Here is a 273,415-nt window from a genome sequence, read left to right on the forward strand (position 1 = left end):
TTTAATTTAGTAAAACTAAGGAATCACTACAATTTCTGTAACTCAAGTGCAGTAAATTACCTTGATTTGCAGAGCCCTAGAACTTCATTAGCTGTATTATAGCAAGTTAGGCTAGAATCAAAGGTCTCCATGCAAACTGCGCCAGGCCACACCCTGAACTGTCTCTTAGGTCATCTATCCCCAACATCCAGTGAGATACGACCACACTCAAAATACAGTCACTTAAAATAGACGTTCTAATCCTGTATTTGTGTGGTTAAGATTTGTTAATGATGTATGTTCTCTAAGATCATGAAACATGACTGCTCCAGGACTTACTGGTTGGCGGAGGTTCATCCAAGGATTCACAGTGAATCTCCAGGTTTTTCTGCCACAACTAAAGGCACAGGGTTCCGTTTTTATTTTAAAATCTCAGAAGAGTTTCTGGAAATAAAAACAGCAGCTTGCTGGTCTTTCTTCTACAACAGCTTAATATATAGATGCTAATAGTTTCTGAACCTAAACGGGACAAAAACCCTGACAATTAGGCAGTAACACGGCAGCTTCAGCGACTGGGCCGTGGGCAGATGAACCCACTTCAAGTTCAAGCTGTAGTGTGTACCAGGCGCCTGCCTCAGATTCTGACTTAACCCATCTGGGGTGGTATTCACAAGTCATGGTTTTAATTTAAATTAAATTTTGTCACTGTTCTAAATAAGCGCTGAGGTGGGTACAATACTGGTCTTAGTAATCAACAATGATCAACGGGGTTCTTTTATGGGTGGCTTTTCTTCATGTTTTTCTCTACTTGCCAGTTTGTCTATGATGAATGCACCTGGCTTATTTATTGGGTTTCAGGTTTACAAGAAGATACTTCTCAGTTCACTATGACTTAACTAAGCAAAGACCCCTCTCTTGTTCTATTTAAATCGTCCCCTTCCTCCCTAATCCCACTCCTTGCACCTGACTCGAGGAGCAGAGCGGGCAGGTTACAGACTGTGTGACAGGGACACCAACTCCCAACACTGCCCGTGCTGCCTACGGGCCAGGTAGCCCTGCTCCAGGGGCCTGAGTTGCACCAGTGAAGCTTAGCCTCACAACTCTGTGGGTTCTGCTATTGCATCCATTTTACACGTGAAGAACTTAAGAAGGTTGAATCGCTTGCTCAAGGTCATGCAGAGTTGGATTGCTCTATATAAATACAAGTTCCCTAATATTGTCCAGAAGATGGCTGGCATGGTTCCACCAGCTTATACTCTTACCCACATGCCTGACCATTCTGATTTTTCCTGGCCTCACCATAACTGGCATTATCTGCCTATTTTTCACCAGTTTGACAGATACAATGTGACACCTCCCTGGTGATTTACTTTGCATTTCTCTATTAGCGAGGTTGAACATCTTTTCATAGGTTAGCCACATGGGCTTCCTTCTATAAACTATTCATATCCTTTAGCACATTTTTCTACCAAATACATTTTCTTACCGACTCGCAAAAATTCCTTGCATGTTCTTGATATGAATCCTTTGTTTTATAAGCTCCAAATATTTTCTCCCAATCTGTCACCTTATTTACAGCTAATATGACAACAGGATCATACTGGACAAACCATTAGAACAAGATAAGGGAGTTCAATAAGGTAATGGATGTAAGTCTTAAAAATGAATGCAGAGCTATTTCATAAGGGGAATAAATGTTTAAAAACTGTTAATTCTCAAATTAATTCTATAAATTCAAAGCAATTTCAGTAAGAATACCAACAGTGTTTTCACTGATCTTGACACATTGATCCTAGAATTCATAGAGAAGACGAGTTAGGACAGCTAAGGCAGATTTGGAGAACAATATGGCATTGGAGATACTGTGGGTTTGATTCCAGACCCCCGCAATAAACAGAGTCAAATGACTTTTTTGGTTTCCCAGTGCATATAGAAATTGTCTACAATATTGTAATATATTAAGTGTGCAACAGCATTATGTCTAAAAAACCAATGTACATATCTTAATTAAAAAATACTTCATGGCTAAAAAATGCTAACCATCATCTGAGCTTTCAGCGAGTTTTTTTTTTTTTTTTTTTTTTTTTTTTTGCTGGTGGAGTTTTGCCTCAATGTTGATGGCTGCTGACTGATTGACTGATCACGGTGGTGGTTTGCTGAAGGCTGGGGCGACTCTGGCAATTTTTAAGATAGGACAATGAAGTTTGCCACATCAATGGACTCTTTCAATTACTCGGTAGCACGCAATGCTGTTTGGTAGTGTTTTATCCATAGGACTTCTTTCAAAATTAGAGTCAATCCTCTCAAACCTTGCCATTGCTTTGTCAATTAAGTTTATGTCATATTCTAAATTCTTTGTAGTCATTTCAATAATCATCATGGCATCTTCACCAGAAGTAGATCCCATCTCAAGAAACCACTTTCTACACTTCTAGTTCTTTTGGTATTTCCACCAGCTCAGCAGTCACTTCCTCCCCTGAAGTCCTGAACCCTTCAAAGGCATCCATGAGGGTCAGAATCAACTTCTTCCAAACTCCTATTCATGCTGCTATTTGGACTTCTTCCCACGAACCCTGAGTATTCTCAATAACTTCTAGAACGGTGAATCTTTTCCAGAAGGTTTTCAATTTACTTTGCCCAGATCCATCTGAAGAACCACTATGTGTTCTGCTATATCCTTACGAAACGGATTTTTTTCATTTTTTTTAAAGATTTTATGTTTAAGTAATCTCTATGCCCAGTGTGGGGCTCCAACTCACAACCCCGAGATCAAGAGTCAGAGCCAGCCAGGTGCCCCACAAAATGTGTTTCTTAAAAAATAAAACTTAGAAGCCAAAATTACTCCTTGATCCACCGACTAGAGAATGAGTGTGGTGTCAGCAGGCATGAAAGCAACATGAATCTTGTTGTCCACCTCCATCAGAGCTCTTGGGTGAGCAGGTGCATTGTCAGTGAGCAGTTATCTATCTATCTATCTATCTATCTATCTATCTATCTATCTATCTATTTTTCTGAGCAGTAGGTCTCAACAGTGGGCTTAAAATACTCAGTAAACAGAGGTGCTGTCATCCAGGTTTTGTCCCATTTCTAGAGCATTAGGGTTTTCGGAATGGGAAATGAGCACTGGCTCCAACTTAGTCACCAGCTGCGTGAGCCCTTGGCCAGAGAGCCAGCCTTCCTCAGAAGTCAGGCATTGACTCCTCTAGCTATTGAAGTCCCAGATGACATCCTCTTCCAATATAAGGCTGTTTTACCTACATTGGAGACAGCTTCTTTCCTTAAACCTCATAAATGAACCTCTGCTAGCTTCCAACTTTTCTTCTGAGGCTTCCCCACCTCTCTGTCTTCATAGAATTGAAGAGAGTTAGGGCCTTGCTCCTCAACGGGCTTTGGTTTAAGGGAATGCTGTGATTGTTTTGTCTTCTTTTCTCCATCTCAGCCATAAGGCTGTTCTGCTTTTTTATCATTTGTGCGTTCACTGAAGTAGCATTTTTAATTTTGAGAACTTCCCTTTTGCATTCACAACTTGGCCAACTGTTTGGTGAAACAGGCCTACCTTTTAGCCTATCTTGGCTTTTTGACTAAGCTCATTTCTAGCTTTTAATTTAAAGTGAGAGACCTACAACTCTTCCCTTCACTTGAACAGAGAGAGGCCACTGTAGGCTTATTAACTGGCTTAATTTCAATATTTGTGTCTCAGGGACAGGGAGGCCCAAGGAGAGGGAGAGATGGAGGAATGGCCAGTTGGTGGAGCATTCAGAACACACACCCATTTGCTGAACTGTCATCTTATATATGGGCGCAGCTTGTGGCGCCCTCTAACATTACAGTAATAGCAAAGATCACTGATCACGTATCACTACAACAAACACAGTAATAATGAAAAAATCTGAAATACTGAATTACCAAAATGTGACACACACACAAAGTGAGCAAGTACTGTTGCAAAAATGGCGCCGACGGACGTGTGCGAAGCAGGGTTGCCACAAACCTTTGGTTTGTAAAAAATACGGTATCTTTGAAGTGCAAATATGCTTGTCCTGGCTCAAAGACAAACTACTGATGAAAGAGAAAAGGGAACCCAGAAACTGAGCATGCACCTATGGAAAGCTCCCGCCAGACAAAGGTGGCGTTGTGTGAAGTAAAGACAGGTTGACCCCATCGGAGAATTGTCACTCTCTTTTGGTTCCAATATAGGGACACTGAAAATTTTCAAAGGCCGTTAGAGAGGTGAGAAAACTGTTGAAAACCAGTTCTTAGAGGCAAGCTCATGTGGAATTCTTAGGGCATAACCAACACCTCAGCCAACGACTTAGAGGAGGAGACTCAACACAGCTATTTCTGTACTTCTTACAATTTAATGTCATGTCTTAGAATCTACGAAATACAGTACCTATTAGCAAAGAAGGCCTCTTTGGGGACTGCTCTTATCACACCATATACTTGGGAGTGGGGAGATGAAGTTGGAAATACTGGGCCCATGACCCCTATTCCTCCAGACCCCATCAGTCACCATGCCAGAGCACATCCTCGATACAGGACAGGGAAGAGGAACTGAAGTGTACCCAGAAAGAAGCTTCCTGTGCCAACAAAAACCTTGTCCACTAGTTTAGAATGAGAAAAAGATCAAGTTAGAGCACTTATTTAAAAGTTAATGTTAAAACGTAAATATGGCAACAAATCATCCCCACGCAATCTGTATTGTTAAGTAATTTATTTCAATAGAAATATTTCAGAAAACTGTACTTAAATTCATTTTAAGTTAGCTTATGCAAACACACTGAAGATCTCACACTCACATTTGCATATTACACAGAAATAATAAGTGAGAGAGGAACCAAGCTGCACATCACTCAGGGAGGTCATAGTGCAACTGAGTGCTTCATCATTAGAGTACCTCAAGTTAACTGGGATAAAGAAGAAGAAAAATGGCTTGTGTTTTCCTGCATATTATCATCATTGGATATTTACCCCCACAGATGTTTATCTCCTTTAGATTACCTTGTGAACGAGTTCCCATCCCCTCCCCACACATACACACTTCAGTGGGCTGTAAAACAGTAAATTTGTCAGTGATTAAGATATAGAAGCTCTTTGAGAGTCTGGTGACATAATAAATCAGCTACTGTGTCAGACCTGGTAAGTCAATAGTTATTGGACTATATTTGTGAATAGTCCTAATAGGTGATGTTATCTTTAGGGGAAACTGAATACTTGTTACCTGGTATCTAAAAAGCACAGGTAATACTTATGAAATTTTCAGCTGGTCTATTAAAAAAAAAAGTTCAATCCTTTCAAAGCACTCTATGCATTCCATTCCTTTAATTCCATCACCATTTTGCAGGCCAAATGACTAGAAGGAATATTTAAATTCTGCTAATAACCCTCAAGGATCAGTCAACCCTTCATTTGGCTTTAAAGACTAAGTCTACTTCCCTATTCTGGAACATACTGGCCCTTAAAAAATGTGAAAATAGCATCTTGACTCAGTTGAACAGTAGTTTCAGATCTTGCAAGGGTCTCAGAGAAGCAAAATGTTTCCAAGTTTTGTTTTGACTAAGAAAGCTAGTGTAGTCTCTTAGCTTCCCTCAAAATTTATATATTGGAGTTGTTTTCACTTTCCTTCCATAATATTTCCAAGGAAACAGTATCTGGTAGGTTAAGTGACTGCCTGTTTGTTCTGAGTCTTAAATATAAGAATGAACCAATCTAAAATCTCATTTTTGGTCAAGTCTCATTACAAGATTTCAGCAGCTTTAATAAGACCCCAACAAATCTTTCTGGCTGTAATGTATTCTTTTAGGGATTTTCTGAAAGGCCTTATAATTAAATCGATGCTCAAAACATCATCATCAACAACACAACATAAAAACAAACTCAGCTGGATGGACGCTCTTCAAAACTGTTTTTAAAAATGCTCATCTAAAGGTTGATTTGGGTGGGTTTATTTTTAATCTCCTACCCCGGCAGGAGAGGAGCAGGGAGGGAGCTTGTCTGAAAAGACTCATGACCTGGGAGGGCTGTAACAATGACCTGGAGGCTATCTGTAGACTCTGTGCTCTCTTACACTTGCTGGGACAAAGAGTAAGAAAGAGTAAGCTGGTGGAGAGAAGGATAGCACACACTCCTGACATAAGAGGAGTAAGAGGGCAAATGATTATCATCATACTCAATGCCCTAAAATTGGTCTTCAAATTGTTAAGGCACTGACCAAATTTTCCCCACACTACAACTTGAGATACTGGTGTAGTGAAATTCCTTTCAATAACTGTAAGAGTTTGCATGCACAGATCTTTCATCAGAATCCTCTAAATGGGAAAAAAAAAATAGTCACTTTAGTTACAAGCCATTTTTAGGGGAGCAGGACCAAAAAGGACTTACTTAGATCATTTTGAAAAGGTTGACTTCACGTGAAAATAATGCTCATCAATGTGATTAAGTAACAGTGTATCTCAAAGCTTAGAAAAAAACAGAATACCACTCTAGCTGTAAAATCATACATTTACTATGTTTGAAAAAAGTAGTACAAAAGGGGAGAGAAAATGAAAGCAAGCCCTAGAAGGTCACTGAAAAGACCAGGCAAACCTCACCACGTGCTCTGTACTGTCTGCTTGTGCAACAGCAGCACCATGGTTCCACTGGGGCCCCGGGCGAGCTCATCTTCGCTTTCAAAAAGGGATCCAAGGATTTCAAAAGCCTCTGAAGCAGAGGATTTCTTTTATTAAAGATTATCTCTTGGAAGCAACACTGCTCCTCCTTGTTGGCACAAGAAGGTAATATGGTGGTTTAAAGACTGGGTGGAAAGGAATGTGCCTCAGAAAACAAGAAAGAAATCAGCAGTGGATATATTCTTTTAAAAAGTTAATGGATGAAGTCTACTATTATTATGGATTTCCAATGAATGCCTTATAGTTTTGCTTTCAGTTGGAACGGTGTATAGCTAGCTTACGGGTTTAAGCTCAGAAGACTTCCGAGCGCACGTGGCCAGGTATATTCTAGTAATCCCAGGGCCCCCAGGTTCAGCTAATCCGTGGAGTACGTACACCACAGACTGCGACCCCTTGCCCCTCTGTAAGCACCGTGCTCCTTGGGCTCTTCTGGAAGGCATTTCTAGACGGGCAATAAAGCCACTTGCAAAAACCTGGGAGCGATGAATCCCCTAACTCTTGACATTGCCATTTTCTACAAAGGAAAACAAGTTGTCCTTGAAGCACATGCCCAGGGAGGAAAAAAAAAAAATCAAATCATTTGGATCCCTTTTTGTAATGTTTATACAAATAATATTTACATAGTGAAGAAAACGCTACAGAAAGGTGTGTTTGATCAGTTCTCTTTCAATTCTTATAGTCTGGAGATTACAGTAAAAACAGTATCTTTGAAAAAAATAAAGCAAAGGCCAAACACAGAGGGGGCATGAAACCAAAACTAGTGCTCTGAAGGTTATTATTATGCAGTTCTTTTTATAGGTGTATTTTTAAAACTGATGTTACTTCTGTATGAAAAATAAGCATCCAGGTTCAAATAAACTGAAATAAATGAGATGTGTCTCAAACCGTATTTTGGCTAGTATTACATACTACTACACCAGGCCGTATAAATGCCCATATTTATGCTTCTCACAAACTAGCTTAAATTTAAATTATAATGGCATTGCTAATGAGTTGTTCTTGGCTAGGAGAGAAACAAATGAGCTTAATATTGATAGAAATTTCAAGCTTTTGAGTCACTAATTTACTAATTTATTAAGCATAAGCTTAATAAGAGGAAAAAATTTCATCTTCCTACTAATAAACTACCTAAATATTTAATATATTTTGGTGACCTATTTTCTTTGCTTGAATTATTACATCATTTGGTGAATTATAGATCAAATAATTCACCTATGCAATTTCAATTCACTTCTCTCACTGGTTTCCATTTGTTTCAAATGCTAAAATCATCTTCAAAAGCAACGTCTAATCTTTTGAATAGACAGATTTGAAGAGAGAACAATGTCTACTTCTACTGTACAGTTGTGTTAAGAGTTTCACTCAGTCAGAGGCCACAGTTCTACATAGGGACTATTCACCAAATTTGAACACTATTCTTTCCCTGTACACGTATCCCGTAATGTTAGAGCTGAAGTATCAAACACATCTTCCAGTTCAGCTCTCTCTTTGGCAAAACTGTGACGTCAGGCTCTGACTTCCAGTTGCGAATCTCCTCAAATATGGTACAATGTATCTACTTTAGCTTATTTATGACAAACAGTAATAAAAAATCCACAGGGTTCTCATCCACAGAATTTTTTAAAAAGCATATACACTGTTAAAAACACTTATTTCTGAAGAGAAATACACAAATTAAGGAATTTTAGAAGATGTAAAACAAAAGAAAGATGTGCAAGGTCTATATAGTAATACTGCTGGCGACGCAGGTGGTGTCTATGTACCCAACGTGGGTTAAGCTTGGGAGATCATTAATTGAAAAATCACTCAGCACAGGCAGCATTTTGCCCTCTCCAGCCCATGTCACTTTCCACAAAACCAGAAATAATGGTATTTCTAACTGTGCTATATGAGAAAAATACCTGAACTCTTAACATCCTTTCCAAAAGCTCTTCTATTTTCCTTTGGATAGACTTTTAGCTAATGATTCTGTGAGCAATATTTTCTATTTAAGTTTCAAGGCTTCAAGATGATTAAAAAAAAAGTATGAAATTCTCTAAGAATGCAAATGTAAGAAATTTTATGTGAGGCCCGAAGTATTACAAGTTTATTGGAAGAGATCAGTCAAAAAGAGTTTCTTCCTCTGGGCCGCTGCTAAAATATAGGATGCCCCATGAGTTTCTAACATCTAACACACAGCCTTTGTTCAAGTGCCATTTTTTGTTAAAACTCTAAGGCAGCTCACCTTTAAACCTTTTTTTTTTTTCTTCTTCTTCTTGCAATTCAACATTTATTCTGGAAATTAAACGCACTGTTGCATGGAAGAGCTCTCCCAAAACAGCTTGGTCTACCACTGACAGAATATGGTTTCATGGCCAGGACCTACAGTATGTTTTCAGAAAAGTGTTTTGTAATAAAGGAAGGTTACATAAGAAGGGAAGTTTTGATACTTAAGATTCCCAGAATCTCAATCTTTCACCCTTTTCCCTTTTAAAATTATTTTCTGTGACTTATAATAAAATACATACACACATACATATGCGGAAGCTCTTTTAAACAAATGTAATCCTGACTCTCATACTTAACAAAAATAACGAAAATGAGTAATAAAAAAAATAACTGGCATTGTGTACATGAAACACTGTAAGAGAAAATATCCTGATGAAGTATCAGTATATCATCTTGACGACAAAAGTCACCAGAGACTGGTAGAAGGGATAATTCAATTCACTTGAAAAAAAATGTAATTACTGTAAAATCTCAGAAAAGTTTAGGTTGGGATTACGGTTCTTTCCTAAGCAGATCTGTGGGTCCAACAATGAATTCATATAGAAGGCTAAATTTTAAACCCAGTTAAAAACAACCATGCTTTCTGGAGCCCACTTGAAAAGAGTGTCTGGAATAGGAGCGCTCAGCCTTCATGCCTCCTGCAAGAAATGATGCTCCCCACCCAGAACTCAATTTCCGAAGTCTAGTGTTTAAGAAAAATCTCCCCTCATTCGAAACAACCCCCGCCCCCAATCCCAAACGAACCCCAACAACTCACATTATGAACATGTCTAATCCCGAAACTCTTTTGCCGTGGGAGAGCCGGGGAGGCTGCAGATGACCGGGAGCGGAGAAGCCCCCCGGGGCAGGCGGGGCATCTTCACACCTCCTTTCTACACCAGCCCCTCACATAACTCCTAAGAAAGATGTTTTCCTTTTTAAGTGGGTCTAAAGAAAGGAGCTTCCCCCTCCAAAATTAGTACAAAGGTAAAAGAAACGCAAATGGGCTACGATCTATTCCAAGCACAGCACCGCCAGACGATGCACAAACACTATTTGGTGCTTCATGTTGGTTTTCCTTTCGTTCGTTTAAGGCAGTGGTTTCCGCAGGTCAGTTCAGAGAAAAGCAGCGCGGTCCATGGCAGTTTGTGTAGTGACTCCAATGTGTTCTCTGGGAATATCTCACTTCATTCCCTGAAATTAGTGCTGTTTTTGGTTCAGAACTCCAAAGGCTTGAGACGCAGCCTCTGGGCTCCTCCTGGCCCAGAACTGGCTCACAGCTGGCGCTCGCGTCACCTCCTCACTCTCACTTAGGGGTGATAGTTCACCTCGTTTCTTTCTTGGGCTTCTACTCAAAAGTCATCAAGTTTGTAGGAACCTTAAAAATAAAAGCAGTACAAAACTGATAGTATTTAAAAGCTGCTTTTCAAAGTACTATTTCTTATCTTCCTTCATCATTTTAAGCCCAGATACTTTTTAAAGAAGTAATTTGACAGAAGGTACTGCAATCATTTATGAATAATGAATAAAATATGCTAGAACATTTTTGAGAAAATCACAGTTAATACTCTCTTTCCAGAAAACTGAAATTGGAATGGGAGAAAGGGCGGAGACGGTATCTTTCTTGTCCAACACAGGGTGCTCAGCAGATGTCCGCTGAGTGAGCAAATGAACAAGAAAAGAAGTGTGGCTCTAGTTAGGGTGACACTCTGACAAACATACTTATCGTCTATTTTCTCAGTCTCTGTTTTACCAGGAATTCCTACATGCACATTTTTAAATCCAGCATGGATAATTTTATAATGAACATTACTAAGAATTTCTTTGTGAAATCATCATGAAAGTAAGTATGAAACAATAAAACTCATCGTTAGATAAATTCTGATCTGACACTTGGTGACTGAAAAATCAACAGGTTATATAATAGTTTGAGGCTTATAGACTGGTTCGAGTTTAATTTGATTCCTTACAGAAATCAACAATAAGACATGAAGTCCACATTGTAGTGAGGAGAAATTCCACAAGAATTCTTTGAAATATAAGTATACTTTGTTTTTGAAAATCAGCTGATGAGTCCTCTAGACAAGGACTAAAGAGGGTTTCACCATGTTAAAAAAAAACTCTTAACCCTTACTGTTTTCTGAAGTTGTGCTGGGAGAGATATTCTCACTTCAGTGGTCATTTCTCTGTCCTTTAAAACAGCTTAACAGCTATCACTTTAGTAATCTTTTTCTGAAAACCTAGAATATTCAAGAAAAAGGGGAGGGGGAGTCTCTTACATGTGTCACCTTCTGAATGAAAAGATCTTTAATAATACAATCATAATTGAATCATAAATCAAATACAATACAAATGCTCAAGTGCTTAAAGTATAAATTCTCAGGTCTGGTTATAAGAAACCCATGTTTAAATAAAGTATAAGTTCATTTCCTCCTAAGTTCCTTGAATATGATTTAAGGTATTATACTTGAGTGAATCAGAGGCTTCTACCAAAAATTTTCACATTTCACAGCTTCTATTTATATATTTGCTACTACTCTGATTCTCCCAGTACAGAAAGAAACAAACAAATAAAACCCACTTATACACATTTGGTTGACTTGTTCACCTTTATGTTGGTATGTATACACTGTCTAGATTAATCTTGAAATCTGAGATTAAAATAAAAAAAGACAATACTTTAAGCACACTTAAAGAATGTAAGTTGAGTTGCACATAAGCTTAGTCTATTCACTCTGTCCCAGGCCCTAACTTGACAAAGGCAAGAAAGTAGTCTGTTCTATGGCGTTTCATGCCCTTAGTGGAGGGTGCTAAAAATGATACCAAATACTGCTATCAGTCTTTCATATATATATTTGAAATAAAAATTCTAAGAGAACAAAGCCTATTCTTTTTTTTTTTTTTTTAAAGATTTTATTTATTTATTCATTAGAGACAGAGAGAGAGAGAGGCAGAGGGAGAAGCAGGCTCCCAAGGAGCAGGGAGCCCGATGCGGGACTCGATCCCAGGACCCTGAGATCATGACCCGAGCCGAAGGCAGACGCTCAACCATCTGAGCCACCCAGGCGCCCAACAAAGCCTATTCTAACAATATTTAAAAAGAATGGACCTAAAGATAAAGACATTTGCTTGTTTGACCCTGTGTAGGTCATTTAGCATTTCTGAAACTAGTTTCTTCCTTTATCAAAAAGGGGTAAAACTCTGGTCCTGACAGCACAGGGTGAAAAATACTTTTAATAAGTGATATAAACTTATATGGTGTATTGTATTATTCACAATTAGCTACGGATAACACTTAACTGTACACTTCTGAATTTTAGTACCTGAAATCAATGGTCTTCAAATATATTCAACTAAAAACTGGCCTACAAAAAGTCTACACATATTTCCATAACTGCAGTTATGTTTATTTTACGTCTGTTCTACCAATCCGTGGCTCAACTTTAGATCTGCCACAGGGTTTGGGGAAAACAACACCATGGCTTCATTTCTCCTCTGCAGCTGAAAGCCTTTGAATTAGACCATCTTTGTTTCAGTGAAATAAAAACAAACAGATCCAAATGGCTCTGGGTTTTGCTGCAACCACAGGAACCTACTCAGGTTATTAACAGAATAACGATGAATCAGAATAATGTTTATTAAAGTGCCATCTAAGTTTTACGCCCCTGGAGCTCTATTTCTTTGCCTCTCACTATTTTCTACCGACATGGGCAACATTTGCCTCTTTTGAACACCTTAAGCTCCTTCCAGCTTCAGGACCTTTGAACTTGCTGTGCCCTCCAGCAGACCTTAATCTGCACATGGCTGTTCCTTCTTGTCACTCACGTCAATGTCTTTGGGGAGATCTCTGCTGCCCACTCTTATTTATTTAAAGTTGTGTCTACTCTCATCACTCTGTATCACATAATTCTATTTTGTTTTCCATATATATGTATGTATATATAGTTCTGTATATAGTTTTCAGCATTTGAAATTTTATTTGTTCATTATTTTATTGACTATCTCCTCACTAAAATGTGGACTTCATACTTGCCGACCGCTGTAAGAAAAAGAATAAAAACAGTATAATTTTCCTTCTTCATTCATAAAATTAGTCTGTTTACTTCCCTTGGAACTCTTTTAAATACAGTCCCAAGCGACGGACCATCCTGAGGACCGAGAGACACTGCTCACCTGCTGCTTGTTGCTTTGGCAAGCTGCGCTCAAATGCTTGAACCACAGCATCGCGTTCATTCTGTTGCCAGCTTGAAACTTGTATGAGTTTCCTAAAGTTATTAAAAACAAGGGGAAAATGATAAAATTTTAAGGACTCTGACATATAATAATTCAGTCATATATCAAAGAGCAAAATGAAACATGACTAGAATTCTGAGTTTCAGAATTCTCTGTCTCTAGCACCTGATTTTCTAATACAAATAAAAAGAAGAGTTCTCAATGCTATGCTCACATGGTATCATTTATTCAGAAAGTCACCGTTTTGCTGCTTATGAATTGGAAGAGAAGTATTCTTGTCTCCTTAAATATTCTTTAGAGGAAAGTATACCTAAATAAAAGAATCGTTTGGCTCCCCTAGATTTGTATGTGGGACTGAGTACAGAATATGTTAATATTAAGTTTTTACAGGCAAAATGCTTTAACACGTTTAACATTGAAACATTAGGTATGTAATATGATTAAGGATCAATATCAACCATGCTTTTAGGTGTTAGTTACGTTTGCTGAAATTATCACGGATTTCTGGGTCTACTGAGGGATTTCTGGGAAAATCTAAAGACTCACTGATTCCTCTTTTAGAAAATTAGAAACTCATCCGTGTTGTGTATATTTAGAACTTATGTTGACTAATTCAAGATTGACACATAATAGATAAATCTTATATGGTTGTATGTATTAAGGTGATAAACTGAAAAAACAAAGGATTCATGTACTGAAGGCTGCCCTAAGTTGAGCTTTATTCCCTTTTTTCATTGACCTAAGTTTTTATTTCCCAATTTGTATCGAATTCTACTCTCTCCTTTATAACTGCATTCAACGGCCCAAGAGTCTGACCTTTCTTTAGGCATGACAGAGCTTTCCTTTGAGACTGGAACACTCAGAGAACTTTTTTACTTTCAGAAGCAACAGTTTCGTCACCAATGTTTCATGTTAAATAATACTGTTTTACTTGCTGAACTCAGATGTGGACATTAGAGCAATCTGAATTGAAGGCGTATCTACAATTAAGCTGGCCATAGCTGCCATTTGTCTACTTTCTCCTCCCCCTCCAAAAGACCATTTGTACAAATGTTACAAAAACCTTGGTTACTTGGAAAGAGTCCCATCAAGCTACACTAGGGAAACTGAAAGAAAATAAAATGTTAACTAAGCCCAGTGAAAATGATCTCCTTAAAATGTAATTTTATGAATAATGCCTTTGGGATTTGGGGTTGGGACAGGGACTCCTAATTCAGAATGCTGAGCAGGGAGTTCTTACTCTGTAAGTCAATCTAGTTCATCTCAAAATGAGACATTTTCCTACTATTATTTTTTTTCCGTATCCAATATATTTGCTTAAGTTTTCACTTAAAATGCTGTAATATCCTAAAAGCGGAATATCTGTTGCTATAAAATACATTCTGAATAGAGGTGAAAATGTAACTGTACAGTCAATAAACAGAATTTCGGTGGTGAGTTGCTGCAGTGGCAGATTCTGGGCAGAGAGGAAAGAATTTCCCGTCTGGCTCCCTCTGAGGTGCTTATCAACATGCAGGAAGAGCAGCAATCACGTCAGGCTGCGTTCTGACGGCCACCTGCGGCCTCCGCTAGAGATGCACAGGGTCTGATTCTACACGCCCACCCTCCAACTTCTCTGATCCACTTAAAAAACTCCACTGGTCAAGAGTCAATCATTTCCTTCATAAGCCTCTCTCAATATTGTAAGCAAAGTATTCATTATGAATTATACTTATTTGGAAAGCGATAGGAGTTAAATAACATATTAACCTCATTAAAAATAATGGACTAAAAATCATTTAGAGGAAAACCTCTGCCACATTCAGAACTTAAGCATAACAATTTATTTGAGGGTATAGACGAAGGGGTACTACATATATAGCAGATGTCTGAGGCTTTAAAGTAACTGATTCTCCAGTGCCCTCCTTCCTTCCCTCTCTGCCTGGTTCTTAGCTCCTTAAGGATTACCTGGGCTTTTAATTTCAAGCTTATGCCCATGCAGCAAAGAAAATATGCTTATAACAGATATTGATACCAGAAATATTGATATCATTACTCTACATTATGAGAGAGAATTATTTCCCAAGAGACAAAACTACAAAAACATGTTCCTGGTCAAGTATTCTAGTTAAACTATGTTTGGACCAACTGAACGTTATGTCCTCGCAATAGCTTAAACCCTAGATATGCTAATGATTCACCTTTCTCAGAGTCAGTCAGCAAGAAGAGATCTGGGTGTTCTGGGTCATCAGCCATCATCACCATCCATCCTACCACAGATACGTTCTTATTTGATGTTGATTTGAACTGAGAGATAAAAAGATCATTAATGGAAACACAAAATTTATGGCTCATCCTAAGCAAAAATTAAGGATAAGCATATTTTCAGTTTCTCCCGTGAGAGATAATATTTGTGACTTCATGTTGGTTGAGTCTGCTCACAGCCTTTTACTTACTACTAAATTCTATTTAGGCATGCCCTCTTTAGACAGTCTCCTACTCTTCAGATCCTTCCTAGCTTCAACTCTTCATCAAAACCTGTCCAAAGTCTTGATTCCCAAAAAAGCATGATCTGTCGTTGGATCTGATAAATTCATCTCTGTGGGTTTTTTCTGTTCCTTACTACACTCCCCCGAACCCCTCCCTTATTAGGAAACACACCTACATTTTAATAGAGGTGTTATCTTTTTTTACCCAGCTTTACTGAGATATAATTAACATATAACACAGCGTAAGTGAAGTATACAATGTAATAGGGGTATTACCTGAAACCTGATGATTTACTAAACCAGCAGTGCTATTTTTTTTTTTTTTTTTAATTAGGCTCCATGCCCAGCATGGAGCCCAACACGGGGCTTGAACTCATGACCCTGAGATCATGAGTGAGCTGAGATCAAGAGCTGGATGCTCAACCGACTGAGTCACCCTGGTGACCCAGACAATTCTTAATAATATATTCTTACTTGTATTTCTCAAAAAAAGGTATTCTTAGTATGCTTGTTACTTTTCTATTCTTTTTTTTTAAGTTAAACTTGAAATAAATGTAATGAAAAAAAGGGCTGTTAGAAAAGAACAGAAAATTAGGTTAATTTCATTCGTGACCATAAATGGAAAAATGTTAAATAAAATACTGGTGTATAAAAAAGCTGATAGGGGTGTCTGGGTAGTGCAGTTGGTCGAGTGTCTGACTCTTGGTTTCTGCTCAGGTCGTGATCTCATGGTCGTGAGACAGAGCCCCACGTTGGGCTCCACGCTCAGCATGGAGTCTGCCCGAGATTCTCTCTCTCCCTCTGCCCCTCCTGCTCATGCTCTCTCTTGCTCTCTAAAATAAATAAATCTTAAAAAAAAAAAGTTGATATGAGATGACCAATCTGGATTTATCCGAGGAATGTGAGGTTGGTTTAATGTTAGAAATCAACCAATGCAACTAAGTTGGGTTTATTTCAAGAAAGCAAGATTAGTTCAATCAAGTTCAAAAATTATTTTTTTAACTTCAGAAAAATTATTAAACTAAATCACCATATTAACAGATTAAGAAAGAAAAAAATACATTCAACTCAGTTTACCCAACAAGCTTTTGCTGAAATATAATGTATATTTGTGACAGACTAGGAATAGAAGGGAACTTCCTAATTCAATAAAGAGTAACCACCAAGCAAACAAACAAAACCTACACAAAAACCAAACCAAAATAACGCAGGAAAGATGACAAAAAAAAAAAAGACAGCCCAAAATCAAAACCCTACCACACACACTCAAGGGTAAAATGCTAAAAACATTTCAAAATCAGTATCAAGACAAGGATGCCTATCATTGCTACTTCCATTCAACACAGAATTTGAAGAGACAGTCTTCAAGACAGCTTAATAGGGTAACAAAAAGGAAATAAAAGGTATAAGAGTAAGGAAGAGTAAGGAAGAAATAAAACTGCCATTACTCATGGACAAAGAAAATCCACTCACATCTACCAAATTAGTAAGAATGATGAGCAAAGACACTTGGAAAAGATCAGTATGAAAATCAACTGTAATTCTATACACAAGAACTATAAAAGTCATTTATAAGAGGGGTATCTAGCGATACATGCGACAAAAAATATACGGAAGTAGAACCCATAAAAGGCATCCAAGACATAAAACAATGAAGAAATGCCATGAGATGAAGAAGAAGGTTTGATTTGTAAAGATGTCAATTCTCTCTAAATTGATTTACATAGATTCAGTGTCATTTCAACAAAAATTTCAGTAGGATTTTACGGAACTTGAGAAGCTGATTCTAAAATTTATATACAAGAGCAAAGGAGCAGAAACAGGCAATACACTCCTGGGAAGAGTTAGTCAGGACCTGCCCTAATACACATCAAGACTCATAGAGCTACAGTAATTGAGACCATGGGCTACAGGACAGGAACAAACAGACAGGGTGATGACAGTCAAGAGAGCCATCTGGGTGTAGAGACGCAAATTCGTATGACAAGAGTGGACTCTGCAGACTGATGAAGGAAGAATGAACTGTTCAATAAATGATGCCAGGAAAATTGGTTATCCACGCAGAAAAATCAAGAAAACAAATGCCTGACCTTTCTCTATGCATTTACACCAAAGACTTTTTTGATGCTGTTGGTTTTCATATACAGCTGACCCTTGAACAACATGGGTTTTAACTATGCGGGTCTACTTAAAATGCCGATTTTTTTTGATAAATACATTACAGTGTCTTTTTTTTCTTATGCTTTTCTTAACATTTTTTCTAGCTTACTTTATTGTAATAATACATCATACAATACATATACAAAATGTGTCAACCAACTGTTTATGTTATTGGTAAAGCTTTTGATCAGTAGTAGGCTATTGGTAGTTAAGTTTTTGGGGAGTTGAAAGTTATACACAGATTTTCCACTGCACAGGTGTGGGAGGGAGGTGGCGTAGGTACCTCTAACCTAGTTGTTCAAGGGTTCACTGTACTAATGGGGGCGTATTTGTACTCTTACAGTTTTCACTTATCAGTACTTCCTTATTGGTAAGTATTTTGAGTCTTTATAGATTTCTATTATAAACACTACAGGAATATTCGTGCACTTGTTCAAGGACTTCCACAGGACAGATTCTCAGATAAGGAATCACTGGTTATTATTAGGTTAAATACGGACTAGGACTGCCCACCACAAAAACAATACCAATTTAAATTTCTGCAAATCATGGATAATAGTCTATGTTTCCCTACACCATGGACAATGCTCTACTAACAATCTTCAAAATTTTTGCCTAATAGCAAAAAGGGGCATCTTCTTTAGCCTGCATTTTTGATACCTAATAAGGTTGATCATCTTTTCATGTTTACTAGCCAATTATATTTCATCTTCTATTTATCTCCTCTTTCCCTTTTTCTAATGTCCTGTTTTATTCTGAGCTGTGGAAAGTTGTTAGTTTTGTTACAGATTTCTTTTCAAGCACAGTCTTGGTCTTTAAAAATTTAACTAATTGAATAGTATTTATTCACTCTTTACCATACAGCGATGGGTTCAAACATACCTCCAAAATTTTTTTTTACAATGAATAAACTTCCACTAAAAAACATTTTTACAGTGAATGTTTTCATTTTAAAACATCCAAAAAGGGGCTCCTGGGTGGCTCAGTAGGTTAAGTGTCTGCCTTTGGCTCAGGTCAGGATTGAGCCCCATGTCTGGCTCCCTGCTCAGCGGGGAGTCTGCTTCTCCCTCTCCCACTGCCCCTCCCCACCTTCACTCCGCTTGTGTTCTCCCTCTCAAATAAATAAATACAATCTTAAAAAAGTCTAAAAATATAGACATAATAGGAGTCCCCCTTCGCTCTCCCCAGTTATTCTACCCTGCCAAGCCTATTCTGTTCCTCACAGGCAAAAAAAATGTATGGAGAGTAATAAAACTTATAGGTTTGTAGGCTTCCAGATTTCTTCCTTCTGCATTTATAGACCTAAATGAACAGGTATATTTTCATTAGTAATTTTTTTTCCCTCCAGCTTTCAATTTTGAAAGGTTGAAACTACAAAGTTGAAAGAATGCCACAGTGGTTACCCACGAATCTACATTTTATGCATTTGCTTGATCTTTTTGAAATGCAGACATCATAAAACGGAGTCCTAAATATTTCAGCACGTATAGCCTAAGAATATATTTCTATATAACCACAATATAAGTATCTAAGAAATTTAACAGATACATCATTTTTTATAAAACCCATATTAAAATTTTTTCAATTGTCCCAATTATGACCTTTGTGGTTAAAAAAAAAAAAAAAAAAAAGAAATTACCTCCAGGATTCAACTGAAGTACACATATTGCATTTACCTCTCAGATTCTTCAGTCTCTTTTAATCTATAACAGTCCTCCTGTCTGCCCCCACCCCCCGCCCAGCCCCATCTACCAATTTTTGGTCTTAAGAATCCAAGCCAGTTGTCTTGTAGAACGTCCCACAATCTGGATTTGATTTTTTCTTCATGATTAGATTCAGGTTAAACTTTTGGCAAGAACACTACATAGGTGGTGCTCTGTTTATAGAATACATTTTAATCCTTTATCTGTTGCTTATATATAGCCATTATTTTCTTCTAATAATATAATTTTGTTTGAAAATGATTTAAAAAAGTTTTCCTTTCACTGCTTTTAGTTCTGTGCCACATCTCAAAACTGATTCTATAATATTAACACGAGCCTGCCTCTCTACCCTCTATGTTGTTCTTGTAATTCCTTCTTTAACCCGAACAGTTTTAATTTAAGAAGATTAGGAATATAGTTCATTTCCTTGGCACTCAATTTGATTTCCTTACAACCCAGTATGCTCTAGTTTCATCTGGCTTCTTTCTAACTAAAGTTTAGGAAAAAATAAAAAACATTTAATTTTGAATAGCTACTCCTTTATAATCATCAACTAAGTGAAACTGAGCCAAGCATCTCAAAGTGGCTATGTGAAAAGTTAACTGTATCTGAAGACAAAGGATTTAATTTAGCTATAGCAATCTTTTTTCCTCCCTTTGAGGATAGCAGTATTAATCAGAGGCAATTACTCTGCAAAATGTTTGGGTGGAACTAGTCTGTGTAACTCTGTTGGGTGTGTGAGTATTAGTCACTTTGACCAGAATACAAAAAACAGTCCTTTACCTCAATGTGAGGACTTTATCTAAACAATTGTAAAATAACCGTGGGCAAAAAAGCCAGAACTTCAGGGGTGCCTGAGGGCTCAGCTGGTTAAGTGTCTGACTCTTCATTTCAGCTCAGATCATGATTTCAGGGTTGTGGGATTGAGCCCCAGGTCAGGCCCTGATTCTCCCTCTTCCTCTGCCCCTCCCCCGCCCTTAAAAAAAAAAAGCCAGAATTTGAGAATTTATATGATTCCATTCAGGTACGGTTCAAAAATGAAGCAATGTGTTGTTTAAGGAAACATATATGGTAAACTCTAAATTAGAGTAGAGCAAGGCAATGATTAATGTGAAATTCAGGACAATGACAGGTGTAGGCAAGGAACGAAGGTTGATACTATTTTATGGCACTTACAACATTCATTTAAACCAATAACATACTCTTCTATAAGAATAAAGAAGAGCTTCTCTGAATTATGCAATGTCACTGGATAATTTATACATAGTAAAAGGACTCAATTTTTTTAGTGGATTACCTTTCCTTGGTATGGTAAACTACTTAATTTCACGGCAAAATACCATGACTTAGAAATAAAATTCTTCTCAAGGGGATTTTATTAATGCAACATGGAAAATTTCTTCCTTTCAAAGACTGTATCACTAGCATATAAAAACAAAACAGCATGCAAAAGAGATTTATAGAAGATTCTACATTTGGAGAAAAGTGCATTGAGAGGCTTCTTCTCAATATGCAACACAAAAAAGTGGACTAGAGTAAGCATAGTAACTATTATTCCTCTTCACTGTTGAGAAAAACCACTCCTGAGATTGAGGTGGCAAAGAACTTTAGATGATGGTCCCAATTTTTCACATTTTACAGATTATGAACTGAGACTCCAAAGCAGTAATTTTCAACTACTTTCTGAACAAGAAACCCAGACTTGGGAAGGTTTTGATGCCAAAATAGAGTGGGAATAAGCATTTTTGAGCTTTGATGGAAAAACAGCATTCAAAAAAAGAAACTCTAAATATGGAAGTTATTCCAAGACCTTCCCTGGAATGGTCTTACTAAATAAAAATAATTCTACCGCAACACTCACACAAGGAATAGATGTTAAGAACTTCTGGAATAGAATATGGAAATGATCCAAATTGCTGCATTCCATCAGGACTACTTTCTTTACAACCATGAAGAGGGACTGAAACTCTGCTAGCAGTTCAGAGGAGGAATACTTACATGCTTTCTCTCTGTAGCTTTTAGAGATTTGGCAGCATAGTAAAAAAGCTGTGTCCCACACAGAGCTGCCCAATACTTTGTCCACGATGCCACCTGGAAAGACAAACACAGGAACATACTACCACCGGCTTCTCAGTTTCTTTACTTTCTTAGTGCTGATGACCTTTAGCTCCACTCCAGCCACCTTAGTCTAATCTTAGAGTTGAATCACTGCTGAAATCTTTATCTCCCACATTCCTGTCACTTCCACTGAATATGCTCTACTACTACTTTCATTCAGATAACTATTGGTTTTATCAAAACCCATACCCCTTTTTAACATTATCTACCCTTGCCGCTGCCTCCCCATCCTGTATCCTTCCTCTCCCTTCTTCGTATTTAGCCAATACCACATGGTCCAGCACTATGGCCATTCCCTTCCAAATCCTTCAATCTCACTGTCCCTCTCTCCTATTTAAATCTAACCATCTGATTACTTGGCACATTATAATAACCGAATATTGCTGGAGAAATCACACAATTGTGCCAACTGATAAAATTAGAACCAACAATCTCTTTAGAAATCAATAGTACTTCATTTTTACCCCATGAAGTCATTATCCTCTTTCTCTCTGGAGATAACCATTTCATTCCTTTTCAAAAACCCTAGTACTCCATCCCTTATGATAGCACTGCACACCACCCAGAGAGAAATAGGTGAAATCTGGTGAGGACTTCCTCATCTTCCCTGACCAATTCCATCTATTTGTAGACCCGCCTACTTGGCCTTTCTTCCTGCTGCAACAGAAGAGTTAACGCTGCTTTTATCAAAGGAGAAACTACCCTCCTTTTGCTCTAGATTCCTACTATCTCTCACTCCCTCAAGAAATCTGCTTTTGTCATTTACTCCTCTCTCCACTGTCTTGATTTCTCTCCCTCTCCCATCATTACACAAATGAGGCTTCACAGCACTCTCATCTTTGAAAATCCCTCCACCGCCCCGTCCTCTGCCCCATCAGAGAGCATCCAATTTTTCTGCTCCTGTTCACAGCATAACTTCTTGCAAGGTGTCTCTAATCCCTGACTCTACTTCTCTCTTGCCCATTTTCTCAACTTACTTTCAGTTAGGCTGCTGATGTAAAGGTCACTGATCACTGACATATCCCAAAGCCTCTGTTCTTACCACAGTCAACCTCTTAGCAACATCCGACACAGCTGGCCACTCCTTCCTTCTTGAAATACTTTAACCACTGCGCTTCTCTGGTAACAGTTCCTTCATTTTCCTCTATGCTTCTCATAGCAGACCTTGATGTGCTACATAGTTCTATCCTCGGCCCTCTTTTCTTCCCCAGCTATACTTTCTTCACAGATAATGTCTCACCTGGTCCCATACTTCAAATACCATCTGTATACAAACGACACCCACATCTCCAACTCTGGCCACCACCTCTCTGCTGAACTTCTGACCTGTACTTTTTAGAGCTAAACTGACATCTCCACTTCTATGCCTAAAATGCACATTAAAGTGAAATTAGCTAAGACTTACCGGCCCTTTCTTGAAAAAACTTTCCCTGTTTCAGTAAACATTCCCAACACTCATCCAGCTCAGCCCCCAACCCAGGTACCACCTTCATGTCACGCGCTCTCATACACCGCACCTAATACATCACCAAGCAACCCTACCCGTTCTCTCTGACTTCACCTCCTCCACCTGCTGCACCTCAGCTCCAAAGGCCTTCTCGCTGCCTGAACTCAGATCCTCACATGGCTAGCTCACCTGCCTTGTTCAGACAGCAGCTCAGATGCCTCGCCGTGCTGACACCTCTCCTCATCCTCTCACCTGCCATGCCATTACCTTATTTCAAGGACTTACTTTCTATTTGTCTCGTTGGAATGTCATTTGCACAAGGCAGGCACTGTGCCTCACCTTGTTTGCTGCTCTGTTTCCAGCATCTGACACACAAGAGTGTCATAATGCCTCAACTGACACGCGACTCCTAGTTTTTACGAGCTGGCCTCGTGTGGCTTCTCAACTGTGGCTTACTGGAACGTAAGCAGCAAAATCAGACTGCTCAGCTGTAAACCATTTTTACATTGTAAGAAGCTCTCATATCTTCAAAAGTGTTAAGTTTGGATACACACTGAAGTTTTTATTCCAAACTAGATAAATTATACTATTATTTGAGAAAAGAAAAAAACAAAGTCTTCTTTCTTTAGCAGTCAAACTGCTTGCTGGGGAACAAGAAACTTCTATGTTACATACAAAAGGCTTTGTGCTACTAAACTTCTACCACTTAAAAAAATATAACAATGGTTTGGAGGACATTTAATATCTGGGTTTTGTTTCACGAAGGAAAACAAAACTTCATTACAGAGATTTAAATAAACAACTTAGGACTGACAAAACAAAATTGGCTGCATTCCACTTTTTAGGGTTATTACTCTCAATTCTTTATTTTTCCTAAACTTATTACTAGAATATTTCATAATGGCATATACTTTCAAGGTTCTCCGAGAAATGGTTTTGTGTAAGAACTACATTAGGGGACAGAGAGGAGTACAGGAGCACCTTGATGGACACACCCTCAATGTATGATCTAACTGAAGTCTAAATTAAGAAACACGGTGAGGCAAATGTGCATTTTCAATTATTTCAAGTGTACCATACATCTGGTTTTATTTCATTGTTTTCATATTTTTTAGGGTCCTATATGTTTGCTTATTTTTAGAGGTGTGTTAAAATATAATACGATAATATCTTACTGTAGGCTTTTTGCCTTCTTTTAACAAAGTTTTTCTCCTGAGAACACCTTGAATAGTAACAGCTCCTGGATATAAATGTACTGCCAAATCTTCTGATTCTGCAGAACTATAATAATGGAATGAAGAAAAGAACATGTAAGACCTCTCGTGTATAGCAGTTACAAAGCAGGTACTTAAATGAAATGTAATTACTCTTAGTTTTAAAACTTTGTTCATGTATTTAGCATTAGAAGACAGTGACAATTATAAAGGCTTACTCAGCTGAAATTTATAAGCTGTCATAGAAGTTTAATCAGGAAGTTATTAAAGTCAACAGATGGTTAAAAAACACACACTTTATTACATACTTGAACAAGTATAATTTAGAAAGAATAGAGTAATTCACTTTAGTGAAGATTAAATTAAGGATTTAAGACTTTTCCTTCTTTTTAACATGACACATTTGCATCACTGCTGTAAACTTTTTTCCCCTTAAGATACTTTAAGTCCTGGTAGGAAAGGTGAGGATTCTTTTTGTTAAAAAGTATTTAAGCATACAAACTCAAAATAGAAAGAGCAGAAGCTCAAAAAAAGGAAGAAAAGAAAAAGAAAACCCATGCTTAATTTAATTCTAAAATAGGTGAGGGAAGTAATATAGGCAATAACAACATATTTAAAAAACTAGTGTACTGCAATAAATTTTAATAACATTTAAAAATATGCTATCAATGCATAAGTGTTTGATTATAACCTAACAGCTCTCCAAGGAAGGAAGAACTCCCAAACTCAAGATTTCCTTTTCATGTATCTTAAGAAAACCACCACAAGATAACCAAACATTTAAATATCTTTCCCCAACTGACTTAAGGTCCTATATTTAAAACAACAATAACTTCTACGAGTCAATTAAAACATACACACTAATAAAATTATCTGCCATTCTTTGGGGATCTGACATGATCTGCAGAATTCCTACAACAGGGAAGAACACTGAAGTTTGCCAGCTTATCCCTTTATGATTATTTAGGTGTCTTCAAAGTGACTTAAAAACCTAGAGACCACTAAAATTTTCATGCTATTGCTATTTATATTCAGGGTATACACAAAGAGATTAGACACCAAATTGACAAAAAGTTTACTTCAGAAATTGGCTACTGTATGTGTTGTATTATGAAGTGGCTGATTACCCATTACCAGTAACCTCCAGCCCCACATCAATCTAACATTCTCATTTCCTTCCGCAGCTAATATGGTGCAGAAAGAGACCTGGTTTAACTAATAAACCACTGAACAAAAATGAGTTTAAAAGCACAAACATTATTTACTGAGACTTGTCTACATTCAGGTCCTGCAGTTTATATGAAAAATTCTTAACAAAGATAAATTGAATGGAGCCTTACTAGCAAAGTAAATGTTGTGACAGCAGCCTTTGAATAATGCTTATCCAAGAACCAGCAGCATTACAGAGGCCTGTGCAGTTCTAAGGCCACCAAGTTGGAATTATTCTGCAATTAGCTCAGTGGATCAGAAAGAGAAGTTCAAATTTATCTCTAGATTCAATCTTGGCAAGAAAGCTTTTGTGGGCATTTTTAAACGAATTAGTTGAGAAAGAACAGAGATACTGTGAGATCACACCCATTTAGCCAATCACCAACACCAGAGGGGAGTTCTGTGACCCCTGAATGCAGGGGGATTGTACCTGCTGGCCTTCACGTGGCTTCGATGGCCATTTCGTGCCACTCGTGTCACCGGGCCGAGAGAATGGTATAATCTGTTCCTGTTGGATTCCATTATAAATTGTATATATTACATATGCTTTTATTCACACAATCATCAATACCTAGAACAATGTAATAATTTCTTCCTGTAATACAGCTTTCTAAATTCTACAAAAGGACAGTATGTGGTTGCTCCTCTTTCTTTTAAGCATGCAGCCCAGATTTAAAAAAAGATGTTTTCTTCTACTACTGACTCTAGAAATACAGGTGTTAGGATATACCATACATTTTAGATACATTTGCTCTCACAAATCTGCTAAAATAATTAGAGTTATTTATAACCAGTACTATCAAAACCTGGATAATACTTCAAAAATCCTTTTGTTTCTATTCCAGTTCTTGGAATCCAGTTTAAAAATGATATCTGGATTTATATAAATAACTCATTTTTATTATATGTCCCTATGAAGACACCTAAAAGCAATGTGGGCTGTAAACTTAAAATTAATGTGGCCTAAACACCTATATCGTCCTCTCTATCCTTTTCGTTAAATCCAAGAAAACCAGTAAAAGAGAGAAGCTGAGTAATAAAAGCATTATTTTATTTCTACAACAACTGAAATAAATGATAAAGCCAATAAACGATAAAAATGGTCTGAGATACTATTTATCCAAAATGGCATGTAATACTTAACAGAGGAAATAAACACACACACAAAGAAACACCAACACTTCTTTGCCTGGGAAAAGCCAAAGGTAGCACTGTTGATAAATGTTATTTAAAGCAAAAAAGCATTATTTTAGCAACTTTAGCAGCAACATATTTGATGTCTCTGTAGAAAATAAGGACAGAGGGTGATATGTTTAACATTCAGAGAACTATTTTCAAATTCACTATCTACAAGCAGTATTTTAAAAATCCTAGTTCTTTATTTACTTTTTATTATTCCATGTCTGAATTTTGCTGGGAAGCATTAATTTGCTCTCAAAATGTTCCCAGAGCCACAGATTTAAACTTGGCACAACTACAGATTTTTTTTAGCTGCAAATGTCTGCGAAGCAAAACATTTGTCGTAAAAGAAATCTATCGTTTTGAGATGTGAAGGTAACACCATTAAATACTGTCTTCAAACGTAACCTGCTGGGATGAGGACAGATTACTGAACACAACACCATCCTGGTTATTCACTTTGTAACGCATGCAAACTGAGAAACGATTTTTTTCATCCATGTTTTTTATCTAAAGATTACAATACACTCTATAATCAACATATGATGCTCTTCCTGGAAGGAAAGAACTGAAATCACTTGTACGGACAGCATGCCAGAGGCAACTTGTGTTTTTCTCATTTCAGGCAAACCCTAATAAAGAGACTGAATATAAAAGTTGGAAGAGAAATAGTATGCAAAAACAAGTTGTTAAGGCCCCCCCAAAACAAAAAATAAGACTTGGGAACTCTGATAACTAGAGTAGAAAGGCTCAAGAGTACTTTGAAATGCTCGGTTTACAAATAAAATCTTAATCACATAACAGAGAGAAATCTTCATGAAGTTTCATTAAGAACAAGAATATTCCAATTAAACAGCATGAAATTAACCAATTCCAATATCATTTACAGATAGTTAATAAAATTGTTTTCTACTAAAAAAGTGATTGATACAGAGTTAGGTAACTATTTTCATTTCCATCGATTTTAATATGGCACTCAAAATTCAATCTAAACGACACTCTGCTGCTTAGAAATTTAGGCTGCTCAGTTTATATACAAAAGGGAGCAATTATTTTGGCAAGAGTCAAGCATCCTGTAAATATGAAAATGGAAGAACTGAAATGGTCAAAGACAATATAAAAGTCCTAATGGATATTTAAGTAAATAAATTATTTGCACTGTTTGGCTACATTTTTAAGAAGATCTTACATTCGAAGATCAATATAGCATGATACCTGCTGTAGGCAGATGACAACTTTAAAACTTAAAGTAATAAAGAAAGGAGAAGGGAGCATGACTTACAGTATTTCAGTTGACTATGACTGGTTATTATGATTTTAAATTTATAATTTTAAAGGTATTAAAATTCAAATACACAAGTCACCAAATAAACACGTATTTATTAGCTAAGACTTAAATATCAACTGCTAATTTCCGCCACCAGTTGGAAGCTTATAAATAGTGCCTTAGAGACATGTAACAAATATTACCTGTTAAAATGCATATGATCCTATCTTTTAAGGAAGACAAACTGAACTTGAAGCAGTTCAAATGAACGATTCTTACCTTTCAAAAGCAGGCCATGAGGTCTCTTCACTTAGTTCAGAACCATCACTGCTACCTAAATTCAAAAGTTATTCTATTTTTAAAACATCAGAATTACAGTTTAAATTTCATATTTTAAAAATAAATTCTTTAATTGTACTTATAAAATGACAGTCATGTTATCTGTGGGTGAACATCCACATATTAATTCTTCATTCTAGTATTAATGCTGCTAGGCTCATTCGCAGTATGTTGGAATCTGGTTGACAAGACTATCTAAAATAACAAAATAGCATAAAGACATTTTTGTAGAACTACTTATAGCTCAGATTCATTATGTTAATAAACAATTTTCTACCATCAGAGAATGTACCATAAGCACAAAATTTTTCAAAATTTCAAAATTTTGTCAAAATTTAAGACCAATATAATTGTGAAATTCTTAGAGGTTCATGCTATACTTTCCCTTTTGTATTCCTTTTAAAACCTTTTACTACCCTAAGGATAAAAAGCTTAATGAAATTTAATTTTTGCCTTCAGAGGCAATGTAGAACAGGATGGAATCCCTAAATTAAAAAAAAAAAATCGTGCTGTAACAATCTAAAAACTTTCTCTTTATAGCCAGAATAGCAGTTAAAATAAGTTTTACGTTAGCTAAAGAAAAAACTGAGGGGAATAAATTTGGAAAGTCCAAAACAGCTTACACTGATTTAAAAGTTTAAAGATGGGCGCCTGGGTGGCTCAGTTGGTTAAGCAACTGCCTTCGGCTCAGGTCATGATCCTGGAGTCCCAGGATCGAGTCCCACATCGGGCTCCCTGCTTGGCAGGGAGTCTGCTTCTCCCTCTGACCCTCCCCCCTCTCATGCGCTCGCTCTCTCCTCTCATCCTCTCTCTCAAATAAAAAAAATAAAAATAAAAAAAAAAATTTAAAAGTTTAAAGATAATTCTGGCTCTCAACAAAACTGATGATTAATCTGTCCCTTATATATCAAGTTGAACTGTCTATCAGACCTTTCATACCAGTGTTCCATAAGAGACACAAACTCCAATGCTAAAAGGTACGCATTGTATGTGATGGATTAAACCTTGTTTATGTATTTAGAGTGGTACTAGTTACATATATACTATCCTTGGAAAAACTGAGTAACAGTAACAGAAAAAATTTTCTTTGTTGTGTGGTTCAGATGAGAAACTGGAACTATTCTGTTGGTAGTGGTAGGGTCTTATAGATTCTCTTTTGATTTGTAGCATTATGTGGTAAAGACTGAAAATCAATCAATCAAAATAAAAGTTTTTCTACAAGCATGAAACTCAGACTGGGTATGCTTCTCTTAGCTAGGCAAGACTTTTATCTAAGAGTTTGTACCACATTAGAAAATGTTAAAGGCCACCATCCCAAGCACTGGTTAATTTCTCTGTAGTACCTTCTCAAAATCTCCATGGGATAGACTGATAGTGTATATTAAAGTTACAGCTAAGGAAAAAAACCTTTTGTGATTATAAACTGTGTGTGTGTGTGTGTGTAACATCTACCACTTATGGTTATAAATATACTTTCCTTCCAGAATATATAGCTTTAAAACAATAAACCATGCAAGGTAATGTCTATGTCTAATGTTCTAATTTATAAACAAGGATTTAACATTACCCACTTAACAGTCTTAAAATAAAAAATAAATACAAAGGCAAAAATTAGTCTCTTCCTTTTTTGAAAAAGATTTTTTATTCGTAAGTTATCTCTACACCCAATGTGGGGCTTGAACTCGCAACCCCAAGATCAAGAGTTGCACACTCTACCAACTAAGTCAGTCAGGTGTCCCTAAAATAGTTTTTCCTGTTCTAAAAGAAAGGCCTCCATATTGAGACACTAACTGTAACTGAACGAAATAACGAGATAAATAACTATCTTGTGATATCCAAAAGAACATCAGTGGAAAGTAAAAGCCACAAATAAAGAATTATTATAAAATTCATGATGGGGAAAAGTCAAATATTATATTATATATTTAATTGAGAGCTGTAATTTAAAAAATTATTATTTTTTGGTTTAAGTGGCATGCCAGATTCCATAGTGTAACAAATTTACTAATTTAATGGGAAGAAAGTTCTTTTTCTCTTTTGCAAAATTACTCTGCGTATTGTTTTCAAGTTGACTGTGATATTTGCATAATGACAGCTTATAGCATTAATGAAGAGGTATTTGAGGGGCCAACTTGTCTTCTATTTTGTGAATTTTGTCATCATATAATCATTTGCACTTTGGAATTAAAAAACTGCTGAATGGTGCTGGAAAGTTCTAAATCAATTTTGTTTACAGGGTTTGGAACTCTCAAGGGTTAAGGAAGTCAATTTGTTTAAGAAAATGAACTCCTTGAATTTCTTTCTATTGACTATGCATCAGTATTGAGATGATCCTATTAATAATAACAGGCTTAGCCCCTGAGCAACCTGGCACTTAACCAGAGAGGAAGATATTTTCTTCCTTTATTCCTTTTTAAAAATAAGAAGGTTTTTCTAATAATCAAAAGAAATAATGCTCATTTAAAATATTCAGAAAATAAAGAAGTTTAGGAAGTAATAACAAATTTTCCTCACAACCTCACATCCCTTTCCAGTATGGTTGCGATTTTCTGGTCCCCTTCATCTCTATTCCCTGGCCTCTCATTCTCCGATCTACTCCAATCAGGGCTCTGACTCCACTATTCTACGAAGCAACTCTTATCAAGGTCACAATGACTTCTATCTTGCCAAATGCAGTGGTCAATTCCCATTCTCTTCTTTTCTTTTTCTTGCATTTGATAGTGATACATTATTAAATACTTCCCTCTTCCTGGAGATACTTCCTCTACTGGGCTTTTGTGATACCACACCCTGATTTTTATGGCTGTTTCACTGATCCCTCCTTCATATTTCCTTTGATGGCTCATCTTCTTTAAAAAAAAAAAAGTACTAGGGGCACCTAGGTGGTGCAGTAGGTTAAGCATCCAACTCTTGGTTTCAGGTCAGGTTGTGATCTCATGGTCATGAGATCGAGCCCTGTTGTCAGGCTCTGCGCTCAGCACGGAGTGTGCTTGAGATCCTCTCTCCTCCCTCTGCCCCTCCTGCTCATGTGCTCTCTCTCTAAAATAAATCAATCTTAAAAAAATAAATAAATAAAAATAATTAAACAGACCTCTAAATGTTAGCATGTCTTATTTATTTACATTCTCTTCCTTGGTGACCTCAACCAATCCCATGGCTTGAAATACTATGCTACATAGGCGAACTCCTATGCTTTATATCTACAGACCTAACCTGACCCCACTGAGCTCAAGTGTCATATATTTAGTTACCTATCAGACAACTCCATGTGGACCAAACATGTCCAAAACAGGATTCCTAACTCCTCAAACCCAGTCATCCTTCACAAATACCTCACCACCTACAAATGTTTGCTCTTCTGGTCTTTTCTATCATGGCAATAGTACTAACATCCAGAAACGGGGAGTACACCCACTCTACCCCTTTTCTCATTCCTACAACCAAACTGCATGATGTAACCAATTCAAACAGTCCACCTTCTTTTCCCATCATTCCTCAAATGCCTCCCCTTTTGGAGTCAAAAACATTAAGCAGCTTTTAAAACACCATGATTTATTAACTTTAGTAGGTACTAGTAAGATGATCCTGTATCTGATTGCTACTTTGCTTTTATCAAATTTTCTCTATGTATATTAGGGTTAATGACTTTTTTCCAGCTGAGTTTTAAATCTCATTTTCATAAATTGAATCCTCTCAGAGTAGTATTTCTCACCTATTGATATTCCACTAGAAAGAGTAGAACTTTCAGCTTGGCCTCGAGATGGTGCATGGGGCTCCATGACGCTGTCATCTAATAGATGCCTTGGCCCTGCATTTGGGAACGTTGCACTCTTAAACTCGGCTGTGTTCATTTTATGAATGAAACTGGAAACAAAGAGAAATATTTTTCATATCTTTTACTATTGTTGTTAATTCAAGATATAAAAGATACTCTTAAAGATGCAAGATACAGAACATTTACCTGCTATCCTAAACTGACTTCTGAATTCTCATACTAATAAACACTCAGATTTTACCATAAAAGCCTCAATTAACAGTTTAGGGAAAGTATTTTAGGAAACCAGACCAGGCCAGAGATAATATTTTAATTTCATCTTGAGTCTCAGGTCCATTAAAAAACTGTTTCACATTTACTTTTGGAAAATAGCTATTTTAAAAATCATGGCAAAGGTGAACTATGGGCCCCATTTTGAGTAAACGATCTTGCAAAGGTAATGATGTTAAACAAAAAAATCAGCTTCCTTTTCATTATATTTAGGAATAAAAGGAGTAATTTTTTTTTTCCCCAAAAGATTTTATTTGACAGAGAGAGTGAGCACAAGTAGGCAGAGCGGCAGGCAGACGGAGAGGGAGAAGCAGACTCCCGGCTGAGCAGGGAGCCTGACAAGGGACGCGATCCCAGGACCCTGGGATCATGACCTGAGCTGAAGGCAGATGCTTAACGACTGAGCCACCCAGGCGCCCTAAAAGGAGTAATTTTTATAGACCTTTATTTATGGTAACTTATTTTGATTAAGACAAGCAATGACTGTTTTGCTGTAAAAGTTGTAGATTTAAAAGGAAAATGGGATATTGCTTTCCTGACTTTATGATGATACTCTGTAATATAGTTCATTTATCTCCCCCAAAGGTAAGTAAGCAGTGGGAGAAGCTTATTTCCAAATTAAGGTAAAGGAAAAACTAAATGCTTCTAGGCAAACAAAATATTTTACTGAATCAGGAAAAAAACTACTGTTACACAAATAAAACGTTTAACCAATAAAATACATAGAAAATAAATCCGGCTGGAAACAACTTAAAAATCTGAAAGATAAAATGAAAAATGCTGACTTATAGCCCAAGCTATGGCACTTCCTGTGTCCATGTGGAATCAAGTTCCGAGGGGACGGCGGTGTCTGTGGTAGCAGGGCTCCTTCAGCTGCCACACTTTTTCTTCCACTTTGCGGAGATGCTCCTACTTCAGGACCTAGCAGTTAAATGCAAAAAAGAGAGAGAGAAATCTTCATATTGTTTCAAAAGATTGTTTTCTTTTTAATCCCTTGATAAAAAATATAAAACGTGGTTTAAATTTTAAGATAATAATATTGTTAATTCTATTTAACTGACCGAACATTAAAATAGAAGAGATGGGCTCAGGATATCACTTCGCAGATAAAGCCTGGACTAACTGCTCAGAGGAGTCCCAGTTCAGTGCTCATTTAATTTTTAAAAAAATTTTTTAAACAAGATTTTATTTATTCATTTGAGAGAACGAGTGTGTGCACAAGCAGGGGGAGTGGCAGAGGGAGAGGGAGAAGCAGACTCCCCACTGAGCAGGGAGCCCAACATGGGGCTCAATCCCAGGACCCTGGGATCATGACCTGAGCTGAAGGTAGATGCTTAACCAACTGAGCCACCCAGGCATCCCAGTGCTCATTTAATTTTACGCATTGCTTCTCTCTCTTAGTTTCAGCTTCTTCTTGGAGAAAGAGCATGTAGGGCAGGTCAAGCATTCAAATTGAAATTTCAATCTATATTGACACTGTTCAGACTTATGGGAGTTAAAAAACCAGAACTTGAAAAGTACACAGATTTGCAAAATAGCACTTTAACAATGAAAACAAAAGCAAATTTAAGAGATTCAGACTGCCATGTTTTCCACTGCTTATAATACTCTTCCCCTAGATATCATCATGGCTTGTTCCCTTGCTTCCTCCACATCTTATTGGATGGGCCTCCAAATACTTACAGGGTATGTAATATTATGAAGCTTAGTGCCAAAGTCTGCTTTTGAAATTTAAAAAAAGGTACTTATTAATAATTTCTTAAATAATGAACAATTCTCTCCAATTTTATGTTTTTAATTATGTGTGGTATGCATATATTACCCCCATTATAATGTAACAGGTAAATTATGGGACTGTGACTATTTTTTATTGTACTTGGCCCAGTATTAGAGTGAAATTTCTAAAATGTTACTAAAACTGGTTTCTATATTCAAATCAGTAAAATTTTCCACTCAGACCACAGAAATTTTAATGTAATCAATCTTCATTCACCAGGACAGTGTATTCTTTTTTTTTTTTTTTTTTTTAAGATTTTATTTATTTGAGAGAGAGAGAGAGAGAGATCACAAGCAGGGGTGGGGGTGAGGGGGTAGAAGGAGAAGCAACTCGCCACTAAGCAGGGAGCCCAATGTGGGACTCTATCCCAAGACCCTGGGAACATGACCTGAGCCGAAGGCAGACGTTTAACCGACTGAGCCACCCAGGTGCCCCAAGACAGTGTATTCTTAATAAAAAAAAGAACAGATATTCATAAACACTTATCTATTTTTCGTTTGTTGTATCTGTTTTCCTTAATTAGTTTGTACATTACTGCATACTCCAAGTAACAACTTCTTAATTAAAAAACAAATGAAAAAATCCAAAGAAGTGATATATTTTAACACCAAAAATAAATTTTTACATGCATTATAAAATGTGCTAAGTATTTATTTACTTTGGAACATATTCTTTCTTTTTAGGTTATCTGATTTATTATTCAGTAGTCAGAAAAAACTATGCACTAACCTACTAAATCTTCTCTCGAAGCAGCAGAGCGTGGTGTGCTTGTCCCTGGTTCTATCTTTAACGAAAGCCTGAATTTTAAAAAGAAACAAAACATATAAAATGATTAATATTTGACAATATTAAAATTATGTATTTCCTCAGGAAAAAATTAAGCATTTTGATAAAATAATGTTATATATATTTTTTCAAGAGCAATCTTTAATAATAGTACATCTCATCTCCTTCATACAAAGCATATCTTACAGTTATTCTAGGAAATATCAGGGAGGGGAAAAAAACTTTAAAAAGTTATATTTAAAAACAGAAAAATCTCCCTAAACTACCCTAATGTTGTCAAATGGTTCAACACATTTAAAGATATTTGATGGAGGACTAAAAAGTGATTTAACTTGAGGTTATATTGATACCTGACAAATTCAGGAATTTTCATGTACATTACTAAATGTATTACACAAATTAGTTCTAGAATCTTTACTGGATGGATAAATGGCTTCTGAAGCACTGAAAATTTCCAAAACATCCCCCAAAACAACAAATTCAACTTCTTAAAAGATCTTGAATAATAAAAAAGTTGTTTGCAAAATTCCTGGTAAATCCCTGTCCTAAGCCTAAGTTTATTAACTTAAGTTCCATTTAGGATAATATATCCACTTTTGAGTTCCACAGCAAAGAGAGATTATGACTCCTATCAGTGGAAATTATTTCAGGAAATATGATAGTAAAGCAGTTGTAGAAAATACTTTGGTATAGTCCACAAAGCACATTATTACTAAGTATTTGTCTAAATATTAGTACTTTTTAAGAAAGCATTCTACCAACTGGGGTTTTTTAATGAAATTGCACAATACAAGTGATATTCATCATGATAAATCTATTATAGGTTCTCAACTTATTTCCTTGATAACCTCATAGGGGATTCCATACGATTATATTCCAATTATTTGGCAGTGTAAAATGCAGTACTGAACGGATATATGATGAACTAGAACTCTGCTCTTTTTCTTTCTACAGAGCAGTTTACTTTAGTACTTTGGGCTACAGACCATACTGAATTCATTCACTTGATAAAGAGTTACTGAACACCTGTTCTGTGTTGGGCACTGTACTCTCTGTACTGTGCTCTTTGCACTGGAATAGAACAGAGACTAAGGCAGACATGGTATCCCTGCCCTTCTGAGGCTTACAGTTTAGTATGTGGAGGACACAGAAGTAAACAAAATAACTACAATTTCTTAATCAGAACTGCAATAGAAAGGAACAGAAAGGAAGCTCTGGGTGCATCACACTGCCGTCAGTGGTATAAAAAGCAGAAGCATCTTAAAGCACAGCAGTGAAGTCAGAGGTCGGCTGCCTATGTCATCATCAAAACACCATTCAGTAACAGTGATGCTGGTTCACTGAGAAAAAGATGATGTTCAGGATTAAAGGGAAGGAACTGTGAAAGATTTTCATCCTGATTAAAAAACACGCATTCATTTGTAGTGTCTATACTGGTTGCCTATATAGATGAAGCTGCCAAAAAAACAGAGACCTTGGGATAAACAGTGTCATTTTTATTTAAATCTCTCTCATCATAAAAACCATTTTTTCTAATCCTTTTAATAGCTTTTATCTTAAAATGATGATTCTCAGCACACTGAATTAATAAGTCTGCAACACAACCGCGTCTTTAAAAACTGTCTTCTTCAGTCTCCCATCTGATGTCCCAACACCACCAAATGACTTATGTTCCCCCAATCAAAACCACTGCTTCCCACCCTAATCCTTGGATCATTCCACCCCCGGGAACACTTTTCCTCACCCTCTATGCGGAGATATCTCCTTGACTCACCTGTTAAGATTAATAAGCTCAGGTGACACTGTCTCCTGAAGCCATTCATGTTTCTTTTTTCCTCATTTTTCCCACTTAAAGCTGAGTTAGGTCTCCCCCCAGATCTACGTTCCTACAGCATCCTGGGCATATCTCATATATCACAGTAATGTTTGAACTGCTTTGTCATCATCTGTTTTGTGGCCGTGTTTTGTATGAGACTGAGCTTCTTAAGGGCAAGAACAAGATTTTGTTTTTGTAATCCTGGCACCTAGCACAATAACTCACCTATGGCAAAAGCTTAGTAAGTATTTGTTAAAATGAATATAATGGGAAGGCTATTCTGGTTCTAGCCACTCATGAAAACAAAAATCAGTACAACAGCATCAGGTTTTCCTTCAAAAATGAAGGTATCTTACATCGGTTTACAGACAGTTAAAACGACTTAATGGCTTAATTGGCTACTATATCCTTTTAGCAAAGTAAAAATTAGCTCAAATAAACACTTTTACTTTCACCACAGTCAATAAAAATTTACCATCCTCTATAACTGTGCAACAATTTCTTAGGCTTCACTTCTATTGAACAGTTTAACTTCTTTTAAATCCAACAAGTTTGAGCCAGATATAGAAATTTTTAACTACTCAATCATATTTTAAGTTTTAAGATAATCTTCTGTATCTCACTGGACAAAACATGAGAGTTTTGTGCTATGTCAGTGATTAGAGCTTAGATGGAAGAAACAGTGGTAAATATAAGATATAGACCATCAAACTCAGGAAGCTCATAACCTAGGGCAACAACAGATTTATGAAAAAACTGCAGCCTTAAAAAGCTCATACATTTTCAAATGAACTACTATGTAACAACCTTTTATATAATAAAAACTGATAGAGAAATATAAAGTGGCAATATTATGGTGTGGGGAAAAAGATGGCAATAAAGGTGTTTTTATTTTTATTTTTAAAAAGATTTTTATTTATCTATTAGAAAGAGAGAGAGAGAGTGCACACAAGCAGGGGGAGCAGAGGTAGAGGGAGAAGCAGACTCCCCCCTGAGCAGGGAGCCCGATGTGGGACCCAATCCCAGGACCCTGGGATCATGACCTAAGCCGAAGGCAGATGCCTAATGAGCCATCTAGGTGCCCCAATAAAGGTGTTTTTAAACATTAATAAAATTTTAGATACATTTAATATATATTATCTAGAGCTTCAATCTTTAAAGAAAAGTTATTTCTAGTTATTTTCCAGAATTTCTAGCCTTTTACTGGTACTAGCTTTATTCTTCAAAAACTGTTGAAACTTAAATGGAACAAGAAGGTTGATCATCACTAGCATACAAGAAAAATATTATATACTGTATTAATAATGAAAAATAACCTAGTCTCTCACTTTAAGTTTTTTTTAAAGCTTTTTTTATTTTTTTAAGATTTTATTTATTTATTTGACAGAGAGAGAGAGAGCACAAGCAGGGGGAGAGGCAGAGGGAGAGAAAGAAGCAGGCTTCCCATTTAGCAGAGAGCCCGATGTGGAACTCGATCCCAGAACCCTGGGATCAGGACCAGAGCCAAAGGCAGATGCTCAACCAAGTGAGCCACCCAGGCGCCCCTCACTTTGAAAAGTTCTTAACGTTAAGTATGTGTATGTTCCTTTTATTAGAAAAATATTCGTGAAAGACACAAAGTTAAATTTGAAAGCTTGGGAATAACTGGCATAATAAAGCTAAGCAAAAATATTTTTTATTGGCAATTAACAAATGAAGTCACAAGAAGCATCAGAAGCCTCAAGAGAAATAAGAGCTTTATCCTCCCATCTTTTGAAAAGAAAAACAAAACAACAAAAAAACCAGAAACAAAACAAAAACAAAAAACAAAAAAAACCCCTGCAGTTAAGATGTACAGTATACCATTGAAAATAAAAAGGGTAAAAACTTAAAAATCCTTCCCACCTTGGGCAGAATTGTGGATGTCAAGGAGAAGGAAATGGGCAGCTGTATTTTAAAAGCGATTTAAAATTTTTTTTTTTAATTTAAAGTGATTTTTAAAATCTTTAATAAAGGACTTGCTATAATAGAGAAAGGGGTAAGTGTGGTGCTGGACATGTCTCTACCCTAGAGGTAAGAAGGTTCAATATTCTCTCAATCCACAAAAACAATTAAAAACAAATTCAAAGATGTGTCAAAATTACCATTACAAAAGGAGTAATTTCCTATTTGTAGACAGTTTCATTAATTTTTCAATTATGAATTTCCATAAAGATTCAATGTTTGAATATAAAGAAAGGAAGACATTTATACTAGATCTAACATCAGCTCTCAACAACTTGAGAAAAGTGAAATATTTTTTTTTTTTTTTAAGATTTTATTTATTTATTTGAGACAGAGAGAGCACATGAGAGGGGGGAGGGTCAGAGGCAGAAGCAGGCTCCCTGCTGAGCAGGGAGCCCGATGCGGGACTCAATCCAGGGACTCCAGGATCATGACCTGAGCCGAAGGAAGTCGCTTAACCAACTGAGCCACCCAGGTGCCCCAAGAAAAGTGAAATATTTTTAAACAAAAGAACAGATGAGGTATTTGTATATTGTCTCAATCATATCAAGTGATTAAAAAGAAATACATAAAAAAATAAAAAGAAATACAAATACTTTAACCACTGTAAACATATACCTGGATTAGGCATTTGCATGATACGATGTAAAATTCAAATGTTTAAACACATGGGGACAAAAGGGTAGAAGACAGGACAGTTAAACAAACCACTTTTGAAGATCCAACCTACTTGTAATTATCATCTTCCACAAACTTCTGTAGTTCTTCTATATACTGAACAGAGTTCAGATATTTTTGGACATGAGGCAACATGGGGATATCTAGGCAAAATGTGACAAATAATTATCTGACACAGTATATCTTTAACCAGAATTTTAAATCATGGCACCAAAATTTAAATTAACTCTAGAAGGACACTACTGAGGTAGATTTTATTTAATGTAAAACTGATGGTAATTTAAAAAATTACAGTTGCATGTTGGTTGTATAGATTAAAAAAAAAAACAACCACCACCACCAAACATACTCTGGTTTCTTTTCAGATCATATATTAAAAAAAAAAAAAAAAAAAAAAAATCAAACAGCTCCATTTACAAAATCCCACATATCTGATAAACTTCCTCTCTGCAGCCCCCCCCCCCCCTTTTAGGAAGTTTTTAAGGCTTTCTTAAAAGTATACACGCACATAAAATAGCTTTAAGACAAATCTATTTTTAAAAAATATTTTATTTATTTATTTGACCCAGAGAGAGAGACAGCGAGAGAGGGAAAACAAGCAGGGGCAGAGGGAGAGGGAGAAGCAGGCTTCCCGCAGAGCAGGGAGCCCTATGTGGGGCTCGATCCCAGCACCCTGGGGTTGTAACCTGAGCTGAAGGCAGACGCTTAACGACTGAGCCACCCAGGCGCCCCAAGACAAATCTATTTTAAATAAATTGGATAATGTAAACTCACTGTTTAAAAGTATATACCAATAAGGGTATCTTTATTCCCTTTCAAACTGAAAGCATTCAAACATTATAAAACATTTAAAAAAAAATGCATCCCCTTTGCTCATCATCTGGGCTTGTGTAAGCACTTTCTACATATGTGTTTCCATAAAATACCCCTTGAACAAAAAATTGGTTATTTAGTCAATAATGAACCGAAGAAAGCTAGTCAGTTGTTACAAGGATCACAGGTCTTAGCTCCTTCCCTAACTGAATAATATAAGAACTATTCACATAACAGATCAGGGATATCAAGTGAGATGGAAGATAACAGAAAATAATTTTATAAATTATGTTAGCAAAGTGGCTACAAAAAGAGCAAAAGATAAAACTTAAAATTTTAAATATGACATACTTTAATTCCTTAAAAGCAAGATCTCAAACAGGAGGCTAAATATTAAACAATCATATTTTCCTTTATATTAGGATGATGTTCCCTGCTGTGTGAAAAATGGCTATCAATTCAGGTAAATGAATCAACAGAATCACAGCGTAATGGTGTAGTATTACTCCCCAGAAACGTACCATAGTCACAGGACTGCTGTAAATCAGAAATTATTCGAAGGATGTTATTCATCAAATTTGATCTTTGCTCATTTTCTAGAATGCTGCCAGTTGATGGGTATGCTGAATCAATGTATGTTAAATCTGACAAATAGATACCTGAAACAAAATGAGATAAATGAGTGTTTTTTACTTGTAGTTTGAAAGACTATGATAAAATGAAGAAGAAAAAAAGCTAATTTATAGCTGTATTTTAATATATGCTGTATTTAGGATTTATTGTTATTTAATACACCACAGCCTTATTAAAACATAATCACTGAGGCCTAGAATTCCATGGATCTGGGGTCAGACATGTAAATAATGTTTTTGTAAATGTTCTCTTATGATTCCATTTTTGTTTTTATTTATTTATATTTTAAAGTTTATTTATTTATGATCTCTACACCCAACGTGGGGGCTCGAACTCACAACCCTGAGAGTCATGTGCTCTACCGACTGATCCAGCCAGGCACCTCTGATTAGCTTTAGGACAGTTCACATGGCATTAGACATGAAGTGTTTGTATACTGTCTTGTTTTGAAGACTGACAGGTAAATTTCTGAAACCGTGTATGTGACAACAAATTGAAGTTAACTATTCCTCCTGCCTCGACCCCACTGCCCCATTTCTCTGTACCAACAAAAATAACATAACCTCCAAAATAACTTGGTACTACCAGTTCTAGATATGCAAGGCCACACATGTGAAGTGTATAAGACAACTACAGTTAAAGAGAAAAATATACTTTCCTACTTTTTACCTCATAACCCCACATTCATGAACTCTCAAAAAAAAAACAAAACAAAACACAACTGCTGTACCACATACACCGCCTTCCACAAAAGCCCTATGTTTTTTTTTTCTCATGCCATTTCTTTCATCTTGACTGTTTCTGAGACTCATCTGTCCATCCCAATTATATTTTATATCCAGGTCAGTGTCAACTGTTCTTTAGTTTTCTCATAGATTCCAAGAGAGGAATTTAGAAACTGTCTAGTCTAACTCCCTCTTTTTATAGGTGAAGAATCTGAGGTCCACAGATATTAAAGGATAATGCTATGAACTGTTAGTAATAGAGCTGGAGCTCAGAGTGTACACCTGTGCCCTCGTTTCTCTACTACATGCTGTTATAAATTCATACAGTATCTATAGTACCATTCACTTGGTAATTTTTATGACTTTATAATGTTTAAACTCTCGTACTTGTATCTTATCTGTTCATGACTATAAACTCATTTAAGGTAGTTGCTCTATTTTGCACTCCAAGAAAATGAAAATCTGTGCAGTGTTTTGACAATAGGTGCTTAAAACAACCTAAAAATCCTTTTCCTCATCTTACTCATTCCTTTTCCATTCAGGAAATCTTAATGGTATTCTCTAAACCATCTATCATAAATACTTCCTTTTCTTTAAAGACTCTCAACTTCTTTTTTATAGTGACTTCAAATGAACCTTTAGCTTAGCTGCTTTTCCTTCAATCTCAGAGCAGGAAGAATCCCTTTCTCCTCTCCAAATACACACTGTGACTTTGAATGTAATCCCAACAGCCTCCTTTACAGCCCCTGCTGTTAGCCCCCCTGTCCCTCACCCGCCAGGGGCTCCCCTCCTGGAGCCAATGCAAACCTTTACACCTCTCCTGAAGAAAACAAAATCAAGGTAACCCTCTGTTCAAATCTGAATCCCTCCTCCAGAGAGGACCCCTGCCCCTCTATCTGTAACAAACACCTTGATATTGTATGGTGACTAACATAATAAAATTAAATTAAATTAAAAAACCCAAACACCTTGAAAGAGAAACAAGACGAGTCCACTTAACTTATCTTATCCTTCATCTCTTTTTAATGAGATATGACACATATAAAAGTGTACATGTGTCAGGAAAAATTACGATAGACTCTGAAATAGGCAAAAAAAATTACCAGGTGTCCTGTCTTCTGGGCTTTTTGAGCTATTTGACAACTCAGTAAGTTTTTGAAAACTAGTAATAATACAAATTCCTGTCCATAAAAATGCCAATGCCTTATGTCCAGTAAAATCTAATAATGCTCTATGGAAGCTGACCAGTGTTGCAACTCTGTGTGAATTCATTTTAGCATTCTTTAGTGCCTATCTGGTATGTGTGGTACTTTGAATTCTCTCCTGAAATGGTTGCAGTATCTTCCTGATTCCCTTATAAATTTAATGATTTAAATAAAACCGTGACATGTATTCATTTTGTATTTGTGTAAGAATCATGATTTTACCATTTAAAAAAGTATACTCTAACCCATGTAATATTGGTTGTTATCAAACAATATAATAAATACTGGTGAATGACCAGGTAAGTTAAGAAGTACATCACTAGTACTGTTTGTCTCCTGTATCATCTCCCTGCCTCCCATCCAGAGGTAACTAACCATTATTCCAAAACTTAAGATTATTCCTTTTTTTTTCAAGACATATGTACAATGTATTTACTCTTGCTTATTTTTGAGCTTTAAAAAAAATCACATTTTATACATGTGTGATTAAATTCAATGATAACATCAGTAAACATAGGTACACAATAAGTAATTTATAGGTGTTTGTTAAATTTTTAAAAATATGGCCTTCTGTGATTGCTGTGTCTCACCATTTTGTTTCCAGGAGTTATTTGTATTGTTAAATCAGCTGTAATTCCTTATACTGAGAATAACTTAACATGTAACTGTATCACAATTTACTTACTCATTTGACAGATTTTTAAGTTACTTCTTCCCTCCCTCCATGTTGCTATTGACATTCTTACAAATTATCTCCTGGGATACATATAAAAGAATTTCCCTAGGAGATATATATATATATATATGGCATTTATATGGTATATTAATGTTCAACTTTACATTGTTTTTTAAAGCTTTATCAACTCACACTGCCACTGATAGCATGTAAGTTTCTCCTGATCCACACTTGTGCTACACTTGATATATCAGTCTTCTTGACTTTTGCCAATCTTGAGGTATAAAATAATATTGTGTTTTAAGTTTCATTGCCTTGACTGGTAATGAGGTTATGCATTTGTATTTCTATGAAATGTCTTTTATCCATTTTTTCTCTGAGTTGTCTCTTTCTTATTGATTTCTAAGTTCTTCTTAATATATTGCAGAAACCGATCCACTTGGCAGTTAAATTTTATACACTTTTCAACCCACTATATAGTTTGAAATTTGGGGTGCCTGAGTGGCTCAGTCGGTTGAGCGCCTGCCTTCAGCTCAGTTCATGACCCCAGGGTCCTGAGATCGAGTCCCACATCAGGCTTATCCCTCTGCCTCTGCCCCTCCCCCTGCTTGTGCACTCTCTCTCAAATAGATGAATAAAATCTTTAAAAAAAATATATAGTCTGAAATCTGCATCTTGCTGCTGAAACTTATTCTAGCAAAGGTATGAGGGACCTGTTCATTATTAAATCTTTACTTTTATTTTTTAAAGATTTTATTTATTTATTCAACAGAGAGAGAGAATGAGCAGGGAGAGTGGCAGAGAGGGAAAAGCAGACTCTCCACTAAGCAGGGAGCCCGATGCGGGGCTCTATCCCAGTACCCTGGGATCATGACCTGAGCTGAAGGCAGGTGCTTAACTGACTGAGCCACCCAGGCACCCCTGTCCTAATGTCTTAATGACTGAGCCACCCAGGCGTCCCATTATTAAATCTTTAAACATCTCTCTTGGTCTCCTCCTGCTGCTTATTAGTGTCTCAGCAGTATTTTTTATCATTCCCTTTGTTCCTTGGGGCTTTACCAGCTCTATTGGCTTGAACCTTCCTACCTTCCCACACCCCCTCCATTCTCCTTTTTCCTCATGTTCCCTAGAAGTTGGTGTTCTCCATGATTCTACCATTAATCTCACTCTGCATGTACTTTTTCTGGATTATCTTATTTCTGTAGCCTCAACCATCACCTAATTGCCGATGACTTTCCAAGTCTCTCTTTAGAACTGAAATATTAACTTTAATTTTCAATTTAACATGCCAAACTAATCATTATTAGTCTCAAAACACCTTACATCCCAACTTCTTACCTTGGTTAGTGATATTACTAATTGTTAAAATTAGAAAGTTCAAAACCACTCAAGTAAAAAAGCTTAGGAGAAAACTACTATCTTGTATTTTCCCCCCAGATTAAGCTATTAGTGAATACAAGAGTGAATACAAGAGGATCAAGTAATACTAAATGATCAAGTAATGTATTACATAACACATACCAGAAGCCAAAAGCTGGCATTCCATCTGTCCCAATGTTTTTTTTTAAGATTTTATTTATTCATTTGACAGAGAGAGCGAGAGAGAGACAGAGAAGAAGCATAAGCAGGGGTAAAAGCAGGCAAAGGGAGAAGCAGGCTTCCTGCCGAGCAGGGAGCCCTATGTGGGGCTCGATCCCAGGACCCTGGTAACATGACCTGAGCCGAAGGCAGCCGCTTAACCGACTGAGCCACCCAGGCGCCCCTGTCCCAATGTTTCTAAAACCAGGAAATATCATAGGAAATATCTAAGTGACTTTCTCTTCCTAAAAAATGGGGAGATCTGGCAACAATGAAGTACAGCTGAAAAGGGTGCAGATCCCACTGTATTAACCTTAAGGATGCCGGTTTGTCCTAACTCTCATTTTCCTTTGCTATCTTACTTCAGGTTTATTTCACTTACTTACAGTACCTCCCTTGTTCTTGTGAGCATTTGTCGTTGTAGCCCTTGAGTTTGCAACCCCTGGTATACTTACATATATCACAGAATTTAAAAAAATGATTCTGTGAAAGAGGTTGAAACTGGGCTTTAAATAAAGAGTGTCGATCAACAAAGGGACAATGGTAGAATCTATCAGAAAGAAAAAACAGCTAAGGCAACAAGGAGGGGAAAGCACAACGTGAATTAGAAGCTCCCCAAATTTTACCTAGAAGCAGCAATCAGTAATTACAGAACCCAAGGAGAGACAGTGGCATAATGCTTTGGAATTAGATTCAAACCCTAGTTCTACTACTTAGTAGTGAAGTATCCAATCAGTTAAGATGCCCCAATTTTTGTTTCATTAGCTATTGAGTTACTTAATCAACATTTCTGGGTTTAATGAAATATAATAGCACAGTTAGTACTGAACAGTTACTAATTCTCTCTCTAGACTTTTCTAAATCCACATAGCCAGTGGGGAGGCAGATCTCTCTTTTTTCAGGCCAGGGCTATGTTTGCTTTTAAATCTCAAAACATCAACTACTAAGAATAACCTTATTCAGAAAGAGGGGTCATGTTTTTAGAATAGGAGGAAGTGACATTATATAACATCAGAATTTTTTAAAGTATTACATTTCTGAATTTTATATATAGATTTCCATTTATTTTTAGTAATTATATATATGAACAGTTTTATCTTAAGAGACATTACAGAGTAAGATATATCACAACATTAAGTTACATCTGTTTAAAACCTTCTGAAATGGCAACTTAGTAAAACGTTTAAAAATTCTTCTACACTGGGACGCCTGGGGGGCTCAGCTGGTTAAGTGGCTGCCTTCAGCCCGGGTCATGGTCCCAGGGCCCTGGGATCGAGTCCCGCATCGGGCTCCTCGCTCAGCAGGGAGCCTGCTTCTGCCTCTCTCTCCCTCTGCTTGTGCTCTGTCAAATAAATAAAATCTTTAAAAAAAAAAATTCTTCTACACTATAAAGAGTATTACATTATTTAGGTGGCTGCCTCCTGACAAAGTCTAACTCTTGTTCTTTGTAACAAAAAAAACCTTATCAGCCTGTTACTATTTCTGAGAAGTTGAGTACTATTTTTTTCAGTATTCAAGTTAAAAGATCTCTGGCCAGCAGACTAAAATGTTTGTTTTATAATTGCCCGCTGAACTATGATAGTTTGTTTCCAGATGGTGCCCTTCCTTCAACCTGCACACAGTCTCTCCTTGTTCAGAGCTATTCAGCCTCCTGCTGATCCCACTACCCCCACCCCTATTTAAGGCTACGGAGAGGAAATCCTAAGGAGGAGATTTTCCCCCCTAGTCTCCAGCAATTTTTTGGTGACGTAATATGTGGGCTGAACTTGAGTTTACCGAGAAAGAGGGAATCACTATTCAAGGGTGCTGTATATACAATCTGGGTCAGCTGCAGCTGGTTACTGCACTTCTCCATGTGGCAGTCAGAGCAAAGCCACAATGCTTTCTCTGCCGGATTAAAGACAGCCCACAGACCAGAACTTCCACTATACTACTTAAAATTACATAGGTGGCTTGTCAAGTTCAATTGATTAGTGTTGTAAGAAGAAAAAGAAGGTCCTTATTACTGCTTGGATTTGACGGTCCAAAACAAAAATGCAATTGCCATTAAAGTCACAGATGAACAAACTTCTACACTGATTTTTAAAAGCAAGAATAAGAGCAGCAAGTTTCTGGGTCTGCTTTATCAACAGATGCATAAAGGTATTTTAATATTTCTTTTATTTTTCTTTAAAATTCTGTGTATGTTCAAAATTTTACATTTGTAGGAATTTCAAAATCTTTTATTAAAGAATTTAAAAATATACTACAATTTATTTTAGTTGAAAAAGGTTTTTTTTCTTTTGCACCTCTATGTGAAAAACTGATCATTATGTATTTTGTGATGATTAATGCATGATTTGAGGTTCAATTTAGTAATATTTGGTATATATGCTTATACATTGGTACATACATGTTAGGTTTCAGAAAATAAGTGCTTTAGTGACCCTAGAAATTTTAACAAGTAACAGATTAAATGTGTAAGGTTTATAACGCAGTGATTAAAAACAAAGGGTTACAAACAAAAGAAAAGAGCTGTAAACATGAGTTTCTCTCCACACAATTCCAGTGTGTGTGTGTTGGCAGGTCACGTATACTGTTCGAGATCTTAAAGTACAGCTACAAAACACAGCTAAAAAAGATATAAAATTAACTGAATGGCTTTGCAACAATTCCTCAATTATAGTATAACCAAATATTAAGCAGAAATTTTTGTAAAGATTTAAGCTATATCTGTGGTATTTCTTGCAAAAACTCAAGATTTTAAATAACTTTCCAGGTTTACATGTAAGTTATTTAACTTGGGTAACAGAAATTAAAAACTGCTATACCTAGAATTACTTAAGAAAGCAAAGTTATTGATACATTAAAAAAAAAAACCCTAAAACTTTACAGATTAGGACTAAGGAAAAAAATAAAATGTGACAGAAATATTATGTAAGCAGTCAGCAGTAAAGTAGAAAATAAGAACCCAGAAGATACAATTACTTAAATACATGATTAAAAGACCAAAAATATATAATATTTTTAGACAGACATAATTTTGGTAATCATACAAGAGGTTTCTTTCACTGCTCTACTTTAGCTGTATTATGAAAACTTTTAACAATAAAATTACTAGTTAAACACCAAAGACACTTAAGTGTTTTATGATTTGGGGATCCTCTGTTCTTTTAAAAACTAAAGACACTGAATGGTAAGAATCTTCAACAAGCAAATAATTGTAGAGCTCAGATTTCTTCAACTTTACATTCATGTCTTTTCCTTAAAGATTCAGACTCTAAATCCTGGGAGGATCTCTGTTAAACATATTTAAAGAAACTGATAAATTGTCCAAGCAATTCTACCATTTCTCTCTTTTCCGCTGCTGCTTGCTGTGAAAAGTGCAGGATCTCGTTAAACCTCGGTTCTTACTGAAGCCTTAGGCAAGCCCTGAATCTGAAACCCCAAACACACAGATAACTCCTATCCCTTCCTTCAGAGGGGGTGAGACTGTTCTCAAGTCTTTTCCCAGAGCATAATTACAATCTAGAAGTATCTAAGGCATCTTCAATGCTTCATAAATTTAGGGTCATTGCCTCATGCTGTTTTCAGTGCACGACATAGCCAGTTAAATGTCTCTATGCATTTACCATCGGAAAGGAAGTAACTCCTGATTTTTATTTCTTCTCTCTACTAGCTGGCAGTGTTAGCAACTATGAAGAGAAATAGTACCAATAAAATTAACCCAAAGCACGGATAACTTTTTTTCTTTTTTCCTTTTTTCTTCTAAAAACAACCAAGCAAAGACACAGATTTAAACTTACGTATACTGTAACTAATTTATAACATTCTCTTGGGACCTAGGAAAGTTTTAACATATACAGAAAGGTTTTATGAGGTAACACAGATTTATAGATCTTGCACTTTTAAAACAGAACGTGGTGGGAAAATATTAAATAAGAGAATGTTTTCAGAGAATGTAACAGTAAATGTATTTTTAAAACCAGTTCTTACTCATGACGTAGCTAGTCTACTACTTCAGAAATGTGGCTCCTTATTCTTCTTTAGGTGACAACGAAGTCATTACTTTTATAAGGTCAAAGGAATTATATTTATTTAAGAACAAACGTTTAGTTGCCTCCTTTGAATATCTAGGTCAGATTCTCTTATGGTACACAATGATTTATCTTACGATTTAATCGTAGAGGAGCCCACAAAGAGCCAAGGCAGAACACACCAAAGTGAAGCTATTGCTATTTTAATTTCACATCTCTGTTCTTTCATGACAAACACTGATGTAAAGTCACAATAACAGTCTTGGATTATATGTTCTTAGTTGTCCTATACAAATCTGTGTCTGGTGGGAATACAAGCTATTCCAATCAGAATATTGTTCATGAAATCCTACTTGAAGTTTCATGACAGCTGCTGAATTTCCCTTGTTTTGGTAACTTATCTCATAGATTTAAATAATTTTATGATCTAAGAATTTCCATTCTATTATTAAAGTGAAATGAGTGAATCTGAGGACTAGTAAGTTCACTAGGTAGGGGAAATACTGTACATTTTACCGTCCCAGTTTTAAAAATAAACCATACCTAAATCCCATGAATCTGCAAATATAACAAGAATCTTTTATTGGTAACTCTAGTACAATAAGTCTTTTCTTACAAAATAGATGACCTTAAGGTCTAAATTTTCTCTTGACATCAGAGACAAAACATAAAAACAAAAAACTAAAAGTACTCATCCAAGTGTGCTTTTGTTTATCAGTAAGGAACAGAAGGCCTCTGATATAAATATGGAATACTATTGTGCTCATTCCTCCTATCTTGATTATGTTAGTGAGAGAAAAATAATTTTCCATACCCCATTCACTCTTTGCTTTATTTTCATTATCACTCCACTTTGAAAACACCATTTATTTGACAACACCAAAGGAGACATGGTTTTAAAAAGTAGCAGTCATCTTTATGACTATGTTAAAGAGTCCATATTTCATGGATCTTAAGAACCTTTATTTTTTGGGAGGGTTCCTAATCACAAGTTAGATATGTAGCTATCAACTGATACAATACATACAGGGCGAAAGGAATGACAGCAGAAAAGTTTGGGACTGAAAAATGATGGAATCAGAGCCTAACAAAAACGATTCACAAATACCTTTTCAAAAATAAGTAATGGGTCCATGTAACGACCTACAAACCAGGAAAAGACTGAAAAACAAGCAGCACAAAGTTAGGGCTCCTCCACAGTTACAGCATGACTAGGATAAAAAAATCACAGGTCTGGAAAAGTTAGGAGTAGAAGAATTGAATCCAATCTGAGTGCTAATTTTGGCTTCTCTGGGACTTTATTTTTTTGTAGAAAGAGTATTTTCTTTCACAGTGTTGTTGTGAATGCAAATAGTTAACATGCATTAAGCACTACATTCATGTAAGGGATTGTTATGCTATTGGTGATAGAAAATAGGACAGAATATGTTGCCATATGCTGTAGTGGTTAATGAAAAAGAAAAACATCAACTCTGGAGTCTTTTGCCTAGGTTCAAATTCTGGCTCCACCTCTCAGAAGCTGTGTGACTCTCTGGGTAAGGTACTGAAATTTCTGGATGCCAGTCCTTCACTGAAAATGAGGACTGTAGTAATCTACCTCAAAGGGCTGTAGTTACAAGCAATTGACTTAATACATGCAAAGGGGCTTCAAACAAGGCCAAGCACCCAGTAAGTATGAACTACTGTTATTACTACACTGCTATTATTAGTTGTAGGCATCAACAACTTGGAACCCATCTTCTCAAACCAAAAAAACAAGAACTTGGGTGGAAAGTGGGACAGAAGAGTTCTTAGTGTATCCACTGCCATCCTTCAAAAACAGCAGAACAGGCATGCAGTTTATCAGAGGGGGAAGGTGGGCCACGTGCTCCAGCAGCCTGCTTGTGCAGCTGAGGGAGCGGCACGTCTTACCTGTTTTCTACTGCTACTACTCCTGAGGGAGGTAACTTGTGAGAAAGGAAGCAGCTTTGGTTCTTAGAGCGAGTACTGGTGTTTCTACAGAAATTGTACAGTGAGGAACAGGGGTCTCTCTGTCACAGGAAAAAAAACACTCCAAGCGCACATGCCAGCAAGACGTACCACTGCTGTCCACGCTGACTGAGGAGCCGGGAACCTGAATTCCTGACCTGGTTCTAATCCTGCCGACTTGCGTGGCCCTGGCTTTCAACAGGCACCTGGGTGCAAAGAGGTTCTCTAAGGCACTTTCCAACTCTAACAATCATATTCAATTACAGAGAGTTTCTTTCCTTGGTTATGGTTACAGAAAACTATTGAAATTGTACTACAATACAGTTCAGTAGAATCTCTGTTAGAAGAATGAAACTGCTAAAAAAAAAATGAGTGAACCTGCTAAATCATACATAAGCTTAGAGCATTTACATGATTATGGTTTAGAAAACACAATTACCCACAAAAATGACTGTAAACATTCTCTCATTCTTAAACTTGTCACTAATCCCAAAAGGACACACTACAAAAACAAAAAATATGATCCCAAAACTTTCTGGTTTGAGATCTAAGAATGTGTCTTTAATTAGATAGATAAAAAAGATATTTATTATAGAGGGCCAATTTAATTAAAAACAGATAATATAAATATAAAATAATAGCTAATAAAGTCACCTCCTAGTAACTTTAATACTAGTTAGGGAAGAGGGGCGCCTGGGTGGCTCAGCTGGTTAAGCATCTGCCTTCGGCTCAGGTCATGAGCTCAGGGTCCTGGGATCGAGTCCCACATCAGGCTCCTTGCTCAGCGGGGAGCCTGCTTCTCCCTCTGCCTGCCTCCCCCTGTTTGTGCTCTCTCTCTTTCTCACTCACTCTCTCAAATAAATAAATAAAATCTTAAAAAAATAAATAGAATATTTAATACTAGTTAGGGAAGAATGTTTTAATCAATGCTTTACAAACACTGTGTATCATTTTCAGAGTCTTAAGACAGTGAGTAAACTTTTCAAGGGTAAGTAAAGTGTCTTATTAGGGTCTCAAAGCACCCAAGAACACTAACCCTTTGCCTTTGCACACAGTGGGCACTGAGCTGAGGAACAAAAAGCATTACAGTGAGGTGGTAGTTGGAGAGCTATTCTCTGAAACCTGAATTTTAAACAAATGCAAAGGCATCATGGTGTTGAATTTAACAAATCAGTAACGTTAATTCCGGCCCAATTTAGTAACACCAATAGATACCCAGTTCTCCCCCTGCCTTTTTTTAATATATTAACAACTTTAAAAGTAGGTTAAAATGAATTCTTTCCTTTTTCCCTTCATCGGTTTATTTTTTTACTTAAGAAAAGACATGAACTTTAATGTAGTTTTCCAGTAATACATTTTAAAGTTCTAAAAGGAAACAGTATATTTAACAATTTTCGATAAATTAGAAAGTGCAGGCAATGTAATCCGCATGGCTGAAAATCCTGGAGCACACTGGTTTTATTCGTTTTTGCTTATTTTTTAATGGAGCACCTCAGATATAAACAATTATTCCTAACACCAATCCAACACAACTAGCTAATAACCATATCATCTTGACTGCAAGATGACACATCCTGGGTTTTGCTCATGTTTATTATTCTACTTTTTTTATTTATTTGCTTATTTATTTATGTTTTCGTTGGTTTGTTTTCCAAAAGACTTCATACAACCTCATTTCAAAATGAAGGCTTTTATCTGGATCCTAAGTGTGCTCTTCTTCCTACTAATGGGCACTGGACACTGCAGAGGCGGCCAGTTCAAAATAAAAAAAATAACCCAGAGGAGATACCCTCGTGCCACAGACGGTAAAGAGGAAGTAAAGAAATGTGCATACACATTCCTGGTACCTGAACAAAAAATTACAGGGCCGATTTGTGTCAATACCAAAGGGCAAGATGCAAGTACCATTAAAGACATGATCACCAGGATGGACCTTGAAAACCTGAAGGACGTGCTCTCCAGGCAGAAGCGGGAGATAGACGTCCTGCAGTTGGTGGTGGATGTAGATGGAAACATTGTCAATGAGGTAAAGCTGCTGAGAAAAGAAAGCCGTAACATGAACTCGCGTGTTACTCAACTCTATATGCAACTACTACATGAGATTATCCGTAAGAGGGACAATTCACTTGAACTTTCCCAGCTGGAAAATAAAATCCTCAATGTCACTACAGAAATGTTGAAGATGGCAACAAGGTACAGGGAACTAGAGGTAAAATATGCTTCCTTGACTGATCTCGTCAATAACCAGTCTGTGATGATCACTTCACTGGAAGAACAGTGCTTGAAGGTATTTTCCCGACAAGACCCCCATGTGGCTCCCCCTCTCGTCCAGGTAGTGCCACAGCACATTCCTAACAGTCATCAGTACACTCCCGGACTGCTGGGAGGGAACGAGATACAGAGGGACCCAGGTTATCCCAGAGACTTAATGCCACCACCTGATCTGGGAACTTCTCCCACCAAAAGTCCCTTCAAGATACCACCAGTAACTTTCATCAATGAAGGTAAGTTACCTCTTACTGTTAAAAATGGAAGTATGAGGTTAATACGTTTTATGGTTTATGAAACAATGCACATAATAAGCCCTGACTCTTCATCCTGGTGATGTAATTATACACGGACATTTTTGTTTTCTATTAATCAAGAATTGAACTGAAATACACCTCTCAGCTCTGAGTCTAAGAGTTCCTAAAAACAGTGTATTCTGTGAGGAAAGTACTGCCTTCCAACCAAATTCTTACAATCTAAGTTACTAGCATTAAGACAGGAATGAGTCCACAATCCACTTCTAACCTCTACAACCATCCTATCCTCCTCCAGCTAGGTCCTCTTGCTGCTCAACAATCCTTTTGTTTACCTCTTGCTGCTCTTCTCATTCTCCTCCTTTCAAAGGAACATTTAAAAATTTGCTTTCACTCTCCTTAAGCCTATAATTATACTTCCTCCTTACCTCCACTCTCAGAAATGCACCATCTACTGCTGTACTGAGATGTCTCCTCAGGTCCGAGGTTCCTTGTTCTTTCTTGTCTTGAAAACATCTGCACGACACCCATGGCTTCTTGCCCTCAGTCTTAAAGAGGAAAAGGTATCCCTTCTATTTTCCAAGGCTAAACAAACTACAACTTGTATCATATACCCAGTTTTCACTACGGTATCAAAAAACCCTAGAATTGATCCTAATATCCGTTGCTCTATTTCTTAATTCTTTCCTTCCTTCCTCCCTTCTTTCCTTCCTTATTGATCACTGATCTAAGTGCCCAGAATACAAAGATGAATAATCCACCATTGTTTGTTTGGTAAGCTCACTGCTAACTTTCTAAATATTTTATTTTACCCCTGCATCCATTTTCTCATAAAGCATTCTCCTGAATTCTTTACAGGTTGATTTGTTTCCTCAGAGTGGAAAGAAAAGCCCAAATGCCCAAAATTAAAAAATAAATCACAGTTCATTCACTTATTGAAAAGGCAGCAAATAAAACTGCACATAGACTATGGAATAATTTTAAACAAGAAACAGAACAAAGACTGGAAATGCATATAGCATAAAATATCTCTCTGCAGCAATGGACACCACTGACCATTCACATCTCTCTTCTTGGGCCTCCACATCATAATATTCCGACTCTTCCCACTTCTCCAGGTCCTTCATTTGCATCCTCTTCCTCTTCTACAGCTTAAAAAGTTTTCCTCAAGATTCTCTATTTTACAGGTCTCACACACCTTCAAGGCTCCAAGTATCACCACTGCTCAAATGCCTCCTGCCTGGAGCTCTCCCTCCTGGTTCTAACCAATGCTGAATGTTCGCATCTGGATGTTCTACCATCACTTCACACGGCGCTGCTTCTTCCCCTGAAATGCCTTCTTCCAGCTTATCTGTCAACCTGGCAGATTTCAAGGCTTAAGTAAAATATTATCTTAAATGTTACACATTCCTAGATTCAAACAAACAGATCTCGATGGCTCTTTCCCCAAACTGCTACCTATGCCTTGAACACATTTTCTATATCACATTACACTAGGGTTGTTTGCATGTCTGTCTCCTGCTAGACTGAACGCTTCTGGAAGAAAGTGAACTGTGTTTTCATTTTTCTACCTCAAACATTTAGCCAGAATCAAGCTTTGGCACATTGTGCTCAGTGTATTTTAAGCACTACAATAGATATTTGAGGAATGAGTGAATGAACAACTAAAGCCTAAAATAATCTCTTTCCCAATCTAGCATTTTCCTTTTAGAAATAATTATTATAGAGGTAATACATATTTATTGAAGAAAATCTAGAAAATACTAATAAGCTTTTTAAAAAACTTCACTGAGGGGCACCTGGGTGGCTCAGTTGGTTAAGTGGCTGCCTTCGGCTCAGGTCACGATCCCAGGGTCCTAGGATTGAGTCCCGCATTGGGCTCCCTACTCGGGCGGGGAACCTGCTTCTCCCTCTGCCTCTGCCTGCCTCTCTGCCTACTTGTGCTCTCTATCCTATCTCTCTTTTAAATAAAAATCTTAAAAAAAAAAGCTTCACTGAATATCCAAATAGAAATAAACAAAAGTTAACATTTCAGTAATAACCTTCAAGTCTTTCTTTTTTTCCTTTCTTGTTAACATGGTAATCACTTTTCTTGCAATTTTAAAAGATAACTTTGTTCTTTTTCTTTCTCTGTGATTATATCCTTAGGATAAACCTCCATTAGTAAGACTGATGGGTCATCTGATTTTGATTTCTCTATTGTGATTTATGCTGCTCCCTATTTCTGAATTTGCTTGGCTCATCTCTGTTACTTCCCTCCTGCCCCACACACGTAGTCAGCTAAGTTCTATCCATGTTGCTTTTCTGTCTTTCATGGGCTTGTCCCTCATTTCTTTCCTTTTTTTTTTTTTTTAATTTTATTTGAGAGAGAGAGAGGGAGAGGGAGAGACAGCACACACAGGGGGAAGGGCAGAGAGAGAGGGAGAAGCAGGCTCCCTACTGAGCAGGGAGCCTGATGCAGGACTCAATCCCAGGACCCTGGGATCATGACCTGAGCCGAAGGCAGACGCTTAACCGACTGAGCCACCCCGGTGCCCCTTGTCCCTCATTTCTATTCAGAGCCAGAACTCTAACTTAGATCCAAGTTATCTATGGCAGCAGCTGGAGAATAGAGACTTCTGGATTATCATAGCTCTGTAACCTTGGGGGGGGGGGGAACTGCTCTGTACCTCAGTTTCCTCATCTGTAAAAAAGAGGATAATAATTGTACTTACCTTACAGAATTTGACACTTGAGGAGTGCTTAGAACAGTGCCTGGCACTCAAAATGTTAACTCTTATTAGGAATGGTATAATAGCTTGTTGACTAGTCTAACTCCATTTTCTCTCTCCATCAAAATATATTCTATTTGGCAACAGATCTATCTTCTTAAACTACTACTCTGATCACATCACACTTCTGCTCAGCGGTTCCCCATTACACACAGAAAATGTGAATTTTGCTTAGCCTGGGTAAGAACAATATCCTCCTCAAATGAAACCTACTTCTTTAACTTTCCTTCTATTAATTTCCTTCACAAATACCATCTGCTTTAATAAAATGAATCAACTCATTGTCTTTGAAATATTTATCATGCTTTCTGCCTATCAATTATAAGGCTCAGATAAAATAAAATAAAATAAAATAAAATAAAGTAGCAATTCCTCCTTGGAGCCCTTGTTGACTTCCTCAGGCTTAAAGTAATTGCTCTTCTCCATTAATTTCTTTTCTCTGGGACATAAAATATATACAACATTCCTTATATTCCCTGTTGAATTATCAGTTATCTTTACATGTACTTACAGCACTCAAATACACATCTAAGTAAAATGCCTTCCAACTATAATGTAAGCTTCTTCCTGGTGGATGGATATTGTATCTCATTTGCAGATGCTAAATAACTGTTGGGTTAACTTATTACATTTTTATAGAGCTTCCTAAAGTTTTCATTCCACAGACCTTCATGAAAGTACTTTAATACATTCTACTGTACTGGATTAATTCAATTTACACTGTTCTAACTCTCAGTAACAACAGGCTAAAATACCATTATGTTAGGTAAATGATGATCACTATTAACATCCTCACACCCTTTGATTTTCAAAGGAAAGATGTATATACAATGATCCACTGGGTATAGAAAGAAAAAATATGTATTTTTAATGATCTTTTAAAAAGTATGTGTTTTGTGTAAGCTTTTAATGTATACAACTTCTCAGCAAAGTAGTTTATTCATATAACATAAATAAACAACTGAAGTGTGTGGAATTTTTTTTTTAACTGATGGAATGTACAATTATGTAGGTATGGAGATGACCACCATGGAGTATTTTCTGTGGGTGCTAATCTTAAGCAGATGGTATCATCAGTTCTCGAAGAAATTATTATTCACATACTCATACACTGATACATTAAAAAATGCTTATACAAAATGAGCTATATCAGTTCTAGATTTTATTATACATTGAGCTATAGTGCAGGAACAATCTTGTATTTCAGAATTAAATCCCATGCTAGGGATTTAGCATATAAAAGTCCCATTAAACAGACTTTTGTTTTAATAAAACAATGGTGTTTATATTCCCATTAACCAATCCTTAATGTAAAAATTAAGGGCAGACATAACTTCTGTTATTCACTATTTATTTGTTGTTATAAGTAAACATTAACTTTTCACTTATTTTATTCTATAAATATTGGTCTTTGATATTCAAGGACATAATTAGTTACACTATAAGAATGGTCATTAGAACACTAGCGAACATAAAAGGGAAAGTGAACAGAATTAAGAAAACCTGTTTCCTTTGTTATTAACCTTGGAGAAGCGACTTTGCCTGTCTGGATCTGTTCTCTCATGTGTATAAGGAGTGCTGGTTGGACTGGACAATTCTAACATCATGTCCTAGTTCTAATATTCTATGATTCCTATCAAATATAAATTACTATAAGTAGTAATTAAACTTGCCCTTTCTTTTCTTTATATATAATGTGCGAAAATCTGTGTTTATATTATTATCAGACTGGAAAATATGTCTGAGCTGTTTGGGTACTTGCACAAAAGGGGCAAAGATGGATGGTCCTCCTGTACTTACAGATGCTCTGGCACCAAGAAATTTGTATTACTGTACGTGTGGGGACGTGGTCTAGAAGACTAAAGTCTCTAAATGTATAATGTGTATGTATTATTTTAAAAGTGTTTTAGCCAGTCAGAAAAAGTCAAATACTGTATGATTCCACTAATATGAGGTTATCTAGAGAAGCCAAATTCATAGAGATAGAAAGCTGAATGGCCGCTGGTGACGGTTTCAGTTCTGCAAGATGAAAGGAGTTTTGGAGAATGGTTGTACAATAAAGAGAAGGTACTAATGCCACTGAACTGTACATTTAAAAATGATAAAGTTGGTAAACTTTGTTATATGTATCTTACCATCATTTTTCTAAAAGGGTGTTTTAATGACAATTTTATATTCTTTTAAAATGGTTATAAGAAAAATGCACCTCAAAAGAACTTATTATGAACTTAAAGCAAATAAAGCAATACTTTTGTTAGATTAAAAATAATTACCTCCAGAAACGTTACCCTCCCTTCTAGCTTAAAAACAAAATGGGAATGTAACTACACGCCTGGCAAATTGCCATCAATAAAATTCTTAACTGTTATTCAGTGGCTGCATTTTGGGTTAGTGTTTTATAGAAAAAAAACAAAAACATTACTCTTTTACAAATGGTATATTTATGAATATAAGTTTACTCCTTATAGGTGGATGGACTTGAGAAAGTTCCTTCACAGTGTGTTAGGGCATAGATCTGAGTATCAGGAAATTTGGATTTTGGCAAGACTTTTTTGTTGCCTCTTTTGTAAGAAAGACTGCTGTGGTGAATAAATGAGGTGACGCACATAAACATGCTTTGTGTATGGTATGACCACCAATTATTCCATTTCTCTGTGCCCTTCCCTGTATGTGCCTTGCTATGCCATGTATGGGGACATAAATTGTAACCTTAAAAAGTTAAACCCGAAAAGCAGTCATTAGAAACTTAATATGCTTTTCAGTGGATAAGCTAATTTTCAAGTATTTATAAGGCTTCTTATTGGTAAATTTTAAAGACACAACTGGTTTTGGCGGAATACTTATATTAACACTTAAAAAAGAAAAACTAAAGACTGCTTAGATAAAAACGGGCTGTTGGAATAGGACTCTTGTTACAGTTATGGGAAACAATTGATCAACTCTTGTAATTAAAAATTAAAGTTTGGGATGCAAACTGCATTTGAAACTTTTATTAGAAGAATTTATTATTGCTTCAGAAAGTATTTGCCTCAAACTTCCCATTCTGAAATGTTGTCAAATATATTTATCTTATACTTGGCTCACAACCCAATTAAAAAGTTTACCTCTCAGAAAGATTTTACTCGCTGACCAATTATTTGAAAGCTCTAAACTGATTATCTTTTTTGTCCTGTTTCTCCTATCACAAAGAGCACAGGATGGACAAAGTAAGAAAATAAATGACTTTAAAAAGGGAAGGTTTTACCTTTTAACATAAGCAATTAAACAGTTGCTTTACAGAAAAAAGACAGGTATGTTAAAGATGGTTCCCAGTAAAGGTATAGTCAAAGTATGAAAGAAATTTTGTTAACCCACTGTTCTGGTCAAAATATAGGTTCTTAATGAAAAATACATGTTGGGAAATAATGTGGCATGACTGGTCAATATTTTTCTTTCTATGAATCAGATCTATTAACTGGAGTTTGTTAGTCCTATACCTATACAGACTTAAATCATCAAATAAACTGAGCAAGAGAGACACTGGTCCTTCAAATTCAATGTACAGAATTCCAGTTTCCTGCATTGAGAAGAGTCTAATTGCGTGTCAACAAAGATGAAGACTATTTCAAGATTACTCAATGCAAGAAAAAGGTTAATAAAATTCCTATTTTAAAAGAAAGGTACTTCCAGTCTATACCCTATGTGCACCATTATGAACAAATTTCTGATACATGTCAATTAATTTATTCCTAATAATATGCAAACCTGCAAGTTAAATTTGACCTCTCAAAAACAAAGGTGTTACTTTTCTACTAGTCATTTAAGAATTCCTATTAGGCAATGATTTTTATAGTAGAGAAAAGTAGTAAAACATTTAATATAAGAATGTCTTATAATCTAACTCTGGAGCAGAAAGTAAATAACATATTCAAGTAATAATGAAAAAATATTTCTGCCAAGATCAACAATACACACTGGCTAAGACAGGTTAATGGTTTATTTATAAAAATAAATACAAATACTACATTCTAATATTTATTACCTTTACTGAGGAGAAAAAAGTAGCTAAAAGCACTACTAACTTTATACACATGTTCTGGAAAAGGATTTCAACTAAATATTCCTAAGCCTTTTGATCAACTAAGTCTAACAGGCATCCAAACTGCAAATATGAAGCCCACCACAAACAAGTGGGTTGAAAATTAAAGATCATTTTAAATTTGCCTAAAATGAAGTCTTATCAAACGAAAGCAGGATTTAGAAAGCGCAGCACTTTTCAATTTGCTTAAATATCCAAGGGCCTTCAAATAGCAGAAAACAAATGCTACTTTACAAATACTTTGTTAACATTCAAAACCTTGATGTTTCTAAACATTTTACAGCAATTCAAATAACCTAATGAAAGTCCAACTGCTGAACATATACTTAAATATAAAATGTCAATTGTCAAAACTATAGTCAAGTTGACTTGACTCTATGGTTGTTTCTTTACCCCTTGAACCTAAAATTTTCTAGCCTATAGTAGATGCAGAAAAGACACATCTGGAAAAAATAATGTACAACTGAGGAAATTCTGGAAACCACGGTGGCTACCAGGAATCATTTAGTTCAACAAATATTTGAGTGTCTAAGTGGGCCTCACCTGTGTGGATAGACAACCAAAAGATACAGTGTTTGCCATGAGGAGTTGTATGAGTAAACAAATGACTACATTACCATGCATCACACAAAGTAATCTAAGAATGGACCTGGAAATTAGACTTCACTTTTCCTTCTATTTCACTCCCACGCCATATTAAATTTATTAAATAAGCATATATTTACTAAAGGAGCTACTGCTGTGTGTCAGGGACAGCAACAAAGGAGAAAAGGAGGCAACTAAGTTACTGATGATGACTACTCTGCCAAGTACTGTGTTAAAGGTTCTGAATACTTTGTAATTTAGATTCAGTAACTGATAAGGTAGATAATAAAAAATAATTCACGTTGAATTTTAATGGAATGTGATCTAATTTATGGCCAGTCTGATAAGCTCAAAATGTTATTTTTATCATCATTTCTGTTATTTTTATATCAAAATGTTATTTTTATATTTATCACAGCTTATTTATAAGCTTTCACAGACTAACCAATATCCTCATGAATACAGAACTATAAATTCTCAACAAAATTTTAGCAAATCTAGCAATACTTAAGAATAATACACTATGACCAAGTCAAGGTTATCCCAGGAATACAAGGTTGGTTTAACATCAAAAAATAATCAACAGAATTTACCTATTAACAAACAAAAAAAGAAAACCCTATTAGTTCAGTAGATAAATAAAAAGCTTTTGACAAAATCCAAAGCCCATCATGATAAAAACTCTTAGAAAACTAGAAACAGAAGGGACAAGAATTTTTAAAGTAGTTATTATAACTTAAAGGATATGTTCATAACGAACCCAAGACTGGAAACTGCAGAAGAGAAATAAAAACTATTAAAAAAGAATCAAACTGAGGGGCGCCTGGGTGGCTCAGTCAGTTAAGCACCCGACTTGATCTCAGCTCAGGTCTCGATTTCAGGGTTGTGAATTCAAGCCCTGTGTTGGGCTCCATGCTGGGCATGGAGTCTACTTAAAGAAAAAAAAAAAAAAAATCAAATTGAAACTCTAGAACTAAAAAATTCAATACCTAAAATAAATGTGACCCAAGAAAGACAGCATTAAGTCTTTACAGTTTCTCAAATTTTTTACTATTGTGTAGTGTTTAGTCATTGTATTATAATTTTAAAAAGTCTGAAACAGAGAAATAACAACAAAACATTAAAATGTGGGCTAGAGAAATAGATCATCTCTTGATTTTGTGTGTGGTTTTCAACTTCCTTGTATTTAAAATATGAAGGCAAGTTAATTAATTCATTTACTTAAAAAATGATTGATAGAAAAAAATGAAATCTTGCCATTTGCAATGATGTAGATGGAACTAGAGGGTATTATGCTAAGCAAAATTAGTCAATCAAAGAAAGACAATTATCTTATGATTTCACTGATATGCAGAATTTAAGAAACAAGGCAAAGGAACACAGGGGAAAAGAGGAAAAAATGAAACAAGACAAAACCAGAGAGGGAGACAGACTGTGAGAGACTAGTAATCTTAGGAAGCAGACTGAGGGTTGCTGGAGGGGAGGGGGGTGAGGAGGATGGGATGGCTGGGTGATGGACACTGGGGTGTTGTGTAAGACTGATGAATCACAGACCTGTACCCCGGAAACAATACATTATATGTTAATTAATTAAATTTAAATTTAAAAAAATGACTGATAGCCCGCTAACAGTTAAAACACTGATAATGTGAAGTCAGAAGAAAAACAATAGTCTCCATCCTCAAGGACCAACCTAGAGGGAAGAGTTCAGTCTCTAAGACCCCCTTCTAATGACGCAATTGTGTAACTATTTATTTAGTGAGATGAATCCTTCCCCAATTACCCCAAAAGGGATCCTGTATATATTGGCACAGTATAGATAACACATTTCTCAAAATTTCAACAATCCTATTATCAATATAGTGAGGATTTTCTTGAATGAGCTTTACTTGACTAAACTCTATTTTCACATAATTTCTAAAAGTTGCACATGTCCTAATTTAAATATTTCTAGTAAAATATAAAATTTGACAACTGGAATTTCTACACTTTTTTTGTTGTTCTAAAAGATCTGCGGGATAATTCTTATTTCTGAATCACTTAATACTTTCACATGCTTATAAAAAACTAAAGGATCAAAACACTGAAGAATGGTGCAACTAAAGAATGTTCAGTAAAACTTACAAGCGATCTTTCTTTAGATCCAAAAAATGTGGAAATCACAAGTTCAAGAGTCAGATCCTCTACAAAAGATTTCATAAAATGTTTTATCATTTTAAAAGATATGAAGAACTTACTCGTGTATTAAAAAATAGGGAGGGACTCCATAAAACTATGAAACAACGTAAGAGCAAATGTAGCCAGCAGCTCAGAGCATGGACCCTGGGATTAGAAAGAAATGGATTTAAGTCTAGGGTTTATTACCTTCTAAGATAAAGGACCTCAGACTAGTTAACTGTTTCATCTATAGAACATCTGTAAACTATCACAGGGTCATTGTGTAGACTAAATAAGAAAATTACTGTTAGTCATATAAATTGATACAACTCTTTAGAAAGGCATTTTGCCAACATTCCTGAAGTGTATTCTTACGGACTGCTGAATGGGGGAAAAAGCTAACAGATTCTATAAGTTTGGGGAACTCTGGTTTATTTCAGGGCTTCTTAATCTTTCATACGTGCATGTACACTGTGGGTTTCCAAAAGGGTAATATAATACTTAGCAATAATAAAACTTATTTGACCATGGTAGGCCGTTTTCACTAAGTACCTCAAAGGACTAGTGTGTTCTACTGAAATCAAATTTTGGAAACTGTAAACTGGGCACTATGAAGAGCTATAAAAGTATTCACGCCCTCTTGAACCAGTAGATCAATCCCACAGCATTTTTATAAGTTAATTATTTGAAAACCTGAAGCCAATAAGACGACACTTTGCATACTTTTATAATAGTAAAAATCAGATGAAACCTCAATAATCCAATGACAAAGGAATAAACAGTGATGTATCAATGTTAAAAATTTAGATTACAGCTACTAAAAGCGCCAGAATGAAGACTGTAGTTCCACAGAAATTTCTGTTAAAAGACAGAATCCAATTTTCTATGCATGTCAGAATTAAGACAACATAAAAATCTATGTATATGGACAAAAACTCACAAGAACAGTGGAAAATAAAACAAGTTAATTTTCCATATAGTGGGACTGGGGTAATCCTTTTATTTAGTTTCTTTAACTTTTATGGTGTGGTGTATGTAATAGATAAAAAGTGGTATCTGTAAAGAAAGATACAAAGGTAAGACTTTTGATTAAAAACTATTTTAATATGGCTCTGTTCCTATTAAGTTTCCTGGTAATCAATGATCTTTTAATTATAGGACCATTCAAAGACTGTCAGCATGCAAAAGAAGCTGGACATTCAGTCAGTGGGATTTATATGATTAAACCTGAAAACAGCAATGGACCAATACAGTTATGGTGTGAGAACAGTTTGGATCCTGGGGGTTGGACTGTTATTCAGAAAAGAACAGATGGCTCTGTCAACTTCTTCAGAAATTGGGAAAATTATAAGGTAAATCAGTGATTGAGACCTCAGAGGTGGAACATACAGCTCTTTCAGAGCAGCCATTCCGTGCGATAAGTAACACAGTTTTAAAATAACTACCCATATATATTTCATTATCTACCTTTGTCAAAAGGTAATTCTCATCTCCAGTTTTAAGGTCAAAATTAAAAGGTAAAAGGGAAACCGAAGATATCCTTTAAACTGCCCCTTTTCAGTCTGGATGATTTTTACATATATTTAATTCTTAGCAAAGACTACTGCTGATTCCATCTTCTAAAAAGACAGCTGCTTTTTTCTTTATGCCCATGTTTGTACCCATCAGCAACTGCATTTAAGCAATCATATGAACTACAGAACTTCAAAAAAATGACCCTTTCTCTAGGACTGATTACCTCTGATAATCACCCCCCGTGTTTTAAACTGCTAACACCAGACACTGGTGCTTCTGGGAGGTAACGTACACCTGGACTGTCACACAGGACCAGAGCCATGCTGTAGTAATGCTGGAAAAGCAAGCAACTGGTTTTTGCTAATAATTTTGATGTTTACATGCTAATTTTATGAGTGGTATACACCCTCCAGTTTAAGGATGGCAGATGGGGGAGATTGTATTTTCTAGACGGTCAATTCTTCATTCAAAATTGTGTAAGTCACGCGATTGCTCACTTTTATGTGACATTTTACTGGCAGTTAAAAATGAGACATTAATACATCCATGTCAAAAGTTATATAAATTTCTAAACAAATAACTAGGGGGAAAATAGTCCTACAACACAACCTTCTTGAAAACACAGTGTTAAGATCAGGTTTACCAAGCCTTACATTGTGCTGCGTACCTGCCATGGTGAATGCTTACTGAAATAGGAGAGTTCATTGATTGTTTTAAAAACAGTCTGCAATTTTTCCAAGGTGGAACTCTGAAGATTACTGTTATATCTTCTCATATTTAATTATAACAGAGCCAAAGACCATTTGTTTTAACAACAGAATACTATCATTTTTTATTGAGTGAACATAATAATGTTAGCTACCCTTTTTGTCTGACTATTGGGGTGGGGGGACAGTTACATAAATACTTTCAGGAAAAAAAATTTGGCTCTTTGTGTATGAGAGAGATCAGGAATCCTTTTCAGGGATTTAGGTAGTTCCTAGTAAATGTTTTTAGTAGCTAGGAATAATTTTCATTCTCTTTTGCCTTTTTCTTATCCATAAAGTTTGAAGCTAGCTGTGCAAATAAACACAGACAAACTAAGAGAAAGCAAAAAGAAACAAAGTGACTATGTGGGGCTTATAAAGATGAGGTGACCTATTAAAAGGGAAGTTCACATTACCACTTAAATGGTGAACAGTTATGTTATCAAAGATTTAAAACTTATCCGTAAAAAAGTTTACTATCTCTACACTTATTTATGCCCTCATGCTGTTTGTTTATTAACAGAAAGGGTTTGGAAACATTGATGGAGAATATTGGCTTGGACTGGAAAATATCTATATGCTTAGCAACCAAGATAATTATAAGTTGTTGATTGAATTAGAAGACTGGAGTGACAAAAAAGTCTATGCAGAATACAGCAGCTTTCGCCTGGAACCTGAAAGTGAATTCTTTAGACTGCGTCTGGGAACTTACCAGGGAAATGCAGGGGACTCCATGATGTGGCATAATGGTAAACAGTTCACCACACTGGACAGAGATAAAGATATGTATGCAGGTGAGTAAGAAAAAACTGATGTGCATTCTTTGTAGAACCACTAACTGCTATGCATTACAGAGAACCTTGCTATTAAAGGATATGCTACTAAAAATCTTTCCATAAAGGTAATTTTGGACTCAGTCATAGGTTACATAAGCTGCTGAAAGGTCAGTATCTCTTCTATAAGGCAATCCCAAAGTGTGAATGAACTCTGTGAAAAGCAAAGTTCTATCATTCTAACCTGGGGGTGGGGAACAAAGCAAAAGCTCATTCACCTGGCAAGAAAACTCTCTAACGCCTAAAATTCATAATTACTACTAACTAAATACCTACCACGTGCTAGGCACTGTTGTAGGTGCTAAGTATACAGCAACAAAAAAAGTTCCTGCCCTTCTAGAGCTTACTCTCTAGGAGACAAAATGATTTGTCAGGTGGTGACAAGTACTCTAATAAAAATAAAACCAGTGAGGGAAAAATGAGTGATGAGCAGCTGGGGGTTAGATGGGTGCTATTTTATACAGAGTGCCTGAGAAATGTTACTTTGAGAAGGTAACATTTGAATAAAGACCTGAAGGGAGTGAAGGAGGCCAGCCATTTGGGGACATGGCTTTGAAAAAGGCATTTCTTAGTACCCACATGAGAAGGAACAGTAGGACTGCAACATATGGTAGGAAGAGCAAAAAATCTTTATTCAGAGGGGCAATTAATATCCTCTTTAAAATCAGTTAGGCAATCCAGATATAATAACTCTTAACATTGGGGTGCCTGGGTGGCTCAGTCGGTTAAGCATCTGCCTTCGGCTCAGGTCATGATCCCAGGGTCCTGGGATTGAGCCCCATGTAGGGAGCCTGCTTGCTTCCCCCTCTGCACCTCCTCCCCTCCTGCTCGTGTGCATGCAGTCTCTAATAAATAAAATCTAAAAAAAAACAAAAAACAAAAAAAACCCAACATTAATTTTCATATACTTCTACCTTTTTTAAAAAAAGATTTTATTTATTTGTCAGAGAGAGAGAGAGAGAGAGCACAAGCAGGGAAAGCAGCAGGCAGAGGGGGAGGAGAAGCAGGCTTCTCACTGAGCAAGGGGCCGGATGCAGGACTCCATCCCAGGACCCTGGGATCAAGATCTGAGCCAAAGGCAGATGCTTAACCAACTGAGCCACCTAGAAGCCCTACTTTTGACTTTTTAACTCAGGTTTGTGGCCCTGATAAAGAGATATCCCTCCTGAAAACAGATCTATTTTTCTGTTCAGCTGTATCTTGGCCAGGAGCACATAGGTCTCTATGTTAACCTATCTTATAATGGCAAAAGAGGAAAAAAGGAAGAGATATAACCGAAGTATTCACCATATTTACAGAAACACATTTGACCACCTGAGTGCTATTCTATTTTATATTATTTTGTGCTATTTTAAGAATTCAATTTTCCCAAATTTACTTTTAGCAACTCTGTATCTTTCTTTCCCAATCTCTCCAATCTCTCCCTCTTTCTCACAAATGCCGTTTGTGTTTTATTTACCCTGCTACCCAGAAAATTGAATCACTAAAAAAAAAGCATGTAGTAAATAAGCAAAGGGCAAGATAAAGGCAATTCAAGTGATATTTCAAGTAGTTGACACTTCAGAACAGTAACAGTATGAATGAAGAAACAAATCCACAAAGATAAAGGTAACCGAAACCAATAAGAAAAACTCAAACCGTTCCAAAGGTAGCATAAGTTTTTGATGGTTTGCAGAGTACCACACTTAGAAGAATCCTTTACTTTGATATCTCTATTTTTTTCCTCAAAGGAAACTGTGCCCACTTTCATAAAGGAGGATGGTGGTACAACGCCTGTGCACATTCTAACTTAAATGGAGTATGGTACAGAGGAGGCCATTACAGAAGCAAGTACCAAGATGGAATTTTTTGGGCTGAATATCGAGGCGGGTCATACTCCTTGAGAGCAGTTCAGATGATGATCAAGCCTATTGACTGAAAGAGAGACAGACTCCAACTTAAATGACATAGAACTCTGTATTTTTCAGTTCCTAAAAATGTAAATGTTACATATATATTGTTTTGCACAACTCATTGCTACAGATACAGTTTTTAAAACGAATGTTACCATAACTGTAAAAGGGGATTTATAAATGTAGTTTCATCTTCCTCAATATACTACAGAAGGTTATTTGTACCCACAACCCTAGTTATTTTAAAAACTATATTGATTAAATACAGGCAGTTTGTTTTATAAAATGTAAATATTTGCCACAATGTATAACAAATCTTAGCTTTATTTTAAATCAAAACTGAATACATGTTCAAGAACAACTTATTTAAAAACTTTGAGATTGCTCTAACTTCCAAAAGAAAAATAATTTTAAGATTTCAAGCCAAGTAACACATTTTATTTATAAAAATATAGACAGGAAATTAGAGAAAACTCTAGTTTTGCCAACAGAAAATATATTTTGCATTGAATAAAAGTTATTTCAAATTGAATTTGTGCCTTTCACATGAAATGATTAGATCTGAATTCTTGACAACATATTTTATGCCAATTTCCCAAAAGAATTAAGTGACCCATGGGACCCACGGTATTAAAATACGTATTTTTAAAACAAAAATAATGTATGCAATATTTAAATAGTCAATTTACAAAAATAGAAATATACAAATGATTTTTTCAATATCATCTTCATATGATTTGCTGAACATCAAAATTTCCTGAAATGCATGTTTAGTTGTATCAGCAAAATACTGTTATTACAAAAATTTAGTAAGCCAAAGATTTTCAGATCTGAATTATAACTAAGTTTATTTATTAATTCTCTGCTCACCCTACCCCCAAATCTGCTATTCAAAAGTCAGAAAGCTTGGAGAGCTTTACAAGCATTACCACATACTGACGGTTGGGACTAATACAATTTCGAGGAACTGAGATTCAATAGCTTCAGAGCAGAATCCACAGGGGCTTGGCCGGTCCAATTTGCTTATTCCATCTTATGGCGTGTGTGTCATTTACTCACCTTTGGATCTAACAACTTTATTACCAACCTTCTGCAATAATTTCCTTCCAGAAACATGTTCATTGGTTACAGATGGCCTTCCCTTCATTCGCGAACTAAAATTTTAGAGAGATCTCACGACTTTTGCTTCAAGCAAAAAGAAAAACCCAATCAGAACTGAAGATGACCATTGGAACAACTCATGCCTACCAACATAACCAATGTTTTTCCTGTCACGTGTTAAAATTAAAATTCTGGTGAAAGAAGTAAAGAGAACGTCAAAACCTTATAGTATTATTATTCTTTTTTTTACTTATGGTCATCTTCAAATGGTTTTGAAGTCCCTCCTACCATCCCCAGAACAACAACAACAAAAAATCTGGTGTAAGATTTCTGGGATGGGGCGCCCAGGTGAGTCAGTTGGTTAAGCATTTGCCTTTGGCTCAAATCATGATCCCAGGGTCCTGGCATTGAGTCCCCCATTGGGCGCCCTGCTCAGCCCGGAGCCTGCTTCTCCCTCTCTCTGCCCCTCTCCTCTGCTCATGCTCTCCCCCTCTCTCAAATAAACAAATCTTAAAAATCTTGTTTAAAAAAAAGATTTCTGGGACAAATTAGGCATCTAGTTGTTATATCAAATCTTACCGGAATAAAATTTTCCTAGGGCATTCCATTTATTGACAGAACTACAGCATTCACTTAAACATCCAAAACCCTAACAAAGGCAAGTCTTACAGAATTTTCACAGAAAAGGAACATTATATTAGTAAAACTAGAATGATGTGAAAGTCCACATACAAACTAGAAAACTGGGCTGAATGCTAAACTGTCCTGGCCACTGGGCCCACTCTGTTCTCCTTTACAGACATGATATAGCTCTGTTCTGGAGTTCCTAGAGAGCAGGGAATAAGCAGCAGAATTATATGACGGCTAAGGGTAAGTTCTAAAGTCAGTACTGCTTGGGTCTTTGGCCTAACTCTACCAATTTACTAGCTGTGTTACCTGGGGTGGTCTTTATACTCTGTTTTCTTACCTATAAAATGAGGATACAAACAGTACCTAGCTCATGTGGTTACTACGAAAATCAAATGAAAATTTATGTAAATAAATACATGTGGTAGAACATTTAGAATAAAAATCCTTGATGTAAGTAAGGACTCCGTAGACTTTGGCTATCAGATTATTACTATTCATCTATGTACTTTCTGCCACACTTGCCGTGGTGCCTTGCATAGAGTAGGTGATCAACAAATGTGTTAAAAAGAAATACTACCCAAGTTTTCAGACATAAAATTACTTTGATCTATGATCTTCATTTGCAAACCCAACAGCCCTAAGAAACCAGATCATAAGACAAAATAAAGAAAAATTAAGGTGAGGATATTCATGGTAGGAATTTCAGCCAAATGAGGATCTTTTGAGAGATTAAACAGGTCACTTGTGGACACAGGTTACCTAGGAATAAAGACATGGTTGCCCTACCTTCAGTAAGATTGAACTGTAACCTTGGAGCTGGGTTACAAAAGGATTCAGTTATTTTTAATAAATGAAATGAAACTTATCCTAAGAATGATTTAGACTCTATTCTGTACTCAGTGGGAGATACCATCAATGTCTAGGCAACTTGGCATCTCTGACATAGACTTTAAAAACTTAAGATTTTGAATAATGCCAGTATTAGACAATGCCTTGAAATTCAGTAGGTATCTACAAATAAACTTATCCTCAGGCTCCAAGCCTGGTAGAGTATAACAAGCAAATTTTCAGTCTAGTGCTCACTTGACTCTATGTATGAGTCATGATATGAGAATGCTAATTCTTCTAGTGTTGTATTTCTTAGGACTCCTACTGGTAATAATATAATAAGTGTATAAAAACTTCTGAAATTATGAAAATGTTCAAAATTACTTATAAACCTGTACTAATATGATTTTTATATACTTAATAGTAAGTTAAAGATTATACCCTAACAAAATTATAGTCTTTTTAGTGTCTATGAAAGATAACCAAGTTAGAAAAGAATGATTCCACTTACAATGCCCAAGTCCCCTCCCCCTCCTTCCCTAAAGCCATCTAAAAACAAGTTCACTTTTTAATTTTATCAGTGGGAGGGTGCCTGGGTGGCTCAGTTGGTTGGGCGACTGCCTTCGGCTCAGGTCATGATCTTGGACTCCCGGGATCGAGTCCCGCATTGGGCTCCCTGCTCGGCAGGGAGTCTGCTTCTCCCTCTGACCCTCCTTCCTCTCATGCTCTCTCTATCTCATTCTCTCTTTCAAATGAATAAATAAAATCTTTAAAAAATATAAAAAAAAATAATAATTTTATCAGTGGGAGTAATAGTTATTAAGTTGTAATTCTATAGATAATTATAGGAAAGACTTGACAAATGAACTCAAAATTTTAATTTCAATACAGATACCCAAAATATTAATATTATTCCCTAATGCTTTCTTTGAACTATAAATGAAATAGTTATAATGCTTATCTTTATAGCAAGTCAATTTAACCCCCCTTGTCTGTTTCTTCACTATTAAAATATGAATAATAATAGTATCACTTACCTTATAATACTGTTAAGAATTAGATAATTTATGTAAAACAGAGTTGGGCATACAGGATTAAGTGCTGAATAAATGTCAGTTACTAAGATTTTTATTATTCTTTTCCTGTTAAGGTTTGCTCAAAAAATTACAAAATGTTTTTACTGAAACATCAACAAGCAGAAATGCCACTGGCAAAGCTACTGGAACGGGGGGGGGGGGGGGCGGGGAGAGTCCGACTCTGTTTATGATTAAAATGCAGATCTGTCTAGCTGCTACACATTATTTTTAAGGTAAAAGCTCTTAAATAAGGACTATGAACAGGGTAAAGAAATTAATGCAACCCTAGCCCCAGACTTTTTATATCATAAGTCCTCAAGTGATCTACAGTAAACCAGAAAATTACCATTAAAGAATGTTCGAGGAATTTTAGATATATAAAAAAGAATGAGGGCAAAAAGGGTATGTGAGGTAATGGAAAATGCAGATGTAATTTTGGCTAAAGAAAAAGCTAGGGCTAGCTGCCATTTGGTCAGAGCTCATTCTCGGGATTCAAAAGAAAGTGACTGAACATGCTTTATTGCTGTTTTAGAATACAATATATAATCTAGTGAGAAGAAGAAGGTAAAGTACTCCATGGTGTATATTATCTACAAATCAAACCAAAGAAAGGAAAAGGGAATAAAAGTCTTGAAATATCAAAAGCCAGTGATATTTTTGGACCATTAGACATTTTTGAGACCCAGTGTCGGAACCTTTTATATGTTTAAGCAAGTAAAACTCTACCAAGGGAGAAGAGGAAAACTCATTAATTTCCACAGAGCTGCAGACAGCTTTGGGTTTTGTCAAAATTACCTGAATAAAAATGTGGATAAAAACCTAATATTTTTGAAAAATATTTGTACACGGGTTAGTAGAAATTTCTAAAACTAAAGTAAAATAGGGACGCCTGGATGGCTCAGTCGGTTAAGCGTCTGCCTTCGGCTCAGGTCATGATCCCAGGGTCCTGGGATTGAGTCCCGCATCGGGCTCCCTGCTCAGTGGGGAGCCTGCTTCTCCCTCTCCCTCTGGTGCTCCCCCTGCTTGTGCACATGTGTGCTTTCTCTCTGTCAAATAAATAAATAAATAAAATCTTTAGAAAATAAAAAAATAAAGTAAAATAGAGAACTGTATCCTACTAAGAGATCAAGATAGGTTAAAACTACTGAAAAATGAGAGAGGATCAGATGAAATCAGAAGATCATTGTTAGTTTAGGCATGCTTTCTTTAAACATTTTATTAGGTGTGATGAGGACACCACTAACAAGGCCTGGCAATGAAATGTACTACTTCCACGACACAGGAGAGAGAAGAGATTATTCACAAGGTAATGATGTCAATCTGAGCCTCTGGTATTAAAGAGATGTTAACTCCCATAAGGGCAGGGACAAAGTCCGTTTTGTGGCACCACCCATACTGCTGACCAGATACTTGTTGGCCAGCTCATATACCAAAAGAAAACTGGGGTGGGTAGGAAGCTGATGTATACTAAACTGCCTCATTAATAAATCTATTGTATTTAAAACAATAAAGTTACTGGAGCAATGAGAAGAGCCAGAAAGGGATCATTAATTAATTCAACCAATAAATAGTAAGTGCCTACTTTTGTTCTAGATGCTAAGGATAAAGCCTTGAACCAAGAGATAAGAGCTTATACTCTGCCAAGGGAGAGAAAGATGAATGAAACATCATAGTGAAAATAAAATGGTGCTTTTCAGAATCAAGAATGGAGGGGACACGATATTACAGAAGATTATAAGGACAGCTTTTCTTTTCTCAAAAAAAAAAAAAAGGCCAATTATGAATATCTAACAAATCAAAAATTAAAGTGTGTGTGTGGGGGAGGGAGTCTCTTACAAGAGTGAGAGGAGTCACACGTAGACACATCAAAACAATGTACGCATGTACTACAGAAAGGCAGGAGATTTTACAGAAACTTCTTTGCTTCTACTTGATCAAAAGCAATAAAAAGAACTATAACAATTATTTATTTCTGTTTTTTTAAAACATGCCTTCTTTCCCAGAAAACATCCTAAGCTTATTAAGCTACTGCTTTTCCCCCAAACTACATGAATAAAGTAGAAATGAGGCTAGGATATGCACACAAAAGAATATTTACATTTCATACAACTAAATTTTTATTTTTGCACAACATTCTATTTTTCTCTCTCCAGCAAAGCAAAACTTCCCACACCAAATTCTTCAATAAGCCCCTTAAGATTTTTCTCCAATGACAAGAACAAATGAGTGCTGTTAATAATTTTCAGATTTAAAGCAACAATTCTCATATAAAACAATTTTTTCCTTGAGATTTGCCAAACTATTCCTCTCCAGAAATACTGCATCCTTATTCTAAGAATTTTTCACTATACTGTCCAGGCTGACTAATTTTTACCTTGAATGCAAACCAACAGAAGAGACAATTTTTCAAGGGACGATGAGTTGAAAGCCAAGAAAACATTTTTACTTCTTATAGTTTAATCCACATTGAATTGTAGATAAATTTGGCAGTATCAAACTAAGAGTTTTGTCAGCATATAAACTGCCACCTCCTTTTTAAAGCTTCTCTAAGAATGGCTGGTTTTGGTCATAATGCTTAGAAGCAAAAACACCTTAAGTTTGGACTCCATCTCTCATGTTAACAAACAGATGATTTGCCTTCACCTTTTCTCTGTGCACTATAGATTCTTTCTGTTGATACACTCTTTCCATAAGAACCTTTGCACCATAAGGGATAAAAGGTGGCATTATGCAAATTCTGTATACTGAGGAGAGATAGTTAAATAGAAGCTACCAGTATGCATAACGAGTACCATCTTTCCGACATCTTCAGGGCAAGTTCTGTCCTATCCAACAGCATCTTGTAAATGTTGACATTTGGGCCAACTGCACTAGTTTCCTAAGAGTGGGAAAGGATTCCGAAAACAAGACAACTTAAATATAAAAACCACAGTCCTCATCAATTTTAAATTAGAATAAAATATGAAAAAAGCAAATATTAACAGGACATAAACTGTTGTTTAGTCTTCATTCTTTAAAACACTTCAGTATTAAAGATCAGGAATGAAAAAACAAACCAGCTGCGTAAGATATTAAATCAAGCAGTCAAAAAGTTGTATAAATTGAATATGCTTCACATTTTCTTAGAAAAAGCATGTATGTTTTGGAAGATGGAATGCATTTAATCTCAAGGTTCGCTGTACAACAGAACTGTCACTACATTAAAAGGATTATTTTCATGATGGAAACAAACTGAGTCATAATAACTTATCTAACAAACGTTAAGTTTTCCTTTCTCCAGTCTACCAAAAGTGTATATTGCCAAATGTTCCACAATTATCTCACAACCTCAGATGCTTATTCACAAACTAGCACCGGGATGAACTATTACATGAAGACTACCAACATATAAAATTATGTAGATGCTAAAAAGTATGTTGTATTTTAACTTCAGTTCTTTGCCATTTTTTCCCCTTTCAGTTTCTAATTCTTGGATAACTCTCAGAAACACGAATCTCATTTCATTAGGCAACATGAAAATTAGAGGATAATTCCAGTAAAAAACCTAGGTTTTCAGTGTGGTGGAGTGGCATAGATAATGCTACACCATGCTCACTGGAAGACCAAGTGAGGAGATTAAGATAGGTTTAGAGGAAGGAGGAAGGATGACGAAGTTACTTCTAAACATGCTGAATTAGAGTTACCTACAGACATCTCATCCAATTGGTATTTGATATCTAAAATGTTACTAGGCACTGGGAATTGCTAGACAGCTGGATGTACCAGAACTGGTAGGCTAGATCTGGGATTGAACTGGGTGAATTATGGAAGAAGTCTGAATGAGACCACTCCAGAGAGTACAGCATAAGTAAAAGCAGTGCACTGAGACTTTCAGAAGAATAGATGTAAAAAAAAAAATGCAGAGAAACAGGACTCAATAAAACAAAAGCCAGAAAGTAAAGGTAAACCAAGAGAATGGTGCTACTCCTGGAAAATTTCAAGAAACAAGTAACTACCATAAACCTCATAAAATTAATATGAGGCTTGAGAAATACCTACCAGACTTTTTTTTTTTTTTTTTAAGATTTTCTTTCTTTATTTGACAGAGAGAGACACAGCGAGAGAGGGAACACAAGAGAGGGAGTGGGAGAGGGAGAAGCAGGCTTCCCGCTGAACAGGGAGCCCGACGTGGGGCTCAATCCCAGGACCCTGGGATCATGACCTGAGCCGAAGGCAGACTCTTAATGACTGAGTCACCCAGGCACCCCCCATCAAACATTTCAACTAGGAAATCAATGGTGACCTTATTGGGAACATTTCTTTTTTTTTTTTTTTTAAAGATTTTATTTATTTATTCATGAGAGACAGAGAGACAGAGAGAGGCAGAGGGAGAAGCAGGCTCCCCGCGGAGCAGGGAGCCCGATGCGGGACTCGATCCCAGGACCTGACCCGAGCCGAAGGCAGACGCTTAACCGACTGAGCCACCCAGGCATCCCTATTGGGAACATTTCTATGACTGAAGAGGGAGACAACCGCATGCTGAGCAAAAGAAAACAGCAAGAAAAGGAGAAAGGAATAGGGTACTTTATTAGCTTAGGTAAATAGTGAGAAGGAAGAGTCTGGGGCATGAGAACATATAAAATGAAAATGAACTGAAGAGAGAAGTAGTCAACCACTGGAGACCAAACTGAAGATACAGGAAAGATAATGGTTCTAATATTTTTTCCAAATCAACTTCTGCACCTCAATATTCGCCTCATTTGCTTTAACTAACAGGAATATCACTGTGTTTGTTTCAGGTACCAAGGCTGGGAGAAAATAGGTATACTCTCTAATAGACAACAACCTTTCCAGATTCCACTAAACTCCAATCATGCTGGTGGTTTCCTCCCCTTCTCTCTGTTTCTTCTCTACATACATGACAGGGTAAATATGTATGCAGATGCACAGACAACTTCAAATCCTGTACTGAAGTCTCTGCTGTGGAAAAATGTAAAGCAGCCTCCTGAACTAGACATCATGGCACCAAGATTTATATTCATTTGCTCATTTTCAACAAAAAAGAACCTTTATTTCTTTTTCTAAAAGATACATAATTGTGGAATTTGAGAAAAACATTTCCGTGAGAAACAAATACGATCATAGAATCAGTCAATTTTGGAAAGAGAATTTAACAGAGACAACTGGAAAGACTTCAGAATGCAGATCGGTCAGTAACTTGGTCTTAGGACTATTAAGTCAAGCCTTCCACCTTCTGGACCTTAATTTTCTAAATTATAAAATAAGTGAATAGAAGAAATCACCATGGTTCCATCCAGCCTAAAGAAGAACATGATTCTGGTCCTTTGTGTATTTCCAAGTAAGGAGAACCAAGGCTCAAATAAGACAATTCAATGACTTGAAAAGTTAATACAGAAGAGCCATTCTGGAATTGAGGGTTGCTGATTCTCAGTCTAACGTTCTTTAAGTTATAAAAAGTTTATGTTCTTACAGAGTATGAAGATATTGATAATTTTTTAAAAATCCCCTATTCTTCCTCACCCCCAATGACATTTTCAAGAATGGGCACAGCCAAGGCCATGGTGAAAAGTTGAGCACATGCAGAAAGTTTCTCCTAACATCTAGCTTACAGCCTCTCTGATGGAGTCATGTGTACTATGGCCCTATACTTTTTTTTATCAAAGAAACGACACAGTATTCTGCTTTGTAGTGGCCATTATCCATGCTGTGCTTGGGATATTCTGCCTTCAACCAGAATGCACAACATTCCCTATTTTCACTGGAATCCTATGATGTTCTACTTCTCGTGAGTTCTTCTCTGAAAAACTAAGGCTGATGCTCTAATGCAGCTGAATGAAAGTATTCTCAATTGCCTCTGTCTCTACTTTGTCTTCTAGTCACTGGTATCATAAAGACCTCAAAGACAACACTGAGACATTTAAACAAATAACAGATTTCTCAATTACATACAAAAATAGTTACTGTGAAATCCAGTGTGAGTAATTACATGAAGACCATGGAGATAGAGGACAAAAAGGGTTATTAGAAACAACTCTATCATTTGATTACTCTCTGCACAGGATCAAACCAATTTATCTTAATATATGCTAGGCATATATCATATAGAGTACTTTCTGTATTTAAACTTACACGCACATTTTAAAATAGGCGGTATGAGACTTCATTCAAACACCTAACAAAGCATTATTCCTTTTTTGTTGAAAATAAACATATGTATTTGGTTAAACACTTCTTGGAATTTATAAGCACTGTAAAATATATAATAAGGAGATAAAGTCTTAGTGAAATGATATATAAAGTAAACATTTGGTTGTCTCAGCACTTAGCTAAATTTTCACAGCTAAATAACTTACACCATCCAGGAAAACAATACCAACATTCATTGAGACTACTTTTCATAACTCACCCTAAGAGATCCGCCAACTATATAAGATAATAGGAACTCATGATATTGAAAATAAATTCAGTAAATCTTTTGATCAATTTCTTTAGTTAATGTTAAATGTTTTTGCAGCATTAAACTTCATTGCACACTATTTCACTCTTTAAAAGCATTACGAAAAGAGCTAAAATGTATTATTTTTCCACTGTCCATCTTTAAGAAAAAATGATAGTCTATGAAAAACCTTAAGGGCAAAAGGCTAATTTAATATGAAAATACATTCCAGGTAACAAGGTAACCTATTTCTTTACTCAATTTTTTAAACTTAACAGTCTGGCAGTAATGTCGTTAAAGGATATACACACTTTTAAAATATCCTGGATTTCATATAAATTACTGATTAATCAAGACAGAACAACTGGGCATAATGAACACACAGTGACATTACTCACCTAAATAGGGAATGCAAGGCGTCATCTTTAAGCTACTTATATAGTCTCTTAGTCTTTTGTAATTATCTTCTTTACTCATTACATATTCTAATTTTTCAAAGGTAGTTTTGTCTTTTCGACTTAGTAACTAAAAAACAAACAGAAAAGTCTAAGTTATTCCAAAATTCCATTTTATTACAGCAAAGACTTGAAGCTATATTTACTACAAATTTAAATTTCAAAGTTATACCTTCTTCAATTATACTTCACTAGTGTATAAATGAAACAAAATCAGACATGTCTATTAAAATAATAACTCCAGGGGTGCCTGGGTGGCACAGTCAGTTAAGCGGCCAACTCTTGGTTTTAGCTTAGGTCATGATCTCAGCACCATGATCGAGCCCTGCATCGGGCTCTCTGCTCAGCACAGAGTCTGCTTGAGATTTTCTCTTTCTATCCCTCTGCCCCTCCCACTCGTGCTGTCTCTAAAAATAAATAAATCCACATTTTATAAAATATAATATCCTTTGTTGTACATAAAATCATTAACTAAGGAGTAAATAATAATACATTATTTCTCATCTTCACTATTTTATTTTTAAAATTTTTAAAAGATTTATTAATTTGTCAGAGAGAGAAAGAGAGAGCACAAGCAGGGGGAGCAGTAGAAAGAGGGAGAAGCAGGCTCCCTGCTGAGCAAGGAGCCCAATGTGGGACTTGATCCCAGCACCCTAGGATCATGACCTGAGCCGAAGGCAGACGCTTAACCAACTGAGCCACCCAGGCGTCCCTCATCTTCACTATTTTAAATGGTTCAAGAATTTTGTTGATCATTTTCCTAACTTAAAATAATCACATATTCATATCCAGCTCAAATGTCCAAATATTTTAATACACTGTCCCCTGCCTCCTCAAAGATAAAGATCATTCTTGCATAATCATTAAGAGATAAATACTGAATTTTGTGGTTTCAGTAACAATTTTTCTTGGCTAGTCCTAACAATAACCATAAAACTGTGATTCACATTTTTGGATTTTTAACAAGACACTTTTTCTTTGATCCTGTTCATCAGTGCTATATCACATACAGTTGAACAATCAACAGAAATTGTTTTAGGAAGCTTAAGGGATAGATTTGCAGTGAGTGTCCTTTGAGGAAAATGAAGACAATCAAGGGGAATAAAAGAAAAGTAAGGTCAATTACCCAAAATAGTATTAACTACGTGTTATTTCTTGCGTTATTGATTTCAGCCATTCTGACAGGTGTGATACCTCATTGTGGTTTTGATGTGCATTTCCCCAGGCATCAGTGATGTTGAGCAACTTTTCATGTTGGCTGTCTGCACGTCTTCTTTGGAAAAAGGTCTATTCAGGTCCTCTGCCCATTTTTAAATTGGATTTTTTTTGCTGTTGAGTTGTATAAGTTCTTTATATATTTTGGATATTAATCCCTTCTCAGATCTATCATTTATAAATATATTCTTCCATTCAATAGGCTTTTTATTTTGTTGATGGTTTCCTTTGCTGTACAGAAACCTTTTATTTTGGTATAGTCCAAAAAGCTTAATTTTGTGTTTGTTTCCTTTGCCAAGGAGACTTATCTAGAAAAATGTTCCTACAGCTGATGCAAAAGACATTACTGCCTATATTTTCTTCCAGGAATTTTATGGTTTCAGGTCTCACATTTAATCCATTTTGAGTTTATTTTTGTGTATGGTATAAGGAAGCGGTACAATTTCATTCTTTCACATGCAGCTGTCCGGTTTTCCCAACACCATTTGTTGAAGAGACTGTCTTTTTCCCATTGGATAGTCTTGCCTCCTCTGTCTCAGATTAACTGGCTATACGAGCATAGGTTTATTTCTGGACCTTATTCTGCTCCATTGATCTATGTGCCTATTTTTGTGCCAGTAACATATGTTTTGATTACTACAGCTTTGTAGAGTATCTTGAAATCTGGGATTGTGATGCCTCCAGCTCTGTTGTTCTTTTTTCAAGAATGCTTTGACTATTTGGGGTCTTTCATGGTTCCATACAAATTTTAGGATTATTTGTTCTAGTTCTGGTAAAAATGCTATTGGTATTTTGTATTGGCAAGGATGTGGAGAAGGAGGAGTCCTCATGCACTGTCGGTGGGAATGCAAATTGGTGCAGCCACTGTGACATGGTATGAAAGTTCCTCAAAAAATTAAAAATCGAATTACTATATGATCCAGTAATTCCACTACTGGGCATTTAACCAACGAATTTGAAAAGATACATGCACTCCTTAAACATGTTTATTGCAGCATTATTTACAGTAGCTGAGTATGGAAGCAACCCAAGTGTTCCTTGACAGATGAATGGGTAAAGAAGATGTGGTATATATAGATATACAATGGCATATTACTCAGTCATAAAAAAGAATGAGATCTTGACATCTGCAATAGCATGGATGGACCTAGAGTATATAATGCTAAGTGAAATAAGTCAAATAAAAGAAAGACAAGTATCATATGATTTCACTCATGTGTGGAATTTAAGAAACAAATGAACAAAGAAAAAAAGAGACCAAAACAAACAAACAAAAACCCTAAAAAAACAAAAGCAGACTCTTAAATATAGAGAACAGACTCGTGGTTGCTAGGGGAGATGGGGGGGAATGGATGAAATAGAGGGAATTAAGAGAACACTTATCTTGATGAGCACTGAGAAATGTAAAGAATTGTTGAATCACTATATTGTACATCTGAAACTAATATAACACTGTATGCTAATTATACTTGAATTAAAAAAGGATATTTAAAAAATATTAATTAAAAATTCAGAAAATACGTTTTTAAGTATTTCAAAGACTCTGGAAAAATGTATTTTTTTCTTTAAACATACAGTTACTATTTCATTATGATGTAACAAACTTCACTTTGTCATAAAATGTTATTTTTTTAGCACACAAAATACACCCACCTATAAAATGCTCATCTAATTCTATGAGGTTAACAGAAAATCTGAAGATTAATTTAGAGATGAGGAGACAGAGATTCAAAGTTGATCACAGGATTAGCAAGAAGCAGAACATACTAATACTCTCTCAGTCATCCACCCACAAAGGCACAGGTCCCTGTTTTTCAGCGTCTCAGTTTGGTTCTGGAGATAAGGAATATTCTGATGCCAAATCCACTACTCTTTATATATAGTATTACAAGGAGTACAACTGGGATTCATGTTGGAATTTATTTTTTCATGGGCTCCAAGATGCAGATTATTTTCAGATAATCTTTATCAGGAAAATGTCTGATCAGCATTCCTCCCTCTTTAAAACAAAAGATTTTAAGGAGTCTTTTGTTTTAATATTTTAGGTAGTCCATGGTCTAAAACAGCAGTTGCATAATCTTTTGCTTGGCACAGCTTCAACATACTTAATAGCATTTTCAAGATCAGGTACAAATCTCTGCTGCTACCTGTAAGTCCAACTATCCCTTTCTCTCCCACCTAACAGAGTATTTGGATATGGAAAATACAGTGATGTGACACAGCAGGGGTAACAATAAACCTGTTCTTTTTTTCTTAATCCTTCAAAAACTTTGGTACAATATCAGGAGAAACACAACTGATTTTACCACATCTGAAACACAGAACTGTAGTAAAGAACCACATGGTCTAATATGTATAAAAAGGGGCGCCTGGGTGGCTCAATTGGTTAAGCGTCTGCCTTTGGCTCAGGTCATGATCTCAGGGTCCTGGAATCGAGCCCTGCGCTGGGCTCCCAGCTTGGTGGGGAGTCTGCTTCTCCCTCTCCCTCAGCCCCTGCCCCCTGCTTGTGCCTCTCTCTTGTGCTCTCTTTCTCTTTCTCAAATAAATAAAATCTTAAAAAAATACTATGTATAAAAATAACTTACATTTTGGAATTTTCACAATAATCAATAACCAGATTAAAAGGATTCAGTCTGGTGTGGGATAGCAGAGACTTGTTTCAGGAAGACTATTTACAGGAAGAGTATGGACAAAATAATTAATTAGATGTTAAAATAAGGTGTTTCCAATGATAGCTCAGAAACTCATCCAAAGCCCATGTACCAAAGCTATTATCTAAGAAATCCTGATTTTCTTTTTCTCCTTTTCAAATCTTTCTCTGATGTTCTTAATGTTATCCCTACGATGTTACTTCACTATACTCTTCCCTCCAAAAAAGGGGAAAACAAAGTGGTTCACAAAGTTTCAACTCTCCATGTTTTAGGCACCACACTCTTCCTCTGGCTAAGAGCATGACAACCAGGGGCAAAGCTCTTCACATGTTCACTGGTGCATGAATGTGGGAACTCCAAATGTTCCTGGCCAGATCTCTACACCATGTTACCATAACAATCTACTTTGGGAAAATTTGGATGAATCCCTGTTCATGTCAGTCACCATACGAAATACAAGATTCCCAGATCACCCCTCATCACCTTGATTTGTATCCTCATACAATATGTACAAATGTGTTCATTTGCATAAATAAGTTATTTATTTTGAACCTTAGATGCAGATTAATTATAATCTTTTGTTCATGACACTCAATTAGTCCCTGATATGGCTTTCTTGTTAAATTGATTTATTCTTAAATTTTGTGACAAATACACATGCATTAATTTTCCTACCGAAGAACCATACACCAATAATACATCTACATATGCGCTCCTTTCATATCCAACTCCCTTGACTTTTTTTTAATTTTTTTTTTTTTTAAAGATTTTAATTTATTTATTTGACAGAGAGAGACACAGCGAGAGAGGGAACACGAGCAGGGGGAGTGGGAGAGGGAGAAGCAGGCTTCCTGTGGAGCAGGGAGCCCGATGCGGGGCTCGATCCCAGGACCCTGGGATCATGACCTGAGCCGAAGGCAGACGCTTAACTGGCTGAGCCACCCAGGCGCCTTTTTTTTTTTTAAAGATTTTATTTTTTGAGAGAGAGAGAGAGCACAAGCGGGGGTGGGGGGGGAAGCCGGATGTGGGGCTCAATCCCACTACCCAGAGATCACAACCTGAGCCAAAGGCAAATGCTTAACTAACTGAGCCACCAGGCACCCCACCCTCCTTGACTCTCTTTAAGTGTCCAGTAATCTCCCTCCCAAATTTTGTGTTTATCATTCTCTTAAATTTTCATTTTTGACTAAAGAATATCATACTATTTTTAATCTTTGGCTTTATTCATTCAATGTTCTGACACTGAAGTTTGTTTTTTTTTTTTAATTTTATTTATTTATTTGACAGAGAAAGAGACAGCGAGAGAGGGAACATAAGCAGGGGGAGTGGGAGAGGGAGAAGCAGGCTTCCCATGGAGCAGGGAGCCCGATGCAGGGCTCAATCCCAGGACCCTGTGATCATGACCTGAGCCGAAGGCAGACGCTTAACGACTGAGCCACCCAGGCGCCCCTGAAATTTCACCCATAATGTTGTGTGTGGCTGTAGTTCACTCATTTTCACTGCTTCCCTATACATGTCTTCTTCTCTGAAGTACTATCATAATGCCTACTTTTCTATTTTTCTTATTTTTTCTTTTTTCTTTGTAAGATACATATGTATATATGTGTATATATATGTATATTCTAGATGTAAATTCTTGATCAGTTACAACTGCTTCACATTATCTTCCCCCATCATTCTGGGGCTTTTCAATTTTCTTTAAAATATCTTTTGATGAACAGAAATTCTTACTTTAATGTGGTAAAATTTTTTCATCTTTTCTTTCATCGTTTGAGGTTTTTGTATCTTATCTGAAATACCCTTACAGATTCCAAGTTGGAATCTATTCATACCAAGCCAGAGAGATATTAAGCTATTTTTCTCTTCTAAAAGCTTCCCAATTTTTCATTTCACATAAGTCTTTAATTCATCTAACAATGACTTCTGAGGCTTCATTTTTTCCCCCAAACTGATAACTTATTTCCCAGCTCCAATTAATAAACAGCCCCTCATTTCTCCACTGATTTACAATGCCACACTGTCATATATCAGAGTTCTATAAAATCAATTATCTAGTTTTGGGTTCTTTATTCTGTTCCACTGTCTACATGGACATGTCTACACCTGCACTAACTGTACATTACCTAAATAATACAATACATCTTTTTTTTTTTTTTTAATACAATACATCTTGATATCTGTTAGGGCAAGTGTCCAAGTCTCCAACCCCATTTTCTTCTTCAGAAATAACTTGGGCTATCCTGACCCTTTACATTTCCATGTAAATTTTATAAGCAATCTTGTCCCAGACTGGGACTTTGATTCAAGGTGCATATAATCTCTACATACATTTGGGGAGAAGGGGCATCTTTAAACTTTCCTATCCATGACTAAGGGATATTGTTCCATCTATTTAGTTCTTCTTTAATGACTTCCTGTAAAGTTTTATAGTTCTCTGAATGTAAGTCTTGCATATACTTAAGGGTTGGTATTACAAATACACGGCAAAGAAAAAGAGAACCCAGCCCTCAGCCTTGGAAAAAAAAAAAAAACACCTGTAAGGAAGAAGCTAATCAGCTAAATCACCTGTCATAGTCCTACTCTAGACCACTCACTCTGGGGATGGGCAATGTTTCATGGACTATACTTGGTCAGGTTTAAACCAAAGGCAAATTAAAGTATTCTGAGACCACTACTTGGGGGGAAAAAAAAGGTCTTGCTTGTATTATTCCATTTATTATTTGCTATTATATTTCTTTTATTGATATTGTAAATGGTGTCCTTTCAAGTGATATTTTCAAATTGCTTCAAATACAATTGATTTTGTGTATTGTTTGTATATTCAGTCACCTTAATAGACTCTGTTTTTTTTAATTGTGGTAAAATATACATAACATTCACCATTTAACCATTTTCAAGTGTACGCTTTAGTTATTCAAACAACCATCACCACCAACCATGCATGGATAGAACTCTTCATTTTCCCAAACTGAAACCCCACACCCACTGTACAGTAACTCCTATTCCCCCCTCCTTTTGGCCCCTAGCAACTTTCTTCTATTTTCTGTCTCTATGAATTTGACTACTCTTGGTACCTCATATAAACAGAAACATACAGTATCTGTCCTTTTGTCTGGCTAATTTCACCTAGTATAACGTCTTCAAGATTCATCCATGGTGTAACATGTCAGAATTTCATTCCTTTTTAATGCTAAATAATATTCCACTCTATGTGTATACATTTTGTATATCCATTCATAGACCGTTTACACCTTTCCAACTGTACCTTCTGGGTCTCATGGCCCATCCTCTGCATAAGCCCCATCCTTAACCTTTTCTTTAAGCCTTCTCTTTCTTTTTTTGTAACATGAGCCTAGATTTGAGTTGGGTGCAATCCTGGCTCCTTGCTCTTCACAATTCTTTCCTCTCTACCATCCTCCAGCTTCTACTAAGTTCAAGCACTAGATCAACGCTGTCTGATCGAATTTTGTGTGATGAAAATGATCTATGTCTGTGCTGCCCAATACAATGTCCACTAGCCACACATGACTACTGAGTACTGGCAACATGGCTAGTATGAGTGAGGAACTAAATTTTAAGTTTAATTAGAATGATTTAAATTTAATATCCACATGTGGCTAGTGGTTACCATACTGGACAAGAGAGCACTAGATTATAACACTTATGTTTCTGTCATTAACAGAGCTACTAGTCTTTTTTCCCATTGTATCTTAAAGGTGTTGGTAGTTGGAGAAAGAGTCCAAAAACCAACATTATTTTCCTATCTTGGTGACTGTTATCTTCACATAGATGATACTCTTACTACCCTGGTCTCTCAGTTCCTTGACTTCTCTTCCATTCAATGATCTTACCTTTTACCACTCTCAGCCTCTACTACTCCCTTGGTTATCCTGAATCCAGTAAGTACTGACTGCACCAGAATTCCCAATCCAGTTACCAACACTACTTTTTCACTCTTCCTTCTCTCTCTCTTACTTGGGTTAAATTCCTTACCTATCACTAAAACAACTTGTACATTTACCCACTTTATCTCTTGTGCTATCCTTGACCCCTCTATGGTACAAACAAGCCTTAAAAAATTCCAGCACTGATTAAATACAATTCTCATCATTACTCCAGGCTTATGCTGAGCACCTGCACCTGGTTAGAGAATACATGACTTCAGTGACTGGTTTCACCTTAAATTCCTGACCAAAAATCTCAGTCATAAGGCCTACCATACCCAACCTACCGTGTTTCCCTAGTTAATTCATTCTCACAATCTTCTAAGATGACTTTCATCTTACCACCTCTCCCCCATCACTCTCAAATAATGACTCTGCTTTATAGAAGTCTTAAGAAACAAACATCAGAAGAATTCCTACAGAATCTCACCACCACATCTACCAACTTACCTGCATCTGTAACCAAATGCATCCCCTTCTCTACTGTTAACATGGATAAACTATTCCTGCTCCACTATAGTACTGGATCAGTTCCCTCTTGCCTGATCAAGGGTATTGCGAGAGTAACTTCTTGCTCTACCATTTTTCTTTCTATTAGGTCATTGCACCAGCATACAAACATACTGTCCTGGCTCTCATTTCCAAAAACAAAACAAAATGCCACAAATCTTTTGTCTTACATTCCCCTCTAGCTGCCAGATTTCTCTGCAGCACCTCAACCCCGCCCTTTATGACAAAATTCCTCAAATGCATTCTCTATACTTGCTGTCCTATTTTTTTCTCCACATTCTCTCAAATCCAATCAGTTTTCACTCCACCACTATACTGAAACCACTCTTGGCAAGGTTGCCAATCCTCTCCAACTGCCATATCCAATGGCCATCTCGAAGTTCTCACCTAATTCAACTTATTAGCAGCATCTGACACAGGTGATCACTCTTTCTTGAAACACTTTCATTACCTGACTGTGGAAAACTCCCACTGTGATATTTCCTCTGTTGATCCCTTATTTTTCCAATCTGTAAATCTTGGAGCCTTCCAGGGCTCTTCATTTGTACTTATGACTCAGGTGATCCTATCCAATCTCATGTTTTAAATACTATGTTTATGCTGATGATAAAAAAAAAAAATACATCTCTAGCTCCAACTCCTCCCTTACTCCAACTCCTCCCTTAAACTTGTACACCTAACTCTAACCTTACAGTTGCACATGGATATTTATCAGCCAACTCAAACTTGGTATGTGTAAAAGAGAACCTCCCTGCCCCACCACCAACACACTCCTTCCCTATAGTATCCCCAGAATATCAGTAAATAGTATCTCCCTTATCTGATTTGAGGTGATCTCTCTGGACTCATCTCCTACCATCAACTACTCCATAGCTTATTCCACTCTGTCAATACCGACCACCCTGCTATTCTTTGAAGGTTACCAGGGCCTTTGTATTGGCTATCACCTCTGCTTGAAATTCTCTTCTCCCAGATCTCCACACAAATGCTTCTCTCAGTTCTTCCAGCTCTCTACCCAACTGTCACTTAACAGAGATTCTCTTACCATATACAGTTAATAATATGGGTTTGAACTAGGCAGGTCCACTTACACGTGAAGTTTTTACAGCACAGTACTGTAAATGCATAGTCTCTTCCTTATGACTTTCTTAATAACATTTTCTTTTCTCTATCTTACTTTATTGTAAGAATACAGTATATGATATACATAACATACAAAATACATGTTAATCAACTTTATGTTATTGGTAAGACTTCCAAGTCAGCAGTTGGCTATTAGTAGTGAAGTCTGGAGGGAGTCAAGTTTTATGCGGATTTTTGACTGTGCAGGGGGGTTGGCATCCCTAATCTCTGTGTTGTTCAAGGGTTGATTGTACTATATAAAATACTACCCTGTTTTCTCTTCTATCCCCTTTAATCTGCTTTATTTTTCAGAGCATTCATCAATATTTATGATATATCATTTATTTATTTACAGCTTATCTTTTCCCAGTAGAATGTTAGCTGCATAAGAATGGGACTTTGTATCATTTACTGCTGTATGCCAAGCAGTTAGTGCCTGGCACAGTATAGACTATTTTAAATTTAATATAATTTTAAATTTAATATAAACACTAAAGATTTTATTCAGATTAATAATGAAACTGTTACTAAATAAAAAATTCTTTTCCATGCAAATACATGAGGGAGACAACAAAAATATCTTCAAGGAAAATAAAAATTAACTTGAGGGAAATGTATCTCATTTCTAAACAACAAGATAAATCAGAGTATAATTCTTTTCCCTAAAATTTCAAAGATGGAATTCATTACTGTATATTTATAATCATTTCCATTCACCAGTGAAATTCAAATTTTAAGAAAAGAGAGAAAGGCCATCTTATTAAAAGGAATTTTTTTAAAGTAAGAAAACCCTTCACCCAGGTGCTTCTAAAATGCAAATAAAATATAAAGAGGATCATAAGCTCTTCCATATTAATGTCTTTCTTCTAATACAGAAAATCACCCTGGTTTTCATGAGAAACACTGTCTCTTCAGATACGATGAAAAGTAAAAGCAATACTAGGCTAATTAAAAACAGTTATACTGGGGTGCCTGGGTGGCTCAGTCGGTTAAGCAGCTGCCTTCGGCTCGGGTCATGATCCCAGGGTCCTGGGATCAAGCCCCGCATCGGGCTCCCTGCTCAGCAGAGAGCCTGCTTCTTCCTTTCCCTCTGCCTGCCACTCTGCCTACTTGTGCTCTCTATCTCTGTCAAATAAACAAATAAAAAATATCTTTAAAAAAAACCAAAACAAAACAGTTATACTTTAGCCAAGAAAAAAAAGAAGCTTTTAAAAGTTAGTCATCTCTTTATCACAGGATCCCAAGAATATAGTAATCCTTTGTATAAAATGTATTAAAATCATTCCTCCTTAACACCAAAGAATACTATTAAATAAGAACAGATTTAATCGGATATGAAATTTTACTTATATAAAATCTAAATGAAAAATACCTAGAAAGCTTGAGGCCAGTACCACATCACTCAAATATGGAAGTACACAGATTTGCAGAAGTCAAAATTCACACCCTGACTGACCTTGTCAAAGTGATAGAACCAAATACAATTAACATATATCAGAATGTGCAGCAACACTGCATAATCCCATGTTAACTACCCAATTTTTCATTATTCCTGAGGGGAAAAAAATCTAAGTTTACTGACTAAAAGATAATGAAAATCTAAGTAAGTAAATATTCTGAAAGTTGCAATTTAGATGTTCTCCTTGAACTTTCCAAAAGCTTAATCTTTACAAGATTAAATGCAAAAAAACTGCATTAAATGCAAAAATAAAAATTACACTTCCCCATCAGTAAACATGAAATGCTATGTTGTCAAAGATGCTTACACAGATTCTACAAAAATGATTTCCTAAATGGCAAAACCCAAGTACCAAGCTATAATTTACCCCAAAATTACCTGACAAGTCTAGTGTAACACTTGAGAGAGGAAAAAGCAGGTTTCAAAAAAAAAATAGAGTATAAACTAATTTAAGGGTCCTTATCTATTATAATATTAACCTCACTAAGAACTACAAAAGAAGTAAATACATCTTTACTTCCAACAGGAAGTCTAACCCTTTCACTAACTAGGAAGATGACTTACCGCCCATGTTTTAGTCAACCTGAAGATTGGGGCACTCTGTAAGCCAGAAACCACTGCCATAAGTGCATGAAGGTTATTCAGCTCATACAGTTTCTGAAGATTTAAGAAAAAGGGGGAGGAGAGATAAAAAATAATGAGAATAAATATAAGAAAACTTTCGATTAACAAGTAAAATCTAGGCAATTAGTAGTGTTCTAGTACTTCTCACCCTCATCAGCAAGATTCGTCTTTAGAGTACCCATTATGTTTATAATAAGTTGATTTTAGCCCACAACAGAACTTCCACATTCTAACCTGGCATTGACCCCAAGCTCTGGGAACAAATCTACCTCTAGTTCAGTAATATATTAAGAAAACCAAAGTTATGGCTCAGTATCAAGTTTACCCAATATGATCATGCACCCCATTTTCTAGTAAGGAGTCTCCTTCCTTATACTGAAATACCAACCCCCTGCCTTATGATCCCAGTTTTAAGAAAGGGTCTGTGCCCAGGATCCTGATCTGGTTTTCTACTCAGTACCCTCATAATTCCAGGGTTAGGGTTCAAATCTGCTTTCCACAGTCCTTAATTTCCTTCTTCCTCCCACCCGAATCCTGATTCTCTGTTCTTCACTCATGTTGGGACATCCACTCGCTTCCCAAAACTAGACCTTGCTTTTTACAGTCTCCTTGCAGGACTCCTACCTAACATTAGGCTCCATCAGTTTGCCAAGAGATCTACTTGATATTTATTTATTTATGTATTTATTGCTAATTTCCCAGATTTCCTCATAATACCAGATGCTTACATCTTAATGGTCCTATCTGAAAATCATTTAGAATGGTCCTTGCCCACCACCAAGAGACTCCAAGGCAAAAATGCCTGTTTTGAACATTAGAGCTAAGGAAAGAGGAGGGTTTCTGTTTCTCTGGAGAACTCTGACCAATATATCACCTTAGCTCAGGTCTCAAAGAATTCCCATAAAGTTTCAAGAAATATGAACTCAACAGACTCAATTTAAAAAAATGGAAAATGAAAAAACATAAGGAACCAAGAATTTACAAATGGAGAACAATATCAGTTATTGGCCTCAAATAAAATGAAGATTAAATATGAAGATATTATCTAGAATGCAACATAAAAGAGGTTTAAAAAATGTGAAAAAAGGTTGAGACATGAAACGTAGAGAAAAAAGGCCAACATTTATCTAGCTGGAGTTGCAGAAGAAGACGATAAAAAGTAATGGTAGAAACAGTATCTGAGACATGATGGCTGATTATTTTCCTAGATTACTGAGAAGACATTAATTCCTAGGTTCAGGAAGCTCAAGGAATCCCAAGCAGAGTAAAAAACAAAAAACAAACACACAAAACTCTAAGTCTGGAATAGCATTTTTTTTTTCCTAAAGATTTTCTTTTTTTGAGAGAGAGAGCAGGAGCAAGGGGGAGAGGGAGAAGCAGGCTTCCTGCTGAGCAGGGAGCCTGACGTGGGGCTTGATCCCAGGACCCTGAGATCACAACCTGAACTGAAGGCAGACGCTTAACCGACTGAGCCACCCAGGCACCACTGGAATAGCATTTTATAAGAACAAGGTGACATAAAGAGACTTCCAGGTTAAATAAAATAAAGATCACTTTAACAAAGGATTTTTAAAAATGGTGTCAGAACTCAACATCACTAATCATTAGGGAAATGCAAATCAAGGCCACAATGAGAGATCCTCTCATTTGGTCAGATTGGCTACTATCAAAAAAAACCAAAAAACCAAAAAACCCCAAAATAACAAGCATTGGCAAGTATGTGGGGAAAACACTGCTCACACACTGCTGGTGGGACTATAAATTGATGCAGCCACTATGGAAAGCACTGTGGAGGTTCTTCAAAAATTTAAAAATAGAACTACCATATGATCCAGCAATTCTATTTTGGGTATTTATCCAAAGAAGATGAAAACACCAATTCAAAGAGATATATGCACCCCTATGTTCATTGCAGCATTATTTACAATAGCCATTATTTACAATGGAAGCAACCCAGTGCCCACTGATAAACAGACAAAGAAGATGTGGTATCTATGATACAATGCAGTCTTAGCCATAAAAAAAGAATGAAATCTTGCCATTTGTGATAACCTTGTTGGACATAGAAGGTATTATGCTAAGTGAAATAAATCAGAGAAAGACAAATACGGTATGATTTCACGTATATGTGGAATCTAAAAAACAAAACAAATGAACAAACAAAACAGAAACAGATTTATAGAAAATAAAACTGTTGGTTATCAGAGGGAAGGGTTTGGGGGAGTGGATGAAACAGGCAAAGGCAATTAAGAGGTACAAACTTCCAGTTCTAAAGTAAGTAAGTCATGGAAATGTGATGTAAAAAATATTATAATAATTTTGTATGGTAACTAGACTTATTGAGATAATTTCATAATGTATAAAAACACTGAATCACTATGATGTACACCCGAAACTAGCAGGATACTGTATGTCAATTATACCTCAATTAAAAAATGGTGCCAGAATTATTATTCATATGAAAAATATGAATAGTAATCCATAATCCATACATACATAAAAATTTATTCCACATGGATTAAATACTCAAGTACAAAAATCAAAGCTATAAAACTTTCTTAAATTAGGTATGTTTAAATAAGACAAAATTAAAGATCAGTAAGTTTGACTACTAAAGAATAACTTTATCAAAACATAACATGAAAAGTGGTAAGACAAGTCAAAAATAGAATGATGCATATGAAAACATGTAAAAGAGAACTAGCATCGAGAGTTAAATAAAAAACTCTTACAAAAATCAATAAAAGACCAACACCATAATAGAAAATTGTTCAAAGATCCTGAACAGACATTTCAGGAGAAAAAACCTAAATGGCCAACACAGAAAAAAATGTTCATTCTCATCACATTCAATGAAAGTTATCTAACTGTCATTTCTTTAAAGGTAATTTACCTGTTCTCTCTATATTTTAGTGCTTCAACCCCCACATGAGCACCTAGAGACTCCTACAAAGCAGTAGTGTTTATAACAACAAAAATTTCAAAACTATCCAAGCTAGAGTATATTGAAGAATTTGTGGTATATGCAAACAACAGAGCACTCTAAACAGAGATATACCCCGAAACCATTCAGAAACAGTGCTGAGTAAAAAAAACCAAAGTTTTAAAAATATAAAAGTAATTAGGAAATGATTTAAACAAAATTGAAAAACATACAATATATGATTCAGAAACACACACACATATATAAAACTATATAAGAAAAGCAAACAAAATTCTGGGCAATGGTTCCTTTTGTAGTGGGAGGGTAGGGGATCGCATATGAGGAGACCTATGGGAATTCAAAGAGGGCAGTGGGTACATGGATATCCACTTTATCATCCTTTTGATACCTTAAATCTACTTTATAAATTTTTTGTGTGTCTCTGTGATCAGTATTATGTATCAAACTTGATTTAGACTATGGTACCCAGTTATTTAATCAAACATTAATCTAGGTGTTGCTGTGGAGCCATTTTGTAGATATGGCTTACATCTATAATCAGTTGATTTTAATTAAAAGAGATTACACTTGATAATATGGTAGGCTGCATCTAATCAGCTAAAATGGCTTAAGAGACAAAAACTGAGAGAAGAGGGGCACCTGGGTGGCTCAGTTGGTTAAGCGACTGCCTTCAGCTCAGGTCATGATCCCAGAGTCCCGTGATCAAGTCCCACATTGGGCTCCCTGCTCAGTGGGGAGTCTGCTTCTCCCTCTGACCCTCCCCCCTCTCATGCTCTCTCTTAAATAAATAAATGCAAATCTTAAAAAAAAAAAAAACAAAACTGAGAGAAGAAATTCTGCCTCAAGACTGCACCTCCAATTCCAGCCTGAGTTTCTAGATTGTCCACCTGCCCTACAATCGATTTCACACTAGCCAGCCCCTTCCCCCAGCTACTGGAGCCAATTCCTTAATTTTCTTTATATATTTTATATATGTGTGTATTTATCCTCTCACTCTAGAGAACCCTAACTCATACAATCTACTAAAAGAAGAAAAAGACCTGCCCGTTTTATACAGACTGAATACAGAAGGCAGAGAGGCAGAATAGAAGGATTTAAGAGATGGTACACAACAAAAAAGGTTATGAACTTAGGGCTTGGGACGAAAGCAACCACTGTCAAAAATGACTTAGAGTCTGAACTGGAATTAAATGATTACTTGATGAGGAGGATAACAGCAAACCTGAAAGGCGGAATTTGGTTTCTTTTTTCTTTTTTTAAGATTATTTATTTGACAGAGAGACACCATGAGAGAGGGAACACAAGCAGGGGGAGTGGAAGAGGGAGAAGCAGGCTCCCCGCTGAGCCAGGAGCCCGATGTGGGGCTCGATCCCAGGACCCTGGGATCATGACCTGAGCCGAAGGCAGATGCTCAACGACTGAGCCACCCAGGCGCCCCTAGAATTTGGTGGTTTTGAATGGAATGTGCAAAGCATAAAAATACCAGGAAAAAATAAAACAAATTCAGACTTTATGGAGAAAAGACATGAATTTGTTAGCAAAACCCAATTTATCGAACATATCACAGAGAACGTTTTAAAAGTTTTATGACACTGCCACAAAATATCATATTTACAAAGCTAGCTCTGCCACCTAGTGCCACAGAATGCTAGAATACAATTGTTCCCAGGTGCTCAAGGAAAATATGTTACAACTCACAGCAATCACAATTTTACAATAATTACAGTAATTTAAAACTGTAAAAAAGGTATTCTTATTTTAATCCACTTTCATTCGGATGTGAGGTAAATTATGTATTTATTACAAGAATAATGAAGAATGTGGCTACAATTATACCACCTTTTAGTGAACTTAACGTAAATTTGGAGTTATGAGTTTTAATAAATTATTGGTATCTTCCTGTGAAATGCCCTGTTCACCCCCTCCTCTCTAAATTCTGACCATCCTTGAAATCCATGTTCCTTTTCTCTTGCTGCATTTATTATCCATGCCATACAACAACTACTCAATTAACATATTTTGTTAATATCCTCTTTATATTATTCTCTTACAAATAAAGTCTTCTTATTCTCCACATGGTTGGCAGTGATGTATTTCAAAAGCAAATAACTGATATGTATTTTCCTACTTAATCCTGTAAGGCTTTCCCAATTACGTGCACTAGAGTCCAATATTTTGTAACTGTCATACTTCACCATAATCTGATATATTTCAAAAGCAAATAACTGGTATGTATTTTCCTACTTAATCCTGTAAGGCTTTCCCAATTACGTGCACAAGAGTCCAATATTTTTAACTGTCATACTTCACCATAATCTGATCTCTGCCTACTTATCCAGTCAAATAAATAATATAATCCAGCTACTCTGAGAGAGGGAGGAAAGATGTAAAAGGGAGGACAATAGGAGGAATAAAGAAAAGGCAAAGAAAACAGGCACCCAATTGAAAAAATTGACATACTAATCAATAGGCCTTATTTTCCAGGGTCAATAAATAGTAAATAAGGTGTCACAGGCAAACATTGACTCACAAACAGTGCTGAATGGTTGGGACTCTCAAAAAATAAAAACAAAAGTTTTCTTACCTTAGCAGTTTTAATATAGTGGCTCAACACTTCTGCTCTGATTTTTAATGTCTGAGCATGAAGAATTTCTCTAACAACCCAAAAGCTTACCTGCAAATAAAAATGAAAAATAGTTGAATGGCAAGATTCTTCACTCACTAGGATCCAATTAATGACAGGAACTACTTGATGAACTACCTATAGCTGGTTAATAAACCATACTTTCTCTTTCCCTGCACACCCCCCAATTGGATATATACCCAATCTTTGGATGTTGCATACACTTCATATATGTACTATATGTATATGCACAGAGACAGATATAGATATGTATGTGTGTACATACACAAAAACATCACTATGATTTTTGATTTGTAAAAGCAAACAGAAGTTTTGAAGGAAAAGAGCTAACAGAAGAATGCAATAAAACCAGAGTGATACAACAAGAACACTATACCAATACGTGTGATTTTGCTGTATTCTGAAACACCGTGGCAGATTAGATATGCTTTAAGAGCAGACATTATAAAATATGCTACTTATAGCATACTTTTCCTGTGGCTGTGGAATCCCACATTGCCATTTATTTACACTAAGCATAATCATAAGTGTGAAGAATCCCAAGTGTTTCTTGGTATGAATAAAATGAAATATCATAAAGAAAAACGTATCTAAGTCATTCTAAAATTAAACTAAGATTGTATTTTAAAAATCATGTAATGCATTCCCTAATTCATAAACCATATTCATAATTTCTTTCAAGACATTAAAAATCATTCATCAGAAGGCAGACTAGGGGCGCCTGGGTGGCTCAGCTGGTTAAGCGACTGCCTTCGGCTCAGGTCATGATCCTGGAGTCCCGGGATCGAGTCCCGCATCGGGCTCCCTGCTCGGCAGGGAGTCTGCTTCTCCCTCTGACCCTCCTCCCTCTCATGCTCTCTGTCTCTCATTCTCTCTCTCTCAAATAAATAAATAAAATCTTTAAAAAAAAAAAAGAAAAAAAAAAGAAGGCAGACTAGATCTATCTATCACACTACTAAAATGCTCTATCTACTCTGATGAAAGTAGTTTGCTTACCATATGATATAATGTAACATTTTTAATTCATTTACTATGGTAAGAAAATCAAAGCACTATCAGTTGGCTTAAACTTCTAAATCTAAAAACGGTGTATTAGTTAAGAAATGACCGTGCAGGGCGCCTGGGTGGCTCAACTGGTTAAGCGACTGCCTTCGGCTCAGGTCATGATCCTGGAGTTCCGGGATCGAGTCCTGCATCGGGCTCCCTGCTCAGCAGGGAGTCTGCTTCTCCCTCTGACCCTCCCCCCTCTCATGCTCTCTCTATCTCATTCTCTCTCAAATAAATAAATAAAATCTTTAAAAAAAAAAAAAAGAAATGATCGTGCAAAAGATAGCGCCTTGCCTCACATTTCGTCTCCCTGTTTTAGTGAAACATTTCATCAATAAAATGCCAAAATGTACATATTTTGTATATATTTTACAAAGGTATATATGTAAATATCAAATGTATATATTTTACAAAACCATCTTCCTATCCATTACTATATCTGGGCTACTAATGGCAATTATTATCCCTGATTCTGATAAAGTTTACTTCTAAAATATATCAAAAGCTATACTCTAGGTATTTGATCAACAACCATAGCCAATATTACCCGTGAACTCAATCTAAACTGCATGATCGCTGACTTTATTAAATTTAATGTGAGACAAATTTTAAGACAAATACCATCAACATGGCCCAAAAGTTCTTGTCATTCTTTTCACTGAAAGTCATCTGGACAGGTTTGTGACTGTTTTGATAAACAGAAGATGAACGAAATTGATGCTAACTTCCAGGACAAGGTCATAAAAGAGCACGCAGCCCCTGCCTTGATTGCTGGAACACTGTGTCTGAGATTCCTGAACTACCACGTAAGAAGTCCAACCACCATGCTGGAAAGGCTAAGTGTAGGTGCTCCCCAGTTGACAGTCCTAGCTAAAGCCAACCATACCTGAGAATACTGATCCAGAATGACCGACACTAAGATACACTTCAATAAAATTACTGGGAAAAAAAATCTGTCGGCCATAGAGACAAAAAGATACAGTAATTTTTAAGGAAAATAAAATGTAATTATCATCAGACTTTTCAACAGCAACACTGTCAGGAAAAAAAATGGATTAATATCAAGGAAGGAAAATTTTATACAGAGGAGAGGAAAATTTGTCAGCATTCAAGAATTCAGGCATTACTGTTTTAATGAGCCCTTCCTGAGTATTGTAACAGAGAACGAGCTTCAGGCAACCAAATAGCCTAGAGAAACACCAACATAAGGATGGTACTTTAAGGAGGGTTAGAAAGAGAGTACATTATATAATGCCGATATGCTCAGACAATATATAGTGCAATTATGAAAAACAGAACATCTGCAAAACATCTGTTTATAACATTATTGGTATTAGTATTATTATTCTGAGTCTGTTGTTTGTTATGTAGGACAAAGCAAATGAGTATATGATAGGGTATTGTATCATGTCCTATGTCCCTTGAAAACCAGAATTCTGGGTGTGGAAGAAAGAACATATGGATGTAATACAGAAGAGTTGTAAGTAAAACTCTGGTCCTGAATTCGAATTAGAAGTATCAATATGAACTCATGAGATGCTTTATCTTTAAATAGTTGTATGTGTATGTGTATAACACACAGATATCCTAGCTATCTCTGCTGAAAAAGGCATAGAAATTGTCATTCTGATAGCAATGAGCATTCCTAGCATTCAGGTCCACTTCCCCCCATAAGAAACCAGGACTTATTAAAGAAATGTTGATTCCAGGTGGGGGACAGGTAATGGAGCAAATGAACCCGAAACATCTTTGTATACCAGATGGCAAGGGAACTATTCGAGACTACTAGGGTTGTGACAAAGGACATGAATGCCAACTTGCATAGACTTCCACTGGCCAAAGATGGAACAATATTCATCTCAATAAAGATAACCACAACGGGTTGAAACACATCATATGCATCTAAATTTATGAGTTCATAATGGTATTAAAAAATAAAAAACTACTTGGTCACTATTAGAGGAACACCAATTCATTATCTTCAAAATTATTAAATAAAGGGAAGGATCAAACATTCATCCTTCCTTGCTTATAGGTAATGAACCTCTGGGCAAGCAAATACCAGATGAGGGAAAATGTCTCTTTATAAAAGCATTTCAAGGGGCGCCTGGGTGGTTCAGTCAGTTAATCATCTGCCTTCGGCTCAGGTCATGGTCCCGGGGTCCTGGGATCGAGCAGCACATCAAGCCCGCATCGGGCTCCCTGATCAGGGAGCGGTCTGCTTCTCCCTCTCCCTCTGTCCCTCCCCCCCCCCCCCCCCCCCCACCGCTTGTACCTGCTCTCTCAAATAAATAAAATCTTAAAAAAAATAATAATAATGGTGCAGATAGATTTCTTGTAATAGACTCTAATTTCTTTTATAATCTGCTATTTCAAATCTTCTATGACCCTACTAGGAGAAATTAATAGAGTAATGGAGCAACTCAGTAAGATTATAGGATCAATTGTAATCTGGAATAAGGATATAAGCTTTTGGTACAATGTGGCATATTTGACTCTGACAACTTTTTGGCTTATTTAAGAATAATATGCTGGAATAAGGATAAAAGCTTTTGGTACAATGTGGCGTATCTGACTCTGACAACTTATTGGTTTATTTAAGAATAATATGCTTAAAATCTAAAGTCAAATTTGTGAATATTATAACAATGTTTTTGTATGGTAAAAAAATTTTACTGTGATGAAAAATTCTGATCAACTCAGAAAAATTTTGAATATGTAACTATATAACTTGAATATAAAATTCAGTGAAAGACATGCTTGCCCTATATCCCTATTTTAATGGTTTAATCTTATTTTTAAAAACTTTGATCTACTTCATTTTGGGGAATACAGTGAACCAAATAACCTGAGAAACTGTTTATATAAAAGCCTAGAAATGTTGGGTTAAAGACAACAAACTCTTTTTTAAAAAAACATGTGGCTAACTTGAAAGAAAGGATTTCCCCTAGAGGCAGGGGGGGAAAAAAGGGAGGAGGAAACAAAGGCAAAGCAGTGGTTAAAAGAAAGGGCACTGCAGCTGCCCATGGAGGATTTTCTCTCAGTGACATAGGGGCTCAGGATTTAATACTCCTCCCAAGATATATACAAGTCGCCCAACTCTCTTCTACCACCACTATGTCTATCTAAGGGATTGTCAAAGTGCTATAATCTTGGTGAAAATGGAGGCTAAAACAATTCACTTACTGGCAGGGGAAGACAAATACAGGAGATGGAGAAAAATAAGTTTTTCATAAGAATTTGTAACGAGCCCTTAAGTGGATTTCGAGTTTAAATTTTCACTAAAGCAAAGTATGGATGTTCCTAACCAAAACTTATGAAAAACTGAACTAAGTCATTATAGCCCTTGGTACCAGCAAAAGCAAACAAAAGCATTTCAGAAGAGATATACCCTCAATCTAGGCAGCAGCAGAAGTCCCACAGATAAAGCACACATAAAACTTAAATGAATATGAGCTCTCAATCTAAAATTATAAAATGCTTAAGAAAACAAACCATTTTGTGTAAGGATCAGCAGACATAACATAGAATTAGAACTCCAAGGTCTTCAGATAATAACACAGAAATTACAAAATAAAATGTTGAAAATGATTTAAGAAATATTAAAAATGACACTAGTGTAAAAGCACACAGATTTGAAACAGATGTGACCCATCTATAAGAGAATTAGTGAACTGAAATATAGATCTGAAGAAACCATGCAGAATGGTTTAAGGAAATAGATATAAAATACGAAAGGTTAACATACAAGTAGAAAAGAGTATCAAGCCCCAACAAATTTCCAAAAGAAATTACAGAAGGAAAAAAAATAGAGATCATGCAGAGAGACAACATTTGAAGAGATAGTGGCTTAAAATATTCCAACATTGATGTGAAAAGTTAAACTACTTCTTAATGAAAATACATTAAGGAGGGGCGCCTGGGTGGCTCAGTTGTTAAGCGTCTGCCTTCGGCTCAGGTCATCAGGCTCCCTGCTCAGCGGAAAGCCGGCTTCTCCCTCTCCCACTCCCCCTGCTTGTGTTCCCTCTCTTGCTGTGTCTCTCTGTCAAATAAATAAATAAAATCTTTAAAAAAAAAAAAAAAGAAAATACATTAAGGAACTGAATTTCAGAAACTAAATTATCAAGATTTTATAAGCAACTCACATGATTAAATCTTCTTGTGAAGGCAACGGCATTTGGTGCAGAACTATATTTTTCTTTTTTATTCCATCCACAACTTGAAAGCTCCTGAAAAAAATGAGTAAAAATAAATTTGATGAAATAGCCCACTCTTCTTGTTATAGTAAGGGTTTTAAAACATAAAAGACAATTGTGTCCTTTCCTAGAGCCATTTTACTTAACACGAACATATCTAATACTATAACCATTTAGTTAAATCACAAAAACAAATTCTACTAGCAGAATATAAGAGGGAAAATTACTTGTCTCTGAGAATATAGATAACTAGACTTACATTCTACAAGGAGATTGGTGGATTCTTTTTTGAAGAGATTTGAATCCCAAGAGGAAGGACCCACAGATAATGAAAGTTGAGCTTTCTACAGTGTATAGTGAAGCCTAGTAGTTGTCAAGCCCCATTCAGTTACTCAGAGCTTCCGATTAGCTTCCCAGTACCTCACTCTTTGAGCTGACAGCCAACCACCCCAGATATGTGACGAAACTTCTAATAAAAGAGTTCTTGATACCCCGCAAGGTCTGTCAATAGAATTCAAAGGGCTTAATAAACTTGGATGTCAAAAAATTAAATTTTTATTTTATACTAACCTCTGATACGACATTCCTTTTAATTATAAATGTAGAGTACAGATTACAGAAGAGTTAGCAATACATGTGACTTTGTCACTGATAAAAAATTTTCATATCACATTACAGTTGGTACAGATAGCCCAAAAACATCATTATACTCATCACTAGTTTGAAATTATGAGCTCATCATCTCTGGATCTTAATGTGTTAATAAAGAAGCACATATATACTGCTATGTGACAGTTATAAAAATATGTTGAGAAGTGTATTTTAACAGAATTGATTTCCTTTGATTTTAAAGGGGTTCAGCTCCATAGGCTTTGTTCAGGTGCCAAAGGGTTCCAAGGTTCAAAACAGGTTAAGAACCCTGCTGTAATGCAATAACCACCACCAGAAAGAGACAGAATCTATCTGAGGAAATTGAGTTAGGGCAAGAAGCAAACAAACAACTGAGAAAAGAAAAACTCATACAATTATTACTCTCAGATAGATGAGGATATTGCTCCCATTAGGCAAAAACAGGAGGATATGTTTAGAGAACAAAACAGAGCTTTTGGAAAGGAAAACACAGTAAGAGAGATTTAAAAAACCAACATAAGAGTTGTGAGATAAAGGTGATAAAAATCTTTTAAAAAATAAACTCAAGGGCGCCTGGGTGGCTCAGTCGTTAAGCGTCTGCCTTCGGCTCAGGTCATGATCCCAGGGTCCTGGGATTGAGTCCCACATCGGGCTCCTTGCTCGGCAGGAAGCCTGCTTCTCCCTCTCCCACTCCCCCTGCTTGTGTTCCTGCTCTCGCTATCTCTCTGTCAAATAAATAAATAAAAATCTTAAAAAAAAAAAAAAATCAAAATAGGAGTCAAAATATTATGTTAATTGGAGTCCACTAGACTCAATGTCTGCATAACAACAAGAATTTTAAGGGAGTACTGGGAAAAATAACTTATCAAAAAAATTTTTTTAAATGCCCTTAGAACTTTAAGGGCAAGAAAAGACCTGTCTCGTGCCCTTTATAATGGAGTAAATTAAAAAACCCCTCAAAACCAAGGCCCAGCATCAGAAAGTTTAGAGCATTAGAGACCAAGAGATTATAAACCTGTAAGATTCAGGGGCGCCTGGGTGGCTCAGTCGTTAAGCATCTGCCTTCGGCTCAGGTCTGATATCCCAAGGTCCTGGGATCGAGCCCTGCATCGGGCTCCCTGCTCCATGGGAAGCCTGCTTCTCCCTCTCCCACTCCCCCTGCTTCTGTTCCCTCTCTCACTGTGACTCTCTCTGTCAAATAAATAAAATCTTAAAAAAAAAAAAATCTGTAAGATTCAAAAACAAAAATAGATCTCAGGCAGAAAAAAGGGATCAAAGGCATCGATACCTCAAGAGTAACACACTGAAAGTCAAAGACAACTGAAATAATGTCTTCAAAATCCTAGAATTCTGTGTCCAACAAATATATGAATTAAGTATGAAAATATATTGCAGAGATTTTCAAACATGAAAGTCTCAGAGAATTTGTCTTCTATGCACCTATTCTCAGAGAGCCAGCAGAATATGTGGTCCCTCAAAACAAACTAGCAAACTAAGAAAAAGGAAGACATGTGATCCAGGAAACTGAGTAACCACATACAAAGAAAATACTATGAATACCCAGATTAACAGTAAAGGGACATCCTGGGACACAACTGTGAGCAGAGCTTAAGAACAATAGTTCAGATATTAACTAGCAAGAGGACAGAAATTCCAAGAGGGGTGCCTCTCATAGATGAACTCTATTCTAAGAGTTTGAACACACACACTGATAAGGCATTCACTATATTTACCACTAGCAGAAACATTAGTGACCAGTACAGAGAAACTTTAAGTAAGTTATTAGCTCAAGGAAAACAAAATTTAAGTAAGTAATCATGGCTCGATTGTAAAGCATGGTTGAGGCATGATTACTTATTCATGTTAAAATTACAACATAACTACATGCGAAAAAGAGGCGAAGTGAATTGTGTAAATGTCAGGGGAAGAGAATATAAGAGTAAAATCATCTTCTACAGTACAGAGAGTCAATAAATCATATCTAAAATTTTAAAAATTATAAACGATAGGCATTTAGATGCATTATTTGAAAACTGAACTGAAATTCCTCCAAAGAGGAATAGCTAAGACACTGGATGGGTGTGGGGCTCAAGGGTGGGGCTGGTAGAAATACGTGACTTCTTTAATGGGATGTATTCCTATCTTCCATAAAATTTAAAAATATAAACAAAAAGAAACGGACTAAGGGGAAAAAGGAGGAAACAGTTATTATGATGATACAATACTCCAAAAACACAGGTACTGTTCCCTTGACTGGGGTGATGTCAGTGAATACTGAAAAAAGTGGTAGATTCACGGTATTTTGGAGGCAGGCAAGACTTGGTCAAAAACTGGATCCACACATCGTAAGCTAAGAATGAGGTATCCAGAGGTACTCAGATTCCCTCTTCTGGCCTGAGTAATTGAGATGGAGAACACTGAGGGAGGAAACAGCAATTACTGCTTCAACACGGTGGATAAGCACTAAATGCTCTGAAGATATCAATTACTGGGGCGCCTGGGTGGCTCAGTCGTTAAGCGTCTGCCTTCGGCTCAGGTCATGATCCTGGGGTCCTGGGATCGAGCCCCGCATCGGGCTCCCTGCTCCATGGGAAGCCTGCTTCTCCCTCTCCCACTCCCCCTGCTTGTGTTCCCTCTCTTGCTGTGTCTCTCTCTGTCAAATAAATAAATAAAATCTTAAAAAAAAAAAAAAAAAAGATATCAATTACTAACTTTTTTAAAACCAAAAGCTAGATTACAACCTTTAGATTTGAAATTACTGAAGGCAAGTATAAAACAACAGAAGCAATGCCACAGTTACTGAGCCTACGTGTTCGTTTCACATTACCTCCCTGTTTAGACAGAAAATAGTGATAGACATTACATGAATGTAAAAATGACATAACTATATTAAAAACATCCAACTGCTAGAAAATATTTTTGTTCTAAAAATATAAATACTATTAATATATATTAATATAACTATATAAAGATGGCATATTTTAGGACAAATTCCTAGGATTAAATCTATAAATATTGAAATTGTTTTTAACCAATTAATATTATTTCCAAATTTATACTAATGCCATGATCAAAGTGTGTTAAACTGATATTATACCTATCAAACTACTCAATGTAGCCATTTGATGGAGTTCAAACTCAATAATGAACTTTACACATAAAGTGAATTTCACTTTCCTGTTAGAAGGCTACACTCTAATGAATATCCTTGCACCTTTTCTGACATTTCTGATCATTTCCTAAAAATACAGTCTTAAAAGTAAAATCACTAGGTCAAGAGGATGAACCTTTTCAAGGCTTTGATATCTGTCAAATTGCCCTCCTGAAATACAGGGTCATTTATACTACTACTAGCGAGTGTCACTTTCCTAAAAGTCTTACTGAATCTGGGTGTATTTATTCCCTTTCCATATATCATTGCTTTAATTTCCCCAACTGTAAGAGTAATTATGTTTGTTAAAAGGAGAGAATAGGGAGGGTGGGGCCATGAATCAACTATAAACCCACCACGGAGAGAAAATCTATGAAAACACACCTTCCCAATCTTCTTTATGTGCGTATGGGGGCCTGGTTTTTCTTGTTCAAAGTAGCCGATACTTTTACTTTCCTCTTTGTGTGATTTAATCTTCTGGTTTTATGCTTAAAAAGGCCTTCTCAGCCTGAGAACCGTTGTCTTAACAGTAGCAATAAAAGTAAGAGTTAACACTAACACAGAGATTACTGTGTGCCAGGCACTAGTCTAAGTGCTTTATACATATCAACTCCTTTGAACCTATCTTCATCATTATTATAAATTATGATAAACAAGGAACCCAGATAAAAGTATCAGTGAATTACGGCTTTATTTTTTTTTACACTAAAAACTTCCAAATGCTTTTCTGACTCCTCAAATAAAAAAATGATAAAAATGGATAAAAATTTGAATAAAAAATTCATCCAATTCTTAAAACATTTCAACATTATTAACTTAATGAAAAAATGCTTTGTCCCTTTAACAAAACTCTCTTGGAAGCTGACAGAAAGGAGGTGGGGATGAATGAATCTATGGTCACATTAGTTGGGAGCAAATGGATGAAAATTCCACTGGAGCCCTCCATTTTAAAGAAATTTATAACTGGAAAATGTGAAGACACAAGCAGGTTCTTTAAAACCTCTTAAGACAGTAGCTTCTGCTTCAGAAAACATTTCCCCTTTGAGACGATGCTGTATTACTAGCCCATCTAATACAACAATAAACTATAATGATGGAGAGCAGATTAGTGGTTGTAGGAGTTAAGGATGGTGTGGAGTGGGTAGGAGTGGGACTGGTTGACTACAGAGGGCTAACACAAGGGAGAGAGATCTCTGTGGTATTGCAATAGTTCTGTATCTTGACTGAGGTGATGGTTAGACAAAACTACACATAGAAAAAAATGTTACACAACTATACAGATATGTGTTGTACAAATGTCCTTCCCTGGTTTGGCTACTGTACCATACTTATGTAGATGTAGCTTCTAGGGGAAACTGGGTGAAGGGTAAGTGGGACCTCTCTGCAATATTTTTGCAACTTCCTATGAATCTATAATTATCCCTGTACTATTTTTTGCAAGTTCCAGTGAATCTGTAATTACCTCAAAATAAAAAGTTAAACAACAACAATAAAAATCCATTTAATGAATTATGGAGCTGAAATTGCATTCTCCAGGAACTCACTCACTAGTTTCTTCTTATACTCTGACATGCATTTATATTAGCTAGCCTTAGAAGAATTTTGCCCTGCCCCACCTTCACCTCTCAACGGCCACTGAACTTCTCCATGAGGAAAAAAAAAAATTGCTTTTCCCCTTGTCTCTGTCTCTTTTTGTCTCAGACTCCAGGATCTTCCTCCAGGAAACACTATAAACGATCTGAGAAATAAATTCTCCCACCAGTGGTACCTTTTTTTTTATTTTTTAAAGATTTTATTTATTTATTTTACAGAGAGAGAGACAGCATAAGCAGGGGGAGCAGCAGGCAGAGGGAGAGGGAGAAGCAGACTTCCCGCTAAGCAAGGAACCCGATGTGGGGCTCGATCCCAGGACCCTGGGATCATGACCAGAGCCCAATGCAGTTGCTTAACCAACTGAGCCACCCAGGTGCCCCCCACCAGTGGTATCTTGCATTTGACAGCATATCAGCCTAGTCAAGGGTTATTCTATACTAAAACATCTCCCATGAACACCAAAAAGTAAGCTTCGTGATCAAAGGGTGTTTTTTTAAGAGTCTGATTTAAGAATAGGACAGATTTAAGTACACTATGTAAGTAAGCCTCTATTTTAGCAAAGGCTAAACTACAACAGCCTTGATACCTCTTAAATCTTGTTCAAATGGATTTACAATTTTAAAATCAGGCAGTAAAAAGAAATCTAACAGCAACTCACAGATATAAAGGCAATTTTTAAATGGTCATTGAAAGTATATCTGAAAGAATATTCATGGGCTCATTCTGAGCCATGAAACTGTCGAGCCCGATTTTCCACTGAGTTCATTTTGGAAGCACGTGGGGAGCAAACACCACAACTGATGACCACCTACCCTATGAAAGAATTACTGAATTTCACAGGAGCCACGGCTTCTCTTATGTCTCTTGTAGGTTTGTTCTGTAAAGTCAAATTCTTGCTCTAAATTTCATCTTGTAGGTTCCAACACTCTTAAAAGGACTGCTCTAAGGGTGATGTTGTAGGGATACCTAAAGATAGAAGAAGAGAAAAGGCCAATATAGACCAGCATGTAGACAGAGACTGAGAGAAGAAAAGATAAAGTGATGGAATCTAAAGACTGCAGGGGGGTGGGGGGTGGGGGTAGTGTTCACAAGAAGACAATTTTTTTTTTTAATTGAAGTATAGTTGACACACAGAAGAAGATAATTATTGCTAAGGTACTCTTATGCTCAAAAAATGCTAAACTTTAAAGGGATATGGTATCTCCATTAGCATTCAGCCTATATGGCTATTTAGAAAGAAGTCTCACCCCAGATGATGTGCTCATTATGATTCCTGTATTTTTAATCAACAGAATGAAGTTCTGAAACTATAAAACTTCAATGTGTTATGTTAAATCAAAAATATCACTTCTCTTTTCTAATGTACTCACATCCCCTGTTCCCCCGCACCCTCCTCCCGACACACTGAAGCTGCCCCCAGAATGAGAGCAGAGATAGATGCAGGGGCTGTCTTCTGCCGAGAGACACCTACTCTCTAACCAACAACGTTCCTCTTTACTTCTCTGGTTTTATTCTAAGCCTAACCTTGCTACACAGGAAGTTCATGGTGATGAGCAGCAATAATATAACATACAAAACAGTTTGCACCTTGCTTCTAACAGAAAATTCCAAGTCTTTCATGTCTTCTTTGCTTTCTTCAAACCTCTCACCATATTCATGAATTGTTTACATTTTAATTCTAATGCAAATGATAATTTTCATTAAAACAAACATAGAATTATGGTATTCCTGATTTTGGAACTTTGGAAGTTGCCAAGATTCTAGTCTCTGCATACACAAAAATGTTACCAAAGGTCTTCAACATATTGTCAAAAATATCTCATTTTTAAGTTTTTCAGAAATGTTTTAGTAAGAGTCAGAATTACCTATTATGTGCTCTTCCTCATTTCACCAGCATTCTTCCTCAATCTCTAGTGTGTCCCAGTTACACACGAGGGCCTTATCTGTCCTTTGTATATAATGTCTGCTTATTGATATAATCTAAATGACTTAATGACCTGACCTACTAAAAATTAAAATAAGGTGTGAAACTTTCTTCTTTGAACGTAATACGTGTCAGGAGCCTTCAGTCAGAGCCAGACACTTAGGAACACTTGAGAACCTCTTAAGAGGCAAAAGTTACCCAGTGTAATGAGTACAGTACAGATTTCAAGCACAGTTCACCCTTTAAGAATTCTCAAAAGCACTGGAGAATTGAGATTAGAAAGAAAATCTGATTGCAAGCAAACTCTGTCATAACACATCCTGTGTTGAGTAACAGAACACTCATTCCGAAGAGAGACCCCATTGATGTAATAAACATGGCAATGTCATCAGAAGAAATACAAGTTTTATAGAACATGAGAGAATTCATAATAGACAAAACCCAAAAAACCCATGAATGTAATACACCTTCAGAACACAGTCACTGCTTCCTCCATATGAAAGAACTCACACTGGAGGGAAGCCCTATAAATGTGTAAGAGGTTTCTAAAAGAAAAAAACCTTCAAGATCAAAAGAGAAATCACACCAAGAGAATCTGTATGTATAAGAAATACAGAAAAACCTTAACAAGAGCTGAGCTTCAACTAAGTACCAGAAAATTCACACTAGAAATTAATCAATGTACAGAATCCTTAATCTGCCCTCACTAAGCATTAAATAATTCATACTAGGGAAAAAACCTGAAAATGTTCTTAATTGTGGGTGGGGAAAAAACCCAAAACCCCTGTTTCCAAAGAAAGAATGCTAAGATACAGTCAAATTCTTGGACTAGTAACAGACTTTTGCAGAAATGATTCCAAACATGATAAACAATGGGAGATGACGTGCCTGTAGGCTATACAGTCTAAAGCTTTGGAATGGCCACTTAGCAAACTCAAATACTGAACGGGTATTATTCCAGGCACTAGAGATACATCAGTGCACAAAGCAGACAACAGTTTCTGCCCCTGTAGAATTTATGTTCTAGTGAGAGGATAATACCCCCCAATCTATAAGAGCTTGCCTCGTGACCATCACTCAACCCTAGCACCTCCTTCAGACTCCTGCAGTTTTGATCAAAATTCTTTGTATTACTGATTGAGAACTACCCTTAACTGCAGCTCTTACTCTGAAGTCACTAATAAAAATAATCCTACTTCCTGGCATTTCTGGAAGACCTCGAAGGTATTTTAAAGACCCAATAGTCCAAAATCCTTTACTTCATAGATTCGGTAATTTTTTTAAAAAGGCCAAGATATGAAATAGATTCCATTAATGGCACAATCTATAAATGGCAAAGCTGAAAAAACTACAAGTCTTCTGGCTCTCTGCTTTTATGTTTTGCCACTACAAATTCTCTTGGGATTCAAAGGGCTTTAAAATAAATTTTAAAATAAGTGAAATTAAGTAATTAAAAATTTTTGAGCACCCATTTAGAGCTGTGAATGTTAGACACTGATTAAAAAAGAAAAAAGTAAGAGGCAGCAAAATACATGGCAATTTGTGCCCCAAACTGGTTTAAACGAAGGAAAAAAAAAAGAGATAAGCAGCTCCATGGAAATAAGAATTGTAAGGACACATTAACAGTGGTTGAATATAAATGATAAAACTGCTAACCCTTTCCCTTCTTTGTGATCACGCTCATGACCATTTTGGCAACTGTATCACTAAGAGATGGCTGCCTACTGAAAGGAGGGAGGAAGAGTGAAAAGCCAGGTTTTGTGTGAGAGGGATCACCATCCACAGAAGCGTCCCAATTTGGCCCTGCTGCTTGGGTCAGTGGGGACGTGAAGATTCTCAGGATTTCTGTAGCACCAGCTATGGGAACGTCAGGCCAAAGCGTTCAGATGGAGAGGGATCCGTCGGTACCGAGACGACAGGGTGCGCTGAGACCTGTCTCAGGCTGAACAATCGTGCACAGACTTAAGGAGTGCTCACATTTCTAGAGCTAGTGAGCTACAGCCTTATAAAAACACGGTACTCTTAATAAATGTTGTTCAGAGTTGACAGACATGGGGAAGGAGAGAAAAGTTATTCAGGAAGTAAAATCAATTGGAGAACAGGGGAAATAGGATGGAGAGAGAAGGGAAAAGAATGGCTCCTAGGGTTCTGAACGGTAATAATAATGGACAGGTGGTGTACATCACACAGACAGGGAACCTTTAAAAGTAAAACTGGAGCAAACCTTTTTTCTATGTAGTTATATTCCTACTAAATACTTTTTTATATCACTGATGAACTTCCCTGTAACATTAAATTCTTTTCATTGGTAAGCATGATTTCCATTCTTCTGACCATAAAACAAAAAAAACCCTAAGAAATGAAGTACCAAAATCTGTTCTTTTTTCTTCTTTCAATCCGAGGTAACCTCAAAGTGTGCAACAGGGTTGGAGAAAAACCAGACTTAGCATTTGTTTGATTCAGATCTGCTCTTAAAGAAGTCACTTTATTTAGCCAGTATTCTATTGATGACTAAGGACAGTCGCTATACCATAAAAAATTTTTGTGCCACTTCCAGGATAAGGGAGATGGTTTCTACAGTGAAATAAAAGGCTTGGAATTTTTCCTTTTCCCCCTGAGCAACTCTGAGGTGCACTGTGTGACAGACATTGTAGGTAAGCGGCCTGACCCTGAGAAATGGCTGCACTTCGCAAGGTGCCCCTTTCTTCCTACAAGTTAAGAACAAGTTTAGGTAGAACCAGTTTGGTTAAATTCTACTGAACACAAAAGACTTGGGAATACAGAATTCCACAAACTGGTAGGAATTACAGGGTCTACTTAGGGAACTGAATTAATGAGAGATATATATTTTAGTAAGTTCCAGGTGACTCAGAAATTGCCTCTGTTACAGAAAATTGAGTGAGACCCGGGTGGTGTAATCACCAACCTAAATCACTAAACCACATGGCTGGATTCAGAATCTGTATTCTTCAAAGTTCAAATTTCATACAGATTTCATTTTAGAAAACTTGAATTAGCACCTGAAATAAAGTTACATATGGATATATACAGGTAATAGTGAGTTTTGATTAATACTTTTCGTGAACAACTAAAGCGCTTTTAAAATTTCATAAAGTATATATACACTTTTTAAAAGTTTTACTTTTAAACTTTTGAATCCCAAGAGAATTTGTAGTGGCAAAACATAAAAGCAGGGAGCCAGAAGACTTGTAGTTTTTTCAGCTTTCAACTTTTTAAAGTTATAGAGACTTGAACGTTGACATAATGGGCAAAAACATCAAGATAAATTTATTAGATTCAGGGATAACCACTCTCTTTTCATAATATCTGAGGTTAAATTTTGATTTAACAAAAGGATTCATTCTTTAGTGAAGCTAATAACTACACCATTTATGCTAATAAATAAGACTAATACACTAGACTGACATCATGGCTTAATCTTTTGTCAATAGCAAGAGTTCTGACATGATAAACAATATCTGCACAAACATTTCAGAAAACTGGCGGTCTTTAATAAACTCAGATATTCATGCTCCACAACTCAGTTACTAATGCACTAGAGTGCCCATATTACCATTGGTGCTGGTCAGCAATGCTGAACATAAAAAGCAAACTAAAGACGACTAAAAACACAGGATACCATTTACATAAAAAATTTAAAACCTGCAATAGCACATATTGCTAAGGGATACATATACTTAAAGAAATATAGCTCAATGCACAGGAATGTCATAGATCAATATGGGATAGTGGAGGAGGGAAGAGGGCAAACATGGGAGAAAACGCAGTGGCTTCACAGGGGTTTTCATCTTATTAGTCTTTACGCCTTGCTGTAGGTCTTGGATACTTCATAATTAATTAGAAAACATCTTTCTGCCAGATGACAAAATTCTGTTTATACTGCCAGATTTCATGTCATCTTGATGAATATATGACACTAACACATAACAAGAATATTTTTGTGCTACATCCCATCTTCCAGCAGAGTTACTGCTTCAGTTTTTGAAAACATTCTCTCACTGAACAAATACTTACTGAACACTGTATTCATTTTCTCATTCTAACTACTGAACCCCACTACATGCCAGACAGATAAAATAAAAGAAGCAAAATTACTGGTCTCTGCCCTCATGTAGTTTAAAACCTAGTGGAAGCAGCAATTAATCAAATAAGTACATGATTAACAACACTTTACACCTCATCACTCCTTCCGTCTTAAAAATACTTCCTTCACTTGGCTCATCAAATTCCGTACTAATAACCTGACGTTCCTCCTAAATCACTTGCTGTTGCTTTTTCATCTCTTTTGCTAGTTCCACCTAAACACTAACTAGGACCCTTCTCCTGTCTATATTCACCCACACTTGTGAAATACCTCTACAGTGACCTCTCTCAAACTACATTTGAAGCCTGGACAAATAATATAGTTACGAATTACCTAATTCGGCATTCTAAGGAACATGCAAACCCAAACATGTCCAAGAGCCAAACTCCTGCTCTTTGCTCCACATCTATTGCTCTGGTCTTTCTCCACAAGGCAGCATTGCACATAATATTCTAAACAAATGGCAGCCCCAGGAGTTGTGAACACGATAATAATAATTTTCCATCTCAGAGAGTATCAACTACGTGCTTCTGGTGTCAGGCCAAATCTCTGGCATCATCCTAGACTCCTGTCGCACACAGTGTCTAACAACTACTCACCATCTCTTCCACTCCCATCCTGACCCAAGCCATGCTGTATCTCACACTTAGTTCAGTCCTTGGTACCACCCCCAGCCCCCAGTTAGCAGTCAGAAGTGACTTAAAGAGCTACTTAAAATCTGTCAGAAACTGCCACTCCTCTCCTTGAAACCCTCCAAGAACCTACCATCTTTTTCAGACTAATGATCTGCAAGGCTCTAGATGACATCTAGCCCTCACTCTACCTCCCTCCCTCACTATAGCTCACTGGCCTTTGCCCTAGCTGTTCTCTGCCTGGAACACTCTTCCCCCAAATACCCATGATTTGCTCTCTCACTTCATTCAGGTCTTCACTCAGATGGCCCCTTCCCAGGGAAGGCTTCCTGAAGCCAACCCATCTGCAATCGAAACTCCTGCTGCCCTCACTCTCTGTTCTCTTCTGGCTGCTTTATGGTTTTCATGACACACTACCTAGCTCATCTCACTCAAATATAAGATCCACCAGGGCAGGAATTTCAGTCTGTTCACTGCTGTACCAGTAACTAAACCAGTGTCTGGCATTTAATAAACACTCCACAAATACTTGCTGAATCACAAAACATCAATGTAAACTTGCAACTGACAAGTCCAGTGAAGAAGCAGAGAATGCTAGGAGAACCTGCAGGAAGACAAGAAAAGCTTGCCTGAGAAAGTCAAACTTGATCTGAGAACTGAAGGATGAATAGGAGTTAATTACAATGTGCACAGGCTCAGCGGTGACAGGGACTACAAGTCCAGTGTAGCTAGACGAGAAACTATGAGATCTGTAGATCACATTAGGATAGTTTGTCTTTATCCGCTGAGCAACAGAAAGCCACTAAAGTGTGTTAAGAAGAGGGATCATATGAGCAGATTTAGATGTTTGAAAACATTACCATAGGTGTTGGACAGAGAGAAGTTTATAAGGGTTGGTGGATACAGGTAGATCAGTAAGGGCACGCAGTTGAGATAAAATGGTATTTTGGATTGGTGTGTTGGGAGTAGAGAGAGAAGGGATAGATAAGATACTTAGGATATTTAGAAAAATCAATGAGATTGGTATTAAGTTAGATAAGGGAGTGGGGCCATAGGAATTTTAAGGTTTGCTTCCAAATTTCACAAAGTAGTGTTAGATGTCCCAGGAAAATAAAAAATTCCCACACTGATATGAATTCTATGTCATTACCTAGAACTTCAATGTCCAGAGCTCCTAGTCACACATGGCTATTGAGCACTTATAATGTGGCTACTTCAAATAAAGATGTGTCATAACTGTACGATACACACTGAATTTCAAAGTCTTAGTAGATAAAAAAAGAATATAGACTACTTCAATAATTTTATACTGATTAAAAGTTGAAGTGGTAATATTTTAGATGCTGTAGGTTAAATAAGATTTTAAAATTAATTTCATCTGCTTCATTTTTACTTCATAATGTGGCTACTAGGAAATGCAAAGTTACATTAAGTGGCTCACAGTGTATTTCCATTGGACAGCACTAATCTCATAGGAAATAGCAATATGGTCATTGTCATTTATTCAAAAGGAAAAAAATATATCAAAGGATAAGATGGCTGAATTTCAGGGCAAAGAAAGTATAATTTTTGTAAAGAATTTAGTTTGTTTTGTTCAGGGATGTGAGGAAATTAAAATTTCAGTTTTTGTCATTTTTTTAAAGATTTTATTTATTTGAGAGAGAGAGAGAGAGCGCACGCATATGTGTGTGACAAGCAGGGGGGAGGGGCAGAGGGAGAGGGAGCCTGAGGCCATTTTCTTTTTCTGCTTTATGTGTAGAATACATTATTTCTCCTACCCCTAATCTAATGGTTCTACCAAGAGAATCCTCATGGTATGGAGTAAATGTTAGGAAAAGACAGAATTGTGGAAATGAAGGGACTCAAGAGATCATTTAGGCCCACCCCTTCATTTTGTAGGTGACAAACTTGAGATATTAAGACATTAAGTAACTTAGGAAAAAAAAAAGACATTAAGTGAATTACTTGAAAGTCACAAGACTAATACTGTCTTTATCACCTAAGACACAGATGTTTTCTCTAACTCCTTACAATAATTAGTGTTCAGGGCCACTGCATACTTGTATATACAATAAATACACTATTATTTTGTTCCCAAAAGAACTAAAAAAATTATCTATCTTATGGCACTGAATATTGGTATTATCAATAGCAATATTGCTTTTTAAAGATTTTATTTTAGAGAGTGCGTGCACTCATGTGTGCAACTGGGCAGAGGGGCAGAGGAAGAGGGAGAGGGAGGGAGAGAATCTGAAGCAGACTCTGCGCTGAAAGCGGAGCCCAAGGTGGGGCTCGATCTCATGATCCTGAGATCATGACCTGAGCTGAAACCAAGAGTTGGATGCTTAACCAACTGGGCCATCCAGGCGCCCCCATCACTTACTTAGTTTTGGTGTACAAAATCATACTTATATTCTTACTTGATAAGAGTGGAAAAAGTATTAGTTTTTAGAGTCTGAAACCCAATTCCCATACTTAGCTGTGCAGCAAAGACAACTGTCATTCTGTTTTCTCATCAGTAAAATAGGTACTACCACACTTGGGTTCACACACACACAGCATAATAAATGGCTTCCAGTAGGTAGATGCATAATAAGTAAAAAATGCCTTCCATGATCCTCCCTCTTCTCTCCAAAATGTTAACACACTGTCATATTATAAAGTTATAAAGATACAAGGGAACAAACTGCTGGAGTTGTGAAACCCAGTTTCTTATTCCCAGTGTCCTTTGAAAAAGCTTCAAAGCCTTGAGTAAATCATTCAACCTAAGTCTGTTCACCCCTCAGAAGAGTGATGAAGCCTGATCAACCAAAATGACTGAAACAGTCCTACCTATGACTCAGTGATTTTTATCTATGACTGCCACATGAGTTTCTGAGGACAGTCACATCAAAAGCTTTAAACATTTAAACATTAATATGAATTTGACATTTCTAAAACTTAATTTGGGATACTGTTAATGACCACTCTGTATATTTAAAAGGAAAGTTCTTAAAACTACTCACATCTGGTTGAATGGCTTTAAATACTGGAACATCCATTAGTGTTATCTGACCCTGAAATAAAAGGTAAAAAATGAGAATTTCTCCCTGGGAATTCTATGACATGACATATACTCTAAATTAAAATTATATTCCATACTAAAATATACTGAATACTCAAATTTTTACTAGAAAAAGTAACAATTTTACAATGGATTACAGAAAATGAAAATTTGCCCTTATACCATTATTAAATATGATTATTTCAAATTATCTCATGCCGATTCATACTTTTTTATGAGATAAATGAGGTAAAGTTAGAAAATAAAACAAAAATTATTTTAAAAATCTGGACACAGTCATACATTAAATCAAAATCAAAACCAAAAATTAGATCTACTGGTTCATGGAGCAGTATTATGGTGATTATGTCCCCAAACAGTAATATAAAATCTGATGTTAATATAAAAGTTTTCTTCCCTATTTAGAGTGACGCTTATACTAGTGGCAACTCATATCTAAGGACTGCACATGGATTGGCCCCACAGCTCAGGGTGGAGGGCACTGGTCTTGTAGGGACTGCACATAGCTGTGGACCTACCCCAGTCTCACTCAAGGCTACAGCTGTAAAACAAGACCCAATAATATACCAAAGAATAATATGTTATAACTGAACCGTTTATTCCGGGAAGGCAAGAGTGGTTCAACAACAGGAAATCAAATATGCTGTTAACACGTTAAAGGAGAAAGAGAACTTCAAATGAACATTTATGTCAGTTAAGAAAGAAAAGTTTTTCTAGGTATCTTTCATGATATAGCAATAATGCCCTCAAATTTCTTTTTTCTGTTTTTTAATTTACAAAAATGTAAAAATATTTCTTACATAGGTTAATAAAGCACAGTTGGTTGGCTTGGAGAGATGATATAGGTAGGAGGCAAAAGCAATCACCATAAAGGTAAGTACTCATACTTTTTTCCCCCTAACGTGGTGGTGTTTGTTTTGAGTAGAGTTGACACACGATGTTACATTCCTTTCACGTGGTAAGGACTTACTTTTTATTCACCAAATTGAGGGTGTAAGGAAGGAAGCTGCTCTATACCGCTCCCCAGCTCTTCCTCCCCTCCCCATTTCACCCCTCTGCTTGCTTCACTGCTGTGCTGCTACTCTCTCCATCAATTCCCGCATCCAGTTGTTTTTAACCACCTCCTTCTGCTGCGCCTTGGCTCAACAGCATCAATGTGTAAGTTATGTGCAGAAACTGCAGAAAGGGGAGGTGGGAAGCTTACCGCATATTCTTCTGGTGTAACCTTAAGAACATCAAAGACCACAGCATCAAAGCTTTTCTTCAGTTCGGAACCTTTGTCACTTAATGATTCGGAACTGCTACTTTTCTGTTAAATAGAAAATGCAGCCATTTTAATACTGTCTCACAGTGGATGCCCTAGAAACTCAACTGGCATTAAACACTGAGGAAAGTGAAAACAGTGGGTCAACAAACACTGCAGAAAAACGGGGGACCAGATGCTGCTTAGCTGAAGAAGCACTAGATAAAGGGTCAGGCAAGTGAAAACCTAACCTAGCTTCTAGGTTCTTGAGTCATTTTCTTGTCTGTCAGTTTCCTCATCCTGACATTCCTCCATTTCTTATAGAAATTAAAGATTTTAACAAGTTTGATGATTCTCAAATGAGGTAAAGGGAAGTTAGGGAGAAGAATACTGTTATTTATAATTTATAAACTAATGTTTTTAAAGAAAAAGACAAATGGTTTTCATAACTTAAACCATAAGAAAATATTCAGAACTTCGGGCGCCTGGGTGGCTCAGTTGGTTAAGCGACTGCCTTCGGCTCAGGTCATGATCCCGGAGTCCCGGGATCGAGTCCCGCATCGGGCTCCCTGCTCTGCAGGGAGTCTGCTTCTCCCTCTGACCCTCCCCCCTCCCATGTGCTCTCTCTCTCATTCTCTCTGTCTCAAATAAATAAATAAAATCTTTAAAAAAAAAAAAAAAAAAAAGAAAAGAAAATATTCAGAACTTCATTAAATAATCCAATATTTGTTAAGTGATGTCCATCTGTGATAGTACAATTGTTACTATTCTTCCTATTATATTACAAACTGCAGGGTTTTTTGCTTTAAGGTCACTATTTCAAGTTCGAATTTGCTGTTACTGCATGTAGAACAAAGGTGGCTTTTGGCTCTGAAAATCTTATTTCTGTTCTATTTCTGTATCTGCACCATAAGATAAAAATGTATTCTGCCTCAGTTGGCTAAAATCAGAGCATCATCACTGTAAGAACACTTAGATCATGCTCTATTAAATGGAGGCAGGAGATTAAGGTTAATGGCACAAAAAATTAACCCAAGTTTCAGTTACCAATGTATAACGTATACGTCAGCCTACCAGCTGTGATATATCAGTTTTGAGCACTTGTCATTATGCCTCATTTTTATGTTTTCTTTCACTTTCGCAGCTAAATATCAAAATCATTTCAAAGGAAAGGATCTGTCATCAATTTGGGAAATTTCATTATTATATTTCAAGTATTTCTTCTGCCCCTTTCTCTTCTCCTTCTGGTAGTTCCATTACATGTATGCTACACTTTCTATCATTGTCCCAGTCCTTGGATATGCTATTCCATTTTTTTTTTTTCTTCCTATTTTCTCTCTGCATTTCAGTTTGGGATGTTTCTATTGACATATCTTCAAGCTCATGAATTCTTTTGTCGGCTGACTATTGCCCACCCATCTACTGGTGAGCCGATCAAAGTCATTCATTTTTGTCACAATGTTTTTGATTTCTAGTATTTTCTTTTGATTCTTGGCATTTCAATATTCCTGCTTACATCACCCATCTGTTCTTACAAGTTGTCCATTCTTTCCATTACAGCCCTTAGCATTATTAATCACGAGTCTGTTTATTCCAAAATCTTTGCCATATCTGACTCTGGCTTTGTCTATTACCTGCTTTGTCTCTCCAGACTATGTATTTTTCTTACCTTTTAGCAGGACTTGTAATTTGCTGAAAACCAGACATAATGTATTGGGTAATAGGAACTGAGGTAAATAGGCCTTTAGTGTAAGGATATGCTTCTAAATAAATAAGAGTCATGCTGTGTTTACTGTTTGTTGTACTTGAGGTGTCTTGAGTCTTCAATTTCCTCTAGTGTCCTTCTTTGGGTTTCTTTAGAAACTCCTTCTTAGAATCTGTGCCTTGCTGTTCTTTCAGCTATACCCCTTCATTATTATACAGAGGCCCTGTTGATGTGGTGGTAAAGTATGCACAGAGAAAGTCCTACAGTCAGGTCTTTTAGTGGCCTGTGCCCTTGGGCTGTAACCTCAAATACTTCTCAGTACCCCACTGCCAATACCTTAGAAAGTGAGAAAGAAAGGCTGAAGGAAGCTGGAGTTGGGTATTTCTTGTCCACCAAGTAGGTTAGGCTCTGGTAAAGTAGTTTCCCTTGAGGTCAGGGGGAGAACAGATTGCACTGGGCACATTTCAAAATGGTTATTTTCCCCTTCCCCTGCTAGAAGCAGGAAGAGATTTTTCTCTGATCTTCACTGTGAGAACCTGGTAGAGCTTCTAGAGGTAAAACACAAAAGTGGGGGTTGGGGGAACCTAAGATTGGGCCCCCAGGAGTCCACACATAGCCTCCAGCAATTTCTCAACTATAGCTTAAGTTTTGCTACCCATTTCTGGCTTCAGTGATTTCTGCTCATGGTAAACTAATTCTTTACTTGTCTCTCTCTCCAGTTTTTGGGTCATCACCGTCAGTTTGCTCTGTGACATCAATTTTCTGATAGAGCTAAGAAGAGTTACTGATTAACATCATGAATAAATTTCTAAATTAGTCTTGGGATATAAAATAATATCGTTGACATAAGCTAGTCATAATTACAGAGAATAACACATGAAATAAAATACTATGTATAAAATCTGATGACGGGACTTTGGTTTCTGCTCAGATATATAAAGAGGTTGGAATTCATCACTCCTGCCTTCATAACATGAAAAAAACTGAAAAACTGAAAAACATTCAAACAGACATCAGTTACTGACCAAATAACTAAATACATTCTATCAAGTAAAGATATTAATTTTAAATATAACTTTCTCCAAGTTTTTAACTCATTCAAGGCAAATTAGCAAATCATAATGGCAATTTTATTACTTATCAAAACAAGTAATCACTTTCCTTTTTTCATTCTTACAAGTCATTAGGAGAGGCTTAAGGAATTATGAGCAAGATGCTTCTATCTGCTTCCCCAATACCAATAAATAAGTTGGTACTGATAAGCTACACAGTACTTAAGCATAATGTCCACTAAGGGAATAGTTTAGTAATTCTTTATTCGAGACTAAAAACCACTGACACTTCTGAATATCTGAAAAAAAAAATTCACTGCAGCTCTTCTGATCTCAGGAGCTTCTAGTACAGGTAAAATATTAAGGCACTAAGACAGGGAAGTCAATCACCCAGATCAAGTATTTTGTCCAATTTGTAAGCTTATCAGATTTATGGGACATTTGCATTTTGATACGTTAATAGATCTGTACTTTAAGAGAAGGTGAAAAATAATGTATTTTTAATTTCATTTTCTTGCCACAGTGTAGAACAATTTAAAAGACAGCCTTTTTCCACTTACCAAATACTAAATTACACTATTCTGAGGCCTGATGTTAGTTCATTCACTTTCATAGGAGAGTCAACAGATTTTTTTACACAAGTAAAATGATCTATTTTATTTAACAAATAATTATATACTGTTTCCTGTAATACTAGACCAAATATCTCAGGATATATAGTTATAAATATCATACACACACACACACACACACACACACATATATATACATACACACACACACACACATACATTTAACATATCCAAAAAATATGGTTATAAAAATACCAAGTAAACATAAACATAATATAAACATATATATAAACATGTAATATAATCCTTGTCTCGAGGAGAAAGATAAGCGATGTATAAATTTATGGAAAAAAATATTTTAAAAGTGGGTTTTTTTTTAAATGATAGTTTCAAAATACAAAAGCTATCTGTTTAGGGGATGAGGAAAAGACTCTGCTGAAAGTATAGCATTTGAAATAGGTTTGAAAGACAGCCAAAATGTCTTTTTTTGTGCAGAGAGGGAGGGGCACACTGGAGTGGGAAGAGAAATGCCATGTGGAAAAACTGATACAGACAAAACTGTAACAAAAGTAGGAGAAAACAATGGTTTATACAAACATCAGCAAGATACAGTACTCTTTCATTAGAATGAAATTTCAAGTCAATAATTAGTAGGAGTTAAATCTATTAAAAAGAAAATAGAAAATGTAAAGTCACTTTGACGAGAAAGTCTTGAATAAAAGGTTTAGGGCCATGGTATTTCATTAGTAGGCAATGGAGAACCACGGACAATTTGGGGATACAATAAAGCTTAAGAGCTGTATTTTAAGAATATTAAAATTGAATTACAGTCAAACGGACCAAAAACAGCAGAGAATAGAAGTACAAGATCAAACTAAAGGCCTGCTGCAATAATGTAAACAAGAAATAATGACCAAACTCTGATGGTGCTGGCAGAAATAAGGAGAAAAGGACCGGATCCGAGCGATGAGGTTTGCTGGACGGGCTCTCAGACGGCTACCGACCGACGGTCTCCCTCTCCTGGCACTCACAACCTGTGTGATTCCCTCCACTTGGGTGTGGGCAGGATTGTGACCTGTTTCTAACCAACAGAACATGGCAAAGAGAATGGGCTGTCGCTTCCATGACATTACAGAAGACTGTAACTTCTGTTCTGCTAGTGCACTCTCCCTGCTGAGATTAGAAAAATGACTGTGGTGCACAAAGGGGAAATCTAGAGATTAAGCTCAGATGGCGAGGGAAACAGTGCTGAGATAGACAGCGATGGGAAATGGTGATGCTACTAATAGAAGTCAGAGAAAGGGGTTGCGCTATTTTCTTTACAGGTTGCACAGCAGAATAATAATGAGTAACTTGATTTTGTTCATATTATACATAAAATGTCTGGTCCATCAGAAATGCTTAATAAAAATGTACTGAGGGAAGCTAGAGATAGAAATACAGAAATCATCAGCATAAGAAGAATCATCAAAACCACAGACTTAGACTATTTTCATTGATAGCAAGGCCTAAGTAACTGGCTGGAGTTGAAGTTATTAACGAACTTTGAGGCCAAGGAGGTAAAAGGTCATAGACATTACTCTCATCCTCTATAGTAAGAGAAAAATAAAGAAGAAATATAGGAGCTAGATGTAAAGTTATTAAGGAAAGCAGGCAAGTACCCTGGATTTAAAGACAAAGCAAAAAAGAAAAAACATGAAGCACAAATAAGAGCACAGCACACAACTTGGAGAGATGGGCACCTAGCTTGGTCTTCACCTCCATCTTTACACTCTAAGCCACATACATCCCTTCCAACATTTCAGCCTAATGATTTTTGACTCTTTCAACAGGCCTGGAATCAAGGGATCTAGATGGTGTCAAAATTATGTGATTCTAAATAAAAGATTCTTTTATTCTCACTTCTTCTACTACTGTCCTCAAGGTTCATGCAATATAAAAATACCCTAGAAAGACATTCTATGTACCCTTTAAAACTAAACTCAAGAAAAACTCTTAAGTAATCATTATTTGTCAAGTATCTTAAGTGGATAAGGATTGTTTCTAAGATGTAGAATAAACGTGTGAATGGCAAAATTAAAAGCTTTTTTTAAACTAAAAGATTTGTAGCTCTTCTTCTCAAGTTCTGATTTAAATCTGTGACCAACCATAATGTTTGAAAAATTAGAATGTCAGATAAGAGACTCTACAGCTAACCTTACCTCGGAAGCAGGAGCAGCAATATTAACACTGCTTGCCTGCCCGTTCATTAGGTCCATGCTTCCCACAACATCAGTCCTGGACGCTATGTTAACAGCAACAGAAGACTGACGGCTTCACGTCCAAGGCCACAAATACATTATTAGTCCTGTAAAAAATACACAGAAAATTTTAAATCTATGTCTTATGGAAAGTTTAAAAAAACAATTCCATGCCTATCACCATGCCAAGAAATAAAAAACTACTGAACTGTATTTTTTATTTCAGCTAAGTGACTAAATCCAGCTGGAGGACGATCTTGTACGCTCTTTTCAAATAGTCAGAAACACCAAATGGGCTCAAAACATGTTACTGCTCAAAACATGTTAGTGCTATGTTCATCAGTAAAGCGTTAAGTATAATTTTTCACTTATTGTGAGAAAAATTCAAAAACATTTTTTTAGTTTTAAGTAAATAGTGTAAAACAACATGTGGCAAAGTAATACATGGCATAACTCAAGAAATCTTGCAGAGATCTATAAAGCAACAATACTGAGTAAGTTTACCATTGCTGATAAACTGGTTTACAAAGATACCACAAATAATTGAAAATAAAATATTATGGAATATGTCATACAGAGACCATAGTATGTTCATTTGTACAGGGTTAAAGTTTATTGAATATCTTCAATCATTATGTCACTGATCTTCACAACTGCCAATAAGACTAAATTGAGGAGGACATTTTTTATGCTCACATAACACAAGGAAACAGAGCCTCTGCTGGTAAATGAAGAGCCAAGAATAAAACTGAAGCCATCCGAAATTCTAGTCAAATATTATTTCCACAACATCACATTTCTTTCCACTATACTGTAAGTAAGAATATTTACTTCTGTTTTCCATCCCGCTCCACAAATAACTTGCTGTATGCGCTATGTTGGTAACTTCACCCTTCTAGGATGGAATTTCTTCCTCTCTGTGAAATGACAGCAGCAAAGGGACTCAGGGCCCCTTTCCAACTTTTAATTTCAATAAGCCTTGTGCATTAAGAGAAATGGTAAGTTATACCGGCTTTAAAAACTGAGTCTGAAATAGCAATAGTAATTCTCTTGATGCTAAGTTTCCTCTCTCTGGAGAAGCAATACAGACATTGATTTAGAAGCAGATTCTAGAACAAGACTGCCTAAGTTTGAAACCAGCAAACAGTTAACTTTTCTGGGCTCAGTGTCCTTACCTATTTTAAAGGTAAGAGTAAGTACTTACCTCACAGAATTGTGGTGAGGAGAAATGAATACATACAAAGCCCATAAAACAGTACTGACACATGGTAAGGGTGCAATTACAATGATGCAGATTTTGTCTACTTAATTAATCCACACAAAGCTTAAATTCCATGGAGTCTTTGAATTAAAGATGACAAAAACCTTAGTACACATCTGGCAAAATACATGTTGGTGGGTGTCTCGAAAATCCTAATTGCAAATACAGTGAATGAAAACGCCAAAAATGTTTCCTGAATGTAGCAAAACATGTTGCTGGTTTTCAAATGCTTAAAAATTATTACTAATGATAGCAACCTTTAGTCACATCTTAAATTAATCTTCATTTCTTCAGATATACTCTAAGTACCTGCTAAGAGCAAAACATGGTGATATACTCTTTTTTTAACGAGAAAGATATTAGAAATAATGGGTTTTTAAAACCATTTAGAACCCATTTAGAAAATCAATGCAAAAGTGAACAGAGCACTGAAATACTTTAATTTCCTCTAATCTACAGCATTTCATTTTATAAGCTTCATTATCCTTATGACACTATTAAGGATCAACCTATATTTACACTGCTATATAAAATGAGCTTGATAATCCAAATTCCCTCTGAAGTCAACACTCAGCAATGACATGTTTTCAAATAATTTCATTTCATTCCAGTCTATGCATATTGATTGATTTAGATATGAATCCATAGGTCAAGAGTGCCCCCTAGTGTCAAGAAAATGATTTTAATTAAATTGTTAAAGGAAATGTATTCTTAATCTACTCTTCAAAAACATTAGTTTTTTTTTTTTTTTACTATTATTTACTGAAAATGAGATAATACAGACCAGGAATAAGAATTACACATTTTTAGGGGCGTGTGGGTGGCTCAGTTGGTTAAGCGACCGCCTTCCGCTCAGGTCATGATCCTAGAGTCCCGGGATCAAGTCCCACATTGGGCTCCCTGCTCAGCAGGGAGTCTGCTTCTCCCTCTGACCCTCCCCCCTCTCATGCTCTCTCTCTCTCTCTCAAATAAATAAATAAATAAATAAAATCTTTTTAAAAAGAAGAATTACACATTTTTAAACTATAAGACATTACACATTTTAAACTATAAGAATAAAGTTTTCTCTGCCTAGTTTTAATTAAAATGCCAAATATTCCATAAATATTAAGATTATATTGAAATCCATTACATGTAAAAAAAAAACAAAACACAATTACAGCAAAGCATACCTTAAAGAAAATCATATTCAAAACTATTTATAAATGTACTACATGTCAATAGTATTTAATACTGCTGAAGAACAACAAAACTTCATATGATACCATAAAAACACTAAGTCCTTAGAGACAGAAATGGGTTTATTTTTTTAGTATGTATTTCAGGACCTTCCTGTGCTTTGCACACAGGAAGTTCAAATTAAACAAGACAAATACACGCTTTTCCTAGTGTTATGAATGGCACAATCATTCACAATTACCAGTATCACAACAGCTCTTTTCTTAATTAAATTCATTATTTCCTACTTACTCTCTTCTAAAACTTCTAAAGATAGTTAATCTCTTTTGGTTTTAAATCCAAAACAAGCATATTACTTCTTTCCAAGCAATTATAATCCAAAAACAAGGATATTGCTTCTTTCCAAGCAATATAATCCCCAAACAGGAAATCTGAAACGTGTAGATTTAGTTCCTTGCTTGAGGTCACTGAACTAGATTATTAAACTGCAGGTATATTCAGTCTCCTAAACACCTCACCTTCTCAGTGAGAGTCACACCAGAAACCAGTACTTTTTAACCAAATGAACAAAGGATTAAAGTGTCAACTTCTCAATCTCATTTCACAGTAGCAGTTACATATTCTTTTCTAAAATAAGTTAGCTATCATCATTAGGAATATTATGCTAAAGAAATTCAATAGTTTTATAAAACATACTCTAAAAGAGTTAAGCAACCATAAGGTAAATGGTAGTGAAATGCAATTAATTAGAGCAATTTCTTTGGAAACATTCAGACAATACAGAATTGACATGCTCATACACTTTGGCTTAAAATCTCAGTCCTAGAAATTCACCTTACGAAAACTCTGGAGAAAGAGAAAAAACTATATAGATACAGCTATTCAATCAAGCACTATTTACAATAGTGAGAACCATTTTAATGCCCTTATATACAACCACATTAAGAAATTCAAATGGACAACTATAAGAAAGATGAAAATAGAAGCAACAGGTTCAACAACAGAAACTACACTTTCTTATTAATAATGTTCTTGTAACTTTCATGAGAAAAAATAGGGTAAAATTAAAACATCATAATTGCAGTTCAATATTTAAAACTTATTACAGAGCTTGCTCTCCTTTAATATTTATTTTTAAAGCAGTATTACAGACATATTTTACATGACACTCATGGAAGGCACAAAGATTTAAACAGCCTGGGGACGCCTGGCTGGCTCAGTCGGTTAAGCGGCTGCCTTCAGCTCAGGTCATGATCCTGGAGTCCTGGGCCTCAGCCCTGCATCAGGCTCAGCGGGGAGTCCGCTGCTCCCTCTCCCTCTGCCCCACCCCCACCGCCCTTAATGCTTTCGCACTTGCTCTCTCTCTCTCCAAAAAAAAAAAAAAAAAAAACAGCCTGTGTATCATAGCATTAAGGCAAGCTCACTTTTTTTTTTTGACAGAGATAGTGAGAGAAGGAACACAAGCAGGGGGAGAGGGAGAGGGAGAAGCAGGCTTCCCGCTGAGCAGGGAGCCCGATGTGGGGCTCGATCCCAGGGCCCTGGGATCATGACCTGATAATGACTGAGCCACCCAGGTGCCCCAAGGCAAGCTACTTTCAGCATTTGTGACAGCTAAACTTCCACTGCCTTCTTTATTTTTTTTAATCTAAGAAAATTAGAACTCAGTCCCAATTCCCCAGTACTTTGTTTCAATAATTAAAGCCATCAAAATGCTCTGGGGTAACAAAGAAAAAAGATTTTGTTTTTGACATAACTGATACTGAGCTATTCTAGCAAAAGTTTATTAAAAACATGGTTGCCTCTTAAAACCATTTCTAGTGTAACAGTAAGCAAGATTATCTTTACTATTTACCACCCTTCAAAGTTCAAGTTATTACAAAAGAAATGAAAAAGAAAAAGGTTCTGATGTACACCCAGGGTTATATGAGTCCCCCAGTGCCTCCTGGAGAGAGATCATCAGCCTCCCGCCTCTGTGCTTCCACTGCTCTTTTTATCAAAATTCTAATGCCAACTCTTTGCACTGATTATGAAAGAAAGAAAAAATGAATACATACTGGTATAAGATAAGGAAACTTACCTGTCTTGGCCTGAACATTAAAGCTAAAGGAGAGTGACCACAAATCCACAAAAATGTGTTCACAAGCCAGAGACTCTTGTAACCCAAGGCAGATGGAGGGAACAAAAAGGCAACATGGGATTCCCACAAATAAATCCCAAAATAAAAATTTACCAACTCTATAACAACACACTATAACTAAAGCAGGAAACGCAACAATTATTAGGACTACCTTTTGAGAACTTTAGATGAACACTTATCTGATAAAGGCTATAAAACAGGAAAGATTAAAATAAAAAACTGAAAACATAATGAGCTGTTACAAAGAAAGCAAGATGGGGACGCCTGGGTGGCTCAGCTGGTTAAGCACCTGCCTTTGGCTCAGGTCATGATCCCAGGGTCCTGGGATCAAATCCCCGCATCAGGCTCCTTGCTCAGCAGAGCCTGCTTCTCCCTCTACCTGCCACTCCCCCTGCCTGCGCTCTTTCTCTCTCTCTCTCTCTGGCAAATAAATAAAATCTTAAAAAAAAAAGAAAAGAAAAAAAAGAATGCAAGACAAACAATTGTTAGAAAACCAAAAAAAAAAATTTTTTTTTAAAAAAGAAAAATTTAGTCACTGGAGAATTAAGCATCAGATTAAACACAACTGAAGAGAATTTGTGAAGTAGAAGAGAGAAAGGAAATTATGCAAAAATTCTGTACAAAGAGTTGTTGATACAATGTATAGAGATCAAGAGAAATGGAAAACAGAGTAAGATCTAACACAGTCTAAGAGAAGTTCTAGAGGAAGAGAGATAATGAAAGGCAATATTTAAAGAGATAAAGGCTGAGAAGTTCCCAGAACATGTGAAAGACATAACTCTTCATATTCAGGAATCACAAGCCTTGAACAGGAAAAATTTAAAAAGTCATAGTCTATATACATCACTTTAAATTGGAGAATATTTGTTTTAAAAGCAAGTGGAATAAGGCACTTTACTTACATAGGAACAAAATTATATGGAAAGCTTCTCAACAAAAATAATGCACACAGAAGAAAAGAAAATATCTTCAAAGTGCTAAAAGAAAGTAACTGTCAACCTAGAATTCCATACCCAGCTAAATTCTCATTCAAGAGTAGGCAAAGACACTTTTAGACAAAGAATTTACCACAAAATTAGTCCATATGGTAAGCAATTAAAAATGTAATACATGAAAAACTAATTTGTCTCAAAGTAGAAATAATTATCTTAATCATGAGTATTTAAATCACAAAGTATTTAAAAGTTCAAAACTAATTTCTATAGCTACTTTTAAAAATGATTATCTACTTTTATGCATATAAAGGAGAAGTATTTCTCCTTTTACAGCAGATACTATCATTTGTTTTATACTGGAATACACAAATCGGTACAATAATCACAAACAAAAAATAACATCCAGGACTGCTTATTACCTCACAGGCCTGCTGAGTACTTTTCATTAAAAATTCACTCAATCGAAACAACCCTATGAAGTAATAACATTATACCCCATTTTTAGAGATGAGAGGATAGGTAATTTGCCCAAGCTTACATTGTAGGGACAGACAGCTGGAAGGAGGAAAACAGGGAGGACAGATGGAGGGAAAAACAAAAGACAGAAAAGAGAGATGAACTGATAAATGGATAGACAGGGGGAAAAAAAAACAGGACAGAGGAGGAGAGTGTGGAAGAGAGAAAGGAAAGGTGGAGGGGAGAAGGAAGAGGAGGGAAACAAAATGAGGGAAGGAGGGAAACAGATAAGGGAAACTAAAAGGTTGGTCCTAACTCTGAGCAAGTTCATTATGGCTAGAGGGGGGAAAGAGCAGGAAATGAAACAATCAGAATACTACTATCTCTTATACTTCTATTCAGCTTCAAGAGTCACATGATTTCTACAGGATGAAATGATGTTTAAGTTTATAAAGAAAGAAAAGTTGAAGGGGCGGAAGAAAGGAGAAGTAAGAACACCATAAATGAGGGCACAAATTTAAAAGTGAAGATGGCCCAGAGAGGAGGTACAGTGTGGAGTGTTGGCCTGCGGGCTTAGCGGAACCTTTGTGCTGAACTCTGGAAAGGTTCGAAGAAGTGACAGGACCAAAATGTGGAGGGTCTCAACTGTCAAATGGGGGAATTTTGACTGGAAGGGACAGACACTAGGAATCATGAAAGGTTTCTAAGTAGGGAACTGAGCTTAGAAAACTAAAACCACTTCATTTCAAGGTTGTATATGCCAGAGGTATGCCACTGGGTCTTAGGGAAGGTGAGTAGTAAACAACACTCTTCCACCTTTTGCCAAAAACAGCAAAGTATCTAAAGTGGGTGTGCAGGCCCCTTTCCTACCCAAGCTTCTCCAATCTCTGCTCTCCAGGACCCTCTTCTAGTCTTCTGTTGTACAAAGTCTCCCACGGTCACCTGGTATCCCCTTCACATCAGTCACCTTCATCTTACCATCTTACCAGCACCAGAATCCCTGGTGCTGTGGAAATGGCAATCTCAGTTAGATATTAACAAAAAATTAACAGAATTCATGTCAATTCATGAACAACGCCCCCCATAACTCCCCTCCCCCCACTCCAGACCAAGGAGCAAAGAAAGCAGGTCAGTGGTAAAATCATGAGATAGGGAATACTAATTCTTGGACTTTAACCAGGTGTATTATGCTGGGTTATTTAATCTCTGAATTTTGTTTTTTTCATTTATAAATAAGGGATGACAAAATATACCCCAGAGAGATTTTCTAAGAATTAAGAGAAATCATAGGAAAAACTCCATGCATGTAGAAATAGTACAGTATAATGGAAAGAACAAAGACTTTGGAGTCAGAAAGCCCTGGGCTCAAATTCTGGTCTAGGCACTATCAGCCGGTTGTAAGGCCTTGGGCAAGGAACTTTGCTAATATTTAAGCAGAGGCTCCAAGTCCACCTATCAGTGATGTGGCTTAAAAAAGAAAAAAAGGAGAGGAGGAGGCACACCTTTAAGAGCCATTCTTCTACTTGTAAATTCCAGAAGCATGTGAAAATTACAATATAAATCAATGGATTAGAAAGAGTAAACTGTTCCTCTAAATGAAGCATTTTAAAAGACGTAAGGACACTGGAAAAGAAATTTACTAAATGATCAAAAACATTTTTACTTAAAAAATTATTCATTTCTTAGAAAGAAGTTCTAAATGTGTAAACATGTTAACTAATAATATCTCTCAGCACAAAAAAAATACACAAATATGCTGCCAATACTAGGCACTGAATTTAATGATGAGGGGTCTCTTAAGAGACTAATTTGTAAGTGTAGATTAAATGTAAATGTTCTAAATTATTTTATAAATTTATTCAAAAGCACACAACTTGAAATTATTCCATCTATCCCCAGTATTACAGAACAAGTAGTAAAAAAAAATTCTAAGCTACAATTCATTCTTAATCAAAGGGTAGCAAGCAATTTTTTAATGACAGTAATTCATATGGATAAGAACACACCAAACTGTTAAGAAAAAGACAAATTCTGGAGAAACTTCAATCACTGTAAGCCAACCACAATGACAGGTTTAGCAATTTCACACCACCCACATTGCAAAAGAAAAAAAAATTGATAATGTCTAAATTAATCCACACATTTAGATGTCTCATGTCAAAAGAACTAAATTAATTGTTTCCCAGCAAGACTACGTGCTAGATTACTTAAATTTGATAAGTGAACACCTTTATATTTTTTCCAGGCATATATTTTATTTCTAAATATTTTGGGTACATACTCAAGATGTGCATGAGAATCTGAAGAAAGATTATTTTCAAAACAAACTAAACTTAGATCTTAAATTAAAAGGAAAAAGATAAGGATAGCAGAAAATTGTTTCACCTATCACAATGCCACTTTACTACCCTACCTGAAGTAGAGTGCATACATTAATAATGGGCAATGAAAAGTGACTGACCCATGTAAAATGTACCCCATCATCTATATAATAGCAGCTATTATTTCCCAAAAATGTAAAGAAAGGCTTAAAAATAATGAAGCTACTTTGAAGAATACTCTAGGATTAAGATGGTTTTACCTTAAGTCAATAAAGAGACTCTACACAAGCCTTTCAGATGTGATTCTGTTGCATTTGTACTGAAGTGCGGAAGTAACGGAATGATCCATTTACGAACTGGCCGTATCTACGCAGAAAGCTTCTATTTCCATGTACCTCACTGGCCCAAAACGAAATACTTGATAAGAGATCTTCAAATGCCTGAACATTAAAAGGGGAAGTCTTAAGTAATGCCTTTAAAGGTTCTGCTCTGTCTCCAGCAGAGAAGTTCACGTAAGGTGACTTGCCAAGTGATTCTAATACATAAGAGCTCTGAGATCTCCCGCCCAACCTGTCCCCAAATATAAACATAGGTAAACTAGAATTCAGATAACCGAAAGAAAGTTGCAGGCAAAAAGTTAAACTGTGCTCCAAATGTTTCTGTTTTGTATCTTTTTGGTTTGGGTGGGTGTGTGTACATTTTGCCAGATGCTCTGCTCAGAAGACTAGCCCATAAAAGTCCGCTGAACTCAGAATACCACATATTTGAAATAAAACAAAAAACCCGACATACTATACAATGTTAACAATTAAAGCATGAAAACAATCCAACTGAATCAGAAAGAGCTTTACATACTTGGCAAAAGTTTGCCACTACAGGCCCAGAAATGGGCAGAGAGGAACTCATGCAGTAGCATCAAACTGTGGAACAGACAGCACAGTCTGTCAAGGACTCCACGGTCGGAGCGAAAACGTCACGCGAGCTAACAGTACAGCACTGCTTCCCTTAAGCTGTAAGAAAAAAGGAGGAGCCTAGACAGAGGAGAAATTAAATAGCCTGAACACCTAAGAGATTCTTCTACCTGAAATGTAAGGCTAAGCTGAACATCACAGAATGATCCATAGGCAAAGGATTATACACAGTACCACACCATGCAGTCACTAAAATATCACAAAAAGAAAACTCACTGACACATGGGAAAATATTAACAGCATACTGCTAAATGAGTAAAGCGATTTACCAAACAGTATTTCAGGTATAATCCTTCTGGCTGTTGTTGTCATTATTTTAGTGTAGATCAGAGATTACACCAACAGGCACTACAATGTAGCTATCTCCAGGTTTCCAAGTCAGTTTTTCCCTAACTTCGGCTTACCTGTATATTTTAAAATTTCTACAGAGACATTATTTTCATTACAAAAGAGCAAAAAACAAAACAGTGTCTTCCTACAGATTGCTTATCAGTTGCAAGGAAAATAAGTAGCTACACTGTGTGAAGAAACAGGACAACACCTTGAGTGTGTGGATCAGAATTACCATCACCACAGAGGAACAGAATGACATCATGTGGCTCTGTCATGATATTCTGGAAAGGCCCAGCACTTACGAGTAGTTGAGCCGGGGATGCATAACCTGAATCTCATCTCAAGGAAATGGACAAAAATAAACTGAGGAACATTCTATGAATTCATTCTTTTAAAAATCTCAGTGTTTTATGAAGCACAAAGAAAGGCTGAGGAACCATTAAAAATTAAAGGAAACTCAAGAGACATGACAACTAAAGAGCCTGTACTCTTTAGGCAGTAAGTAAGAAGGCAGTAAATAAAATATCCGAACAAGTCACAAAATTGGAATACTTAAACTATAAAGTACTGTACCAGTTTCCCAAACTTGATAACTGTGGTTACATAAAAGAATAATTTTGTTCTTAGGAAACACAACTGAAATATTTAGAAGTAAAGGGGTATGAGGTATGCAAACTAATTTCAAATATTTTGGGAAAACAGTATGTATATGCATGTGAGAGAAATGAGTAAATGATAAAGCAAATGGGGAAAAATGTGAAAAAAAAAACTGGTGACTTTGTGACTTTTACCTACACTTATAACTGACAGTTTGAAATTATTTCAAAATAGAAGGTGGGGGGAACCCTACTGTAATTTGCAAAATTTCATAGAAACTTACGCTACACATCCAATAAAAAGTACAACTCTTCCCACCAACAGATGGCGTTAGTTGTCACTTTTGATTTCAGAGCCAAAATGGTCTCATAAACAGCCTTTTAGAATTAAGCTACATATATCCACAAATATTTTTGTCTTGTGTTATTAATACAAAGAATAATACAAATGAATATTATTTAAGAGGCAGAAAGTACTTTGGAGATCCCAACTTAGGGTACATTTCAAATCCTCAGGTCTTCCCTTATTTTACTCCCAGGGCAGGCCCTACCCCCATGCTTCAAAAATCATGGCTGTGGTAATTTACTATCAAGTGATAGAAACTGTTGTATTCTTCAAATGTGTAAGAAGGAAAGAAGGGGAGGGAAGAAAAATGAAAGTAAAGACAAAGAAAAGGAAGAGTGGGAAAAAAGCAAGTCTGCTTACTCACGGTTTTATTCCAATTCCCTGATTTTACATAAGACAACAATCTCATGGGAGGTTATATGACCTGGCCACGCTCACATAAAATCAGTTAATCACAGGGGTAGGTCTTAAATGCAAGTCTTCTGTTTGCTAATCCTCAGCACTTCCTACAACAGCAAATTACCCGCCCCCTAACCAACCCCTAATTGAATGTCTAAATACTGTGAAAACCTGGGGGTGGCAGAGGGCGAAATATCTAATTTCTCTCCATCTTACCTTCTAAAAGAAGTTCATTAGGTGAACAAGAAAACACAGGAAATAGGATGTACAAAGGCTAGGAATGGTGAAATCCTTTGTCACTGGCATTTAGGGAACTGCCAATCGTTAAGCACAGTATAATTAAAAGGGCAAAATGTAAGAGATGAGAACCTTCAGGAACTGAGTCTGGAGAAGTAGGTATAAAGGGCAATGTCTGTGACAGCAAAAAGAAAAGCCTGGACTTTATCCTGTAGGCAATAAAAAGGCAGAGTCCTTATAAATGGACTACTAATTTATATGATCTGAGAAGTTTCATCCAGAAGGAAAGATTTACATTGCACACACACAGAGACCATATTAGTCATTCCTACTGAATTCAGAAGTCTCAGCAAACAGATACCGATGTGATGACTTCGATGTTTATGAGGAATTTGTCCCAGAACATCTTGAAAAATCCCCAAATTTGAAACTACTACTACTATGGCATATAACACATTTAAGTATAACTAATTTTTTTTTACTCCTACAAGCCTTTTAATGAATCTAAAAATAGTGAAATAATTTATACTTATTACACTGCCATACAAATTGCAAAGTAGACTGATTTACACCATTAATTTAAGCCACCACAGAATCTTACATTTTACTCTATCCAAAATTCCTCTTCTAGACCTATTGCTTTTTGCTTCCCTTTGGTCACCAGCACTAGGAGTTGGCTTGGGCAGCTTAAACAGTACTGGCAACAAAAGTTACTAAACAAAAAAGTAGAGCATAACCAATGCCATAGAGACGTGCCTACTTGCTTGAAACCCTTTAAAAGCATAAAGGTGAACAAAAATCAAAATGGCTGCAGTCATGCTTCAGCATGGAGGCTCAATTTTAAACTAAGTAATCTTTTTCCTCTCTTTGGAAAACTTCCCCTCCTCCCTTCTTAGCCTTTTGTTTCCCGAACCCAGTACTGCCCTGAAAACATGAACAACTAGGCCAGCAGCATGTACACAGTTCCTGTCAAAACCGGCTAGATCCTGTATTTCCCTATAAACCCCCCCAGCCCCTTCCTCCAGGTGGGCTTGCAGTTTTGAAGGCCTTAGCCTGCTGCAACCTCCTTTGCCCGGCAAAGCAATAAAGCTATGGTTCCTCTTTATCCCAAACTCTGCCTTCGTATTATATTTTGGCTCTGAAGCACAGAGGTCGGTTTTCGACAACAGTGTGATGGACTAGTAACACATCTGTGCTCAGCAAAATTACAAATCATCGTATGTCATACACTCGTCAAGTCATTCACAGAATAGCGAAAAACACAAGTGTTAATGTGTGAAAGACAGAGATCCATTCTATCAGTCACTAGCCAAAAAAGCATCATGTACTCTAATAGTAAAAATCCCACTGGCCTTTTAAAAAGTAGCGATGCCTGTAACAACATAAATATTTGCATGGCGACTTGTATCTTACACAAACACCTTAAAATAACTTCAGAAGGATTTCAAGAAATCTTGTTTTAGGGGTACCTAGGTGGCTCAGTCATTAAGCGTCTGCCTTTGGCTCAGGTCATTAACCCAGGACCCTGGGATCGAGCCCTGCATCGGGCTCCTTGCTCAGCAGGAAGCCTGCTTCTCCCTCCCGACTCCCTCTGCTTGTGTTCCTGCTCTCACTCTCTCTCTGTCAAATAAATAAATAAAATATTTTTAAAAAAAGAAATCTTGTTTTAGTAAATTTACAATATAGTTTTCCATTAGGACAGTTTATTCAGAACTGACCGAGTGGGTCTCTGAAAATGTTTACTCCTGCATATGTTCCTGGGCCACCTACTGACGAGAAGAGAATTTCCTGTATAAATACTGAGGTGCTGTAGAGATTGGAACACTGCTCTTTGTTTAACAGCCCAAGATAAATATATATTCAACTTAGGAAACTGAGGCTCAGAGAGGTTAAGAAGAGAGTTATCTCAAGAGCAAAGAAATTTTCCCTAGAAGTTTTCCTCCTCTCATTCTCCTCCCCATCCCAACACCAAAAAAGGAAGGCTTCCCTACAAGTATCACTGGCTACAATTCCTTCATACTTATTTATGCCTGACAAAGAGGAAACGTCAGGAAAGTCTTCACTAAGAATCTGATATTTGAAATGAGTCTTAACAAGTAGAAACTGGGCAGATGGAGGGGAAGTAGTCAGGACATTCCTGGCAAGAGAAAATAATACTTGCAAAGACAGAGGAATGGGAGAAACTGGCATGAAAGGACAATATTGGTTAATTCTTTACAGAAAAAACACACGCACGTGTGTGAGTGAGAGAGAGAGAGAGAAACAGAGACAGAGAGCAAAGGGGGGGGGCAGAAGAGAGGGAGAGGGAAGAAGAGAACACGGACAGTTGCAAAGACAGACTGAAGACAGATCATGAAGCATGTACAACAGCATGAGAAGAAACATGCACTTTACTCTCTAAATCAGAATTTCTTAACTAGGAGACCATGAATTAAATCCCAGGGCCATGAACTGTACAACTTCCCCGAAGTATGAAAATTATGTAGTGAACACTCACAAAAATTAATTTTCCTGGATCCACAGCTATCAAATGATTTTCAAAGGGACTCAGGAATAAAAAGTGGTTAAGAACCACTATTCTGGGTGACTGGGAGTTACACCGTATAATTACAGGGAGGGATGTGTGCCATAACACTTTTATTTTAGAAAAGAAACTGGCAACATGCATGGAGGCTGGTGGATTAGAGAGAACCTTAAAAGCAGAGACAGCAATAAGGAGGTTATTGCCCTACTTCAGCCAGGAGATTATAAATACATTTTTAAAACCTAATTCCACAGACTTTTCAAAACTCAACTTGCTAGAATTTGTTGAACATCTGCGTATGGGGTGTGAGCGAGAAAAGATGTAAGCATGCCTTATCATTCTACTTCTCCTTTATAGCTCATGTCATTCACTCATTCCACACCATCATCTGTAAAGGCCATTCAGTGCATGAGAACAGCTCACGTGAAAGGGCACCACTTTCTTCCATTTGCAACCAGCTACCACTGGGAACTAACCGGACAACACCAAATGTCCCAAAGAAGAAATGCTCATGGTCTAGAACAGGGGCCGGCAAACTACGGACCACAAGCTAAATTGAGCCCTGTTTCTGTAAATTAAAACTGTGTTATTAGAACACAGCCACGCTCATTCATTTACGTATTGTTTATGGTTACTTTCACCCTCCCAAAGGCAGGCCTGAATAGATGTAACAGAGACTGCATGGCCTGCAAAAAAAGTAAAGTATTTATGATCTGGGCCTTTATAGATAAAGTTTGCAGATCCCTGACCTAGAACAAAACCTGGGACAGATTCTACTTCAGAAGCACTCCTTTAGTACAACAGATGGGGTAAGCAGAGGAAGGCTGTATGCAGACCAAATTCAACCACGTCACATCAGTCTTCTGAGGCAGCCACAGACATGTATGTAGTACCAGCAAGTTACTCCTGAACGAATCGAATATACAAACATCCAAGAACGACTCTATTGGAAAAATGACACTCCACGCAAGCAACATATTATATTAAGAGCCAATGTTCTCAACCTAATCCAAATCCTTGTCCTTAGCCCTCTTTCTTCCACTCAAATCTGCCTTCTCCCTCCCTTGGGTTCTTTTTTAAGATGGAAAAAGAAGAAAATACTAAGATCCAAGTATCATGATGTAAAACTGCTAAAGTGTCTGATCTGAGAACAAGGGTCTTGGTCCATTTGTGGAACATGAGCAAAAAGGTGGCCAGATGGGCATTTTAAATTAATGACTCTTAAAGCTATATTTTGTATTTAAAATAGCCACGAATCATTTGAAAAACAAAAGTCCATTGATTAAAATTAGGCTCTACTGATAGCATCTAATAGGCTTGGTTGGGAAATTATATATGCATGGTAGTGGTGATGTTTTAACATTTTTTTCAAATGATATGAAAACAAATACTGCAATATATCCAAATAGATTAACTGCAGGTAGCTTTGGGGGCACCTGAGTGGCGCAGTCAGTTAAAGGACTCTTAGTTTTGGCTCAGATCTGATCTCAGTGTTGTGAGATCAAGCCTGTGAGATCGAGCCCTGGGTTGTGAGATCGAGCCCTGGGTTGTTAGATAGAGCCCTGGGTCGGGCTCCACCCTCAGCGCAGAGTCTGCTTGAGATTCTCTCTCCCTCTCCTTCTGCCCTTCCTGCTTGTGCTCTCGCTCTCTCTCATATAAATCCTTAAAAAAAATAATATTTCAAAAATAAGAGAGTCTCATAAATACATCATCCACACATTCCCAAAAGTATAAGACACTACTTTCTCCAAAGACTTTTGTTTAGCAACTTGTTTTGCCAGTAATATGTTCAACACAGGAATGTGTAATAACACAGGATTCAAATAATAAGTGGCTACAATGACTTTAGATACTCTAAATCAGGGTTTCTCAACCCTAGCACTATTTCTTTCAAGATTTATTCATTTGAGAGAGCAAGAGAGCAAGAGAGAGAGAGAGAGAGAAAGAGAGAGAAGGAGAGTGCTCAGAGGGAGAGGGAGAAGCAGACTCCCTGCTGAGCAGGGAGCCTGACGACATGGGGCTTGATCCCAGGACCCCGGGATCATGACCTGAGCAGAAGGCAGACGCATAACCAACTGAGCCACCCAGGCGCCCCAATCCTAGCACTACTGACATCTGAGACCAGATAATTCTCTGCTGAAGGGGACCGTGCTGTGCATTGTAGGCTGTTTGGTAGCATCCGTGGCCTCTATCCACCAAATGCCATTAACAGTTTTGACAATCAAATGTCTCCAGATTCTGCAAAATGTCCCCTGGGGGGCAAATCACCCTAGGTGAGAATCACTACTTCAAATGAGTTAAATTTCTTGATGATTTCTAAGAAAAAGATTTCAGTCGACTTTTCCTGCTTTGTGTATATTACAAATAATTATGTGAAAGATACAGCAGTGACGCATGTTATATAAGCAGTTTTTAGTAAACCTTTTATCAGTTCATATCTATATTAGGCTCTTTATCACATCACTTTTTAATTTAAAAACAGCTTTACTTATACATAGGTGGCATACAATAAACTGCACATGTTCAAAGTATACAGTAAACACCCATGGAAAAAATCTCTACAATCAAGATAGTGAACATACCCAGTTGCTCCCAAGGTGTCTGGTTTCATTCAGGGTAATTATTTTGAGATTCATCTGTGCTCTTGTGTGTATCAACAGCCCATGCCTTTTTATTGCTAAGTAGAATGGATATATCACAATTTGTTTATCCATTCATCTACTGATGAGCATCTGGATTTTAGCAGTTATTACAAATAAAGCTGCTGTGAATATTAGTATGCCAGTCTTTTCTCTTCAGTAAGTATCTAGGTATAGAACAGCTGGTAGGTCTATATTTAACATTTTAAGAAACAATCAAACTATTTCCTAAAGTGGTTGTACTATTTACAGTCCCAATAGCAAAGTATAGAGTTCGAGTTCTTTCACACCCTTGCCAACACTTGGTAATTAGCCTTTTTGGTAATTCTAATAGATATGTATTGGTAGCTCATTGTGATTCTTATACTTCTCTAATGACTAATATGTTTAATATAGGTTATATATAAATATTTGAGTTCTTTACATATTCTAGATATAAATCTTTAGATACTTGATTTGCAAATATTTTCTCCCACTCTACAGCTTGTCTTTTCATTCTCTTAGTATTTTTTGAAAAGCACACATTTTTAATGATAAAGTTCATTTCATCAATGTGTTGTTTTATGAATTGTGCTTTTTGTATTACATTTAAAAATATTTGCCTAACTCAAGATCACAAAGATTTTCTCCCGTTTTTGTCTAAAAGTTTTATAATTTTAGGTTTTTACATTCAGGTTTATGATTCATTTTGAGTTAATTTTTGCAGGCAAGATACAGATTGAAGACCATGTGCTTGTATATGGATATCCAATTGTGCCAACATCATCTGTCAAATGGACTACCCTTTCTTCACTGAATTGCCTTTGTGCTTGGTTAAAATTCTGTTGTCTATATATGCACTGGCTTATTTCTGGATTCTTCTATCCCACTGATCTCTGTCTTTACATCAGTACTATTCTGTTTTGATTACTTTAGTGAATTGGGATATCGGGTAGTATTAGCTCTCCAACTTTGTTGTTCTTCAGTTTTTTCTGCTATTCTAGGTCCTTTTCATTTCTATATGAATTTTATAATTGGCTTGTCAATTTCTACAAAAATGCCTGCTAAGATTTTGGAATGGGATTGCACTGAGTCAACAGATCAGTTTGGGGAGAGCTGTCATCTTCCCAACAATGAGTCTTTCAACCCATGAACAAGGACTACCTCCCCAGTTATCTAAGTGCTCTTCAATTTTGTTCAGCAATGCTGTGTAGTTTTCAGTATTTCATACGTGTTGCTACTGCCAACGGTACTCATTTTATTCAATTTCAATTTCTGACTGTTTGCTCTAGCTTAAGAAGTGCAATTGATATTTATATATTGATCCTGTATCCTGCAACTTTACTAAACTCACCTGTTAGTTTGTGGATTCCAACAATTTTCTACAATCCTGTCATCTGCAGAAAACAACACTTTCACTCCCTCATTTCCATTCTAGAAGGCTTTTTTTTTTCTTGCTTGACTACACTGCCTGGAACCTCCAGTACACTGTGGAACAGAAGTAGTGAGAGTAGACAATCTTGCCTTGTGTTAGGTCTTAAGGAGAAAGCATTTGGTCTTCAACTATTAAAATTACATTATCTGTAGTTTTTTCAGCGATGTCCTTTATGGGGTTGAAGAAGTTCCTTTCTAATCCTAATTTGCTCAGAGTTACTATCTGGAATGGAGGTAGGATTATCAAATGCTTTTTTCTTTCTGCATTTATTTAACCACACAGCTTTTTTTTAGTTGGTTAACAGAATGAATTACACATTGACTGCTTTTTAAATGCTAAACTAACCTTGCATTCCTGGAATAAACCCTATTTGGTCATGATTTTTTGTTTTGTTTTAAAAATGGTTACATTCGATTTGCTATAATTTGTTTAGAATATGTGCATGTATGCTCATGTGGGATATTTCTGTGTAGTTTCTTTTCTCCTAATGTCTTTTAGTTTGAATATAAAGGTAATGCTAGCCTCAGAAAGTAACTTAAGAAGTATTCCTTTCTTCACAATCTTCTGAAAGTGCTTGTTTATAGCTGGTATAGTTTATTCCTTTTAGAATTCACTTGTGAAGCCATCTGGGCCTAGTTTTTTTTGGTGGGAATATTTTAGCAGGATTGAGTTCTTGAATAGAGACAAGACCACTCAGGTTATCTATTCCTTTTATTTATTTATTTTTTTTTAAGATTTTACTTATTTGAGAGAGAGAGCAAAAGAGTAAGTGAGAGAATACAAGCAGGGGGAGCTGCAGAGAGAGAGGGAGAGTGGGAGAAGCAGCAGACTCTGCACTGAGCTGGGAGCCCAACACGAGGCTCAATCCCAGGACCCTGAGATCATGACTTGAGCCAAAGATGCTCAACCTCTCAAGTGACTGAGCCACCCAGGTGCCCCATCTATTCCCTCTTGAGTGAAGTTTAGCAGTATGTGTCTTTTAAAGAATCTGTCGATTTCATCTCTGTTGTAAAATTTATAAGCATAATGTTGTTTATAATATTCCCTTTTATTGTCTAGAATCTGTAGTGCTGTCACTTCTGTCATTCCTGATACTAGCCAGTCTGGTTAAAGCTTTATTCATTGTATGGAACTTCCCAAAGAAACAGTTTTTGGTTTCACTGATTTTTGTCTATTGTTCTTCTGTTTTCTATACATTTTCCCATACTGATCTTTACACCATTTCTCTTCAATTACTCTGGTTTAATCTGTTTGTTTTCTGATTTCTTAAGGTGGAAGTGGGGGTAATTAATTTGAAGTCTTTTTTCTTTTCTAACATAGGCATTCAGTGCTGTAAATTCCCTCTTAGGTACTACTTTAGTGGCAGCTCATAAATTCTGGTATGTTGCGTTTTCATTTAGTACAAAATACTTTTTAATTTCCCTTTGATCTATTCTTTGACACAAAGGTTATTTAGAATTATATTTAGTTTATAAGTATTCGTAAATTTTCCACAGTTTTCTAATAATTTCTAATTTAATTCCGCTGTGATTACAAAACATAGGTTCTCAATCCTTTTAAATTATTGAGACTTGTTTTATGGCCCAAAATATGGTCCATCATGGAAAATGTACTTAAGAAGAACTGAGAAGAATACTTGGCTGTTGTTAGCTGGGATATTCCATAAACGTTAATTAGGTCAAATTGGTTGACACTATTGTTCAAGTCCTCTATATCTATCTTTGTGATTTTCAATATTCAGAGAAGGGTACTAAAATCTCCAACTAAAATTGAGAATTTGACTATTTCTCTTTGGGGTTATATCAATTTTTAATGTATTTTTGAAATTCAATTAGAAGCAAAAAAATGTGTAGAACTGTTATGTCCTCTAAATTAACCAACTTTTTTATCATTATATAATGATATCCTTTATCCTTGGAAATATTCTTTGCTCTGAATGAAGTCTACTTTGTCTAATATTAATATAGCCACTCTTTTTTTTGACTATAGTAAGTATGGTATATCTTTTTCTAGTCTTTACTTTTAACCTATTTGCACTTTTAAAGTGTTTCTTATAGGCATATATAGTTAGGTCTTGCTTTTTTAGCTAATCTGACAATCTCTGCCTTTTAACTGGTATTTTCCAGACCATTTATATTTGATGTGATTATGGATATGGTTAGGTTTAAGTCTATTATCTTGTTATTTGTTTCTATTTATTCCATGTGCTTTTTCCCCTTTTAATGGCTTCTTTTGAGTTAAGTAACTATATTTTGATTCCATTTTATCTCCTTGGTTGTATTAACCTATAACTTTAAAAAAAATAGAATTGCTTTAGGATTTATAGTATACATCCTTTAACTTACCATGGTCTACCTTCAAGTGATATTATACCACTTCAACTGCAGTATAAAAATCTTATAACAGTATACTACCTAGTACTGTATCTTGCCCACCTAAGTCTCTGTACCTGAAAAAATAGGAGAGAAGCATTAGAAAAGTGTAAATGAAATAGTGGTAAGAAACTGAGACCTTCTCCTTGGTTTCATTTAAAAAGGTAAATAAGAAATGAAAAGGAGGGACACCTGGGTGGCTCTGTCAGTTAAGCGTCTGCCTTTGGCTCAGGTCATGATCCCAGCAAGTCCCACATTGGGCTCCTTGCTCAGCAGGGAGCCTGCTTCTCCCTCTGCCTGCCACTCCCCCCTGCTTGTGCTCTCTCTTGATCTTTCTGACAAATAAATAAATGAAATCTTTATTTTTTTAAATATTTTATTTATTTGAGTGAGAAAGAGTGAGAGAGAGAAAAAGCACAAGAGGGGGGAGGGTCAGAGGGAGAAGCAGACTCCCCGCTGAGCAAGGAGCCCAAAGTGGGAATCGATCCTGGGACTCCAGGATCATGACCTGAGCCGAAGGCAGATGCTTAACTGACTGAGCCACCCAGACGCCCAATAAATAAAATCTCAGAAAGGAAGGAAGGAAGAGGAAATATGTGTTTAAAAATTAAAACTCTACAACTATACCACCTATGTTCAAATCCTAGCTCTGCCACTTACATATTGTATATAACTTCAGGCAAGATGGCTAGCCTTCTATTTCTACCTCTTTAAAATAAACAATAGGACATACACTTCACCAGGTTATCATGATGATCCAATGAGTTAATAAAGGTAAAATGCTTAGAACAGCACCAAGCCTCTATTAAGTCCTTAATAAATAAATACCAAGTCCTATTACTCAAATTACATAAGACAGTATTTTTTTTAATGCTCCACAGACTACCTAAAATACTATTTCTTACCCAGCCTTCACCCTGGGTTGCCCTACTCTAAGTGAATGTGCAAGCAAATTAACTTCTTAGATTCTTTAAGCTATAAGAAATTCAAGTTACCCAAGTAGTATTTTATATATATATATATATATATGACATGTATATGATAATGTATATATGACATCATACAGATATGCTATTTATTGAACATTTGTTATATGCTTAGCATTGTTCTAAAAGTTCTGTGTCATCTCATTTAATCTTCATATCATATAAAGAAAGCTATTATTTATGATGCTCATGTTATAGATGAGAACTAAGATATGAGAAGTTAAACAACCTGCCCAAGATCACAAGATTGTAAAGAATACAGCCAGAATTCTACCACCAAAAGTCTGACACCAAAGCCTGTACTCTTTCCTAGGAAAAAAATGGATGTGGTCTCAAGAAGGGGAGGAACCAAAGAAGTACTAGAATAATGGAAGAAGAGTATCCACAGAGCCAGAAATCAGAATATTCAATCTCTTACTCTGGGCTTGTCTCTCTTTCAGACCTCATGATTTCTCACTTGAAATTTTGTGCTTCTCCCAGCACAGGTGCCTAATTCTTTTCTCAACCCACCTTATAATAATACTGTCCTACCTTATCAAATGTAACTATTTCCCACCCCAATGCAAATAAACCCTTCAATCCGAACCATGCCAAAAAGACTAATTCTTGTTGTTATATCTTTAGTCATGCTGGTTTCCTAATACTTACATACTTTTTTTTTTTTTTTTAAAGATTTTATTTATTTATTTGACAGAGAGACAGCAAGAGAGGGAACATAAGCAGGGGGAGTGGGAGAGGGAGAAGCAGGCTTCCCACTGAGCAGGGAGCCCGATGCGGGGCTCGATCCCAGGACCCTGGGATCATGACCTGAGCCGAAGGCAGACGCTTAATCGGCTGAGCCACCCAGGCGCCCCTATACTCTTTATACCTTAATGAAAAAAAAAATTTTTTTTTTAAGAGAGGGAGAGAGAGAGAAAAAGAGAGGAGGAAGAGGAGAGGAAGAGAATCTGAGTAGGCTCCATATCCAGCACAGAGCCCAACGCAGGGCTCAATCCCACAACTCTGAGAGATCATGACCTGAGCCGAAATCAAGAGTTGGATGCTCAACCAACTGAGCCACCCAGGTGCCCAATGAAACACATTCATTAAGGAACACTCTGGCCCTCCCTTCACTAAGCCTCCTCTCCTGTCAACGGCTCTTCAATCTGACACATAACTACATACAGTCTTAGGCTATTTTTTTTTTTTTTTTGGTCTTATGCTATTTACTGTGATTTCACATATAAGGTTTCATCTTTCACCAAGAAGATATAAATGAGTGCAAGGCCTAAGATTTTAAACATCTATGATAATACAGTACTGTGCTTACATAAGACATTCAAAAGTACTGTCGATAAAAAGAAGCAAGTCAAAAGTGGAATTTCTTATCTGTAAGATATCCTCAAAACATTTTTTTTAGTAGACTTCCCTTGTCTCCCCAGCTTTAAGAGATAGGATCTAAATCACATAGTTATAAAAACTGCATCCACAAATCAAAACTGAACAGTAGCAGAGGTTATCCTAGTGACAACTTACAGAATAAAAGCTATGTTGATCAAACTTACATACTAATTCCCCACCTATAAAATCCTAAAATCTATGAAAATCTATAAAGATTTCAGCACATTCATAGAAGAGAAGCTTAAGAGCAGCAACTGAAAACATACAGATTTGTCATGTAAGTTAATTCTAGAAGGCCAGAAATGTTCTAGTCAAATCCTGGGAATCTAAATCAGGATTGGAAGAGGTCTAACAAATAATTTACTTCAGTAATCCTAGAGATCTAGAGTAACCCCAGATACGAGAGAATCTAGGCTGTGATTACACTCCATCTTCAAGGTCCTTAAAGAGGAAGAGTGGGGCGCTTGGGTGGGTCAGTCGTTAAGCACCTGCCTCCGGCTCAGGTAATAATCCCAGGGTCCTAGGGTCAAGTCCCACACTGGGCTCCCTGCTCAGCGGGAAGCCTGCTTCTCCCTCTCCCACTCACCCTGCTTGTGTTCCCTCTCTCGCTATGTCCCTCTCTGTCAAATAAATAAATAAAATCTTTACAAAAAAAAAAAAGAGGAAGAGTGAAGAACTAATTCAGCTAAGTACTTTGCTTATGCTCTTTCATTTAATCCTTACAATGATCATGAGAAGATACTCTTATACCCATTTATAAATCGGGGAGCTGCATGTAAAGAAATTAAGTAACTTGCCTAGATTCATATAAATTTTAAGCACAGAATTAAAGCCATTGTCTATGTTGCAAAAAATTTATTTTAAATCTAACTTATAAAATTATTTGACTGATTCCAAGAACACTCAGATTATTAGAATTTTAAGGCAACATGAAATCATAGTTTTGACATTCACATTCCTTTCAATGAAAATTAAACTGTAAGACACACATTTAATAGAAAATGCAAATGATAATTTTTAGACTAAACCCAACCCAAATCCACAGGCATATTAATGTTTCTCAAGCAAACACATTTAAGTATATTATTCCTTGTTCAAAAAATCATTAGTGGCATCAACTTTATGACAGTTGGCTATCTAATTGGATAAAAAGACAAGAACAAGCTCTTACATTAAAATAAACTGGATGAATTAAAGATGAAAAACATCTAATCCATAGAACTACTACAAGTAAACATACGCAATTCAAAAAACAAATCTTGGCATAGGAAAGTCTTTCTAGGACTAACAGGGGAAACAACACAGGAGACTGATATAACTGATGAAAATGTAAGACACACACAGTAAAACATTATTTCATCAATTCTAAGATGAGTATATTCTCACCTTTTAACATCTCTAAAATCAGGATGTCTCTTAAAATCAAGGGTATCATGGTTTAACTGACAGCATATATTTACTCTTAGTTTAAATAAAATAGTGTATCTTATTGGGGCGCCTGGGTGGCTCAGATGGTTGAGCGTCTGCCTTTGGCTCAGGTCATGATCCCAGGGTCCTGGCATCGAGTCCCACTCCTTGGGAGCCTGCTTCTCCCCCTCTCTCTCTCTCTGTCTCTCATGAATAAATAAATAAAATCTTTAAAAAATAGTGTATCTTACAAGTGAAGCCATCTTAGATTCAATAAGATACTCTGAATTGACAAAAGATAAAATAGGGAAAAGATCTATAGCAAATGACTTAATATTCTTAATACATAAAAAGCTCTTACAGGTTATTAATGTTAACTAACAGGGTATTTCCACTGTACTGGTTATGTATCATTTCTTAAGTTAGGGGTTAACTGTACTAGTCTCTATTCTTTTTGTGTATCTGATTTATTTCATTAAAAGACTTTAAATCAAGGGCGCCTGGGTGGCTCAGTCTGCTAAGCGTCTGCCTTCAGCTCAGGTCATGATCCCAGGGTCCAGGGATGGATCCCCACATCAGGTTCCCTGCTCAGCGGAGAGCCTGCTTCTCCCTCTCTCTCTGTTGCTCCTTCTGTTTGTGCTCTCTCTCTCCCTCCTTCTGTCAAATTGGAAAAAAAAAAAAGGCTTTAAATCAAAAGACTTATGCTTTTAAAAGAACGTAAGAAAATGGGTAAAAGATATGAAAAGGAAACTGGAGAATGTAACACAAATACCCAAAAACATGAAAATAAAAATTCTGCTGAAAATGTTTAAAACTGCAAATTAAAACAGGAAGCATTTATTACATATATGTGCTTATATATATATGCTAATATATATGCTTTTAAATCTTATCACCAAATCAGTGATAGCATACAGAAACACTTATATATCATGGGCAAGAATGCAAATATACTTAACTGCCAAACAAGCAACCCTTCTTTTAGGAATTCATATAAAGGAAATGATCACAAAAATACAGGAAGACTTATTTAAAAAAGATATTAACTGTCACTGTTTGTAACATACAAAAGTTAGAAACAACCTGTATGTCCATCAAGAGATTGCCTAAATAAATTATTATACATCCACACAGTGTGATAGTATCCAAACATTAAATATAATGGTACAGAGAAAATGTCTTTGAAAGCCATGAAGTATCCCTGGAAGTATACAAAGACAATTTTTTCCCCTTGTTTTAATTTTTAAATTTTTTCTATTTATTTTTAATTGAAGTATAATTGACAAATATACAAAAGCTTCTTATATGAGCACCAGATTAAAAAAATCTTTTCTGGTTTTATTTTTTTATTGAGTTTTAAAATACTGAAATGTACACTTATGTAAGGTATACTGTTCAACAAATTTTTACTATGTAGCCACCCATGTATGTAACTACCAATCATATGAACATATGGACTTAAGACTTTTCTAGTACTCTTGAAGTCTTGCTCCTCTAGTCCCAATCCCTAAACTCTACCCAGACTTTATCAACACAGGTGAGTTTGACCTTTCCTGAACTTCAAAATAAAAGAATCATACAGTATATACTCTGTGTCTGCCTTCTTCTGCTCAACATTTTGTTTAATACTTACCCATACTTCCTAGGAAGAGCAGTAGTTCCTTCTTGTTCACTGATGTGTAGTATTCCAATGTAAAGCACAGTACATATTATTTGTGCATTTTGTTGTGGAGGGACATTTCGATTGTGTCTCATTGGGAGTTATGAAAAAAAGCTGCTATGTTTTGTCAGATTTCCTAACTTATTTTATTTGCACTGTCTCCTAATTTAGTTTTAGACATTTCTATTAATAAAATAAAAAGGAGGAAGCCTGGGTGGATCAGTCAGTTAAGCATCTGCCTTCGGCTCAGGTCATGATCGCAGGGTCCTGGGATCAAGTCCCGCATAGGGCTCCCTGCTCAGCAGGGAGTTTGCTTCTCCCTCTACCCCTCCCCACCTGCTTGTAATCTTTCTCCCAAATAAATAAAATCAAAAGGATCAGACAACCCAGAAAAATGTAAGAAAAAAATGTGGTATCTCACCACATATAGAACTACCATTTTCATTTTAAGATTTATGTTCTACATACCTGAGATTATGTACATATGCTGTTTTTTCTCTAAATCAATCCCTTTTCCTTTCAGTTATTTTTTCCTTTTCTCTCCCTCTCCTCCTTACCTTAACCCAACTAGTAAGAAACCTTTATATCTAGTGTGCAACATTTTTCCACCCTTACCAGATCACCTAGATCACTTACACACAAACGCACACATACATTATTAGGTTTTTGTTGTTTTATAAAAATGAGATACTTTTGGGGCGCCTGGGTGGCTCAGTCATTAAGCGTCTGCCTTCAGCTCAGGTCATGATCCCAGGGTTCTGGGATCGAGTCCCACATCGGGCTCCCTGCTCTGCAGGAAGCCTGCTTCTCCCTCTCCCACTCCCCCTGCTTGTGTTTCCTCTCTCGCTGTGTCTCTGTCAAATAAATACATAAAATCTTTTAAAAAAAAAAAGATACTTTTTTAAAAGATTTTATGTATTTATTTGACAGAGAGAGAGCGAGCGAGAGCAGGAACACAAACAGGTGGAGTGGGAGAGGGAGAAGCAGGCTTCCTGCCGAGCAGGGAGCCCAATGCGGGGCTCGATCCCAGGATCCCGGGATCATGACCTGAGCCGAAGGCAGCTGCTTAACAACTGAGCCACCCAGGCGCCCCAAAAATGAGATACTTTATATATTCTTCTGCATCCTGCTTTTCTCAAATATGATGGCATGTCCTCACATCACTGATTATTTTTGCCATGCCTTATTTTTTTAACAGCTTTATTAAGATATAACTCACATACCATACAACTCACCGATTTCAAGTGTGTAATTCAGGAGATTAAGAGTACAGTCATCACGATGAGCATGGACTAATGCAGAGAATTGCTGAATCACTATACTGTACACCCAAAACTAATATGACACTGTATGTTAACAATACTGGAATTAAAACTTTAAAAAATAAAGTGTAAAATTCAATGGTATGTACAACCATTACCACTCAATTTTAGAACATTTTCATCACCTCAGAAAGAGACTCCGTGTCCTTTAGCTCCCACCACTGCCCTCCCCACCAGCCCTAAGCAACCACTAATCTATGGTCTCTACAGATTTCTCCCTTCTGGACATTTCATATGAATGGAGTCATATTACATGTGGCATTTTCTGACTGCTGCTTTCACCTAGCATAATATTTTCAAGGTTCACTGATGTTGTAGCATGTATCAGTACCTACTCCTTTTAACCACTGAATACTAATCCACTGCATGGACACATCACATCCTGTTTATTCATTTGTTGGTTTATAAACATTTGGGTTATTTCTACTTCTTGCCTATAATGAATAATGCTGCTTTAAACATTCACGTACATTTTTTTCAGGGACATGTTTTCACTTCTCTTGGGTATATCCCTAGGAGAGAAATTGCTGGTCATATGATAATTCTATGTTAAATAATATGAAGAACTGTCATACTGTCATCCAAAGTAGCTATATCAATTTACATTCCTATCAGTGTATGAAGGTTCCAATTTGTTAACATCCTTGCCTACATTTGTTATTATCTAACTTTTTGTTTAAGATTTTATTTATTTATTTGTCAAAGAGAGAGAGCGAATACAAGCAGGGGGAGTGGCAGGGGAGGGAGAAGCAGACTCCCCGCTAAGTAGAGAGCCTGAAGTGGGGCTTGATCCCAGAACCCTGGGATATGACCTGAGCCAAAGGCAGACGCTTAACTGACTGAGCCACCCAGGCCCCCCTCTTATTATATAACTTTTTGATTCTAGTCATTCCAGTGGTGTGAAGTGGTATCTCATTGTGGTTTTTGTTTCATTTCCCTGATAGCTAACAGTATCAAGCATCTTTTCATGTACTTATTGCATTTCTTCTTTCAAAAAATGTCAATTCAGATCCTCTAAGATTTGAGAGAGAGAGAGAGAGAGCGCGCGCACACACAAGCAGGAGGGGTAGAAGGAGAGGGAGAACAAACCTCAAACTGACTCCATGCCGAGTGTGGAGCCCAACACAGGGCTTGATCTCAGGACACCAAGATCAGGACCTGAGCCGACACCAAGAGTTGGATGCTTAACCGACTGTGCCACCCAGGTACCCCCAGATCCTCTATTTTAAAATTAGGTTATTTGTCTTTTTATTAATGAATATATTCTGAATACAAGTCTTTTATCAGATGTATGATTTGTAGATATCTTCTCCCATTCTGTGGGTTGTCTTTCTACTTTCTTGATGGTGTCCTTTGAGGCAAAAGTTTAAAATTTTGATGAACTCCAATCTACCTTATTTTTGTTTTGTTGCTCCTGCTTTTGGTATCATATCTAGGAATGCTTTGCCTATTCCAAGGTCATGAAAATCTACCCCTATATTTTCTTAAAAAAAAAAAAAGTCTTCTGATGTGCATATATATTGATTTCTATTGAGTCTAAAACAAGAAGTGAAATCGCTGGATCACAGGGCATACATGTGTATAACATTCGTAGATGATACTAAAGAATTTTCAAAAGTGATTTTACCAATTTTCAAACCCACCTGATAGACAGTCTGAGTTCCAAATGCTCTAAATTCTTGTCAACACCTAGTAGTTTCAGACTTTTTCCATCAACACCATTCAGGTGGGTATACAGTGGTATCACATATTTTAATCTGTAGTTCTCTAAAAATTATGTGTGAGTACCTTTTCACCTTAGCCATCTGAACAACTCACTTTATAAATACCTGTTCCAGTGTTTTGCTCAGGAACCCATTTGTTTCAAAAATGGGTTCCTGGTATTTTTATTGTTTTGTTTTGACACATATTTTTTATATACTCTAGATACAAGTCCTCTGTCAGGTCTAAGTAATGCAGACACTTTTACCAGGGTGTCAACTTGCCTATTTGCTCTCTTAATAGTATCCTTTGATGAACAGAAGTTCTTATTTAATGAAGAACAATTTATCTGTCTTATCTGGTTAGCACTTACTATGTCCCGTGTAAAAAAAAATCTTTGCCTACCAAACGGTCACATGGGTATTTTTCCATGTTTTCTCTAGAAACTTTATTTTTCACCTTTCATAGTACATCTATAGCCCCTTCAAGAAGCACATAATCTCTGTTACAAAACTATTTCAGGGAATAGAAAAGGAAAGCTCCATAACTCATTTTATGAAGTCAGCATAACTTCGAAGCCAAAATACATACATAGAAAGCTCTGATAAATTTACTGATAAATGTGGATTTTAAAAAACTCTAAGACAATGGCAAACCAAGTTCAGCATTGTGTGTGTGGAGAGATAAATGCAACATAGCTTAGTAGGACTGGACCCAATAATGCAAACAGGAGATAATCTAATAATGTAATACATCTAATACATCCTTTTAGATTAATGGAGAAAATATACATGATTATCTCTACCAACACAAAAAAAAACACTTCATAAAATTCAATACTTATTTATGACAGTAAAAGAAAAAAATTCTTGCAAAACCAAGACTACAAGGCATTTCTTAATCTTTTACAGTTACCCATCAAATATTTATAGTAAGGTAGAGGAAATAGGAGAGGTTGGTAAACAGTACAAACTTTAAATTATAAAATGAGTAAGATCTGAGGATCTAATGTATAACATGGTAATGACAACTGGTAACAGTGTACTGTATAATTGAAATTTGCTAAGAAGGTAGAACTTAAATGTTCTCACCAAAAAAAAAAAAAAAAAAGTAAATGTGAGGTAACGGGTGTGTTAATTAACTGAATGGGGAAATTCTTTCACAAAACATCACATTATAAATGTTCCTTACTTGTTGTTTTTGTGTGTATATTTTAATTGTATTATATGTTAGTTAGTTAAAATATAAATGTATATGAAGGCAAACTTTTTATCTTTTTGTTTATGGCTGTATCCCCAGCACCAAGAATTATTCCTGCACATTAAAAAAAAAAAAAGTCATGGAGCATTTTCTTTCTTTTTTTTAAAGATTTTACTTATTTGAGAGAAAGTGAGAGACAGAGTGTGAGCAGGGGGAGAGACACAGGGAGAAGCGGACTCCCCGCTGAGCAGGGAGCCCGAGGCAGGCTCGATCCCAGGACCCTGGGATCATGACCCCAGAGGAAGGCAGACGCTTAACCAACTGAGCCACCCAGGTGCCCCATTGTGGAGCATTTTCTAAGATTTATTTATTTACTTGAGAGAGAGAGAGAGAGAGAGAATCTGAAGCAGACTCCTTGCTAAGCACGGAGCCCCACGACCCTGAGATCATGACCTGAGCCGAAACCAAGAGTCGGAGGCTCAACCAACTGTGCCAGCCAAGCGCCCTGCTCCAAGACGGTTTTTTTTTTTATTTGACAGCGAGCGGGGGAGAGAGAGTGAGAGAAAGCACAAGCAGGGGGGAGCAGCAGGGAGAGAGGGAGAAGCAGATTCCCCCTGAGCAGGCTTGATCCCAGGACCTGAGGTGAAGGCAGGAGCTTAACCCACTGAGCCACCCAGGAGCCCCCAAGACTTTTTTAAATGAATAAATAAATGAATGATTCTTAAATCAAAATCTGCACTTGGGGAAAAAATGATAGTATTTTCTTTTGGCATTTCTCTATATATAAGCATTATACAGGCTAAGTTTGTATGCATTAAAATATATATACATATATGTACATATTACATATGAAAATACTTCTGATGAGATTAATAAAATAACCCTGTCTAAATTAAAAAAAAAAAAACCTATGGTAAGATAATCATACTTAATGATGAGATCTTAGAGGTATTCCTATCAAAAGTCAGGAACATGACATTCAAGTGAGCCCTTCATGCTGCTGCCCGGCAATCACACTGTATTTCCCCATTCTGTTCTGTTCTCTTTTCCACTCTTTGATAGAGGACTACATCATGTATTTTTCCCTCTTCTCAAACCCCTGATACACACTCCTATTTTTCCTTATTCTCAACCAGTGACCCTGCTTCCCATACACTAAAGCAAACAGAAAACCTTAGGTGAAAATTTGCCCAAACCACCACCATCATGTCTGTGTCTATATACAGCTACCCTTGAACAACACAAGGTTGACTGCACGGGTCCACTTATATGTGGATTTTTTTTCAATAAACACAGTACAGTACTGTAAATGTATTTTCTCTTATCATTTTCTTAGTAACATTTTCTTTTGTGTAGCTTACTTTATTGTAAGAAGGCATACATAATTCATAGCAATATACAAAATATGTGTTAACTGGCTGTTTATATTATCAGTAAGGTTTCCTGTCAACAGTAGGCTATTAAGTAAAGTTTTGGAGAAGTCAAAGGTCATATATGAATTTTTGACGGCACAGAAGTTGGCGCCCCTAGTCCCTGTGTTGTTCAAGGGTTGTTCAAGGGTTCACGGGTCAACTGTATTCCATCTTCTCTCCTGTTTCTATAGATAAACTCTCCCTACTCCTATTAAAGCAAAGGCTAATCCTTCCACCTGTGCACACAGATCAGGAGTCAGCAAACCATGCCAATGCTATCTATGGCTGCTTTCAGGCTATAGAAGTAAAGCTGAGTATTAGTAACAGAGACTGTTTTGCCCACAAAGCCTAAAATACTTACTATGTACCCCTTTGAAGAAAACTTTGCTGACCCCTGTAGATCATCTCTCCTCTCATCTAATATGGGCAGAGCTGGTTGCAAGGGCCCATTAAGTTCCATGCACAAGAAATAAAGTAAGATCCACACAAGACACATACAACATCAAGGACATATCAGATATACTCATGACCCCCCCCCCCAAAAAAAAGGATCTTAACAGGGAGAGGTCACCTATAAAGGATGAAGACTGAATGGCAAAAGACTCTGGAACAACTACTTGAAACTAGAAATTATAGTGCAATCCCTTAAATCTTGAGGGAACATTATTCTACCTTAGAATGCTATACCCAGACCAGTCAAATTATTAACTAGGTATTAGCATGGAAGCAATCTTCAGTAATACGAACATCTCAAAAATTTCACCTCCTCATACATTCTCTCTCTTGAAAGTTACAGAGAGATGCATTTCACCAAAAGAGGTATAAATGGAGAAAGAGGAAGGCATGGATCCGGAGACCACAGGCTCTGACACAGGCAAAAGACAAAGAGAACTCTCAGAATCCTGAAGGCAAATCACAGGCTAAACCTGGGTGGCAGAAGTGGAGAGCCACAGTGTAGATTTGAGCAAAAGCACAGAAACACCTAGGGTTTTTCCCAATTTTTAAAAAACTGAACAATCAATTATCTGATGTGCTTAAACATACTGGGACAGCTTCTAGAAAAAAAAAAGAGAGCGAGCGAGCAAGAGAGACACAAATGGGAACCTAAGCAAAAATTTAAAAAGAAGAAAAAATTTTAACTACAAGAAATATAATCACAGTACACTGCAAAGTTCAATGGTGAACATATTACAAGGTCATAATAATGTGAAAAATGAATACTGATTTAACCAAAAGCATGATATACTGGGAGATAAAAGGAGAGGATGTTCAAGGTGCCCTAAGAATCCTAAAGCACAGACTCATCCTCCACAGTAGCAAGCCAGAAGATAATATCTAAAATTGGAAAACAAATAGTATTTCAAAATATGGGAGTAAACACCAGAAAAAACAGCTGTAAGTATCAAAAATGTTGCTCTGAGAGCAGAACATAAGAGGAAAAATTATACCAAGATGAGGCAGGGGATGGTGTTTTTCATTTTAAGTCCTATAGTACAATTTTCTTAACTGCACAGTTGTACAATTAACACAATTAATGTGTTTGTTTTTAAAACAAAACAAAAATAATGGTTTTTGTGTCATTTAAGGTCAATTAATTCACTCACCCCACAAATATTACCTAGGTATTATTGACTATGTGCTAGGTACTTTTCTAGGTGCTAGGAATACAACAGTGAAGAAAACTAAGTTCTTGCCCTCATGAAGCTTACATCCAGAGGGAAGAAAATAATAAACAAGTTAATGTATGCTATAATGTCAGCTAAATTAATGTTGTGAAGAAAAATAAAGGTAAGGGTAGAGTGTGGTAAGGATGCTATTTAGGTGGGGTTTTCAGAAAAGGCTCTTTCCAAGAATCAGCAAAAAGGAAATCAACCTAAAAATGAAAATGTGTTTTGAGAAAAAGTCATGAAAGTATGATTACAGGAGGGTATCAATTAAGTTCAAGGTGAGAGCTTCATTTTAAGCCTCTCATACTCCAAAGCAACGTATCATTCAAGAGCCCGTACGTACCACAAGTTCTTAGTGGCACATAAATAGCTAGGCACCCTCAACCTAAGTCACAGAAACACTGCTACCTATACTCTTCCCATATCCACAGCTAGCCATTACTTATTAAAGTTATTGCATAAATTTATACTCAAACTTTTTTCTTCCCATAGAATATGAAGATGTTTATATTTTAACTATGTAGTTAAAAGTCTTCCCAAATCAAAAGCTCAACACATTAATCAAGAAAGATTCCAGATTAATTCCAAGTTACCAAAATTTATCACATCCGATCTTCATTCTCTCACTAAGGTTGAACGCTAAACCATTGGGAATAAGATGCATTTAAAGAAACAATTTACAGAGTAATGCAAAACATTCATTTTCCTCTCCAAGGAACCTCACTCAGGCTGAGGTAGAGTTTCAACCTCTTTGAATTATCTTTTCACTGAAAATTAAGTAAAAAAAATATAATATTAAGACTGAAGGGATAATTTTATTTCAAATATGGTTGTTATACAATAAAACCTCATATTCAAAAAATAAGGCTGATTTTAATACATCTTATTCTCAAAACACTTATACCATTAAAAGTATATCAAAACTATGTGTCTTTTTTATATAGCAAAAAAAGTAATAATGACAGAAGAAAGGCAGGCAGGAACAATCCCCCCCAAGAGGAAACCACCCTTAAAAGGATTTTATAAGGAGCCCACCACCCTCTCCCACTGATAGGTAATGACAAACACCTGATTGGATGACAAGCGCATGGAGGGTTAGATTGAAACAGTCCACCAACAACCCCATAAAAGCCCCTAGATCGAGGTGCGCCTGGGTGGCTCAGTAGGTTAAGCATCTGCCTTTGGCTCAGGTCATGATCCCAGGGTCCTGGGATGGAGTTCCCCGTCGAATCCCGCATCGGGCTCCCTGCTTGAGCAGAGTCTGCTTCTCCCTCTATCCCTCCCCCCCGTTCGTGATCTCTCTCTCTCTCTCTCGCACGCTCAAAAAACAAAAAACCCCTACACATCTAAAAGCCAAATCGGCAACCCTCTTGGGTCCCCTTCCTCTTCCGGAGCTTTGTAGTATCGCTCAATAAACTCTGCTGCCCACCACCCTTCCTCTGGTCTACCTCTTCATTCTTCCAAGTGGCATGACCAAGAACCGCAGGCACCAAGAGAAGAAATCCTGTAACAGTGATACTTTTAGATATTAAATAGATTTTAAAGTTTAACTCACAAAAAGAAAGTAAATTAAACTAACTATATTTCAATTAAGAGTAGGGTTTAAAGTTTAAAAGTTTAGAAATTTCTGGAAAAGAGCAGTAACTACTGTACACTTAACTGTAGCACTCCATGTTGATGCTTTCCCCACCAAGCCCTACACTCCCAAGATGGAGCACTGCAGTATAGGAACAGCTACAACTCGGCTTTGGGTTGACTGCTCACTAGCATTGTGCTTCAACATCTAAAATAGAGATAATAATGCCTATAAAGTTGGCAGTCCTGGGGGCGCCTGGGTGGCTCAGTCAGTTAAGCATCCAACTCTTAATTTTGGCTGGGGTCATGATCGCTGGGTCCTGGGAATGAACCCCAGGAGGGCTCCACTTGGCGAGAGTCTGCCTGGGATTCTCTCTCCTCCCTCTCCCTCTGCCCCTCCCCCCCTTAAATTTATTTATTTAAGATAAATAAATCTTAAAAAAACAAAACAAAACAGAATTAGCAGTCCTGTCAATAAGAAGTACCCATATATTTAAGTATCCGTAATACATATTAAAAAGCTTTGTGATCTGCAAAGAACTACACCAATAGTCATATTTTAAACAAAAAGGGAAACTATCACTTTCAAATGTTTCTGATTTTAGCAATAATGGCTATCAGATTCTATGGAAGAACAGTGGGACACTGGTCCACTCACACACACACAGCCAGAAAAAGAAAAGATTTTTAAAAAAGATTTTATTATTTATTTGTCAGAGAGAGCACAAGCAGGGGGAGTGGCAGGCAGAGTTCTCGGAGAAGCAGGTTCTCTGCCCAGGAAGCCCAAGGCGGGACTTCATCCCAGCACCCTGGGATCATGACCTGAGCTGAAGGCAGATGCTCAACCGACTGAGCCACCCAGGCGTCCCAAGAAAAGGCATATATTTTAAAAATTAGACTCCCTCATAAACAAGTGCAGAGAGAGAATATTTTTAGCAAGTATTTAACCATACAAACCAAAAGACTACAGTTGTTTAACCGCATGTAAACTGCATCATCTGACTTCAGGTAGAACGTTTATTTTTGGTTATAGTTGGGAACCAGATACCCAATGTATATAAACACCAGCATATTTTTTAAACAACTGTCTTAATGCCTTTGTTCACTCAGTAATAATTCCCACTATACTTAGAAGGAAAAACACAAACAATATCCTTAACCAAAACTCATCACAGGAGTTTTTACTTCTTAAACTTTTAAACTAACATTGAACAAACAGCATTATCTGACGAGTAGCAGACTATTTGCCCACTTAGTCTTTAAACTCCACCGGAGCACAGACCTGTCTTTTTCTGTTATATCCCCAATACCGAGGCACCTACGTGGCATCAAATATATACTCAATAAATATGTGTGGAATGAATGAATGAGGGAGTGAGTGAACTAAAGCTTAAGTGTTTTAAGTTGCAACAGAACATTTTCACTTATACATCCATCACTCAGTACAAACTACCACAGTCTCAATTGTAATGACATAATAAACTGAAAAAGACACATACTAGGTATTTGAAAACACAACTCTTATTACTGGTGTGTAATACACAAAGTAAAAGATTCACAAAGCCAGTTTTTAAGTTGTATTTTTTCTCAAGAAATTTTGGTGTGTTCTTTCTGACATGAAAATATACACATATATCAGAAAAGCATGCTGCAATCTTGATAAACCAAACACTATCTTTAAAGTTCTGTTGCAATATGGAATAATTTAGGCAAAGTGAAGTTATTTCCAGAGTCCCACACAGAATATTTTAAAAATTCAAACTCCTTAATTAAAGGTGAAATAAAATGGAAAAAAAAGGTAGATCTTACTATTTAAAAATTTTTATACTGAATTTTAAAAAGGGGAAAATGTCAAGTTCAGACTAAATTAATTTCACTGAAATTATTTATGCAAGAAGGCGTCTAACATCCTTACATTTAATCTTTAAGCTAATAAGTTATTTTCCAAAATTTTTAAGCTAGATGATAAACTTTATACTCACAAAGCTTGAATTAGAGAAGTTATTTTTATTAAAATAATACTGTTTGGATAAGTTCCTTCATAATTCTAAAGTCTACAGTAAGATATTCAGCAGTAACAGTACAGTAATATATTTATGATTCTACCCAACTTGCACAAGCATAATTATCTGGGTGGAACAGGCTTTATGGCTAGCAAGCTATGATCTGTGAGTGCATGGGTCGAAAAGTTTCCCGATTCTGATGGTCATCTTCAAAGAAACTTAAACAAGAGTCGATCTGACAGTGAATACAAAAATACAACAAAATCAATTCATAAACACCGGTACGAAAACAAGGCTCTCTGTAACAACTACAGTGTTGGGGGGGAAGGGGGGGAATCCAGGGAACATAAAAGATAAAACACAATTAATTGCTGCCTGTGTTCCCCACTTTACGGTCTTAAACACCGGGTATTAGACACTCCTCTTTAGCGCTCTCTTAAACAGAAATTTGGTGTTTCCACTGCCCCTCCCCCACAGTTAACATCAGTGCCCTTTCTTCCTCCTCCCTTACCCCTCCCAGTTCAAACAAATTAACATTTGTACTAAGGTACCTCCTATCAGCTCGCAGCTTCTTCCCAAACACGCCCACGTACACTGAAACTGGCCTGCGTCTGCACAACACACAGCTACAGGAAAAGAGCTCCGAAGGGGGCAGGTGGGAGGATAATTTAGCTCCGCACCGGTTTACGGCTATTTTCCAAATATTAGCTCCTCACACTTGGCTCGGGTTTCTGCCAAATCACCTCCAAAGCACAGTGTTTATGAGCCGACCTCATCCGATTCTGCAATGGAATTCCGGATATTTGCAGACAGATATCCCGGCTTTGCAAGTGTTTGATCAGATCCGTCCGGAATCTCTCTTTTTCTCAGCACGCCCGGTCCTAGCCGTACAGCAACCGGACCTCGGGCCGCGCCCCCGGCCCCGCACCCCGCCGCGCGCCCGGCCCGAGGCCAGCTCAGGACCAGCCTCTCCCCGTCCCGGGCTGGCGGGCGACCCGAGCTGCGGGCCGCTCCGCAACAGGTCACCCTGACCGCGGGCGCGGGTTCGCGGGCGGCCGGCTCTGCTGCCGGCTTCTGGGGCGCAGCGCCAGGGCCAGGGGAGGGGGTGTGGCCCGACTCCGCGGTCCCCGCGCCGCGGTCCGGACTCCCGCTCACCTGAAGGGAGGCTGAGGCGCAGCCGGGCGCCAGGGCAGCGCGGGCCGAGGCCAGGGGCTTCCGCCACCCAAGAGGGAGAGCGAGGCGGCCTCACGGGGCCGCCGCGCCCCGGGCCTCGGCACAGAGACCGGGAGCGGGGACCGCACGGCCGCCTCCAGCCTCCGAGAGCGAGCCGCCGAGGGAGACGCGGCCCCGGGCCCCCAGCGCCCTCCTCCTTCAGCCCGAGCCCCGCAGCTCCCTCTCCGTGCCGAGGGCGATCAGCCCCGGGGCCCGCGGCCAGGAGCTCCACACCGCAGCCCCGGAGCCGCCGCCATTCCCCGCGCCGCCGCCGCTGCGGCTCCGCGCCGCCCGGGGGGCGCAGCGCACCCACCTTCCCTCCCCCGCACCGCCCGCCGAGGCTCGGCACCGGGCCCACGGCCAGTGCACCGACCTGTGCAGCTGCGGCCGTCGCCTCGAAGGATGGAAAGACGACGCCGGCTTCAGGCTTCGTCACCGTTGCCGCCGCCGCCTAGGCTAGCGCCCGGCGACCCGAGCAATCGGCGTCTCTCATTCAGCGCGCCGCCGCCGCCGCCGCTGCCGCCGCCGCTCGGGGGAGGGGAGTGAGCTGGATCCACCCCGTCCGCGCCGGGGGGTGGGGGAGGAGAGCGGACCTGGCGGGCGCGCGCAGGGAGGGCGGGGCGGAGCCGCGTGAGCGCGCGCACCAAACGAGCGCGCTTGCGCGTGCCCCCAGCGCCGCGACCGGCGGGGTCTTCGCCGCGCGCGCCGCGCCAGCCGTTCTTCTGCCCCACAAGCCCAACTGCCGCGGGGGGACTGGTGTCCGTGGCGCGCGCCGCTTGCCGCAGCCCCTCGGCCCCGCGTTCGCGGGAGGGAGGGGCCGCTGCCCGCCCAACGGAGGAGCGCGGAAGGGTTGGAGGGCCGACAGGTGGGGCACCCGCGGCAGCCGGCCACCGCCTCCCGGCACGGGGTCCACCGCGGTGAAATCCACCCTGGTGTCTGTCGCTGTCATCTTTAAGGGCGGGGAACAAAGTCTGGAAACACTTGACTCCCAGATGAAATATTCTGCCCGCGCCAGCGGTGGTTTTAGTTAAAATTAGTCGCGGCGGGCAAGTGAGAGGGCTCCAAATGTGAAGAGCCACCCCACTGCCATAGGACCATAAATTATGGTGATCAATACTCTCATAAAGATTCGGGAAGTGTTAGAAGTAGGCTGTAAGTGTTATGCAGAGGACTGCCCTTGACTTAACAAGCAAATGACAGAAATTTGGCATCCCGGGGTCTCTGATTGATGAGTTCCAGGTGAAAAGTATTTTCACGTCAATGCATGAACAAGATTCCGAATTACTAAATATTTTGTGTGAATGAAAAAAGAATAGATTCGGTATAAATGGTGGAAGAGTGTTGTTTCGGAGGGTGCACTGTATGGGGTGGCCTACTTAAAATTAGCACCATTTGATGCAGTGTGGCTATAAATGGAAGGTTTTAAGTGAGCCACCTTTATATACGCCGTCATTAGACCATTTGGAAATGATTATTTGATGATCTGCAGCTCTTCTTTAGGCAACGTGCCGCAGGCTGTGGAAGGAATACTGCGTACTAGCATTGGGTATAAAACATGAAAGGACCAAAATTGTTCCCATTTGGTTTCTTTCCTCCCTTTAATAACCACTAAGCAGAAATGATTAATCTTGTATATTGAAGAATGCTAATTATTTCCTTCTTTGATCGCCTGGTATCCTAGCCCTTTACTCTTAGGGAAGCTAGAATGTCTTCAACCCCTTCCCTCAAACAGGGTTATTTCTTTAAAGCCTTCCCTCCCCCTCTCCACACCCAAAGGTGAGTTGGCAAACAAAAACAGGGATAGACAAAGTTTATGGTTTTTCAATTTTATTGCATTTTGCTTTCAAAGAAAGTCTTGAAAGGAATCATAAAGAAATCACTGGGAGAAGTAGAGAAACCAAAAGAAGGAAAAAAAACAACTTTCAAATGAGAATAGACTTAGAAAAAAGAAAACAGAGTATTGGTTAAAAGGGGGGAAGTGTATTATGTATACAGGAAGTTTTCCCATAGATGCTAATTGCTTCAAGTCCCAAAGAAACGACAGGCAAACAGAATTAGCACATGGAGGAAAACCCCTGCTAGTTATCAAGTTAGGTAAATGTTTATTCTTTTTTAAGTGTTAATAAGAGATTAAGGGAAAGGTGGTTGGCTGTGTGCCAACAATAATACATACAACAATTACATATACACACACATATATATCCCATTTTAAGAAATAAATATTTAGAAATAAAACTGAGGAACAACAGGGAATTCTAGTATTAATGTCTTGCAATTACTTTAAACTTGAATTAGGGTTTCATAAAAACAAATGAGGCTGTGTTCCTACATCTACCAATAATTTTCACAGTTTACGGTAAGAGCAGTGAAGTTTTCATTTGGATTTTGAAGAGAAAAAAGCATGTGACTCATGAAGGTAGGTCAGGGATATTCTGAATTCTTATACGTACTGAATTTCTGAGTTTGGAATAATTACTCAAAATCTATTTCTCGCGTTGATAACCTCCAAAATAATAGTTTTATTAACCTTTAGAGTTGTGTTGAGTTCAAACTTATGAAATTGGTGAGATTAAGAATTTACGAATAAAAATACAGAAAAAAAGTTTATTCTCAACATCTTTTTTTTTTTTGTCATAGCTTGGGAATTATTTTAGAAAGCCCGTGTCCCTTCCCATTTATTGATATGCAAATGGAACAATGGCTTTTTATACTTAAACAGGACCACCAGCAAATTTTCTTTACCAGAGCATCTTTTATCACAGTTAAATTCTGTAAGTTGCTTTATGTATTCCATTTGCTTTTGCCAGGAGACAAGAAATATGCAAAGTCTTAGTATAACAAAAAGTACAAATGTATAAAAGAGAAATGCAATTATATAAAATAGAAATCAATGAGAATTCAATATGCTTAAAATTGTTTCAGAGGAATCACCATTATGTAACAGTTTTGTTACTATCCATTAAAATTATTTCCAAGGGGTAAGCGAAAAGAACTAATTTAGATACAGAACAAGCAGTTTCGGACCACAGCAAGAACCAAATCAACAAACAACTCCTCTCATTACTGCTGTCAAAATCAAACTGGCATAGTTAGAAACCTTATTATTTCAATAACACCTAATTCTATTACAACCAACAGAATTTCTGCAATCACATAGACATCTATTGTTTCTCTAACCATTAATCTCTTTTTTCAAATATATATATATATTGGCCGGACATTTTGAAAAAATTTATCAGTTACGTTTGCAATGTTCTGATTTAAAATCTAGGCAAAATAGCAGACCCAAAATTCACGCTGAGGGAAAGGATATATGGGAGGACTTTGAAGAGGTAGACACACATTCTCCAGAAATCTGACACCAAGGTACGAGGAGAGCCTGCCACCATTCCCAATCAAGTGAGACATGCCACAGATACCAAGAACAAAGATAATCAACAGTCCATTCAAATATGAGTACCAACTGTCAGGAGGCATAAGGCCTAATTTAAGATTGAGCTGTTTCTCACATGGGCAACTCTATGCAGGGAATGGGTCAGCAGGGAAGTATTTACTTAATGATGACTAATATTTCCCCAGAACAAGTCTTGGGGACCAGCTAGTACATAAATAAATGTTTGCATGAACTAATAATATTCAATATTAACTTTAAAGATGATTTCGGTAATGCCTCATTTATCTGACAGGACAAAGAAGGGGCAGTGAGGGATTGAACAAAATTAGATATTCTAGATAACAGAGGTTTTCATCTTAAAGCACTAGAAACAATTGAATTTAAACCACGTGTATTGATTTTTTTCCTGAAATATCACCAGTTTCTCTGCCTTAAACTAATAAAACATAGTATAGTTTAACCTATTCCTAATGACCCAGAGGTATTTTATACTCAAAAGCAATAATACCGAGATGTGTGTGGGAGCTTAGAAGTACTTGGTATCCTTCACCCTACAGTAAATAATTGTAGCCTACTATGTTCCTGAATTCCTTTGAGTCTAATTGATCTGGATGGTGCTCATTATTGACCTTCCTGATTGTTCTACAGCACTGCCTGCATACATATATTAACACACCTCCCATTGAATTGTCTTACCACGTTAGCCTAGGAAGCCAAACAATGAATATTTTTAACGTATGTATAAAGTAAGAGGAAAGAACCTCAGAATATACTGAAACTACTCCAATATGTGGGGGACATTTACTTAATAGAAAGGCCATTTGCCTACTTTCATGTTTTCCTCAATATTTTGGATATTTGGGTTTACCAGATAAGTGAATCATTATTGCATTCTACTTTCTTTCTATAAATTTTAGGCATTGTTCTCCATACTGAGGATCTTTGTTGATAATATTCGTCACAGTAGTTTCCTTATATATCCTGCATTCAAAATAAGGTTAGAATTAAAAGCCCCAGGAATTCATAAATCCATATCAGTAATAAATGGATCAAATGAGTGGAGAAGAGGAGGTTTACAGTGGAATATTGAATGCCAACAGGTAAGTGTAGAGGGAGTGCTGGAGTTGGACAATCACCGTTTTGCAACTATTGTGGCAAAGACTGGGTAACACAAAAACCATCAATGGATGTTAAATGTAAGGAGACATTTTGATGAGAAACAGGATATTTGCATCATCTCACAGTTCTTCCTATAGACTTCCTATTACTTGCAAGGAGGAAAAACACTAATTATACACTAGAGAAATTGGACAAAATCTTGACCAGGTAATCGAAATTAACATCATGAATGAGGGACAGATGCACATTGTTTGCCTTGAGATGTGATTCCCAGAGGACACAGCACCTAATGAGGAAATGAAGTTGAATGAGGAATCTGATAAAGAAATATCAGATTCCAAATGAAGAATATTCTAGATCTTGTTTTGTTTTTTAATGGGGGGTGGTGGCTGTATTCTTCAAAGATGTCAGTGCTACGAAAGACAAAGACTATGAACATATTCCAGCTAAAGAACCATGACAACTAAATGCAATATGAAATATTAGACTGGAACCTTTACTGGAGGGGAAAATAATTCTGTAAAGCACATTATTGGGTTAATTGGAAAACAGATGTAGATTGATTAGATAGAAGTATCAATGTTAAGATCACTGAAGTGGGTAACTGTACTATGGTTGTGTCTCTAAATGCTGTGGTATTTAGGAGTAAAGGACTAGGAGGTATGCATGGTTGAGAAATAGAGAGAGAGAGAGAGAGAGAAGAGAAAACAATAAAACAAGCAAAGCATTAACAATAGGTGATGTCAAGGGTGTTTAGGTGTTCCCTGAAAACGTCTATAAATTTAAAATTATTTCCAAATAAAAAGCTTTTTTTTTTATTTCAAAAAAGCAGCAGTAAAAGCAACCCATAGACTCTAACATTATAATTATTTTAAATGACCACCTTACTGCCAAATCCCACAGGCTTTATGACGCCTCCCCTGAAACTGTCTCATTTCATGGGTTCAAATTATAGAAACAATGCATTTTATAATTGAAGAGTCATCTAACTTTTTATTTTATGAATGAGGAAATTGAATCTCAGAGATTCAAGATTTACCTGAAATCCCTTAACCAGTTAGTGGGATGGCACAATCTTGATTCTACTTCTTTCTATAGCTGCTAACCTGCTACTCTGGAGTTTCAGTCATTTTCCCTCATTCCCCTTTCTCACTCTGAGTTTCCTATGGGCCTATATTCTCTCCTATCTATGATCATACAAGGGACTTAGTCTTTCCGTTTCAGCTACCACTGCTCCCCTGGGAATTCTTACCCAGACTTCTGTCTGATTGCCTCCATGACATCTATATGAGGATATTCTATCACCCGTTCAACCTCTACATGTTTAAGACTAAAATAGCCACAGAAGAACAAATTAAAATGGCTAGTAAAACCTATGAAAATAAGTCCATCCTTACTGATAAAGAAAGACACATTAAAACAGGATGGAGACTGGAGGCAAATTCAGTTTTAGCCAAGATGTAGGCAATAGGATCTCTCATACACTGATGGTGGGAGTATAAATGAACGTATCCCTTCACTGAACAATTTGCCAAAAGCAAGGAAAGAATTATATGTACATACCCTTTGACCCAGCAATTTTACACATAGATACTTGTCCTACAAAAATGTTGTGACGATGTTCAAAGAAATATAAGGACTGCTCATTAAATATTGTCTGTAATAGCAAAAGTTGCAATACTAAATGTTCCTCCATATGGGAGTGGGTAAATGCAATTATATTTGCTTACAGTGAAAAGATAGCTCTTTGTGAACCAATATGGAAAAAACCCAAATACGTTGGTGAGACCTAGGTACACTAGTGTTCCACTTCCTCTTCTTGGTTGGTACATACATAGAAATCAGCCTGGAAAGCTATGCAAACAAACCAGAACAGTGGTTACCCCAAGAGAATTGAACGGGGGGTAGAAAAGGGGACTCTCGTTTTTCTACTTTATATAGTTCCATGGTTTGCTATTGCTGTTTTTTATTAGAAGTATGTATACCGGGGTGCCTGGGTGGCTCAGTTGGTTGAGCGACTGCCTTCAGCTCAGGTCATGATCCTGGAGTCCCGGGATCGTGTCCCACATCGGGCTCCCTGCTTGGCAGGGTGTCTGCTTCTCCCTCTGACTCTCTCCCCTCTCATGTGCTCTCTCCCTCTTTCTCTCTCTCAAATAAATAAATAAAATCTTTAAAAAAAAAAAAAAGAAGTATGTGTACCTTTATAAAAGCAACAACAACAACAAAGGTGTTGCTTTCTTTTTAACTTGAAATATTTTAATTCCTTAATCAGCATTTCCGCCAACACCACTCTTATCATTCCTTTTCTCTCCCAGGCTATAGAATCACCATTGACTCTTCTTTTCTGTCCTTTATTATTTATCCATTTAGTTCTGTTCCTTATAATTTTTTGCAGGTTTTTTTTTTTTGCAAATATTAGACCAAATTATGTACTTAAAAATTACTCCTCCCTGAACTCTTAGATTTAGCTACTCTCCACACCTTTTTTCTTTTTTTACACACCTATTCCTACACCATTTTCATTGTGTCACACATCTTCCCCATCCCACTCAAAAATCCCCAAGTTGTTCCTTGTGATTTACCAAGGTGACATCCAGGGACTTCCATACCTCAGTTTACCCTACTAATCCAACTCATCACCACTCCACACACTAGCCAGGCCATCCTTTGATTTATTCATTCAATAAACAAACACATATTTCTCCTAAGCACCAATTACGGACCTACTCCTATCATTCCAGTTCAGCACACCTTTTCCCTGCCCTCTCGTCTGTCCATTCTAAAATTCTTTAGGGCCTGACTTCAGACCAGCCTCTGCCCCATCCATGAGGATATGCCTCTTTTACAACCATTTCACACTGACATCTCCCTTCTCTAAACCCCTACTCAGATTATCATTGGTATCACTCTCTCACTTTGAACGTTTATTATATCCTGACTTATGCTTTTACCAGTATGTGCATTTCTTATATTCTCCAATCGATTGAAGCTCCTGGAGAACACAATGCAATCCTTCTCTTCTCTCATTCTCACTCTCTTGCTCTCTCTCCCTCCCTGGATTCATGTTTATTGAGCATTTACAGTAGACAAACAACACATTAAATGCTTAGCCTATGTCATTTTATTCTGTCTCACAACAACCCTGAAAGGTATATATTTTAAATTTTCAAAATGGGGCTTAGAGAAGTTCAATAGCTTGCCCAGTGTCATGAGGCTAGGCAATGACAAAGTTGGGAATTAAATCCAGGCAGTCTGACTCAGTCTCCAGGCTGTACTGTCTCCCCATAAAACTGTGCTTCTTATATATTCTTGTCAATTGACAGCACAATAGCACGTACATTAATGAAGCATAGAAAATACTTGTTAAATATAATATACTTTATGCTAACAATGAACAATTTGACATGTGATACCCCATACATATTTAATTTTTTTTAAGACTTTATTTATTTTAGCTGAGTGGGGTGGGCAGAGGGAGAAGGAGAGAGACAATCTTAAGCCGACTCTGTCTGCACTGAGCACGGAGCCCGACTCGGGGCTTAATCTTACCACCCTGAGATGGTGACCTGAGCTGAAATCAAGAGTCACCCACTTAATGGACTGAGTCCCCATACATTACTATTCTTAATTTAAGAATAGTTTTCTAGAGGCACCTGGGTGGCTTAGTCCGTTAAGCAATTGACTCTTGATTTCGGCTCAGGTCATGATCTCAGGGTGGTGAGACTGAGCCCCACCTTGGGCTGCTGGCTGGGCATGGAGTCGGCTTAAGATTCTCTCTCTCCCTCTGCCCCTCCCATCCCCTGCTTGAATGCTCTCTCTCTCTTAAAAAAAAAAAAAAGAGCAGCACCTGGGTGGCTCAGTCAGTTAAGCATCTGCCTTTGGCTCAGGTCATGATCCTGGGGTCCTGAGATTGAGCCCCATCTCGGGCTCTCTGCTCAGCAGGGAGCCTTCTTCTTCCTCTCCCTCTGCCTGCCGCTCCCCCTGCTTGTGCCCTCTCTCTGTGTCAAATAAATAAATAAAATATTTAGGAAAAAAAAAAGAATAGTCTTCTCTGGAATTTAGTTTGGTTATAGAAGCTTGTTCAAGAGTCCCAGAGTAAAACTGCTTTCAAAAACCTAAACACTTTCAGAATAATGGGAAAAGTTAAATGGAAAAAAATGGCATTAGGTCCAATTCCTCATTTTGTCCACCAAAGTGTATTAAAAAATGTATTGCAGGAGATAATTTTCTACCATAGTAGTGCAATAATAAAATTGGTTGTCACATTACAGATGGGAAAAGCTTACTGCATAACCACTGAGTCCATTTCCCTGGAGAGATGCAATTCTATCTCTGGTTTCACATTCCAGAAAGAAATATTCTTACTCCTCCTGGAAATTAGTAACATAAGCATTTTAAAGTACTTCAGTTAGATCAACCAATACATCTTACGTGCTTTTTACTGTATTTAATTGAGATTTCATTTAGCAAGACAGACTTTCTTCATTATGACTTAATCCTGCATACGCAAATTTGAAACTCACTGTTGAATACTGGCAATTATATCTGCCTTTAAAGGCACCGTATCTATAACACAGTAGTTATTATTTAAGAGTATTTCACTGGAGAAAGTATAGTGGTGGCAAAATTAGTTACAGATTGACTTTCAGACTGTGACTCCAGTTAGAAAACATGACTTCAAAAATAAAAACAGCCTGATATGTTAATTTTCAAAAAAATTATTTTAAATTTACTGATATAAACATTACCAGCACACACCCTAAAACTAAAATAAAACCACTTTAAAACGAATGGGCTTTGGGTTGAGTTATATCTAAACATAAATATTGCTTATGTTTACTTACTTATGTTTCAGTATTTTTCTTTCCTGTCAACATTATTAATTTTGAAATATTAACCACAAGAGGGGCAGGGCTTCTGATAGATTAAAAACATATTTAATGACTACCTTCTAAACATGGTGAATGGAATATATATGTTTATATCTGCTACCTCCCTAAACTGCCCTAAAATGCCAATGAAGAATAACAAGAATGGGAGAGGAGAGGATAACAAATTTTTGGAAGATAGAGAAAAAAAAAAGGATAAATAGATTTAACTAAGCAGAGAAAGGTGAAATTAACTGTTGAGGGGGAAGGCAGAAAGAAGTCAGCTGATTTGCACATCAGAACTCTGGAAAGTTGAGGAATTAGAGACAACAACAGGGACTGAGAAAAGTGAGGATGAAAAATGCCTTTCATAATGGAATTGGAGGCCTCCTGGGAGGCTCAGTCAGTTAAGCATCTGCCTTCAGCTCAGGTCATGATCTCAGGGTCTTTGGAATCGAGCCCTGTGTGGGCTCCCCGCTCAGTGAGGAGTCTGCTTCTCCCTCTCCTTCTGCCCCTCCCCCTGCTTGTGTGCCTGCTCTCTTTCACATAAATAAAAAATTTTAAAAATGGAATTGGAGAAAAGTCTGCATAAGGATCAGTTGGCAGTCCCTATCCCACCTCAAGCTGCCACTCCTCCGTGCCACCCTAGAGGGAGAATGGACTTCTGTTCGGTAGAGAATTAAACCAGAGAGACTGAGGAGAGGTATCTGACTTTTATTTACTTATTTATTTTTAAAAGATTTTATTTATTTATTTGACAGAGAGAGACACACAGTGAGAGAGGGAACACAAGCAGGGGGAGTTGGAGAGAGAGAAGCAGGTTTCCCATGGAACAGGGAGCCCAATGCGGGGCTCAATCCCAGGACTCTGAGATCATGTCCTGAGCCGAAGGTAGACACTTAACAACTGAGCCACCCAGGTGCCCCAGGTATCCGACTTTTAAATAGGAACAATCATTCAAGGACCACCATACATTTTAGGCAAGTCTCTTAACATGAAAGGTGGAAGCAAGGGGAAACTTTTAAAAGTTGAAGCAATATCTATAGTAAGATACAATATTGCATTTGTTAAATAAGAGTAGGACACCATGGGGCACCCAGGTGGCTCAGTCGGTTGAGCGTCTGCCTTTGGCTCAGGTCTTGATCCCAGGGTCCTGAATTGAGCCCCATGTCGGGCTCCTTGCTCAGCGGGGAGCCTGCTTCTCCCTCTTTCTTGTGCTCTCTCTCGCTATCTCTGTCTCTCTCAAATAAATAAAATCTTTAAAAAAAAGAGACTAGGATACCATAAAAAAGTTACAGTCAAAGAACAGAGAAAAGGGTCGTACAAATTAAAAATGTAACAGCCAGTATAAAGATGTCAGCAGGAGGTTTGAAGACAAAATTGAGAAAATTCCCCAGCAAGTAAAAGACTCTAGACCTAACCATATCATAAAGTGTGGGCAAACCAGAGCTATTATAAATTGTTGATTGATAGGAAGCTGGTAAAATTTGTACAGAGTGCAGTTGGGCAATTTTTTTCAAAATTAAAAATATATATTCCCTTTATTTTTTTTAAAGCTGTATTTTTTTAAGATTTTATTTATTTATTTGAGAGAGAGAGTGAGTGAGAGACAGCAGGAGCAGGTAGAGGGAGAGGGAGAAAGAGACTCCCTGCCGAGCAGGGAGCCCAACTCGGGGCTCGATCCCAGGACCCTGGGAACATGATCCGAGCCAAGGCAGACACTTAACTGACTGAGCCACCCAGGTGCCCCTATATATTCCCTTTAATCCAGAAATTCCATTTCTAGGAATTTCATCCTACAGATAAACTTACGTATATAAAGACATGTATATGCAAGGATAATAATAGAGGCTGGAAATATACGAAATGTCATCAGCTGGAAACTGATCCAAAAAATTACATTACATCCATCCATTAGAATACTGCACAGCCGATGTACCCATATGGAATGACTTCTAAAGTATTCTGAAAAAAGCAAGATGTGGAGCTGTGTGCTTATACACAGAGAGCACATTTCCAGTACGATACACCAGAACTGATAATGGTGATTCCCCCCAGTAAGGGGAACTGGTGGCTAGAGGTCCTGGCAAAAGAGAGACTAACTTTCCACTGTTTGCCTTTTTGGGTCTTTTAATTTAAAAAAAAAAAATTTTTTTTTTAAATTTTGAGAGAGAGAGAGAGAGCAGGAGGGCAATTCAGAGGGAGAGGGAGAGAGTTTCAAGTAGACTCCACAGTAAGCACGGAGCCTGTGGTGGGGCTCGATCTCACGACCCTGAGATCACGACCTGAGCCAAAACCAAGAGTCTGACGCTCAAGTGACTGTGCCACCCAGGACCCCTGTGTCTTTTACATTTTATATCTACTTTTTAAAAATTATTTTTAACCTACTGAGTTCATGCCTCCATTTATCATTATATAAAAAGTCTTAATTTCCAATCAAAATAAATTTTGTAATTCTCCTCTGAATCATTCCTGAATCCATTAGTATTTTTTTGTTGTTGAAATGCCCCAAATTAGACCCTGTACTATAATAAACAATGCTCTTAAATATAATATTCTAATGCCTATATACACTCCACTCGCTTTGGTTTTTAATTATAGGACAATACTGATGGCCTATGATATATTTTCATATTTACAGTGTGTGTACCTCTTTACCCATACTTTTTTTTTTTTTAAGATTTTATTTATTTATTTGACACAGAGAGAGCACAAGAAGGGGGTAGCGGCAGGCAGAGGGAGCAGGAGAAGCAGGCTCCCCGTGGAGCAGGGAGCCCGATGCAGGGCTCGATCCCAGGACCCTGCGATCATGATCTGAGCTGAAGGCAGACGCTTAACTGACGAAGCCACCCAGGTGCTCCTGTTCTCTGTATTTAAGAGTCTGGTTGTCTGCCTTGTCCATTTCTTAAACTACCAGGAGTTGTTCTCCACTTCTTATTCCCAACCATTGCCTACCTAAAATATGAACTATGATATGTAGGCTATTTTCAAGCCTCCTTACTAACAACTGATCTTTTATTTATTAATACTTCCCAATGTTTATCTTAGTATAAGTAATATTATACTGGTGAGCTGGGAGTTAGTCATCATTGTCCCAGTAAACCACAATCAACAACTCAAACCTCATTCCTATATCCAGTTTCTTTCACTTTAAAAATAAGATGATAATATTCACCCTATCTTCTTCATATCATTATTCTGAAGATTAAATAACATTACCAAAAAAAATAAAAAAAGAAAAGAAAGCTTTGAAAAGTGCTTTTAAATGCCAGCTATGATAAGTAATATTATTTGTTATGTGTTAAAATGTTAATTTATGAGCACTTCTCCCCATCACTGAAGTTGATTTAAATGTTTGGTACCAGCTTGAAGTTGGAAGGCCTGCACAGTCGGAGTATCTCCATTTTCTTTCCCTTGTTTCCAAATTACTGCCCAGGGTCATCAGATCAATGCTTAGGTTACACTGTGTGTACCTTCTTCCAAATTTGTGCCTTGACACTGTCTTTCAGATGTCTTCCAATACCCTGCCTCACTACCGCCTGGTAGCCTTGCCCTCCCCATGTCCAGGTCAGGCTCCTAGAAACCGGACTGAGCCTATCTTGCCTGGACAGGGAATTCACAAATTTACCCAGGCAGCATTTAACCAACACACCTATTCTTTCCAGAGTTATGTATGTGATAAGCCCATGTTAGGTTCTAAACGCACATTATAAAAGTTCACTCTCCTATTACATTTATGCAATGTCAAGGAGTCAGCCACCTGGCAGGATCCAAAAAATTAATCATCTTCCCACCTCTATCTTTCTTCAGAAAGGACAAAGCTCCACCCTATTCTTATAAACACTTTCTAACGTTTTTTTCCTTTGATATTTATTTCAATTTGATGTTATTTGTATACATCTATTTCTCATTAGGCAGGCTATCAGTGTGATTTTCTCAGGCTTCATATAACTCCCTAGGGACAGCCAAATGGGTACTTAGGTTTCAAATCAAATATGAATCCTATTCAATTAACCATATAAAATTTGTTATATAATCAGCAAACAGAAGTCAAACCTAAAAATAGTATTCAAGATCTAGGACAAGAGGTAGAGACAAAAAGTCAGAAAGAAGCCAAAATCTATTAGGTAAAGAAATAATTCAACTACCAGGATAGTAGTATTTGTTTTCTACAGAAAGCCCTCCAACAAAACCCATCCTGGTGGGATTGATAAGAAACTTAAGTTTCCTCCCCGAATGTTATCAGGAACAAACTAAAAATGTAGCCAATGTAAAAAAGAACTATAAACTTGAAAATTTTAACATGTTCAAAAAATCTCTGTTCATAAAAAAGAAATGTGTTACGGGAGGAAAAAAATGCAAAAAGAGGAGTGTAGAAAGTAATTGTCAGGACAAAAAAGTGCTCATGTAGTTAAAAAAGAAATATTCTTAGAGTGGAAAATGTCCATCCCTCTAACTCACACCAGGCAATCTCTTGATCTATAATTTATTCCCAAAATGAATCTTTCTACCAGGAGTGGTGAGGGGTGGAGGTGGACAGAGAAGAATGAGAGGCCGTGTAGATGATCAGCTCTGCAGTCCAGCTAGGGAATTTAGAAAATTCTCATTCTGGTTCATCTCTTGCCCACTGAGTAGGGTCTCCTTATCCTCTATATCCTGACTCAGTCTCTCATCTTGCAAAGCCCAGGGAGGACTAGTCCCAAAACCTATTATACCCCAGGAGGCCCTTCCAAAAAGAACAAGAGCTCCCTCATGTTCATTACATTTGGCATCTGAGCTCCATGGTGCACCAGATTCACCCGATTTTTTTTTTATGTACTGAACAGAACTTCTGGAGACCATTGCGTTACCAACTAGCAATTCCTTTTCTATGGCACTTCCTACCTTGTATTTTGTTAATATCTAACTTCTTATAACAAGACTTTAAGCTCCTTGAGGATAAGATCTGCAAATGTGTAGTCCTTCCTTACCACTATCCCAGTGTTTTGCCTGGAGAAAGTTATCATCAAGTATATAATGAATCAAGATTAACAATAATGATAACACACAAGTCACTTTTCCAAAGCGCTTGAATTAAAATGTTTGTGGTGGTAAGCCAGGAACTCCTTCAAAATTCAGGTCTTCACTCACTTTCTCTTTTACTCCCTTTCTTACTGACGTAATGTTTATTAGTGATACAATGGTGTATACCTTGCCTACAGGAGATGTTTTTATGTTGTACCTTTTCCTAGGACATATTATAAGCAGCTGCTTTCTCTTCCCAGAGAGTTTCTAAGTTTCTTAAAAGTGGGGACTGTACTTTGAATCTCAAGAGCCATTCATACACCATTCTGCACACAGTGTTGATCAATATTGACCAAGTGCTTTCCACGGACCAGGTGCTTTCTAAGCATTTCATATGCATTTAATCAGTTACCCCTCATGGCAGCCTATGGGGCAGGTATTAAACACAAGTAGACAGCTCAGGGTCATACAGCTGGGAAGTGGCAACACCAGGATCTGATCCAAGACAGTCCTGCTCCAGGCACATGGTCTTAACCACTCTACTTGACTGCCTCCTAGGCTGAAAGCGTTACAGTGGCTTCCTGAACAACCAGTTTAATCTAAAATGTTTATTAAAGGCATGATTTTTGGTAAACAATGGTTTGTAATATAGTCAGGTAGCAAGATGATTCTCCTACATTTATCGTGTCCTTTATATTACTAACCCATCTCTTTTACTGTTATCATGGGATTTTGTGTTTCATGGAAATCTCACACTACCACCAAGTTATCCATGACACCACAACCTTTCTACGCTATGGTTCTTTCTGACACTAGTGTACCTCTCAGAATACCAAACCCAAAGTCCCTAGCTGCCTTGCATAGGATAGCAACATCAGACTTACCTGAAGGTGAGTCTCAACTCTGCTCCTTACCAACTATGGGACCTCAGGCAAGTCATTGAAATTCTCTCAGCTTCAGCTCTTTAACAGAAAAACAGGGATAATAAAATCTCCATAAGAGAGCTACCATGAAGTTCAGAGGTGATGTAGGCAAACTGACTAGATAGCATCCGGCACATAATAGATGCTCGATTAATATAGTTGTTATTATTCTCTTAGCAATTCACATAATTATTGTTGCATGAGAAAATCAACATAGAGCTATTCTTAAGGATCTGTCCTCTCGCCAAGCCTATTGGTGCTGTTATTTTCTTGTGTTAAAACCGATCAGACTATAAATCTCATTGATGCTTATGCTCCATTAATCAGTAAAAGGAGACAGTTCTCTTCGTATGGAGCCACATATCATTGCTTTAGCTTCTTGTCCCACCAGAGAGTTTACTGGGAGGTGGCTCACGTTTCACCTCTCGTGGTTAATCCCACAGCTGTCAAGTAGAGGAGAGTACAATGACATCATTGATCTTGGGATATTTCTTTCAAAATAGAATAAATAAAAATATCCCTCGTTCTTTTAATGCAAAGTTGTTGTTGTTGTTGTTGTTGTTTTTAAAGATTTTTTTTATTTATTTAACAGAGATAGAGAGAGAGCACAAGTAGGCAGAGCGGCAGACAGAGGGAGAGGGAGAAGCAGGCTCTCCGCCAAGCAGGGAGCCCGATGTGGGGCTCGATCCCAGGACCCTGGGATCATGACCTGAGCTGAAGGCAGCCGCTTAACCAACTGAGCCACTCAGGCGCCCCTGCAAAGTTGTTTATAACTGTATCTCATAGGTGCCAAATCCCTAGAAATTCAGGGCAGATTGTAAAAACTGATCTTTATCAATGAGGAATTCTTATGATCCAGGCTGTGGCAGCAACTAAAAGGGAAAAGAAAACAAGTGATGTTGACTATGGTCTAGTCTAAAATCAGGCAGTGTAGCATTGTAGAATCTTGGATTTGGAGGAGACAGGAAGATCTCCACATTTTCCTCCCCTCTTCCACCTCCTTCCACCTCCTTCCACCTCCTTCTACCTGATATTTGGATTCTCCTACAAAGAACGGAAGGTGGTCATCCAACCTCTGCCAGAAATGTGGAGACCTGGAGACTTGGGCTCTTGTTCTTAGCTGTGTCACTAATCCAGACAGCTCAACCCCCCACAAGCTCCAGTTTCTTCCATTGTGAAACAGGGGTTCTCTAGCTGACCTGCTCAGCAGCAACTCCCCCCACCCTGCCCCCACCCGTGAAACCGGCAGCCCCCAACTTACAAATGGATCCTGTTCCAAAAGATCACTGAAGCCTGTTACTTGGAACTCAGAAAAGATTTCCTGTTGAAACATTATAAATGACGGTTGGGATCTCAGGTTTGTGCACAGCACGCTATTTCATTCATACTCTAGTTAAATTATGACACTAGTCCAAGAGTAAGAGGGAGGAAAAGGAATGTCTTCCCCCTTTTCTGGACACAGGTCAACACTAGACAAGGCTTTGAAAAGTGTGCTATTTACTTTGGCACACTCTCACTTCCTTTCCTTTTCTTCCCTTCCATTTTCTAATATCGTTTATTCTAGGGGCCTGGACACTCCCACTGTCGCATCTCATACAGCTTACTTCACTCTGCAAAGTCCATCCTTAGTGTTCTTTATTCTCTCCATTCCCCGCTTCCCAACTCCTCCCCCCACCCCCCATCCCCAGCTGTTGCTCGTCTGGTCACCAAGCCCCCACCTTCTGCTCTCTCAGTGAAACATCCTCAGCTAGACTAGGGAGAGAGGAGGAGATCTGATTTAAATGAGGTGAGAACAGCTAAGCACAGGGAGAGCTGACGCTTACAAAGTGTTTTCCTGTGTGCCTGGCACTGTTCCCTGAACACATCAACTCTTTAGGTCCTCAGCAATCCTGGGAGGGAGACGCTATTATTATTTGCATTCCATAAATGAGAAAACCGGGGCACAGAGAGGTTAAATAATTTGCCCAAGGTCAGTATGCTATCCCCATTGATGGAGCTGGTCTTTGAATCCAGGCAGCCTAATACTGAAGACTGCTCACATGCTACCCTTCCCAGGGGGGATGGTATCTAAATATGGAATGCTTCTTAACCTGAATGAATCTCTACATTTCGAACAGCATAACAGGCAAGTGGAAATATTCAAGCAGTGTTGGAGAACATATTATGGGACAGGCAGCCATCAAGCCAGGGTGGCAAACGCCCAAGTAGGCGGTGAAAATGAATGAAATGATTCACGGTGATGGTTTAGAATGTATTCTTTCATTACAAGCACAACCTGTAGGAATGTTCTTCTGAGCCACAGAGAAAAGGCTCACTCCTGTGTTTCCTGGTTCTCCTGTTCTACCTTTCTCTTCCTAATGTTGGTATAGAGAAAGACACAAGAAATAGTTGACATTTCTCATAACATACTTCTAAGAAAGATCCAGTGTCCTTGTGGCGATAAATGGCTATCAGCCCTGGTCCATGGTGTGTGAGGCCCTTCCTATGGCCCCTGGAGGGCACAGGTTTCTTGTGGACAGGCCGCCCTTCTCAGCCCCAGGTGATGTGTAATCTGCAGGGAGGCAGATAGTTTGACTCCAGAGTCTAGACTCTCAACTGCTTTGTTATACTGCCTGGGTTCAAGTGACACTTGGACCACATTTTTAATGTGCTTTGTTGTAATATATTCATTTTCATGGTGACTGGTTGCATCTGTGAATAAATTAGAAAGATGTCTGCACTTATCAGTACTCCTTCAGTTGCAAGTGCCATAAACCAAACACAAATTATCTTTCTTTAAAAAGATGTACTTATTTTATTTTATTTTATTTTTTTAAAGATTTTATTTATTTATTTGACAGAGAGAGACACAGCGAGAGAGGGAACACAAGCAGGGGGTGTGGGAGAGGAAGAAGCAGGCTTCCCACCGAGCAGGGAGCCCGATGCGGGGCTCGATCCCAGGACCTTGGGATCATGACCTGAGCCGAAGGCAGACGCTTAACAACTGAGCCACCCAGGCGCCCCAAGATGTACTTATTTGAGAGAGAGAGAGAGAGTGAGTGAGCAGGGGAGGGGAAGAGAGAGAGGGAGAGAGAGAATCTCAAGCAGACTCTTCGCTGAGCATGGAGTCCGATGCAGGGCTCCATCTCACCAGCCAAAATCGAGAGTCAGGGATGCTTAACTAAGTCAGCCAGGCACCCCCAACTCAAATTACATGTGGGGAGGTGAGGATCCAATGTCAAACCTGAACTAAATCTACAGGCCTGAGCAATATAATCAGGCCTTCTCTTCTTGTCTCCCAGAACTTCTATTGGAGTGTGGACCTCATCTGCTTCTACAGATGAGAAGAGAGCATTCCAAATGAACATTTTTCCAGCTCCACACATCTAGCTCTGGTTGAAAAAGTCCTTCCTAGGGAAGGACTTTGATTGGATCATCTTAGGTTGTGTGTCCTGAACCAATCACTGTACCTGGGGAGTTGGATTACTTTGATTAGCCAGGACTAGTTTACTTACTTGCCACCATGATAGGGGAAAGCGCGTGACTGAGCCCCACCAAGCTCTAATAAAGTGCAAAGGGACAGTTCTCCAAATAAAGAGTGGCTCCAGGCAATCAAAAACTATAGCTGCCTGCTTTAATGTTCAACGTTGTGTCTAGTTTGAAAATAAGGGAAATTAACAAGGCAAAAAATAGCTTACATTGGATAAATCAAAAATTCAGAACTAGCTGTAGTGTATGTTCACTTAGTAAATGCCTTCATGAATATGACGTCTAAATAAAAAGTGAAAAATTCAGTCAATCCTCTAGATGTTTCTAAATATTTAATTATTTTGGTGTTTTATGAAAAATATGGATAATTGACCATCTCCTTTATTTTTTAATCTGCATGTTTTATGTTTTATCTGGATTTTCTTTATCTGGATGCCATATAAACCCAGTTGAATGCCATTTAGAATCTAGAACATGTAACCTTGTTTTTTTGGACATGATTAAAAACAGTTAGATTTTAATAAGTGATTTAGTGTCTTACCATAACATGTTTCCTCTCAACAAGTTAGAGCTACACCAGAGAATAAATATGGATAAAAATGGAGAAATTGCATTGCCATTACATTTCTATAATTGAGTTGAAAAAAGAACTAAAAGCTAGATGTACTCTATTTAAAAGTTAGAAAATCAGGGGCGCCTGGGTGGCTCAGTCGTTAAGCGTCTGCCTTCGGCTCAGGTCATGATCCCAGAGTCTTGGATCAAGCCCCACATCGGGCTCCCTGCTCTGAGGGAAGCCTGCTTCTCCCACTCCCCCCGCTGTCCTCCCTCTCTCACTCTGTCTCTCTCTGTCAAATAAATAAATAAAATCTTTAAGAAAAAATTAGAAAATCATTTAAGTCTCTGTATATTTTTATTATCCTTTCCCAATATATTCAGTTGGTAATTTGTGCAAAGCAATACAAAGCTGTCAAGGGAATTTTCAAAGTTAATGCCTTGCCTATCTCTCTGTCGGCATATTTCCTATCAGGACAGTGTGTTAAGTCCCCAAATTCCCAGATGTAATATGGTGTGTGGAAGTAAAATGAGTATTTGATTTTGTGTTAAGACAGATTTATTTCCTTACTTGCTATTTCCCTACCACGAGGTAGGCCCTGGTGCTAAACACTGTATACCCATAACTCACTGAATCCCTACAACCACTTTGTGAGAAAGAGACCATTTACAGGTGAGGAAACCGGGGTCTTCGTTTAATCCTCAAAATAATCATCTGAGGTAAATATCATTTTAATCCTCTTCTGACAAGGAAATTGAGGCATAGAGAGGTTTTGAAAATTATCCAAGTTCACAGAGCTAATTAGGGGTAAAACTGGGATTTGGACCCAGGCAGTCTAGCTCTTGTGCTTATGTTCTTGGTCACTATTCTATACCTCCTCCAGTTGCTGAATGGTTAGTATATTATCAAGTATACAACCTATGACTGATGATAGTTAACGCTTAACCATAAAAGATGCGTTAAACCTCATTCTAGGCTACTCTTGGTCAAATTCTTCTCTATAGATCTAAAGTTCCCATGACACTTTTCCTATATTTCTCTCTCTTTGGGAAAAAAGTGGAAATAGCTAATTGTAACTCTCATGTATTATTTTCAAGTAAAATACACCAAGATCTGTATGCACATTTCTCAAAAAGATAAGTTTCACAATACTGCAATAATAGAACATGGAATGCTCACATGTTCTTAGAAAAAATCTCTATCCCACCTTGTGCCAATGTCCTATTTAATGTTACAAGAACAGAGAAGGACTTGTCCATTAGGTGGGTCATTTGGCATCAGGTGATGAATGAACTCCAAATGAAAGAGTTATGACTGGACCTCTCCACAGCCAATCATTTTTGCCCCGAGAAGAAAGGTCCTCATTCGTTCTCCCTTTGAAGCAGATACCTGTGTGTGAGCAAAACTTTCCATCTGCATGAATCCCCTTCCAAAAAGCAGATGTGCGGCATCCAGTTCTAGTTTACGTACATGAAAAAGAGAGAGGGTATGGGGGAGGGAGAAATTCTCATAGGTGGAAGTTAATACCATGGCCACATTGTAGAATTTGTTTAAACCTCCATGTGACAGTTTGCACTACCTGGAATGACAACTGGTTTCAGGGAAGCCTCCTTAATGATTAATCAAACACCATGAGTCTTTCTGCCTTTTTGTGTCTTACACATAGTTCTGTTAAGGGTAAAGCTCGAAGTTAGAAACAGTATTGATCTCATACTGGGAAACGGTCTAACCTTAAAACATTAGAAGCAGTATGTAGGTAAATAATTCTTGATCGTTTTAAGTGAAGCTGTAATATTTTAAAGTATAACATTTTATTTTGTTATTATTTTTTAAAGATTTTATTTATTTGTCAGATAGAGACACAGTGAGAGAAGGAACACAAGCAGGGGGAGTGGGAGAGGGAGAAGCAGGCTTCCCGCCAAGCAGGGAGTCCGATGCGGGGCTTGATCCCAGGACCCTGGGATCATGACCTGAGCCGAAGGCAGATGCTTAATGACTGAGCCACCCAGGTGCCCCTAAAGTATAACATTTTAAAGACACATTTAATAAAACTGATGCCTAGGGTTTATATGTGATTTATTTTTATTGGCATGGTTTTTCGAGAAGCACACAAATGTATTTCAAGTAGTATATAATCACACCCAAATATTTACCAAATATGATATAGTGAAGGCATATTGTAAAATGTATTCCAGTTTTAGTCAGTCCTCACCTTATTTTAGTTTTTAAAATATTTAATATATCCTTTTCTTATTAGCAAGAAATAAATTTTTAACCGTATGATGAAAATCATACATGTCAACTTAAATATGTGCAAGAGAATACATACTTTTCAAAATTTTTATATAATGTGCACAGCCACAAAGTTGGAAGATCACTCACTACTCTACAGAATAAAATCCCAACTCCTTAGTATGGCTTTTACAACCTTTCATAATCTGACCCCCAACTGTCTTCCTAATTTCAATCCTTGGCTATATTTTGCTGTCAGTTTTTAAGAATCCTAAGCAAGATAAACACATTTTTTAGCAACCTCATACTTTGACATACAGTTTGACTGCAGAACAGCAAAGTGAAAGAGAAGATCTTAAAAGAAGATGGAGAGAAAAAAAAATCATCTTCAAAGGAATAAAAACTAGTTTCACCAGTAAAAGTAGATCTCAAAAAGTGGTAAAATAATATCTTTAATGGGTTGAGAGAAAATAACCAACCAAAAACTTACAGCTACCAAAAAGTATCTTCCAAGAATTAAGAGGGTTTGCCAATCTATTGAAGGAAATTCTATAGAATATATTTCAAGCAGAAGTAACATAATCCCCAAGGGGAAGTCTGAGATGTGAGAAGAGATAAAGAGCAAAAAAAAGTGGTAATATATATGTATTATATATTATTATATGTGTATTGTATTATATGTGTATATATGTATATAAAATAATGTGTATAATAGTAATAATAAGATCTTGTTAGGTTAAAAATCAATATAAAATAAAAGCACATCTGCAATAGCATATAGGTCAGGAGTGATTAGAAATAGCATGTTGAAAGGTTCTTGTGTTATTTGAGAGGAAAGTAAAGATATTGATACATTTTGGACTTTGGTAAGTTAAGGATGCAGGCTAAAATTTCCTGTATAGCCGCTGAAAGAATGGAAATAGAGCATATAACTTGCAAACTATTATAGGGAAAGACAAATAGAATAAGAAAAATATATTCAATCAGGGGCGCCTGTGTGGCTCAGTTGGTTAAGCGTCTGCCTTCGGCTCAGGTCATGATCCTGGGAGTCCTAGAATCGAGCCCTGCATCCAGCCCCATATCAGGCTCCCTACTCAACAGGGAATCTGCTGCTTCCTCTCCCTTTGCTCCTCCCCCTGCTCATGTTCTCTCTCTCACTTGCTCACTCTCTCAAATAAGTAAATAAAATCTTGGAGTGCCTGGGTGGCTCAGTCGTTAAGCATCTGCCTTCGGCTCAGGTCATGATCCCAGGGTCCTGGGATCGAGCCCCACATTGGGATCTCCCCTCAGCGGGAGGCCTGCTTCTCCTTCTCCCACTCCCCCTGCTTGTGTTCCCTCTCTCGCTGTCTCTCTGTCAAATAAATAAAATCTTAAAAAAATAATAATAATAAGTAAATAAAATCTTAAAAAAAAAAAGGAAAATATATTCAATCAGTCCAAAAGAAGGCAAGAAAAGATAGCAAAACAAAAACAAAAAACAAAAACACAGGGGGGAGAAACAGGACAAATAGCACTAAATAAGATGGTAGAAAAAAAGGCCAAATATTGCCATAATTAATATATATAAATATATTATACTCACTGGCATTTTATAGGCCTCGTTCTCTTTGTATGGTGCAACTAAATTATTAACAAATATCAAAGAGATTACTAGAAAACTCTCACACATTTGGAAATTAAGAAAAACACTTTGAAATAGCTCAGGATTAAAGAAAAATAATAGTAAAAATGAGAAAATATTTATAATTGAATCATAATAAATATGCTGCAGCAGTATTCAGAGAAAAGAGGAAAGTTTGAAAGTTAATGAGCTAAACACCCAACAAACAGCATAAATCCAAAAGAAGTAGAAAGAAGAAAATAACTCAGTTGAGAGCAGAAATTAATGGGACAAATATACTAGATAAAACCAACAAAGTCAATGTTGGTTTTTTGAAAAGATGAATAAAATTGACAAAATTCTGGTAGGCTGATCAAAATTAAAAAAAGAGAAAGGTCATCAATAAACAATATTTGGAATGAAAGGGGACATGTTACAGATGTTAGGACATTAAAACATAGATTACACTATAAACAATTATATGCAAATTAAATTGAAAACTTAGGTGAAATGGAAAAATTCCCAGGAAAGTGAAACTTAGCAAAACTTTCTCAAGAAGATATTGAAAAACAACAACAAACAAACAAACAAACCCCTGACTCTCAACAAAGCAGGTTTAGAGGGAACGTATCTTGACATAATAAAGGCCATATATGACAAACTGACAGCTAACATACTCAGTGGTGAAAAACTGAGAGCCTTTCCTCTAAGATCAGGAACAAGCCAAAGCATAGCCACTCTCACCACTTTCATTCAACATGGTACTGGAAGTCCTAGCCACAGCAATCAGACAAGAAAAACAAGTAAAAGGCACCCAAGTTGGTAAGGAGTAAAACTTTCACTATTTGCAGATGACATGATACTATATATATAGAAAACCCTAAAGACTCCACCAAAAAACTACCAGAACTGATAGATGAATTCAGTAGTGTCACAGGATACAAAATTATTATACAGAAATCTGTTGCATTTCTATACACTAATAATGAAATAGAAGGAAGAGAAACTAAGGAAACAATCCCATTTACAATTGCACCACAAATGATAAAATACTTAGGAATAAACTTAACCAAGGAGAAAAAACAAAACAAAAACAACCCTCTCCCCCAAAACTGAGTGTACTCTTAAAAAAGTGAAAAAATGAAAACCAAAACCAAACCAAAACATTTACCACAAGCACTACCCCTAATGGTTTTGCTGCCATTTCTACCAAACATTCAAGGAACACATCATTCCAATCTTTAAAATTGTATTCCAGATTATAGCAAAAGAGAGAAGTATCCTAATTTATACTATTTGGATAACATAACCTTGGGATCAAAACAAGTAAGGACAGAGCAAGAAACAAAACTTAGAACTCACATATTGGAATTAAAATTAAAAAAAAATTAGAACTCAGTCTTAATTATGGTTGTAAAGGAACAAATACTAAGCAAAATATTTATAATTATATTTAGCAGGTTGGATTTATCCCTGAAATATAAGGTAGTTCAACAATAGAAAATCAACTTATATAATTCACCACATTAACAGATTAAAGGAGAATAGTATGATTATTCTAAAAGATGAACAAAAAGATTTGGCTGAAATTCAGTGTCTATTAATGATCACAGTTTTTTGCAAATTGGGAAAAGATGGGCCACATGGCACGTTGGGAAAACATGGCCATACAGTATTTTGCTGCTCCTTCTATCAGGAGGTCAACTCTATTTTCTTTCCCCTCAAAACTGGGCTTTCCCAATGACTTGCTTTAACCAACAGAATGCAATGGAAGTTACCTTGTATGATTTCTGAGTCTAAACTTTAAGAAGCATGTGGCTTAACTTTTATCCACTTGGAAGCCCTGAGCTTCCATATAGGAAAGTCAGGAGCTTCTGCTGAATAGATCAGCCAAAGAGAGAAGTCCTGGAAGAAGTAAAACCATGACGAAAAAGAGTATGTATTCCCTTGTATTCCAGCCATCTCAGCTGGACTGCACCATCTTGAATCTTGTCCAAATTACAGGCAGCCCTTTTGATAATACCTAGAATGGAAAGGCGAGCTGTCCCAACTGAACCCCGCAGCAACCCACAGAACCATGGAAAATAATAAAATGCTAGTTGTTTTAAGCCATTATGTTTTCAAATGGTGTGTTCCATAGCAATAAACACCTGCTATAATTCTTACCAAAAACCTACAGCAATCATCATATCTAATGGCAAAATACTGAACACATTCTTTTTTTTTTTTTTTTAATATTTTATTTATCTATTTGACAGAGAGAGACACACAGCGAGAGAGGGAACACAAGCAGGGGGAGTGGAAGAGGGAGAAGCAGGCTTCCCACAGAGCAGGGAGCCCGATGTGGGGCTCGATCCCAGGACCCTGGGATCATGACCTGAGCCGAAGGCAGACGCTTAACGACTGAGCCACTCAGGCGCCCCCTGAACACATTCTTTTTAAGATCAGGACAAGACCAGGGGTGCCTCTATCCCTTCTATTTATACTCTATTATACATCTATCTATACACCTATCTATACAGTATTATACATCGTATAGGAGATCCTGATGGGAACAGTAAGATAAAAAAAAAAGAAGAAGAAGAGAATTAAATTATAAAGATTAGAGCGGCGCCTGGCTGGCTTAGTAGGTGGAGCATGTGACTCTTGATCTTGGGGTTGTGAGTTGAGCCCCATGTTGGGTGTAGAGACTGCTTAAATAAACAAACTTTAAAAAATTATAAAGATTAGAAAGTAACTGGTAAATATTGGAACCTACAGATAAAATTAATAATTAATTAGTTAATAAGAGTGCTTAACAAGGCTAATGGGTAAAAATGGTATTGCCTGTATGCCAGGAATAGTTAGAAAATGTAAAATTTTGGGGCACCTGGGTGGCTCAGTAGGTTAAGCAGCTGACTCTTGATTTTGGCTCAGGTCATGATCTCAGGGTCATGGGATCAAGCCCTGTATTGGGCTCCACACTCAGCGGAGAGTCTGCTTGAGATTCTCTCTTGCTCTCCCTCAGCCCCTCCCCCCACTTGTATGCACTCTCTCCCTAAAATAAATAAATAAATCTTTTTAAAAATGTGAATTTTAAAAATAATTTTATTTATTTTTTAAAGATTTTATTTATTCATTTGAGAGAGAGAATGAGAGAGGGAAAGAGCACAAGCAGGGGGAGTGGTAGAGGGAGAGGGAGAAATGGAACTAGCCTCCCCACTGAGCAGGCAGCCCAACACGGGGCTTGATCCCAGGACCCTGAGATCATGACCTGAGCCGAAGGCAGATGCTTAACTGACTGAGCCACCCAGGCGTCGCCCAAAATGTGAAATTTTTAAAGTTCCCTTTTACAATAGCATAACAAATAAAGCTTATAGAAATATGCAACAAAAGAAATGCATGACAAATATGAAACATTATTTTTAAGTTTGTTGAAGTCATTAAAGATAACCTATATAAATGGAAAAATACACCACTTTAGGTTCTGGAAGTCTCAATTTCATAAGCATGTAAGTTCTACCCAGATTGTTCTGTAAGTTCAATGCAATTTCAATCAATATTATAATATAGTTCTTTTCTTTTTTGCAGTTTGATAAGCTGATTTAAAAATACATATGGGAGGGATGTCTGGCTGGCTCAGTTAGTGGAGAATGCAACTCTTGATCTCAGGGTCGTGAGTTTGAGCCCCATGTTGGGCATGGAGCCTACTTAAAATAAACAGATAATAAAACCTACAAAAAAAAAAAATGCATATAGGAAAGAAGAGGCCAAGGACAGCTTGAAGAAAAGCAAGGTTGGGAGCGAGTTGGGGGTAATTGCCTTACAAGATATTGAGATTTACTATAAAGCTGTAGTAATTGTGTGGTATTAGTTCAGGAATAGCCAAAGTGACCAATAAAACAGAATAAAGAACCTATAAACAGATTCACACAGATGTGAAAAGTTGAATTAGTTCCACACTGTCAGCACAGGTCAAGGGGAAAGGATGAGTAAGTGGTGCTGGGACAATGGTTTACCCATGGGGAAATGATTAATTTGGACCTTTATCTTATTCCATATCCCCAAAATCAGTTCCAGGTGGATTGAATACATAAAAGTACAAGGCAAAACTATAAAACTTAAAAAAAAAATAATGCAGGATAATATCTTCACCATCTCAGTAGGGAAGGATTTCTTGAACAAGATTTAGAAAACACAAAGCCCAAAGAAAAAGATTAATATAATCAACTGCATTAAAAAAAATAATAATAACACCACCAAACTGGTCAGTAAAGACAAGCCATGAAGTTGGAGAAGATATTTGCAAAAATATAACTGGCAGATAATTTATAACCAGATATAAAATAACTCCTAAAAAGCAAGTAAGAAACATACCAGTCAATAGAAGAATGAGGAAAACATGTCCTAACGTTTACTTCGCTGAAGAAACTTGTGAAAAGATGCTCCATCTCTTTAGTAATCAGGACAATGCAGATTAAGATCATGATGGGACACCACCGTATAACCAGTTCGGCTAAAACTAAGAAATCTAATGGTAACAAGCGTGGTAAGTATATTGAGCACAGGAAGAAACTTACATACCACTGATAAGCATATAAATTGGTACAATCATTTTTGAAAACTATTAGTATTATCTAATCAAAGATGAAGAGGCACATAGCCCCTACGCTAGCAATTCTACTGCTGGGTAAATTCCTTAGAGAACCTTAGACCTGTGTGCCAGGAGACTTGCATAAGTCACAGAGCCGAAGAGCAAGTCACAGAGGAACACCTACTTTATGATTTCATTTATATAAGGATCAAACAGATGCAAAACCAAATAATACAAAGTGTTTAAGGATAACAAACATATGTGATAAAACTATAAAGGAAAGCAAAGGAATGCTATTTACAAAATTCAAGATAGTCCTTAACTCTGAGGGGGAAGGGAAGGAGATTAATTTGTGTTCTTGAAGTTTGAGTACTTGACGTGTATCTATATAGCTATATATTATTATATTATATTATATTATATTATATTATATTATATTATATTATATTATATATTATTTTCAATCTACTCAATATTTAGTAAATACTCTGTCAAGTTTCAAAAATCCTCACATTGAATCAGGATGACCTCAGGGAGGAATGATTGGAATGCCATTGTCACCAACAAAGCCTACACTAACCAACTGGAGTAGAGTTTGCAAAAAGAAGGCCTTTGGGGCGCCTGGGTGGCTCAGTTGGTTGAGCGACTGCCTTCGGCTCAGGTCATGATCCTGGAGTCCCGGGATCGAGTCCCGCATCGGGCTCCCTGCTCAGCGAGGAGCCTGCTTCTCCCTCTGACCCTCCCCCCTCTCATGTACTCTCTCTCATTCTCTCTCTCAAATAAATAAATAAAATCTTTAAAAAAAAAAAAAAGAAGGCCTTTGGAAAGATCTGCTTAGCTTTCTAGGAACCTGGAGAGCAAGAATTTGTTAGCTTGTCAAATCCAACCCCCTGCACAGGCATTCAGACATGTACCCCTTCTTCTACACTCTCCTCTCCCACACTTGATCCCCATAGTACTTTCACTCCTCCCTGGATACCATATTTAATTCACATTCATTTGTATTCTCAGTATGTTTCATTTCTCCCCCATCTGAGCAGATTGGCAGGCCCTTTCATACTTCCTTGTCCTGAGGATTCTTTTTTTTTTTTTTAAAGATTTTATTTATTTGACAGAGAGAGACACAGTGAGAGAGGGAACACAAGCAGGGGGAGTGGGAGAGGGAGAAGCAGGGTCCCCGCCGAGCAGGGAGCCCGATGCGGGGCTCCATCCCAGGATCCTGGGATCATGACCTGAGCCGAAGGCAGACGCTTAACGACTGAACCACCCAGGTGCCCCCTGAGGATTCTTATCAGACAAAAAATCTAGCCGATGGTATGATGGCAAAGTTTCCTCCTGGGTTGGGTAACAATCTCAAGTCCCTTGAAGAGAATATGTGAGATGTCCTGGAGAAAAAGGGAGAGGGCAAAGTGGACCAGGAAAGGGGAGCCAGGGGACCCTCACACTGCTTAGCAGCAGTCCCCGGGGAAGTATCAGCAGGGTCTGGCGGCACGTTGTATTTACAGGGGCAGAACCTCAGCACCAGCGTCCCAGCCTCACAGAGATTTCTGGACTTGAGGACCAGGTGGGTGAAAACAGAATGCCACCAGCCTTTAAGTGACAGCAGGCTGGGTCCATAAGACTGGCAGTGGTGACTTGGATGGGCAAGAGCTGAGAGACACTTTGCCATTTTCCAAGTACCCGGAAAGCCTCTCTACATCTGGACAGTTCTGGTAAGAAAAGGACCTGCCTTAAAATTTCCAGCCAACCTGGAGTGTGGAGACTCAGGGTTGCAATTAAGTTGTTGTAAAGAAAATAACTTGATACTTGTTGCATTTCTGTGTGGACTGAGATTCACACTTCCTCTGTAAAGATCTTATCTACTCCCTGTAAAAACTGCAACAATGTACCATGTTACTGGTTTCCACGGCCGCTTGTCCGCTTCAACCAGAATACAGGCTTGTTGATGGCAAAGATTGTTAGCTCATCTCTGCATTCCTAGATCCTAATATGTAGTTACGCAGATGGCAGTTGCTCAATCAGGAGCAGATCCAAGTTTTGTGGGGCCTGAAACTCTTTCTTTAAGAAAAAGAAGACAACAGCTAAGCGAGATAAGTCAATCAGAAAAAGATAATTATCATATGATCTCACTGATATGTGGAATTTAAAAAACAAGGCAGAGAAAAAAAAAAAAAAACAAGGCAGAGGATCATAGGGGAAGAGAGGAAAAAATGAAATGAGATGAAATCAGAGAGGGAGACAAACCATAAGAGACTCTTAATCTGAGGAAACAAACTGCAGGTTGCTGGAGGAAAGGGGGTTGGGGGGATGAGTAACTGGGTGATGAACACTGGGGAGGGTATGTGTTGTAATGAGCACTGGGTATTATATAAGACTGATGAATCACAGAACTGTACCCCTGAAACCAATAATACATTATATGTTAATTAATTGAATTTAAATTTAAAAATGTTTAAAAAGAAAAAGAAGACAACAGCATACATAAAAAAAAGGTACAAAAGCAAATTTTTATTTTGAATGAGAAAATAAAATCACCACAAGTACATTTTTAAATGAAAAATTTTATTTCATTTTTTTAGGGTTCCCTTGTGGTAAATTTTTCAAATTTTTTTTTATTTTTTGAAGATTTTATTTATCCACTTATTTGAAAGAGGGAGAGTGCACACAAGCATGAGTGGGGGAGGGGCAGATGGAGAGGGAGAGGGACAAGCAGAATGCTGAGGGAGGGAGTGGAGAGCCTGAGGCATGGCTGGATCCCAGGACCCTGAGATCATGACCCCAGTGGAAGTTGGTAACTCAACCAACTGAGCCATTCAGGTACCCCCCATCATGGTGAATTTTTAAGAGATGACAAATACCACTCACAAAATCCAGAAAGAAGCAACATGCTACCTTTATTGATTGCCTAAAATACTTCTATAGGGGGCGCCTGGGTGGCTCCGTCCATTAAGCGTCAGCCTTCAGTTCACGTCATGATCCCCGGGTCCTGGGATCCAGCTGCATGTGGGGTTCCCTGCTCAGCGGGGAGTCCGCTTCTCCCTCTCTCTCTGCCCCTCTCCCCACTCGTTTTCTCTCTCTTTCTGAAATAAATCTTTAAAAAAAATACTTCTATAATGCTATCTTTACTGCACTTTAAAATCTGGAAAATCACTATGTGACAATAATTTTGTATTATCATCTCATATAGGGAGAATAGAAGGATAATTCACTCTTCTAGCTTGTTTGATTAAAACTTTTTTTTAATATTAACAATAGGGATGTGTAAAATACTCAATTTTCAGGGTGCCTGGGTGTCTCAGTTGGTTAAGCATCTAACTCTTGATTTTGGCTCAGGTCATGATGTCAGGGTCGTAAGATTGAGCCCCCTGTTGGGCTCAGTGCAGATCCTACTTGAGATTCTCTTCCCTCTCCCTCTGCCCCTCCCCCTCTGCACGCTCACACTTTCTCTCAAAAAACCCCACAAAAAACAAAAAACAAAACTTAAAAAACCCCTCCGCTTTCCATGCAGATGTAGAGTTTATAACACTACCTTACAAATACATGGATTCCAATAGGTTCTATTTTGCCCCATTTCTGTCAAGAAAAAAAAAAGCATGATGTTTATAACTGTGTGTACTGCATAATTCTGTCTATTCCAGATGAGGAAAACTTTCATTTTGAATAGGAATTAGTGATAACTAAATTTTCTACTTACAGTTTCACATGCGTGAAGACTGGAAGAATTTTCCGTGGAACAGATTCTGATTGCATGTTTGAAACCTCCTTTCTCTTCCACTCTCCACATATTTTCGATGCAAGAGGCCATGTTCCTATTGTAATGTGACTCCTGGCTTGTCACCTTCACGTCTCATTGCTGGGCAAGCTGGCTCAAGGGGCTGTTGAAGCGTTCCCAGATGTTATTCCGACGTTATTCCTAAAAAAGCCCGTGACAGCTCCAGAGCCACTCTCCCCAAGAAGCGTGCCTGAGAAGTAGGACTGCAAAGAGAGGGAAGTCTTAATTGCTTGCATTTAAAATACCTACTTTGGCAAATTTTACAAAAACATATGAATGTGTCGAGTGGGTCTTGAGAGGGGCCCTTGCAAGTGAGGGGCGGTGAAATGTCAGCTCTCATAGTCCTAGTAAATTTGCTGATGGGCTTGATAAAGCTTTGCTGAATGAATAAATGAACCCAATGTGAGACTCTGGCATTTCTGGAATCTCTCTTGCGGAGTAGGAATCGTCCATCTCATTCAGGGCCCGTGTACGCTATCTTTCACTCACTCCCTGCTCCTCAAATCTTCTGATGAAAAGTGTTTCCCCAGGCACCTTGACTCGGGGTGTGGGGGTGGGGTGTTGCCTGCACAGCAGACCTGAGTGTCCTGGTTCTGGAGAAAGTACATTTCCCATTATGGATCGATGTATTCTCTATCTGGTTAGAATATCAGTGTCTTGGGAGTTTGATTTGTGTAGCTGGGTCCTGAGAAACTGACACCTCAGAGGGCCCTGACAAAACTGAGTTTTATAACACAGAAGGGTGACAGCCCCATGTACCACCACTTGCAAAGCTTTGTCACAAGCAGCCAAGTTGGCCTTTCCCAGAGAGATGCGTCTCCATCACTCACATCTCAAAGCCGCCGCTCTGATGACTAATGATGCAAAATAACACTCATATTGGGTGAGAATTATTAACTGGCTGTATATTGACTAGATACATACACGCGCGGTTTAAAAAGAGGGGATTACCCTTTTACCACTACCTTTCTATACTTAAAAAAATTAATGCTGTTTTCAAAATAACTTTAAATGATATTTTAAAAATGCATGCCAGTATGTGGGATTAGGAAAGAACTTTCTGGCATCCGTGAGACAAGCAGCTCTTAAACCCTCCAGCACAAAGGTAGCAAAGAGCAGAATCCCCTTAGCAGTTGGACTAGAAACACAGGGACACATCATTGGCTTAAGACCATGCTTGGATTCTTCACTCCCTCAAGTTCCAGGTGCTTTGGGGGGAAGAGAAAAGGACTGGGATGGCATTCACCATTTAACAACTGACTCCATTCTTTTTTTCTTTTTCTTTTTCTTTTTTTTAAGATTTTTATTTATTTGACAGAGAGAGAGAGAGAGAGCTCAAGCAGGGGGAGGGGCAGGCAGAGGGAGAGGGAGAAGCAGGCTCCCCGCTGAGCAGGGAGTCTGATGCAGGGCTTGATCCCAGGAGCCTGGGATCATGACCTGAGCTGAAGGCAGACGCTTAACAGACTGAGCCACCCAGGCGCCCCTAACTGACTCCATTCTTACAGAAATTATGGGGTTGGAAGCAAAGAGATCATTTTATCCAGTCTCCCCATGGTACAGATGGGAAACTAAGGACCAAGGGTAGCTTATTTCTACAAAGTCACACAGCTAGTGATCGATGTGGAGACTCTGGAATGGCCTTAGGATATTATTTTTAGACCTAAGAAATTCAGAAATGAGGGTCACAGAGGCTGTAAAGGAAGGTATATAGTGAGCCAGCCGCTGTCCCAGATTGTTGGCTGAAGGAGAGTCAGATCCCCACCGCCTCGGCCAAATTAACAGCTGGTAACAGTTGGAGGCAACTGTCAGTTCTTAGAATTGTGAGCTCACAAAAATCTTGCAATTCATGATATTAGGGAACGGTTGCTCCTCCTGGTCCCATCCATCATTCATCAGAAGGTGACTGGGACCACCAGCTGTCACATGCCAACTTCTTCCTAGCTAGAGCTAGAAACCACAGTTGGAAAGGGGATAAAACCAGTATCAACCAACTGCAAGTTGGTATTTGAAAGCAAGTCCACAGGGGAGGTTGACCTTGTCTACTTTAAGAAGAAATAGGAAACAGAGAGGAAAGCATCGCAAAACAAGATAAAAAGTCTCAAATACGTATCCCCAGGGAAAAGATATGACAGGAAAGAAAAGGATAAATCTCTGGGAGGATAAATAAAGAACTGATAATTGCCTCCTGGGAGGGGAACAAGCTGTCAGGGCGGGGGGGGGGGGGGGCGGGGAGGGTTTAGGCATAGGAGAAATTTCACACCATATAACCTTCTGCACATTTAGGCTTTGGAATTGTGTGAATTTTTAATTTATTGTTTCTTAAAGTTAGATTTTTGACAATAAAGTAACAAGGGAATCTTCCTCAAAATTATAGCAGTTTTAACACAATCTCTGTGAAACAAGGATCTGATCAGTGGAAGATAGTCCAGCCCTGCCCAGGACCTACTGGGGAGAGCCAGCCCATGCGGCCCCGGGTGAGCTGCCCAAAGCTTGGTTAGGAGTAGCACATTTTAACACGAGCCCGGTGCACATTCCTCCTTCATGTCTAATATTTCTTGCTGTAACTACTAAACATCTCCCAGAAACTAAATATTTCCTTTTTTGGAGAAGGATCAAGTATAGGCCGAATCCTATTCTAACAGCTATTATCAGGCTGTCGAATTCAATATAACAGAGTTCCTGTCCTGGCTGGCAGTCCACGAGAGCATAGTTTTGCTCATATTTGTTGGGCTATATGGAGGCAACAGTAAAGACTTTATAGACACACCTATGTAGATATACTATTTTTTGTTAAAAATACATATATATGTATATGTACCCATATATACACTTTTGAAGAAAAAGATTTCAGAGACACAGCTATTATAAGGAGTCAGATCTATAGAGGAGGGGGTTAAATAGGATATGAAATAATCAATGTAGCAGGCTAGATATAGCAATAGAAATGGGTATGCAGGGGCGCCTGGATGGCTCAGTCGGTTAAGTGACTGCCTTCGGCTCAGGTCATGATTCCAGGGTCCTGGGATCAAGCCCCGCGTTGGGCTCCCTGCTCAGTGGGGAGTCTGCTTCTCCCTCTCCCTCTGCCCTACCTGTGCCCCCACCCCCCATTCATGTTCTCTCTCACTCTGTTCTCTCTCTCAAATAAACAAATAAAATCTTAAAAAAATAATAAAATAAAGCATGGATTCTGGAGCCAGGCAACCTACAAATCCAGCTTTACCACCTAATTCATGATGCAACTTTTAGCAAGTTATTCACCCCTTTTGTGGCTCAGTGTTACCATTCATAAGATAGAGCTACTAATAAAAATCTCAAAGATTTGTTATAAAGATTAAATTAGTTAATAGATAAGATGTCTGGAATAGGGATTGGCCACATGATAAGCACCACATGTAAGTATTAGCTATTGTCATCCTGCAAAGAAAAATTTGGCAATGTGATCCCATGCCACAATTCTTCTGGTCCCTAGATAGGTATAATCACCCATAGGATGATGTTTGACCAAGGATGCAAGGATATACTTGATCAGGGTCTCATCATAGCCTTTGTGAAAGACAATCTACTTCTCTTAATTCCAGCAGTTGTCTTGATGACTAATCCAGTTTTCCAGGTATCTGTCCGTAGGAACGGGGGTGTGGTATCTGAATGAGATGCAGGTCACCTGTATCTTGCCAAAAAGGGTAGTCTCCATTTCAAAATTAATGCACTGGCATTCTGGTTTACAAGGTCATCTCATGTGAGTATTTCACTGAGTGTGCATTTCGGGCATATATTCTGAAGGTCTAGTTTGTGGACCCTCCCAACTGAGGTTCAGAAACTTGACCTTTGTGAACTACCAAAAAAATGTCATCTCAGGGGCCTCTTGGGGACCAGTAGGCTACCTTCCTCCCCAGGGAGACCCCCTGATGCTGCCACCTCATTGCAGGTAGTGATCATTCAACATGGTTGCAAAACACTGTGGTCACTCTGCGTGGTAAAATGCAACTTTTTTTACACCGTATTTATGTATAGTAATTGCATTTGAAAATCTACAGTTTGTTAAATATATGTGACAAAATTGCACTAGGAAATAAGGTGGTGGGGCACCTGGGTGGCTCAATCGGTTAAACGTCTGCCTTCGGCTCAGATCATGATCCTGGGGTCCTGGGAGCCAGCCCCACGTTGGACTGTTGGATTCCCTGCTCCACAGGGAGTCTACTCGTCCCTCTCCCTCTGCCGCTCCCCCTGCCTTCATGCTCTCCCACGCATGAGGCAGCTCTCTCTTGCTCGCAGATAAAATCTCAGGAAAAAAAAAGAAAGAAAAGAAACAAGGTGGTGATTCTGTTTTGAAACCTGAAGCAGAAGCAGAAGGGATTGAGACTTTCTGTAGGAAAGGAATGAGCAGAAAGTATATTCTTTTTGCTGTTGTTGTTTTGACTTTTTATTTGTATTCCGCGTATAAGTGATACCAAGCCCTACTTGTTTTTCTCTGGCTTATTTCACTTAGCATAATGCCCTCAGGTCTATTCATGTTGTTGCAAATGGCAGGATTTCCTTCTTAGAAAGCATATTCTGAGTTTTTTTTGTTTCGTTTTGTTTTTTGTTAAGACTTTGTCAGAGAGAGAGAGAGAGAGAGAGAGAGCGCACAAGCAGGGGGAGTGGCAGAGGCAGAGGGAGAAGCAGGCTCCCTGCTGAGCAGGGAGCCCAATGCAGGACTCGATCCCAGGACCCTGGGATCATGACCTGAGCCTAAGGCAGATGCTTAACTGACTGAGCCACCCAGGTGTGCCTAGAAAGCATATTCTGAAACACATTTCTCCCTTTTCACCTACAGGTTCTTGGGTGTTTAGGTTTATGTTACATTTTGGTAAATGGTTTGGGAAGACAGGTGAGAGTCATTGGTGAGAGTCAGTGGAATTGGAATGCTCGAAATCCTAATGCAGCCTCGGGTTCAGACAAAATAATCCAGGTTCCCGAGAGGCCCTCTGTGACCTGCACTGGTCAGTGTCCATCCAGAATGGTGGATTTTTTTCCTAGGAACCTGGTAAGAGGGTTCATGGGAAAACTGGAGTTTGTCCCAAGGAAGGCAAGCCTAGGAAAGAGCCATCTCACATATATCAGTCAGGAGACTTTATTTATTTATTTTTATTTTTTTTTAAAGATTTATTTATTTATTTATTTGACAGAGAGAGACACAGCGAGAGAGGGAACACAAGCAGGGGGAATAGGAGTGGGAGAGGGAGAAGCAGGCTTCCCGCCGAGCAGGGAGCCCGATGCAGGGCTCGATCCCAGGACCCTGAGATCATGACCTGAGCCGAAGGCAGGCGCTTAATGACTGAGCCACCCAGGTGCCCCTCAGTTAGGAGATTTTAGTTGCAACTTATTGCTCATCTCTTCAAGCAGGATTCCTGCTTTAGGTGGGGCATGGATTAGCTAACTGTAAGTAACAAGTGCTCCATGTTTAAGGTAGAGTGATTTAAAGGAGTTTTGGGGAGGTACTTATAAAAGAGTGGTAAGAATTCAAGCATTCAAAAGGAAATGTTGTTTGTTGATGGAAGCAAAGAACTGTGAAGCCCCCTTTCCTTAAAACCAGAGCAATGATGGCAGCTGGAGTGAGTAATGAGGTAAAGAGGAAAAGTGGAATTTAGATGAGTGGAGGTTAAGGTCAGTCCAGTCAAAGAGCACATTGACCCAGACCACAGATGTGGAAGTGAGCTGGACATACAGGGAAGGCAACAGCATTCACAGGGATGCTCAAGGTTCCTCTGACCTCTAAAAGGGCTGGTTTGATTGAACTTTAGTTGGGTCTTCCGTTTACACACCAATAATTAAAATATATCCCTTGTCTGTTCTGGTCTATAGAAGAAAGAACAGAAAAACACTGCTAACCTTCTTAAATTATTTCATAGATAGATCGGTTCCTCATCTATTAATGAAATAGTAAGTATCATTCAACTAATATTTCAAGTGTGATCAGACTCATTAGCTAACAAATAAAATACACTAAATTTGCTCTTTCATAGAATAAAAGAGTAGTCAAAATGAGATTTTGTGTTGTCCCAGTCTAATAATATATTGACTCCTAAAAATAATAATAAATACCATTTCTTGAGTGTTTACTCTATTCCACATACTGCTTAGCCCTCAGGGCACATCTTATTTATGAAAATTCCACAGCAACCCTATGAAGTTGTTAGTATTATCTCAATTTCACAGATGAAAAATGGGATCATGAAAGGTTAAGTAACTTACTCAAAATCATACAGCTAATAAATAATAGAACCAGAATTGGGACCTAGGTTTTTTTTTTTTTTTAAGATTTTATTTATTTTTTTATTTGAGAGAGGGAGAGAGAGCAAGCGGGGGGACAGAAAGAGACAAGAAGACTCTGCACTGAATGCGGAGCCTGATGCGGGGCTACATCTCATGACCCTGAGGTCATGACCTGAACCAAAATCATGAAGCTCAACTGACTGAGCCACCCAGGCGTCCTGGGACCTAGTTCTATCTGACTAAATCCATCCCCTTTCCACACAGCCCTGCCTTTATGTATATAGACATGTTTACATGTGTGTGTGTAGAGAGAAAGCATGTTCATGTACGTGGTTAAGTATCACGCATGTGTACAGAGCAATCTTGAAATAAAAATTTTATTCTCTTTATATATTTGTTACTCATAGAAACAAATCTACTCAGGGGAAAAGATTTTTGCAAAGAAGTAAACATGCCTATCAGATTTTCAGAGAAGCCTTTAAGTTCTTTGGTGCTTAGGTATGTGGCCTGCAAAACAGCCTGATTTTTTCCCCCTTTTGTTGTGGGTTTGTTTTTGAATGAGTTGTATAGCAATGACACATTTGATTGTTATTTCTTAGGCTTGTTTTGAAATGTGTATTGAAGCCTTGTGAACTTTGCAGTTCCTATGGTCAACACATTTTTTCTTAATGACTGCTAAATGATGTGTTTTTTCCAAAACTCGTATGGGAGTATGACCTCTTTTAACCCACAGGTCTTAATTTTCAAAAAATTTCCTTTATTTTTACACTAAGCTAGATACTCATTTTCCTAGTTTCCCTTCCAACTTAGCAAATCTTCATGTGCTCAGTGTCTACGCTAAGGCATGTGAGGGATTCAGCAGGAGGACACAGTGTGTTGGGAATTTTTTCAATGATCAGCTCTTCAGAGGGGCCAACCTTCATCATCCTAAGCCCACCCCCTTCCCCATGCCTACCCTCATTGTCCTCTTATGGCACTGTGTCCATTTCTTCTCACAACTGAGGATTGTTTCATTTATCTACCTGGTTACTGAGTGTTGTGCCCATGGGCTATAAGTTGGGAGAGCGTGGAGAGCTCCCTGTCTTCCTCACTGCTGCATCCCCAGCACCTTAGCACACTGCCCGGCAAAGGAGCCTCTGAATAAACATTTGGTGACTGACTGAACGCAGAGCTGGCTATCTCCAGATCCTGCAGTGCCTACCACATGATGGGTGCTCCATGAATCTTTTCTCATAATGAATGAATGTGGCCTGAAGTGGTTAAGGGAAAAAGCAGAGTTTGATCTGATCCCGTAGTGGGGCATTCAATGTTTTGTCTGTCCAGAACAGATATTTGCTGGGGGAATGCTCCTTCCAACCATGTGGGGCTACTAATCGTGAAGCACTTCAGAGGAAAGTAACATGGCCCACACTGACTCAGCACTGTTGGCCATTCCTCTGAGCACACTGACTGTCCCTGGGTAGGCACGAGGTGCCAACCACGTCAATCAATGTTTTTACCAATATTTTTTAAACCCGAGCTGGAGAAAGATATCCCTTTTTCTATTAGTCAGCTGCAAGGATTTGCACCCAAGGCGGCTATGTCTTCGCCCACAGTGGAAGCTGGTCTGAGAGATGACACCGATAGGCAGAGATGCAAAGGCAGAGGAAGGCAAGAGAGCCCCGACGGCCAGGGTCCAGCTGACACATCCTTTCTGAGGCTTAACTGCTCAACTCCAAATCTGTGAGCCGATTCAGTGTTCTCTCATAAATAACCCCTGCTAAACAACAACATGCTTGAGCAGCTAGGTTGAGTCCGAGAATTCCAACATATACAAATTTGAGTAGGTAGACAGGGGTGGGGAGGCGCTTCTGGACAAAAGGGCAGAGGTTAGCTTAAATATGAATTTTTAGGACAGTTCATAACCAAACACTTGCATGATAAATACTTATGATCTTCAGTCAAGGCACGCTACTGCTCTCTCCTATGATCCTCATTTACACAGTTAGCTTTAGCCATAAAAATAGGAAACGAAACATGATAACATGAGGAAATACTTCAGATATAAAGTTAAATGGAGATAGGTAGATATGAATAAATATGTAGCAAGAGTATAACTACAAAGCACAATGATGCAGTGAAGTCACAGAAACTTTAGAATCACTCTTTGATTTGAAGTCAGATTCAGTTTCCTAGAAGCCAGACATTGGGCACATTGCTTCACACTTTGAGACTTTGGTTTTTTCATCCATAAACCAGAGAAAATATCTCTCAGGGTTGTGGATAGATCAAACGAAAAAAAAAAAGTATGTAAAATCCTTAACACAGTGCCTGACATTTAATAAATGTTACTCTGTTTTTCTTTATGTTAAAAATCACAAAACTCACTATATTAAATATTTTAAACCAGGAGAAGAAACACATCTAGGTGTTACTAGTACTTGTGCTTGGATTCACTGATTTATTCAACAAATATTTATTAAATGCTGGCAATGGACAGGGACTAGAGATACAACATTGAGCCGAATGGAAGCTTGTGTTTGTGGAACTCAGATTCCTCTGAAGGGATATAGACAATACATAAATAAATTAATTAAATAGATCACACGTCCCAAAATGCTATATACTGAGTGCCCTGTGTTCGTGTGTGAAGGTGAAGGTACAACAATTTGCAGCAAATTTTTGAGGCGATGTCTTGAAAGGCCTCCCTGAGAATGTAATATTTGAGCAAAGACTTAAGGGTGAAGGAGGACAATAGAACTATGGATGATTTTCCTTTTTTTCCTCATAATCTGTTTTTCTGATTTTTAAAATGAGTGTTTGGAAACTGATTTTTAAACAAAGAAATTTAAATGGAAACTAAGTTGGAATCTTGCTTAAAGCACTTATTATAACTAATGTATGTATGGTATTTTAGCTTTAGAAAATGTGTTTCCTTATCACTTATTCTCAAAACACCATAACACTGCTAGAAGGCAAGCAATATTTTTATCCCTTTTTTTCCAAATTGAAAATGAACTTCCATAAGATCATACAATTAATATGTTAGAATGAATTCTTGAAATTCAGATTTTTATGCTCCAATCCCACATTCTCTGATAAATTTACATTTCTTACAGCCCACATGCACAGGATCATCCAACTTCTCCTAAAATTTACCTATTCATCTATACCTTCAGAAGCACTGGTCAATAACTTCTAACAACAACTATTTATTGTGATCCCTGGGTTAGGAACTGCAACAAAATAATAGTCCCTACACATAAGGAAGTATATGCACATTCTTAAGTGGGCTTGTCTTATTGAATAAACCATATAGCAATGATCTATGTGTGTTATTTAGTATGATGCTTTTTTATTTTTATTTATTTTTTGCTGTTAAAGATTTTATTTATTTATTTGAGAGAGAGAGAGAGAGTGTGTGTGGTGGGGTGGGGGCAGGGAAGGGAGGGAGAGAGAATCTTGAGCAGACTCCTCACTGAGCAGGGAGCCTGAAGCTCAATCTCATGACCCGGAGACCATGACCTGAGACCATGACCTGAGCCGAAACCAAGAGTCAGAGGCTTAACCGACTGAGCCACCCAGGCGCCCCTAGTATGATGCTTTTAAAAATGTTACCCTTATTCTAAATGTTCTTTACTAAATTGTTTTGCCTGGAATGAAAATTGTCAATGATATACTGCTAACATTGATCAAGGTTATTACGCTCTGGAATAATTTACATAATGTCATTGTGCTCAGTGACACTTTTTACCGAGAATGAAAGTTGGAAAAGTTGCCTTGAGCTTGTTAGGAATGAGGGGGTGAGTTGAATATTCCATTCTTCTAAGAGCCTGATCCCATCAGTAGGTCTCATCCTGACTTCCTTTTGCAAACTTTCTCCCCACTTCCAAAATAGTTTTAGCTCAAACCTGGCATTTGTATTGCAACTCAGAAACAAAACATACAATTAAACTAAATACAGTAGTGACATTCTAACTAGACTTTATAGTTACAATAAAATATAGTTATCAAAAATATTGGCTTAGAGTTTGATATAATTAACTGTACAGCCTTGCAACAAAAGCACACATTTCCTATTTGTTAGAATACCGAAAAACGTGCCTGAGTCTTAGAAGCAGTATTGCAATAAAGTAAGAGTGGCTTCTTGTACCTATAATTCAAAGAAGAACAGGAAAAAAAAAAAAATGAGTGGAGGGAGAAAACTGCTTACCTGAGAACCAAATCATTTACCTCAAGAAGAGTTCAGTGATTTTCTTTTCTTTCTTTTTTTTTTAAGATTTTATTTATTTATTTGACACAGAGAGAGAGAGAGAGCATAAGCAGGGGGAGTGGGAGAGGGAGAAGCAGGCTTCCCGCGGAGCAGGGAGCCCGATGCGGGGCTTGATCCCAGGGCCCTGGGATCATGACCTGAGCTGGAGGCAGATGCTTAATGACTGAGCCACCCAGGCATCCTGAGTTCAGTGATTTTCTAATCTATGTAGATAGACATATGTATGACTGTAACTCAAATGAGATAAAATGTGTAAAAACACTTAAAATAGTACAAAGTAGGTGTCCGATATCTATTAGTGGCATAGTCATTTGAATCTACATTTGCACGGGAGGCAGAAGATTTGCGAATGATGGCAGACATCACTGCTGCCTTTTCTGAATCCCATTCGCTATTATTTCCTCAATTTCCACTAGCTCATTGACTTCGGTGTGAAATTCAATGGAACCGTTTTTAAATTGAGCACCCAGCATATTCCTAGCAGCATATTTTTGAAGCCTTGTATTAATCAACAGCCCTTTCAAGTCTCTCTTTTCCTTCCAAACATCAGAGAAGAGTCAATGTTGGGCAGCGGCTTTTCCAAGTCAGGATCTGTTGGTAAAGGGCATCGTGTATTGAAATTTGTGTCATGGTCATGACTTGTATGAAAGGGTTCAGCTATTTAAAAAGCAAACTAGATAGTTTGAAGGGCAAAGAAAAACAGCTTTGATCCATAACTGATTCTACCAGGGGCCGTTTGCATGTTCTGCTTTGCAGAGCCTGTATGTTTATCTGCAGAGCATAAAGCATTTTGTGAATACTAGTACAGGGAATTCCCCAGTGCAGATGATTAATGTGGCTCCAGCTTCCCCTGTTCCTTCTATCTCACAGAACATCCCTGAGCTGTACTTCTCCATCCTGTGCTTTTTAGATTTCATCGCTGGCCAACATGGACTCTTCCCCGCTGGGGGACGGGGGGTCGGAGAACAGAAGACAATGCAACGCTATCCAAGGAGGGCACTATCTTAACTTCCCTCTTGCCACAGCACCTAGGTACTCAGCTGAAGATGGGTGACCAGGAATACTGGCAGAAAAATGCACGTTAATATTTTTTCCTGCCTTTCCCTGTGAGAAGTGTAGAAGGCAATCGCTGGTGGGAACGAGAGTGAGGGCGCCGGGAGGGAGGATGCGTGGCAGGAAACTTGATAAACTGAAAGGAGCTGTTATTCTTTCTCTCTCCCAGCCCTTCAGAAGAACTAAACACTTAAAACCTGAGTCAAGGGGCTTTGAAACTGACTGATCCTCCATTGGTTCTTGAGATGAGGACCTGGTCTGGGCTGCTTCCTTAGTGGAGTGGACCTACTGAAATTATTCCAAATACAGCAGCAATCCAGCATTATCCATGACTTTTTTTTTTTTTTTACCTTTTTTGAGTGACAAAATACATATAACATGACACTGTTTTAGCCATTTTTAGGTGTACAAATCAGTGGCGTTAATTACACTAATTATATTTACGAACAGATTCATTCATTCAATAAATCTTAATTCCACACTGTGGGGCAGGCAGCACCATCAGTGAATACCAACAACAACAAAAAAAGATACTCGGTCCTATGGGGATTTCTTCATTCTAGCACAGAGAGGCAGAAAACATAATAAATAAAAAGACTCCGTGGCATGTTTAGACCATGATAAAGGCTGTGGTTAGATTCAAGGTCACAGTGCTCCCAGCATCCGAAGGCTTCTGTGTCCTTCAAATAGCTCAGAGACCTTTGTTCATCTACCTCTTTCCCCAAAGCTCTGCCTCCCATGATTGCTAGTGACTTTGGAGAGTTCACTGGTTGCCTGATTGGGTAATTAATAAAGAAGTTTTGCTCATTGGAACTAATCATTAACGAAATCTACAACAAACTCTGATGGCAGGCAGGGCAGTCGATAAAGAAGGGTAAAGATCTCTGCTACACAGAAATAGTGTGTCTTTCCCAACACAAGAGTCTTCCCAACACAAGAGTCTTCACGTTGAGGATGAGTGCCAAAGTACAGAATTCAAACAGAAAGACATGCTCTCTTCACCAGTAACGTGATGATTTTTTAAAAGGAAGGAGTCGTCCAGAAATATTTGCATTTAAAAAATTATTTCTCTTCAAAAACCTAAAGTGGCCAAGGAGGGAGGGAGTGAGAAATAAAGTGGCTTATTGTGCTCTGCCTGACAATAGAAAGGCGATCCCGAAATGCTTGCTTTTGTCAAGTGCAAAGATGCCATCTGATCTTTCCTATAAAATGTTTAGCTTCTGCTCAGGCTCTTCCAGGTTTCAAGGAGCACTTCTATACTTTAATATTTTATGTGTATATGGGGAGGAAAGTAGTGGGTACATGATTGTGAAACTGGACCACACTTTGACCATGACCAGAGTTAACGAACCAGTGCAGGGCAAACATGCCTCCCGCCTCCATACGCCCAAAGCGCGCAACATTACTAAGACAGTATTCCAGCCAGAAACATGTAACCTGGGAAAAAGTCAAGCAAAATCAAACTGAGACACATTCTAGGACGTAACTGGACTGATTCTTTAAAAACAGCAACGATGAAGAAAGGCTGAGGAACAGTTGCCGATCAAAGGAGACTAAGGAGGAGAGGCCCGAGTGGTTTCCTGGGACTCGGGGACTGTCAGTGCTGAAATCAGAAAGTCAGGCGAGCAGGAATGAAAAGCAGTCACCCTCAGAAGGAGACACGATCACTAAATGCAATAGGTGAAATGCGTGATCCTGGACTGGATCCTGGCCCAGAGGGGGAAACGATATAAAAGACATTATTGGGACAATGCACAGAATTTGAACATGGGCTTTTAAAAAAAATCATCGTAAAATATACATAACACGACATGTACTGTTTTAACCATTTGTAGGTGCACAGTTCAGTGGCATTAGGTACACACATAGTGTTGTACAACCATCATCACCATCCATTTCCAGAACATTTTCGTCTTTTCAAACAGAATTTCTGTGTCCAATAAACAATAGCTTCCAATAGCTCCCGCCAGCCTCTGGTAACCACATCCTGTCTCTGTGCTTTTGACTCCTTAACCGACCTCATGTACGTGGAGTCACAGAGTATTTGTCCTTTTTTTTTTAAGATTATTTTTTAAAGTTTATTTGAGAGAGTGAGCGAGAGAGAGAGAGCACGCGCAGGGGGAAGAACAGCAGAGGGAGAGGGAGAAGCAGACTCCCCGCAGAGCAGGGAGCCTGATGCGGGGCTCGATCCCAGGACCCCGGGATCATGACCTGAGCCAAAAGCAGACGCTTAACTGACTGAGCCACCCAGGCATCCCCAGGATTTGTCCTTTTGTGACTGGCTTATTTTATTTAACATGCCCTCAAGGTCCATCCGTGTTATAGCATAAATCTGAATCGTATTCCTTTCGAAGGCTGAATAATGTTCCGTTGTAGGCGTACACCACAGTTTGTTCATCCATTTGTCTACTCATGGACATTTGTGCTGTTTCTACCTTTTGGCTGTTGTGAATACACTGCTATAAGCATTGGTATAGACATAGGCATGGACTTTAGATTGAACTAAAGTATTACATCAATGTAAAATTTCCTGAATTGGATACCCGTAATGCGGTTATGCAGGAAAATACCCTTGTCCTAAGGCAATGCACACTGAAATACTAAGAGGCAAAGGGGTATGATATATGCATCCTACTCTCAATTGTTGCCAAAAAACTAGAGACAAAGGAAATGTGGCAAAATGTTCCAAATGGATGGATCTGGGTGAAGAGGATGTGAGTTCTCTATATCATTTTTGCAACTTTTCTGCAAGGTAAGAGTTTTAAAAACACACGGGAAAGTAAGGAAGAGAGAAATTTCATTTCTGACAACCCAACTTCATGGAGAAAGAGGAATCTATGAAGAGCCAGCCCTCACAAAGCCTGAACTGTAACAAGGGGAGTGGAAGTTAGGGGCAGGATTCCTCAAGGCTTCCTTGAGTATCTTGTCCCTATGAGCACAAGTTGGCCCCATGCCCCTTGCTGGTGCTCTGCTCTTATGGTTTCTCTACTACTCTCTGCTTCTTCAACTGCTCCTGCGCCTACCAACGAATTTCTCCATCCTATCCTCTCTTCCTCTTGTCTTCAGCTTGCTCAGAGCCTCTGTTTCCTCAGGCTTGCGGCTTCCTCTTCTCTGGGCGTGTCCGGCCACCGCAGTGTCTTCCTCTCTGGCCCAGAGCAGCAGTGGCTGGGGTCGCGCGGTACAGAGCATGGCAGTCTTTGTGTAGAAAGAGCCGCAGTCATGTCACAGAAGCTCATTGCTTGGGTAGTCCAGGCCCGCTTAAAGGACTATGCCTGGGGGGCACCTGGGGGGCTCAGTCGGTTAAGCGTCTGACTCTTGGTTTTTAGCTCAGGTCGGGATCTCAGGGTCCTGAGATCAAGCCCCCTGGCAGCCTCAGCACTGCGCATGGAGCCTGCTTAAGTTTTTCTCTCTCCCTTTCCCTCTGCACGCATGTGCATGCGCTCTCTGGGATGGGCGGAGACTATGCCTAGAATACTTGGTGTTGTTTAGGGACTCGGTACTGGGGGTGCAGTGGGGAGAAAAAAGCAAACCATCCAATCTCACCCCAGGCGTTATGATTCATGCTTGATTCCTCTTGGAAATGCATCAAAAAATAGAAACTATGTATAAAAGTTCCAGGGACTTGGAGAAGACAAGATGTCGTTGTAGTCTTGGAGCATATTGATTATCAGAAAGCCTTCCTCCCTGTCTCCTGCCCGTTCCTCCTTCCCACAAAAATTCATTATGTGAAAGGCACTATAATGGATGCTATGGGGAATCTAAATTGTTTAACATGTGGTCCCTGCCACAAGAAGCTTACAGTCCAGAGCAATGCAAAACTAACGTTTGTAATCTGTTGGTATGCATCTGACCTGCATTTAAAAAAGAAAAGGAATAATGGGCGCCTGGGTGGCTCAGTGGTTGGGCGTCTGCCTTCGGCTCAGGTCATGATCCTGGAGTCCCAGGATCGAGTCCCACATCAGGCTCCCTGCTCGGCAGGGAGTCTGCTTCTCCCTCTGACCCTCCTCCCTCTCATGCTCTCTCTCTCTCATTCTCTCTCTCGCAAATAAATAAAATCTTAAAAAAAAAAGAAAAAGAAAAGGAATAAAAAGGAAAATTATTAGAGTCCATCACACTTAGTAATGGTAACTATTGTTTAGTGAATTTTTATGTGTGTGTACATGTGCACAGGACAGTGATATAAAATGTATTTCTCCTGTGGGTTATAGAAAAACCATCTGCAAGCCACTGATACAGTAGAACTTAAACCTACAGCTTTGGTGATAACCCATGTGCTGATTCATATCTCCAGCCTTGAACTCGTTCCTGAGCTCTGAACAGGGCTCCAACTGCCAGTCGTACATCTCAAACTCAACATACCCAAAATTGCCCATATCATTTTCCTCCCCCAAATGTGCCCTTTCCCTACCATCGTCTGTTGGTTAAGGACATTGACATCTACTTGGTAAGTCAAGCTTGAAGCCTAGGAGTTCTTTACAGTGTCTCCTACTCTACTCCTTCTTCAGATCCAGTTGGCCAGTCGGCCTCCTCCTCACCACCCTCACTGGCGCTCCTTGGTTAGGTAGGCCCTGTGTGTTTTCATACCCGGCTTCTTTCCATATCTTCCTAACTAGTCTCCCTGTTTCCAGTCCTGTTTCCTGACTCTTCCCCAAGTCTGTGTATCACATTGTTGCCTAAATTATCTTCCCAAGGGGCACCTGGGTGGCTCAGTCATTAAGCATCTGCCTTTGGCTCAGGTCATGATCCCAGGGTCCTGGGATCGAGTCCCGCATCGGGCTCCCTGCTCAGGGGCGAGCCTGCTTCTCCCTCTGCCTTTGCTGCTCCCCCTGCTTGTACTCTCTCTCACTCTCTTTCTCTCTCTCTCAAAGAAATAAAATCTTTTTTAAAAAAAATAAATTCTCTTCCCAAAATGCCTCTATGGTATTTTTGTTCCTGGTTGAAAATGCATCAATAGTCCCCGCTGCTTTCAAATTAATACCCAACCATGAGAGCTGGAGTCTTTTACTCCCGACTTTTACTCTTGCCTCAAATTACTTTCTTTTTTTCTTCGCCTGTGCCTAAATCCTACCCCTCTTTATGGACATGGCTCTGGTGTTTCCTGGTCTGACTTTCCTTTCTGACTGCCTTCCAAGGCTTCCCTATCATCCTGGGCAGGCCAATGTCCCAGCACTGATCAAACCTCATGGCCATTGCGGCTTGGTTGTCTTGATTACGAGCTAGCTGACAGCAAGGACTGTTTCATTCATCTCTGCAGAACAATCAACGAGCGCATAGCCTGACATGCTCAGCACTGACCACACATGCGTTGAAAGATGAAGATGAAATCTCTTAACTGGTCTACTCTTTGATTTTAATGAGAGTACATTGATAATGTTAAATAATTCTTGCAAATGCTGCAGTTTTCTTTCTTTTTTTTAAAAGATTTTACTTTATTCATTTGAGAGAGAGAGAGCACAAGAGGGGGCAGGGGCAGAGGGAGAAGCAGACTCCCTGCTGAGCAGGGAGCTTGATGCGGGACTCGATCCCCGGACTCCGGGATCATGACCCGAGCCGAAGGCAGTCACCTAACCAACTGAGCCACCCAGACGCCCGCAGATGCTGCAGTTTTCCAAAGGTCATTAGAAATAGAGGGTAGCCGATTGGCCAGCCGTGCTTTGTCTAAATCTGATTTGCTCACTCCCTTTTCTGTTGCCCCTTTTCTTTGGTTCCAACACCACGAGAATAAGAGAACATTGCCATCTGCTTGTGGGAACATCCAGGAATTCTCCCACCAACAAATCCCCATTTTTTAACAAAAAGGAAAAGAAAAGGCTAGAAAAAGAAGGCAGGAAGGCAACGTGGATCGTGTTTATTTTACTTTGGACCCTTTTTGTTGTTCTTATTGTTCATCTGTATTGCTGTTCAGGCCTTACGGAGGTAGCCCAGATCTGCTGTTGCTTACTTTGGATGTGACGCCCAACTGACTGAGCCACCCAGGTGTCCCCGTGCCTTTCTCATCTTTAAGAGGAGGTAGAAGTTAGGGAACTGTAACAGGTCTTACTATCCAATTAGTCACTTGATCTTCATAGAAAAATAGAAAAACTGAGTCCTTTGGTTTTGCTGTACTTATCTAGGTCTTTTCCAGCTTTTTCTCACAGGAAATCAAGTCTCCACCACTGTTAAAGGAAACAACATCTGGAATAAATATGAATTCTCAAGAGGTCAGCGTGTGCATCGTTAGTGCAAGGCTGCAGAGTTTTACTTTAAATCACAACCAACAATGTTCTTAAGGCAGCTAGAGCAAAATTAGGAAGGGATTCACTGGCAATTCCGCTGTGGTCATTTTTCAGTTTTTAAAACCCTGACATGTTCCCAGCAATATCTCCAATGTCTTGTTAGAAAGCCTCTCATTCCCATGCTGTCACACAAGATCGATACTTCCTGGATCCTACAGCAAGAATGAATCACTCCCTGACCACTGAGTGACGTAAGGTCCTCCTGGCTGGACCCATTTTCAGATTCTGCCGTGACCTCAGGGTTTCTGAGACATATCCCAAGAGCAAAGGGTCTTCTTCCTGGGATTTTTACTTAAGCAATGGGGGAAAGCTGGTTGGAGAACCCTTTATTTTTTCCCGGGGCTCTGCCTGAGTATTGTCCTGGTGGCAGAACTTTCCTTGATTCTCTGTTTCAAGCACTACATGATGCCACATTCATCACTGACAGCTGGCCAGCCCCTTGGAAAAAGTCATGTCACCACCAAGTAACTTCTCTATGTGACGCATTCAGCATTTGCTCCGGTCTGATCCTCTCTTACCCATTCAACCGCCATCTCCGTGTGCATCTGTCATTTGCTCTCTGCCTCTGTCAGGCATGAGAGTACTGTGGCCATGTCTGGGCTTTGCTTGTGCTAGTTCCCCACCTGCTAACCCCTATCTTCTTTGTTCACCTATACAATTTCTTCTAGCCCCTCAAAACCCAAATAGGATCTGTTTTTCCAGCATCCTAATATTCATTATGCTTCTGGTTCCCAAAACTCTGTTATTATTCATTGTTGATATTCATTCATCATCGATTCACTTATTTTTGCAATAAATATTGACGAAGAACCCACTATGAGTTATCACCATTCTAGAACTCAGGATACTGTGGTGAATTAGATAAGTCTTTGCCCTCTTAGAGCTTTTGTTCTAGTGTGGGAGACAGACATTCAGCAGGTAAATAAGTAAGTAGCATAGTTTCAGATTGAGACAAATGCTATGAGAAAAAATAAGGCAGGGTAAGGGCTAGAGCATGGCCATGTGAGTGGAGGCTGTTTCCCATACAGTGATCAGGGAAGACCTGTCTGGGGAGGAGACATTTGATATTTGATGAGAGACTTGAATTATGAGAAGAAATCAGCCATGAGTCGACCCAAGAGTGGAGTGCTCGTGGTACAGGGAAGGGGAAGCGAAGTTTTAAAAGGAATGTTCTAGAACAGTAAGAAGGCTAATGTGAGGCAGAACGTAGAAGGAGATGAGGATGGAGAGAATGCAGAGGTAAGAAACTGTAGGGTTTTGAGGGAAAGAAGAATCAAGGGTGACCTCTTAGTGCTAAGTCTAGTACCTAGGAAAGCTTGGGGGAGGAAGTGAATGCAGATTTGTGTGGGTAGGGAGCTGCTGGATTTGGAATGAGAGTTCATTTTTAGACATATTAAGTTTAGGATCCTTCTAGGTATGCAAGTATAGATGTTGAGTAGATAGTTTGGTATATACAAGTCTAAAACCCAATGAGAGTTCAGGTTAGAGATACAAAAAGCCAAGTGCCTAGCAAGATCATCTGGGAAGAGAGCGTCCATTAGAAGAGGCCAGGGCCCTGGGGCCCACCAGCATTTAGAGATCACAAAGGAGAAGCCAGAAAGGAGAGTCTGAACTTGTGGCCATTGAGATTTTCCATATACCCAAACATCCGTGGTACTGTGGGGTGCACTAATAGCTTCATGGGCGCCAGACTTGTCATGATAATCAAGAGGGCGAACTTCTTGTGACTGTTCCTGTCTCTCCACAAGAGCAAGGGTAAAGGTCCGACATGTTTTGTTCATGCCTTCAGTCTTGGCACAGCCCTTGTTTACCATGTACTTCTTACTGTTCCCAACTCTCTCACAGAGCAGAGTGAACACTGCCAGGCTATTGGGGAAAACGTAGCTACTTCCTTTCTCAAGGACTGAATCTGTGGGTTAGTTAAGAATTCTCAGACTTCTTTTACTGGCAGTAAACTGATGCACGGAGAGATTAATTTATGTGCAGCCCAAACTGAGTCAACAGCTAGCCTCAGGCCACACTGCAGCATTCAGGGAAGGGTGCGCTGAGGAGTGCCAGTGTTGCGGCCACCTGGAGTGTTGGTTTTTTAAAATATTGCTAACATCTATGGCTTGTCTACTAAGCGCTTCGCAGATAGTAACTCTTAACCCTCACCATGACTCCGCGCAATAGGCAATATTGTTCCCATTTTACAGATGGGCAAACTGAGGCATGAGAGCGTTCCAGAGGTAAGTAAAGTTGCAGATTAGTCTGGGTCCTGAATCCATGCTCTTAACCACAATGCTACACAGCTTGCTGAAGCGGAATCTCCGGGAATGGGATGTAAGACTAGTCTGTATTTAGGAAAGTCTCTGGGACATTTTTATATGTATGAGAGTTTGAGAATCAAAGTTTCATGGGATCTCAAGTTTGTTCTTTGAAGCTCATGGATATCTTAACATTTGCTCTACTAAATCAGTTATTTTTAACATCTCTAAGAATCTATGTTTAAGTTAATTTATTAGAGTCTCCTAGACCACTCTGAGTAATATTTTGTTAAACATAGCTAACAGCCTACCGCATAGTTTATCATTCCCAGTGAGGTAAAGTACATAATTAATTGCACATCGAATCAGCTTTCATTGTCTAACATGTTGACAATAATTACTTAACAATTTAAAGTCTCACGCCACAGATGTGGATGCAGCCTACTCAACAAGAAAAATGTGTCTTTTGACTACATGCGAAAAAGTGAAACTAGACCACTTTCCCACACCAGACACGAAAATAAACTCAAAATGGATTAAAGACCTAAATGTGAGACTTGAAATCAAAACGCCTGAAAGAAAACATAGGTAGTAATCTCTTTGACATCGCCCTTGGCAATGTATTTATGGATGTTTCCTCAGGCAAGGGAAACAAAAGCAAAAATAAACTATCAGAACTACCCCAGAATAAAAAGCTTTTGCATAGCTAAGGAAACCATCAACAAAATGACAAGGCAGTCTACTGATTGAGAGAAGATATTTGCAAATGATACATTCGATAAGGGGTTAATATCCAAAATATATAAAGAACCTATACAACTCAAAACCAAAAAACAATCTGATTAAAAACTGGGCAGAGGACCCGAATATACATCTTTCTAAAGAAGACATACAGATGTTCATACAGATGTACATGAGGACCAACAGAAACAGGAAAAGATGCTCAACATCACTCTAATCATGAGGGAAATGCCAATCAAAATCACAATGAGATATCACATCACACCAGTCGGAATGCCTAGTATTGGCAAGGATATGGGAAAAAAGAGAACCCTGGCACACTGTTGGTGGGAATGTAAATGGGTGCAACCACTGTGAAAAATGGTATGGAGTTTCCTGAAAAAATTAAAAATAGAAATACCATATAATCCAGTAATTTCCCTACTGGGCATTTACCCAAAGAAAACAAAAACACTAATTTGAAAAGATATATGCACCCTTATGTTTACTGCAGCATTATTTACAATAGCCAAGCTATGGAAGCAGCCCAAGTCCATGGATAGATGAATGGAGAAAGATGTGGTATGTGTATACAATGGAATATTACTTGAGCATAAAAAAGAATGAGATCTTGCCATTTGGGACAATATGGATAGACCTAGTTAGGCTAAGTGAAATAAATCAGAGAAAGACAAATACCATATGTGTGGAAATACTTATGTGTGGAATCTAGAGAACAAAACAAATGAACAAACACACAAAAACCAGACTTTTAAATACAGAGAACAGGGGCGCCTGGGTAGCTCAGTTGGTTAAGCACCCACCTTTGGCTCAGGTCATAATCCCAGGGTCCTGGGATCAAGCCCCATATTGGGCTCCTTACTCAGTGGGGAGTCTGCTTCTCCCTCTCCTTCTGCCCCTCCCCCTGCTCACACACACTTTCTCTCTCAAATAAATAAGTAAAATCTTAAAAATAAATAAATAAATACAGAGAACAAACTGGTAGTTGCTAGAGGGGTTGTGAGCAGGGGAAAGGGCAAAATAGATAAAGGGGAATAAGAGATACAAACTTCCAGTTATAAAATAAATAAGTCATGATGATGAGACATACAGTACAGTCAATAATATTGGGACAATAATCCAATAATATTGTAATAATGTTGAAAGATGAAAGATGTATGGCGACAGATGGTGACGCCACTTAGAATGGTGAGTGTTGAGTAATGTCAAATCAACAGGTTGTATATGGAACTAAGATAAAATTCTGTTAATGATCCTTCAATTAAAAAAAGAAGAGTGTGTCTTTTCCCCCTATGTTTATAATTTGGCACCTGTGTCTGCTCAGGCCCATTAACAACGGGTTAATCAATCACATGGCCAGCAGAACAGCATGAACGACTCCACGTGTGGCTGAGGGTGGTGGTAATGTGGCACGTCCCAGCTCTGCACTCCCCAGGGTTGAAAAGACAAAGTCTTGTGAGATTTGGGCTGGCCCAGAGCCCTCAGAGAAGCCAATCAACAGAGTGTTCTCGGGGTGCCTGGGTGGCTCAGTCATTAAGCGTCTGCCTTCGGCTCAGGTCCTGATCCTGGAGTTCCGGAATCAAGTCCCGCCTCAGGCTCCCTGCTCAGCAGGGAGCCTGCTTCTCCCCCTGCCCCTCCCCCCTCTCATGTTCTTTCTCGGTCTCATTCTTTCTCTCTCAAATAAATAAATAAAATCTTAAAACAACAACAACAACAGAGTGTTCTCTGACAACCTTCATGGACGGTCTCAAGAGCTTCTGGGGGTGAAAGGCAAATAGAGTCTAAACGTATTTAAAAAAAAAAAGGAAATAGGGGCGCCTGGGTGGCTCAGATGGTTAAGCGTCTGCCTTCGGCTCAGGTCATGATCCCAGGGTCCCGGAATCGAGTCCCGCATCGGGCTCCCTGCTCTGCAGGGAGCCTGCTTCTCCCTCTGCCTCTCTCTCTCTCTCTCTCTCTGTCATGAATAAATAAATAAAATCTTTAAAAAAAAAAAAAAAGGAAATGAATCCAGTTCTCAGGTGAAAAGAAGAAACATGTTAAATACACACGGCCTTGAGATGCCTGGGGATAACATTTAGTCAACTCATTGCTGTTGACAAGGAATGATGTTTTACTGCCACGGATCTCCACCCAGACTGACCCTGGAGTTGGCATCATGTGAACAGTGAGACTGGTTTCACCTGTTCGCAACTGTTCAACTGTGAGTCATCAGTTGAGACGCTGCTTAAGCTGATTTCCCTGGCAGTTTATCATATGCACACTTTTTTATCCCACAATAGAAGTCAACAAGGCTGTTCACCTGTTGTATATTGTCAAAGGGGGAAAAAAAATGAAACAGATCGGAATTGAAATGAGGTCATTATATTGGGGAGAACTGAAATCTGAGTCTTTTATCCAAAAAGAAAGAAAGAAGAAAAATATAGTGGGAAGGAGGATGGGGAAGAGAGAGGTTAGTGGTGGAGGGTGGGATGAACTTCTAAGGTTTATGTCTTGGCTATAGGGTTGACAGATTTAGGGAAAAAAAAAGAGAAAAATATAAGATGCTAAAATAAATTTGAATTTCAAATAAATAATGAATAATATTTTAGTATAAGACTACCCCATGTGATATCTGAGACATACGAGTACTAAAAAATTATTTGCTGTGTATCTGAAATTCAAATTTAGCTGAGTGCCCTGTATTTTATCTGGCAACCCTACTTGAGTAGTATCTTTTAATCTGAGTTTGAAAAAGATCCTTTTAGAAAACAGATGTCTTCAGGAAACTGGGTCATGGATTCAACAGCATAAATACTTGCTAATTATGCTGTTTAGTGTCATGGGATTATATATTTATTTATATTATATTTATTCATAAATAAACTAGCAATTGTAAGGACTGAAACTTATTTTGATTTGAAAGACCATCCACTTTGCTTATCTACTTGGCACAAGTAGGACAAAACTAAAACTGGACACCACTGATTCTAAGAATTATGGACAAGAAAACATCCATCCATTCATTCATTTACTCATTCTCTGCTTCCTTTTTGTCTGCACAAAGGCTTGCTGGTAGACATGTTTTATTAAGATTTAGTTTAGTGATCAAAATCATAACCATATATGAACTCCCTGACCTAGTTTCTTAAATAATTCTGCATGGTAATAATTTAAATGTGAAGAGATGTCACAGACCCAGCCAAAGGCAGAACAAAGCCCAAAAGAAAGGGCCAACTTGCACCCTCCATGCTGCTACGTTTACCGCAATCTGTCCAATTCCAGTTTGCCCAGGATGGCAATCAACTAGCACAGTAAACAAATGCAGAGGTTGAAACGAATATAGACGTAGAGTTGGGTGCTAAGGATATGCAGTGGGAGGAAAGAAGGAAGACTGAGCGTAAAGAACACATAGATTGTAAGCCAAAGAGTCCAAATATGGCAGGCTCTGAGGCTGAAAGAGGGTAAGGCAGGGATATGGGAGAGAGCAGGGAAGGGGGTCTGTCCTGTGCTTGGTGAGCAAAGGCGGTGGGGGGATGGCAGAGAGATGAGGAGCAAGGGTGACGATGAGAGTCTGTAGACCAGTATTTGAAGGGCTATCAGATAAAAGGAAATTTAGTTTGTCTAGCACCAGAGAATGAAACGAAGGCCAATACATAGACGTAGCAGGAAAACAGTTTTTACACCACTCAGGCAAGAGCTTTCTAAGCATTAGAGCTGATCGCTGGTGGAACTGTGGAGCAGAGGCGGGTTGGCTGGGGGTCAGGCCTGTCTTGGGTGAGGAGTAGACCAGATGCCCTCCGACGCTCCTTCCCACTTGTGCTGTATGTTTCAACCCAGCAGGGTCTTGTGCCCTGCAGTAATTGCTATATGCTCAGTGCCGAGGACGGTGCTTGACACACAGTAGGGTCTCAGTAAATCTGCAGGTGCTAGGAGAGTGCTTTGTGGAGGAGGTGGTCCTATTTTGGGCCTTGGTCTTGATGTGAAAAGGAAGGGGCAGTTTACTTAAATCAACACACTGCGAGCATCTACATTTGGAAAGGAACAGGCTATAAGGCTCTATTTTGTGAGAGCTTCAAACACGTAATCCGTGTTTCCCCAGCCCACAGCAGCCTGGAGCGAAAAAAGAAAAGAAAAGAATAATCAAAAGCTGTATTTCTCTGGTGCTCCCATTCTCCCTGCCTACAGTATTTTCAGTCCTTTCAAATTTCTCCCCCACTGGTTCTAGGGCCCCCCCCGGTGGGGGGGCTCCTCATGCCTTCTGAACTCAGGGCGATAGGAGGGTGCTCGATTCCACTACTTCTCTGCTCTGGCTTGCCATTTTCTCTCCTGCTCTGCCCTACTGTGGTGATGTGTCTACATTTCTATCCGCTCCAGGGACGCATCGTATAGCCCATCAAGGACAAACAGTGCTGCCCGGGCATTTGCCAGGTATGCCCTGCCCAGCACCACCAGGGAAATTGCTCCACGAGGTCTGCCTCCGGGGACGACTGTGTCTTGAGTGTCAGGAGGGAACGCGGGCCCCTGAGCCAGGGCAGCTGGCAAACGTTCCTTTACCTTTCTGTGCCTCAGTTTCCCATATGACAGTGCTTCCTCTAGGGGAAGGCTCGGGAAGTGAGGAGAGGCAGCCCTCTGAGCTGTGTGCCCCCCGGGAGAGCCGTCAGGACTGGAGCTGTCCCTGGGCTCCGAAGACGTCTAGTTCACCGGCGCGGCACTGTCCCCGTTTTCCTCACGCTGCACCATATGTAGCCTTACAATGAACGTTAGCTCTTGAGATAAACTGAGTGGGTGTCTTTCTTTTCTTTTCTTTCTTTCTTTTTTTTTTTGGTTAAAGATTTATTTACTTTACAGAGAGAGTGCGTGGGGGGAGGAGCAGAGGGAGAGGCAGAATCTCAAGCAGACTCCCCGTTGAACATCAGCCCAAGGCGGGGCTTGATCTCACGACCTTGAGATCATGACCTGAGCTGAAATCAAGAGTCCATCACCCAACCGACTGAGCCACCTAAGCGCCCCAAGCTGAGTGGGTTTCTGAGAATTTGAATATATAATCAGGATGGAATAATTCAGATTTTCATATATGTATACACACACACACACATTTAGATTTATTTATTTATTTATTTTAGAGAGCGAGCGAGCCAGAATGAGCAGGAGGGGCAGAGGGAGAGGGAGAAGGAGAGAGAATCCCAAGCAGACTCACACATAGTTTACAAATTTTTTTTTCTTATGATGAGAACTTTTAAGATCTATTCTCTTAGCAACTTTCAAATATACATTACAGTATTATTAACTATAGTCACATTACATCCCCATGACTTAATTATTTTCTAACTGGAAATTTGTACCTTTTGACGATCTTCACCCATTTCAGCCCACCCTCTCCCACCCACCCCCACCCCTGCATTTGGCAACCACCAAAATGTTCTATCTACGAGTTCAGTTTTTTTGGTTTTGTTTTGTTTTGTTTTAGATTCTGCACACAAGTGAGATCATACTGTATTTGTCTTTCTCTGACTTATTTCACTTAGCACAAGGCCCTCAAGGTCCATCCCAAGCAAACAAAAGTCTGAACTTCAGGGAGCCCAGGGTAGGGTATATTTGCAACAGGCAAAGGAAAAGATGCCCCAAAAGGGAGGCATAACACATTGTCTTCTGGCTGGTGGCTGTGAATAGGTATGCCATAGTGGATTCTTCCGGGGATTTCGTGGTGGTGGTTTTTCCCTTAACGTGGTTACTGCAGTGTGTTGGAACTTGGGAATCAGAGGCGGTGGCAGATTTAGATACCACTCAGTCAAAGAACGTGGCTCACTTAAAACAGCAGTGGCAAATTGTCACCTAAGATGCCCTGTGCCCAGGCTGGCCTTTGTACTTCCCGCCCCAGGGCTCCCTCTGTGTCCTCTGCCCAGGGTGAGGAAGCCGCATTGATACAGGCTGGACCCCGAGTGCTATGGGAGACTGGGGGTACCACAAGCCACAGGCCTCTGATCCCAATGTTGCCTTTCCAGAAATTGGTGAAGGGGGTCACACTGGACATCAGAGCCAATTGGAAGTTCCAGAGTGCAGCCCGAGGTGTGGGCCAGGGGCCGGTGAGGAATGCCTGGAGAGTTTATTTGAAGATGGCAACCTGTGTACCATCCAAAAGAGTCCCGCTGGTGCCCAAAGAGTTGCGGCCAGCCCTGTGCACACCTGGGGGCAAGGAGTCGAGTCAAACCAGTTCTAATGGTGTCACTTAAAGCACTTTTGGTGGTGCTTTGCAGTCAATCCTGTAAGATACTTTTATTTTATTTGAGAGAGAGCACGAAGAGAGCACGCTTGTATGCAGGGGGCGGGGGAGGGAGGAGGGGAAGGGCAGAGGGAGAGAGAATCTTAAGCAGACTCCACGCTCAGCATGGAGCCTGTCTCAGGGCTCGATCTCATGACCCTGAGACCATGACCTGAGCCAAAATCCAAAGACGCCCCTAAGATACTTTGATTTTTAATCTGTGGCTCTTTTGTAAGGAACTATTTCTTTAATATATAGCATATTTACTTAAGTAGTCAATCTTTCGCTCAGGATGAATTTAAAGGAGTGACTTTCCCAGAACCTGATAGTGCCTAGGAGTGCCTAGTTGCCAACATGCAGGAATGGGTGGGACATCTGGTCCTGGTGCAGGGAAGTCACTTGTGGGGCAGTCAGAAGGTCCTAGAATTGCTATAAGTGCATAGGGGTCATTTGGGGATAAAAATGCATAGGGGATAAAAATGTTTATAACTTGATCCCAGCATGGAACAATCGGGGCTGTTAAATCCAACCATACATCACTGAGATAGAATGTGTGTGTTCTTCCCCTTCACCTCCCTGAGGGAGCAAATGTAAATCTTAACTGAAGTATAACTTACACTTTCCCTTAGGAAGGAGGGGGAGGCAGGCCTGGGCAGCTTTAATGTAACATTTATAATAGCTGTTTTACATATCGTGGGGGTTAGCATCTTAAAATTGTTTGGCCCTCACACAGAAAACCACCGAAGAGTGATGCTGAAACATGACGGGCGGGGGGGAGGGTGTGCTTATGAATGCGTTATGCATAAATGTTTATGCTTATTTTTCCTTGTTATACATGCTCGTTGTAAATAGTTCTAAGATCATAGAAATATAATCCCATCCTCCATAGACAAGCAGGGTTCACGGCTTAAATATTCTTGAAATTTTAGATATACGATCACAGGGATGATCAAGAGACTACTTTCCCTAAAAGAACAGGGAACATACAAATCCCTGGGAAAACACATTCCCTGTGGGAGGGAAGAGATTAATGCTTGCAATGGGCTGCATTAACCATCCTCAGCGACAAGATGTAAATAGTCAAAGGCAACAGTGAACAGGGGCATGACTGCTGTGGGTAGTTCGACTTTATCCTCTCATGCAAACCAGAAGCCAAGAGATTTACCCAGCTCCCTGATGCAGGCGCATCTGTCCCTTCTTTAAATCCGATTTTCTTCCCATCTGTTCCTTTACTCCAGCCTCGAATGTAAACAAAGTTTATGCACAGCGATGCGTTGTGTTGCCAGGCAGCTCTCCTTGCTCCTCTCAAACAAAGTCAGTTCTGGACTGAAAGCCCGGGGGCCCCATTATCATCCATTTTCCCTCACCATGTAAGTTTTGTGACGGTGTCGAAGGTCATATTAGAAATGGGATTTTCAATTTCATTTGCAACACGTGGTGCGGCACAGCTATCTGGTTTTGAAAAGTCTGTAAGGAAACTTCTAAAGGGTGGGGATGACGTAGCTCACGGAACAGGATTTCTGCTCCCCTCCAGAGCAGGGAGGGCATTGTGGGGGGCAGAACTGCCGAGGGGAAACGGACACAGCAGCTCTGGCGGGAGCAAACTCCCTGCCTCCAAGTTACCCTTTGACATGGGGGAGGGGGCGGGTGGCGGCCGGAGGAGCCGGAGGAGTTGAAGATGACTTAAAGATGTGTATCTGTATCTGGGATGTGAGGCTGTGGCTTTGAGAAGAGCCAACTATCTGGCAGCTGTGGGGAGGGATCAGCTGACCTCTGGCCTCCAGCTCTGGTTTTTACAGCTATATAATATTTATAATGCACTCTTCCTGGGAGAAGCTGGGAGCTCTACACATCTTTGAAAGGATTCAGTTAATCCTGTTACTGTCCCATGAGTAATCAGAGACGTAGAGAAGAGCAAACAGGAAAACAAACAAACAAAAAACCACATTTAAAGCGGTCACTGCCTTGGCAAAGAAAGTAACATTCACTCTGCTAAGCAACAGCGGGGAAAGTCAGCTTGTGATTCTTCGTTACTGATTCTCAGAGTCTAGGCAGCGGCAGAAGTGGGCAGAATTCACCCAGAGAGTGTGAATGCAGATCATGCAAGTCACTGTTGATTAAAAGACCCCCCACCCCCACCCCGTGGCATGGGGGCCCATGGTGAGGGGTCAAGCTTTGGACCAGGGCAGCTGGGGGTCTAGGGACATACAGGGATGATTAGGCAAATATGTAAATACATTGGGATTTCCTGCAGTCAGACGGGAATTACAAATATTTTCAAGAGGGGAAATGAATCCCAGAATAAACCCTGTTGTGTGAGATTGGAGCCGGAGGAGTCAATGTGAAGTCAGAGCTGCAGGTAGGCATGGACATAACTAGAGATATGGGTATGATGTGTGTAGATGTGTGCGTGTGCATATGCACACACGTAGATACACACACATACTTCTTACTCCTAGCTGCTGAAAGGGCCGGAAGCAAAGATATCCTAGTAGCCGTGAGCACACCTAGCTTGCAGGGCTTAGCTTCTAAATATTATTCTCCATTTAGAGGAACCAGCATTCCAGGGCGCCTGGGTGGCTCAGTCAGTTAAGCATCTGCCTTTGCTCAGGTCATGATCCTGGGGTCCCAGGATCGAGCCCCATGTCGGGCTCCCCGCTCAGTGTGGAGTCTGTTTCTCCCTCTCCTTCTGCCCCTCCCCACATGTGTTCTCTCTCTCTCTCTCTCTCTACTAGCTCTCACAAATAAATAAATAAAATCTTAAAAAAAAATAAAGGAACCAGGGTTCTTAGAGAAATGGTTGACTCTAGGAATGGGTTGGGAAAATAAAAGATGAGACAGGAACATCTTGTACTACAAAGTACGGAAATGCTAAGAATGATGGGGACATAGCAAAAAGACTTAAGAGCTGCCTTAAATGAGCTCCTACTGGCCAAGTCTGGGATGATTTGAGTATCCCAATAAATGATAGTTACTGATTTTAACCCTTTGATTAAAATAGGAATCCATGAGTCTACACTGATAAAAATTAAATGAACAAATGGAGGAGAAAGGAAAAGGCTATCTTACAATAGAAATCTTAAGTTATCTCTTTACAAAATACCTAGGAATGACTCAGTGGAAAAATCCTATAAGGCCCCACATTTACCAAATGTAACAAGAAAACAGTAATGTGAAAAATTGATGGTATTTGCCTCCTGATATGATCAATGAGAAGACCAAGGCATTGCTTCTGAGGTATTCTTGCTACAAATACATAAATCATAAAGAAACATCAAATAAACCCAAACTGCTAGGACATTCCACAAAGTAACTACAGGCTTCAAAAAAACATCAAGGTCATGAAAGAGAAGGAAAAACAGAGGAATTGTTCCAAGATGAAGGAGATTTTTTAAAAAGATTTTATTTATTTATTTGAGAGAGAGTGGGGGAGAGTGAGCGAGCATGAGCAGGGGGCCAGAGAGAGAGGGAGAAGCAGGCTCTGCACTGAGCAGGGAGCCCAACGCGGGACTCGATCCCAGGACCCCAGGACCATGACCCGAGCCGAAGGCAGATGCTTAACCCACTGAGCCACCCAGATGCCCCAAAATGAAGGAGATTAAAGAGAAATGACATCTGTACAGGACCTGTACAATGTAAACTTGGGACAATGGAGGAAATTTGAATGGGATCTGGGGAATTGTATGGTAATGTCGGATCAGTGTTCGTTTTGTTATCTTGATAGTTGTATTGTATAAGAGAACATCCTTGTTTATAGGAAATACATAAATACATATTAATACATATTGGAGGATTAAGGAGTAAGAGAGTATGAAGTTTGCAACTTTTTCTCAAAAAAAAAAATACTACTTTTAACTTTTTACGACTTTCCTATTCACTTCAAATTTCCAAATAAGAAAATACAAGAAACAGAAAAAAATGCCTACAGTGGGTTTCTAGGTACAGAGAGCATCGTGAAAACTTGAGCAGGTCAATTCAAAGGGAATAACAGTGATACTTATGGCGCAACACTCGCCTACTGAGACCCAATCCCTGTCCTCAGGTTGCTCACCAGAGAGTATTCGGGGTGCAGGGAGATATGGGGGGCAGGGAGGGCGAAGAGGATGGAAGTGTAAGAGAAATGGCACAGAGTCAAAGTGCTACAGAAACTCCAAGGAGCCAGGAGGCTTCCCAGAGGAAGTGCCGGTGAGACCCAAGGTGGGATTGGAGCAGGAGATTGGGGGTCCTGCTTGGCATATAACCGCAGGATTTAGGCATTTCTGAGAATTCAGACTCTGTTTGCTTTTTGATCACCATACAGGCTGCTCTGTTTCTTACCTCTGCACTCTTGCTCCCAATGCTCCTCCTCCCTGGAATGTGGGGGTTTTATGAGCTTAGAGGATCCATCGCAACTGTTCTTCAAGACTAAGCTCCTATGCCCTTCTTTGACTTTTTCTGACCCACTTGCTTCCCTCCAGATAGAAGAGTCCTCTTCTCTTTTGTGCTTCTACTGTTTTTAGGATGTGTATTGCTGCCCACGTGGCTCTTTAGAGCACTTGTCAGTTGGTCTGTCCACCTTTCCCAGCCTGAGCCTCTCCTTCATGCTTTGCATCTTTGTATCTCCAGTGTCTCGCCATAATGGGAACTCAATAATTGCCAAAATAATCAAATTAACCCCGAGACGTCCCCAAATGGTGTTCCTTCCTCCACTTTCCTTTTTTTTTTTTTCTTACCCCTTTCCATTTTTGCTCCTAGGCTCATGAAAGGCTTTCTCTAGTCAGTGAAAACATTTCACGGACTTTTCAATCTCAAGTAATAGGAATCCACATTTAAGGGAAAATATTTTTTCTCCCCTGAGATCATCAGTGAAGGTAGAGGGAGAGAGGGACCAACATGCTGGAAATAGGAACAAGATCTGCCCCACCGGTGACTTAAATTCTTGATCAGTGACTCAGGGACTCACCCACTTAGAAATATGTGAACTACTCCTTAGGGTTATGTTAGGGGAGGCGCCCTAATGACCACAGCTGATTGCAAAAACCAACTAAAATTATGTTAACCACTGATGCTTAGGAGCTTCTTACATCAAAGCAGAGTATTTATATAAGCTGCTATCTGCCAAAGGCCAACAGACTATGCACAGTATTCGAATAATAATAATTAGTAATCGCCAGCATTCCTGGAAGCACTCTTCATCCAGGCATCCATACACCTGCCACCAACTGTGTCCACAGGTGTCACCTGACCCATCTATGGAATGAGGCAGCCCTGGGGTGCGGAAGCCACCTCCTACTTGAGCCCCAGACTCCAGTTACAAAGCCAAATACCCCCTCCCCTTCTCTGTGGTGACTGCAGTTTGAGGTCTGAAAGAACATCTTTTGTGAGTTGCTTTATGACCACCTCTTACTCCATAGCATGCATGAGATTGCTTGCCCTTCTCAGGGGCAGCCAGTCACCGGTCTGCCGCAGAAAGCTGAGGGAGTCCTGGCTGGAACAAGTTTCCCCAGGCTGCAGTTACCCTGTAAGTGCGAAAGCTGTCCCAGTCTGGACAGCTTGATTTCATAGCTTGTTGTTATGGCCTTAGACCAAAGAAAGCAGTTCTTATTCCTACACATAAGGGAGCACAGCACATTTCTCTGTCTTATAATACCATAGACCGGCACTGCTTAATACAGCTGAGCCAAGTTAAGTGGAGAAGCTTGCAACTCTTACTACTCTATCCGCAGGGTGGTTTCCAATCAGCCCACAGGAGGAGGGGAGTGCTCTTACCCTCCGTTTACAGATGGGGAAATGAAGACCCACAGAAGATGCATGGCAGGGGCGCCTGGGTGGCTCAGTTGGTTAAGCGACTGCCTTCGGCTCAGGTCATGATCCTGGAGTCCCGGGATCGAGTCCCGCATCGGGCTCCCTGCTCAGCAGGGGGTCTGCTTCTCCCTCTGCCCTCTTCCCTCTCGTGGTCTCTGTCTCTCATTCTCTCTCTCTCAAATAAATAAATAAAATCTTAAAAAAAAAAAAAAAAAAAAAAAAGAAGATGCATGGCAGTCAGTTCTAGAGTGTGGATCTCTCAAGGTCCTAAATGTAGCCCATCGAGTCATGACATCACTCCGGGTTGGGGATTATGGTTTTTAAAAATAATTGCTCGTGTAGCAATTCATTATTATAAATAACCTAATAATTCCTGATGAAAGAACTAGAAAACCAGGGCTAGCAACAAGTGTGTGACAGCTTGAGTTTTCACCAGCTGTATTCACTGGCCCCCAGCCAGGATACCATCTGACCTTCAAGCTGGCCAAGCACGTGGGTATTTGTCAGTACTCCGAACCAAAAAAAAAAAAAAATCGCTGTGATATTCTAGATACAGAGTTCTGTTAGGGAGGTTAAAAAGGGGGAAGAAAATAAACATGCTGCATGTTTGGAGATGGACTTTTTGTTTCTTCTTGGATATAGCTCTGAGGAAGCATCAAAGCTTTTAATCAAGTATTTATTGAGCATTTACTTATGAGTTGAGCCCTGCATAGAGATTTGGTGGAGAATAAGAAAAGGCTAGCATCTAATTTTAAGCTCGATGGTTTTCCGTCTTGTCGTGGAGAGTATGAACACGTAAGATGCTGTTCCAGCAGCCTTGGCAAACTCCAGCCCTACAGGTCAAATCCAGCCAGCTGCCTGTTTTGTGCAGGGCGTGAGCGAGGAATAGTTTTCACATTTTGAAACGGTGGGAAAAAAAAAATCAGAAGATAAGCAATATTTTGTGAAATGGGAAAATTATAGGAAATTAAAATTTCAACATCTATAAATCAGATTTTATTAAAACCCAGCCAGGCTCATTCACTCCCATCTTGTCTATGGCCGCTTGCATGCTCCAGTGGGCGGCCCCACTGAGTAGTTGTGACCCAGACCACATGGGACACAAAACCTAAAATACTTACTATCTGGTCTTTTTCAGGAAAAGTTTGCTGACCCTGAGGTAGATAATAATCTAATGGTGCTAGGAGGGGTGGTTTGGAACCAGCTGAAGAACAAGAGGAAAAATGACTTTGGGTGGGAATAAAGCTTCAAGGGGGAAGTGCCTCCATGTGAAGTTTGAAGGATAAAGATATTGAGTATCGTGGTTGGCGGGAAAGGCCAGCCAGATGTAGCTGTCAGCTTAACTTCTCCCTGACAGCAATGTGTTCTTGGAACTTTCTTTTTTTTCCTTTTTTTAGATTTATTTATTTGAGAGAGAGAGAGAAGAGGCAGAGGGAGAGAGAGAGAATCCTCAAGCAGACTCCCCTCGGAGCCTGAATCGGGACTCGATCCCAGGACACTGAGAGCATGACCTGAGGTGAAATCAAGACTCAGACACTCAATTGACTGAGCCATCCAGGCACCCCTCTTGGTACGTTCTTTAACTTCTACACCTTAGTTTCCTCTGCTGTTAAATGAAAGTAATAATATGCACCTCTCCGGACTGTTGTAAGGCTCATGGTAAGATCTCAAACACATAGCACATCGCCTGGTACAGAACTGGTGTCTCGTCAGTGTTAGCTATTAATAGTAGTGATTGCCATTAGTTCTCACATTTGGACATCTATTAATAAAAATAAGTCAATGTTTCACCTAAAAATTATGTCTTTCGGAGGTTATTAGTGAATAAGCTTTTAAAATTTTTCTTAGAAGATGAATTAGAGCAATTAAATCCTATGAAGTTGCTAAAAATGGTTATAAAGAATTATAGCATGGGCTGGTAAGCGCTGTGAATTGTGCAAGACTGTTGAATCTCAGATCTGTACCTCAGAAACAAATAATGCAATATATGTTAAGAAAAAAAAAAGAAGAAGAAGAAGGTAGCAGGAGGGGAAGAATGAAGCGGGGGAAATCGGAGGGGTGGACGAACCATGAGAGATGATGGACTCTGAAAAACAAACTGAGGGTTCTAGAGGGGAGGGGGTTGGGAGGATGGGTTAGCCTGGTGGTGGGTATTGAGGAGGGCACGTTCTGCATGGAGCACTGGGTGTTATGCACAAACAATGAATCATGGAACACTACATCTAAAACTAATGATGTAATGTAGGGGATTAACATAAGAATAAAAAAAGAAAGAAAGAAAGAAAGAATTATAGCATGGGAAAAGATCCCCAATGTGTTCCGTGAAAGTAAGCCATATGAGCCTGGAAACTATTTTGCAATACATCCAGATCTGAAACCCTGTATGGGAGTCTGGTGAAGGCTGTCGACTTCTCTACTTGATAAATGCACACTGCCCCAACACACATGGTCTGCATGCAATCTTAGGGCTTAATGGATCCCCTGAAGCCCATCCTTGGTTTCCAGGTTAAGAATTCCTGCTTTAGTTGCTCACTCATACTTATAAACCCACAAGAGATCAATATGTGAACCAGAATGCTAAATTATTAATTTATGAAGATGAAATAATGTCAAGTGGACTAAAATTCTTGCATTGGCCAATCGACTCATATCTTACTATACAGAAGCTACATGAACAACCAAAGCACAATTAAAAGTGAGTATGGGAACATAGCAAAGGGAATTCAAGAATGTTCTTAATGGCTCCTGTCGCCAAGCTACAATAGTCTGATGCATCCATTTCCTCTGGAGAGATACCCCTGCCAAGGATGCTAGAACAGTGAGTCCAAGACCTCTTCTGTGGACAGTTTTTGATGTTTGTACTCTCTGCTTGCAGACACAGGGAAGGCTGAATTCCTTCTGTTATCGGTCTTGCCAAATAAAGGTATAGTATGAGCAGTTAGGACCCCCCTCCATGTAGACATGCTAATTTCCTTACACTATACCTGGCCAAAACATATATATGTTTGGTCTGTATATATATATATATATATATATATATATATATATATATATATATATGACCAGATAGATAGACAGATGATTCTGGTTTAGGGTGGGTTTGTTGTGTTGATTTTTCATAATTTCCTTTTCAGGAGGAACCTTTGTCTTCAAATTTAGAAATTACCTTACTGTCCCCCAATTCTTCCCTACCTCCAGTCCTTGCTGACTACAGAGAAAACATTGTTCCTTTCCTTTCCTTCCTTTCTTCCTCCCTTCCTTCTCTCTCTTCCTTCTTTTTTAGAGATTTATTTATTTTAGAGAGAGAGCGCCGGTGGAGGGGCAAGGGAGAGGGAGAGAGAGAATCCTCAAGCAGACTCCCCACTGAGTGAGGAACCTGACATGGGGCTCGATCTCACAACCCTGAGATCATGACTTGAGCCAAAATCAAGAGTCAGATGCTTAAATGACTGTGCCACCCAGGTGCCCCAATCTCTTTCTTTCTAATAATCTTTTATTTTGAAGTAGTTTAAAACGTACAAGAAGTGGGGCGCCTGGGTGGCTCAGTCGTTAAGCGTCTGCCTTCAGCTCAAGTCATGATCCCAGGGTCCTGGGATCGAGCCCCACATTGGGCTCCCTGTTCAGTGGGGAGCCTGCTTCTCCCTCTCCCACTCCCCCTGCTTGTGTTCCCTCTCTTGCTGTCTCTCTCTCTCAAATAAATAAATAAAATCTTAAAAAAAAAAAAAAGGCAAGAAGTTTCAAAAGTCGTATCTTTGCTGTTTCCAAGTACCTTTCCCCAGCTTAACCACAGTCAAAACCAGGGAATTGGGCGCCTGGGTGGCTCAGTCGTTAAGCATCTGCCTTCAGCTCAGGTCATGATCCCGGGGTCCTGGGATCGAGCTCCCCATCGGGCTCCCTGCTCGGCGGGACGCCTGCTTCTCCCACTCCCCCTGCTTGTGTTCTCTCTCTCGCTGTGTCTCTCTCTGTCAAATAAATAAATAAAATCTTAAATAATAATAATAATAAAACCTTTTAAAAAAAACCAGGGAATTACATTGGTATGGTATTATTAACTCAGGTACAGACTTTATTCAGATTTCACTAGTTTTTACATGCACGCTGGGTATGTGCGCGTATGTGTGTGTGTGTGTGTTGTTCTGTGATATTTTAGTACATGTGTAGATTGAGGAACCAACACCACAATCAGAATACCACAAAGAAACTCCCTCATGTTACTCCTTAACAGCCGACGATTTCATTTTATAAATACCTTGTTTTTCAGTGTTACAAGTCTGTTGCAAGTCTTGGCCCAGCAGACTTCTGCTATTTCAGGCACCTGAAGTTCTTATGCAAATGACCTCAAGGGACAACAGTTGTGACCTCACTAACCCCTTTCCTTGGTGGGGGTAGGGGTGGCGGTGGTAAATACCTTCAGTTTTACCAAGGCCTCAGTGGCAATTTTTAGACTCTAGCTTTCTTGAGTTTCATTTCTGAATCTCTGAATGTTTTCTGTCATTGAGCAATTTTTTTGAATGTATATTCTTGCTGTTGTGTAGAAACAATCTAGAAAACTTTTTGAAAAAATCAGGATATCTGACCAAAATTTCTTTGATGATAGTTGCATGATAAAAAATGTATTAAAGTCAGTGAGATGTGTTGGCACATACCTTCACACCCCTAAACTCGTTTTGCTTCTCTCTAAACTTGTTTCCTCTGGGCTTTGAGGTTTCCTGTGCGTTAAGTCCTTCATATTGGCTTTTTACCTTGGTGAGTTCCATGTGGACCGATTTAGGGCCAACGTGCTCTTCTAGAAAATGCCACCTAAGGTTACACTCTTGTAAAATCTACTTTTAGGGGGTTTAGTTTCCTGGTGATTCTTCCAAGCATGTATGCTATTGTTTGCCCCAGAGTTTGCAAGTCCTTTTGCATGGCCATCCCCCAAGATAGTCAAAAACTAATGGTTATTGGAGCCAGCCCAATGAGCTAAGTGTTTTAAATAAATAATGACACGTGTATATTGAGCGTAACCAGCATAAATGTCTCTTTAAAGTCACTACAGAGGAACAATGCATAATTCAACTGAGGACAACATCACTGAAAGCTTCTCAAGGACCTAATTAATTCTTGGAATAAAAAACTGGGAGTTGATAAAAGATTAGAGGATGCTTGTACCATGACTTGAGGGGAAGGGAACTCAGAGTTGCTGGCAGGAATGCAAAATGGTAAAGCCACTTTGGAAAACAGCTTGGCAGTTTGCATTTAAGAGTTAAACATAGAACTACCTGGAAATTCCTAGGTATCTGCCTAAGAGAAACGAAAACATCTGTCCACACACAGAATTGCGTGCACCTTTCCACAGCAGCATTGTCCACAGTAGCCAAGAGCTGGAAGCAACCCTAACGTCCATCTAGTGGTGAAGGGATATATTAAATGTGGTATATCCATACAATGGAATACTACTCAGAAATAAAAAAAGGAATAAACTACTGACAAATTACATCACAGATGAACTTCAAAAACATTATGCCCAGTGAAATAAGTTAGACACAGGAGACCACATATTCTATGATTCCATTTATCTGAAATGTCTAGAAAAGGCAAACTTCTAGAGACAGAGGGTGAATTAGTGATTGTCTGGTGCTGGGGATGGGAACGGGATGAGGGCATAAGGGATCCCATTGGGGAGATGAAAACATTCTAAACGGATTTATAGTGATGGTTGTACCACTTGGTAAATTTATTAAAAATAATTGAAGGGACACCTGGGTGTCTCAGTCAGTTAAGTGTCGGACTTTGGCTCAGGTTATGATCTCAGGGTCCTGGGATCAAGCCCCATGTTGGGCTCCGCGCTCAGCGGTGAGTCTGCTTCTCCCTCTTCCTGTACCCCTCCCCCTGCTCATTTGCGCACTTTCTCTCTCAAATAAATAAATATCTTAAATTTAAAAAAAGAAAATAAAGAAATAAAAATAATTGAATAATTCACTTGAAATGGGTACATTTTCTGATATGTAAAATATACTTTGAAAATGCTGTTTAAAAAAAAGGAAAGTAACCTACATTTTTCTATTTTTATGGAAGACAGAGGATCAGCTGTGCAAGTGCTCCAGGAAACCCTGTCCTTGATAAGGGATTTTTCCCAAATCTCAGCTGGCCACTGGCTCTCCAGGCCTCAGCTATCCTCACTGTATTTCTCTCTTTAGAAGATGTTCTTCCCCTCTAGTTTCTAGTTCGGGTCTAAAAAACCTAGAGCTGGCTGGTATTTGGATGGAAAGGCTAGCACTTCTGTTGCCTCTTGTACCCTTGGCATCCTTGAACTAGGGGCCAATTCTGCAGATGCCTGATGGAAAATCTTTGGGGGAGCAGGAGAAACTTATTTGTCAGTCCAGGATATGGCCTGAGGAAATGGGGAAGGGTGGGGTAAAGACCTGAAGAGAGAGTGCCCTGTAGACACAGGGGAGAGGAAGGGAGTTCAGCCTACCTGATTCCCCTGGGGAGGGGTGTGGTGGGACAGCCAGGCCCAGAGAGAACCCATTCCCTTGGCGAAACTCGCACTGTGATGGGAAACTGCCCACCATACCCAGGGACTCTTGCCACTCTGAGTGGTCCTGTCCCACCGAAGACGTGCTCAAGATAGATGGGCCAGAGGAAGCTGGGTTGACAGGGAGGGTGGGGGGTGGGGGGTGGGGGGGTGGGGGAAAGCATTGTTTTGTAGAGCAGGAGAGGAGCCAGGGAAGAAAAGACAGTCATCATGCCATCCAGTGTTCATCCATAGCTAGGAAGTTCTCTAGGTTGAATATAGTTTTAGAGTTTTCATTCATACCTATCATTTATTAGCTCTGGGTTCTTCAGCATCTTAGGTAACCTCTACCAGTTATCTGTTACTCTGTAGTTTGAGCTATACTACACTACAGGCCTTCCTCGTTTTATTGTACTTCACAGAAATTGCATTTTTTAACAAATTGAAGGTTTGTATCGAGCAAGTCTATTGGCTCCATCTTCCCAGCAGCATTTGCTCACTTTGTGTCTCTGTGTCACATTTTGGTAATCCTTGCAATATTTTAAACTTTTTCATAATTACCATACTTGCTATGGTGATCTGTGTTTAGTGATTACGACTTGCTGAAAGCTCACATGATGGTTAGCATTTTTGAGCATAAAGTATTTTTAAATTCAGATCTGTACATTCTTTAAAGACATAATGCTATTGCACGCTTACTAGACTACAGTATAGTATAAACATAACTTTTGTATGCACTGGGAAACCAAAAGATTCATTTGACTTATTTTATTGCAATATTTGCCTTAATCGCATTGGTCTGGAACTGAACCGTAATATATCTGCGGTACTCTTGTATTATGTTATCATATAATTATAATTTGCCTTGGGTGGCTGTGGGGTCAGCCGGGGGCCCTCCTCCTTACCCTGTGGTTCTTTTTACTTATTGGTTAGTTCCAGGATTCTTAAATGGCAACTGGATTCCAAGAAGAGGAGCTCCAATGTGCAAGAAAATATCAAGCCTCTGCTTAAGTCATGTTAGCTGATGGGCCATTGGCCAGAGCAGATCACCTGGGCGAGCAAGGAATCAACATAAGAGGGGCTACACAAGGAAGTGAGCCCTGGGAGGCCTGATTGACCTGGCAACCAGGGGCATGAGAGTCGATCACACTTCCAAAGGCTGTTTCTTCATCTGAAAGATGGGGTTGATACTAGTATTTTATTAGGCTTCTTATCCAAAATAAATAATGGATATAAAGCATTTATCATCATGTCTAGCATTGAGTAAGTCATCAGTGACTGGCTGCTTTTCTCATGATCACAGACATTGCTACTGTTATTATTCCTATCATATTTGCCCCTCAGATTTATCAGAGTATAGGGAGATGTGAGAGTGAAAAACCAGGAGGGCCCAACCTAATGGAGGAAGTCAGGAAAGACTTTCTTTAGAAAATGGTGTTTCAGCTGAGGTCTGGTAGATAAATTAAAAGTTTAGTAGGCTAGGCGCATGTGGGTGGCTCAGTTGCTTAAGTGACCAACTCTTGATTTCTGCTCAGGTCATAATCTCAGGGTCATGAGATCGAGTTCTGCGTCGGGCTCTGTGCTCACTGTGGAGTCTGCTTGGGATTCTCTCTCTCTCTCCCTCTCTCTCAAATAAATAAATAAATCTTAAAAAAAAAGTTTAGTAGACTAAAGGAGTAGGTGGGGAAGAGCATTCCAGGAGAGGAAACCATGTGTGCAAGGGCCCTGAGGTTGGGAGGAGTCTGTGGCAACTATCATAGCCATGAAGAGAGATGATTATACAATGTTAGCACTGTAAACCTAGAGATATCCCCAGGATGTTATGAACCAGCCCACCTTCAACATTCGCAAGGACCAGAGCAAAAGTATTAAGAGAGACCCATAGACCATATGTTGAAGTATTTAAAATTATAAACCTAGCTAACAAACTATCAATAAAATATGTCTTCTCCTCCTACCTAATAAGATGTACCCCTGGATCACTCTGTTGGGCTTCCCAATCCCAGCTCCATCCTGTACCACGAGGGTCAGGTGCACATTCATGTGGACCACCCCCCCGCCAACTGCATATCCAAGCTTCTCCCCAGCAAAAAATAGGCATTGCCCAGCTACCCCGTAGCATCCTTTGGCGTGTGTTCACCAATTCCTTGGGGTAAGTTCACCAGCTATATGGTCCACTTTCAGGATGGATCTAGGGAGGGCTATAGGCTGTTCAAGGAGGGCATTCTGGGGTCTTGGGTACCCAGAGTATGGTCCAGAAAGGAGGGTACAGTCTCTGAATGGACACATCCCTTTGGTCCATGGGTTATTTGTCCCATAAGGAGGGGTCAATCAAGAGGAGGGTCTAAGGGGGGATCCTAAAACATAAGGCCCACAGCAGGTCCCCTCACACCAAGAACAACACGGGCTATGGGAACCCAGGGAAAATAACCAAGGCCAGGGGAGGGGAGGCAGGGTCAGGGAAGGCTTCCTGGAGGAGGAAATGCCTGAACCCAATATTTTCCTGCAGAGGAAGCATCTGCTGCAAAATTGAAGTACATGATATAATAAATCTAATGTTCCTTGAAATCAAATAGGCAATGCTACAACTAAGTAACAGATGTTTTAGCTTTGCTTAAGAAGGCATTTCTCTTTTAACCCCTTTATTTGGCAAGATTACAAGTGTTCTGATCAACTGTGATTTCAGTTGGGAAGTCTTACTCTACTTGGCTCACATATGGCTTAGCAGAGAGTAGTTAGGGGTCCATGCACTCATGCCTAAGTTGTTATCAGAGGGATGAGAAAGATATTTTTTTTCTTTTTTTTTAAAAGATTTTATTTATTTATGAGACGGAGAGAGAGAGGGAACACAAGCAGGGGGAGAGGCAGATGGAGAAGCAGGCTCCATGCTGAGCAGGGAGCCCAATGTGGGGCTCGATCCCAGGACCCTGGGATCATGACCTGAGCTGAAGGCAGACACTCAGCCAACTGAGCCACCCAGGCGCCCCAAGAAAGATGTTCTTAATAAGGGGTTAACTGTGAAAAAATTTTTAATGACTCATATGATTGGATTTAATCACAGTACTTCATGTGAAATACCCATTCGCTAGGAGTGGGGAGGGGGAAAAGATGATTGAGTGAATACAGACGGGAATGCAGAAATGTGAACACTGCACCACCGTTTCCCTTCTAACACAATGCTGACCGAGGGCCCTAGGGTCATCATTCACCAATGTCCCCTCCCATCCCCAAGGTCAAGATAGCTGCCCTTGATCTTTTAAGCGCTACAATACTTGACAGATGGAAGGATTCATTCCAATATTTTTTAAATTTATCTATTACACTGCGAACATGAGAATTGTGCATTTGTTTGTGTAAGTCCAAGGGTGGGAAAAGTAAGCTAGGGTGGCAAGATTAAATGCACTAAAGGGAGCCAGAAACCCTGTATTTTTTATAGAATGATCTCAGTTATTTGGCCCAGGGGAAAATGGCAATGTCAGGAATGAACTACTAATTACCAGCCCCAGCCCAGAAGAGAGCCCGGGAGGGTCCATGCCTGGAGGGGCGTCGGCGCAAAGACCTGTGACCCACCAGCTGAGGGTCTCCTCAGCAGCCCAATCCAATGACTTTGCAAGAAAAGAGCAGCCTCCCAGGGAATTTCTTCCTAATTCTTCTTGCCCCATCCAAATCCTACCAAGAAAGAAATAATATAAAGCTAGATGAGGCCAAAATATCTGGAATGAAGGAAAAGGAGAGAGGAGGGAAAAATGAACTCTAGAGTCACCACTTCGGGAAGACTGGGAAGAAAGGCAAAACCATCCACAGATACTCAATTTAGGGAGAGATTATTATTATTATTTTTTTAAAGATTTATTTATTTATTTGAGAGAGCGAGAATGAGAGAGAGAGAGTACATGAGAGGGGGGAGGGTTAGAGGGAGAAGTGGGCTCCCTGCTGAGCAGGGAGCCCGATGCGGGACCCGATCCAGGGACTCCAGGATCATGACCTGAGCCGAAGGCAGTCGCTTAACCAACTGAGCCACCCAGGCGCCCCTAGATTATTATTATTATTACTATGTTACCAATAGTAAATTTTAATTGAGTGCTTACTGTGTGCCTGGCCGTGCTAAAGTTTACCCATCTTGGCTCTCCGAGGAATATATATACACATCCTATGAGGAAAATGCTGTTACTAACTTATTTTACAGATGAAGACAGAGGCTTTCAGAGGGTGGGTTCAGAGTGGGAGGGAACTTGATGGATTCATTTTGGACAGAGTGAATTTCGGGTGACATGGTTTCTGAAAGGGGAGCCCCAGGACTGTCACAAATCAGAAATGGAACCTGGAGGATGGAGGGGGGACAGGCAGGGGGAGAAGGAAGATGGGGCACAGAGATTGTCACTGTCTATCTTTTTGCATCTTTTGAGTTTTGAACCATATGAATGTGTTATCTGTTCAATAAATAAAAGTTTTTTGTTTTTTTTTTTAAATCAGAAATTGAGGAAAGTTGAAGTTGAGGAAAGGTCAGGATGGAAAAAGTGGCTTTGAGAGTTAGGTGGTGTGGATGTTGTTGGGCAACTTCCAGAGGTAGAAGCCCAGCAGTAATCAGTGAACCAAGATGGGAGAGATCTCTTTGTCCCTTTTTTTTTTTTTTAATTATTTGACAGAGAGAGACACAGCAGGAGAGGGAACACAAGCAGGGGGAGTGGGAGAGGGAGAAGCAGGCCTCCCGCGGAGCAGGGAGCCCGTTGTGGGGCTCGATCCCAGGACCCTGGGACCATGACCCAAGCCAAAGGCAGATGCTTAATGACTGAGCCACCCAGGTACCCTTTTAATGAGCCATTTAGAAGCAAAGTAAATACTCTCTGGGGTCACAGCTTTGAGTCTTGACAGATGAAAGTTAACTCTGGGTTTGTAGAGGTATTTGGGAGGCACTGGCAGACTCTTACCACCTGAGTAATCCAGGAAACATTTATCTTGAAGAGAAGGCTAAGGTAAACTTTTCTACAGCTAGTGACAGAAACTCGCAGGAACGATTCACAACCCCATACGTACCTCCTGGAAGCAACTGGCTTGAGCATTTTAGTAAGAGGCCAAGGCAGCTAGGCCATTGCGTGGAACTTAATTATGTATCGCTTGGTTTCTTTAATGTTTCCTGAGCTAAGTAGGATCATTAAATGTTTTATGTTTAATCTGTACCTATTGCAAGCAGAGGTTGGGTCTGAATACCCAGGACAACCATTCCTCCAAAGTTTCAGCCCTTCCAGCTCCCTGGACAGCCCTTGGTCAGTACCAAATAAATGATGGATGAACTGGGAGAATGGAGGTGCCCTTTTTGAGAAAGGGTTGTGTTCAGTAGGAGAGCCAAATGAGAAGCACAGAACAGTAAAGCCAACAGGCACCTGGGGGGTGGACAAGGCAGTGGTTCTCAGACCTGCGCAGGCATCAGGATCTCATGGAGGGCTTCTTCAGGCATGGGATCTATCCCCAGAGTTTCTGATTCAGGTCTGGGGCCCGAGAATCTGCATTATTTGCATTTCTAACAACTTCCCAGATGATGCTATTTCATTTCACCACAAGAGGACCACTGAGCTAACGCAACCTCTTCATCTCACAAAGGGGAAACCGAGGCCCAGGGTTTTACATAACTTGTCCTAGATCCCCTAATTAAATGGCAAAGCTAGGATTAGAGTCTTAATCTCTCTTTCTCTCATCTCTAAATATATCAGCCCATATTTCCTAAAATTAAGAACACTGTCTTTTCATAAACACAGGGCAGTTACAATATCAGGAAATTGACATTCAAACAATACTATAAACTAACCTAATATAAACTAATAACAGACCTTATTCAAATTTTGTCAGTTGTCCCACTAGTGTTCTTTAGTGTCCAGAATCCAAGTTGTGATGTTTCTTCAGTCTCCTTTAATCTGGAACAATCCTTCAGTTTTTCTTTGTTTTGGGGAATTTGATACTTTTTTTTTTTTAAAGATTTTATTTATTTATTTGACAGAGAGAGACACAGCGAGAGAGGGAACACAAGCAGGGGGAGTGGGAGAGGGAGAAGCAGGCTCCCCGCAGAGCAGGGAGCCCGATGCGGGACTCGATCCCAGGACCCTGGGATCATGACCCGAGCTGAAGGCAGTCGCTTAACCAACTGAGCCACCCAGGCGCCCGGAATTTGATGCTTTTGAAGAGTCAGGTCAGTTATTTTGAAGACTGTCCCTAGATTTGGGTTTGTCGGATGTTTTCGCCTGATTAAATTCCAGTTGTGTATTTTTGGCCCAAACCACACAGCAGAGATAGAGTGTTTTGCTGAGGATATCACACACGGAGGCACATGGGTCTCTTTGTTCCATTTCTGGTGATTTGAATGTTGATTATGTGGTTAAGATGGTGCTGCCAGTTTTCTCCACAAGAAAGTTAGCATTTTTCCCCTTTGTTATTAATAAACATCTTGTAAGGAGATACCTTGACACTTTGTAGGTCTATTTCTCATCATACCTCACCCACTAACAATGTGGTGGTGGCCAACTGGTGATTCTCTAACTCTATCCTTTCTCCTACATTTATTACTTAGAATCATACTGTCAGGAAAATTTCTCCTTCATCCATTCATTCATTCATTCATTCATATCAGTATGAACTCACTCATGGATCCTTTTTTATTCTATCTCTTGCCATGGGTCAGTTCCCTTTCTACCATATGGCTCTGCTGCTTATAATACTGTTATTTCAGAAATGATTTATTGGTTTATGATGTTGGTTCAAAAACCAAATTGAATATTTTTTTTCAGACCATAAACTTCACGATAGCCCTCCTCTTTCTTGCCAGCGCAAGCCCCAAGCTAGAGCCCCAAGGAATATCAGTAGTCTTAAGGGGTGCCAGAGCTATGGCTCTGGGTCATATTTTCCAGGGTCATAATAACAATTTTTAAAAATTTTGCCTTAAGACCACTGCCGTCATCATTCCCCACCCACCTTTAATTCCTCTTAGACCGCTTGTGTAATAAGTCTTAGGACCATATTATGGTCCTTGAGCTAAAGGAAGATCCCATCCTCAAGCTCAGATATGCGGAGGGGAGCAGACAGAACTGCTCATGGCCAAACCTAGGATACTATGAAGGAAAAAACTGCCTTACTTGGCAAGCTCTCTCTCTCTCTCTCTGGTCATGCTCCCACTCCGTTGTCCCTGGAGTACCTTAAGGAGGGACATTTGGCTTGCATTGGTATTGGGTTGTATGAGTCCATAGGAAAATGTCAACTCAGAAGTAAATATTTGCCATTTTGGACTGCTAATTACATTATATGATTAAAAAGAAATAAGCGTTTACCACATCCTTGATTTCACCATCATGTCATTGTGCAAGAAAAATAAATCAGCAGTTCAGCAGAAGCAAGAAGTGACTTAAAAAAAATCTAAACATTTTTTGGGGCGCCTGGGTGGCTCAGTTGGTTAAGCGACTGCCTTCGGCTCAGGTCATGATCCTGGAGTCCTGGGATCGAGTCCCACATCGGGCTCCCTGCTCAGCAGGGAGTCTGCTTCTCCCCCTGACCCTCCCCACTCTCATGCTCTCTCTATCTCATTCTCTCTCTCAAATAAATAAATAAAATCTTTAAAAAAAAAAATCTAAACATTTTTTGTTTTTAGAAACAGATATGGCTGACTCAAAATCACAAAGAAGCGAAAATTTCATTTGGGGTTCCATACACCTCTGCCCTCTAAGATATATCGCAAGGGAAATTCCTCTCAGGATTTGGCCATTTATGACGAGACTATCAGAATTCTCTGGGAATACGACATCGGACTGAACCAGGTTGAGTTGGAATGTCGAGTGCAGTAGTTTTCAAACTGTGGTGATACTGCCCCCCAAGGGACATCTGGTAGAGGGTGCATGCGTTTTTGTTTTTGTTTTTGTTTTTGTTTTGAGGGTGACTGCGTTTTTGTGGTTGTTAGTAGGGTAGGGATACTACAGGCATTTCATGGGCAGGGGCCGCCATGTTAAATGTCTTGCCATATATAGGACAGTTCCTATAGCACGAATTGCCCTGCCCAAAATGCCAATAATATGCCCTGGAGAAACAATCAAAGAGTTTCCCTCCCCAGGGATTTAGAATTAGACCAAGATTCAAAGTCACTATCACTGCTCTCTTGAATCGAAGAGTTGTAACTCTAGGTTCTGTTGGCTGTGGCCATTATCCACTCAGTGGACTGAGGAATAGAAAGCCAGTCTGCAGTGACAGAGGACCGGCACAGGTGTGTAGGAAGAAACAGGGGAAAGTGATGGAGTCCTGCTCACACTCTTATTCAAGACACTGGCTCTTAATACAATTCAGACCCATCTACAATCCTGTTACTTGCAAACAAGACTCTTCAGAGAGACTAACTGCCATCTTCCGCCACATGGACTGAAAACAGAGCCAGCTGGTACGTTGAGGGAGAGAGGGGAGCAGAAGCAGAGGGAAGCAGAGATGTACCACTGGATGCTGCCCGAAGGCTTCAAGGTTCCTGGTCAGTTTCTGAGGCCCAGCTGTCCCTGGGCCCATTACAGGTGACCTGAGAGGTAGGTTCTAGGAGATGGGAACTCTCCAGAAGGGGTGGGCAGTTCCAGAAGGAGAAGAAATATGGACAGCAAATTGTATGAATCTCTTTCACCTTCAGTAGGAGGTGAGCCCAGACCAAGCCTGGAAATCGCTTCCATGGAAAGGACCGACTGCCATGAGTTTGAATGAAGCAAAGCTATTTGGTGTGGACTTGACTGCCAGGAGGCTGCATCTCTGGATTAGGGGTCAGTTAAGAAAATACTCATATGCTGAAAAAGAGAAAGCCACTTTCTTTAAAAGGAAAACAAAAACAAAAATACCCCCTCACACTCAAGGGAAAAACATCTCTTAAAATATTAGCTTTGTGGGCGCCTGGGTGGCTCAGTTGATTAAGCGACTGCCTTCAGCTCAGGTCATGATCCTGGAGTCCCGGGATCGAGTCCCGCATCAGGCTCCCTGTTCGGCAGGGAGTCTGCTTCTCCCTCTGACCCTCCTCCCTCTCATGCTCTCTGTCTCTCATTCTCTCTTTCTCAAATAAATAAATAAAATCTTTAAAAAAAAATATTAGCTTTGTTTTCTTAACTAGCTCTTTATCTGCTTGAGTAGGATACTCAAGATGGTGTTGAGGATGGTAGGTTTCATTTCTGTTACTATTTGAACTTGATGAGATATGGAGGAAAGTCGTGGTTTCGTGGTGGATTTCTGTGGACTGGTGCTTAACTGCACGGCTGTAGCTTCCTTAACTGAACGGGAGATTAGAGAGGGAGAATATAATTCCAAGAACTTTGGTTTTACTAGCCAGCAAATCATTTAACAATGACAAAGGTATGGCTTCAGAAGAGGTGGCTGCCATTGGCACCTGCCATTTACAGGCAGCAGGTAGGGACAGATGAAGGAAAGATGGTGGATGCCATAGTGTTCTGTGGCATGCTTGGGTGTGAGATCTGAAATTCTCCTTCCAGCCCAATCTTGCTTTTCTTGGATTTCAGAGTGGATGCTGGGATTCCCATGATTGATCCCCAGCACTTTTCACCCATGATTGTACTCTTGTCACTTCCCTACCAGTCACTCCCTTAACAGAGTCCTCTCATACTTACGGCTCTCAACATTGAATTAGCTTCAGAATTGGTGGCTTTAAAACATGAATTGTTCCCAAAAATGTATCTCAATTTCAGGAATGGAAACACTTTTTAAAACAAGGCAAAGTCAAGTCTTGTGAAATACTTATCTGATTAACCCCCGTACAGCTAACTAAAGGAAACGATTTCTGATGTTAAATGTCTCCAGCAGCAGAGTTTCACCAGTTCAGTCCTCCTTGCTGCTGGACCCTTCCAAGCCTGGAAGGCTCTGGACTCAGGCAGGAAGCAGCACCTGACACGTGGTGGGCAATCAGCACATGCAACCTGAATTGGACTGAAGCTGAGCCTGAATTCTGAGCTGATTTGTGCCATCAGTTTACAGATTTCATTTTATTTATTTGAGGCGGGGAGGAGAGGGAGAGCACAGAGGCAGAAGGAGAAGCAGATTCCCTACTGAGCAGAGAGCCTGATGCAGGACTTGATCCCAGGACCCCGAGATCATGATCTGAGCCGAAGGCAGACGCTTAACCGAATGAGCCACCCAGGAGCCCTATGCTTCACTTTTGAGCATTCTTTGCACTATTGTCCCATGTGCCACTCCCCAGTATGCTTACTGCACGCCACACTGACCCTCTCTGATCCTTGAACAGGTCTCATTCTCCTGCCCCTGAGCAATCGCTCTTGCAGTTCCCTCTGTCTGGGGTGCTTTGCTCCCGCACTCTGCAAGGCTGGGTGCTTCTTACTGCTTGGGTCTCAGCTGAAATACCATCTCTTAAGAAGTCTTTCCTGATGCCTTATCTAGAGTAAGCATCTCTGCCAGCCTGACACTCTCCATTACCTTACCCCGCTTGTTTCTATGCAGTGCTTATCATAATATACATGTTTACCAGCTTATCATAACCTTCTCTCCCTAAACTACAAGAGCAGGGAATTGTCTATATTCTCTCTCACTTTGTCTTCAGAGCTTCCAGGAATCCATATACATGTAATGCCTTTTCCAAAGTAGAAAAACCTGCCTCTTCCTCTGAGAAGACCCAGCCCCTTGCTGGACACCTGGCTTAGGGAGCCAGGCAGGCATGGGCTGTATTTCAGCCCCTCCTGGCTCCTCGGCTAGGTACCCTCGTTCAGTGAACAACCTATACAACTGTGCACTATCTCTGCCCAGCACCGTGCAAAGAGCCTGCAGATAAGAGAAACATAATATTGATTGGATGGATAAATAGGCTTTATTGAGTTTTAACTTACTTAAAAAAAAATGCACCATTTCGAGTGTTTGGTTAGATGAATTTTGACAAAGGCATGTACCCACGTAACCACTACCACAACTGAGATATAGAAATTCCATTACTCCAAGAAGTTTCCTCATGTTGGCTGCCTGGGTGGCTCAGTCGGTTAAGCATCTGTCTTTGGCTCAGGTCATGATTCCAGGGTCCTGAGATCGAGCCCTGCATCGGGCTTCCTCCTCAGCGGGGAGTCTGCTTCTCCCTCTGCTTCTGTCCCTCTCCCTGCTCGTTCTCTCTCTCTCTCTCTCAAATAAATAAATAAATCTTAAAAAAAAAAAGAAGAAGAAGTTTCCTCATGTCCTTTTGCAACTGTCTCTCCTCCCACGCACCACTTCCCCCCGCCCCCCGGCCTCAAGCAATCACTGACTCTTTTAATTTTACTTAGTTATAGCTCGCTTCTTTGCAAAAGAATTTTAAAATGGCCTTAAAAGGGAATAAATACATCAAAATCAATAAAAGAGGGGGAATAAAGAGGAACAAGCAAGATTAAGAGGAGCAAGGCAGATATCCCAACCATAAGGGTCAATAGAGCATCTGTGATTGAACTTGAAGGCTGAGGCTTGGCCGCGGCATCCTTATAGCCAAGGCAAAGAGGGAAAAGTGGTATTTCAATTACTCTCTGAGAGCAAAAGCATTTCATTTGTCTCAGGGGAGATGAAGTTTCCCTAGCACAAAGGTCTGAGATATTCCTCACCCCGGCATTACAAGGAAGATTTTTGGAGGATGCTCTGAATGGTATCTTCAAAGAGTTTCATGGCAAACACAGCAGGAAGTCACTAGTCTATTTCTTCCTGACAATCTTTTGTAAACATTCATATTGCAAATATTAAGGTATCTCTCCTAAACAAGATGTACTTACTGGGTTTTTCGGGAAAGTGGGAGAGTAAACAATTCAATGTTATCTTCTCTAGCGTGGTCGGGAACTCAGCAATCCTTTATTGTCCTGATGGGCAGTGCTTTTGCTTTGAAAGCCAGGTGGGCAGGTGGGAGGTTTAACACTCAGTTGTGAAACTTAAAAGAGCCTGGCCAGAATCCCTGTCTAGATCAAAGGCCCTCCAGCTCTGCCGGGAGCTGCTCTGGGAGTGGGGCATGTGTCTGAGGAACAGCCAGGATTTTCTTAAGGAACTGGTTTTGGAGCTGGGCCAACATGAGCCAGGGCTCCGTTGAGATGCCAAACTTCTATACTTGAACATCAAAGATACTGTGGGCAAGTGTGGACAGCCTCTTACTGCAAACATAGACATTTCTTAGCAATGCTTTTGGGACTCTGAGTTCTAAGCCATCCCACCCTTGCCTGTTGATGGGTTAGAGAGGCCCTAAAATGAATACCCTCTTCCCTGCTGGATTCTGAATAGGTTGAGAGATTAAAAAAAGGGGTAAGTTAGCTCACTGCTAGCCCCTGCTTAGAACAGCCATTTATTCCCCTGTTCTGTGGCTTTCTCATCTCCAAGACAGAAGGTGGACAAGTGGGTCCTTAATCCCCTTCACTCCTGTCTTTCAGCTCCTCTTGCTAAGCTTTATCTATGCTTTGTCTTAAAAGCTAACTCTGAATTCTTTATGAATCCGTGCATTTCTTATAAGAGGACATCTTCATAGGAGTGGTATTTGTCTGTTTGTTTTCAGACCCTGACAGCGGGACAAAGAGGATAATGCTGTTTTCTCCCTCAAATTTCTGAGTCAAACCAAAGAAAACAAACACACACAAAGGATCCCAAGTCATAGTGGGTCGTGTATCCCTTACTGTGGTTCAGACCCTGAAAAGTGACCGGTTCTTCATCAGTTTGGTCTGTTTGCTGAGTTCAAGGTCATTTCAGGATCAACAGAATGTCATGCTGTTTTTCCAGCCCTTGAACAGCAAGAGAATGCAAAGCACATTTTGTAGTTCGGTTTTACACACACAGCATTCCAAAATAAACTCAATACATATGTTCTGATTCATTCACACTTTACTCACTAAATAACTATTTGATATCTAAGTAGGCTTCAGAGTTTTTACCAAAAATCTCTTCAAAGTATTCTTTCCTTTGAACCCAAAACTCATATTTTCCTAAGAATAAGAGCGAATAATGGCCAGCAGAGTTTAAAGATATTTGAAACATTGCCCAAATCCCTTTTTGCCCTCAAGTTCAGCATTCCTTCAAAACCTGTAATATACATAATCATAATTTTGAAAAAAAAAACCCATAAATGTGGTGTCTCTGTGTGTGTGTGTAGGTGTGCGTGTGAATTGTGGGAGGAGGGAGGAATTGTGAATTGTGGGAGGAATTGTGGGAGGCACTTTATGCACATTGTCACTACTATTTATAACAATGTTTAGAGTTAGGTATTACTTCTCACATTTACAAGCAAGGAAGCTGAGTCTCAGAAGGTTTTATGACTTGCCCAAGGCCAGAGCTGACAGGTTGCAATGCCAAGATTCTACTGAATTCTCTCTGTTTGAATCTTCTTAATTAATTTTGTTCAATTCAGCAAATATTTATCAAGTGCTTCTCTGTGCCAGGTGCTGTCCCAAGCCTGAGGAGAAAAACAAGGAAAGACCTTGAGATGCTCCCAGTGAAGGACTTCTTATTTTTATCCTTCAGTATGTGAGCGGAGATGCCAGGTAAATGGGGGAGTTTAGGAGGCTGCATCAGTTAGGACGTATTTCTGTTTGGTTGTAAGTAACAGGAAACCCAACTCAAACTGCCTTCAACAATAAGGAGGCCCCACTGTGGCTGAGAATGCTGAGCTATCCCCTAACATCCATTTCCTCTTCTACCAGGCGCTATACTGGTAAAAACTCCAATTTTTAGCCAGGCATATGGCCCCATAGTATAAAGACAACATTTCTCAGGGTGCCTGGTTGGCTCAGTCGATTAAGCATCCAACTCTTGGTTTCAGCTCAGGTCATGATCTCAGGATCCTAGGATGGAGCCTGGCCTTGGGCTCCTTGCTCAGCAGGGAGTCTGCTTGAGATTCTCTCCCTCTCCCTCTGCCCCTTCCCCCTGCATGTGTGCTCTCTAAAATAAATAAATAAATGGCCTTCCCTTTTCTCCTTGCTGTCTGGATTCAGGGGTGATGGGAGTGGCTGGTGCAGCCATCTTGGGCCACAGGGGAATACATTATGTGTTAAGATGGCAGAGTTACCACACATAAGTCTATACCTGAACTATTTGCCTGGATTTTTTTTTTTTTTTTTAACCTGAGAAAGAAATAAACCTTTAACTTGCTTAAGCCGCTGTTATTTGGAGGTTTCAGTTACTTGCAACTGAACATAATCCTCACTCATATATTTACATAGCTGGAAGTCTGGAGATAGGGCAGGCTGCAGTCTTAGTTTGATTTAGCGGCTCAATGATAGTATTAAGGAATCAGTTTTGTTCCAGATCTTTGTTTAGTCTTTAGTGTCAGTTTCATCCTAAGGCTGGTTCTCTTTCATGGGGCAAGATGACTGCTGACAAAAAGATGAATATACGCTTCCTTATCAATTTTCGGCAGCGGCGGGGGGTGCGGGGGGCGGCGGGGAGAGAATGACACCCAGAAGCTCTCTCGTCAAAACAATGAAGTTCCTTTCCCAGAAAGCCTCTGACATCTTGCTTTTCATTGACCTGAATAAGGTCAAATGCAGCCAGGGAAAGGTCATGAACTTCTGCCAGAACCAATCCCTGTGGCAAGGGAGTTGGGCTTACACTAATTGTCCACTGCTGGAGGTGGGGTATCTTTTTCTTTTTGATAACACAATAATTTAGGGTCACTACAATCCATTCTTGGCATCGATGAATTTAACCTTCAGTTTGTACTGTCTTTGAAGGGCCCCAATGGTTCACCGTGTCAGCGGCAGCGTAACACCTTCCTGTGTGTTTGCTAAGAGAATTCAATGAAGTATGTGACTCTCCTATATCAGTAAATTTCCCTCCATGGGCTAGAGGGAGTCATTTTAATGGTGAGTCCAAATGGACCCATGGAGTCCCCAGATAAACCCCTTGGGAATGGGCAGCGCTCTCAGTACTGCCCCCTCCCCGGTGGTGTGACTCAGAGAGGGCTGCTACCCTAGAATTTCTCCTCTAGACATGCCCATAATTCCCAGAATCCATGTTCTTTGGGATCAAAACGTCTTTTCAGAAAGTGCCCATTAACCTTGGAGGAGTGACACATCGAACCTCAGCACAAATGGGTTGATCAGATTAATTAGAATCCTCACCACCTCCTCTAACACCAGGGACACTGGGCCAGCGGTAGTTGGGGTGTTGTCAGAGAAAAGAAAAAGCTTCAGGGTTCTGACTAATCAGAGAGGGCAGGGTAGTCCCTGGCCAAGAGAGGAGGTGGGGATGATAAGAATGATCAGGAAGTGCAGATAGTGGAGGAATATCAGTCAATTTCAGCAACTTAATAATTTAGCCAAGGGCTAGCCCCGGGCCATCTATTGTGAGTGACAAAATAGTTATCGTTTGATTTTGTGGCTACTGAGCTCTATTACTTCCCATCTTGGATGTACGTGTGGTTGCCAGAATCCTGAAGCTTTGTGTCTTACCCATCCATCTGGCTTGTGGCATGTCCACATGGTTTGGTACCCAGCCTTGTTACAATGACGGGCCTCCATCAGTCTCTTCAAAATGGAAAGGAACAACCAGAAGGAGGGCATCCATTCAGTACAGAAATCCCATCAGAGAACGAGTGAAGCCAAAACACTGACCTGAAATAGGGTTAGAGGGAGCTAGGCACAGTGGAAAGCAAAAGGGCTTTTCCATTATTTTCAACCAACTCTAAAAACAGTTGTATCATTGTATATATGGCAAATACATACCATAAATATCTTTTTCTGTAGTAAATTCATTAGGGTCTTTCTTCCAACAGGCCATCAGTGCATTGGCTTACTTAAGCTTATCACTTAAAGCAATTAGATATTTGGTACTTAATCCAAAACTGTTGGGACCCAATTTATTTTCTTTAGGGCCATTTCTGAAGTTCTTCTGAAATGCTTGATCTCACCCTCAGGTCAACACTTGTCATCTCTGGACCATTCATATGCAAATCACATTGCCAGGGAAAGGGTGGTGGTGAGTGAGTGAGTAAGTGATAAAAATATGGATCTCTGAGCTCCACCCAGAATCTCCTAAACTAGACTCTCTGTGTGTAGGGCCTAGAAATGAGCCTTTTAAACGAGCAACCAGCAAGTCATGTGATTTTAATACACTCGAAGGTCTAAGCACATTGATTCCTAGAGAGTGCCCATAATACCTTACAGTTTATGGGGCTCTGTTTGACGAAGACTTTTGGAATAATATCTCATTTGAGCCTGGCCACATGCCTCAGGGACGAATGGGAGAGCAGGTATGATTATTTCCATTTGTTGAAGGACAGCTCTCTGCGCCTTCAAGTAACTTGTGCGAGGTTACATACTCACCAATAGGGGCACGAGGGCTCTAGCTCAGGTCTCACAGTTCAGTGCTTGAGCCATTAGCCTGAATGGTAACACTCTGATTAACTAGATGTGGAACTCCGTCTTGGGCCACTGTCTAAAGGGAAAGGAAAGGGGCGCCTGGGTGGCTCAGTCGTTAAGCGTCTGCCTTCGGCTCAGGTCATGATCCCAGGGTCCTGGGATCGAGCCCCGCGTCGGGCTCCCTGCTCTGTGGGAAGCCTGCTTCTCTCTCTCCTGCTTCTCCCTCTCCCACTCCCCCTGCTTGTGTTCCCTCTCTCACTGTGTCTCTCTCTGTCAAATAAATAAATAAAAATCTTTAAAAAAAAAAAAAAAGGGAAAGGAAAGAGACATGGTTTGGCAGCCACAGGAAGAAACATCTTTTGTGGAAAGAGAAAATAAAACTATAAAAACTTGGAAAATGTCCATAACCACACTTAAGGTCATTAATGGTCTAATCATAATGTTAAATGTGTTCACGAAGTATAATAAAGATTTATTTTTATTACATGTTTAGATTTGGCCTGGTTGACTCCATTGGTGAGGATCGTTGTTTTCACAAGAGTGAACCATGTGATCAGAAATTCCATTAAGTGAGTGCTAGCTACATTCATTTACTTTTGGGGATAATGTTGAATGAAAATCCGTGTGACTCAAACCTGAGTCAAGGACAGATGAGGAGTTATTCATACCTAATGTTCCTTTGTCAGCAACCCATGATGTCCCGATTTCATTCTAAAATTTTAGTGGAATGAAATCTGAGAAACTAAAAAAATTATGTCGTGAACTGCAATTTGGTTCAGCTACAATTATTAGCCAATCCGAAGCCCGCTAATGAGACACGTGTTGGCAATCGGTTTTACAACCAGTGTTAGGCAGATGAGTAATCCCTGCTGAACCCCTACACACCTGTGTGATGGTTAATTTTATGTGTCAACTTGACTGGGTCACAGGATGCCTAGAGATCTACTTAAGCATTATCTCTGGGTTGCTCTGTGAGTGTTTCTGGAAGAGATTAGCATTTGAATTAGACTGAGGAAAGCAGACTGCCCTCCCTGATGTGGGTGGGCATCATCCAGTCTGTTGAGGAACTGAATAGAACAAAAGAAGTGGAAGAAGGGAACATTTGCTCTCTGCCTGACATTGTCTGCTGGGACAGTGGTCTTCTGCTACACGGGGACTGGACTTACATAATCTGCTCTCCTGGTTCTTGGGCCTTGGGGTTTGGACTGAAACTACTGTGGTTTTCCTGGGTCTCCAGCTTGCAGATGACAGATAGTGGGATTTCTCACTTTGCTTATTCATGTGAGCCAATTCCTCCCCACCCTGCCATATATATAAAGAGGGAGAGAGAAAGGGAGAGGTGGGGGGAAAATATATAAATATATTTCAATCTTACTGGTTCTATTTCTCTGGAGAATCCTAATTAACCATGTAACCCTGCCCCCCACTTCAACTTTTCACCTCAAAAATCTCCCTGGCTGCCTTGTAGGGTCAGATGGGTCACATTCCGCCTTGCTCCCCTTGCCAGCTATTGGATTTATAACCTACTGCTAAGGAGACCTGGATTATGGGTTGGGCCCCACATGGACCTGTAGCTTGGCTTGGTTTCATGCCTTTAGGCTCAGCCCCACTTCATGGGCACTATGAGAGGGCACAAGTGGCTGGGTCATCGGGGTCGGCAAGGCCAGAGCCCTTCCCAGCATTGCTTCAGAAAACAGCCTCAGGAAAGACACTGCAGAAGCTAAGTCCTTGGTGAACTTGGGCTCTGCATGAATTTTTAGGTCACATTTGGAGAAAAGTGCAGATTACGCTGCTGGGCTCACACCACTGTAATTAAAACATTTTGCTAATAGTCACTTATGGATTAATTATAGCCAATGCTGAGTTAGAATGAATCCAGGCGATTTTGGGGGCAATCTGGGTACAATGCGTGATTGTATTTCTCTAAGCACTAGCCAGGCTGTATATATTTTTGTGACCGTTCTGTCTAATCTTCTCTGTTTTTTATTTTCATTTTTTTTGGTACCCAGAAATATCTGTCCTCCACCACTGGGATAAATATACTAGCTTGTTTGCTAGTTTTCAAAATAGTTTGTGGTTGTTTAATAATTCTTTGAACCATCTGGGTTTGTCAAAATGAATGATGCGTGTAATGGGTATGAATTGTTCCACTGCGCTTGAGGTACAAGAAATATCACTTTACTTTTCTAGCTTAATATTGACTCCCTGAGCCCAGTAATAGATTATTTAGGGAGGAGGTCCTCACTCTCCCTGGCCTCTCCCTGGGTTGTGCCAGGCCCTCCGGGCTCACTCAGTCTAGAAGGTTGAGGAGAGAGGCCTCTGTCGGTAACCCATTTGGTCTCTGCAAATGCTCCTTGCCCAAGTTCACGTGGACCTCCCGAAGGCTAGTAGGCCCTGCAGCTGCTCCCCAGCTGAGGAGCTTGATGTCTGGCCTTGACAACATCCCAGCAGCTATCCCCCATTCAAGGTCCTTCCATCTCCTGGGTCTGTGTGGGACCCTCTCCTCCGAGAACCCACCACTCTCTGCCTGGCATCAAGTCTCTTCCCAATTCCAGACACCTCATGGCCCCCCGTCCCACCCTCACCCCACCTCCAGCCTCCTCCTGCCTGGCAGCCAGTGCTCCCAAACAAAGGCTTGGACCCAAAACACAAAATGTGTCCCTTGGGAACCAGGAACACAGGAACATGAAGGCTGGCTGCCTTTTCTGAGGGGTTTAAGGGGAAAATTCCCCTCAGTCTTTGCTGATGAGTCTACAGCTGGGGGGGCGGGGAGCCTCCACAAAACCATAAATGACAAAAAAGGCAAGACACCAGATACTTTCTCAATAATTCACTCCAAGTATGAGTATATATATATGTATATATAATTATTCCCCCATTTTTCTTATAGTTTTGCTTAAATAATGTTTCTTTTTTTAATTACTATACTGCTTGTGTTCTCTTCCCTCCCCTAATATATTTTGTCCCTCAAGCTGTTGAATCTATTTCTGAAATATCCATTTTATTCAATTAGTGACTTTCCCCCTCTTCTTGTTTTGAAGTCAATATTATACAATTTTCTTTTTTTTAAATATTATACAATTTTGATAAAGATTTTGTTGTTGTATGTTTCAAAATCTAACAGGATGCATCAATAAATTAAAAACAAAGATTTTGTTTTTCTTGACTGCTCTTTGTTTTGGATTAATTTCACATTATTCGTCAAGTTGCATAAATTCTTTTAGGGCAACTTAAATTGCTTCTTATTCAGAGGCAAGGCAGGTTTTGCCATTGTTTTCTCTCTCTTTATTTGTCCTATTGTGGTGTTTTCCATTTCTTTCAATAAGATAAAATTTTTTACTCCAAATTGAATCAATTCTCAAGAATTTACGGTTTTTTGTCACTCTTATAGGATGGAATCTCTTTTTCTATATGTACTCAGTAGTATAAAGAATAACACTAAATTTTGTGAATTTGTCTTAGGCTCCTAGCTTTCCATTTACCTCTTGAGTTTTGTAAGTTTATGATATCATCTCCCAAAGATACTTTGATTAGTCCTTTCTTGTCCGGATGCCTCTGTGTCTTGCCCTTCTATTTTTTTTTTTTTTTAAGATTTTATTTATTTATTTGACAGAGAGAGACACATAGCGAGAGAGGGAACACAAGCAGCGGGTGTGGGAGAGGGAGAAGCAGGCTCCCCGCTGAGCAGGGAGCCCGACGCGGGGCTCGATCCTAGGACCCTGGGACCATGACCTGAGCCGAAGGCAGACGCTTAACGACTGAGCCACCCAGGCGCCCCTGTGTCTTGTCCTTCTTAGCACGTTGTTGTCAGCACTGTAATACCATGCTGAGTGTTATGATGGCAGAGGGCACATTGGCTTTGTTTCTGCTTTGAAGGGATTCTCAGTTTGTATAATACTGGCTTGTGGTTTCGGTTTCTTTAAGGAAGAAACTTTAATACAGAAAGCCTTCTCGTTAAAATATTTAGAGTTTCCCAAAGGAAGAAATGTTGATTTGATCTGAATTATTTCTTGGTATCTACTGAGATGATGAAGTCATTTTACAAATTTCTCTTATTAGCGTGATGACTTTAAAACCTATCCCTTGAATGGAGATGTGGGCAATGCAGTAATACCTGGATTCAGCCCATAACTCAAAATTTAAAAAGTAAAGAAGTAAGCCAGTAAACCAACCAACCAACCCAGTAGCTCAGAAAGGCTAGACAGAAACATGGTTTATTTGGGAGTATTTATTCTCAGGAGACCCACCACCAGAAGTCCTTCGAAAGGTGCTCAGATAATCATCCAGACCACTTCTTGGCCCCTCCTGCACGCTCCTGTACTTGACTGTCCTGCGGATTATGGTCAGGCCTCTATCAGGCCCTGAGAATGCCCCCTCTCTGACAGTCTTCCTTGTTTTCAGTGGAGCTTTGCAAGCATGGGGCATTCTTTTTTCTTTTTAAGATTTTATTTATTTATTTGAGAGAGAGAGAGAGAGAGGGAGGGAGAGGGAGAGCACAGAGGAAGAGGGAGAGGGAGAAGCAGACTCCCCGCTGAGCAGAGAGCCCAATGTGGGACTTGATCCCAGGACCCTGACATCATGACCCAATGGCAGACACTTAACCGACTGAGCCACCCAGGCGCCCAACCATGGTGCATTCTTTTCCATTATTCAATCACAGGGACAAAAATTTTAGTTACTGCCTTATACTATGAACTAGCAATTTATGTCATAAGATGACTTTCATGGTTGGGCTTTCATTATTTCATATACACTGACAATTAACAATAAACAGTAGTTTTGGGGGTAAGTGGATATTGGGGGAAATATTACAAACCCCGAGTTACACAATTTTGGTTAAAAGAACTGTGTAATTACCTGATGTATTTGGACTGGACAGAGTGTATTGGTCAATGGTGGAAACTTTTTCTTTGTAAGTATTTTGTGAAAGAATTCCTTCTTTAAACAAACAAACAAACAAATAAATATCAAGCTGGCACAGACTGAAAAAGTTTTAACCTACAGTCAGTGAAGGTGAGGCAATATGGCAATAGATAAATGCACGGATGGTCCCCTATCCAGGAATTCCAACTATGAGGTAGTTAGTGTTCATATACAATAAAATGTGTGGGCAATATATAAGGATATATACATAGTGTACTTATAATATTAAAAAACCCTGGAAATCTTAAATATGTCTAAAAAATGGATTAGTTAAGTAAGTTATAAGACATCCATTCAATGGAATTCCACACAACTGCTAAAGAATGAGGTGGATCCCCAGGTCCAGGTATGAAAACATGACCAAGACATATTAAGTGAAGAAATAAAGTGGAGAACAGTATGTACAGTATGCTCTGATTTGTGTTTTTAAAAAATGGAATTAGCTAGGGCGCCTGGGTGGCTCAGTTGGTTGAGCGACTGTCTTCAGCTCAGGTCATGATCCTGGAGTCCCGGGATCGAGTCCCACATCGGGCTCCCTGCTCAGCAGGGAGTCTGCTTCTCCCTCTGACCCTCCCCCCTCTCATGTGCTCTCTCTCTCTCATTCTCTCTCTCAAATAAATAAATAAAATCTTAAAAAAAATGGAATTAGCTTCTGTGTATATAGAAAAATTCTGCAAGAATACCATTTGACTATTTTACCAAGAGAAAATATAATCATTATTATGAAAAAGTATTGCTCTCACTTAAAAGTAATGCGATTCCATTGTAGAAGTTTAGGAAGACACAGAAGGATATCATGATACAAATAAGAATTGCCCAGATGAAAACAAGAATCACCCAAAACATTTTGATGTTTTCCCTTTTGGCATTTTTTTCAATGCATACATATACTTTAAGAAAGATTAACGCCAGGGCACCTGGGTGGCTCAGTTGGTTAAGCAACTGCCTTCGGCTCAGGTCATGATCCTGGAGTCCCAGGATCGAGTCCCGCATCGGACTCCCTGCTCGGCGGGGAGTCTGCTTCTCCCTCTGACCCTCCCCCCTCTCATGCTCTCTCTCAAATAAATAAATAAAATTAAAAAAAAAAAAAAAGATTAACGCCACAATGCTCATAGTGGTTTTATAATCAACCTTCTCTCTACCACTTGGTATCCTATCATGAGCATTTTTCTATATCATTAGTCAATAATGAAGATATTTTTCCTGAAGAATTCATTCTTTTTCTCTATCTCATAATTCAAGACAGTTTTTGTTTGGCCTTTGCATTGTTGTGGAGCTTGGTGCAGTAGACTGAGAATAGGCTTTGGAATCAGAAGACCTAAGTTCAAGTCATGCTTCTGCTGGTTAGTTGTATGATCTTGGGCAAGTCACTTAACTGAATTGAATCACATTTTCATCTTCCATGATATGGGTAAAATAAAAGACCAGATGGTGATGATATTGTGAGGGTTAGATGAGGTATCACAGGCAAAGTGCTCTTTGGACTGTAAATTCTGGTAAGACTCTCCCCATTGCCCTAACATAGACCTTCAGTGGCCCTCCCTAGGTCTGCTCACTTCACGTTCTCCTTACCTGCGTGAACAAGGTCCTCTGGAAGGAGCCCACCTCAGGAGCAATGAAGACCAGACTCAGTCTGGCATGTGAAGACTCACACAGTCTGGGCCAAATCCACATTTCTAGCCCCATCTGCTGATCCCACCATGTTGGCACCACTCCAATCCCTTCCATGTGCTTTTACAAGGACACATATTCTCCAGGTAGCTTGTTGATCTTGTTTACCCAGAATATCCTTTATTTTCCCTGTGCCTGCTGAAATCCTATTCCTCCTTTAAGGTCCAGGTCCTGTGTCAACTTCTCTTTGAAGAGACATCCATGGCAGCCAAGATGGAAATAATGGTTTCCTCCTGGGCTCACACAGCACTTGGTATTGCTGATCTACATTCATTTATCACACAGTGCAAGAATCCTTTGCACTCGACTCTTGGAGGACAATGATTACCTTTTGGTGTATCTGCCCATCCCATGATTTATCTCCATTTTCCCAAGACCTGCCTTCTTAACACAGCAGCCATATTTGGCCATAGCTGATGGGGACAGGGCGAATCCCTGGAATAAGATTCTCTTTTCTGGGACTTTGGAACTGACATTTAGGATGCTAGTCTGTGTGGCTGTAAGTAAGACCATGTACCTTCAGGATTCCAGCCTGCCTTTGTGGAGCGGCCAATTTTGGTTCATCTGGGCAAATAGAGGTGAAGAATGTTGTCTGCCAAGAAGATCCAACAGTAATGGAGAGAGACCAGAGGCCATAAAATCCCAACAAGAGAGAGTGACTAAGAGGAAGTCCTTTGGTCCCAGGCAGCTTTCTAATTCAGGGTTTCCATGCTCCAGAGGCCCAGGTGCGCTTTCAGCAGCTTTGGGCTCCATGAAGTATCTGTACATAAATAAATATTGCCTTTTGGCTTAAGCATGATGAACACCTAAATAGATCACCATAACATAATGTGGATGTTCAGTAATAGAGACATAACCACGGTTTTATGGAGCGCAAGGAGCTGAGGGAAAGCGCAGAGGTGGGTCATCAGGAATGGCTTCCTGTAGAAGGTGGTGTTGGACAAGGAGGGAAGGCGCGTCAGGCTGCGGGAACGGCGTGAGCGATGGAGCGGTGCTGAGAACCACAAGCAGTTCAGTGCTGCTGGAGCATAAAGGTGTGGCGAGGCCAATGGCAAGGCTGGCTGGAGAGGTCGGCAGGAGCCTGATTAGGCAGTCTTGGGCTCCATGGGGACTTTGGACTTCCTCCTGCAGGTCAGGGGTTCTCAACCCTGGTTGCACATTCGAATTTCCTAGGGAGGCCTCCTGGGTGGCTCAGTCAGTTAAGCATCTGCCTTCGGCCCAGGTGATGATCCCAGGGTCCCAGGATCAAGCCCTGCATCGGGCTCCCTGTTCAGTGGGGAGTCTGCTTCTCCCTCTGACCCTCCCCCCTCTCGTGCTCTCTATCTCAAATAAGTAAATAAAATCTTAAAAAAAAAAAAAAATTCTCTTTGTTTAAAAAAAATAGAATTTCCCAAGGAATTTAAAAAAGAAATATGGATGCCTTCTCCCATCCAGTCCAATTAAATCAGAATCTCTGGGGGTGGAAGGTGGGCACTGAAAGTTTTTAAAAAGCTGCCCAGGTGATTGTGGTGGGCAGATAGCCCACTCGGGGAGCCCGATAGGAAAGGCTTGAAGGGCTTTAAGCGGGAGAGAGACCTGGTTTTAGAAAACTTGTCTTGGTAGTTGGACTGAGAGTGTGGGGAGGAAGGCAGGAGACCAGCCGCAGCTGTTGTAGTCTGCAGGCGAGGGCCGGGGAGGGCCTGGCGTAGGGCAAAGGCTGTGAGGATGGAGAGGAGGAGGACTTCAGGAGTCCTCCTGTTTAGGAGATACAAGTTTGAAGTTTAAGCTGTAGTGACTGGAGCAGAAGGGAAGGTAGTCGGGGCTGACCTGAGGGTCCTAGCTTGGGTGATGGGAAGCCCCAATATGGGGAAATATTGGCATTTCCCCATAACCAAGTGGGGGTCTGAGAGGAGAAGGCAGGTGGGATGTGAAGGAGAGCCAGCCAGGCAGACAGGAGGAAAGGGTCTGGGGGAAGCTGGTGAGTCCTGCTTTGGATGTCTGGCCCGGGAGGTGGTGCCAGGGCGGGCAGAGAGAGACGGGCGGCCAGACAGACCAGCCCAGCCCAGCCCCGCAGGGCTAAACCAGGGGCCTATTGTGCTTCGCCACCTGAGCGAGAGTTGTTTTTTATTTTTACCATTTATTGAGAAGAGCCTCCCAAAAAGCCGCTCTCCTAGCTCACAAAGGTGCTATGGGCTTTAGAAGGAGGAGTGGGCCCCACCCCAGATCGCCTCCTGAGATAAGGTGTGATGTGTGTCTCCCAAGTGCCTTGAAGTCAGTGGCTTCTCAGAGGTCTAAAATTAGCAGGCCAGCTGCGCGTGGTGGGTGGCGGGGCCGCGGCTGCTCGCGGAGGACCGGGCCTTCCTGCCCTGGGCTCTGTTTGTGCCGCAGGTCAGGGATCCAGCAAGTATCTGTTTCTTGGAAGACTCCCGCCAGGAGCCGCGGGTCACGCCCGTGGGCGGCAGGAGGGCAGAGAAGGTCTTCCGTCGCCCGGTGGTAGGAAAGGAACAGGAGGGGGGGTACCAGAAAGGAGCCCCGTGAAAGGGTGATTTTTCGAGAAAATTCACGGTAGAGGTGACACCCTTGAAGATAGGTGGGGAAACAGTTCGCCCTGGAGGAGTCAGAATTAGGTCCGAAACTGAAAACGGCCGCGGGGCTGTGTGTGTTGCAGAGGAGGGTGTGATGCAAATGCTCTCTGGCTGAGGTTTCGACTCTCTGGGGGGTTTCGACCTGGCTTCGGGTTAGGATTCCCGCTGCTCCACTGACGGGAGGCACTGGGCAGGGGGGCCAGGAGGTTGGTTGGTGGAGTACAGAGAGGAATCTTTTCAGGGCATTTCTTTATTTAAACAAAAAAAATTATAGGGCGCCTGGGTGGCTCAGTTGGTTAAGCGACTGCCTTCAGCTCAGGTCATGATCCCAGGGTCCTGGGATCGAGCCCCGCATCGGGCTCCCTGCTCTGCGGGAAGCCTGCTTCTCCCTCTCCCACTCCCCCTGCTTGTGTTCCCTCTCTTGCTGTGTCTCTCTCTGTCAAATAAATAAATAAAATCTTTAAAAAAATAAAAAAATAAACAAAAAATTATATATATATAAACACCTCAAAACAGATAAATGGTTGGGGAGGATACTGGGAGAGAAAGGGTAGTAAATGACAAAATATTTCATCGTGGTTCCATCATGCTGGACCTTCCCCTCCTCGAGCTTTGGTCTGATGTCACACATGCAGAGGAAGGGGAGAAAATTATAAGCGGCACGGTACCGGACTCACTGCCTCACTAAAAACTACCTGAAAAATCCATCAGTGACAAGCTGCAGGGGTATTATAAATCCAGAAGTATTCATTTCTGTGGCATTGGTCTCGGGATGCTTTTTCTACAAATACCACCATAATCCCAGATAATCCCGGGGGATACGTGGTAGCAAGATTTAAAAGAGTAATCTCGACTTGTCCTCTGGGTTAATGTCCTTCGTTAGCACAAGGAATCCCCACTCTCTGCCCAGCTATCTCCATAACGACCGAGACCGACTGTTGGTGGGGACACAGGAGGGGCAGGGATGGGGAAAGTAGGGGTCTGAGAGGAGAAGGCAGGTGGGATGTGAAGGAGAGCTAAGGAAAACTTTCGGGCTGGGGCTCCCGGATTGGTGTAGACTTGGAGAAAGGAAGCTGCCTGAGAGACTTTGTCAGTCGAACCACAGTGTGCCCAGACGTGGGTTGTTCTAGGCTCTGACACACTTCCCTTGCTTGGAATATTCTCTTTTGTAATCTTGGCTGTGTTTCCTCATGAGTCCCTCGCTGAAGTAAGGGGTGCTTCCACAGCTGGGAGAGCAAGAGAGCAGCAAGGTCCCCCATGAAGGAGGGCAGAGAGAGCCCCCCCTGGGGAGAAGAGCTGCAGGGGGAGGTGAATCCTAGAGGTGAGAACTGGGAACAAGAAAGTTGGAGGCAGCTGGGATTGAGGATGCCACCCACCCCCTCCTTTTCCTTTGTACCTTTGATCTTGGCTTTTCCTAATTTTGTTCAGTATCCAACATTCAGCCCATTCACTTTGCTTTCATTTTTATAGCTGGCACAAGCTTTTCTAATCTTCTTCCCGTGGCCAAGAGAAACCACTGGGCCAGTCCACTCTGCATGTCTCCCTCACATCTAATGAAATGGGCCAGGGCACCCCCAAACACAGGCCCCAGGCCCTGGAGCCAGGTCTCTCCCCATACTTCTGAGCTTCTCCTCCTCCGGCTCCTACCTTGGGATATTGGGTGCTGTGCCTTTGTTCTGTCCCCTTCTCTGACAGCAGACTTCAGGGTACAGAGCATGCCCAGTGTTTCCCCTTCAAAGCAACTTCTGGACAGCTGGAGCCAATCTCAGGCTACTGGCTACATAAAGGAGAGACATTTCCAAATATGCGACTGACTCTGTGAATCATCTAGGGGAGTTCTGTATTGGGGATCCCTACAGAGAACCCATCGCCCACCTTTACATGTGCTCACTTTTCATCCATTCAGATGCAGAGGCTAAACCACAAAAGCCAACATAAGTGCAGAAGCGGGATGTATCCGTGTTTCCGCATATATGTCCCACAATGCTCTTCATACCTTGATGGACGGAGAGCAAGTCTGCCCTTGCGTGTGGGCACAGGAATGGCATAGGCAGCACGTCTCTTCAGTGGCTTTCAGGCTCAGTGTACAAAGCCTCTCAAAGGGGTGGATGGGGATATTTTGGGGATCACTTGAGAAAAGGAGGGTCTGAAGTGACTGCAATGCAAGCTGATGAGCCAGACCCAGGGAGTCCCCCCCTTCTTGTTCCTACTTGGTTATTAAACATTGGGAGGCACTCTCAGCATCTCCCTTCATTTCTCCAGGAGCGGTAAAGGAAGCCAACATTGGTTGGGTAGTTCGTTCCATGCAACATGCTAAACACTTTTTACAAATATATTTATGTAGCTTAATCCTTGAAACACCTCTGTGAGATAGGTGTCCTTGATCTCATTTTACTGCCAACAACTCGAAGGGAGTGGTGAATCTGGGATTCTAACCCAGCTCGTCTGCTATCAAGGTCTGGGCACGGTAGACCCTGGAACGACATGGGTTTGAACTGTGCAGCTCCGCTTATATGCAGATTTCTTACAGTATTGTACTCTGTGTTTTCTCATAATTTTCTCAACATTTTCTTGTCTCTGGCTTCCTTAATTGTAAGAATATAGTATATAATACATATAGCAAACAACATATGTATTAATTGACAATGTTACTGGTAAGGCTTTTGGTCAACAGTAGGGTGTTAGTGAAGTTTTGAGGGGGTCAAAACTTATACATGGCGTTTTGACTGTGGCAGGGGTGGGGGCATTGGTGCCCCTAGCCGCTGAGGTGTTCAAGGGTCAACTGTATTTTTTTCATGCCATGCTACCTCCCAGTAAAGAGCTAAATCTCTATTTTTATAAGGTTTGAGAGATTACATGAGGAACTGCATATAAGAAGCTTTGATAGTTGTGTATCAGAGTACCTGGAAGTCTTAGTTTTTTTTTTTTTAAGATTTTATTTATTTATTCATGAGAGACAGAGAGACAGAGGCAGAGGGAGAAGGAGGCTCCCCGCGGAGCCGGGAGCCCGATGCGGGACTCGATCCCAGGACCCTGGGATCATGACCTGAGCCGAAGGCAGACACTTAACCGACTGAGCCACCCAGGCATCCCGGAAGTCTTAGATTTTTAAGTCTGATAAAAAGAAAACAGAAGGGGATTGGTTAAAATCTGACGAATGCAAAATGTATTGCTCAGGAATCCTCAGAATTAGAAATTGTTAAGTAGGAACATGGATCTCAGCCTGTTCATTTGGAAGTTAGAGACTATGGAGGCTGTTTTGCTCCAGGCTCCAAATTGGTTAATATGTCTGTGTGCATTGATTGAGTGGCTTTCCAAAGAGGAGAGCCTGCAGAGTCATTAAAAAATGAAGGGTTATGATGACCACAATTTCAAAGAGGGCTATTAGTAAAGGAAATATGGATTTCTGATTGATTAAAACAGATTTCAAAGGAGAACCCACATCTGCACTGCAAGTGTCTTGGGTGATGGACAGAAACAGCAACATCAGTGTCCATTTTCTGCAAAGGGAGCTTTAACTCCTTCAATTCAAATCAACCCAACAGTCCTCAGGATTTGGAGGCCGAGATCACTCTCCACATTTGAGCCTGGCCATGGTCTGGCATGGCTTTAGACGTCTTAAGAAAGTCACATAGTTCCAGAGGGACTACGAGTACCTCCCAGAGGCTCTGGGGATAATCCATGACTTTGTTTTGTAAAGAAAAGTGAGACTGGGGAGTGACCTTTGAATTGTTAATACTCCTCCCAGCAATGCAGGAATTTACCTCGAATCAGCCTAGATTTGGATAGGTGGACAACAGTGCCTTTGATTCTGAAGCGATCTAAAGAAAGACGTATTTTCCCAGGTATTCAGTCTACCAGCCCTTTGATGGCCGATGGAACAGAAATAGAGCGAATGCCATGTCTTCTTTTCACAGTCTAACTCTTTGGGATAAGATGGTTTTCCTATCTGATGACATTTTTCATGTTGGTTAACTCTGGGTGAAGAATAAGTCAGAGCCATTCAGACAGTTGGCTTAGAGGCTTGGTGGTTGGGGTTGTAAACAGAATGTGTGTATGTACCTTCCTTCTGGGGGAGAGAGTGGAGGAGTCACAGAATCTGAGAGGCCCTGAAGATGAATCTGTGGTAGGCAGCCTCTGGAAGACCTCCCAGTGATCCCTGCCTTCTGGTATTTGTGCCTATGTACTCCCCTCCCTTGGGTGTGGGCTGGATTTAGTGAGTCAGTTCTAAGGAACAGAATGCAGCAAAAGTGACGGGATGTCACAAAGACTCTGACTCCCATCTTGCTGGCCCTCTCTCTCTCATGCTAAAGAAAGCCAGCCACCATGTGAGCTGCCCCTTGGAGAGACCCATGTAGCAAGAAACTGAGGGAGGCCTCTAGCCAACAGTCATCGAGGAAGGGCTCTCACTCCAACCGAGACTCTTAACTCTAGGATTCAGAGGACTGAATACTGCTGACAACCACTTGAGTGAGCTAGAAAACAGATCTCTCCACGTCCATCACTGAGAAGACTGTAGCCTCAGAAAGACTGGGTCACTGACTCACAGAATCTGGGAGATAACAGGTATTTGTTGTTTCAAGCTGTGAAGGGTTGTCATGTCATCTTAGGTAATGAATAGTCCCTCTAATCCAACCTCTGTGTTCTTAGTGAGTTGTTGGAGACCTAGAGAGATCTAGTACTCTGCCTGAGCTCCCACAGACTTGGACCAGACTGTGAGTTAGGCCCCTGAATTCCCATATGGGGCTCTCCCCAGTTTACGATGCCCTTCTGCAATTTGGCATTATGGAAACTTGCCTGACATGGCCTTCTTTAAGCCCCCTTTAGATGAGCCTAAACTTTGCCCTAAAAGGATATCTCCGTTCCCAGCTGGCTATGAAGAGGACAGGGCAGTCTGGAGGGCTGGTCTTGAAGCTAATCTGTTTCTTCCATGGCCCATGGCAGGACTCCCCACTCCCAGCCAATCCCCATGTCAAGCACTGGGCTTTCTCATCTACTCAGAAACCCTGAAAATTGCCAAATCTCCTCAGATAATAAATTCTAGTATTTTACAGCCTTTCTCTCTCCTGCCACAATTTAGAGCTGTCTTGTCCTGCTAATTCTCAGTGGAAATGAGGAGCCCTCTCTCCCCGTCCCATTCTCCCCAAGTCACAGATTTATGTTGTATGCTGCCTTTAGCGCTAGGTCTTCTGAGAAGAGGAAACAAGGCAGCTCTGGGGCAGGGGCAGGACTATCCCAGCAGCGTGGTCTTCAGTGCCTAGACAAAGCATGGGGAGGATGGGGTGGGGTGAGCCTGGGGGAAGCCGGGAGCAGAGGCTGGGGCTGGGCCAGGTGAGTCTGGGCCAAGCAGAGGAGGAGACCACTAGGGAGTCCTTGTTGGGCAGGAGGCAGGCTGGGGTTGTGCACTGTGGTGGAGCACTGCAGACGGGAGTAGTGGTGTAAGGGTCAAAACCACACTGAGGGGCAGGACAGCTCCTGGCATGGAAAGGGCAAGGCCAAGTGGGGGATCAGGAACTCAGGCCTCAAACACAGGTATCAGCATCAAGCAGACCTTGATGGTACCCAATACTAGGCCTTGATTATCAGCCCCGGCGGCTGGTTTGCTTCCCCTTACAGCAGGAAGCAGCCCTGGGGCACAGATGTTTTTCATTTTCAGCACCTTTCCACCTCCTATCTGGTGCCCTCACACCAGAGCAAGGAGGAAGCAGAGTCAAGGTTGCTAGCCCTCACGCTCCAGAAACTGGCTCCCCAGTGGCCCTGGTGGTGGGGGTTGGTGCTGGGCAGGGTAGACTGGGTTGTGGCAGAGTGGGTTGTCTGTTTTCCAAGTTTCCTGGCATATCTGTGTCTGATAATGATAGGACAAGAGGGAGGTCTCCTCAAATGTTTGTCTGCTTTAGGATTTGGGGAGCAGTGGTTGGTGGGGCCAAGAGGACAGCTGTTAACTTGAAGATTCCAAGCAGATCCACGGCCATCTTTGACTCTGGGAAGGTTGGCAAGCCAAGAGAGATCGGCTACCTCTTCCTGCCACCTGGTGGATGCTCCAGCTAATTTGTAGACCATTTCTAAGCCTCTTGTTATTGAAATGACCTTTGTATGGAAGGGGAGGGTCACAAAATGGCAGCCCACTAGATCGTGCCCTCAGATAAACTTTATTTGATCCAGCCCAGTATTTAAAAATTAAAAAAAAAAAAGAAAAAAGAAAATTGGACCCACTAAAAGTCAGGATATTTCACTCAAATCCAGATTTCTGGCTTCTCTGGCCGCACTGGGGCTCCTCATTCCCCTATGATATTACAGCACTGAGGCAGGCAGCCTCCTTTAGAGGAAGGACCTCCAGGTCCAGGCTTCTAAGGTCCTCACTCCCATGACACAAGCACACACACTTGTCTTATTAATCTACCTTATTTTCCCGGCCCCTATGGGCATCAGAGATTTTATGCCACAAAACTGAAGAATCAAGCTGGCCCAGCAGAGGATACAGGCATCATAATACAAAGATCAAAATTCCTACCCTTCAAATGCATTTTGATACCTGGGAAAGGATTTTCATAATCTCCCTAATTACATGTCTGCTCCATTTTATTCTTCCTTCGGTGTTGTACTTTCAAGAGCTCTCATAATAGAAATTGTCTGAAAGAGCTAACTGCACTTCTATAATTGGCATAATATTGGTCAGGATAAATCAGCTTTGCACAAACATCAAACGAACAGAGGGAATCATTTCTCATTAACAGAAAGAGGTCATACATTGTAGACTATATGTGCAGAGATGCTAGTTTGGTCAAAAGTAATCTGCTCTGATTAAAACAGAAATAAAGTAGCTTAATTATAATAACAGAGCAGCTGCTAAACTCACTACTGATTTCATCAGGAGACAAGGGAGTGATGGTCATTCCTGAGTCTTGCCCAAGAAGAGACACAGTAATTTTTCCACCCAGTGTCAAATTATTACCTATTCAAATCAATATTCCTGGTTAAACTCAATAGATAAATTGGATTATTTGCTTCTGCTCCACATTGTGTTTTTAATAGACACCTTATATGATTGCCCTTAGCTAGCCACTGCACAAAATAATTCCCACACACAGATGTTCAATGTAGTCCAATTTAATTTAAAAACGTGCTTCTGGAGGGGCACCTGGGTGGCTCAGTCAGTTAAGTGTCTGCCTTCGGCTCAGGTCATAATCCCAGGGTCCTGGGATCAAGTCCCACAGCAGGCTCCCTGCTCAGCGGGGAGCCTGCTTCTCCCTCTCCCTCTACTCCTCCCCCTTCTCTTTCTCTCAAATAAATGAATAAAATCTTTAAGAAAATATGTGCTTCTTGAAAAAGTCACTTGGAACCAGTGAATTCCAGTTTCTAGTTTGGCTTCATTGCTATTTTGCTCTATAATACTGAGCGGGTCATCGCCTTTCTGGGCCCCCATTTCCCAAGTCTTTCACTCTCTGGGAGTCATGGACATACGTGCTTGAGCCCTGGGTCTGGAACAAAGGCCTTTTTAAAAATTAAGGCTGAGGCACAGGGAGATTGACGATGAGAGTATGTGGCCTGCAAGGCCCTTTGAAAATACTGAGCAGTTAGTCACATCTGTCCTCAGAGCACGCTCCTGGCTGTCACAAGGGGTTGAGGTTTGTGGAAGATCACATGAGGAAAGGTAGTGAACTTTAAAAAGTAGATGAATTAAACAAACAAACAAACCATATGTATTGAAGCATAAGAAGAGAAAATAGATCAATGCAGTGTTTCTAATTAGAATGAGGAACTAGTTTTAAAAAGGATTCAACCATGAACTTACAACTTATTTTGTTACTCAAACATTTACCCTGTGGCAGCCTCTGTGGGCAGGCAACCGGTTCTATGGGTGCTAGCAAAATGAGCCCAGGGGAAGGCATCATCAGGACCATGTGCGCTTGCTGGGATGGTGCCCTGAGGTAATTTAATCAAAAGACAAGTGAGGAGTCTCCTGCGATGCAGGGGCCCTGCCTAAGAAACACTGATTATGGGACGGTGTTCCTGCTCAATATGAAGTTTTCTCTGTTGGATGGCTCTCCTGCCCACCGACCAAAGGGACTGAGATCTTAGTCAGGAGGCAGTCTGCGCTGTGTGCACGCGCACATGCCCACGCGTGTGCACGTGTCTGTGTGTGTGTTTGTGTGTGTGTGTGTGTGTGAGATGGACAAGCACAGCGAACAAAGCAGCCTAATGTATGTAAAGATGGCCAAAGACACGATACATACACCATTCTGCTGGTTGTGCAATAATTTCCTCTCTATTCTCACCCCGAGCATCTGATTTTTTCTTTTGTTTTTAATGTGATGCAACTTTAAGGATTTTTTTTTCTTCTTCTTCTTCAGAAGATTCACTGGATACCTGCGCTGTGGGACATGGGAGACCTTAGAATCCCACCACGCACCCCTCCAAGTCCTGTTATTTTTCTCCATTCCAAGCATGAACATTTACCTCCAACTGTGCCAAAGTTGCAACGCTCAGTTCTTTACTGTTTTCTTTTTCAATAATTCAGACTTGGTGAGATGTGCAGTTTTTAAAAAGAAAAAAAAAAGCCTCAAAGTAAACAAGGGAAGACTGATTTTTTTTTTTTTTTTTTTTTACAGGCTTGCTAGTGGGGGCACTTGGGCTGGCAGGGTTGGGGAGGTGCTGAGAAGCCGAGGGACTCCCAGACCCCCCACCCAGAGTCCTTGAGCCCGCCTCGCCCCTGGGAGCAAATGCCCAGCAAAAAGGGATGTTCCCTCTTCCTCTTGCTTTTTTCCTTCTGAAAACAACCTTTTCCTGACCACAGACTCAGAGAGGGTGGGACGCATTTTCTCTCTTCTGGTTAGAAAAACAAACACACACCTACCTCCAGCTTCTTTGTGCTTTTGGGTCTCACTAAGGGGAGGAAGAAGCTGCTACGCCCAACGTCCTTGATCATCAGCTTCACATCCCAGCCTAGTTCAGTTTCCAGGATACCCACCCCCATCCCCGGGCTTGGCAGGGAACCCCACCCCCCTTTCAAGCAAGGAATCTCCAATGTTGCTGAGCCCCCAGGATTTGCTCTTTATCACTCTAGGGGCATTTTCTTTGAATGCAATCCAGTCTCTCAGATTCCCACGTTCCAAGAAGCGGCTCTCTGTCCGATGGAACATTCTGTTGCTGTTCGCTGTGAACCAGTCTTATTTTGTTCTTTTCATTAGGGAATGTTTCCACCAGGGGCCTGTGAGTTGAAAAGGCTCAATGCTCAGAATGAGGGGGGCTTTGTCTCTCCCCCCTTCGTGACCTCTGTCAGGACTTCTTTTGGGGCTCCAGACAAGGTGGAACAGAGAAAAGTGCTGAGAGCGGTGCTGAGGACATTTTGAGAGTTTGCAGAGAAACTACTAGCCAGGCTGCCTGGATATATTAAAATGTCATCTCTGCATTTTGGACATGACTAGCTTGTTTAGTTCGTGCTAGAGGGGAAAATAGAGTGTGCTCAAGGGAGAGAAGCAGACGGAGAAAACAGGCGTATGGAACAGCTGACAATGTTCCAGCCGCTTTGTCACAAAGAGCTGAATCCTCCATTATTAGAATCAAAATCATCAGCCAATTTGAGTCCCCTGGGAATGATGCTGGGCTGGAGCAGAAGTGGCCAAAGCCCCCTCAATATGGAGGCAAAAAGCTAAATGCTATTCTTTTTTTTAAAATAATTTATTTATATGAGAGAGAGAGCATAGAGGGAGAAGGAGAAGTAGACTCCCTGTTGAGCAAGGAGCCCGATGTGGGGTTCGATCCCAGGACCCTGGGATCATGACCTGAGCCGAAGGCAGATGCTTAACCGACTGAGCCACCCAGGCGCCCCTAAATTCTATTCTTTTCACTCGGGTTTTTAGGAAAGGAAACAGAGCTGCTTAACACTTGTTATAAATTATGTGTCAGGCACTGGGCTTGATGCTTTTATGCATGCTATTTAATTCTCACAGCTGCTTGGAAAATAGGTATTATTACTACTGTGTGTCTATGAATTTGATTTATATTTATTTATGTTCTCATTACTCTCATCCTTACTTGGTCAGGTAGCCGTTCAAATGTCACCTTTGACAAGCCCTTCCTGAGCCCCCAGTCCATAGCCACAATACCTGCCATCCTCTGTCTCATTTCTATGTCTCCTTTGATGCTGTTACCTTCTGGGTGAGTTCCTCCCAATTCCAATTTATTAATTCTCTTTTCAACTACATTCAGTTTAGAAACTATTCTATTGAGTTTTTAAAAAGATTTTCAATGCTTATGTTTTTCTTCGTAAGTTCTAATTTTATATCCACCTGTATTTCCTTCATTTGTCTGTTTTAATGGTGTAATGTATCACTGGCATGGATCTTTTGTAAGGATGTAATGCCTTCGGGCGCCTGGGTGGCTCAGTCGGTTGGGCGACTGCCTTCGGCTCAGGTCATGATCCTGGAGTCCTGGGATCGAGTCCCGCATCGGGCTCCCTGCTCAGCAGGGAGTCTGCTTCTCCCTCTGACCCTCCTCCCTCTCATGCTCTCTATCATTCTCTCTCTCTCTCTCAATAAATAAATAAAATCTTTAAAAAAAAAAAAGGATGTAATGCCTTCATTGATCTCTTCAACGATGCTAAGTGCACATATTTTTAAGCAAAATTTTTTCTTTCTGGAAAAACTCATAAACCAATTATTGATTTTATTGGCTCTTTCCTGGCATTCAATTTCTTCATGAATTTTAAAGTTGGGTTATAGGATCATTATATGTAGGAATTTTTCCCCCCTGCCTTTCTTTTTCTCTGTGTATTCCTCCTTGTGGGGTTTGAGTCTGGTTCTCCAAACACGAAGCTATACCTCAGGCAGTGGTAGGCAGCTCCTTTTCCAGCTTCCTTTCACAAGCCAGGGAAGCCCCACCTCAGCTTTCGGTTGTGAGCTCTGAGCAGGACTGTGGTTCCCATGCCTCCCATGGAGCACTTTCCCCCTCTGGTGTGCTTTTATCTGCAGAAGCCAAACTCACGGCTCCTACTACCTACTTCCAGATCCAGACACTGGCAGACCCTCAGATCAGCCCCTACTCTTTGCTTCGCATCTTGATTCTGTTCCAGGACTATGGAGATATATATATATATATATATATGTATGTATATATATATATATATATAATTTTTGAGTGTGGCTGACTTTTTTTTTAAAGATTGATTGGCACAGTCATTAAGCATCTGCCTTTGGCTCAGGTCATGATCCCAGGGTCCTGGGATCGAGTCCCACATCAGGCTCCCTGCTCTGTGGGAAGCCTGCTTCTCCCTCTCCCGTTCCCCCTGCTTGTGTTCCTGCTCTTGCTATCTCTCTCTCTGTCAAATAAATAAATAAAATCTTAAAAAAAAAAAGATTGATTTATTTGAGAGAGAAAGAGAGTGAGCGTGTGCATGCACGAGTGGGAAGGGCAGAGGGAGAGGAAAAGAGTCTCCAGCAGACTCTGCGTTGAATGCAGAGCCCCATTCAAAGCTTGATTTCATGACCCTGAGATCATGACCTGAGCCGAAACCAAGAGTCAGACACTTACTGAGCCACCCAGGTACCCCGAGTGTGGCTATGACTTTTAAAATTCTTTTATATATGTTCTCTATCATTGCTATGTGTTGGATCACAGAGGGTTTCATAGCATTCACTTATAAAGCCATTGAATCTGGTGAACAGGAATAGGACTTGGGAAACATTTATAGTAGGACAGAGTGGGAGGTAAAAACTGGGCAATTATGTGCAAGTCGGAAGAGTAAAGAACCTGAAGAAATGATGAGGTCTGGTATCACCGGTGAGTTGATGTGCAGGAACTCTAGTTATTAAGATGGAAAGAAAAACCATAAAATTTAAAGTTGGGTTGAACAGCCATGACTTCCCAGGTCCTCCGTCCCTCTCCTTCTTCTCAAATGCCCCCTCTCCCTCACCCCCCTTTCAAGTTGGTGACAATCCCTAGGGGAACCAACCATTTTAGTTTGCCTAGGGCAGTTTTGGTTTTAGCACTGCAAGTCCTATTTCCTAGGAATGCCTCAGTCCTGGGAATTTAGGTTGGTTGGACACCTTAGCTCCCTACTTTTCACCTTGTGAGTGCCAACAGAAGACCTCTAATACCAAAATTAACCCTTACTAAAGGGTGAGCTTGAGAAACAATAACGGGAAGGGGAAGAAAGAACAGTAGGCAATGGGCCTCTGTAGTCTTTCCTTGGGTAGAGGAAGCCACAACCCAAGAGGTACTTTTCACTCTGAATTTGGTAGAAATATAGACCAGAAAGTGATCTCTGAAGTTTGTGATTCTCAGAATATACTTCCTTACAGAAACTTGAACCATCAGTGCAAGTGGTGTTTATAATTCCTTCTATATTGGATTCAGAAATTACTTGTTTTTGGGAAAGGAAGATTGTGTAAATACTATTTGATTTCTCTGTAGTCTTCTTTTTTTTTTTTTTTTTTTTAAAGATTTTATTTATTTATTTGAGACAGAGAGCATGAGAGGGAGGAGGGTCAGAGGGAGAAGCAGACTCCCTGCCGAGCAGGGAGCCCGATGCGGGACTCGATCCCGGGACTCCAGGATCATGACCTGAGCCGAAGGCAGTCGCTTAACCAACTGAGCCACCCAGGCACCCTCTCTGTAGTCTTCTTGAGTTCAATAAGCCACGCTGTCATTTTTTAAATATGTTGAACTTAATAATATTCAGTTCCACTGACTCTGTATTTTTCATCAGTGACCGAACCATACGTCATTTCATGATTGCTTTGGCAGCACATTTACAAAAATTAGAACGATACAGAGAAGATTAGCCTGGCCCCTGCACAAGGATGGCACACAAATCTGTGAAAACCATACATCATTTCACAATTTTCAAAGTACTTTTATCTTAGAAAAGCACCAGTCAGTTACACAGCCACCATCATTACAGCTAAAAATAATGCTGCCAAGGTTGTCTTTGTCCTTCTGTTCAGATGATGGTGAAGGTTGGTGATGTGTAGCAGCAATAGACCTTGACTCCAGGAATGAATTAAGATTGATAAATTCCATCTAGTCATGGCTATACAATTTCTCTTTGTAGACTGCTCATTGTTCCATCCTCCTTTGCTGCTAGGAGTGAAATGTTACCAGCAGGGACCAATGAGCCATAAAATTAAAGTCAGCTGGGAGTTTTCCAGGGAATGTTTGCTTTTCTAATGAAAGGGACAGACTTGAAAAAAAGCTTGCTGCCATCCCTTTCTCCTCATCTGGAATATGGATGTGATGCCTGGAACTAAGGCAGCCACATCAAGTCCATGAAGCAATATGCCTGATGATGGGTAGCAATATGCCTATTAAGTCAGAGTGTGAAGGAGAACAGGAGCCTGAGCCCTTGCTGACATGGTCAGATCTTCCCTGAGACACTGTACCTCTGGACTTGTTTAATAAAAACAAATGTCCTTACCATTAGGTACCTCTTGATGCATGGCCCTTTACTTGCAACTAAAAATCAATTTCATGCTGAAGAGCAAGGTAAATAATGCATAGTGATGATACATGGCCATGGAAATGGGGATCTGTGTTGCCAGACTTGTCATGGCTTTTGGTGGATTTTTTCATTCCATAGCTCTTTATACTAAATAGGAAAGGAAAACACTCTTTTTGTTTCCCTCAGTGCTCAATGATTATTCAGTTTCAGTATAAACAAAATGTACTCTAATGTCTCTCACTGCAGTGGCTATTAAGGGATGAGACATGTAATTCTATATGATGCCATACTAAAATCCTTTTGTGCATCTTAGAAACAGAATGTCATCTGTGCTATATTGTTTTAGGGCAAAAGGAAATAGACTGAGGACCAGCAGAGCTTCCAGGGCAATGTTTTTGCTGGGAGGCTGGGTTAACCCACCACAAGAATGAGACAATTGCTTCTAGTGGGCTGGGAGTTATACCCACAAACCCACTGCCATCTATAGAACTAAGATTCAACCAATGCTTAAGTGGACAGTGAGCCCCACCCAAGGCAGTCCAAATAGCTTCCCTGTTGGTAGGAGGATAGATCTTACCTTGATCAAGGATGGGTAAAAAATGAATTCTGTGGGGAAATGCCATAGAACAAGATAAAGGGAACATCATCGCAAAGGCTCAAAGAAAGAACATGCCTCTGAAAATGATTTACTGCAGGAACCAGAAGATTTGGGGCAATGTATAGCATCCTTACTACACAGAAAAAAGGCAGAAAGGAAGAAAATAAAAAACCACAATAGAAACCCAAAGAAACAAATACATTAAGAATGAACCATAAGATTTTTGAGCACCCTTAACCTCTGAGTACCTACTGTGGACCAGCACTGCCCTGGGGCTCAGTGATGGCTAAAGCATAGCCCTTGATCACCAGGGGCTCACGGTGTCATGATCCCTTTCCTTCACAGTAACTTATTCCAAATCGAATTGTAACAGTAAGCTATGATATCATGAGGTCGTATCACATTCACTCTATTTTGGAAAGAAATTAAATTACCATCTCCTAAGTAAGTAAATGAAGTAGGGAATGCACAGAGGGCTGGAAGCCACTGCATGTTTCATTGAGCTCTGGTTGTTTTATGCAAGACACTCTAAGAAAATGCATCATTCTTTGGAAGATCTCTTTCTCCTCGATTATACGGAAGTGACGGAAGATGCCCAGGAAGAGAGGTTGTGACAACAACACAAGCTACTTCCTCTGTCCAGCCAGCATGTAGCCCCTGGGTTGAGCCATAAGTCTCTGTGGACTCAGATGAATCTTCACCCCAGCATGGGGACCTGCCAGGGAGGCTCACTCATCGTTTCTAATATTGATAATGCTCAGTCCAATCCTGGCCACCTCCTACTTCCAGCCTTCCCCTGCCCTTCTCTGAAGACAGAAATTAAGCCCACACACTCAGAATGTCCCAACCTGTCCCCCTCACCTCCAAGGAAATATCAGTTCATAGAAGAAGGGTGTAGGGGCAAGTGGACAATCATTTCTCAACCTATTATTTAAGCTCTTCTGACAGGACCTTGCACCCCCTGAGCATACTGATGGGCCAAAGGATGGGTATGGGCCATAAGCTGGACCAGTTATAGAACACCGTCATGCTCTGGGCACAGCAACTGGGTAAGGGATGAACGTCTGATCCAGTGGGGCCAAGTGCAGTATATTTTTGGAATCCATGACCTAGGGACCACAGAGCACAGTGCTCATTTTCTCTCTGTGGTGGAGACTAGCAGCTCTGAACTCATTAAGATGGCATTTCCTGCCATGTGGAGGAAGCTGGCCTGCAGTAGAAGGAAGGATACCCTCATGCAGAGGTGCGGGATGCCAGATCCGTTTCTAGCTATTCCTGAGGTACACTCACATCTCAACCTTCCTACAGTCATACTAGTCTTCCAAACACATTTTCCCTGGACTCTAAGGGAGTTTAAAGTGGGTTTGGCATTTACAACCCAAAAAACCCTAACACTGATTATTATACCCTTCGCATGTTTTGGTTTTCCAAAAGAAATTTTTTTTCCTGATTATAAGAGTGATACTTATAAAAATTCAAATATTGGAAAATACAGTATATAAAATAAAAATTACCATAATTCCATCATCTAGACATAATCATTGTCTTTTAATATTCTTCCAGGCATTTCTTTCTTTTGAACTATAGATAGATAGTTTTACAGGAGTGTAATTTTATAACATACCATTTCACCTAAAAATATGTTTTGGATATTTTTATGGAACAATATTTCTAAAATCTACATTTTGAAAATGGTTGCATAGAATGTTATATTCAACTACTTTAATTAATGTACCCAGTCCCCTTTGGTGAACATTTAGGTTACTTCAAAAGTTCTGCTATTATAAAAAACACAGCAATGAACATATCTGTATGTACATTTTAGAGCCTTTGATAGATCTCTCACTTCTTAAGTTCTAATACTCTTATTTGTTTTGGCAACTTTTCCTGTGGCCTATCAATTTCATGTATGCCCTCTTGATTCATTCCTTATTTATTCATTCATACTGTCTACAAACATTTACTGAGAGTATGTTATGTATGCTGCTGTACTCGATTTTGGGAAAACAAATGTGGGTAAATTTGGTGTTTTATCCTTAAGGAGGAAGGAGAAACTAGCAACAATTAAAATCTGACTCTGTGCTAAGCACTGTACAGGTTGATTTCATTCATTCTTCATTTAAAAAACAAACACCAACCCTGTGCAGTGGTATTATCTTTTTTATATAAATGAAGAAACGAAGATCAGAGAGGTTGAGTAGTTTGTCCAAGATCACACAGTATGTAAGTGCACACCTATGTCCAGGTCTGACTTCTATCACACATAGTTTAGAGAGAGAGAGATGTGAAAACAAATGACAAAACCAAGCTGTAAGTAAAATCGGAACAAAAGGATGCATTTAGGTCCATCAACCACAATGATCAGCAGAGACAGACCTGAGACAAGTCTTTTACCTGTAGCAAGCAGCTTTTTAATAGTCTAGGTTAAAGGGTCAACACCGAACCTTAAATGACTTGCCTGACTCCACACTGCTCCAGGAGGCCCTTGGTCAGCCAGAATATTTGCCAGCTCGGAAGCTGGGGGAGAAAAGGAGGCCGTTTCTAAGCAGCTCCGTTTGGAGAGGCTAAAACTAGCAGTTGTAATGCAGGGCTCCTGGGAAGATCTGA

General features: G+C 39.2%; 2 protein-coding genes and 1 non-coding gene across 6 annotated transcripts; 2 read left to right on the forward strand and 1 right to left on the reverse strand.

Annotated features, from left to right (window-relative positions):
• Positions 1-4,678: 4,678 nt before the first annotated feature.
• Positions 4,679-161,175, reverse strand: RALGPS2 (Ral GEF with PH domain and SH3 binding motif 2). Of its 3 annotated transcripts, none has more exons than XM_064594263.1 (20): positions 160,841-161,172; positions 122,784-122,929; positions 117,215-117,319; positions 115,952-116,002; positions 100,861-100,944; positions 95,609-95,698; positions 90,021-90,113; positions 78,499-78,625; positions 40,651-40,788; positions 39,369-39,459; positions 34,783-34,850; positions 33,062-33,197; positions 31,944-32,095; positions 28,172-28,226; positions 25,877-25,954; positions 24,199-24,304; positions 21,457-21,549; positions 15,308-15,413; positions 13,068-13,159; positions 4,679-10,272 (listed from the first exon to the last, which is right to left on the reverse strand). In XM_064594263.1, the coding sequence occupies exons 2-20, from the start codon at positions 122,838-122,840 to the stop codon at positions 10,243-10,245; spliced, it is 1,752 nt and encodes a 583-aa protein (XP_064450333.1). In that variant the 5' UTR covers positions 122,841-122,929; positions 160,841-161,172; the 3' UTR covers positions 4,679-10,242. The 3 variants fall into 3 exon arrangements, with proteins under 3 accessions (XP_064450333.1, XP_064450335.1, XP_064450334.1); XM_064594264.1 differs by lacking the exon at positions 4,679-10,272 and adding an exon at positions 11,005-11,134 and having other exon boundaries at positions 160,841-161,175; XM_064594265.1 differs by lacking the exon at positions 25,877-25,954 and having other exon boundaries at positions 160,841-161,170.
• On the forward strand, positions 46,730-68,864 carry ANGPTL1 (angiopoietin like 1). Of its 2 annotated transcripts, XM_064594268.1 has the most exons (6): positions 46,730-47,088; positions 50,453-50,630; positions 52,589-53,434; positions 64,202-64,395; positions 65,828-66,098; positions 67,868-68,864. In XM_064594268.1, exons 2-6 carry the CDS (start codon positions 50,597-50,599, stop codon positions 68,053-68,055), a joined length of 1,533 nt encoding a protein of 510 aa, XP_064450338.1. In that variant the 5' UTR covers positions 46,730-47,088; positions 50,453-50,596; the 3' UTR covers positions 68,056-68,864. The 2 variants fall into 2 exon arrangements, with proteins under 2 accessions (XP_064450338.1, XP_045733332.1); XM_045877376.3 differs by lacking the exon at positions 50,453-50,630.
• Positions 161,176-269,504: 108,329 nt separating the features above from the next.
• Positions 269,505-269,607, forward strand: LOC123847198 (U6 spliceosomal RNA). Its single transcript, XR_006791450.1, has one exon. It is a non-coding gene; the product is annotated as a U6 spliceosomal RNA (small nuclear RNA).
• The last annotated feature ends 3,808 nt before the right edge of the window (positions 269,608-273,415 follow it).

Source organism: Mirounga angustirostris, unplaced genomic scaffold (genome assembly GCF_029215605.1).
Source record: "Mirounga angustirostris isolate CCGP_5_RB_7025 unplaced genomic scaffold, mMirAng1.0.hap1 SCAF_6, whole genome shotgun sequence".
Classification (NCBI taxonomy): Eukaryota; Metazoa; Chordata; class Mammalia; order Carnivora; family Phocidae; genus Mirounga; species Mirounga angustirostris.

Excerpts from the sequence above, each read along its gene's own strand:
- RALGPS2 (XM_064594263.1), bottom strand. The coding sequence starts at position 122,840 with ATGGACCTAATGAACGGGCAGGCAAGCAGTGTTAATATTGCTGCTCCT. Across the intron at positions 100,945-115,951 it reads TTAAAGCCATTCAACCAGAT|GAGCTTTCAAGTTGTGGATG; the intron begins GTGAGTAGTTTT and ends CATTTTTTTCAG. Across the intron at positions 33,198-34,782 it reads TTCGAGAGAAGATTTAGTAG|GTCCTGAAGTAGGAGCATCT; the intron begins GTTAGTGCATAG and ends TTTAACTGCTAG.
- ANGPTL1 (XM_064594268.1), top strand. The coding sequence starts at position 50,597 with ATGCAAAGGGGCTTCAAACAAGGCCAAGCACCCA. Across the intron at positions 50,631-52,588 it reads CAAACAAGGCCAAGCACCCA|ACTTCATACAACCTCATTTC; the intron begins GTAAGTATGAAC and ends GTTTTCCAAAAG. Across the intron at positions 66,099-67,867 it reads AGATAAAGATATGTATGCAG|GAAACTGTGCCCACTTTCAT; the intron begins GTGAGTAAGAAA and ends TTTTCCTCAAAG.